At 38.9% G+C, this 284,316-nt stretch overlaps 17 protein-coding genes across 50 annotated transcripts; 8 read left to right on the forward strand and 9 right to left on the reverse strand.

Annotated features, from left to right (window-relative positions):
• Nucleotides 1–1,792: 1,792 nt before the first annotated feature.
• LOC137098432 (MAGUK p55 subfamily member 7-like) lies at nt 1,793–20,662 on the forward strand. The gene is made up of 19 exons (XM_067474656.1): nt 1,793–1,841; nt 1,920–1,924; nt 2,518–2,573; nt 2,721–2,859; nt 3,469–3,546; nt 4,936–5,016; nt 7,285–7,419; nt 9,360–9,441; nt 9,594–9,679; nt 10,487–10,561; nt 11,266–11,462; nt 11,583–11,638; nt 12,290–12,343; nt 14,628–14,801; nt 16,639–16,719; nt 16,828–16,921; nt 17,113–17,221; nt 17,813–17,956; nt 18,877–20,662. The coding sequence occupies exons 1-19, from the start codon at nt 1,793–1,795 to the stop codon at nt 19,105–19,107; spliced, it is 1,926 nt and encodes a 641-aa protein (XP_067330757.1). The 3' UTR covers nt 19,108–20,662.
• A 2,581-nt stretch (nt 20,663–23,243) lies between these two features.
• LOC137098607 (homeobox protein Mohawk-like) lies at nt 23,244–29,752 on the forward strand. 4 transcript variants are annotated; one of them, XM_067475021.1, is made up of 7 exons: nt 23,244–23,888; nt 24,188–24,347; nt 24,442–24,595; nt 24,770–25,105; nt 28,325–28,428; nt 28,769–28,802; nt 29,083–29,302. In XM_067475021.1, the coding sequence occupies exons 1-7, from the start codon at nt 23,716–23,718 to the stop codon at nt 29,157–29,159; spliced, it is 1,038 nt and encodes a 345-aa protein (XP_067331122.1). In that variant the 5' UTR covers nt 23,244–23,715; the 3' UTR covers nt 29,160–29,302. The 4 variants fall into 4 exon arrangements, with proteins under 4 accessions (XP_067331122.1, XP_067331121.1, XP_067331120.1 ...); XM_067475020.1 differs by lacking the exon at nt 28,325–28,428 and having other exon boundaries at nt 23,272–23,888; nt 28,775–28,802; nt 29,083–29,752; XM_067475019.1 differs by lacking the exon at nt 28,325–28,428 and having other exon boundaries at nt 23,285–23,888; nt 29,083–29,752.
• Nucleotides 29,753–31,626: 1,874 nt separating this feature from the next.
• LOC137098608 (ras-related protein Rab-18-B) lies at nt 31,627–36,257 on the reverse strand. The gene is made up of 7 exons (XM_067475023.1): nt 36,042–36,257; nt 35,549–35,604; nt 35,366–35,427; nt 34,674–34,746; nt 34,086–34,204; nt 33,805–33,871; nt 31,627–33,164 (listed from the first exon to the last, which is right to left on the reverse strand). The coding sequence occupies exons 1-7, from the start codon at nt 36,107–36,109 to the stop codon at nt 32,992–32,994; spliced, it is 618 nt and encodes a 205-aa protein (XP_067331124.1). The 5' UTR covers nt 36,110–36,257; the 3' UTR covers nt 31,627–32,991.
• Nucleotides 36,258–39,286: 3,029 nt separating this feature from the next.
• Nucleotides 39,287–42,688, forward strand: LOC137098354 (patched domain-containing protein 3). Its single transcript, XM_067474534.1, has 4 exons — nt 39,287–40,021; nt 40,106–40,227; nt 40,395–40,540; nt 41,056–42,688. The coding sequence occupies exons 1-4, from the start codon at nt 39,302–39,304 to the stop codon at nt 42,567–42,569; spliced, it is 2,502 nt and encodes an 833-aa protein (XP_067330635.1). The 5' UTR covers nt 39,287–39,301; the 3' UTR covers nt 42,570–42,688.
• A 320-nt stretch (nt 42,689–43,008) lies between these two features.
• On the reverse strand, nt 43,009–54,286 carry LOC137098355 (ATP-dependent zinc metalloprotease YME1L1-like). 5 transcript variants are annotated; one of them, XR_010910604.1, is made up of 20 exons: nt 54,097–54,286; nt 53,375–53,512; nt 53,087–53,258; nt 52,639–52,737; nt 51,836–51,945; nt 50,894–51,044; nt 50,734–50,817; nt 50,232–50,405; nt 49,963–50,115; nt 49,681–49,813; nt 49,449–49,511; nt 48,630–48,742; nt 48,222–48,377; nt 46,254–46,405; nt 46,003–46,129; nt 45,808–45,881; nt 45,595–45,681; nt 45,094–45,499; nt 43,705–43,761; nt 43,009–43,613 (listed from the first exon to the last, which is right to left on the reverse strand). XR_010910604.1 is itself a non-coding variant. In XM_067474536.1 (18 exons), the coding sequence occupies exons 1-18, from the start codon at nt 54,127–54,129 to the stop codon at nt 45,356–45,358; spliced, it is 2,142 nt and encodes a 713-aa protein (XP_067330637.1). In that variant the 5' UTR covers nt 54,130–54,286; the 3' UTR covers nt 43,009–45,355. The 5 variants fall into 5 exon arrangements, 2 of the variants coding, with proteins under 2 accessions (XP_067330637.1, XP_067330636.1); XR_010910603.1 differs by having other exon boundaries at nt 43,009–43,761; XR_010910602.1 differs by having other exon boundaries at nt 43,705–45,499.
• Nucleotides 54,287–54,436: 150 nt separating this feature from the next.
• LOC137098210 (acyl-CoA-binding domain-containing protein 5-like) lies at nt 54,437–62,031 on the reverse strand. Of its 6 annotated transcripts, XM_067474199.1 has the most exons (14): nt 61,817–62,030; nt 61,490–61,607; nt 61,062–61,185; nt 60,640–60,712; nt 60,271–60,418; nt 60,080–60,118; nt 59,602–59,811; nt 58,659–58,874; nt 56,374–56,468; nt 56,095–56,260; nt 55,772–55,980; nt 55,575–55,625; nt 55,361–55,476; nt 54,438–55,246 (listed from the first exon to the last, which is right to left on the reverse strand). In XM_067474199.1, the coding sequence occupies exons 2-14, from the start codon at nt 61,569–61,571 to the stop codon at nt 55,234–55,236; spliced, it is 1,542 nt and encodes a 513-aa protein (XP_067330300.1). In that variant the 5' UTR covers nt 61,572–61,607; nt 61,817–62,030; the 3' UTR covers nt 54,438–55,233. The 6 variants fall into 6 exon arrangements, with proteins under 6 accessions (XP_067330303.1, XP_067330300.1, XP_067330301.1 ...); XM_067474202.1 differs by lacking the exon at nt 61,490–61,607 and having other exon boundaries at nt 54,437–55,246; nt 61,817–62,031; XM_067474200.1 differs by having other exon boundaries at nt 55,772–55,968; nt 61,490–62,030.
• Nucleotides 62,032–64,089: 2,058 nt separating this feature from the next.
• LOC137098211 (abl interactor 1-like) lies at nt 64,090–86,931 on the forward strand. Of its 6 annotated transcripts, XM_067474204.1 has the most exons (11): nt 64,091–64,311; nt 69,090–69,257; nt 73,727–73,903; nt 76,094–76,108; nt 76,691–76,794; nt 76,910–77,050; nt 78,214–78,314; nt 78,588–78,803; nt 80,221–80,310; nt 84,144–84,329; nt 84,427–86,931. In XM_067474204.1, exons 1-11 carry the CDS (start codon nt 64,195–64,197, stop codon nt 84,600–84,602), a joined length of 1,491 nt encoding a protein of 496 aa, XP_067330305.1. In that variant the 5' UTR covers nt 64,091–64,194; the 3' UTR covers nt 84,603–86,931. The 6 variants fall into 6 exon arrangements, with proteins under 6 accessions (XP_067330309.1, XP_067330306.1, XP_067330310.1 ...); XM_067474208.1 differs by lacking the exon at nt 76,094–76,108 and having other exon boundaries at nt 64,090–64,311; XM_067474205.1 differs by lacking the exon at nt 80,221–80,310 and having other exon boundaries at nt 64,090–64,311; nt 84,427–86,559.
• Nucleotides 86,932–87,230: 299 nt separating this feature from the next.
• Nucleotides 87,231–97,113, reverse strand: LOC137098213 (amyloid beta A4 precursor protein-binding family B member 1-interacting protein-like). Its single transcript, XM_067474211.1, has 13 exons — nt 97,014–97,113; nt 94,329–94,388; nt 92,331–92,418; nt 91,751–91,959; nt 91,587–91,658; nt 91,340–91,499; nt 91,085–91,206; nt 90,916–90,990; nt 90,639–90,782; nt 88,727–88,837; nt 88,001–88,099; nt 87,778–87,856; nt 87,231–87,417 (listed from the first exon to the last, which is right to left on the reverse strand). Exons 2-13 carry the CDS (start codon nt 94,386–94,388, stop codon nt 87,278–87,280), a joined length of 1,359 nt encoding a protein of 452 aa, XP_067330312.1. The 5' UTR covers nt 97,014–97,113; the 3' UTR covers nt 87,231–87,277.
• Nucleotides 97,114–99,480: 2,367 nt separating this feature from the next.
• On the forward strand, nt 99,481–105,666 carry si:ch211-252f13.5 (uncharacterized). The gene is made up of 6 exons (XM_067475349.1): nt 99,481–100,453; nt 100,567–100,772; nt 101,107–101,277; nt 101,626–101,775; nt 103,060–103,126; nt 103,279–105,666. The coding sequence occupies exons 1-6, from the start codon at nt 99,784–99,786 to the stop codon at nt 104,850–104,852; spliced, it is 2,838 nt and encodes a 945-aa protein (XP_067331450.1). The 5' UTR covers nt 99,481–99,783; the 3' UTR covers nt 104,853–105,666.
• A 3,783-nt stretch (nt 105,667–109,449) lies between these two features.
• Nucleotides 109,450–115,271, reverse strand: anxa13l (annexin A13, like). 3 transcript variants are annotated; one of them, XM_067474942.1, is made up of 11 exons: nt 115,097–115,271; nt 114,313–114,388; nt 113,489–113,583; nt 113,184–113,369; nt 112,467–112,500; nt 112,157–112,236; nt 111,582–111,650; nt 110,344–110,445; nt 110,176–110,251; nt 109,963–110,075; nt 109,450–109,790 (listed from the first exon to the last, which is right to left on the reverse strand). In XM_067474942.1, the coding sequence occupies exons 1-11, from the start codon at nt 115,109–115,111 to the stop codon at nt 109,671–109,673; spliced, it is 966 nt and encodes a 321-aa protein (XP_067331043.1). In that variant the 5' UTR covers nt 115,112–115,271; the 3' UTR covers nt 109,450–109,670. The 3 variants fall into 3 exon arrangements, with proteins under 3 accessions (XP_067331043.1, XP_067331044.1, XP_067331045.1); XM_067474943.1 differs by having other exon boundaries at nt 113,199–113,369; nt 115,097–115,265; XM_067474944.1 differs by lacking the exon at nt 113,184–113,369 and having other exon boundaries at nt 115,097–115,269.
• Nucleotides 115,272–115,985: 714 nt separating this feature from the next.
• gpr158b (G protein-coupled receptor 158b) lies at nt 115,986–176,226 on the reverse strand. Its single transcript, XM_067474928.1, has 13 exons — nt 173,548–176,226; nt 169,068–169,173; nt 152,007–152,109; nt 147,613–147,824; nt 144,049–144,117; nt 136,519–136,628; nt 133,215–133,453; nt 127,767–127,905; nt 124,338–124,443; nt 121,972–122,118; nt 121,536–121,779; nt 120,271–120,827; nt 115,986–119,102 (listed from the first exon to the last, which is right to left on the reverse strand). Exons 1-13 carry the CDS (start codon nt 174,402–174,404, stop codon nt 118,143–118,145), a joined length of 3,849 nt encoding a protein of 1,282 aa, XP_067331029.1. The 5' UTR covers nt 174,405–176,226; the 3' UTR covers nt 115,986–118,142.
• Nucleotides 176,227–179,022: 2,796 nt separating this feature from the next.
• dis3l2 (DIS3 like 3'-5' exoribonuclease 2) lies at nt 179,023–191,813 on the forward strand. 3 transcript variants are annotated; one of them, XM_067474929.1, is made up of 21 exons: nt 179,023–179,118; nt 179,671–180,503; nt 180,633–180,775; nt 181,911–181,964; nt 182,220–182,321; nt 182,478–182,655; nt 182,857–182,921; nt 183,426–183,655; nt 183,733–183,906; nt 184,117–184,196; nt 184,329–184,441; nt 184,892–184,999; nt 185,209–185,442; nt 185,949–186,028; nt 186,186–186,369; nt 186,689–186,775; nt 187,070–187,217; nt 188,116–188,246; nt 189,257–189,361; nt 189,490–189,594; nt 189,732–191,813. In XM_067474929.1, exons 2-21 carry the CDS (start codon nt 179,735–179,737, stop codon nt 189,831–189,833), a joined length of 3,192 nt encoding a protein of 1,063 aa, XP_067331030.1. In that variant the 5' UTR covers nt 179,023–179,118; nt 179,671–179,734; the 3' UTR covers nt 189,834–191,813. The 3 variants fall into 3 exon arrangements, with proteins under 3 accessions (XP_067331030.1, XP_067331032.1, XP_067331031.1); XM_067474931.1 differs by having other exon boundaries at nt 179,049–179,118; nt 179,710–180,503; XM_067474930.1 differs by lacking the exon at nt 179,023–179,118 and adding an exon at nt 179,197–179,215.
• A 1,688-nt stretch (nt 191,814–193,501) lies between these two features.
• LOC137098568 (unconventional myosin-VIIa-like) lies at nt 193,502–213,746 on the forward strand. Of its 2 annotated transcripts, none has more exons than XM_067474925.1 (50): nt 193,502–193,653; nt 193,859–193,895; nt 194,154–194,255; nt 194,387–194,539; nt 195,115–195,183; nt 195,308–195,423; nt 195,515–195,642; nt 195,762–195,904; nt 196,207–196,320; nt 196,753–196,906; nt 197,042–197,118; nt 197,241–197,360; nt 197,741–197,883; nt 197,971–198,181; nt 198,293–198,428; nt 198,514–198,680; nt 199,598–199,738; nt 200,757–200,915; nt 201,108–201,200; nt 201,409–201,503; nt 201,751–201,835; nt 201,950–202,051; nt 202,615–202,719; nt 203,276–203,494; nt 203,591–203,848; nt 203,946–204,101; nt 204,195–204,263; nt 204,373–204,497; nt 205,046–205,172; nt 205,636–205,755; nt 205,951–206,124; nt 206,242–206,469; nt 206,908–207,075; nt 207,257–207,374; nt 208,003–208,129; nt 208,224–208,390; nt 208,525–208,706; nt 208,947–209,056; nt 209,293–209,447; nt 209,670–209,823; nt 209,930–210,085; nt 210,513–210,618; nt 210,801–210,914; nt 211,080–211,167; nt 211,252–211,358; nt 211,470–211,655; nt 211,804–211,920; nt 212,004–212,087; nt 212,210–212,329; nt 212,476–213,746. In XM_067474925.1, the coding sequence occupies exons 2-50, from the start codon at nt 193,884–193,886 to the stop codon at nt 212,596–212,598; spliced, it is 6,483 nt and encodes a 2,160-aa protein (XP_067331026.1). In that variant the 5' UTR covers nt 193,502–193,653; nt 193,859–193,883; the 3' UTR covers nt 212,599–213,746. The 2 variants fall into 2 exon arrangements, with proteins under 2 accessions (XP_067331026.1, XP_067331027.1); XM_067474926.1 differs by having other exon boundaries at nt 203,594–203,848; nt 212,476–213,745.
• Nucleotides 213,747–215,842: 2,096 nt separating this feature from the next.
• On the forward strand, nt 215,843–230,744 carry LOC137098571 (serine/threonine-protein kinase tousled-like 1-B). Of its 5 annotated transcripts, XM_067474936.1 has the most exons (23): nt 216,238–216,275; nt 217,037–217,120; nt 218,285–218,406; nt 219,092–219,160; nt 219,293–219,331; nt 219,457–219,532; nt 220,039–220,082; nt 220,182–220,271; nt 220,396–220,476; nt 220,596–220,688; nt 220,858–220,968; nt 221,446–221,582; nt 221,811–222,002; nt 222,398–222,464; nt 222,807–222,904; nt 223,125–223,206; nt 223,332–223,423; nt 223,517–223,606; nt 225,048–225,217; nt 225,438–225,573; nt 225,852–225,963; nt 226,078–226,185; nt 227,545–230,744. In XM_067474936.1, the coding sequence occupies exons 3-23, from the start codon at nt 218,290–218,292 to the stop codon at nt 227,692–227,694; spliced, it is 2,154 nt and encodes a 717-aa protein (XP_067331037.1). In that variant the 5' UTR covers nt 216,238–216,275; nt 217,037–217,120; nt 218,285–218,289; the 3' UTR covers nt 227,695–230,744. The 5 variants fall into 5 exon arrangements, with proteins under 5 accessions (XP_067331034.1, XP_067331036.1, XP_067331035.1 ...); XM_067474933.1 differs by lacking the exon at nt 217,037–217,120 and having other exon boundaries at nt 215,843–216,275; nt 220,188–220,271; XM_067474932.1 differs by lacking the exon at nt 217,037–217,120 and having other exon boundaries at nt 215,845–216,275.
• Nucleotides 230,367–236,468, reverse strand: LOC137098572 (Golgi reassembly-stacking protein 2-like). 4 transcript variants are annotated; one of them, XM_067474941.1, is made up of 10 exons: nt 236,307–236,468; nt 235,612–235,692; nt 235,301–235,504; nt 235,136–235,222; nt 234,883–235,013; nt 234,285–234,417; nt 233,306–233,429; nt 233,074–233,154; nt 232,134–232,226; nt 230,367–231,594 (listed from the first exon to the last, which is right to left on the reverse strand). In XM_067474941.1, the coding sequence occupies exons 1-10, from the start codon at nt 236,367–236,369 to the stop codon at nt 231,341–231,343; spliced, it is 1,251 nt and encodes a 416-aa protein (XP_067331042.1). In that variant the 5' UTR covers nt 236,370–236,468; the 3' UTR covers nt 230,367–231,340. The 4 variants fall into 4 exon arrangements, with proteins under 4 accessions (XP_067331042.1, XP_067331041.1, XP_067331040.1 ...); XM_067474940.1 differs by having other exon boundaries at nt 230,367–231,597; XM_067474939.1 differs by having other exon boundaries at nt 232,098–232,226.
• A 6,598-nt stretch (nt 236,469–243,066) lies between these two features.
• On the reverse strand, nt 243,067–256,451 carry LOC137098719 (glutamate decarboxylase 1-like). Of its 2 annotated transcripts, XM_067475248.1 has the most exons (17): nt 256,160–256,451; nt 255,227–255,343; nt 253,314–253,370; nt 251,661–251,798; nt 251,128–251,370; nt 250,015–250,105; nt 246,150–246,262; nt 245,873–245,988; nt 245,583–245,662; nt 245,409–245,463; nt 245,206–245,322; nt 244,756–244,820; nt 244,573–244,651; nt 244,253–244,402; nt 243,969–244,076; nt 243,593–243,682; nt 243,067–243,505 (listed from the first exon to the last, which is right to left on the reverse strand). In XM_067475248.1, exons 2-17 carry the CDS (start codon nt 255,300–255,302, stop codon nt 243,332–243,334), a joined length of 1,752 nt encoding a protein of 583 aa, XP_067331349.1. In that variant the 5' UTR covers nt 255,303–255,343; nt 256,160–256,451; the 3' UTR covers nt 243,067–243,331. The 2 variants fall into 2 exon arrangements, with proteins under 2 accessions (XP_067331349.1, XP_067331350.1); XM_067475249.1 differs by lacking the exon at nt 253,314–253,370.
• Nucleotides 256,452–261,595: 5,144 nt separating this feature from the next.
• erich2 (glutamate-rich 2) lies at nt 261,596–264,669 on the reverse strand. Of its 4 annotated transcripts, none has more exons than XM_067475677.1 (12): nt 264,522–264,669; nt 263,923–263,965; nt 263,587–263,635; nt 263,443–263,479; nt 263,313–263,352; nt 263,161–263,209; nt 262,838–262,874; nt 262,676–262,749; nt 262,473–262,576; nt 262,235–262,292; nt 262,066–262,137; nt 261,596–261,980 (listed from the first exon to the last, which is right to left on the reverse strand). In XM_067475677.1, the coding sequence occupies exons 1-12, from the start codon at nt 264,539–264,541 to the stop codon at nt 261,727–261,729; spliced, it is 837 nt and encodes a 278-aa protein (XP_067331778.1). In that variant the 5' UTR covers nt 264,542–264,669; the 3' UTR covers nt 261,596–261,726. The 4 variants fall into 4 exon arrangements, with proteins under 4 accessions (XP_067331778.1, XP_067331776.1, XP_067331777.1 ...); XM_067475675.1 differs by having other exon boundaries at nt 262,473–262,600; XM_067475676.1 differs by having other exon boundaries at nt 262,244–262,292; nt 262,473–262,603.
• Between the last annotated feature and the right edge of the window lie 19,647 nt (nt 264,670–284,316).

Below are 284,316 nucleotides of genomic sequence, written 5' to 3' on the forward strand. Positions count from 1 at the left end.
TTGCCCGACTAGTTAAAGTTGAAATCTCTCCATTCATTAGAATGAGAAAAAAATCAGGAAAAAAGCTCAATATTTAAAAAACTATAAAATATATTAAAATGCTGCACACATGTCCTTAATAAGCTGAATGTTTTGAAGTTTGAAATGTGTTTCTAGCTGAAAGTAGGCTGAAATAAGTGCCAAAAAACTTACAGAACACAGAAATAATAATAATAATAATAATAATAATAATGATGATGATGATGATAAAGATTATGATATCATTGCTCTGATTGCTCCAGCATTCATGTTAGATTAACTTAAATCATGCTCTTTTAACTTCAGAGTGTAATTTCTTGACAGTTTAGGCTAGTGCAATGGATAATAGATGTGTCAGACATCTTGCATCCATCTTTCAAAACTAAAAATCTTAGCATATTTTTATATTTCCAATTAACTTAAATGCATATGTACAATATTTGTATGTGTCTTAAAATCACTTTACATTACACAAATGTCTATGGTTTTATAAATTAAGAACTTCATTAACATGACAAGGAATTAGAATTTTACAAAATCTAATCTAAAAAATTCTTATCTAAAAATAAGAAAAATCAATTGTATATTTTTTATTTTCAGTGTTATGAGATCACCAATATCCACTTATTACGGGGATAATTCAGACTGTTCCTGCCTTTGTGGCGCCCATGAACCTACTGCTAATGTGGTGTGAATTGTCTTACTGTTGCTGTTATTTTGAAGTATCCAGCTTAATTTCCGGTATTAGCCAGGCTGGTTGGGGATAACGTGACGCAGCTGAAAACGCAGCTAGTCGGAGCTTTGCTCCTCCTCCGAGTTCTCATCTCGTTGGCTGGCCGTTTTATGGGACACACCCACGGTTTGTCCTCTAGTCTTTTCTCTGATTTTTTACTCTTTTTTACTCGTTATTCATCAATGGTAGGACCACTGTGCCCCCTATAAACAGTGCAATGAACAGTGCGACATTGCCTTTTGCCTACTAACCTTGTTGTGGTGTGTGTGGAGAAGAGAATCCAGTAGTTTCCCCTTTCAGTAGCTTATGCTACAGTTACAGAAGAGCATTTATTACTACTGCAGCTATATTGTTGCATAAGGTTACAATAAATCATTAGTTTCTCAATTTATCCATAGTTTTTTAAATCCAAATTGATTTATTACATGCAACCAAAACTCAAAATGATTAACAAATGAAAATGATTAAACAACTAGGCTATGAAAAAAGTGTTGCTTAGATAATTTACTGTCAGTCCACGATTTGATTAATCAACAACTTGTTTCAGCTTTACTTGAATATACTATTGTATATTTATATTTTACAAGTGATTCATCTGTTTTACATGCAAACATTAGATTTTGTAATGTAGTGGAATAAAAAGTACATTTACCCCTAAAACATAGTGGCACAAAATACAAAATATCATGAAAGACAATGTAAAATACAAGTACCAAATTCAATGGCTCTAGGCTTCCTATAGTAAAGCTATTTACAATTCACCACAACAGTTAGTGCACTCACCAAATATACTGATTTTATTTCCTCTGTATTTTAAAATTACAATACAGTTCTCTTTCTCTGTGAGCAGTGCAGAGTGAACCGCATGACAGCGGAAAGCCAACTGTTCTAGGCTGACATTCTTTGATTGCTGTATTGACTGCCTGCTGGCTTGATTTAGGTCAGAGCTGACATACACTGAATGGATAAGAGACAAATTCTTTGACAGTCTGGTCAGTCAAACTCCACGCACTCTAGAAGTAGAGCTACTCTTTTGACACTATGTGCTATGGCCGGCCTAAACTGGGCCTGATGAATTGGACAGTCTCTGGTGAGTGCAATTTATGTCAAACCTCTTAAAATATGCCTGAATTAACTGAAACTTGTGTTTTGCACCCCTAACCTGCAGATCAGGTGTGTTAATCCCAACCCCAGTATTATGATATATTGTCAGGTATTGAAACATAAATCAGGTTGAATATTGTCCTCTATCTGTGCTAACTGATTGATTGTTAGGAATTGTGGAGGTTTGCATAACTTGGTTATATGACATCGATGAAATCAGAATAGAGTGTAAAAAATGAGTAAAGAAAAATCTATTTGAACAGGGAGAATCCAGTATTTATCCTCAACTATGAGTTATGTTGTCTTTTGTGTGATGCAGTGTTATTAAAGTACTACTGACCAATCAAGCATGCAAACGTGTAAAAAAAACAAACAAAAAACTTTAATTATTGCTGATTATTCATTGATTTGATCTTTTTTTCACATGGCTGTGTACAACCTATTACTGTCAGATTGAAATTCCTTATACTGGCATTAGGGGGCAGTAATAACGCAGAAGAAGTCTCTTTTATCTTCCATGTCAAAAACATGTAGACAAATTCTTTCCTGTCTGTGATCTTTTCTGTCACATTAGAAACAAAGAAAATTGAACGAAGTATGGATAACCTTTGAGTATGATATATTTTTTAATATTTGTTGAATTTTTGTTTTGTTTTTTTCAGAGTGAAGAGGATACTGAGCCAAACCGTGGTATGTCCATTATAGGTTCGAACGATCTGTGTAACTTGAGCACAATACATTTTTCTTAAAGAAAGATTACAGTAAATCTTTTAAACACTTCCCTGTGGGAGTTTTACATCACATCCTCTATTTAACCTTTGGCATCTCTATTCAAACCACATTCTCTAAAATAATACTGATGCAGGTGGACTGCCCTCCTTCTGCGAGTCTGCAGACTGCTATCATCAGTGATGTCTGGAACAGGGTTTCATACAGACAGAGAGGAGGACTATAGGTTCCTCCACAGCATGTTGATGGAAAAGAAGCTGCACCTGCTCTTTAAGGTGAAGGGAAGTTTACACTATGATCGTGTCTGACGGTTTGCTTCTAGTTCATTAGCAGTGTTAGAAGAAAGTGGTTCAGTTACTTTACTTATGTAATACGGGTTTATACTAGACCACCATATTCTACTGACACAATAATTCCTGAAAGTTGCAGAGTTGTACTGCTGTCTTTTTACATATTAAACTTGATTTTTGTTTAAGGTGCACATTTTAAAATCTGTTACAGTAAATTTAACAGGATAATGTAACGTGTTAAATATTCATCTGTATAGTAATATCAACTAGCAGAAAATTGTACACTAGTACAGTACATAAATAACGGATTAGCTGTTAAAAGTAAATTAAAAGGGTCATAAAAGTACAGTTTCACATAAATTTGTTCACTTAAAATGGTTTGAAATCTGTGTCGGTTGTGTTCTTGTCCTGGTATCACAACACGTTTTTTAATGAAATACATATATCTAATAAGCTTAAATAATTAATCCAGTTGGCTGATTTTCCTCTTTCTTTTTCTTTTGATGAATATAAGTATTAGTTGTAGACGTTTTAACTTCTACTTTACCTTTTTACTGAGAGAGCCTTTATTATGACACTTTTTTGTACTGACAGATCCACGAGAGGCTAAAGCATTTTGAGAGGCGAGGCCCCATCGCTGTCCAAGAGCACGCAGCAAGACTGGCCTCAGATGTAAGTGACTCTCTCCAAACATCTTTTGCAGATACACACCACTGCCGAAGTTAACAATTTGACAGCAGAGGGAATGGTGGAAGATTTTTCATTGTTTAAATTCTCGTCGGTTATATGACGACTTTCATGTCACACACGGGCATGACTTGATTGTACATTTTCCCTATGTGTACTGAATTATGAAACGTTATTTAAAAACTCTGTCATCTCAGATATTATCGCTTGAAACACTTTGTGTTAAAGCAGATATCATTCTGTATCAGTGTAGCAAGAGTTAGGTCACTGAGGACAGTGCCGTGCAAAAGGCTGCTAAAATCATTTTGTGTGTAGTATAAGGTTTCAGGTTGGAGGAATACAATTAATTTCAGATGTAAGATGAAGTGACAGAGTACTCCCACTACAGCTGTGACTCCAAACGGCACAACCAGCCACTATTCCCTTCAGCTTTGGACCATATTTTATACATAAGTGTGCTTCATTCCTTTATTTTTATTTATTCCTCTGTGGTGTCTTTGCTTCATTTTATCATCTCCCACTTTCCTGATTGTTTGTGCCCAGACAAAGTTTAAAACAACGATGTCCTTTTTACACATCTCTACAATACACCTATTATTCCCCTCTCTCTGTATTCTTATTTAACATTTATCTTATTTATCTTACTCCTGTACTCTATGTACTGCAATTTCTGCCATGTTTCCATTCTGCGTATCTACCGTTACCTTCTCCCCCACACTTTTCTTCATCTCCTTCCCATCACTCCATTTGCTTCAGATTTGGTTCGACAGCCACTCTCTGCCTGGCTTAAATCATCAGGACCTACTGGAAGGGCCAAACCGTGGGTCTGTTTCCCCTCAGAGAGGCTTCTGTTTGCTCACAGTGGAAACTAATGACCTTCATGCATTGTGTCTCTGGAGTGTGCCTCGACATCTTGAAGCAGTAGAAGTCATTACAGTAATATGCTTGACAAGACAGGCGACTGCACACAGTCACTCGCCGCCTCTCCACTTGCTGCTGACGGTCAAGGCTGCCTAGTTTTAGTAGTCGCCGCAGCTGTCGTGTGGAGCCTTGAGCATTTAGGAGCTTTTTCCGACGGTGGCTAAAAGACACAAAACCAAAACAGGAACATGGACAAGTCGTTAGCATCCAGCAGGGAAAAGCACCGTCCCAATAGGGTAAACGAGGCCTTAGGTCATAAGAAACAGTGCTGATGTCACTGTCAGTGTAGTTGGAATCAGATGCAAAATGGGTTTCACTGACATTTTTGTCTCTCTGCATGCTTCCCTGTCTGTCTTGGCCAGCACACAACTCAGGCCTTGATATAAATGTATTCCTCTAATTAGCCTATAAAAATACATCCTGTCTTTCCCTCTCTTTTTTCTCTGCTTGCAGTTGGCCAGCGATCTGATATACCAAGGCTGGAGAGAGGAAGTCAAAGAACTGGTTGCCCTTTTAAATAAACCCCTCTTAAAGGTGAAGAGTATTTCCTTCGATGGTGGTGTGTTCCTGTGTTGACCAAAACCCTCCCAAGTCAAGTCTAACAGAATTACAGAATTCCCACACTATTCTTACCAGAAATTGTGCAAAAGCTTGGGACACAAACACTTGTTGGCTTTGTTGCCCAGATTGCACAGATGATTGATATAGTTTACAACTGTGTGCGTGAAGTCACTTAAAAAAAGACAGATCTGTAGTTTCTATATGTGAAAATAAGAGTTTCACTTCTAGAGGTGCCATTATTTGTTCCTTTGGGAGGAGACAGAGTAGCTATTTCACATCCTTTATCTCTACTGCTTATCCTGTTAGAGTTGTAGGGTTACTGGAGCCAACTCAGCAGCCATCAGGTGATGGGCAATGTTCATCCTGGACTGGTTGTAGATATTTTCTGCACGCTATACAAATCTTGCCCTAGATTCATAGGTGGTTTCAATCTTCTCATCTAAAACTAGGCCAAGAAGGCGGTGAATATGGTAAATACGAATATTTACTATGTTAAACTATGATTCTAAGCTGCTTTTTTGTCTTTGTAATATTAGTGCAGAAACATGTACATAAACACGCCTTAAACAGAGCAAGAGTGCAGTAAATGCACTTTGACTGCCTTTTCATTGACATGCCATTTGTGAACCAAAAATCAAGTCCATTCAAATATTTTGTTAATCTAGTGCCCTGATCTGAAAGGTTCATTAACAGTAAAATAAACTCGCTAATGATTAGTGTATTTATACGTTCACTCAGTATTTGTAATTGTAACCTAAGCTCCTAATTTCCATGCAGTCATGCTTCATTTAATCTATACTGAAGATGTTCAGGCATCTGTGCACTGAAGCTTACTCACATCTTAAAAGGCTGACAGCAATTGTCAACTCTTACATGGGTCACAAAAAGTGTCAAATTAATCCAAGTGTAAATTTTATTTAGGCTGATTTCACCTCGTCATTCTGCCCACTGAGAGGTGCTGACATCTATTAACCACGCGAGCACTGAAGCTAATCTACTCCCTAGTTGTGTTTATTAGTGTTCACTCATGTAGAGGCCCAGACTACTCAAATACGTGTTCCCTTATTTCAGATACGCTGACAGTCATATTTCAGAAACTCACACATACATACACACACCGTATGGTTTTCCATTGAGCTACTGAGGTTGTGGCTTTTCTTAATGAGGAGCTGAAGCCAGATGAGAACTAACAAGTTTGTTTAAACAGTCGTAATGACCTGTTTGTTCTTGGCCCCAATGTGGGAGCTCACACATATTTATGAGAGACACCGGGTGTAATATTCTGTAAATGAATGTTTGTTTTTTAAAAGCCTGTCTCTGAGAGCGGCCAGAGACAAATTGCTTAGACAATGGCAGCTTCTGAGCAGAGCAACTGTTGATGGACATGGGGATCAACAAGTAGACTAACTGACAGATGGATGGGCTGATTGTTAAAATGAAGTTGATGAGCAGACGTTTCCCCTCTCCTCATTTTTTTTGATGCAGTCAGTTCTCCTTTCTTTTTTAGGATTGGACGTTGAGCAGGCTCACAGTAAGAGATTGGAAGTTTTAGAAACTATTGTTACTATTGGGTATTGATAGTAACTAATAGAATAATTCACAATTATGCAGTTGAAAAGGAGCATATTCCTAAGCTTTATGACGAGGCAACGTTGCTGATGTGGACGGTTGCTTTTTTTGAGGCCCACTGGCTCGTTGGCATGTTGGCATAGACAAAATTGAAAGTTCACATCCAAAAAGAAAGTATTTGGATTCAGTTGCTGTAGTGAGTGCAGTCAAGTCAGCCAGGTTTGTTATTTTTTTTTTTTCACTTCTTTCACCTTCAATTAGTCAACGGGGAATGGTTGCCTTTTCACTTGAGTACATACCATTTTTTAACCTCACAAAGACCTTTAAAAACCTGTGACAATACGAGCTAGTTTTGGTCTAAACCAGTGTTGGTAAAACTGCATTGACACTGGTTGCTGCATGCTTTCATTTTGACATAAAATGAACAGACTTTTGCAGTGGGACTCTGGAATTTGTTCACTTTGCTGAATCCAACAGCAGCTTGACAGCCAAAACGCCTATTTCCATTTTGTTTGGCATGTACAGCTAGACTTAGACAGGGACATTTTTTCCATACAAAGTGAGATACTTTTAAGGATACTAGTCCCAGTGCCACATCAGCTCACAGTATCGAGAATTCAAAGTGACATGCCTCAGTGTGGAGCAGCCACTGTATTTCTGTTTTCCTCACAGAGTCTCCTGTCTGTCCATGATGCCGTAGCTCAGAGAGACTTTGAGCCAACGCTGCCACCGATACCTGATGGTGTCCTGGAGGAGGAGGAGGATTCAGTCAAAATTGTCAGTCTGGTCAAAACCAAAGAACCCCTGGTCAGTAAAAATGTCTCCATGTTTCAATGTTTAAGGAAAAATATGATTTATCCCCCGTTTTTTTTTTAAATAGTCAACACTTTGGACCATCCACTTATACAGATAGAGCCAGCAGGTGGTTAGTGTAGCTGGGATTTCAGATATAAAGCTATAATGTGAGAATTAGTTCTATAGATGTTGATAAGCAGATTATTTAGGTTAACTGTTTCCCTTTGACTATTCGCCTAAGATAACCACCTGCTGGCTCTGGATGGAAGATTTATTTTACCACACAGCCACAAACATCATGTCAATTTTGTTGTACCAAAAAAGAAAATCTTAACTCTGAAACAACAACTGTGGTTAACTACACAAACGTGTTTCCATGTCGGTCTACCTGCAAGTATGATAATAATGCAGTTATTTAAATGAAGACAAAATCTAGCCGGACAGCTGTGCTTAAAACTATAATTTGTTCAGTCACATGAACTGACAGGCAGTTCAAAGGAATATACATATCCAAGAATTTCGAGGCCGAATTTTCCTCTGGCGAGTGAATTTATGTCATGTTGTCAAAAAGCAAAACAGCTAAGCTCACATGTGCCAAGGTGTCACAGAGCAAAAGCTCTTTGAATAACAGGAAACATAAGAAAAGGTTCCTGCAGAGGCCTGGATCACCTTTGTCTCTGCAGAGGCTGTTGCTCAGTGTCTTCAACCAGGAATTTACGCAGTCAGTTCTTCCACATCTTTCTTTGCCATATATCTGCTGTGACGCACATCATAGCCTAGTTTCAGCATTGTTGAGTGTGTGTGTGTGTGTGTGTGTGTGTGTGTAAGGTGTACAGTGTATGCACTGCAAAAGTATGCCTCTTTAAAGAGTTTTTTGAAACATTTCAAGGGACTGGGATAAATTCTTCCCTGTTTCTGATGTAATTCAGCTTGTTTCAACATCTTTAATCAAAGCTCATTTATTTGATACTACCACAATGATCTGTCTTTTTTCCACCTTGTCCAAGGCATTGTCACTTCTTTCTGAAAGTTTCCTGGATCAAGTGAAACTGGACTGAAAACTAAGATTCAGTCATTACTGCATAATCCACAAAATGTATTATAATTGTAAAAAGTACAGGTTTTTTAAATTTACAATGCGTCTAATTGCATATAGTGATCCACCAGTGCCCGATTTTTCTCTATTTAAGTAGGCCCAGAAGTTCATTACAAATAGCAAAAATGTCCAAAATGCCCTTATATGACAAGTGAAAATTAAAAAAGCCTGGATCCACATGACAAATAACTATTTGTTTTTTAGCCTGGGGCCTTGTTTATCAACCCATATTGAAATCTGTCGACAGGTTAAGGTATCCTGGTACCTAAAACACAAACAAACGGTGCCAAAATCTAAACCCCCATGGACATGATTCTAATGTGTTTCAGGAAAATATGATTTTAGGAGTAAATATGAGAATAATTGACTTAATGGTGAACATTTTTTTGGTGCGTTTAGGCTTGTGTGTATGTGCTAAGGACCAATAATAGAGAACATACTTTTGTATTGATCCCAAAACTAGATTGGCAGGGGACTGACCTCTTTCTGACATGGTCTCTTTGATCGATCCAGCATGTTCCCCTTTTCCAGACAACACCCGAGCGTGAGCTGATTGTAGTCAAATACATGAAATGCTCTTTCCATTGTGATTTGCTCCACATCAATAACATCTGTTGAAAATAATGCTGATTTGGATAACCTTTTCCAGCGCTTTGTGTGTTACATGAAGACAGTCGGCTAAATGGTCCCATCTTGATACAAATAACTTTCGCTGGAATGAGCAGACTGTAAATAAGAAGTTTGTCTGGGCAGTAATAAAACCAACATGTTATTTTCACTCTCTATGGCTTGACCTGTTTGCATCTGCTCGCCTGTTTGTCCATCATCCTTTCATTCGCTAATCACCACCCACAAGGGGGCCACAATTAGGAGGGATAAATCCACAGGGGCTATTGTTGTGGCGAGGATCATGAGAGGAGGTGCAGCTGATAAAAGCGGTAAGCTGATAAGATCTCAGTCGTTACAGTTTCCAATCTACACTTTCCTGTACTTTTATATCAGGTAACATTATGATTGTACATAACAGTTAACATGTTCGGATAAAGAACATGTGGTTCAAATTTCCATATGTATTTCTAATGCTCTGAAGGCCTGATCCATGAAGGAGATGAGCTCAAAGAGGTAAATGGAGTTTCACTGGAGGACAGAAAACCAAAGGAAATCCTTCCTCTTCTGGTTAGTCTCACCTCTGCTGTTCAGTCACATTGTTAGTCTGCGTGTCCTCTCTTTGGATCTCTCCTCTTTGTCTTAACCTTCGAGCTTGTTCCCTGCTGATTGTGGAAATCCTAAAAAGTCTCAGATATGTTTAATTTTGTAAAAGGCTCCATGATTTCCAAAAACAGCTGGCACTGTAGTTTTTCTAAAATGTTACTCAGCCAGAAAACATGTAAAAACCAGATTTTGGAGGAGATAACCTGACAGGGATTAACCCTGGAAACTGGACTACAATGTTTGAAGATTTAGACACATAAAAGCACAAAAACATAATCGAGACTCCCATCGCAAATTGAATAAAATGTAACATATCAATACATGTAAAACCACACAAAAGATCATACATTATTAATACTTACCACAAGTCCGTTCCACAGATTAATGAAAGTGCTGCTGCATTGTATTTGCTGATGATGTGCACATGTGCACTGAGCTGGGGTAGGACAGATTGATTGGTAGGAGGAATTTTTTGAACATCGGGTGAAAACAAACCACCATCGTGCCACCATTCAGCTACTGCAAACAATGTTTTTTACACTTACCATACCTCTTTGTGACCTTTAAACACAATACTTATTATGACAGGATCTCTGTTTTGTCGCTTTCCAAGACAATTATCCTTACTGGCTTTTGGCTGTAGCTAAATATTTATCATAGGCTACTGCACAAACATGATTTTAATTTCCTTGTCTAATGATCTGAAAGTCAAATAAAATAAATGGGTAGTTTCAAAACTACCAAGCTGCTTCATGCTGTCATTTTGCCTAGGCTCAATCTCAGGGTGATATTAAATTCAAGATCATTCCTGCCTGCTACAAGGAAGAAATGTCATCAAACAAGAAGGTACAGTAAATATTATGTACACATCATCTTGTGAAGATTTTCTTTGTTTTTTCTTTGCATGGAGTCTGGCTGTATGGGGGAATCTGTCCACCTGTTTTCAGTGAGAAGAGATAAAGTCAGAAGTATGTTGCAGTAGTTATATTTTGTGGCTTTTGCCACGCTGCTGTGACTACAACAATGTGGGTGTCAACAAGTAAATTCAGAACACACAGGATACGACACTCAGCAACTTCAGTACAATTTACAGCTTTACATACTTCATACAACTGATCCATTATTTCAAACACATCACATGTGTTGGACTGTTTTAGTTCAATTTAACAATAACAATGAATTAGTTGACACCTAATGTGGAAAATTCCCTCTTCCTTTAGAAAGAACTCCAGGACACCACCACCACCACCACCACTACATACACAGTGTGGCTGTTCAAGCTGGAAACAGTTAGAGCAGGGAGCATTTGCAATGGATTAAGTCAAATTATTTTCAATGATTGTGGTCGTTTCTCAAATATGACACCGACATATGTGAATTAACACCAGACAAAGATGTTGTATTCATTGCCAGAGTACAGAAGTAGCTCATAAGGCTGCTGTAGGAAAAAAAAAAGCATGGATAAATAAATCAGTCAATAAAAGGAATGTGTGTTTTTCTTTGTCACTTGTTTTTCTGTTAAAAAAATTCAAATGATTATGTTTCCTCAGCTGTTTGTGAGGGCACTTTTTCACTATGATCCTAATGAGGACCCTGCTGTCCCGTGCAAGAATGCCGCAGTAGCCTTCAACAGGGGCGACATCCTGCAGATTGTCAGCACAGAGGATGATACCTGGTGGCAGGCATGCCACGTCAGAGACGACGCTTCTCAGGCAGGCCTCATCCCCTCACAGCAGCTACATGAAAGGTAGTTTTTTCATGCTTTGACTAACTCGCTTTACCAACAAAACTTTGCCACAAAATACCTGCAAATCATTTTAAGAACCTCTTGTTTTGACTTAGTCTTGTTTTATCTGGCGTCTTATAGGAGAGTTGCACTGCAGCGCCCCAAAGCCCTATTCAAGCCTCGAGTTAAACCACCAGGTGAAGGAATACATTGCCTTTAACACTTTCCAATAAACACATACTGGAAGAGCTTTTTCATTTCAGAGGTGAAAGGCCATGTCTGAAAAGCATGTTCAAGCTCACAGGTGAACTCTGGTGCTATTCTGGTCCACTCACTACTATTGTTTTCTCCACATGCTCCACAGATGAGGATGAAGGTATTGTCTCCTTAAATGTACTTTTGAAAACATACCTGACATCATACATTACACATGTACATTTTAGGTTTCAGTTTGGGTTTTGAAAGGTTTGAGAGTCGGTGTTATCCAAAACTAATATTCCTGTAATGCTCGCCGCTCCATGTTTCCAAAATGGCAAGGATTGTGTGAAATGTTCTTCTGCTGTAACCAACCAGGTTTAAAGTATCTAATAACTGACCTGGCCTCCCACAATGTGCTGTAGGTTTTCACTAGCATTCAGTTTGTAAGACTGTGGTAGTTATTATCATTTCTAAATTGTGGATATCATTTCTAAATAAAACTATTATTAGAATTTCCAAAGCAGAATATTAGGACATTAGGGTTAGAACATATGTTAATACTTTGAGTATAAAATTTCAGAGTAATGCAGATGTCATGCCCTGTGGTTTGTGTTCACTATTTCCTCACTCTTTCCTCACTCTCTTCCTGATTTTTCCAGTCAGGGAGGATGTAGATTACGGAGCTATATCGGGGATCCACATTGGTGAGATGTTTGACTTATTCCAGTTGAATCCCACTGATGCTGGAAAAAGAACCAGTGTGAAAAAACACAATGAAACTCAGGGCAATTGGACATGACAGCTCATAACAACACATAAACATGTACTGTACATAATGAACTTAGCAATGAAAACAGATGGAGAAGAACGAGCGGGGAAAGGAGACTCTAGTTATATTTACAGCACAAACCAGCTCACATGATAATATAGTTTTGTGGTTTGGAGAGTTAAAGGGAAGGACTACAACAGCGACTGTGGTTTTAGCTTTCACATTCATCCCATTTGTCTTGAACTCATGGATGATATGATGTCTGTATTTGTGTGCGTGCATATGAGTAGTGCAGGATGTTAATATGGGGTTGTGCACTTACCGTTGATTGTAAAAAGACTCCTGTGCACAGCTTGGCAATTACACATGTTGCATTATATCACTTCTAAGAGTCATGTGCATTTAATAATGTGAGTTTCATCTTATCTCAGGCCAGGTTCCACCTGAGGACTTGGTTCAGACTCTGTATTTCCTTTTTGTCTCTGGCATATGTAGCCTTATTGATGCTGCAAAACCGAATGACTGCATGGAGTGTAATCCGAGAATGAGTAGTGTGTATAGACAAAGAGTGAAAATAAGAAGCTACTCTGATATGTTGTTCAGTTGTTTGGTTTTTGTGTGTATTTAACAAAACAAGATAAAACAATTTGGACTTGCTGGTTTTTATACAATCAGAGCTATGCCGTAGCAGTTTGACCCGGCCCCTCAGTATTAATGACTTAAGTGACCTGAATGGTAAATGGTAAATAGTCGCTTCTATAGCGCTTTTATCCAAAGCGCTTTTCAATGTAGCTTCCCATTCACCCATTCACACACACACTCACACCGATGGCGGTGGCTGCCATGCAAGGTGCTCACCTGACCCACCGAGAGCAACTTGGGGTTCAGTCTCTTGCCCAAGGACACTTCGACTTGTAGCCGGGAGCAGGGATTGAATCACTGACCCTGTGGTCCATGGTCAACTGCCTTACCAACTGAGCTACAGCCATGGTAGCTCAGAATGGTCTCACTGTGTTTATGGTAGGCTGTGGGTTCACTCCTTTGAACTGCAGATACCAATTTTTTTATCTTTTATATCATTTCTAGTCATACTTCGACAAATGTTCTGTTCTTTGGGCTGAGAGCATTTTCAGTAACAGATGAGCATTTCACTGCCAACATTGCTTCAGATTGACCATTACAAAATGTTTTCCCCTAGACTTTATTTCACTCTAGGAAATAAGATTTCTTTTATGCTGCATAACATTGGTTTCATACAATATGTACTGTTTTACCTTTTCCCATTTGAGTGAAATCATCAGTTTAAAGGCCATGTAAACAAAAGTTTAAAATCTCTACTCGTAGTGCCATGTTTCTTAGAATGAAGCCTGGAGAGGAAATGAACAGATATGCTTACAAAGTGAAATTACAGCTGACGTCAAAGCAAGCCTGGCTCCATCACTTAGCAGCAGTTAACATCATGAAAGTGAGTGAGCCTGCCAAGCCAGGCCAGACCACAGTCGCATGGCAGACGCTGGAAGTCAGACGGTCTACAAGGCACGCGTGACAGACTGAGTTGTTGTTCTCTTGCCTGAGATTTGTGCTGTTCAGGATCGTGCAGTACACCAGTTTTTGGGTGGTTGTGTTGACAGTTTTATATACAGTGTTGTTCGATTCTGCCAGTCATTAGCTCTCGTTTTGTCATTTTCCTTGTTGTTGTCAATATTTGACAGCAGTAGTTATCAAACGTAAAATGGATGGTGAGTCATGGAAGACAAGTAAGTCCGGAATAAATCAATGCCTAGAGAACTCACCAGTATCCAACGTTATGAGGTCATTTTAAATGAATTCATCGTAATAAATAACAGCATCCTGATGGATTAATAGTTGTAGCTTTCCTGTGTGAGACAACGGTTGGTCTTTCTCATGTCTGGTAATGGAGAACCCACAGTGAATTGTCACCAGACTCTGCTCCCATTATCTCTCTTATAGTTTTTGCTGCTCTCTCATCAACTTTCATTAAAAACCTACTTTTTAGCAATAGGAGAGCATTCGGCAGCTAACAAACTATGTACTCTGATACTAAAAGCAGAAATAATCCATAGCTAATATTGGACTTATATTCACCAAGTAGTCAAATAAATGCTAATGGTTATCCCTAATAAACTTACACTTTAACTTAATCTTTAATAAACAAACACTAACAGTCTAAAACTAAGGGCCCTCTCTCTCTTTACCAGCTGGTTTAAGAAGGAGTTTTCGACTTGGCAGAAAAAGCCGTTGGGCCAGAGAAGCGACTCGGTCCAGGAGGTGGAGTGCAGGGGTACAGGGGTCAGTTTGTACTCTTACCTATATCGAGGTGATGCCCTATCACAGAAGCCCTAAGGACAGACAACGTTTGGTTGTCCTGGTTGGTACGTATGAGCTAACCATAAAGCTGTTTAAAAATACAAATACATTTCACATAAGTTACAGTCTTACGTAAATTACTTTATTTTTATATACATCAGCACCAAAACAGTCTCCAATGCAATGAGAAATCTGTGTGATATAATGTAAACATTAGATTTAGATACTGTGACATTGCTAGATACAAAGATTATAACATGGGGTATAACTGGGGTGATATATACTATACACTATTGCAAATTGCAGTCACTTGGGTTCTGTTTTATATTATTCCTTTCCTTTCTTTTTTCTTTTTTTTTTTTGGTTCCATACAAAATAATGTTATCCCGTTCACTAAAATGACAGTATTGTTGAAGCTGTTGTTGATCAAAAGAAAAAGCAAAGCATTGATGAAGATTTATGTTCCAACTCTTGAGTGCAAGAACAATCGTTTCCTATCAGAACCAAGTAAACACTGTCACAAAACCCCAGGTCAGACTCTATTGGGTTCTCTTATGTTACCTAGTGGCCCACCCCAAATTCAGTTCTCTGCCAATCCTGCAGGCCTGCTCTATGTATTTTTGAGCTATATCTCTCCCCAGAGAATTTTACATTGAGCCGCACCGAAGGTCTTTTTAATGTCATAATATGATACAACTGTAGGTCACCTGTGACAGAGCAAAAAAGAAGAAATGAGAAAAGAGGAAAATAAATTAAAAGTGGAAGGTAGAGAGGAAAGAAACACAGTGGATTGAAGAGGTGCAAAACTAGATAGAGAAGAAATAAATGATTGATGAATGGAGAGAAAGGGATGAGTGGATTGTGAATAAGATCCCTCATAATGTTAGCCAAGTGCTCCATCATCAAACTGGAACAGTTAAGACAGCTTGGATTTAGATTTAGACCTCTTTAATTGAGTTGGAGCAAACCCTGACTCTGGATTACGTTTTACTGTCTGCATTGAAGGCTCTTCATTGACCGGAGGTCATCATTGAGAATATATAGCTTATTGGCAATGAGAGTTATAGTCAGATAAACCAAAACCTGGATCTCTAAAACAGGACCAGCTGGATAATATTTGACCAGGTTGGAAATCTTTCCTTTCTTGTTTGTACTGCACACAAACGGTGAATGAAACAATGGGCCGTTATGTCCGAGGAAGGTTGGTGAAAGTGACTGTCAGCCACTTCAAGGCCAACAGATCATGTAACCTTTGAAAAGAAAAGAAAAGAAACTATCAACGGAGCCTGATGATGCTCCTCTCCAGCTATGTGGAGCAGCTGTGAAAAACATTATCAGTGTAAGAGCAGAGAGTCTATAAACTTGATATTTTGTAATGTATTGAGCTCATGCAAGGCAGTGATGGAAAAGGCAGGTATGTCAGGAATCCTACTTTCAGACAAGCGCTCCATTAGTCTGATGCAACCCGGGGCTGGAGAGAGTAGAAGAAAATCCCAGATGCTACTGTATGTGTGCGTGTGTGCGTGTGTGTGTGTGTATGTGTGTATGAATGTGCTTCATCCTGTGCATCCTACACTATAGTGACACTGATACTGTGTGACTTTGCAGATGTCACATTTAAATGTGATGCTATGGATTTTCCAGAGGGTATAGAAACATTGGATAGAGAGACACGAGTGCAAAAAAAAAAAAGAGCGAGGCTGGTTGGATAGTCATTTTCAGACTGAAATCAGAGCTGTGTCTGTCTGACTCGTTCCTTCTCTAATGATAAAGACAGATGTGTCACCAGATCACTGAGTCTATTTGATGCTGGACTTGTCGTGAGGAAAACATTAGTACACTCTGAATATTTGGGAATGAATACTCACATACAGAACACAGTGTTTTGATCTTTATCTTGAGGGCCCAGCGGCGTTGGTGTTAATGAACTGAAGAGGAGGCTCCTGATCTCCAACCCTGACCACTATGGCGTCACAGTACCGCGTAAGACAGACATCTTCCAATTTAATAAGGGTTACCTTTACCTCCTGCGTGCCAAATGTTCTCATCGCACCTTTTCTTAAGCCAACTTCCCACCCTGTTTTCTTGCAGACACCACACGTGAGAAAAGAAGGCAGGAAAATGAAGGAGTGGATTACCATTTTGTATCAGTACACACATTTGAAGGGGGCATTCTCAACCATAGGTACTATATGTAGAAGTATCACTGTTGAGGTTTTCCCTTCTTGTGTTTGAATGAACCCCTATTGTTTTTTGTTCTCTCACTCCTCCTCTGACTTTCTATGACAGTGATGTCTATCATTTCTACTGCTGTCTGATTACCATTTAATGCTGTCTTTCCTGTCTGCTTTTGCCCCCGTTTCTGTCTCTCTGTAGATTTATAGAATATGGGATGTATAAAGGACATTATTATGGAACAAGCCTCGACTCTGTTCACCAAGTGATGGCTGAGGGCAAGGTGTGCCTGCTGGATGTGCATCCTAGTGTGAGTTTTAGGCCATCAAATACAAACTACGTCCAAGAAGATGACTGTTTTTGAGCCAGAGCAATTTATGTGTCTGTTCTGAATCATTCACAGCGGTGCTTCATACTAACACAAAAAATGTTAATTGTGATGATTGCCTTTTCAGAAAGGAGAGTTTTTCATCATATGACCTCTTAATGTTTGAAAAATATGTTTCCAAGGTCCCATGTGTCACCATTATACTGTAGGGTTTAGTTCCTGGCAGTGGTGCCTCTTGTTTGGCTCTGCACTCCATCGCTGGTGGGAAGCCAGTGATGGATCACATGTTACAGAACTAGTTTGTCAGGGTGTTTTTGCAGGGAAGGGATAGCGTGAAGCACCACATGTGTTATGACCTGTCAATTAAAGTCTTTGATAACAAATAGATACTGTTGACTTCATGTGTATCAGAACATGCACAAACTTGCGTTGAGCCAAATACTGATTGAACCAATTGGCCATTCTTTTGAAATGTTGGATGGATTATTCCTCCCTAATGTGTGTGAACTCACTGCATTATAAAGACTGCTGTCACCTAACACTTCCTCCTTTTTTTGTTTTTTGTCAACACAGAAAATAAAGCACGTGTACACATCTGAATTCAGACCCTACGTGGTGTTTGTGAAGCCACCGCAAATCGAGGAGCTACGGCTCACCAGACGCAGAGCTAAATTCATCTGTGACGAAGACGACACAAACCTAGTCAGGATCTTTTCTGTAAGACAAACTATGAACCAAACACACAAAACACATTTTCCACGAGGGAACATGTGTGAAGCCAGGTGTAACATGCAGGCCAGGTCAGCGAGAGGTCAAACATCACCAGACTTTCTTACACGTGCACACACCATGTCTTACACATGGCTCATTCTGTGCTTTGCATTTAAGAGATGTTTAACAGAAACGAGAGTTACAAGGCTACAGGGTGGGTGGCTTTTTGTTCCATCACTAGTGTGACTAGTGACTAAACTTCCTCCTGAAGATGAAGGGTTACAACTTGCGACTATACATGTCTATACTGAAAAGAAGTAGCCAACGAGTGAGGACTTCATATTTTAGGTTGCTCCGTTGGGCTTGTACTCACATGCTTCAGTGTCATGTATATTTGATGGTACATGTGTTTTTTAGACAGGGCAAAAAGATGCTGGGTCACTTTCATAATCCTTCCTATTCACTTTTTGACCCTGACTCAGGTTGTATTTAGTAAACCAACATGGTCAAACAACTGTGCTGCAGTGTGCAACATGAAGTTTGTATAGAGTTAAGCAATGCAGGCTGTACAGAGGTCAGGCATATCCTTTTCTCTTAGCGTATGATGTGTCATGCCATGGTCAGTACAATTCAGTGTTAATGCGGGACCTTCTTCTATCCTGTATGTTATTAATTATTAGAAATATTGGAGGATCTTTCTGTCACCATGTGGCCAGGATTCACATTAGCTGGGTTTTTACTTTAGCAATAAATCAACAGCAGTGGAATAGAAGAAAGATAACACAGTCAATTCTCTTGCTTTTCTTGATGGAAACAGAGACACCACTCAAACCATGTTTTTCCATCTGAATGCTATACCACATTTACCAAAAGCTTTTAAAGACTAAATATAGCACTCTTTCTGGTAATGTGTTCTTGGTTCACAGGAGGAGGATTTTGAGGACATGATTGACTTGGCTGAAACCATGGAGAATCAGTACGGTCACCTGTTTGACAAAGTGATTGTTAACGGCGATATCGCTGTGGTTTTCAGAGAGTTGAAAGCAGACCTTGAGAAGATAGCAGAGGCAGACATCCAGTGGATTCCAGCAGAGTGGAGTTGCTCCTCGCCAACAAAAGCAAGGAGAAGCTGTGGCTATTTAACTGGTTGGATCTAAGGCTCTGAAGGTTCCTCAGGTTAAGTTTTTGCGTCGTCAAAAAAAGCTGTTTTTAATTATGGTTTGGAGAGAATTGAGTGGATTATACCAACTAAATGTTTTTTTTTTTCATAGAGCACAAGGAAAAGAAAATATATGGAGAATTGAATTTAGCATCTTGAACCTTTTACATTTTTCTCATATTTACAATATTTTCCATTTGTAACTAGTCCTGTGATTAGCAGTTTTCCATAGTGTCCCTTAGTGTGTATCTAATTAGCCAAACAGACTCTCTCTCTCTCTTTCTTTCTCTCTCTTTTTCTGTCTGTCTGTTTCTGTCTGTCTCTGAGCCAGTTTTTCTGTTGGCATTTGGCTGAAATAAGCTTGCAGGATGAAAAAGGAAAAAAAAAGGAAACTCTCCAGAGCTTGTGGCTGGGTGTAATCCTTCCCTGCCAAGTAGCAAACATCAGCATGTAATTATTCTGACAGCTGCTGCACTTCAATTAACTGTAATGTACACCAGTGAAATATTATTAGTAGCAGCCAGCGAGACGTTTTGCCAACAATATGCTGTAGAAAATGGCGACAAACAAGATAACAGTTGGTTAAACAGTGTAGATGAAAGAAAATGAAAACTCTGTGTATATTGTGAAGTTGGGGCCAGTTACAATCACTGTAGTAGACACTGCAGTACCTTGGCTGTTAAAAGGTATAAATTTGTGTATTTTTAGGCACACTGAACATCAACTTCATTACCCAACCCTGTGAAATTGTTACACAAAAACATACTGAGACAATTAAATATAATTGTCAGTGATTTATCATTTGTGACAGTCCATTAACAAATACTCATATTTGAGCTCCACAGCTGCCTGTTGTGTGCAAATTCTTCGTTTCTCTTTCACACAAGCTGCTTAAGCTGATTTTTTTCATGGCTGCATTCCTCTACATTTGTGGTATTTCCTTCCTCTTTCTTTCTTTTTTTTTTTTTTGGATGTTGTGCTCAATTGGGTGTGAAGGAGTGTTAATGTGTCTATCATGTTGTGTTTGAGAGAAAGAGGGAGCTGCATGATGTGGGGAGATGGTAATGGCTTTCAAGGGAGTCGGACCTTTGCAGATATATGGAGAGAAAGTTATGAGTACACATTAAAGCTTACTGTAAAAGCAAACTGAGGCTTGACATGTGGGATTAGGCTGCAGGGATACAGAGCACACCATCAAGTCTTATTTATTTTACTTTGCGGGCCTATTGTCAGTGTTGCACATGTAACACAAATGAGAAGTCAGTTTTTGCGACAAACTCATTGGTTCGTCTAAATGTCTCCTGGTCACCAAATCGTACAAACAAGGCTGTCAGGAGACCAGTCACACTTCTGCCAGGCCTAAAGTCCAACCTCAGCCAAAGCGTGGCAGTATAATTTCATCCCACCACTGAGAATCTGCAGGCACCCTCTGAGATCATAACAATGCCATTAAAGACAGTGGCAGGATCCAATGAAAACCTACCGTTTTATGTTCAGTGCAGCTCCCACTTCAAGCATTACACAGAAGTATGATGTCAATTGGTCCCGGATAATTTGGCTCAATCATGTAAATGTCTATTCAAAGTATGTAAAAATAAATATTACTGCTGTCAAACAATATCGGCATCCTTGCATGAGATCTTTATATGTTTAAATAGCCATGCTGAAATGGTGTAGGATAAATGATATGGTACTTCATTACAGAAAATATAAAGTAAACCAGGAAGGGAAAAAGGTTTTCAGTTGATTACACAGCACAGAAATAAAAGGAGTCATCTACTGGATGCTATTTGTTCACACTAAACATTTAAAAGCAGGAATAATTCAGTCATCCCTTACAAAAAATTAGTAAAATAATAAAATGCATACTTTCTTAGGTCAGTCCACTCGGGCATTTTGTTGCATCAGTGGCTAATGTTATCAAACTATAGCCGTGGAACTGACTTTACTGACTTTACTGACTTTACTTTCAATAATTGTTCATCTATTAACCATGACAGGGGGAAACGTCAATGGTTTCAATACGAATGGACCTGTAGCGTGAAACTGACAGTCCAACTTTAGTTGCCTTTGGTAACTGTGCTAACCTGTTCTCCAGCAGTTAACCTCAGAGGATTAGATCAAAACCTGTCAGCAGCCCAAATGAGCATTTAAATCAGTAGAAGAACTCCTTCATTTCCTACAGGATCATGACATGGAAAAGATAGTTTACAATAAAGAGTCAAGTAATAAAGAGCAATAGATATTTTTAAAGAGGATTTTTATGAGTCACTCTGGTGTTAAAGGGGATTTTCTAATAATCAAGTGAAAAGTTTTAAAAAAATTATTAACTATTTTATGAGAATTGTATCTGCTTTGATTTTGATGTTCACTACTGCTTTTCTGACAGTATCTGTGCTTTTACACACTTATTCTAAGACAGCGGTTCAAATAAACAAGGAAATAATTAGAAAATAAAAATGAAACTCTCTCATGATGATTAACAACAATCATGAATGAATGATTAAAAAATAAAAAGCAGTATGACTGACCTTATCAGTCATTAAGTAAGCTCCCTTCTCCCTCTTCCTCCTTCCTTGTAGCAGCAACAGTCTGAGACTACTATGACATTTGTATGTGCCACGCCCATGCAATACTTACATCATATGACAACATATGCCAAAGTATATCCGTAGAGGATTTTATGTATTTTTATTATTTGCAATATTACTTTTATCTTTTCCGTCAGCTACAGTAGACTTTAGGTTGATGACAGCCGAGTATTACAAAACAAATCACAGGCACTTAAACACTTCATAGAGCTGAGGAGAGAGTCCTGTGATGATTCTCTGTAGGTTTGTCAATAGGTAACAGCATGGAGAGTGTGAATCCTTCATTTCAGTCTACTGAATTAACTAAATTAGCATTTTTGCAGTATTCAATTTTGACCAAAGTTACTTCTTCAGCATAAATTAAAGTTTATAATAGTCAATTGAGAACTGACTTCCAGCAAACTCTGCTTGATGTCTGGTCCTTTGGGTAAGCCTGGAGTTTGTGAACCTGCAGACACGCATACACATATACGAGTGCCAAACTATACAAACAAAAAGAGATATATCTCCTAGCACTGTGTTTTTTTTACAGGTCTCCTGGCTTCTGAATGTAGGTGTGTTTCCAGCTAATATCAACAGTTGAGCCAGTGAACATATCACAGAGGGACAAGAGTAAATGGTGTGTGATAGCATGTAGCATTCTCCAACCACTGCGGAGGAATGCGAGCTAGGAATTTACTGCACCTAACGGGGATGCTTCTGGTCCATGTGTTTTTCAGCTTTCAAACCATTAAAACTGAGCCTCCCCACTGATACTGCTGAATTACAGACAGCGATGAGACTTAAAGTCCTTTAATTTGTTTAACAGTTGAACAAGTGCTGCTTGGATTTTAGTCTTAACCTTCAAAAGTTTAAACTCTGGGCAGGATAAAATGCATTTTATCACATATGTTTGCTTAAAGTTTATTAAGTTATGATCTTGTTTGGCAAAATCATTACAGTGAATCCAAACAGTCTTACATAAGAATGTAGATGTCAAGAGGAAAAACATACGTGGATGACAGTTAGGGTTAAGCCCCAGTGCCCATTTGTTGTTACACTAATGACAACCCTGAGCTTCTGTCAGACCTGATTTTCCTAATTGTTCACAGTCCCTGTTCCTCCAAAATCAGAGACAAACACTGACAAATTTGAGCATCATTATTGGATTATCCCTGCTTACCCTGCAGACAGTGCAAAAGATGCACAGTTCTGACAATGAGCTGCACATGATCATGCACGTACAGAGTTAAACATCTGTGAATTATACGTGTACATTGGCTGAGGATTATCTAGACTATGGTCACTTTCATTTTCCAGTGTTTTTGTTGCCTTCATTATGAGCCAATTTGTTCTGAAATCCATTTTTAACTCTGCAGGATTCAATGCCTAACACGGGGCACAGTTCTGTGGTATCCGCGGTTATTAGCAACCGTGTAATTACGCCCATAAATTTCCAGAATCCCTGGTAAAATATGTGTTATTATTTGCTGACCTGATTTTTGTCAAAACCTCAAGATCCACGAGAATCACATGCCTCATGTAGAAAATATGAGCACACGTCCAACTGCTTAACACAACCTACAGTCACACCAGACAGAATCTCACTCGTACATTCAGCGACCACATTTGCTGATATTCTTACATGTGCAGTATTTTTCAGATCGAGGGGTGCTACCACTGCTGCTGCTCAGCAAGCTTCTCTTTCACAGATCTCTGCAGAGAATGATTGGGCGAGGGAGAGCCAATAGGCAACAGAGCAGCAGGTTATTTGAACTCTTCTGACGGAGCTCTACTAAACCAGACAACATCCTCTGACTTTTCAAACATTTTTCTGTCTGTCATCATCTGTCTGCTCAGTCACTGCTCCTGTGTGCAGACAAAGAAGAGCAAGGGACACTTTTAAATGCTTTTTATACATTTACCAAGTGTATCCAGGATGGAAATCTACTACTTCCATTTACATCTGGTAGTGTACTGATGCACCTGTCATCGAGGAAAAGTCGTTGCTTTTAAGACTGAACGAAGTTACTGTGATGAAGTCCGATACTCTGATTCACTTGGGGGATAACAGAGGAGCAGAGGAGAGGAGCAGATTGAACTGTGTAGACTTACCTCACACCAGTTTAACAGAGGGACAGAACACAGACCTGCTGCGACGCCAGCAGACCACTGAAAACAGTTCTCCTATAAAGTACAGAAGATATGGGTATGCCAGCTTTTACAGTTTTTATGGCATGATGTGGTTGCAGTTTGTATTGTAGCTGTAATGCAGTTATAGTTTCCTCAAAATAGCATTTTCACTATTTTAGTGCAAATGCTAGTTTTACTAATTTTACTAATTTTACTAGTTCTCTAGTTTTACTAATATACATACAGCTGATTTGTTCTTTAATGTTCTTTAGTCGTGGAAGATAAATTTATTATTTTTTTTTTTTACATCATAGTCCCAACAAAGGCAGTGTAGTGGACTTTGTCAATCTATTAGGTGATTGTTGACTCCTCCAGGTCTCGTTTGGGTGGGGTCAAAGCTCGCCACAAGAGACAGGTGCTTCAGGACATGGCTCGGCCCCTGAAACACTGGCTGTACAAACACCGTGACAACCCCTACCCCACCAAGACTGAGAAGGTCCTTCTAGCCCTGGGATCACATATGACACTAGTGCAGGTGAGATGAGCAAAAAGCAGTGATGGAGGAATTAAGAATGTTGATATTGGGATTAGTGACTTGAGATGCCCTATAACATGTGACATCTGTACAGGTTTCCAACTGGTTTGCAAATGCCCGGCGGCGGCTGAAGAACACAGTGAGACAGCCAGACCTGAGCTGGGCCCTGAGGATCAAACTTTATAATAAATACATCCAGGGAAACGCTGAACGGCTGAGTGTGTGCAGTGATGACACTAACTCAGATGGTGAGGGCTACACTTCAGTTGTGTTTTTAAGTTTATTACTGTTGCTTGTTTTAGATAATAAAAGGACAAAGAAAAAAAATCCAATTTAAATCTTTGCCCACTAAAACAACAGTTTTTATCATATTTTATACATGAGCTATTGAAATGAGAGTTGTTTCGTTTCCTTTGTTACAGATGAGTGTCCCCTACAAAATCCTATCAGCCAGTCAAACTTTGGCAGGTCATCTTCACATAAAAATGTGCTTGAGAAACAGGGCAGCGTCCTCGCCATGGGCGACTCTGCCAACAGTGACGACAGCACGTTGCCTCCATCCAAATATAAAAGCAGTTTACTCAATCGGTATCTGAACGACACCCTCCGACACATGATGGCGACAAAGGCAGATGGTGTCACTTCGGGCTGCAAGAGGAGGAGCCACTCTGAATCGTTCAGCTCCAACGAATGTGACCGAGATGTTGTCTCTCCAGCATCCTCCTATGAAACCGAGGCCAACTTTGTCTACCACATGGGTGAGAGATAACAGCTTTGTCTCGGTAGTGAAGAATCATCAAAAATTGCACTTAGAATGTGGGTGATCAATATCACAACATGGCAACCCAGCATTATGCAAAATATACTTACCATTAAGTAAAAACGACACAGAAGATGAGGAATAGAAAAGACAGCATTCATTGTCCTTAAAATCAATTAAACATTTTATATTTTCATAAACAACAACACTTGTTAACTGTGGATTTAGGTTGAATGTCGAGTAAAATGAGTTTAATTAGTCCACTTCTCCTTAGTTCATTTTAAACACACCACAGTGCACAGTAAAAGAAGATGAGAACGAACAGAAACTTCCACATGGCTCCTCATAGCTCCCTGACATTAATAAATCTCTGCCAATCCATGCAAAGTCACAAGCTTAATAAGATAAAAATTTTAACTTAAACCAAAACTACTTGGTAGTTTGACACCTGGGTATCGTTTTAGAGCTAAAGGAAGCACAGCACACTGACAACCCTCAAATCCACTAGCGTATAGGAGCCAAAACCTCAACAAATATTACTAATAAAGACTCATGCAGATGCTGAAATCCCTCATTTTAAAATTGGACGGAGCTTGTGCTGGCTGCTGCGCTACACCACAAATATCATTTCCATATAGTAGAATGTGCCATTTGTTCCGCTTCAGCTTCTTGCCATGGTGGAAATGTCCAGTCCAGTCTCAAGGACAATTACAGAATGTCTGAGACTTTATTCTTCCTAGGGTGAGAAGAAGAAGAAACCTCAGCCAAAACATAGAAACGCAGCAGTCAGTCAGTGAAGCACAGAAGACGTCTTGTAGAGCGACTGTCAGAGCTGCCACTCAGCTGTGAGACAACACAGAGCGAGATCACTAATGTCCATTTGGCTTTTCCCATTAGCTTTGTTTCCTTGGTTTATGCGTGCTTTGGCAGTCTGCTTCTCCCCACTGTCACTTTCCTACTCAAAAACAATCTAATTTACATTACATTATAGGAGCTGTGAAAAGATATGTGGAACCAATTTTTCTCTTAAACACAAATCAAAGTTCCATTCTAAACTTAAACAAGGCATGTTTTAAAGTTACTTTACAGTTTGTTTCCTGGCAAATAAAAAATAAAGCCTAGTTCCTGTCTAAAGCAGGTAATGTAATGGATTATTTTATAGTTTTTGATGAGGCTTGACTCACTTTAAGCTGAGATTGACCAACGGAGAGGTAACTGGAGGAATAAGTGAAAGATAATTCATAAGTTAAACAGGAATAGCAGGCCAGGCTAATTGTCTGTGCTAAAACTATATGCAAATATGATTACAAACATTTCAATTTGTGTATAAATTTAACAATAATAATACAAGAATATTTATTTGGCAAATTAATTGTTTGAGAGTAAAAATGAAAAAAACTGGTCTTAGCCAGGGTAGATATTATATTTTTTTATATATTGTATTATTATTATTATTATATATCCTGCTCTGCTGTGCTCTTCACCACCCTTCAGGTATTAGTCTTTATTACATTACAATAAATAAGAACGTTGCAAAACATTCAAGTAGAAGTCACTGAAAATGTTTACTGGAGAGAAGTGCGAGTCTTACTCAAACACATTTAGAAATGAATATGTCTAGAGTTCACAGGAGTGTCTGTTTGCAAACAAAGATGGATGGCAGACTATCAACCCAAGAAGAATGTAATAGATGTTAGTTGGAAATTTTACATTTTGGAAGATAATGGACAATAAGATGAATAGGGTTATCCAGAAAGAGTATTAACTATGGTATTTGACAACTTCTATCAAAGGTCAAAAGTCGACCTTCTTGTTGGCACTCTCTGATCTTTGTTTGCAGCCAGGCGCCTCTCGCCTGGTTTTCCAGGTGGATAAACCAGGCTAGCTGTTTACTTCTTTGTGTTAAGCTAAGCTAATTGTTTGCCGCGTTTACTTCATGTTTGCCACACAGACAAGCGCAATATCCATTTCACAGACTTATTTCTAAAAATCTCAAACTATTCCCGCCAGACACTTTTATTGTATCCCTGCTGATCATATTAAGGGTATTTAAACCCTGTGCAGCTCCTCTGTGGAGGCAAAGTGGAAAGTCAAGCTGCCAAATTCATCAGTGCCATTAACACGTTTATACCCTGCCCAGGAGATGGCTGCAACAGTCAGCAAACCTCCACTAATAACGGATACTTCTACACAGAGTCTTACAGGAACACTTTAAACATTTCGCTCTGAAGTCCCACAGACAGTAAAAGTCCTATGAAGTACTACATGTTATTGGTTTTACAGTGCAGGAATGTACGTGTGTTTACACTGTAAAATGTATTACTCGAATCAAGTTCAGTATTTCCCAAAAAAGGCTGGAGGGTCATAAATGTGACTAGAATCATGTTTTATTGGACACAGAGCAGCAAAAAAAAAAACATTTCTGGACAAACGCCTGGCCGTGTTTTCCACCCATTTTGTTTCAAATAAAAACATGCGTGCTGAGAGAGTCTCTTGTTCTCAGATACATACAGTCTCCACACTGAAGGTGTTACATTATGTTTTCAGTGAATAGCCCAGTGACACACATGTGACTGAAAGTCAATGACTTTAGGCCATGTGGTGATTTAAACTCACATTAATATAAATATCAATAAAGCAGTAAGCAGCTTCATCACCCTTGTAAAATTCCCTTGTAACAGATCTCTGTTGTAAACCTGAGCCTCAGAGGTAAAACGGGCTGTTTCTTGGTAGCAAATACAACAGGAGTACTGCAGGACTTTCTTGGCAAAGCGGGTTATAGCTAAAGACAGAAATGCTTAGGGACATTCAGTAGCAAAAAAGAATAAAGCAGCAAAATGATTTACTATCAACAAGAAGTTGCTTTTGGCTTCAGCATGGCTGAAGAAATCAGAGATGGGGATGTTTCGGGCTGTTAACATTGAAAGACTGTGTTTCACAGTGGGCCTCTAATTTCCCTGGCTATTGCTCTCTGAAGAAAAATAGGTTTTGACCAGCTTATATCTGCTCCAATGAAAAATGGTCAAAGTCCAAAACTGAAAGGGAAAAAATGTTCTTCATACAATACACACTTATGCACAGACCACAAGCAGAAATTATCCAAGCAATATAATATTACTCCAAAGTCTTATTTATTCTGCTCCTGCTTCTGAAATAGTCATGTTCATTTCAGGTCAATGTGAGCTAAAAGCAAGCCTGACCCTTCCGTTTTCCACAGATGAATGCTTTCATAAGACACTCCCCTGCCCTTTCAGTGCCATAGCTAGGGAAAGATGGAGATGTGCAGGGACACTTTGGGGTTTCTCTGGACCAATTTTGCAGGTGCGAGCAGAGCTTTCAAAACCTCAAAACAGAGCATCTGTCCCCGTGACACGATGCAGATATGAGATTGTTTATTTTTCCCCCTCACAAAACCTCAAGAGAAACTGCACATTTATTTTGGCTAAAGTAGCTGAACCCAGACAGACGGCTGCACTTCACTGAGTCAAGCTTTTCTGGCACTGTAAAACACACCCAGGGAGAATAATATATATCACTTACATAAAGTCATGTTGCCTAAACCCTAATCCAGATAGCCCTGTAAATATTCTGTTCTCATTTTCTCTGCTATCATGTAAACTGATTTGTAGGATTTTGGGGTCTTTTTTCTACTCTTTTGCAGATACAGTGGACTATAACTCTACTAAATGTAACAGGTAAGTGTCATTATTCATTGCTAAATGTGCGACAAAAATTTGCTGCTGCACTTTTCAACTTGAAAAGTAACACGACTAATCTCACTTGGCAGTTGTTATGGAACTGAAACTACACCTCTAATTCATCCATATTATTGTGGCTTTATATCAAGAGGAGACATCCAAGCAAATGAACTATTTCTACTTTTCAGTTCTAATTTGGCTCTGCAGTTTTGTTCCTGGTTAATTTAGCAGGAGGTTCAATGATACTAACATTTTCTATTATATTGTACATTCACAGGAACCAGCAGCAGGATCGAGGCCAACAGAGACAAGACGACCAAGGCTGGAGGGAGATTCACGCTGCAGTGGCTCTGACCAACCTGGCCCAAGGGCAGACCTGCACAGGAAACCAGAGCGGTGTAACGGTTCCCAATGTTGCCACAGTAAAGAGCAGCACCCGGGAGCCTTTCTCCTTATCGAGGACCGCTATAATAGACAGGGTGTGTGTCACAGGGCCCCACTCTGCTTTGAGACAGAGCTGCACCACAGGGCCCACTCTCACCAGCCGCATCATCCAGAAGTCTTCTCATATCTCTGAGGTCCAGACTGTCAAAGTGGCGCTGGCAAACAGCGTGTAGGCAATAAACACATGCGTCTAGTCTAAGCACATCATTCCATATAGGAATACCAGATGCTTAAGTGCCTCACAATATATGTACAGCCTGAGATCATTATTTTGTAATGCTGATAAACTTTGACATTTTTAATGGTCTTTATATTTTAAAATGGAAAAACTAACCTAACACGTTTGTTTTTTGTTTTTTTTATCTCCTGCTTTTTCTGAGTTTCTTATGTCCTCTGGTTGCCATCTGTTGCAGTAAGTTATATTAACTTCCACGAGACTGGATTATCATCCAATGCTAAAGTGTGACAGCAGCTATTTGAATAAACCCAATGTGAAATTGTTTGACCAGTCACTGGCCTTCAATCATTGCTTTGAACTGGCTGGACCTGCGTAGTTACGTTTTACTGAATTGCATTTGGTTTTAGTTTTCATGTGCGCAATTGTAAGTCTCTCAGTTTCATTACATCCCTTCAGATTGACTTTAAAGCTTGTTATTGTGGACAGAAGGTTGCCATACTGAGATGAGGAGGAAGACAGGGGCCTAATAATCCACTAAAGGAAAGCAGCGACAGATCAACTTTAGTACATTTTAATTCTGTTTTAGTTAATCAAAGAAACACGATGGACAAAGTTAAAAATAGGAGCCACATTGTTATTTGCTGATAGAAACCTATTGCTCCTATAATCAGTCTTATTATAAAAATTAACTATGAAGTGTAAGGGTTGTTTGAATCCACAGAGAATCATCACCTGAGTGCGTTTACAGAGCGTTACAATACATTTACATACAATACCTTTTGGTATTCTCGCCCGTTTTTTTTACCACATTGGCAGCTTGTGGCCGAACCTGCATGGGACCAAACGCATACACACAACCTCAGCAACAGGCTAGTGAATCATTTAGCAGCCTCAGGAATGATTATAGCCAAACAAATTGTGTACTGGACTGTGGACTCCAGCGTGCTTTTCCTGTGACCAGTAAGTGTCTGCTGTGAAAAGATGTTTTTAATGTGCAGTTCATGAACAAACTTGATATATTCACTTGAAATCTTAAGGATAATTAGTGGCATATAGTCAGTCTTTGGTTTACAAATTGTTTCAGCTGCCTCCAAAAATCATTTAGTGAAGGTTTAAAATAGCTCTAATCAATATTTTCTGTTTTCAATTGAACATGTCATAACTTGTATGTTACAAGGGTCTCTCATATTAATAGTACAATGGAGAATCACTACCTGACTGCTTCTTCCCTAGTTTTAAATACATTTGTTGGGCATTTTTATTTTGTGATTTACCTATATAGCCCAAAACTTACCCTGACCAACAATCCTGATGTGAAAGCATTCAATCCTGAAAAACCTTTTGACTGCACATGATTTGCATGACACTAAATAATAATAATTAGCACAGACAAGAGAGGGAAGTATTTAGATCAGGCGTTAGCCAGTGGAGAACAAAAGTTTAACTGAAAAAAGAGTGAATACCTTTACATGTGACAATTAAGTTGCCAGAAACACCACCTTACATGAATGCTACGTTTGCTCCTCATTTTCTGGGTGTGTCAGTACCAGTTTGCTCTACCATATTACCTGGTTAATATTTAAGTGTTACCTGATGTTTCCTAAAAACTAACATTGCAATTGCAAATGTAATGTAATGAAATAACACCCTCACAAGAACAGCATGGTATCTGCTTTTCTGAGGAACAAAATGCATCTTGAACATCTTTTATGATAGGTGAAGCACACACCTGTTATTTGTTTTGATGTTAAAACCTTAATTTCATTCAAGATTAGAGCCTAGGAACTTTCTGACCTCAATCCAGGGTCAACTGCCAAAAATTTTCCCATACGGGAAATAAAGAGGCCGCATTAGACTGCAGAGAGGTTTGTGGGGAGCGTCCTGTTCCATCTGGGGACATCCTAACACCAAACATAAGCTTGTAATCACATAGGGCCCTCTGGGACTCTTTTAGAAAACATGATTAACAAGATTTTTCCACTTGAGTCCCAGTTTTTGGTCTGTTTTTGTGCAAGGAATGTTTTCGGTCTTGCATGTATGCATGTCTTGCATGACAGGCGAGTCATCAACAAAGTATTATGGAAAGAGCACCTCATCCCTGTTTCCACTGTAAACCTGCTTTTGATTAAGAGGCCGTTTACACAACATGGAGACTTAATGGCAGCTCTCAAATGGCGATAAACAATTGTTAATCTTGAGTGATGGCATCTCAAGGTTGTCATTTATTTCAGCTTGAAACAATACAACCATTACTTGACTGTGACTGCAGCAACTGTCATTCTATATTAAGGCAGATATCAATTTACATATTGTTGTATACGATTCAAATAGAAGCACAGCAGAAGCTATATGAAAAAGTACAGGGATAAAAGTGGGATCAGAACTCAAACAAACAACAACTACAAATCAAATTGAAAGCAAAGCTTGAAAAAAAAAAAAAGCTCTTAGGAATGATCTCATACTGTGTGAGAAATGCCTTAAGTAAGTCAGTGGGACATTATATGGATCACAACACACACAAAATGCAAAATACATGTGAAAATTTAACCTTACAGGACCAAGTTGAACCTAAATACAGGTAGTCAAAAACAATGACCTCAGTTAAAAGAGCACATTTTATTGCAAGAACTCCCAATACTGTAAACCTTCACCTCTGAAAGTTAGGGCCCAGATAAGAACGACAAAAAAGATTGTTAATCTTCTCTTATAATTATAAGGAGGAAAAACCTTGCTTCAATTGAAAGTATCAATGTATTCCTATGCACATGATTCGATGGAAATCCCCATCAAATTAACAATAATTAGGCTAACAGTAAAAATAAACCGGTGTCAGCAACAGGGACCTGCGGTGATATGTCTTCTTTCTTCATTGCAGAATTCACACTGCTCTGGTGGGGGTGGAGGAACAGATGCTTAATAGATGTCAACACAAAACAAGTCTCTTCCTCCACTATGCTCAACCCAAGTGATGTGGTATGCGTTAGATAAAGCTTGCAAGTATATTATGTGTAGACCATTTTGTACTTGAGACAGATGTAGACGTTAAAAGCTCACACAGCAGAAATCAGGGAAAGCTTTTTTCCTGAATCAAAGAGACTTCTATACTTATTAGAATTCATCATTTTGACAATGTATGTAATACAACATACAAATTGGTTCGTGTTATAGGCACTACACCTTTAACTTGATACCCTAATGTAAAACAGAATCACAGTTTCCAAAATGATAAATTCAAACTAGACATGTACCCACATGACATCAGTATACTTGCTTAAGCTAATTTAAAACATTGTACTTCTTTAGACAAGGCTATTTTTGCTTCATCCTTTCATTCGTGTTTTAAACAACTTGTAGTGACATTTGACAGATGATGGTTGAAAAAGAAGTGTGCAAACAGCAAAGTCAATTTGACCAAAGTAACTACTTAAACTTTTTTTTCTTAAAAAAAAAAAAAGAAAGAAAAGTACTGATTCACTTCCACCTCTCCCTCTCTTTCTGCCATTTTCTCTCTGGTATGGGCCCGTAGTCATTTGTTTCAGGGTGGTGCTTTTGTGTTGTCCAACTTCAGGATACAGAACAGTATCCTCCACATGCCCTGCCACTGGCCTGGTCCTGATCACCAAAACGGACCTTCTGACCTTGGCTTTCACTCTCCCAAAGCCCTGGAGTTTGAAGGATCTTCTCCACAAGCTCCTCAAAGGCACATTGGACTCCATCTTTGGTCTTTGCACTGGCCTCTGTACAAATAAAATGTCAGACAAAAGTACAAATCAATTTGTTCTGTTAAATCTAAAACAGAAAAACCCCTCTTCATTTTGAAAACATTTAATTACTAAGATTCTTTCCCCCAAATATCCATGTGTCAACAAATATGACAAAAAGTATGAAAGGACTTCATATAAAACATAAAATAAAAACATCAGGGATAAAAACATCATCACATCATGAAATCGTCTTGCTCAGCCCTTCTTAAAAACCCTTCATTTAGCCTTTCTAAAATGGAAACTGCACAGATATGTAACCTAATTTCCATAAGAGGGGCAGATGGCAATCAGGAACACGTGTAGACACAGATTTGACAAATGAAACCCCCCTAGATTTTTATCATAATGCAGTTCCTCTGGAGTGGCTGCATCTTTTAGTGCAGCACTGGCATAGACTCAAAAGCCCCAATGCAATATAAACAATGCAATAAACCTAAACTAAATGCACGAATTACTTACTGATGTCTTGCTTTGCTCAAACTATGCAAATACAGTCAAAACTTCCAAATAGAGTATAGTAAATTTTAAGTGCTGTGCCTCACATTTTATGGGTCTAGTAGCTTAAATGACTAGGTCTGATCACATCTGATTTCACTTTAACATGGATACGTACCAATAAAAAGCATAGAGTGTTTCCTTGCAAATTTCAAGCCTTCGTTTCTGTCCACTTCATGGTCATCCTGAAAACCAAATGAACAACCTATGTAATTTTTTATATGTGGAATACACATGCTAAAGTTATAAGTATTTTTATATTGTTCAACACGTGGAGTAAAATGCAAAGCAAACCCATGGCTGTTTTACAAAATCCTTCTGAATATTTTTTTAAAAGTGTAATGTGGCAAATACTGCCAGCAATGCAAGATCTTGTAAGTGTAATTTGAAGTGACTGACCTTATCAATTTTGTTTCCAACCAGCATCTTCACAATATCATTACGTGTTGTGTACGTTTCCAGTTCATTCAGCCAGTTTTCAAGCTTCGTAAAAGTTTCACGCTTTGTGACATCGTATACTAAAAGGAGAGAATCTGAATCAATCTGCAGTGTCTTTACATTTACATTTACATTTAGTCATTTAGCAGACGCTTTTATCCAAAGCGACTTACAAGTGAGGTACAAGGCAAGCAAAAATCTAAGTCACAGTTTACAGTTGCATCCTGCTAACATTTGATGGCATTTAACGGTTTATATCTGCTGGCAAATCATTTACATTTTAGTTAAGAAGGTTGTGCCAATTTCCATGACACCAAAATTACAAGCAAACAATAAGCAAGGAGCGACTGAGAATTTCCTGGGATGTCAGATGAATGTACATGTAAAATGAAATGTTATGAAAACACACACACACACACACACACACACACACACACACACACACACACACACACACACACACACACACACAAATACAAATCTGAAGAAATGTTATGATCTAGGTTTTGTGTCAAACATGATGTAACTTTGTAAAGCTGAACTGTTTACCAAGTATGACTCCCTGTGCACCACGGTAGTAGCTGGGTGTCAGGGTGCGAAACCTCTCCTGTCCTGCCGTGTCCTGCAAAAGTAAAGAGAGCAAAAGAATCCATGACACAACATTTTGGATAGCAAGAGGTACACTAGTCAACTCTGTGTTCACAATAAGTCAGCAAGGTCTCAGGACCGTTCCAGTGTGAACTGGATATTCCTGAGTACTTCTTACAGGATTTCTGGGTGTTAGGAAATTTTGCTTGAGAGACTTATCCACAATTCATAAACGTTTCTTCTGTGGACTGGGCCTAACTTTCAGGGACAATGTTGCAGCTTCAACCCACAATGCTTAGAAGTAAACGTTTTTATGGAATATCTAAAAACAATAAGTTGTCTGAGCAAAGTGCTTAGACAAATAATAGACAAAAAAATACTTCTAATGGTGGTTAACATCTCTGTTTATAATATAGGCAAATCGTATATCTCCTTTACTGCACAACCAATGCAAAGATAATTGTGCCATTTTGTCAATTTACTTTACTAGGAAAATGTTGCCTGGACTTAAATGTACATAAGGAATATACAGGCACTATATAACAACCTGATGTGATTTGTGATCCTAGCTGCGCAATGTCACCATCTTGTGGAGAAAGTACTGTACTTCACCATGTTTTTATCTGGAACTATAAAGTGGCTTAAAGACCTACCCAAATGGCGAGCTTTGCTTTGTTTCCATCTATGGAGAGTGTCTTTACTTTGAAGTCCACACCTGATCAGTCAAAAGAGAGAGAGGTGGATAAAAGCGGGGTTTAAATGCATTTTAATTATAAAATAGTTTAGATTGATAGTTGTATATATTTCAAGGTACAAGTGAAATATATGCCTGATACCTATCGTGGCTGACAGGTCTGGATCAAAGGTATCGTCTGTGAACCTCAAGAGGAGACTGGAACAAAGATATGTAAATAAGCAGTGCATAACGCAACATTTATTTTTATTTATTTTTTGTTAGCTGGCTAAAGGTTCTACTAAGCGTTTCCTGTCTGTCATAAAAGATCATGGAATCAGAACCTAAGGGTTTTGCTGTTGATCCTGACTGTGACTTAAGAGCATCATATCTGTAGGTTACATCTAAACAGCAAAAGGCAAGTAAAACATTCCGTAAGAAGATTTAGAAATGCATATGTAACGTTTTATTTCTTCTCAATTGGGATTTGTTAGCAGTAGCGATTTGTATGAAACAGGTAGAAAATGGACGACAACACTGCCAGTTATTTGTAACAGCTGCTGAGCAGTGAGAAATAAACTTCGCCTACACTGTCAACATTCACAACAAGCTAACTAACGCTAGCTTCTATGCGTAGCTATTAGCTAACTACAAACCTGGATTTTCCAACTCCACTTTCGCCAATAATTAACAGTTTCAGAGTAGTCAGAACGTCGTCATCCATATTCCTACAGCGGCTAGTATGACTTCTACTTGGTAAGACAATTGTTTACGAGTTTATGGCAGGTTTTTACAGCACCAGGCGAATAGCAACTCTGGTGACAGCTATTCGCGCAACTTCCGTCCAACGTACGACGACTGACGTCACGAAGGTTCAAGAGGGCCTAGCTGGAGACAATGTGGTGGACTGGTCACCTCAACAAGAAGTGGCAGGAAGTTCTTCCCTTTTCCGGAAGTAGCTAGTAAATTTCGGCAAGAAGTTGTTTTTTTCTTCCCTTTTCTGCACAATGTTACCTAAATACGTTTTTAAGTAAATACAATAGTATTTTTGCCTCCCCTCAGCCCCTTAAAAAAACTATTTATTTTAAATCGTTTTAGAAATTTTAAAATCAAACTTTTTCCCATTGAAAACTTTATTTAAATAGGAGATTACAACAAATTAATCATTAATCAAATGTGCAGGTTTACAGTTTTCCAATTTGTAACATTTAAGACTTCTCACCATTACAGTGTTTAGAAAACTAAACACTTGCTAGTGGGGTTTCATGTTTCCTAATAAAATTGTTATTGCTGGGGTTAATTCACATGTAATAGCAGTATTCACATTTTTCAAGCTGAATCTCAACATTCTGCGAGTTATTCTCCACATTCCCACTGTGCGGCCAAACAGATGGGGTTGAGAAATATGTGCACAACATATTAAGAAATCCTTCATCAAAACTAATGGTCTTAGGCCTGGGTAGATCATCAGCTTTCATCAGATTACCAACCTTTGGCCTTGTAGTGTTTTGAATACTTTTTATGTTTTGATTGTGTTGAAGATACATAACAAATTGACAATTATCTTCTTATCAAGCGTTCCTTACTCCCAGTTGTAGAGGTATTCAAGTATTCGTTTGAGTGAAGAAAAAAAAAAGACCAGTCAGAGGTGGATATAAGTTCTAAAAGTCTTTTAACTTATATTTTGCACACAGGTTTTTACAAGCTTACTCCCTATAGCATGTCCTTTTCAGCCTCCAATCTGTTCGTGCCCTTACGCTCTGCAACACTCCAACAATCACTTTAAAAACGTGTACACAAAAAGTTAATGGACAATGCCAAACAGTCTTATTCTGAAGGTTGCCGATATTAAAAGAATTCTCTTAACATTACTTAATAAAATTCAGCAAAAACAAATGCTCAGTAACATTTTATTGCAAAATCAATATTACACATTTAACACTGAACATGTTTTCAAATTAGTGTTAATATAGTTTTGTAATATCTCTTTCAGTAACCAAAAAGGTCACTGTCACTATTTGATAAGACTGGAGATATTTATTGTGCCTTGTTAAATCAGTTGTAACATTAGACCCATTAAACCCTAAGAAAACTTGAGCAACATGGCTTACAGACAGGTCATAGTTAAAGTAATGCTAAATGCTTATATATAGTGTAAATATTAGTGTAAACTAATACAATAATTACAAGTAATGGAGAGATTAGTCATGATGAAGCACCAAAGCGTCACAGCTATATAATCCAAGAAATGGTTCAGGTGACTAAGCTTTACGTCACATTATGGGCCTGATTCATGCCTTGACACAAAGGTTAATTTTCTTCTTACTGGAATATTGACACACACGTCCTCTGGTGTCATCTAATAATAATTACTGACCAAAACTATGAAATAAAGTTTTGATCATTAGCAATGGTTACTAACTTTTCCTGTTTAAAAAAAACATGGTCAAATTTTAAAAAAACTAACTAAGAGTAAAAATTGCAGTTTAACAATACATTGTTTTTATATTATTTTGTTTAATGCTCCAAATAATTTGTAATTAGGTCAGTTAAACAGCTGATCTGATCATTCACAATTCCAAATTAGTGGAATGCACCCCAAAGTCTGAAAAGCTCACACTTACAGTATAGTACAGTTTATATTTTATAGTTTATAGCAAATAGTACACTGTATTCATTCTTGTAAATGAGAAACCAATGATACTTCTTTCATGTCACTGAATCTTCTTAATATAATATAATACAATATAATTTCAGCAAGTCTTTTAACTCATATTTGGCAATTATTTTTTACGAAGCTGGTCTAAATTCTCTATATATTTTTACTTACTTTACTGATTTGAATTTCACCAGTCATTTAACTACATGAATGTTTGTGCAGACATTGTGCGAATCTTCACCTCCAATATTATTCTAGATATTTTTAAATACAAGGCTAACAATATAGACACAGTCAATTTGAAGTTTTCCCTTATATTCCCTTTGAAACAACCAATAAACAACCAATATTTTATAACTTTAAATATTTGTTATAAAGTTGATAGTGAAATGTCACTTTTTATATTCTCCTTTATATATCTAACTCCTTGTCTTCAGAGCTGTGTGACCAGATGTAAAAAAAAGTGATTGGCAAAGAACTACTGTGTAGGATATGTTGATTAAGATGAGATAAAAATAAAAGTGAATTGATCCTGAAGGAAATTTCCTGTGACATTATCATTAAACGTGTGGGTTGCAGAGGTAATTTACTACAAAACTGTAAAAAGAAGTGTTTTTGTTAGAGAATTGAATTGAATTTTGTGTGACCTCACATAGCTAAAAATGTAATTTGTTTCATATGTCCGTTCCATTTTATTGAATTTTCAGTTACTTACATTTTTGCATAACTATGAATTGTGGATTTGTATTTAAGAATTATTTTCCTAATGCTGGTCAGTTTACCCTTTAGTCAGACTTCAGTGGTATAAAGGGAAGTCTACCTTAGATAATGATGTCAATTACCAGGTAGGAAAGACTTTGAATAGTCTAAATAATTGCCCACATTGTGAAGCACAGCACATCTTTGTTCTGCATCTTTTCATGCTGCGATGGACTTAGAGAGCCCTAAGCACTTATGCTACCCCAGCCATGCAACAGAATCACCAGAGGGGCCAAGAAATAAGAAAGCAGGAACTGTAACAAATAAAATGGAACCAGTGAGCCATACTACACCAGGCTCTTAGAGCTGGTCCTCATACTTCAGCTGGCCCTGTTCATGTCAGAGAGAGCCAACCCTGTCATTATGCAAATCTCAGCACATGAAGGAGCTGAAAGAGTCAGCAGCACAATAAATGCATCTGGTTGTGTAGAGTCACAGAGCATGAAAGCAATTTTGCTACTATAATCTAGATTTTTAGAATCCAAGTGTTTCGTAGTAATGGCCAGGTGCCAAATAAACTACATTGAGAGACCTTTACACGTGTGTTTTGAAAGAATGGGCCATTTTATTGGATACCATCCCTGGTGGTTTCTTATCACTCCCCTTGTTCTCTCAACAAGCCTCGGGACTGGATTTTATTTTCTGAAGGGCAGAACTTCAAACAATATTGAGGAGCAGTTCACACCTGTTGATGGAAAAGCCAAGATGGAGAGAAAATACATAGAAGAAACCTTCCCAGGAAATGACTCCATGTTCTCTAGTTTAAGGCTGAGCACAAGTGGGAATTATGCAACCCTCATAGCTACAAGTGACAGGAATATTCTGAGAGTAGGACCACTTCAGGAAGTCGTAGATTTGGACTTAAAAGTTAGGACCATGGTGGTGCAGCTTGACCACCAGTCGTTTGACTATGTGAATGTTTGTGCAGATGTTATGGGATTCTGCACGTCCAATGTTATTATAGATATTATTAATCATGACGCCAACAATATAGACAGTGTCAATTTGACATTTCCATGGTATCACTCTAATTCTAGGAGTTTTCCCCTATATTTAAGTCTTGGGAGCGTGAAATGGAATAAGGAGAGCTCAGTTATTGAAAGTGCTAAAGCCATACAGCTTCATTACTATTTACGAAAGGACGACAAGGCAAAAACAAATCTCTGGTTGGAAAGTTTCATTCATTTGGTCTCAAATAACTCATCAACATCCATTCAGGTAAGAAGTCCTTTGAAATACCAGTGTTTTGCATGACCTGCTCTTTGTAAGTGATGTTTGTCACATTTATCATAATCTTTGCAGGTGTCATACTCCACGTCCATGTCAATGCAGTGGGAGTTTGAGAAGTCTCCTGTTTCAGTCATCTATTTATTCTCCATTAGCTACACTATTGCCATCACATTTTCAATTATATCATGTTGGAGGTTGGTGAAACATCTACATTTATGGTTCATTTTGATAGATTTTCTTTTTAATCAGATATTTCAAAACTAATGTATTGAAGCCAAATGAAGCTTGTAAGAGTTAAAAGAGAGTCAAATGCTTTGTGCTGAGGAACTGAGGAAATCTTTTAAATCTATCATATCTCCAGGTTGGATAATGTATGGACAAAGGTGTGGGTGGCGTTCTGTGGGGTGCTCACCACAGGTCTGGCAATCTTGAGTAGTTTTGGTGCACTGTTGCTGCTGGGCCAACCTTTTGTCATGACAGTTGCCTCCTGTCCTTTCTTGATATTAGGTAGGTTCGACCGCTCAAGCAAAAATCTTAGTTTTATTTTTTGACATTTAAAAAATAACAGTATAGCATTCATTTAAATGTGGTTAGTAACATGTAAATTAGTCTGTTGTATAAATAATCTGTAGTTAAAGGAGTACTCTTCCACTCTGGAGTTATGCTAATCTACACATTCTGCCTCCTCAAGAAAAATCTTGTGCCTACCTGATCAACAAATAAACTTGTCTTAACCATGAAGCTAATTAAGTATTTCGGTGTGTTATGCCCCATTAGTACTGTAGCTAATACAGTGATGAGATATGCACTTGAGAGCAGTAAGCTCTCTTTCTGTTGTATACCAAATTTGCCATTTGGTGATTTAAAACTATATTCAAATAAGTATGAAACATTGACCAGCAAGACATGAAATGACCTCATTGGCTTTACATTAACCTGGGGCAAGAGTTCGCTCTGTCCATCAGCCAGAAATCATATATGCGAGTTTAAACATTTCTTTGTGCTCGTCTTTTAATCTAAAGGTATTGGACTTGATGATATGTTCATCATGATCTCCTGCTGGCAGAAGACCCGCGTTGTGGACAGTGTCTCCGACCGGCTGGCTGGCACCTATAAGGAGGCTGCGGTCTCCATCACCATAACAACTCTGACGGATGCTCTGGCTCTTTTTCTGGGCTACAGTTCACCCTTTGGCTCAGTCCGGTCCTTCTGCCTATATGCTGCAATATCAGTTTGCTTCTGTTATTTGTACAGCATCACTTTCCTTGGGGCTTGTATGGCTTTGAATGGACAGAGGGAGGCAGAAAACAAGCACTGGTTCACCTGTGCCAAAATACCAGAGGACGTACCTTGCAGGAATTCAAAAGCTTTTAGTATCTGCTGTGTTGGAGGAAGCTATGATCGAATGACTGGAAAGGAGGAAACTGAACCTGTGAGTCACTTTTTCAAGCAGTTCTATGGCCCATTTCTGACCCACAGACTGACTAAAGCATTCATATTTATCATCTACACAGGCTATTTGGCTCTTAGTATCTATAGTTGTTTGAAGTTAAAGGAGGGACTCGATGTCAGGAATCTGGCCTTGGATGATTCCTACATAATCAGTTACTACAACAATCAAAAGCAGCACTTTTCTGAATATAGCTACAGTGTGATGGTTGCAGTGAAGCAGCCCTTCCCATACTGGGACAAGGACGAACAGAAGCACTTGCTCTCATGTATTTCAAAATTTGAGAGTCTGAAATTTGTCAATAGCACGTTTGCTTGGTTTCTTGCCTTTCAACAGTATGCAAAGGAAACTAATCTCAACATAAGTTCTCAAAAGGGGTTCCAAACCCATCTGTCCCATTTCTTAGAGCTCAACCTTATGTTCAGACAAGACATAAACTTTACTTCAGACAATGGTATTCAGGCCTCTCGCTTTTTCATACAGACACTCAACAGAACCCCAGTGGAGGACATAATGATTGGACTCAGAGAAGCTGCAGCAGAATGCCCAGTTAAACTCCTGGTGTACCATCCTGCTTTCATCTACTTTGACCAATATACAGTCATAATGAACAACACCATTCAAACCCTCCTGGTCGCTGTAGTCGTGATGCTATTGGTCTCACTCATCTTAATACCAAATCTTCTCTGTTCTGCATGGGTGGCTTTTGCAGTTTGTTCAGTTATTGTTGGTGTGACAGGATTCATGGCCCAATGGGGTGTAAGCCTGGACTCCATTTCAATGATTAACCTGGTTATGTGTATTGGGTTCTCTGTAGATTTCTCAGCACATATCACTTATTCGTTTGTTTCCAGCACCAAGAGAGATGCCAATGAGAAAGCTATAGATGCTTTGTCCCATTTAGGCTATCCAATAGTGCAAGGAGCATTGTCCACTATTTTGGGAGTGGTGGTGCTTTCCATGTCTGGGAGTTACATCTTTAGGACATTTTTCAAAATTGTTTTTCTTGTGATTTTATTTGGCCTTATCCATGGCTTAGTGTTTATTCCAGTGTTTTTGACGCTGTTTGAAGTTTGCAGGAAGTGATGTTAAAGTTGAGCTGTTCGAATTCTTCAAACTAGATAAAGTTAAAATGATACTGTAGCTATTGTGTACAATATTAAATTTTTCAAAAGATGATTAAAAGTTAAAAATCTAATGTGAAAAGCTGCCTATGTTTCTGTTGCAACTGCTAACATATCAATCAAATAACATCTTTGACGTCATCAATTACGAACGAAAACTTTTTAACTTAATGTTTGAAAATTACAATTGTACCCAAATAAGCAAACATGTGATAAACACCAAGGATATGCACACCAAATTCTTAATGGTTATATTGTACTTTTTGTGTATACCAGTGCCATCGTGTTTAGAGCATAAATCTACATTGGTTTGACATAAGTCTATTTAATTTGTAACAAAGGTTTTAGTCTTCTCATTTAGTACAGACTATTATATTTGTTGTAAACAACCCAACACAATACCATTTTTCAAAGAATTTTTATTTGGGCCTCATGTTATACATTTCAGCAGCATAGGTGTTCATTAACCACTATCATCACAGAGATTTTGCCAACCAACAGCAGACTGCCACCAAGTTCAGTCTACACAAACCAAAATATTACATCTATGTACAAGCTTCTTCTATCCAAATCAGCTACACATGAATAAAAGGCCAAACTTCATAAGAGATATTGTGTCAAACTGAAGCAAACACAAAAAACATCTATAAAATATATGATGGTGGCAATTATAATGCTAAGGTATCAATTACATACATTGTTGTAACTACTCATGGGAAAATTAAGACATTCAATAATTTAACAGACACTTAACTCTGAAAGTTTCTTGCAGGAAACTGTGTTTAAGAAATGTCCCATTTGGAATTAAGGATGTCACTTTACAATCAGATTCATTAAAGAGTTACTTTTTAAACTTAAATGTTTGGAGAAAGTGTCAAGAAAGTGCCATTGAACTTTACACAAGCATCTCATGTACATGATGCTAAATGTGTTTACTGTATAGAAAGGTATGCAGCTCTAGATGCAGTTGAGAAGTTTCTTTTCACTGAATTATGAACTGAAAAACCTAATTTAAAAAAAAAAAAAACTATGGTATTTTTTTATAGCATTTGGATTATAGTTATATGTTTAGTGACAAACTAAAGTTTGATACTTACAGGTCTTGTTTAGCAAGTAAATCTTCACAGATGATTTTTGAAGCTTGAATCCTATCGCTAGAAGTAAAACACTATTGTTAGTCTATAAATAAACTACACCACAGTTGTATGACAAAGAGCACCACCACTAAACTTCTAATTTAATTATTTTCTACAGAAGCTTTTATTCTTTGGGATGAGAGAACGAGAAGTGCAAATATGCTAACTGCTGTCCAGGCTTTAGGACTCATGCCTATGGCACTGTATTGCAGTTGAACTTTATACACTTCCTACTTTAAAGGAAAAATGTATACATACAGTACAATTCCCACAAGGCCACCTTTAAAAACAAAAGCAACAGGGACATACACCAGGGCTACACCAGGAAATAATAGATGTGCATGACATTTCCATCATCCTGGATACAAAGAATCAGATGGAAAGATATGACAGATGTGTGCAGTGGCATTGGCAGCTATAACCCAAAACTATAAACACACTGTGTACTTTTGTTCATTTTTATGCTACACTGTCTAACAGTGACTGCTGCACAAGCAACATTTCTGACACTAAACCTATACATTACTTTTGATTTTAGTAAAAATATAGTCCATGACATATCTTAATGTGGAGAGGAGCTGTCAAAGCCTTCTCGACTCAAACTGGAAGAAATGCAAAAATATTTACTTCTAAAACTTTTTGAGCAAGATATGCAGAAACACTAATTAAAAATGCAATTGTCCTATCTGGCTTTTTGACTGTCAACTTTTACTGCATGATTCTCTGGGCTACATACTATATAGTAATATGGTAGCCTATATTTTATATTACTTATATTACTTACTGCCAGCTGTTGCCCTACAGGCCTGTTGAAAGTTTGAAATCCATGCAATAAGATAATATGTTACAATAACATGCAAAAAACCTAAATCTCTCTCTTGCTTGCTCACAAACGTTGGTCATATGTGAGTCGGACCTAGACAAAAAGGTAGCTTACAGGCAGGTGGGCATTTCTATAAATATAATGCTGCCAGCGCCACTTGGCAAATGAGCCACCCTGACAATAACACAAGCTGAAGTATAATATACACTGTTGTGTGACTGTGAAAAATATGAACACAAACTGAAAAACACAAGCTATGATTCAGTTCAGTTTGACATGATGACACAGTAGCTCTTTTGGTACAAGTTGCTCAACATTTCCCCTTAACAGAATGAGAATATATGTTTCCTCGTCTGAACAACATGTTGGCAAAATAAAACAGACTCCTATCCAGATGCTGTTTTTAAGCTGGAGGTACATATTTACATTCATGTATGTCCACCTGATACCTGATAAAATGACTTGAGAAATATCCTAACGTTACGTATTTCACATTTTAACAATTGACTTTTAACCAGTACACATACCTGTAATTACCTCAGACCCTGGGACAATCGTGTGTTTCACAAAACTAGTTGTTTGGGAATGTCGATGAGAGTCCTTAAAGGTGACAGCATAAAGATGTGACACTGGCCCACACTTGCCAAGAGGCTTTGCAAATTCAGGCCATGACCTTTCTGATTCACTAATCACAAACAGAGTCCATCTCTGTTCTCTTAATGCTTGAGCTCTTAAAATTAACCCCTTCCATCCTTTACTCCCCTGAGATTATTGTGGTCCTGGCTGTTTTTATCTGGATTCCAGAGTCTTGCCCTCCAGGACTAGCTGGATCTCTTTGGCATCCAGTGTCTCATACATAAGCAGAGCATCTGCCAGGTTTTTGTGCTCCTTGGCATGAGACTTCAGCAGCGCTTTGGCACGCTCATAAGACTCCTGAAGATGGGAGGGGAGATAATTAGTAAAACGAGTATTAAAGGAGGTGAAATTGTTTAATTGCTTATATTCAGATTCAACGGGATCATACACACCTTCAGTAAGACCCTGACTTCATGCTCCACAGCAGCCTGTGTTTCTGGGCTCTGCTCTGCCATGTTAGTATAGGTCATCACACCCAGCTGAGAGACAGGGAGAAGAGCAAACACATAAAAAATAAAACAATACATTTCTAATTTAATTTGTAGCAACCACAAAACAGAGTATGATCAATCTTTAATTTTTAAGTCCCCATCACATCTTTCTACCTTATCACACATTCCAAATCTGGTCACCATCATCTTAGCGATCTTAGTAGCACTGTCAAAATCACTTGATGCTCCTGTGGAGGAAAACAATCGCATACATAAAACCAATAATTTTGTACCAATCTTTTACATTGCAACCTCTAATTAACTTAAAAACTGACACCTTTGTGATTTATTGTAAACACAATTTTTTACCAGTTGTGATGTAATCATGGCCAAATATTATCTCCTCTGCTACACGGCCTCCCATGCTGACATCCATCTGAGCCAGAAGCTGGGAGCGAGTCTCACTCCAACGATCATTCTCTGGGAGCATAGACACCTGAAAGAAATAGTTAGGAAGAATAGAGATAAGGAAGACAATTTCAGAAAAATGTAGGCTTAAGTTAAGGAAAGTTTCCACCAAACTTGTCAATGTTAAATAAAGTAGCTCTAGGTTTTCTTACATGTCCCAGACTGGGGCCTCTTGGCATGATAGTAGCTTTGTTGATTGGCATGGCATCTTTAGTGTAGTAAGCTATTATTGCATGTCCTGATTCATGGTACGCTGTGATGGTCTTGTTCTTCTTGTCTATTTCTGCACTCCTCCTCTCAGGGCCTTGAAGAAAGGTGAAGAAGCAAAGATAAATTATTAAATTAACAAATAGAAAGTTTGAAGAGACATAATAAGAATTTATTTGCCGACTGTGGCGGCTCCTCCAGTCACATGTCGAAGTGCCCTTGAGTAACACACTGAACCCCAACTGAGTTGCTCCCGGTGAGCGTTGGCCAGCTGCATAGCAGCTTTCCCATCGATGTGTGTTTGATTGTGAGTGCGAATGGGGGAATGAGAAGCAGTGTAAAGCGGTTTGAGTAACAGTAGGTACAAAAGAGCTCTATAATTGCAGACCATATACCATAATAAAAAAAAGGCCATTATCTATGTTATATATTTGGATAGCTGGTTCCATTTTAGATCTAGTTAATATTATTTTGCAGTAAATCTGTTGTAAAGTTTTTAATTTGTTTTGACTCTTTTGTCTTTGACACTGAATCTGATGATTTACTGTATACAGACACATGACCAGTTTGGGAAACACTTTAGATTACAGCCTGCAACTTACACGGTAAGTACAGCGAATGTACTGTGTACTTATAGCAACAACGGCGTGCCTCCACAGTACCTATGGATACATATTTTGTGGTTACTTGATACCAATAAGCAAACTTTGAGGAATGATGGGATAACACCATGAGAATAAGAAAAATACCTACAGTGTAAGTATTTTGTAGTTATGGGGTACTTATTGAAAATTACATGACAGGTGCAAATACTTATGGTGTAACCCAGTGTAACTACAGATAAAAAGATAAATCTATCATGTCTATTTAATTATTTATCATAAGTTGTTTATAATACTAAATAGTACTAATAATACTGATACTAAATATAATACTAAAGTTCAACTGATTTAAATTAGTTTTAAATGCTCTGAAGGAATAAAAATAAAAGTGTAACTGCTATTTATTTTGTTAAAAATGTATAAATCTAAACCCCTTTTTCTAAAACCCTACCTTCATCTTATTTGTAGTTACACAGTAGTTACATCAATAAATATTCGCACCTATCATGTCATTTTTTAATTAAATACTTAACTACTAAATACTTACACTGTAGGTATTGTTCCTATTCTCATCTTGTTATTCCAGAAAGTTTGTTATTATTATCAAGTAACAACATGTATCCACAGGTACTGTGGAGGGACACCGTTGTTACTAGTAAGTACACGGTAACTGTACTTACCCTGTAAGTCGCGGGGTGTATAACAAACATGGCGGACTGGCCAAAACATTCTAAAGTGGAAAGAGAGGGGGGAAAAGTAAAAGTAAAAGACTATTTATGGAAATATCGCAAAAAAAGCATAACCAAAATGAATCACAATTATAATGTTTTAATATTTACTGTAGTTCGCATTAAAGTAAGACAAGTGCTTGGCCTCAGACTACCTCTGTTATTGAACAGTAGTGCAAAGAGTGCACCTTGATCTAACTGATTAATAATTAGAAAGGTTTATCAAGTGTCCTTTCTTCAGTGGAAATGTATTTTGTTATTGTACTGATTCAAATTAAAAACAGCCTTTTTAAACAAACAAATGTCCTTATTCTCTACCAGATACATAACTACTTTTTGTGGAGATTCAACAAGGGATTTGAAATTATTTGGATTTCATAAGCAGCTTCTGAACTGGATTCAAATTTGATAAAACTGGAACCCATCCCTACAACTGCTACAAATTACAGCATGACTTAACTCTAGCCACATGAATATTTTGCCATATTACATGAAAACAAGGATAGAAAGATCAAAAAATAAGCGTATAATTGTAGAGACATGACAGTAGCCTTTCTTCAGTAAATGACAATGCTGTACTCACCCATGAGGATTTTGTCTTTAGCAAACTCCAGCTCTTTCATTGTTACCATGTCTTTGCCATCAACTGCTGCCTTCAAGGCAGCCTGGTTGACCAGATTTTCCAGGTCCGCACCAGAGAAGCCCACTGTGCCCCGGGCAATAATACTAGCCTCAATAGCTACAGAAAAAGCACAAAACAGCTCAGTTCTTATAGTTATCTGAAACAGTCTGTTCCGAATTCATATTAACTTACGGTTTTAGCAAATTAAACTAAATAGCATCCATGGTTTTAGTGTTCAGTGTATAATGTCACCTTATAAAGAAACCCCAAAGCTGGGACCTGTGCCCTTGCATTCATGAAAAATGAGGAATACATTTCAGAAAAGCATATTTTGACCATTTTGAGGACTGGCTAATGATAATTTCACACCTGCATCCACTTTAATCTTCTTTAGGTACCACTTGAGGATCTCAGTGCGTCCTTTCACATCTGGTTTGGGGACAGTCACCTGCATATCAAAACGTCCTGGGCGGATCAGGGCACTAAAAGCGAACACTGTTTTAGTCACATACTGACTTTGTGTCAGGACACAAATCTGAGGCTAGTACTAGGCAGATGATAGAAAAGCTCCAAAGTTTGTTTAATTTCAGTGAAGCATACAGTTTCAATGCATATTATTGAAATGCATAGTATATAAAGCTTTTATGAAAAGAATAAAATCACTTGACTGATTATATCTGAAGCCACACACACACACAGATGTTACTGGTCCTTGTATAAATTAATGTCACAAATGTTAACAGTGATATTTAAAAATATTGTAATAAGATAATAAGAATATCTAATAAGACTATAATTTATATATGTACACATTCACTTTTAGCTAACACACAGATTCTTCTTTTTACTTTTTTATTATTATTTTTAAACACACATGGGGACTATGTGAAGCTGTTCCAATTAGCAAGTGTTCTATAGCATCAGTTTCATTCCTTAAGGGGTGGCATCATTTTCTTTACAGGCCACCAGATGTCACTTTTTTCTGTTTGCAGCGTCAAAGCTTTGAGACTATTTTTGGCAAAATAGAGTGAAGGCCTCAAAGCATTATGAGGCTTTAACTGCCCATCACTATCAGACGCACAACCCTAAGACTGTGGTTCATTCTTGTTATTCACCAAAATAGCTGTGATTGAAGGTAAATGTGAGTTTGGACACTGCCAAAAGCAAGAGACACAGAGATAAACATACTTATCCAAAGCCTCTGGGAAATTGGTTGCTCCAATGATGATTACGCCTTCATTTGTTTTGAACCTACAAAATAATATCACTCTTAAATAAATAATACACATTATGACAAGGTTATCTAGATAGTTATCAAGATATCCTGTTGCTAAGGATTGGCATGCAAATCCAGTGAGAAAATACTACTTACTACATGTCTAAAATGTAAAGGAATGCAACAGATAATGTAGGAGATTACCCATCCATTTCAGCCAGTAATTGGTTGATAGTCTGTCTGGAGTAAGGGTGCATTGGAGACTCAATTCTTTTTCCACCCACACTATCCAGTTCATCAATGAAGATCACACAAGGAGCATTGGCTTTAGCCTCCCCTATAAAAACAATATATGTACCATAACATTTAATAAAACAATTATATAGCCCTTGAATTAGAAAAGTCAACTGTGCACATCCAAGCTTTATCCAAAAAGGGAAAATGAAAAACGTCAATGTTAGAATTGTTATTATTTTTTTAACTTACTGAAAAGATTCCTTATGCGGCTGGCTCCCACTCCGACAAACATCTCGTCAAACTCTGACCCAGATGCGTAATAAAACGGCACATCCGCTTCTCCTGCCACGGCCCTGGCTAGTAGAGTCTTACCAGTCCCTGGAGGGCCAACCAGCAGAACACCTAAATAAAGTCAAAGAGGTGCAAACAAAGAAAACAAGAGTTTTGGGAGTTATCATACTATAACACACATAGGTGGAGACTTGCCGTATAAAGCAAGCAATCCCAATCATCCCTACCTTTTGGCAGCTTTCCTCCCAAGGCTGTGAACTTCTGTGGGTTTTTCAAGAACTCCACCACTTCCTGCAACTCGTTCTTAGCTTCTTCTACTCCTTTGACATGCTCAAATGTCACGTTTTTCATGTGGACAGGGTCCACCGCTGAGTCCAGCCCTGATGTGGTCCGAAACCGCACTGTCCAAAATTGTTAGATTAAAGTTCGAAATCACACAGCATGGTACGGTAATGCACTAGCTCTCTCTCTCACACACACACACACACACACTCTCACACCTGACTGCCTATATTAGTGGTTTGCTACTACAAGTTCAAGTTTGCTGTCCCTGAAAAGAGCTATGGTTCCAATATAATAACATTAGTTCTTTTTATTTAGGGCTTAATTAATGTTTGCATGCAAAGATTATTTTACCAGGCAAAGAGTCTACGATTATTAACTATTTAATAAATTACATAGAGAGCGAGTTAAAAGGACAAAAAAGAAAGAGAGAAAAGGAGCCTTTACCCGATATGAAGGGTGTCTTTGAGATACCATAGAGCCCAACAAGAAGCAGCACTAGCAGGATGAGACGAGTCCTCCTCAAAGAGTCTGAACAGTTGGAAAAAATTACAGGAAAATTACAAGGGGTAAGGCATTTGATTATTGTTTTTCCTTTGAAACCTACCTTGTGTCCGTTGGGTCAAGGCTTGAGCTTTTAAGAAACCCTCAGCAAAGCCCCTCTTGAAAGCATCCTGTTGTCCATCAGGTATGTCCTTGTTCTTTACCAGGCTGTCTAGACTTTCTACTTCAATCCCCTTGTCACGTGTAAGGAAACCCTGCAGTACAAGGCAGGAATGTTCACCAGTAGTAACAGAATACACCTCAGTTTTACGCTGAATGTTATTACACAACATGGAAAAGATTTGCACATCTCAAAACTCTCCTCATTCACTGGGTTGTGTATGGAAGTTCGTTTTAGCATTAGGAACGGTTTACCTGACATTGGTAAAAAATATGAAAAATAATCCTATTTGTGTCACAATGTTAATTGACCAAAACAATGTTACTGTCAAGTGTAGACATTGTCAATGTCTCGCCACCCCTGGGCTGCTTCTCTGCCTTCTGTATGGAGAAGCTCCACTGCACACAGCTCCACCGACACAGAGAGGAGAGAGAGACTGCACTGTCAGAACTACAATTATATTTTTAGATCCGTTAATGTCATTTGCCAATAAGGTTCATTATAGCATGTGTAAAAATATATATTTTTAAAATTCATCACAATTCAGCCATTTTTTTGCAATGTTTATCACATATTTTCATATGCCAATGATGAAAATACAATAGATCGGTCAACACTAATGTATTCTTTGTTGCTTATAACATATGGAGCTGTGTCAGCACTGTATTTGTATAGTGTCTCCTCTGTTTGCTGCCCTCCAGTGCTCCATGCAATTTAGGTGACTAACAACGATGAATGATCTAATGCAGCTTTATGAAACACATACATTATTCAGTCATTAAATTATTGGATTTTTCTGAGATAGTTTAGACACCACACTCATTCTAGCATGCTTAAAGTTTGTGTCTAAGCATGTTAAGCACATGAATATCTTGAAATAACTACCTTCATAAAAGATGGTGTGAACCCTTCAGATTCCAGGGGGCGGTCAAAGGCTGACTGCAGTCGTCTTGTTTTGCTCCTTAAAGTTTTAAAGCCTCGGCTCTGGACCAACACTTCAAAAATTCAGCATGCATAGGATGTTAAAATTAATCATGATTCCACAGCATAAAATTTCACTAGATTTGCATAAACATGGTTAAACATGCACATTTTTAAATGTGGATTTACAACAAACACATAAAGTAGGAAAATATAGATAGTGAAGAAGAATAATGGTCATCTTCTAATTAATGTTAAAAGGCGATTTCGCCAATTTTCCACTTTCTTTTTATATTTTTAGTTTAGGGTGTAAATGTACATTAATGCTTTTAAATTCATTCTAACTTTACTATATCAAACTATTTCTCTGACATTGCCCAGAGGGTTTGTTAATCATTAGGAGTTCAGATTATGTCATCTGGAAGAGCTCTCGAAAATCAGGTTGACCATGATTACAAACTCCATAGTATAGGTGACGAGATGACATAATCTGAACTGAAGGTTCCTCCAATTGATGTCATCTGGAGGCAATTTCCAGCTAGAAGTAGATAGATGTTTTAATATAGGGAAGTCAAAGGGTTTTTATTTACATGTACTACCCAAACTGTAATGAAAAGAAGCAAATTCAAAATCAGTAAAGGCATCCTTTAAGTATATATGTGAAAATACAAATAGAAATTAATTTAAGTCATTTATTAGTAAGAACTAATTAGAACAGTTATAATCAGCAACAAAGTACTTTGCTACTACTTCTGACGTATAATTACCTGGCCAATGCTGTAGCTCTGTCCAGACAGACTGAAGGGGTGAGGGGTACTGCCTGGAAAAAACTGGTGTTGACAAGGGCATGGAACCCAATGTGAACCCTTGGAACATAGAGAAAGTGTTGTATTTTATACATGCAAATAATACATAGTTAACTGATCACAAAAGATGAGATGCTGTACGAAGACTTCCATAAATCTCCAAAAATAACCTCATGCTAAAAAAAAATCTTAAAAACTGGAAAGAGCTAGTCTGCTGAAATTCTACATGAACAATGATAAAGATAATTGTACCAAAACTGTGGCATCCAATAGCCACTGATGAAATGTCAAAAACACCGGTGAGATTTAAAAAGCAGTAAATAAACCAAAAAAATGTCAATTAAATTTGAAAAACAGTTGTGTGGGAGGCTCATTTGTACCAGAGATACACCATGTACCATACTCTCACCATGCTTATTGTGGAAAAAGGAGTTTGTAGAGAGATGGCAGGTTCTCCAAGCTGTATGGCCGCCCAGTGGAAGAGGTGTCTCCTGTGGGCTCAAGCTTGGCAGCACACTGTTCATCAGCTCATCCAGCTGCTGTAGGTCTGACAATCCATGCTCCCGCATGTTCCACAAGGTCTACGCACACGCACATATTTTTGTTACATAAGTGGAACAGGGCTTAGACGTGTGAATGAAAACTATAATTTATGTGCTGCTGTAACAGCAGATTATCCACTAATAGTAATGAGTACCTCTGTGCAGTGTGGCTCTGAGTCTGAGGCATGATTCTTATGTTTTCTTGTTTTGCAAGTGGTACTGCTGCTGCTGCTTCCCACTGAGATCTTCAGAGAGTTGAGAACGTTGATAAGGTGGCTAAGAGGTACAGTTACCTGTGATCATATGTAACCAACAGCAGGTTAATAAAATGACAAAGACTATTTTACATCTTACGCTTTTTATCAGCCCCCACAAGCATGTTAAAAGCAATTAATTTCTTGGTCGCTGATAACATACATTAGCTAGCTAGCAAGCATTACAAAGTATATGTTATCTGAATTAAGCCTGAACTAGCTAGCTCTAAATAAAAGTAACCAAGTGCAAGTGAGTACCAGTCGTTTATAGAAAAGTTGGTTAAATTGCGGATTTAATTTAATATGCAACGGTGGTCAAAACCCCCACTCATTGACGCACTTGTCAGCTAAGGACACACTTGAACGCTAAAGAGAAAGTTACCTACCAACTAGCTTAAACTTTGCAGGTTGTATTTCAGTTCAGTTATGAGTAAATGGCAAGATAACAAAACTGACTTAACTTCCACTGCCGTAATGTACCTTTATTTCAAATCATCAAACCAAAACGAAAAATCGTAGGTCCCATAAGAAACAAGCTAAGGTTAACTGAGCTAGCAGGCTCCAGTGTACTGGACAACAACAATGCTAATGTTAGCTTGGCCTAACGTTTCTTGAGGTCTTACCTGTGGCTGGACTGTCATTGACAGAGAAAACATTTTTACTTCTCACTGGTATAGGGCAGCCGTTAAACTACGCACTATACCACTGTCCCTGAGTTTTAAATGTCTGTGTTTCTTTCAGTTTCAACTTTCTGTGACAGGTATAGCATGTCCCACTGCTAACTCCAACAGTAGTCTACAAACCGAAAACATACCGGATATGACGACATTGTAACAAAATTTATTGTCCTTGTTAAAGATCTGACCCCCATTTTCTGCCTTTAAATAAGTTCCGTTTCTCTAGCTTTGTTATAAAATTGCTTGTAAATTTCTAGCATCCCACTTTCGCCTTTTTCTCGTTACTGTCAGTATGTTTCTTTTTAGTACAGGATACCTCACACACCCACAGCCTTTTAATTTTTAATTTCAAGACTGAACATCCAAATAAGCGATGAACTGCAACAAATACATGTGTTCCAGCAATGTTTAATTTCATGTTTTACAATTATATATCTGAACCTTGCTTAAAATGAACATTTTCCCTGTACGGCTGACATGAAACAAGAATGATTATATACTCCATGGATTTTCTGTATTCTGGGTCAAATATTTTTCTGCAAAGTTGCAATATTTAATAACATTGCTATAAAATTAATGCACACTTTCCACATAAACAACTATATGATCAAGTTTAAATGTCCATTTGGTCTAAAAAGAAATGCCCCTGAAGTATTTCTATTTTTTAAGGAAACAAATTCAAAAGGCTGCTTAATTATCAGAAAAGGATTTTGTGGGAAAAATACATATGAATGGAAACCTAACAAAACAATTAAAGCTACAATAAATAAAGGGACATCAAATAACTTATATTATAACATACATCTTAATAAATAATAACACCTGCTAACTGTAACACAAAACTAAAATTGCATTAACATGGAAATCTTCTCTTTCTTAATCTCCTACAAAAGTATCTGTAAAGTTAAAACGCTACAGTTTATAGCAGAATGTCTCTTTATACCCCCTTTTGACCATTGATTTATCTAAGGTAGCCTTCTAAGACTACTAGTGCCTCAGTCTGTGTTGGTGACTTTAAAAAAGCCACAAAGCAACAAAAGTGCATGGTTTTCATCCCATTGATCAATGCTGATGTCAGATAACTCAGGGGATTTTCCTGTGAAAAAAAGGTAGAAAAGAGTTTTATTTGTCTTTATGTTGTATCTATAAAGCAAAAAGCAGTTAATTGCTGACAACACACCAGGACATATACTGTGGGTATTTACTTCACCTTCTCTTATGCTGTAGGTAAAGCTGGACAAGCCAATGAGCAATCAGTGGCCAGAGTGCAGTCAACACCACTGTCAGTGGAGATAAATCAAAAGGCCACCAGGATGGTCTCAGGAACTGTAAAACAGAAAACTTGTATTATAGACAGTGTCTGTAGCTAATGAAATTTTAGACTAAAAACATATTTTTTAATGTAATGGTTTATTTATTAGGACCTTCCATGCTATAGGTAAGGACTCCTCCTGCCTTGGTGAAGAGGATTGTGACTGAAAATAGAGAAATTAATCAGAACTCTCAATCATTTAAAGAACAAATTGTCATTAGGACTGTCAACAAAGTTACTACACATATGCTTGAATGAAAAAAGCTGTGTGTGTCTCAGTCACCATGGCCTAACACCACTAGTTTTTACCTGTGACACAGTGAGCACCTCCAATGTGTGAAGCCTGTGCAAAACATTGGCCATGTCATGCTGCAGCCTCAGGAGAGCTGTAGCTATTTGCTCATTGACATTGCCCCTGGTAGCACTGACATAATGTCTGTTCTGTGACACACAGCAGCAGCTAGAATCTGCAGTGACAGCCAACTGCGAGGTGCAGGCAACAACTCCTAATGGAGATCCTGAAACAAGAGTTAGAATCTGATAAGCTAAAGCTATAACAAGCAACACATCTGATCCTTTTAAAAGCTTAAGGGAGGGAATTACATCTACATACATTGTCAGTGTAGTCTCACCTCGCCCTTTTCTTGACAAGGAGCTGTTGAGTGGGCTTGTGCTAATCCCTGTGAGTACTTGATCCTCGCCTCCATTCAGAGTAGTGCTGCTCTCAAACCACAGATCGTTTTGCTTTACAGAGGCAGCTCCTGATCTGGGTTGCTGAACTTTTGATGAACACACATGCTTGTTGGAGAAAAATGAGAGCCAACAACTTAATTGCCCATTAATAGGACAGAACTTTGTAAATTAATAAATAGATTGTAAAGTAATGCTTAACACTTTAACAAGGGCTACACCTCTTCCATGGCTAGATGCTCCATTGAATCACAGAATTCTTCATTATCTGAGTCTGTGGACCGATGGTTCTTCTCAGAAACAGCATCGCTATGATCTGAAAAATGTGAAACACACACAACTGATGCTATACTGCTTCACTACAGAATAAACATTAGGTCCTTGTTTAAATGCAGTGTCTACCAACTTCATGTTTCCATGGGAAGCATAATGGCAGTCTGTAAAATGTGGAATTTTTTTTGCGGTATTCTTAAAGGAATACATATATTCAGCAAATATACTTATTTGCTTTCACATCTGTAGTGTTAGATGAGATGGTCAATACCACAAACATGTCCATTCTAAGTAGGAACCAAGAGACATTTAGCTAAATATAACAAAAGAAGACTGGATGTTATACAGTATATACAACCCCAATTCCACAAAAGTTGGGAAGATGTGAAAACATCAATAAAACAGAATGCAATGATTTGCAAAGCTCGTCAACCCATATTTTATACTCATAAACATAAACAACATATCAGATGTTGAAACTGAGACATTTTATCATTTTATGGAAACTACTAACTCATTTTGAATTTGATGGCAGCAACACATCTCAAAAAAGTTGGAAGAGGCGGAACAAAAGACTGGAAAAGTATTTGCTGCAACTCAAAAACAAATGGAGGAGCATTTGACAACTAATTAAGTTAATTGGCAACAGCTCAGTAACATGACTGGGTATAGAAGGAGGATTTCAGTGAGGCAGAGCCTCTCAAATGTGAAGATGGGCAGAGGTTCACCAATCTGTGACAAACTTCCTCTAAAAATGCTGCTCAACGTTGCTCAATGTTATGTTACTCAACATAACATTGCAGAGACTTTGAAGATCCCACCATCTACAGTATATAATATCATCAAAAGATTATGAGAATCAGGAGGAATCTCTGCACGCAAGGGACAAGGCCGAAGGTCAAAATTGGATGCGCATGATCTTTGGGCCCTCAGGCAGCACTGCATTAAAAACTGGCATGATTCTCTCCTGGACATCACTGCATGGGCTCAGGAACACTTCCATAAATCACTGTCTGTGAACACAATTCGCTGTGCAATCCACAAATGTAAGTTACAGCTGTATTGTGCAAAGTAAAAGTCATATGTGAACGCAATCCAGAAATATTGCCGTGTTCTCTGGGTCAAAGCTCATTTAAAATGGTGTGAGACAAAATGGAAACCTGTACTGTGGTCAGATGAATCAAAATTTGAAATTGTTTTTAGAAACCATGAACGCCCTGTTCTGCTGACTAAAGAGGAGAGGGATGTGATAGAAATTTGTCTCTCTTCCTTAGTCAAGTGTTACTAAATCTTGACAGAACTCAGGGTGATGAACCATCTCAGTTTAATACATGCCGGCATGGAGAAGAACAAGTGGATGTTGGTGTCTCAAACCCCTTCTATTTATACTCAAACCCAAAATAGGAACCACCCTCACAAAACATGACTGAAGAAACCAGGTGCACACAGTTGACAGTCATCATTCTTGTCCCTTTCTAGGTTATCTAACAATGTAAGTTGTGAAGCAATAAAACCCTTTTATTGCACCTTCTTGTAGATCTTGTGACCCCACTACATTGTTTTGGGCCTTGTAACAACAAAGTGTCTACTGTGATCTTAAGCAGTCTTCTAAACTTGACACAACCTGTGACTTCTTGTCCTCTTTGTGACCTCTTCAGTAAGCCCATCTTGGTTGACTGTTTGCTAATTATCTAACCATATGACTAAATTTACGCTATTCCCCCACAGGGACCATCCATTTTGTTATCAGCAGCCAGTTCTAAAGCCTGCATCTCTGATGGTACAGACAGTAGAAGAGGGGATGGTACACAATTACAAACACCACCTTCGTCCAACTTTTTTGAGATGTGAACTGGGGTTGTGAATAGAGTTATATAAATATACGAAGTTTATATGCAGAAGTAAGTGTTACACTTTCAGCTAACTCTTAGTAAGACAAGCAAATTTCAAAAAATCTCAAACAATTTCTTTAAGAATTGACAGTGGTCTGCGGCTTGACTCATCAAGTTTTTTTATTTTATTCTTTTTACTACTTATTTTATGCCACTGATACTGATAATTGCTGTCACAAAAATCTAAAATACACAGAAATAATTGAACTCATCAAATTCACACGGTATACATATATTCAGACAAACAGAATCTGGAAAATTATAATCCTTTCTATTAAATTTAAAATCTTGTCTATATGTATAAGTTGTATAAGCAGTTTTCTAATAACGTGTAATCCTACCACTCAGGTGACCATTGAAGTGCGTATACGGGTTGTACTGAACACTGGGCTCTATAGAACAGGCCAGTTCATCCTCCTCTGCCTCACTGTTGAGGGAGCTGTGTGTCCCATTGGTGAAAGAGGACACACTGGGCTCCACGCTGCTGCTTGTTACCCTGGTGTCAGACTTCCACCTCTTGTCCTCCATCATTAGCAGCCTCGAGTTAGGACCCCAGTCTGAGAAAACACAGATACAAGAAAACAGAAAGAGTGAGAAAGTATGGCTAAGTATCGCAAAGTGCTATTCTTTTGTTACGTATCCTCTTACCAGCCATATCTCACATTGGATTTGTTAATGAAAATTACTTTTTCCTTTACCACTTTAAAACACTGGTCTTAATTTTGTTAGAGGGGTCATCATGCTTTAAACGGCAACTATTCATGACTTGGATCCTTAAAATTCCTCACTTTACACAAAGAAAAAAACAAAGTAGTGTATAAACAGACAAATAATGCACTAAATAATAATGCACTAAAAAACCGACTGTATACACATTACTGCAAATAACTAATCTGTGCCACATAAGAACTAAAATTGTATTTTTAAAACACCCTATAATGGCTAATAAGTGCAAATTTAGCAAATTCTTACAAAGGACTACACTCTTGGGGCCTACTTGTAGCTGTGCACTAATTCTCATTTGGTGCACTAGTGAATAGCTACAGCAGCAGGACCATTTGTATGTTGGATGGGCACTAAATAAACTAGTGATGTGTTTTTGTGAGATGTATGGCACAGAGGAGCATGATATTTCAGGCATTGCTTCTGTGTTTTCCTGAGTTTTAGGAAAAATATCACACCACAATGTCAAAAAACAAGTTTAATTGGCCTACAATTTCACCTCTAAAACACAGCACACTCCACAAAAACAAAATCTGAATTAACTAATACTACTAACGGTACCTTTTTCTCCTTCTTTCTTGTCTTCATCTTCTGTATTATCTTCATCCCCAGTCTCTTCTTCCTCACTTCTCCTCCAATCACTACTTTCCTCTTTTCTCTCAATTTCACTATTTTCTTTGCTTCCTTCTGACTCCTCACTACTAACACTTACGCCATGAACATTGTCTTTTTCATGAAGATTTTGTATATCATCCCACAGATCCCCATAGCCTGAGCAGCGAGGGAAACACTCTCGATTAACTCTTTATCAATGTATATGCAACACAACATAAATCATCACAAACCAAAGACATACAGACAGTAGCTTCTACACTCCACATCTACACTACAGAGTAAGCACAAACACACTGAATAAGCACAATTAACACATACACATTTTGTCAGTCACGCAAAACATCAAAGAAAGCAACTTAAAGTAAGCTTTTAGACTGTTTGACTAATCTACAGTATCATCTCTACAGCTACCACAAAGACTTGCCTTCCATAGTTGGATTCTTAAATGACTTGACCAGTTCATCTGGTGATTAAAAAGACATGTAAGGCAGACTCAGCATTCAGAGAGAAATAATCTGTGTCATTGAGAAATCGAAAGACATCTATCTTACAGCAGTGCTCTCCCTGGATTCTTAGTTTTTTTCAAGTAATACAATCTCTGATCATGCACATTACCTGCATGTTTTTCAAAAGGACTATCGAAAGGTCTCCTGTCCACTTCATGTCCTGCTTCTTCTTCTTCTGCATCTACCTCTGTGTAGAAGTTGCCAAGCTTCTGCACAAGGTCGGACACTTCGTCTGAGATTGGGATGGTCTCCAAAATCTGGCAACAATTTAATTAAATTTGCAAACAATAGTCAAAAAGGAAGTGGTATTTTTATTTCGCATACGATTCTGATGGACAAACTGCATCAGTTTCATTTGGCTAGGATATCAAAAACAATTGTTTTTCTTCATAGCATGTTTCACACGTTTTTCTTCAGATGATTGTTTAAAGTTTATTAGCAGTTTATTATTCTGTGTGCTGCTTCTATTTAGACTCACCAGCTGGATGTCCTCTATGTAATTCTTCATGGCTTCCTCCTTTGTCATATTTCCTAAGGAGCTCCAAGCATCCCTGACAACACAAGTCATATTTCAACACTTGATCAGTGGAAAGAAACTGAACATTGCCGCAACTGAAAATGTGCAGTTAGGGAGGTATTAAATGATGCTGAAAATCAGTATTATAGCAGGATTAGCATTTATGATATCTGCTCTACTGTGCAGTAGGTATTACAGTATAAATAACAGATTTGAACAACTGTATATTGTTATGTGTATTTGCATACAACATGTTCAGTGTACTGTTAGTGTGAAGCATCCAAAAGAGACATCTGTTTGTCTCCTGTGTTGCTAATAGACCTAACTGAGAACTGAATTGTGAAATACAATGCCAATTATGTGTGCACTATAAGACAACTTACCATTTAGCTTTTCCATGAGAGTCCCAGAAGCCAGTTGGTCTAGGGATGCTGCAGGGCCCCAAGGTAGCCTGTTTATAGTAACTATAGAACATCAGCATCATGTCATCAGACGGCTGGAAATGACCTAATAAATGTAAAAAACGGATTACAAAAATCATTACTATTGTCACTATGTTGATTTACATTTAGTTATCTGCATGTTCTTCAATTTAAAAGTGTAATAAAAGATGCATTTGAGCTACATGACTTTAATCAGCTCTTAACCTTACAGCAGCTTTATCAGCCAATTCTGTATGTGGGTCAATCACCTGGGGTGTTTACACACCAGATAACACAAACACACGGACTACCACAGACCTTAACGCTCAGATTCACCCCATTCATTGATTAAGACAGAATAAGTTGGAATACATAGAATAAGTTATCACCCTCTTCTGGTAAACTCCGCATCACTTTAACTGCACCGGCAAATTTCGCCTCCAGGCTGTATTTGTCCTCGTCCTGCGCCATGCTGAGCTCGACAAGGATGCCAAGGAGTCCTCACGTCTTGAACAAGAATTTTGTGTCACTTGAGCGCAGTATGGTCATTAACCTACTGAAGCTAGCCGCCACTTGTATTTAACGAAATATGGGCTGTTTCCTTTAGCGTTATAATCTAACAGCTTTTAGGATAAATGTGTTCTCTGTGTTAAGCGTGTGTCGGTTCAGCGCTAACAAACTATATAGTTTTCTCCTGTTGTTAATTACAAACTCACCATTAAGTTCATATTCGCCAGCGTGATCATTATTTCATTAGCACGGTGTCTGTGCGGGTGATATGCAATGGAAAGCCAATTTCGACTTAAGTCAAGGATGAGCCAAACTGTCTACGTTCGATACCACACAGTGTTTGGGAAATGCAGTTTTTGTTAACCGCAGCCTTCGCAAATGATGCCTAGCGACTTTGCTCTTACGTATACAAATCCCATAAACCCATTTAACAGGGATTTAATCCGCGGTGATATTTGGGAAATGTAGTGCCTTGGGCTTTTGCATTACAAGGCAAAACAGCACCCAAGTGTGCAAGCCTTTTAGTTTCTAATTTTAATAAAAACGTATGACATATGAAAGGGTTTATAGTATGCCACTTGCTAGAAACATAATTTTATGACTTTAATCTTATCTCATAAAGCATCACAATTATTTTTGTGTAAGTAGTTGCCATGTGTTGTTATATTTTATCCGTCTTACTAAAGACTACGAGACTGACATAGTTTTTAATACAGCCTTTTAAGTGACACACAGTATTACTGCTACTTATTACTACCATTATTGGTTTACTCTACATGAATACAGTACATCTATAGGGTTTAGGCATTTTGAAAATGGAATCAAATGTTTTAAGAGGATATCGTGGCATATCTCATTCCATAATGTTTTAGGCGAGGGTGTTCATTTACATTACATTTACATTTAGTCATTTAGCAGACGTTTTTATCCAAAGCGACTTACAAGTGAGGTACAAGGCAAGTAAGAATCTAAGTCAAAGTCCTATCAGAAAAGTGTTCACATTTCACGAGATGCAAGTGCGAGAAAGAGCAGAAAAGTATTTTTTTTGTTATTATTATTATTTAATAGATTTCAGTGCATAGGAAGATGCGGAAGAGTTCTGTTTTCAGCAGCTTTTTGAATATGGGGAGTGAGTCTGCTGAGCGTGCAGAATTTGGCAGCTCGTTCCACCATTGTGGGATCATTGCGGTGAATAGGTTTGCTTGGTGTCTTCTGTGCGGTGCTGGGACTACCAGACGTCGTGCGTTGGCAGACCGCAGCAGGCGGGAAGAGTTGTAGACTTGAATGAGGGAGTTGAGGTAAGCGGTAGCTGTTGAGTTAACCACCCTGTAAGTAAAAGCCATAGCTTTGAACCTGATGCAAGCAGCTACAGGAAGCCAGTGCAGAGATCTAAAGAGTGATGTGACATGGGTCCTTTTTGGCTGATTAAAAATGAGGCGAGCTGCTGCATTTTATATCATCTGCAAGTGTTTGATTGTGGATACCAGTAACCCCACTAACAAAGCATTGCAGTTATCAAGACGAAATATGACCAACGCCTGTACAATGATTGTATATTCTGTGAGGTAGGAGCTGATCTTTCTGATGTTGTAGAGGGCAAATCTGCAATCCCTAGAGACTGAGGAGATGTGATCCTTAAAGCTCAGTTGGTCGTCCATGATGACCCCAAGATTTCTGGCCGACTTGGGAACAATCACTGTAGCTCCAATGTTGATGCTGATGTTGTGTTGCATTGAAGGTCTGGCTGGGAAAACAAGGACTTCGTTCTTGGAGAGGTTGAGCTGACGATGTCTCTCTCTCTCTCTCATCCAGGCAGAGATGTCTGAGAGACAGAAAGAAATGTGTGATGAGACAGTGGAGTCGTCTGGTGGAAAGGACAGGAAGAGCTGTGTTTCATCAGCATAGCAGTGATAGGAAAGACCATGTGAGTGAATGACAGAACCCAGGGATGCAGTAAAGACGGAAAAAGAAGAGGACCAAGAACTGAACTCTGCGGCACACTGGTAGAGAGTCTATGAGAGTGAGAAACATGCCCCCGCCAGGATACCTTGAAGGTTTGTCTGGATAGGTAAGAACAAAGCCAGGCTACAGCTGATCCAGAGAGGCCTGTTCATTTCTGCTTAGTAATTGCTTTGACCATTGAGGTTCCCAACGTAATTAAAGTAATATTAGTAAATGGGATGTTAGTTATTGAGTGGTAAAAATAAAAATATTTTATGCTTGCATTTGTGCCTTTCTAGAATAGCACTTTTTTTGTTCTTTCGCCTTATATTAAATACATAATTAAATACATCTCACATTATTAACATAAATATAATGAATAATAACAACAATAATAATAATAATTACACTTAAGAACCATCAAGGTGACTTGTCATTGGTCCGTTACTGTCTAACTCGGCCTCTCAACCAATCGGCGCTCACCATTTGTGGCGTAGCTGCGATTTGTCACAAGCTGCTGAATCGCAGGCCAGCGGCCCTGCTATGCCAGGCGGGGGAGCCCCTTTCTCAGCAACACGGCACAGCATCACCGCCTCGCCTCACTGAAAAAGACGGAGAGGAGAGAAATGCAAAGGGATGTAAGATGGCAGAGCTACAAATGCTATTAGAGGAGGAAATCCCTGCCGGTAAAAGAGCGCTTGTGGAAAGCTACCAGAATCTGTCCCGGGTTGCGGAATACTGTGAAAACAATTATGTTCAGGTAAGAAGCGAGTAACGGGCTTTAGATTGGGCACATTTGTCGGTAATTTCCGTCGTGTCTGTGGTGCTTTAGTAGAAGTGAGTGAAACCACAGGGACAGGAAATGCTGGTCGTAACGGAAGGATCCTCAAACCGCTATCTACATGGAGTGGCCTTTCTTTCGGCACAATGGTTCAGCTGCGGCTCAGTGCTGTGTGTCAAACATGGCTGCATTTTTTTTTTTGTTTGGTATCTCGGCTGGTCAGCCCGGTTTACCGGAGCTGAGTTCACATTAACAGTCTGTACTCGATGAGCTGAAAGCTGCTGGGGTTTTAGAGGGTGTGTCGTTGTTATGATCCAGTGGTTTGACACTCACTGCATTACCGGTTAAATGACGTTAAACGTTAACGTTATATGAAGTATTACCTCAACAAATTCTGATAGTTAATCATCCATTTTACACATCAAGGCTATATAGGCTATCTCTCTCTCTCTCTCTCTCTCTCTCTCTCTCTCTCTCTCTCTCTCTCTATATATATATATATATATATATATATATATATTCTATCTTATGGCTTAACGGTTAGTCACTATAAACTCACAATGCCAGGGCATCACATTGATTTCCATCTGATTGTCTTTCCTATTAACCGCTAAGATTGGGCTTCATGCCTCTCTCATATGCTGGATTGCTATATCATTATGTAGGCCAAGTCATGTTAGACATCAGGTGTGCAGTCAAGCTGCTCATGATATAGGTATCATCTAGCTGAAAACATGGCTCTATGGATCATTTGCTTGTAATCAAATTCACAGTGCAAATCAGTGATAGATGTGTCATGTTTTTTGCATAGTAAGACTGAATATTAAATAAATGCCAAAAAAAGTCTGGTACAGTAATCTAAATCACTTAGGCCTGAGGTACGCTTGTGAGCTCTTGTGCTTCAGTGGCAAGCTTTTTATTACATTGTTATTGAATGTTTTATAAAAATGTAAGCTTATGTCATAATGTGTATTAAAATGAATACATAAAAGTGTATAAAATATAAATACATGGGTTTCTATCCTGAAAAGTTTTAAAAAGCATCATCACCATGTGGGGGACGGTGTGTGCTGACATTATAGACCATCATTGTGCTGAATGGTGTGGTGTGAACAGCAGTGTGCTGACAGATGAGGCACAAACCAGAACCCCCACTGTGTTCCAGCATAGTAATTTTTGACTGTGGTGTTGAGAAAACCCACATGTTTGCAGTAATAACACATCAGATCACTTCAGCCCGGTTGTCATCAGAAGTGCAATGTTAGGTTACACTGCTTGAATGTCTTTACTGGATACTGTCAGTTTCGCAAAGTTGTTGTAGTGTGCTCATCCCAGAAACATTGTGGGGAAGCTATCATAGAATTCTAACATTTTGCACAAAGTGTATTACTATTACAGGTTTTACTTTGGGTCTCACATCTGCATTTCACACCTTGTGGCTAAATTAGTTGACATGGAGAGGTTGAGAGGAAGTGTTATACTCGTAATGGTAAACCCATCTACTATTTACAGCAGTGGGTTAGGGGGTAACGTTCTATCTAGAGAGCAAGTGGCTTAAATGTTGATTTATATATGTTCACTTGAGACTGTACTTTAGATGTTTGTGTGGACATTAAATTATGTTAGGGCTACTAGATTGATAATGTTGCTCTTCTATGCCACTTTTGGGCAGAAATCAATGTGTTTTCACTCATAAATCTGCAGATAAACTTAGCAAGAATACATATTATGTTTGTTGCACCCCAAATCCAAGTTTTTAAATATTTATAGTAATTGAAAAGGCCCACAGTGGGCAATTTGATTGTAATGCATTAAAGTTCATATCAAACCACAACTATGGGAAGTGAAAAACCACATTTTTGAGATGTTGACTAGATGTGATTTTGATGTGCGATTGACGTGACCGTTACAACAAACCAAATCTGTGGCATGCATCGAAATTCTATTGCGTCTGGGTGAGACACGATTGGAAATGAGTTCTGTTTTAATAGTTTTTAATTTAGTCATTGTTTCACAAAACATTGTCATACTTTTGCCACATACTACCTGAATCTGCAACACATTATGAAATGAATAATGCACATATTGGGTGGCTTATGTTAAGGATGTGGCCTAGACAGCAGCGACTAATTTGTGTGTTGTTGCTTGAGACGGTGAGTGATGCATACTTTTATGACCTGTAATTAAAACCACTTTAGATTTATTTTGAGTCCGCCTATTTCTTAATCCTTGTATAAAAATTAGATACATGAGGATTTTTATCCTACATACTTTTAAAGCTATTGTAATTAGAATATTTTTTATAGCAGCCTAGTCAACATTGAAGATGAAAACATTTATGTGTCTCTTTCTCAGTAATGACTTTTTGAGTGACATTAAGACATTAGCTAGAATCCTGCTTGCATGCAGTACAAACACACTTGACAAACAACACAATATAAAGCATAAGGAAGCATTGCATGCATTATAGCTTTGACTTGTGTTCAGTAGCACTGGGAAATAATAATGTGAAATATTCTTCATAAAGATCCGAACTTAGCTTTTTGCTCCATGTTGTCAAAGCAAACTTCAGTCTACTTTGTTGCACAATGTTGTCACAGGCCTCAGGCAATACCTTGTTGTCCTAAGGTGAGATAGAATTACATAAACCTGTGGTAATAAGAGTTTATAAATGCTGGTTATCTATTCACATTATCATCAATTGAAATAGCAACACTATACAAAACACCAGAGTGCCAATGTATGGTCTGATATGTTAATCATCTTCTGTGAAGCTGAAGAAAAGAAATTAAGTCAGTTGAATTTTTACATGGGATATTTAAAATTAGTAATTTGAAAAACTGACAAACTGTCATCTACAAAATGATGCTGGCTGTCGTGAAACCTTTATGTACTAAAATAGCACCTCTCTGAATTAAAGCTGTTTTTGGAATCAACAGTTAAATCATGCTGGGACTGTGCAGGGAGTGCTATTGATGTGTACAGTAAGTGGAGCTTAGCATTTACAAAAAAAAAGCCAAACAAAAAAATAGGTGTAGACTAAAAATACTTTGATTTATAGTACATGGTTTGCATATCTAAACCAAAACGTGCAAACTGATGTGTTTGGCTAACATTCATTGACCAATCTGTATCAGTTACTTTTCAAAGTCTGTTCATATTCCTATTGTTAGGAAAATGTAGGAATAATAAAGTGTTAGGTGGAAGCTCGTGATTCTACTTAATTTCCTTGAGCTCTCACATACAGTACCCCTCTGGTTTATGGCTGTTTTATTCTTCACTCATATGGTCCATAATATTCCATTATCAGACCTGGTGTTCTATATGATATTACACCCTGAAATTGCTTTATTTGACTGCATTGTTAAGGTTGAGTATGGTGTTTAACAAAAAAGTAATCCCTAGTGAAGAGCGTACAAAAAGCTTTTTGTCAGCTTAATAAGAAACATGATATCTCAAAGCAGGAGAGAGTGAATAAGAGAGGGAGACCTCCACAATGAACAGTGAGTAGTGGGAAGATGTAGGCTATCATTGCCAGGGGTTTTCTGTGCAGGATATTTTCATACTTTTAATTTGTTTAATTCTGTTGGACATTTAACCTTTATTTAAATCCTGGCTGCCCTCATGTATAAATATGGGAAACCATACAAACGCAGTGTTGGCATTTTTTCAGATTTTGGTCTGAATGAGTCATAAAAATAATAAAATGTGTTTCTGCAATGAGTTTCTGCAGTGTGAACACGGGGATATACATAAATCAGGGTTCTCCTAGTTTATGTATGAGGAATCATTCCAGCTTCTGGGCAGTGCAGAGTAAGCATGCAATGTTTGCCCTGCTGCCTATGTGTTTTACAAACTGTGATAACAAGTCTGCATTACACAAGAAAACTTGGAGGTCCCATCTGCTACAGATATTGTTGCTGCAGTTAGTTTCCAAGTTAGCAGGCAGGAAGGTAGAGCTGTTGTAAGGTGTGGTCATGTCATAGGGTGCTCTTTCACCTGCACACATACCAGGACTGGAGGTATGTTCTAAGGAATAAATAAGGTTTCTTTATTTCACTTAAAAAACATCACTACAACCGCAACAGAATATGTATGAAGACAGTTCATAAACTGAGCCTTTTAACCTTTTGACAAAAACCTTTTTCAACACTTAATTAAAAGAAAAAGGAAATGAGTGCAGTCATTTATACTGAAAATAGTCAGTGCTGCTCCCTGCAATGGGCTGTTGGAGTCTTTCTCTGTGGGGTAATGTTATCCCTGTTTTGTTTCCAAACTAAAAATATGTCAGTTCTACAGCTATTTAAAGGTGTCCAGAAACAGATGGTTTGCCGGTGGAGATTTAGGATCCCAGAAAATGTTTTGGCATTCCTGCTCACTGGCCCAACTCCCACCATGCACCTGTCCCACGTTGCTCATTGAAGATATTCGGAAGGTATTGTTATCTAATTCCAGGCTGCTTTGAATTCCACAAAGTCGTCCCCTCTGAGAAACTCTTGTTCCTGTCCTTTCTCACCAGAGCACTGAGGTTTTAAAACAGCTGAGAATGAATGGTCCTGCCAAATACTGTTCCCTGCAATAAACTGCCCTCTCATTCTCTGCTCACTCAACTAGTAGGAGAGTAACTACAGTGCTGCCTTTCTTCTTCACTTACCTACCCCTACTTCCCTCTGCCACTTGTCCATTTTTTCCACCCACACATCTTTGCAGTGATTATACTGACTTTTGATGTCTCTTCATCTTTTTCCTTCCACTAGGCTCAAGACAAGAAGAAGGCTTTGGAGGAGACCAAGGCCTATACCACCCAGTCTCTGGCCAGCGTGGCCTACCAGATTAATGCCTTAGCTAACAATGTGCTGCAGCTGCTGGATATCCAGGCCTCCCAACTACGACGCATGGAGTCCTCCATCAACCACATCTCGCAGGTACACACCACATGCACATACAATACTGTATGCATTTGTAACTTGCAATAAAGTAAATGCGTAATGGCCATTTTGTTACAAGTCACTTCAGTCTGACTGGACCTTTTTTGTTCATGACATCCATGCCTGTTTGAATTATAGAACGTGCAGTTCACATGATTGGTAAATGCAGGTTTACTAACTGTTTTGTATGGTTTACATCCTACTGAAGAATAATATGGCATTGTGATTGATTGCCCTCTATTTAGTGTGATAACACTATATTATAAAGACAGAAATTCCACGGACATGGATCGTGCTGGAACCGCCTACCCCATTTTAGTTCCTCTTGCTATATCAGCAGTCTTCCGTTCTATCTTTCCATCCCTCTTTCTGTGCTTCATGTGGCCGGCCACCCTGTCTGTCATCCAGTGAATGTCCACGTGCTTCATTAAGCCTGTCAGGGATGAAGAGAAATCCTGACACCAGCACTCTCGCCTGGTTGGCATTTTCAGCTGCCGCGTTACTCCAGAGGCAGCACGATCAAGCAGAGTTAGGGTGCAGTCTAACAACAAAAGCCTCTATTGATCTTTAAGAGTTGAGCTTTGATGCTTTAGGGACACCTCAGCTGCATAGGATTAAAACCACACTACAGTGATCAATTAACAGCAAATGTATACAGAATATGTTGGCTCAGTATGGAAAACCTAACTATAGGTGGGACAGTGAGTATTTTCTATAGATGCCTATCCAACTAGTGTGAGGTGGGGGATAGAATATTCTCAGTGATCTCTCTGGTAATTTAGCTCACTGTTCCACAATTCATTTTAAAACTTTGATTTCAAATTCTCTCTTTAGGCATGTCTGATATTCACAGATATATTGCAAATAGGAACTACTTAGAGGAAATAGACAAAATGTCAGAATTAAACAGGATAGAAATGTGGCTTAAATGAGCATAAGAGAATACTTGTAGCTGATATTACAATATTTACAAGATGGTTAAACAGAGAATAGGATGGTAAAGCACTATTATTCGTTTTTTATGGAAAGCCCTAAGAAAATGTAAGACAGTGGTAACACACCATCACAGTTCTTAATTTCATACTGGTTTATCAAACTGTGACAAAGAAAGGCACCTCAATGTTACTTTGATTCACAGATAGAGCAAACCTGGTTTTTGTTTGGATCTAGAACACGGAGAATTTGCTTTTATATGCATCTCATATCGGTATCTCCCTGTAGCTTGGATTTACTCCCCCGGCAGTAATGTGTCCAAGAAATTAAATTATATCTAGTCCAGGTGTGCCAAAAATGTTTCTGGATTAGGAGGTCCTAATTGTCAAATTAGAAAGAGAAGATAAGCAAAATATTGCTTCCAAATCCAACTCCACCATCTGTGGGATTTAAATTCTTCTGACAGGAGAGGCGGTCACTGACTCACCTTTCTATAGAAATGGCACTGCTTCAGTGTACTTCAGTGTGATGTTTTAATGCAGTGCTGCCTGAGGGTCCAAAGATGACATGCATCCAGTTGTGACCTTTAGTCTCGTCCCTTGCACAAAGCTAGGCGTGTCACCTCAGTTTCATCCTGATTCTCTGAATCTTTTGATGATATTAAATACTGTAGATGGTGGGATCTTCAAAGCCTTCAAAACTTTTTTCTGAAATTGTTTCAAAATTGTTTCAAAATGTTTTGGCGCAGTTTTTCACAGATTGGTGAACCTCTGCCCATCTTTACGTTAGAGAGGCTCTGCCTGTCTGAAATGCCCCTTTTATCCTAGTCATGTTACTGATCTGTTGTCAGATAACCTACTTGGATGTCAAATGCTCCTCCATTAGTTTTTTTAATTTGCAGTAATTACTTTTCCGTTTAGGGAGGCAGTGGCGCAGTTGGTAGAGTGGCCCCCTACTAGCCATAGGGTCGGAGGTTTGCGCCCATCCAAAACTGTAATTCATTGACTTAGTGGGCTATAATTGGCCTCATTTCAATCTTTTCAGATGGTCAAAGTGTAGAATGTACTTACACAGGGACACATTTGCAAAAATGTCAAATCTTTGAAGTCACATATGTTGACATGCCTTGGAATCTCAGTAGAGATAATGGCAAACATATCTTCATCTTGTTCTGCTGTACAGGAGTGAATAATTATTTGCTAAAGATTTATCAGGCTCAAACTACTGTATACCAGATCCAACACTGAACCTTAAGCTGCAGAAGATGAGCAGAAGGCCAGATGTTTATTATAGAGATTACAAAAATGTGAGGATTTTGGTTAAAGGACCCAAGTGAGGAGACAGCGAGAAGAGATATCAATGAAGGGATTTTATTACAATTGTGTAGTAATGAGAATAACAGAAATTCGTTCATAAAATGGAGTATAAAGAGAGCCACAGGTTAAACATACAGTGAATAAGGAGGCTAAAGAAAACAGTAAAGGCCTGGAGAAACTAGACAGTAGAAATGGACCTAGGTGCAGGAGTGAGGGGGATCTAGGGAAACTGAACGTAACCATACTACATGATCTAATGCTGGGGAAACTAATCACAACACTGTCAGGAATGACAGAGAAAAGGAAGTGTCACAAGACTGATCTTGAATAGTTAATGATATTAATATACAGAATGTGCACATACAAAAGCTGGTGAAGAAATGAACTAACAATAACCCTAATGTGGTGTACATACAGTGTCACATTAAGCAAGGAGGGGAAACTATCAGAATGATCTTTGGACAGGAAGTGGGGAAGAGTTGGTACAAAATAAGAGTCAGAAAACAGGAAGTGAAGCTATTGAAAGTCCATGACAAAAAGAAATGAATACAAAAGAGCACAGGAAGGGCAGCCTACAGCCTGCCATCACAATTAGGAAACAGTTATCTTTCATAAAATCTTAGTTTTTTTAGCAGTGTCTTTTCAGAAGAAATAAAGCTGAGCTATCAGCTTTATTTCTTCTGCAAAGACCAGTCAGCATCTACAGATGTGTATCATAATTGTTATGCAGCTATATCAAATGTTTCCTGTTGTCAAGATTAATTTGTTCTTGTTAAAACTGACTAGACATCGAATGGGCCGTCACTTTATTTGTTGTTTGTTGTTCTCTGTGTTTAAGGCCTAAATTTGAAAACTGTAAGAATATATTGAATACAGATGATTTTCCATCTCTTTCGTATCTAGCTCTCTCTCTCTCTGCCTCTCTGTCTTTCTGGGTTGAGTTTTTCTCATTTTCTCTAATCTGAACTGCAACTCTACTCACCCATCAGTGGCAGGAAATAGGCGGGGCTCTTTTCTTACTTCCCAGATTAAGCTAGGCGTGTCACTTCAGTTTCCTCTACTAAAAACAGAGTCTAGCTGTTCTTGTATGTGTGTATGTATGTGTGTGTGCGTATCACACACACACGCATGCATACACACACACACACACACACACACACACAGTGCAGCACACACAGATGTCAGTTTTTCGCAGCTGGAGGAAGCAGCAGTTGCCGGTCAGCTTAGCAACAACTGTCAGAGCTGTCTGGTCAACTGGATGAAATCAGCAACGTGATAGTGATGATTGATGACTGACCTTGCATGGGTCTTGCACACACAGTCAAGCACACATTTACTTACAGAAAAATCATGCACTCTCAAACACACACATACACACACATGTTTTTTGTATATCTCTTGTACACACATTACCTAAGACCAGCTTTAGTGACAGACTTATAGTACGTGTTTTAGCTTCAGATCAGATCTCTCCTCCCAAGTGCGACCTTGAACTCAGATAAGTCACCTTTTTCCCTTATTCCTCCTCATATTGTCTCCAGCTTTATGTCCCCACCTGCATCACTCACTCGTTCCAATTTCATTCATCATTCATTAACTGAAGGACAGTTCAACCAGCAACCTGCTGTGAGTGATGGTTACTGTAATCGCATAAAAAAAAAATATTTAAAGGAACATGACATTCAAATTATAATTGGGACACACTATAGACAAGCTCTTAGTATATTAAGTTAAATAAAAAGAAGCGGTTTAACATGAAATGATAAAACGATGTCTGAAGGATCCCATAGGTCTTCTAATTTCAAGCTTGGCCAGTATCATTTGTGCTTCATTTAAATGAATAAAAAAACTAAAAAAAACTTTTGCTATGCTTTTGGAATGCTGCTTTTGTCAAAAGTAAACCCTTCTGGCATTTGTTTCATAATAAACTCCTTCTGAAGAAGGGAGGTGATTATTCTCCCTGAGGCTTTTAATGTAAAAATAATGGAGAAAAGACTGGGTTTCCATTACAAGCAAATTTTTGTAACAAGCAACAAGGCTTTTTAGTCAAATACGAACAAATCATTTTGTGTTTCAAAACATGTTTCAATCATGTTTTAATACTAGCCTCTCTAAGATGAAGTAAATCCATTTTGAGTTTTTACAATATGGTCAACAAACCCCGAATTGTATATTGCACAGACTTCTCATGCCCCACTTCTTTTCTCTCTCCCCCAGACAGTGGACATCCATAAAGAAAAGGTGGCACGTCGGGAGATCGGCATACTTACTACAAACAAGAACACCTCCCGCACCCACAAGATCATTGCCCCCGGCAACATGGAGCGGCCGGTGCGCTACATTCGAAAGCCCATCGACTACACACTGCTGGATGATGTGGGACATGGTGTCAAAGTAAGATTTATTTTTTGTCAAAATAAAAACCCTAGAATACACTACACGGCATTCATAACGAACAGACAGGAGCAGCTTTGTTAATGTTAACCAGACTGTCGCAGCAGTTGATTTATCAACTGATTAATTTCCAGTTTTGATCTTTACAAGAGAGGGTAAAATTCTTAGTGGAGTTCACACCTGAATCTTTCTGGCTGATTAATACATCGATTATTTAAGTGATTAATTGTAGAAACACCAAGAAATGGACTAAAGATTTTCCAAAAAAGATTGAGTTGCTGACTATGGCTGAAATGCTTTGACTGGCTCAGACTTTTGTTCATGTCGAGTAACTGCTTGTTAAGCTGGAACTTATTAGGAGTGTGGGTGTTGTGTATAGAGTCCAGAGTGTTAGGAAGAAAAATGCATCTCAGTCAAACTCCCTGTTCATTTGTAGCAAAATATTCTTTCAACTCTCTTCCGGCTCATTCTCATTCATTTTTTTTATTCTGTCCCTGTGATCCATCCGCTCTTTCCTCTTCTCCCTCCTCTTCTTTTTCTTTTTTATATACCATTGTTTGTGTTTGTGCTTGTTCATGAGCACAGTTGTGTGCACTAATTGCTAGTGTGATAAATTTCCACAGCGTCTTGCCACAGCGTCTCCATCCTCATATTGGCTGTCCGCTGATTTTTAAACATCCGCCAATTCAAATTCAAATGCCAGTGTTTCCTCTTCTGAGAGCCTCACACTGAGACACATTTGGCATGGCCTGCTATGCAAATGAAGCAACATTCATGAATGGTGCAAAAGATCTCTGCACAAATCAATGCAGATTATTGTAGATGCAAGAAACATTTGTTTTGTTTTGTTTTGAGATATGCCTGCTTAGGGAAAACGTGACTCACTTACAAATACATGACTCAGGTGTCTGTAAAATAGCTCACTTTGGGAGTCTCCTTTTCTAGATCACCTTTAATTTAATCAAATGTAGTTATGTTAATAACTACACTTTTAGGTCACCATTTTTTGATAGAAGAAGGAAGTTAGATATTGAGGAGTCCTTCACGATTAGTTCCTCTGGGATTTCTCTGGGCTTTGAATGGGGTGTGTACAGCAGCTTGTCTGTCCATAGATGTGCATTTGTCTGGTTCAGTGCAGACAGAAATGCATCATATCATATTCCATATTTTACCCCCAGAACGATCTCTCACACACAAGCTTGTAAATAATTTAGTAGGAATGATATAATTTCCTACTCATTGCTGCACCAAACACTAAAGAGAAATACCAGTGATCCATGAGATTAGCATGTGAATGAATTCACATACAGTAGCCATTTGTCATACATGTTTATGTTCACATTGTGTTCATGCTCTGTGGTAAATAAAAACTAGGGGAAGCCACTCGTGGATAAATGTGAAGTCAGACTTGAACAATCTTTATTGGCATGACTGGCAGTTACCAGGGTGACATGGTTTCACCCACTGTAACAATGTGAACACCTCACTGCTGTTATTTATGATCTCACTGTGATTTCTGACCCTGTGTAGCTCAGCCATTGCTCATTATTTCTAGTGATTACAGTCTGTGACATATGTCTAGATACTGACAGAATAAAAACAAGAGAATACTCCCAGATATAGTACAGTATGCACTAACTAAGGTGAGAAACACAATGGTGATGAGTTTTTCGACTCTTGTTGTACTGTTGTTTTGTTTTTTGAACAGATGGAATATATTTCTATCTCTTCATTGTTTAAAATGTAATTTATGTGGTTTTAATTTGCTTTCAGTTAGGCCAGACAAATAGGAGTAGAAAAAACTAGTCCTGCTGCTTAACTGAGATTCAAGTTATTGTAACGGATAATGTGCCAAACATCGTAGTAGTATTTTTTGCTATTCTCTGACACTGTGTTCAGTAAAGCAATACTGAAAATCATGAGCAGAAGCTCAGTAAGAAATGTCATCTGTCCTTTTGCAGTATTACAGACTATACAGATGCAGCTTTATTAACTTGACTTAACTTGACTTATAGTGTCTGTCACATCTTTGTCACTTTGCTTGTATTCCTTTATTCTCTTAAAAAAGTAAACAGAAAATAGTCCATGCAGATAGCTTAGATTGTCACTATACAAATATTAAAATTTGTAACCAATAACCAATGAGCATATGTTGTTTTGTGTCTTCTCTTTCTGCCTGCTTGACCTCAGTGGCTTAAAGCCAAGGTAAGAGATAGTTGTCTTTCTCCACTTTTTTAATATGTTGATCATATTCAAAGCAGTAGTATCAAGGTATTTATGCACCCTTAGAAACTGTAAGCATTTGTAAACATACAAGAATTTAATATATTGATGACAGGGACATAAATTAATACAAGGTTCTAAATTTGACTATCGTGAGAGTTTCATGGATATACCATATGTACTCTTTGTTTCAGTACATGTAGAAAAACGATAGCATGACATATGAAACATTAAGGTTTAGAAAATTAGCATCAGTATCACATTTACAACATTTGCTCTTAACACATTTGTTCAACCACAAAAAGTAGCCATCAGTATGTATCATCCCGTTTACATAAAAAATTTCTCAATATAAAGTTGCCAGTTACCGACTTATTAGAAATATAAGTTTTCTTCTTCCCCTTATATTTCTCATAATCTCCTCTTCGTACTTTATGCTCCATTAAAACTACGAGGTTAAGTGACTCCTTGGGTTTAATATTCACTTGCAGATGAAACACTGCTCTTGGCTGTGCAGCAAAAAAACAAAAAAAAGACAGTTTTATTTTGTCTTTACTCCTCTAGCAACATGGGAACAATGCAGCAGGGCGAGGTGGTACACTTTCCAGGACCAACCCCCCAACACAGAAACCCCCAAGCCCTCCAATGGCTGGTCGTGGCACCCTGGGGTAAGAACTTAACAGTAATAGTATTAGTAGTTTTCTTTCATTACAGACTCTTTGTAGTCCTGCTTGACAGTTCATGAAGATGTTGAAAGAGAATGTGAATTCTATTTGTGGCCAGCCGTAACACTCCCTACAAAACACTGGAGCCAGTGAAGCCACCGGTTGTACCTAATGACTACATGACGAGCCCGGCCCGACTGGGCAGCCAACATAGCCCTGCACGCACAGCTTCGCTCAACCAGAGGCCCAGGACACACAGGTAGCATACACCCTCTCTTCCTATTTCTGACAATGACATATAATCTATGTTTGGAGTAGCTCACAGTAGCTCACATACAGTAGCTACTGTATGTGAATGTGTTGTACACGCTGATTCAGTGTCATGACTTACTGAAAAGATCAGCACTGTGTACCCAGCATATAATTAAATCCTTAACTTTTCAGTTATAGCTGTAATAAATTGATAACTAGCTATTCTTGACATATTTCCTTAAGTGTTTACAGGGTAAATACCTAATATTTAGGGTAACTGGGTAAGGTTAAAGGAATCTGTCCCTAAAATCAGGGGCATCAATTTGCTATTTACAAATAGCAAGGTGCTAAGGTTATTGCTTTTTAGTTTATTTGCTAAATGGCTGCGTTTATATGGCACTTTAATACAGTCCTTAATTTTGTCACACATACAGCCACGAACAGATGGAAGCTGGCTAAGATCCAAGGTGACCTGACAACTCGGAGCTATATCGGGTTCAGTTTTTTTGCACCAGGACAAAGACAGCACTACTGCTCACCCTATATAAAAAAATGTGTTCATATTAAAGGCAAATGTAATTCCACTAGCCCTGTACTAACATTTCCTTTCAGGTACAAGTATCTAGCAGGAAAATGTAGTTACCTTCTTTCTTTTTGTTGATAATTTTCTTTAACAATAATACACCATTTCTCTTTTACGTCCTAAAAAAAGTGTAAATGTTGTCCTTTAACACTACAGTATCAAACGTTCAGTGTCTGTTTACTATAGCCAGCAGTGGCTTTAGCTTTGTTTTTTCAGTGCTTGTTGTTGTTGTTATAATAACTACTCCTAAGTTTCAAATGTAATGCAAAAAGAATTTACTTATTGTGTTCAGATTATAAAGTGAGCGCCTTTAGGCAGAATTTAATTACACAGATTCTAAAACAAAATTGTCTCTCATATTGCTTTAATTACATTCTGCAAATTTAAGTGTGTGCTCCCAAAATTGGGTTCAGCTTTCCTGTGTGGATGTGCCAGACAGTGCACACAAATTCACACAGCTGTGAATCTGTTGCCAAAGTGACAAGAATATTGTTATCACAGAATGACATAAGCAAGAGTAATGATAGGATGTCAAATGCTGTTATTGAAGTTTCTCACACATCCTCCCTCTGTTCCTCTGTCTGCAGTGGCAGCAGTGGGGGCAGTGGCGGCAGGGAGAACAGTGGGAGCAGTGGAGTTGGTGTCCCTCTAGCAGTTCCCACCCCATCTCCTCCTAGCATGGGCCAAGGTGAGTCTCAGTAGCCCTTTGCTTGTCACAGATGCCTTCAGTGTGTACTAACTGCCACTAACAGATATTTGTTGGAGGAAGAAAATCACAACCGTGGGTCTGAAAGGTGAGAAATAGTAGTGTTAAAATGTTCCTTTTTATCTTTATGGGTCTGTAATTTTGAGCAAAGTTAACTGACTTTAAATACTCTTATTAAAATAGCAGCAGCTTATTATTTTTACAGTGTAGAAATAATCAGAAAATAAACGTGTCCCTCTTCCCCGTCCCCTGCAGTGGCGACATCTTCAGCATCAGTGCCCCAGGGTCCTGGCTTGGGTCCCATCCCCATGTCCCAGTTCGGCACAATCTCCCGCCAGATCTCCCGTCACAACTCCTCTACCACCTCCTCGGCCTCAATGGTGTCAGCTACTGGCACCTATCGCCGTGCACCTTCCGTCTCCTCCCAGCAGCCCCACATCAATGGGGGCCCAGCCTACCCACAGAACTCAGGTAGCTATGAGTTAATATATGTATCAGTCAGTAATGGGAATGCCGTTAATTTATTGTTGGAGAAAAGTAGGAGAATCAACTACTAAATAAATATGTGCAAGTTTGACTTTGTGGCAGATGAGTGAAAATGAAAATGAAAATAAATGACAAAAATACATTTACCCAACGCAGGCCTGCTGAAAAATTCCCATCTCAGCACTGTTGTACAGGGTGTTTCATTAGCATTTGTAATTGAGTTATGACATTATCACTTTAGTCAGCTGGAGGAAGCTTGTTGTTCAGGAGAGACAGACAGGAGGCATTTCATAGCAGAAAACATACAAACAGCTGCTAGACCGGGAAACCCAGGACATATGCATATTTTCTGTCAGAAGAGTAAAATTTATTTTGGCAGACATCACTCGAAGCTATTCTCTTGTAATGGCTTCTTTCTCAGAGGACAAGCATCTGCTTTGGCACCAAAACACAGAAGTAGGAGTAGGCTGTCTGTCTTGTCAGGGACGAAAGAGACAATGATGCAGAGTTGCATCAACCAGGGACTTAAACTGGGACATCGTATCATCTCTGTCATTGAAATTTAAATAAAGTAAAGGATATGTTTAGATTTGAAGCACCTGCTATAGATGTTTTACAGCACAAAAAAGATTCCAGTACACGAGGGAGCTCAGCGATCTCTCAGGGTGTAGCTTGTAGCATGAATGTGGCTCTGCAGTGAGATCAGGTTGGAATAATAATACACTAATGCCCAGTGAGATTACAGACGCCCTAACATTTTATGTGATTTGTGATTCAGACTTGGCCCACATGTGTGTGACATAATGTCTTTGAGTGAGGACAGCTGTGTTGCTCTAGACATTTATTTCTTTTTTAAGACAGTGTTGCCACAAAGGTAATTTAAAAGGACGTCATATCTGCCCTCATCACTCTAATGGGCATTTGATTAGAATCTGAATTGGATCAGATAGATATGCTGCAGTTTGGTAAATGCTTATTTGAGAACAGACAGCTTTGCTACTGAACTGTCACCTTGCCACGATGTTGCTGTAGCGTCTGTGTATTGCTTTGTTAGACTTTCTGTGGAAGCATAAAACTAAAACTGCCTACAGCTTTTGCTTCTGACTTCAAAACGGATGCTGATGAGGTAGAATCTCAGAGTGAGACGAGACGAATGCCTCTTTAGCCCAGCTTGAAAAATGCAGCACAAAAATCACTGATTGGACATGAGTAACCGAGTTGTTCAGCAGTGCTTCCTGCACTGTTTTGCTTGCTCACAGGCTCTTCTCTGTTCTGCTTTTGGACCTTTCTCCTTTATGATTTTGTTCTTTTCTTACTCTGTCTTTCTGTCTGTCCATCACTTCTATTGTGCTCTGTTTCTCTGCTGCTCCCTTTGCTGCCCCTGTGGGTGTTGCTGCCCTAGTGTCTGTGGCTCCTCCACCTCCTCCTCCCATGGTCCAGCTGACCCCACAGATCCCTCTGACCGGCTTTGTAGCCAGAATGCAGGAGAGCAGTAAGTACTCAACATACAGCAGACATTAGCCTGTTTCAGACATGAACTCTAGAGAATGTTTCCCTTTCAGACATGTAGCCAATGTCGCAGATAGTCCGTGCGAAATGCATTCTCACTTGTGAAGAAATACTCTTTGTAATTGGGCACTTTGAGCTGACGCAAAAACAAAGCTGCAGTAGTGACAGTGTTTTGCTTTGTAATCTGGTCGTATATCACAGCATCTCCTACTTTTCCTTGTATTTGTTTGATGATTTCCAGGTCTGCCCTTACAGATCTGAAGTTCACAAATTTCGTTGTCCTTCCAGTTTGAAATTATTGTTGTGTTTGTATCTGTATTTGCCCGGTTTTGCTGCACTCGCAGGACATAAACGTCATCAACACACCCACTCACTCATGGTGAATCCTCCAAAGTATTACCTCCTTTATTCACAAATGAGCTTTGGTGGAGATAATCCGGACTTTGCACTAGGGAGCTGGCTGGGTAAACTCCCGGAAACGTCAGGGCTAAGAGACTAGGGTGTTTGCACTCACACATACACCCACCCCAGAGAAAGTCTAGAAAAAGGCTGAATTCCAGTGCATGTCTGAAAGGGGCTAAACATGTTTGAAGATTCTGAAGCATAAGTGCAATTAAACATGTAAATATGCTATGTATATTTACATTTGCAAAGCCATGCATGCATATACTGTCTGTGAATTTCCAAACATCACGCTATGTGGACTCACGGGATAAGCCGAAAGGACAAAAAAACAAAAAAACAATTGCTATGTGGACATTAACCTATTATGATCTTACAAAGATCACACTTTATACTTCCAAGGCTCACATCCTCCTAGTCAGATACTGTACATGTTCAGACACACAGACAGTAGGTGTGGGGGAAAAAAAAGCCTAATTTTACTTACATCCGAATTTAAAAAAAATGTTTACAGTTACAACAGCAACAATATTAGTGACAAATAACCATCATTAATTTCAACTTGTTCTCTATGGCAATAATTTAGGGTGTAAATGTACATTCATGCTTTTAAACCTTCCTCTGACTTCCCTATATTAAAATATTTCTTTAATTCTAGCTGAAAAACTCCTCCCGATGACATCACCTAGAGGAGTTTTTCATCATTAGTTGTTGTCATATGAGGGATGACTGGAAAACCATGTTGACTATGATTACAAATTCCATAGTGTGAGCAACAAGATAACAATCTGAACTGAATTTTCCTCCAAGTGATGTCATCTGGAGGCATTTTTCAGCTAAAGGTAGAGAGATATTTTGATATAGGGAAGTCAATTTGAAGTTTGATGGCATTTATGTACATGTACTACCCAGACTAGAATCATTAGAACCAAGTTCAAAATCAGTGAAGGTGTTCTTTAAATTACAACTTTTAATGTAGCTTCACACAGATTAAAGGTCACAATGTCCACATTTTTTACTCACCTCTATAGGTAAATGTTAGTATATGGATGTACATTTCAGCTCATGCTGCCATGCATTTACTCTGCTGTGTGGCTTGCTACACTCAGCACACCTATGTGGTATTGAGGGGAACACACACCCTTCGGATGTCTGTTGCCATGGTGATGGATTCCTGAAAACGTGCATTCTGTGATCTCTGTCCACTGAGGAAAGAAAATGTGGCCTGATGCAGTGTCCTGATTCAGCACCCACCTGTCTGTAGCCATAGAGTGTGTCGTAACTGTGTTTCTGTCTGCAACTAATGTTGTCCTGAATTGAAGTAAAACACTACATATGAGTTGTTCTGTCAGATAAACAGTATTTGCTAAAACAAGTGTGTCTTGCTAGAAATGCATGAACAGGTTTAGTGTCTTTATATGAAGAAATGCAAAACTTTGTTATGAAAGTGTTTATTTTGGCTATTCTAAAAGTCTACCTCAGTAACACCCCTCTGGCACACAGGAAGTATTTTATATTGCCAGCAGCAGAAACAGGGATTAGTATGTAAATAGAGGAACAGGGTTGTTAGTGTTAGAAGCAACAACCACTCTGACTGAACAGACAAAGACATTTACATTACATTTACATTTACATTTAGTCATTTAGCAGACGCTTATATCCAAAGCGACTTACAAGTGAGGTACAAGGCAAGCGAGAATCTAAGTCAAAGACAAGAGTGGCATAGTCAAGAGGAGATCACAACAGTAAAAAACAAAACAAAAATATTGAAAACTAGTTGTGCCACAATAATAGTAGATGCAAAGTAAACAAATGGGTACCAAAAGTCACACACACACACACACACACACACACAGACACACACACACACACACACACACACACACATACAAACACACAATGTTTTTAATAGAAACTTATTTTCAACCTAATTTACTACCTTTATGGGTATTTGTTGTTGCCATTGTCAACTACTGTGCATACTCGGACAGTGACTAAAAGTAAATATATGCAATTTATGCTGTATCCTAAAAGATCCAATGGATGATACTAAGACAACTATTACAATGAAGCATGTTTAAATATTAATGCTTAAACTGACCTAAAATCAGTTGTTAGACCAGTTTAAATACAGATACAATGTGTGTAAACTAAAAAAATTAAAGGAAAATTAAATCCTCTAGTGCAAATATCACAAGTCCTTTCATTTAAGCTTATAAATCAGGGGTGAGCTTTGCAGTTTACTTTAATAGCTGGACTTAAGGATACAAAGCTGTGAGGAGAGTACATCCAAAATAAAACTCACATCATGCAAAAACATTGCTGTTGAAATGGTGGATGAATCAATTTAAGCATTAAAATAACACTGACTATCTTAACACTGATTCACACATTTAACCACATGTCATTTGGCCTGAAATGTTATTTTCTGCTGACCCATCAACTGTCAATCACACATCCAAACAGACGTGAGGTGTAAATACACCCATTTCAGTTATTTCTAAGTAGGTCTAACTGACTTTTGGAAATAGGCTGTTTAATTTGTAAGTGTGTGCTTTAAATAAACAGTGCTAATGAGTTAGGGGGAATACAAATCATACTACCTTTGAAATGTATTATGAGGAGGCCATGAGATCATACCAAGTATTAAAAATTTCCTAAAATCCTTTTGTCGTACAACAATTGAAAAAAAAAAAATCTATCTTTGGTAAAGTAGAAAAGGCCTTCCAGGTTATCACAATTTTTTGTGGCATAAACTGAAGAAAACAAGCAGTAGCTGCGACCAGCGAGGTCATGTCTTTTATTGAGAATTTGGGGATTTAGCAACTTTGAGGAAGATACTAAAATTGAAAAAAATAAATGCGTGGTAGAGATTTTAGTTGGCATATATTTAAAAGTATACATTTATCATATTCCGAACTAGAATTATATTCCTGGCTTTACTGGAATGGCATGTAGACCTTCATGTCTGGTTAAAAACATTTCCAGAAAATAGAACTAAACCGCAATTGATGGGATAAACTAAAACACAGACCCTAAGCTGCCCTCTAGTGCACAGTTTACAAATCTTTGCCTTTTAGTGAAGTGATTCCTATTAGTTTAGATGATAATGAAAGTGGACTGTAGTTAAAGTATAGAATAAAGAGGAATTCCCTTTAGATGTTACACAGTAATATTGGTTGTTGCCAAAACTGGTAAAATAATAAGATATTGTTACAGTTTGTAGTGTCATGCTGTATCATGGCGTATTCAGCTCAGAAACCTACAATTAAAAATTGGTTTTGGAAAATTGCTGTTGAATAAAAACAAACCCCTACTCCACTGACTGAAAATCACTCTCTACTTCAGGAGACAGATTTTGAAAATCACTGCAGTCTTTGTCATCTCTTTTCTTTTTCTTTTTTCCTCCTCCAGTTACAGACAGCCCTGCCCCTCCTCCCCCACCTCCACCAGAGGACATAGGTGTGTTTGAGGAGACCTCTCCCCCTCCTCCTCCCCCACCTGTGGACTATGAGGAAGAAGAGGCTGCAGTGGTTCACTATAGTGACCCCTACGCTGATGGAGACCCTCACTGGGCCCCCAAGGCTTATTTAGAAAAAGGTTAGTACCATTAGAAATCAAGTGACTTGGGAACACTTGTTGTTCTCTTAATTTTCATACATTCATTTGTACTGTTTTTTTGTTTTTTTGCCATTAGTTGTAGCCATCTATGACTACACCAAGGACAAGGAGGATGAGCTGTCCTTCATGGAAGGAGCCATCATCTACATAATTAAGAAGAATGATGATGGTTGGTTCGAAGGCGTCTGCAATGGCGTCACTGGACTTTTTCCAGGAAACTATGTGGAGTCAATCATGCACTATGCTGACTAATAAAGTAAAAAAACAAGAACCAACCACCACAACTGTACTGCAGTCTTGAACATATAAAATCAGTGCGGCCATAGCAGTCTATAAAGCTCTCTTTTTGAATGAAGTGCCATGGTGAAGTCTTTACAAAATGGTTTTCTTTTGGGGGGATTGTGCTTGCACAGTTTTGTTCTGCTCCAAAAAACAAAAACGAAAAAAAAAGTTGCACAATAAAGGAGAGCACTGAAACTTTAGGTGGCCCAGGTCTGTTAGTTTACACTGTGGAAAAAAGGAAAGAAAAGGAAGACAACTCTACTTCTACCCTGTCACATCTGTGGCAATCAGTAGAACTTTTCATGAGTAACAACATACAATTAAAATAGTTTCAAATAACACAAAGTTTAGATAAGTGTTAATTTGTGTATGTGCAGCCAACATTTCCAGTACAGTATTTCCTGTATGTGGTAGATCTCTGACAGTCAAGTAGTTCAGACACTCCTACTCCTTCATTTGCACTGTAGACCAACAGACCAACTCTTCCCTCCTTTCAACAACATCCATCTTCATTATTTAAAAAAAAAAAACTTGAAAAGGACAAACAAACATCAACAAGTGCATTAGGACACGAGTGAATGTTCCATGCCGTTGTCCAAATCACAAGATGTTTAAGAGGGAACAAGCAACCTGGAGTTGTGTATTTACTATGCGCTATGTCAAGGGGGGGTGGTGTTAAAAAGGGTGAAGTGAGTGTATAGAATGCATTTAAAAAAAACATTTCTTCTTTCTGGTGAAGTTTCTTTCTGTTCTCTAACTTGTATATAAACTGTAATGTGAGAAGCTGCCAGTACAGTACATTTGTCAGTTAGTGTTTTTCACCTGTGAGTTTCCATCAGTGTCAATGGAGGTGGTGCCAAGATTGGAAGGATTTAGTTCATTATTTTTTATGTGTTTATTTTTACTTGAATATTAATTTTATTCATCACTCACACAGTGCCGTTTTCACTTCATCTAAGCAAAGTGGTCCTGTATAAACATTTATTTTTCTACATTAAGCCTGAGCAGCAGGATATCATTGATCACTGTAATTGGTGATGCTGTCCAGCCACTGTAGCAGAGCCCGAGATGTTTCATGCTTCCATATGTGAAGCAGACGAAGGACTAACTTGTATGTTTTGATGTCTTTTTCAATTGTGTTGGAATAGCTGCACTGATTAGTTATCAACAATTGTGACCACTTTATGATTTTCTGTCGTGGCTTTGATTGAAACAGAAGAGTTCCATTCCTGATGTTTCAGCTAAACTTTACACATCGTCTGTTCTTTCAGTGGTTGCTGGTGTGGTGCTTTGAATTGGTGCTCAATAACCATAATCACCAACACAAACAACCTCAAAACAAGACTGCTCTACATATAAATGTAACTAAGGACTTAGTTCTCCTTATTTTGTTCCAGAATGCAAACATTGATCATTTTGATTGTAATCTTCAATCACTTCTGCATTTTAGTGAATGTAGGCAACTCAGCAGTAATGTACTAAAGCTAGAATCAGTTTGTTACTCTTGTTTTTAGTCTAGAGCCTGTGCTACATATGAATGACAACTTCTAACTGCAGTGAAGGAATGAATTGCAATGCTGAGGTTTAAAAGCAGTACTTTAAGAAAAAAGCGACTTTTGCTAAATAAGATGCCTGCTGTTTTAAAGTGATTGTTGGTGCAAGTGACTCACCGTCAAATGTCATGGAATCTAATGCTTATCTCATAATATGTGTCGCATTAACACATGGACTTTGGAAATACTGAGTATTTAACATGAGCTTTTATTTTGAAAAGGTGTACACAGACTAGAAAAGACAATGAATCAGTCAAATCAACAGTGTTCATTGAGCCACTGCGCATGAAAGCATCTAAATGTTTTAACTTAATGATTTGCCCCTACATCCCGTTCTTGATTGTATTTTTTCCATCATGAGGTGATTTTTTTGTGATCAAAGAACCTTTTCTACCTATGTATTTCTAGCTTTGCATTAACCTTGTCTTCATGTCTAAGACTGTTGAGGAGGATTATCTAGCAGTTTGTTTGTGAAGCATTTATTTATACTTTTTTCATAGAAAAATCATGAGAAAGCCACTGACGTGCAGAACTTTTTAATGTTTACCACTTAATGTCTTGCATTTCAGGGCATCACAGGTCAAGGCGCCTTTCTTTGATGTGTGTTTTCTTATCAACCATGGGGGGGGGGGATGATCCGTAACTTAAATGTTCATATGGAACAGAATCCAATATTTGTCATCTACTCTCAGTTTGTACATAGGATGTGTTCATTAAAATTTATGTACAGTCTCTTTGTAATAAACAGTCCACTGAAACTGAAAAGAACTGTGTGTTTTGTGTTACAGCATAAATCTTTTTGAACAGGTTAAAAATCTGCAACTTCATAGTGCCCGGAGTTTATTATTATAACAAAAATATATTAATGAACAGAGTTGCAATAATTACTTTGTTAAAAATGTTTCAAATAAATATATGTCTGAAAATAAATAAAAGCTTTCAAAGATGCTCTTTTACTTTGCAGGCATGTGACCTGTCATATGCATGCCTTAATCCTGTGTGTGGCACTGAGTATGCATGTGGACGTGTGTAGAGGTTCAGCTGGCTGTATCCAGGCTAAAGTTAACCCTGAGAGACACACAGAGATGTGTCTTAAACATGTGCATGTTTAGGAGGAGGAGGCGGAATAAATTCAGGTGGAGGCTCATGTGGATAGTCTGCAACATCTTCGAATTTGGCTGGAGATGAAGATCGTGGCAGACTGAGCTCGGTGGTGTGGCTGTTGGAATGGTCTACAAAGACAAAAGAAAATTCAGAGATTCTGATTATAGTCTGAATATTTACTCATTTAAGTTTGGCAAATTCATTTTCTAAAATCTAAACAATTTGAACTAATGATACACACGACAGACAGTGTGTCTTCTCAGTAATCAAGATGTTAATGTTTTAATGACTCCACAGAGGTTAATAATGTCTTCAAGAACATAAAGCAAGTCCAGCAAGTAGCATCTATAGGACAGTGACTGTGGACCCACAGATATCTGAATATTGGCTTCTCTGTATAACCTTTCTACATACTACACGCTTCTGAGATTTTGAAGCTTTAAGAACATTCTTAAGGCCGTGTTTTGTAATGTTTTTTTTATACTTGCCTTTCTGTGCAGCATATATGAGACTAGTAGACACTCTCTTCACTGCAGCCTGGTAATTTTTATACAAGACATTCCCATACTGAACACACACACACACACACAAACACACACACACACGCCACATCTTTTTAAGTCTTTGCCAGTATATTCATACAGTTCCCAACAATTCTGATTTGAAGCTCACATTAAAGTACGTCGTGTTATTAAATATGTTGAGTCTGACCTTGGCTATTCTGATGGAGTTGACCCACAGTGACAAAATGTGTTCATTATCACAGCACAGGATCTTGGTGTATTGAGAGTCTTTCTGGATGCAGGGATGCTGGGGGGAAAGTACAGTAAGAGTACACACATAATTACTCTTCCATAACATTGAGGGACCTTTAGTCACTGGCACAGTTTCACCACTGCATCTTAAACTTGACATAATGTCTCCTCCTTTGAGTGCATTTTGTTTTTCCCTGCTTCCAATGTGTCCCCGACAGGGTATCTGTGTATTTGTAGTATACACACCAGAAGCCAGCAGAGGGCACACCACAACAAGCTGTTTTCACACTGAACATTGAAGTACAAATAACACCAAAGGCTCATTCTTTATTAAATGTATAATAAATGGACAAAAACTGAAATCCCAAATGTGATTATACTCATTGAAGAAGAAAAGTTGGCACAGAAAAAGCACTTGTTTGACATACCAATGGGGAGTAAAGGACACACATTCCACCCAGGGCAAAATGAGGAACACCAGAGGGTTGTTGATTCTTGACAACTGGGTTTTAGCTGTTGCAGTTTAGGAGTGCAGGAGTGCAAAGCTCAAAATATATAAATGCAAGTGGTTGACACGTTTGGTTAACATTCTTCTAGTTACTCCCTCAAGTAAACTACAAACAAATGTGCTTTATATCCTGTACCTCATTAAATCTTCAGCGATTACAACTGATGGTCTTACCTTCACCATGAAGCAGAAGTTGGTGGGAGCTCTGTATTTCTGTTTGTAATTGTTGGTGGTGTAGATGTTAACTTTTTCAAAACGGACGAAGCAGGCCAGATCACTGGTGGACTGGAAGAGAGAAACATTTTGTGTTTGGAAATGTGGAACTTGTTGTGTTTATGCACATGGTAAAGTTTCAGGTTAAACTGCAGATGCTGTGAGCACAACAAAATGTTTCTTGGAATTACAAAAAAAACTACAAAAATCTTATTTTGGCATCATACCCAGTAAATGTGAGTGTAGATAGAAGGTAGGCTTCAACCTTTCTGATTGGTGACTCTAAAATAGCCTTAGGTGTGAATGAGAGTGCAAGTGGCTGTCTGTCTGTGTATGCTTCTCTGTGTTGGCCCTGAGATGGACTGGAGACGTGTCCAGGGTGTAGCCACACATAATGGATGGATGGATAGATTAGAGCAGTCCGCATGCAGGTTATTCAAACTGTGGTAGATTTTTAGCATGTTGTGTTTACAAGTATAATCTTTTTTTATGATTGGTAATAATAAAGACATGTCTTTGAAAACAAGTTGATGCAAGGATATTTGCCTTTATTTTATTTTTAAAGAAAGTCTGCATTAAACTCCATTTTGTTTTTGTCTCTGAATCATTTCGACATTTCTTCCATTTTTCTGTTATGCAGAAGCTCTGCATGTTTACACATTAAACCACAATGATGAAGGCATTTTTTACTAGAGACTACAAAGGTTCGTAGAAGTGAAAATGAGACACAGAAGATGACTATTAGTCCTTGTCCTTTGTTGCTCTTTCAGCTTTTCCCCTGAGCTAATCTTCCACTTTTTCCCCATGACTCTATTCTCACTTCTCACAGCATGACTGTACGTTGTTGTTTCTTTCTGAGTTTGGCCATTTCTTTCCCTTTCGCCTAATGAAGTATCCTCTCCAGATTCCCGCAGCTTTTTTATGTTAGTGATTTGCACATCTGTCTGACACTGTTTCCCTCTCATTAATTTCTCCCTCTTGGATTTCTTTGGAGCATGTCTGCACGGGCTGTATTTTCCTGCTCTGTCTTAGTGACAGAACGTCATGTTTCTCCTTAACAGCGGTAAGGCCTCAATTCACACTGTCCATCTTCATTTCCCGGACTCTTTCTCCCGCCTTTTCTTCCTCTGCTTCGCTTCAGTGCTTGGATGTAAACCATTCTAGACTAGAAAATAGAGTCCTCTCTTTGTTTAAGGATTTTGCCATATTCAACTACAGTTCTTAATATAGAAATGTTGACAACATTCGTCAACATCATAAATATTTAGATATGCACTTAAGCATTTTTAAAGTTTGACCTTTTGTGAATTTAGTAGTAATATATAAAATCTAACATGTTAATCTCCTATTTGGCTTGGTTTTTATCTTTGGACAGAGTTCGCTGATATTATATGCAGGATTCATGCTAAGCAAACCCACTGCTTTACATGTCAGTGGTGGTGACCTTATTAAACTCATGAGATGAAAATACAGAACAAGTTTTATTTGACACTAAAACACATAACAAAACTAAACTAAACTGTCACTACCACTCTGCACCCAAAATACTTCAGTTTTGGTTAGAAGTCAAATAAAGATGCTGAGTAAGAATAAGTAAGATGCACATAATGGGTTATTTTTGTAACCTCGTGTGAGTTAATGTTTGGTGCAAGAAACATAACCATCAGTGTCATGACAACTTGACAGCACATGACATGCTTACCCGTCTCTTTTAAAAGACAATGTGTGTGGGAGGTGGTGCATGCTGGTTTGTAAGTGTGATCTCTCACCTATCTGTTGTCTCTAGGACAACAACATAGATGACAACAGTGCACCGTAAATGAAATTAAAAATAAAACACAATAATGTGTAGTTCTAATTTTATTTGTCACACCTTTGTCTTTCCTTTGGGTACGTAGTAGATGCCCGAAGCCCTGAGCATGAAGTAGCGAGGTTTCCAAACCTTTTTCCCATCTTCCTTTAGGTGCAATACTCCTTCAAGATCAGGAACAATCAGAGCAGAACCGCCAAAATTCTCCTGCAAGGACAAAGATGAAAAAAAAAATCATACTATCACAGAATAACATTTTTATAGTTGTAACTATTGTTTTTCTGTTTGAGATTGAGTTTGAGATTGACACACAGAAACAAAATCCCAGTGGATAACCCACCTTAAGCAAAAGTTGCTTAGCGTCCTCCTTAATCCCATTCAAACATTCCTTCTTCTTCTTCCACAGGTAAAACAACTGTGGTGTGTGAAAAGCATGGGTCAGTTTAGAGACTGGATGTAACTTTTACTGTGAAGAACATATGCTGTAACTGTAGCCTGCTCCTGCTCACCTGTGGCTCTGTGAACATCACATACTTCTGAGGCTTTAGCACAAAGTAGATTTTGTTTTCACTGTGGCGAGGCCAGGCAGACAGTGGATCTACTAAACATTCATGGTCCTCAAAGCCTCTTTCTGGAAAATCAGAGAGCAGATAAACGTTATAAATGTCCTCAGATGTTTACATCAATCTTCTGTTTTGCCTTGTGTCTCCTATCTCTGGGTTCAGGTGATTGTCTGCGTGCATGTGTGTCTTTCAGCATCTCACCGATTTCCAGCTCAGGATTGGCCTCACACAGGCACCAGTCGATGCTGCAGTCACAGTGTGTCTTCTCAAACAGGTTGTCCAGAACCTCTCTGACTGTCTGTCTCTCGTCCACCATCAGAGTCTTGGAGCTGCCATCACTCAACAGCACCTTAATAATCAACTATGACAGAGTTCAGTTAGTCATGCATTTAAAGTACAGAATTAGACCCATGAGTAAGATAATGTGTAAGATACCTGCTGCAGTCACCTTTTTAACTTTGGCTTCTTTCAGCTTCTCCAGAGCCATTTTTATTTTGTCTGCCTTTGTCTGACGTTCACTCTGAAAGCAACATATTTTATTTATTATTTTTATGATGTTCAAGAATTTATGTTTATCTTTAAGATTACTGGCTGGTTTTTGTTTTTTGTTACCATTTTCACAGCCCCAGATGATTCATTGTGTGGGGGTGGAGGAAGGGCAGCGACTGCCTCAGATCCCAGAGACATGGAAGGTGATGCACTGTGGTTGTCTGCAGCACTGCTCTCCTGCAGATAAGTGGTGAACTCTTGTAAAGCTGATCTGGTCCCCAGGTCAGCCACCAGAGCATCCAGGTCATTGTCCTCCAGTTCATTAAGGCACTCTGTGAGGACATAATTTATAGAGCCACACGTAATTACCAGTAGACCATTTTACTGTTAGTGGCAGAGTCTGCCATTTGTTTGTGGAACCCAAAATGTCAACCTAAATGTGAAAAAAACAGGAAGTACTTTTTACTCTCGACATCATTTAAACAAGTTACCAACCAACAACCAGATCTAAACTCTAATACATTATAACTGTATCTCTTTCAGTTACTCACCATCACATTATAAACAGGGAAACGGCTAATCTGGCTTGGTCCTAACAAATCCTAATGGCGCTTTATGGCGTGCCCTGTCCCTCTGGCATTAGAACAAACAGCCACTCCCCATCTTCCAACACAAAAGTCATGCCTTGAAAATGAATGCTCACCATTCGGGTCTGTGAAGCCAATGGAGAAGGTGCTCTCTCTGTTTGAGCGAGGGTCCAGTTCTGGTGGGTCCACTGCAGGTCCTAGACTCTGTGTGGGGGGATGGGGGGTGGGAGGAGGTAATGCGACAGGAATTTAATCACAGACTCACTGTTTTGTCCACACCCATAAGATAATTGTATAATGCACCAATTAAAGGTTTTATATAATGTTCAAATCAGAAGTCATATTTTTGGCAGAGGCTACAGTTTAATAGCTCACATAACAAAGAGCAGCTCCAAAATCCAAAGGAGCCACATGTGTCCTTGAACTGCTCTGAACTGTTGTATCACATTGTCAGTGACATTGTTTCCCAGTAATAGAAAACACATTTCCCTCAGCATACGTATGTACGGACAATTAATCATGTCGTTAATCAAGAAAATGAATTGGCAAATTTAAAATGTTGTAGTCCAACAAGTTGAGCTTCTCAAACAAAGAGAATGCTCCAGCTCTAACAGTCAGAACCTCTCCAGCTAAAATGGGCCCCCATTAAAGGACTAAAAGGCCATGAAGGAAAAGAGCATTTATTACAACTGAAATACTTTAATCATGATCAGAAGTCTCCACAGGCTCAGTCATAAACCAGCTGGGCAACGTGCCAACCTGCACACAAAATGATGTTTGCCAGCGTGCACTCTAACCCTGATGAGTGTGTTTGACATGATGTCATGCTGGAGCTGCTGCTAAAATGACACCTCCAAGCTCCTTAAATCAGGGATAAAAAAAAAACACCTCTGTCTGTCTCTTTCTGGCTCCGAGGCAGTAAAAGAGACTAAGGGAATGGACCTCATCAGTGCAGTAAGTGGAATTACTTCAAACCCTTTTGTTTTTAGACTCAGAGGATCAGTGCTTTAATCAAAATGCTTTTCTTGCAGACTCTGGTAACAGCCTGTGGAGTGGTGTTCATCTCTGCAAATGCTTTCCAAGAGGACGGCTGCCAAAGTGACATACAGAGCCTTTTTCTGGCACGTCTGATGCAGTGTTAACAATGGATCGCAGTCTTAGAGCTGCACTCATTTAACTGACATAGAGAGATTTGAAATGGACAGTAATGACTGTGCCACAGGCTGAGGTTTTCAACAGTTAGGAGTGATGTTTTTCTTGGCTAACTGCTGCTTTATGATGAGCAGCTTAAGTGTGCTTTTGTCTTCAGCGATCGTCCACTGCACAATCCAGATGTGATGACTATACATTTCTTAATGTTGCCCCACATTTTTCTGTCTGTTGCTCAGCTTCAAATCAAAGACTGTCATGTGCAATCAGGGACTGTTCAGATTAGCGAGGTAAACATGAAGTGATTCGCCTGATTGTCTTCTCGTACAGCACTCAGTGCCTAGTTCAAAAGCACTGACAGGCACGTTCAGTGGAGGGTGTCTCAGCTCATCTGGTCATGCTTTGAGAAGGAATGCAGACAAAGATGGTTGATATAAGGTTGTTGTATGTTTCTTAGAGTTCTAGATTGAATTTACTGATGCATTATGATACATGTTTCCCAGTGCATTTTTTTGCCACGTTAGCAGACAACACCGGGCACCGGATGGATGATGAATTTCGGTAAAGACCGTCATGGTCTCCAGACAATTAATCCCAATGACTTTGATGGTTTTTCACTTGGCACCACCAAAAGCTCATCCACCCATTTTGGTGGTGAGTAAAATATTTTAATATCATATATTTTTGTATTTTCTGTCCACTAAGAATCAGTTGGTGTAACTATGTGTTACTTTTACTTTTTATAATGGTAACCCCAGATCAGGTTAAATTTCTCTGTTTATCAAATGCTACAATGCTAACGAGCAAACTATGAGACTAAATCTGCTAAATAATATACCAGCTAAAAATATATCTGCATGTTAGCATTGTCACTGTGAGGGTCATACTGTATGTTGTTAACACTGAGCTCCCAGCCCCATCAGTGTGGGTGTAGACTATTAGACTTGAAAGAAATAGAACCTCACCTGAGAGAGATGATCTATCTCTCCGAGAAGGTGACTGAACATGGCGTCTATATCGTCCATCTGACAAAAGAAAACAGAAAACATTTTTATTTAAATTGCTGCACTGGGAATTAAGACAATGTGTATAGACAAAGAAGCAGCATTGGAAATTAAAAACCTTTTCAGTTCTGCTTAAATTGAGTTTCTACTAGCTATTTCTTGAATAGTGTGTCATGCAGCAAGTGGAAAAGCGGGTACATGAACAGCTCTGAAAGGCCAGGATAACATTTATATTTTGTGTTATGAACAGATGATACGTAAACATGCACATACACAGTATGAAAATGTCTGTCATAGCTGTCAAAAAGAAAAAAACATAAACAATATGCAAAGATTGAGCTCAGTCACTACAGAAAACACAACGTGATCTTGTTTCAAATACATTTCAAGTTGAAGCGCTGAAATGCACCGTCATTACTGGGGATATACAAAGTGACAGTACAGAGTGTGTGGTGGGTTAAAATGGCTTCCATCTTTCTCTGGATGTGAAGTCACACAAGTTGCTTTTCATCACAGTCCAGCAAACCTCATCATCCATAAACTCTGGATTAAAGTGGTGGAGACTGTAGCATATCGAAGATAATTCAGGATTTTCTCTTGAGCCAAAATCTGTTCTACCATGCAGAAATAATTTGACTTAAGCTGCAACTATAAAAGTGACTTTTCACATGAGATGATGGAAAGCAATGTGAAATTTTCCCCACAATATACTCTTAATAAAACAGGTTTCAAAAAACTCTAAGATGGCAATGGCTGGTAATGTACGTACTGCATGTAAACTGAGGCAGCAACAGGTTTATGGTTAGATTTGCATTCATTTGCATGATATTAAAGCTTATTTGTGCTTTTCTTGTTAATTTATCACTTCCTTCTGGTTAGTCTTTTGGTAAATCCTCTTTTGTAGGATGCACAGGGAAGTAGTGTATGCATGTAATGACGTGCTCGATTACTAGCATTTAAAATGTTAAACCCCCAATGAACAATCAAGTGTCATCATAAAGATTTAGATTTTTGGTATGCCAAAAAATAACATATTGCATCCTTAAAACCACAAAACTGATAGTGTGGTCATTGTTGCTCAGTGAAAGTCATATTTGATGTTCATAATGTAAATTTGTTTGCAAACTTGCTTTCACTATACCAGCAGACACTGAGCAACATGAATATTGGTAAAGAGTTAACAAGTCCGACACTCACTTTATATTCATCTGTCGCGCACCTATTTTTTTCTATAGTATTTGTTGTGACAACCTTGCCTTTGTGCTCTTTTTCAGCTGCATGGACTGCATTGTGGTATATTTTGCTAGAAATATTACCTATGACACAGTGAATGAACATCTCAGAAATGAAAACCAGGGCGAGTCTATGTATCTAAAGAGTATTGCAGACATCTGCTTGGCTGTGTTTGAAATACTTTACACATTAAAGCTGCAGCTGGAAGTTTGCAAAGTGCATTCTGTCCAATGCATAGTAACATATACGGTACAGTATGTAGTGTTCGCGATCTTCATAAATTCAGAACCTCTGTCCGGCTCTTTACTGATCTCTGTATCACCTGTTCTTCATCAACAGATATACACAACATTAACACAACTAGGTGGCTGTAATGTAGCTTTACAACCCCAAATGCAGCAAGCTGCAGTGCCCTGTGTGTTTTGACACCTGTTAATCATATCCAGCCATTCTACTTTTTCCACATTGAGCCCTGTCCACCACAACATTATAACCAAAAGGTAAATTTTATGTTGTGGCTGAACAGTGTATGCACACACATATTAGCTGGTTCAGACACACTGTCCTGCCTGATGTTTTTTGTTCTCATTTCATGTTTACTAGTAAACAAGCCATCCATTGAGCTGCAATAAGGTAGAATGGGAGTGGTGGAGACAGTGGTAGTCGGTAGTATTGCTTCCATATGAAAGTGAAATTTTCAGATCAAGAAAGTGAACTTTACCTTTGTGATTTTTCATGGTTTCTGCCTCACACATGTGAAAGTCAATCCTAACTTCTGTTTCTGGAATATCATTCCCGTAGTAACAACACATTACACGGCTGTAACTTTTTCCAGAATTAATAACTACTTGTCCGTGACACTGTATTTGCAGTCCCGGACATATGTGCAAAAAAACATGCGTTGTGAATGTGTGTATATGTGTATATGCTGCATGCTCTCATCAGGCATGGCCATCTATTGTTGCTGTCTCCCACTGTGGTCTAACACATCAACAGAATGAGGAACCGCCAGAAGACAGACGGGCAGGCAAACAGGCGAACGAGCCAAACTCTGAGCACAAAAAGTGATTTATTGAGACTTATGTGCATGAAAGGAATCAAAAAGCATTGCTGGCTCATAGTAACCCAACATGTTTTCTCTTTTCTTGTGGTCAATAGCTTCTTACTGTTTTCTAATTACTTGCACAACCATCCATTGGCTGCTGGGAGAGGACATGTGTTTGTCCTAAATAAAGCTGATCTGACCGTTCAAGTATTTAACTCTTAAAGGGACAGTCGCACTGACAGCAGTGTTAAATTTAACAGGACATTTAACATTTGTGTTTCATTCGTTTGCCATGCATCATACACAGCTTTGTCTCCTAAATTAGAAAAAACATTTTCTATAAGTCAAAAAATGTTCAGTGTTCTTACCTTGTCTGTCTCTTTCACACATGGGAGCAATATTAAATGTGTGTACTTGTCTTAACCACTGGTGCATGTGACTTTACACTGCCTCTGCAGACAGTAATATAACATCCTGTGAAATCAGGAAGTAGATTTAACAGTTTTTCTGGTAAGACAAAATGAGGTTGATTCTTTTAATTATACTTTTTAATTATCCACCACAGCTACTGACCACGATTTTCTTGTCTCTTCACTTCACTTCCCACAGCTCAATATGTAATCATGCTAGAGCTACACAGGTGTTCTCATTTATTTTATGCAATTAGACCTTTCCTCAGTGTGTGTGTATGTATGTGTGTGCATCTGTAGGAAATTGACATCTGTCTTCCTCTGCTGTTGATCCAGTACGTTTCTACTTCTGAGCTCTTCACATGTTTTCCAATGTGTCAAAGAATTGATTTTAACACAGATGACTTCTGTTGGTCTAAAAATGAAGCACTGAATTGTTTAGGATCAAATAGATGTTTGATCTGCAATTAATATGGAACTGTGAAGACACAGGTCTGCTTACTGTCCAAACTAAATATTTATGAGCAGATTTCAGCTTTTATGCAGTTAAATCGAGGTCTGCGTTTTAAAACTGACAATTTTATTTGTTTGTTTGTTTTAAAGAAAGAGCTGGAGAAGGACTGAAAGACATATGGTTGGTTGTATAACATTTACACGTGTCTCTTTATACTGGTTTGTTTTTTTATTATCTAGCCCCATATACAGCATTTTGTATTGCTGTGTTGTTAAAATGTGCTGTACAATTAAATGAGCCTTGCCTTAACAAGGTCTAATCAATCAGTGTAACAAGAAACACGTGTGAGTTTCAAGGGTCTTTAAATAATTGAGTGACCGATGTAGGGATGATGTAGAGTAGAGGAAGTCACTCAGTGTATTGAAAAGGAAAAATATACAGTATCAAACCATATGTACATGTTCCAGTGAAGAATATAAATGTGCATAGCTCCTTCATGACATACACAGGATCAAGAGTAGGTCTAGAGTCTGTTTAAGGGCGAGCAGACTGCGGCACATGAAGGATAGTTGGCATATTTGGAATAAAGTCAGTGTAAATACATAATAACATGTTTGCTTGGTGCAAAAAAATGACAAATATGTCACTTTAATGCCAAATATTCCAAATACAGATACAGTTTGTTTTTTAGCAGATGGTTTTACTAAAATGAAGCATACAAAAAGGACGTTTTGGGATTCAGTGTCTTACCCAAGGACACTTCAATATGTGGTCAGGAGGAACTGGGAGACTACCAACTTAATGCTTTCTGGTGTAATATCAACTACAGTTATAATTTCTAGATCCAAAGAGGTAAATATTTACCAGTTATGAGAATTATCTGCTGTGGACAACTGCTGCAAATTTCTTCTTACCTCCCCCCCTTCAGCTTTTTTTAGAGCTGGTGTTTTGAAACGTCATACCAAAAACCACATGGGTGTGGGGCTTTTTCTGCCATGACATGTACCCACTCAATAAGAACAAGCTGCAGTAAAGAAGAACATTTTTACCATAAATGTATTGAGCTGCCTGTGTTGTGTTCAGTTTCACATATCGAATTATGGAAAAAAAAAACACTAATGTGGTAGCAGACAGTGATGATAATAGCAACACTCGATAGTACAGATACTGTAAAAAAGTCTTATGGTGTGAAAGTGCTGCAAACAGTGTGGACAGACACCAACAACTTCAGAAGGGTCTCCTGATGTCTGTGCTGATGTCAAACTCAGAATCATGTGTGGGCTCTGCAGTAATTTTTAAAGTAGCCCAGATGTCAACTGCTGTGTTTGTGCATGTGTGTGTACACTGCTGTTTTACACTTTCAAGTTTCTTTGATTATCTAAGAAAATAAAACATTCTCAACTCAAATACATTCATCTGTTAATGTGAATGATTTCCAACCAAATAGTACTGAGAGGTAGAGAATTTACACACTGACTTGTGTACATTCCTTGTGTGTATTTGTTCTTGTGCTTGTTGTGAAAATGAGAGGAGAGTTTTTAATGTGGGTTAAAGCTTTAATCAAATCCACATGGGTCAGAGAGAGGAAATGAGTGGCCATAACTTCTAATAAAGTTTACATTTTACGGGAGAAGCAGGCCTGGCACTTTACGATATTACAGAGTTGTGTTTCAAAAGTCCCACCACTCCAGCCTAATCCAGTGTTACAGAAGGGATCAAAGGCTCCATGACATGTAAAGCAGAGATTTTCATTCTGCGTGTGCTTATAAAAAATCCACAGGGCTGAACCTGTCATCAAAATGCTAAAAGGTAAGAAAAATAAGTTGATTGTGCATAATGAACTGCTTCTGGCTGAACCTGTGAGAGTGTGAGAATAAAAATACCAGTCGAATAGTCCAAATATCTATCACATGTACAGCTTCAATAGGAATGGGGTGACTCTGTTGAGCGGTATGTCCGGGAAAGCTACGGGTTAATTTAAGACTAGGAGCAAAACCTGTTGCCAATTATGAGCAGCGAGCACCACATGTGGGCTAGACGTAGCTATCTTCAGAGAGGGCAAAGGGATTCCCGCAGTGTTCACGATGGAGACAAGCTGAATGTCTGTGCGTCTGTGTTACTTTCTCAGCATCAACTGGCATTTACGTTACGGATAATTTTTCATTAAAGGCTTTAAGAGATGATTACACAAGACCTACGGGACTGAAGCATTGGTGCGCAAAAAGGGGGGGCACCATTCACACGTGGACTGTTTCTACTTTTCAGCATTGCAACATGGCACCATTTTCTACCATATTTTTCTTCTGTGTCACATCTTTGTTTGGCAGAGTAGAGAGTGTATCTGAGCTCTGTCGGGGGGCGCCTTGCTTCTCTGGCCAGGACTGGAGCAGACATTGCGTCGGAGCGCACTGCCAGGGGCGCACGGAGGCAGCAACGTCCAGACGGCAGTTTCCTCACTCTGCTCAACCCAGACAAGGACAAGTCTACCCGAAGTACCAAAAGGATAGTCATCAGTTCACTCATCAGCAAGCTCAGAGTGCGCCGTTAGCCCCGTACACCATTATACAGCCTCAGAAGGGAGGCTTTGGACAACAAGCTGGTACGGATGGCACCAGGAGGACGAACCCCAGAACCATCACGGCGGAGGTGTTCCATCCTGGCTGCGCCGGTGGGACCTGTCCCACCACTGTCTCTCACCGTTCTACACCTGATGACAGTGCAACACGAGAGTGCAAAGGCATTGGATGTAAACTGCCACTTCGGATGAACCAAAAGCCCAAGGCTTGCGTCGGAGATGGTTGCAATACGCACGTTGGAGACGACAGAAGAGGCAGCTCCTCTCCTGTACATGTGACGGACCGTGCAGCGCAGTTTTTGGACGAGCTTCCAGACTTTGGGTCGGAACGTGGAACATGGATACAATTGACATGTGACATAAAACCAGGTCAGTTTGGTCACCTAATGAAACATGGATTAAAATGTTGTAATCAAAACAACAGCCAGTGAGGAAATAAATCACACACATTTCTGTTTAATAGTTTGCTTTCTTTGCTGCAGGCACGAATGAGCTTCCCTCAGAAGATGCCCTTGTGCTTCAGCTGCAGCTGTCTAAGAGCCACGAGAAGCTGGTAGAGGCCCTCAGGGGCCAGCAGGATGAGGTCAGGGGGCTGCAGAGGCTCTTGAGTGAGCAGCAGGGGACGCTGGTCAACCAGCAGAGAGAAATACTGGACCAACAGAGGAGGATGTATGAACAGATGGAGCAAGTAAGGCTGCTGTGATTAATGATCAGGCAGATGTTAATAGTTGGTGTTTGCTGTTATTAGGCAGTGATTAGAGAAACGTTAACATTTTATTTAGATGAGGTGGATGGAAAACACCTCATGTTCGGAAGTTTAATTTGACCATTGGCCTCCCTGTGGCGTGTTTATGCCATATGGTGATAAGAGGAGAAGCATGTTCCGTATCTCATTTCAGTTGGAATAGACTATACTGTGTGTAGTACACTCACATTTTGTGGTTTAATTTGTAAATTGATAGATTGAGATGAATCACTATAAAAAGTGTCTCCTTAACTATATTTTATTTTTCTACCTGCAGGTGAAAGCACAGTACAAATTATTGATGGATGGCATCAAACAAACATCTTTGCAGAACCTCCAGGGGGAGCTGGACAGTCATATGGAAACATTGAGTGGGCAGTTTAGAGCCCACCAAGCACAGCAGGCTCTCTCTTTGCACAAGGTGGACGTGGAGGCCAGTGTGGTGGAGGTGAGCTACAAATGAAGGATCAACACTAGGAGGATCAAGCAGGGTTAGGTTAGGTTTAAAGACTTTTTTCAGTCTTTAAATATAAAACTAATCTGTAAGTAAAGTTAAAGGGAGTAAATGTCAATTGCAGCTAAATTATTATAGCAGAGCAGTGAAACCCCATAATAATGTCCTGCATTGTTTTGTTTTTTTATAAAAGAAATGTGATGTATTCTAACTCATCTTCATCAAGCATATTTCAGATTGATTGCACGTGTGAACAAGATATGTGTAATATATGGTGGGCAATTATTTACTCTAAATACCATAGACATGGTTCTGACCATCTTTGATTATTATTTTCATTAGGTGGGACGTTCCCTGTCCTGTGGCAGCTGTGGTCCAGACGAGTACTGCAGTTTTAGCAGCGGCCATCCTCGATGTGAAAAGTGCACCATCTGTCCTGCTGGCTTCTTCCTGGTTGCTCAGTGTTCAGTTCATGCAGACAGAATCTGCCAGGTACTGTAAGCTTAAATAAAAACAACTTACATTATCATATTACTTTGTCTTCCCCGAATCACCACAGAAAAAAACAAGCAGAATTCAGGACAGATAAACTGGAGTTACTGCCTTGTGGTGCTATCCCTTCCTGAGCCAGTCAAGTTGCTGTTAACAGGATGAAACATTCACCTCAAAGGTTCCCATTTATGTCTTTTTAACATTCAATAATTGTTCATTTTGTGGTAAAAATGATCTATTAATAAATTCTTTCAGAGTGAAAACATAATTTTAAAAAGTAAAGTGTACATGTACAACATAAAATAAGTGATTCCAAAAGTATTCGACCCCTTCAAGTTAGTGTTAAGCAAATGCACATTAGACAGTAATAAAAGCAATGAACCCCTCATTCTTTACACTGTTTTTGTCTTTTTTGCCTCTCTCACTAGTCAATCAGTGTTTTTAGAAAGGCCTGATCTAGATTTACACCTTTGCCATATTTCTTTTACCATTATTTATTAGATGTTTTAACTGTTTTCCAAGGGATAATCATTTGACATTTTCTTGTATTGCGTCCTCGGAGATTTTCAACCTTCCAGATCCAAGTTTACAATCCTTTAAACACATTTACTGCTCTCAGGTGACCATTTAAACAGTTGTGTGATAAACCAATTGGCTGCACCAGCAATGATTTGGGTAAGTTACTTAAATAGATTATTTTCTATTATCTATTTTAGAATGAATTAAGTTCAGGGTCGCCACAGTGGATCATTTGTCCGCATGTTGGTTTGGCACAGCTTTTTACACTGGATGCCCTTCCTCACGCAACCCTTCCCAAGGACCCCCATGGGACTGACACTGCACGGCTGGGGGTGGGGAGGGGCTGTTGGGCTGTTGCCTAGGGACACCATGACATGAGTGGGGCTTGAACCTCCGACCCTGTGGTCTGCAGGCGGCTACTGAGCCACTGAGTCAATGTTGCAAAAACCAAAAAGTAAAAAAGTTCATGAAATAACACATTTGTCAGTTAGTTGGGGGAAGTGAAAACAAGTTGTGAACCCTGACATCTTATCACTTTTAAAGTTGAAATACCAGCGTCATCACACATCAAACTGATGCAAAGAAAGATTAGCATTTATTTGTAGATGTGTTTCTCATCAAGTGACAAAAGTATAGATTAAGCATTCACTCCCACTTAGCTCTGTTGTGACTCTACAGCTGCTAAATGCCTTCATACTGTTCATCAGTCCTTTCCACATTATGCTTTTAAATAGATTCACAGTGTAAATTTGTTTTTCATTACAGGACAGAGATGAATGCCTTGAAATAGCTGATCTGTGTGGAGATCAACAGAAGTGTCTGAACACACCAGGTAATTACTTCGGTATTTTGTCAGAATTGCCTGCATTTTGTTGAGTAGCTGAATATTTATTGATAGTTAGAATCTCATTAGAGGGGCAGCAGTGGTTTAAACCATGTTTTAACCAACATCCAGGTCTTTTTTCTTTACTTTGGTTTTGACAGGTGGTTTCAGGTGCCAGGGCATGACAGAGCGGGACGCCAGCTCAGGAACGTGTGGCCACAGTTACTTCTACAACTCGGACATGGATGAGTGTCAGGCCTGCAATGAGTGTGACGGAGAACCTGTAGCTTCCCCCTGTACCTTCACCACAGACACCATCTGCTCTGGTCCTGCTGCTGGCGACAGCACCCTCTCTCTGTCCTGGGCCGGTGATGTGAGTCTTCCAGGGGCTAAAGGCCATGTTCTTGCTCTTGCCATTCCCAGTGTGCAGCTTCTCATCCAAGGAAGAGGTGATGCAGGCCTGGTGTCTGCTGAGGATGGGCATCTGTTGCTCAGACAGCACGGTCTGATCTGGCTGGATGAGAATCTCTCACTGAGCCATGGTTGTCGTAGCTTTATCCAGGTTTGTCTGCGGTTGAACAACTCTGACGGATCGGAAGGTCACGACCTCAGCGGCATAAGAGTGGAGCAGCAGGAAGGAAGGTCACTTCAAAGTGTCAGCATCAGTGGGGTAGCAGAGGTTGCTCCTGGTTACATAATTTCCCTGTTCCTTCGAAGTACCAGCCACCACTGTAACCAAAGCAATCAAGGGCTGCAACTATACGACACATCAGCAGCTCCGCTCAGCCTCCTCTGGCTTTCCCATGACACTGGGGCCGTCGCCATGACAGCACAGGCAATGGTGTCTGCACACTACCACACAAACTATCGCCCGGTGTTCCGCACTACTTCCACTTCTGACCCTTATGTAGTGGGGCTGACTCATGACAGTCGCGGGATCCGTTTTGCAGAAAGTGGTACTGTGCGTTTTGTATTTCAGCAGGCTTTGTACTCCATGGGCCAGGCCTGTGTGAGTGAAGGCTTCCAGCTGCTGGCGTACCTCAACCTTAATGGAACGGGCACGGAGCTGTGCCGTACCTTCAAATCAGGGGTCCACTACCGAGACACATCCATATCTCTGGCTGGAGTGGCTAAAGTGGGTCCGGGGGACACACTGAGTTTTGAGATCCTCTCTCCTGCTCAGTGTAATGTTCGCTTCTTTGGTGACGAGACAGGCATTAGTGCCCTCAGTTTGGTCTGGGTTCCTGCTGCTATTTCATCCTCACTATCCGCCATTGTGGCTCACTCTGGCCTTCCTTCAGGGGCTGTTCGAAACAAGCCTCTGTTCTTTCGCCAGACTAGCACTCAGGTGTCCCAGATGGGACTGCTGGAGAAGGGATCGTCCGATCAGAGACGGGATTTTGTTTTCAGGGAAAGTGGCACAGCTAGCGTGTCTCTGGATCTTAAACTCATTCACTCCTGCAACTTGGTCAAAGTGACTCTGCTAAGGCGAAGTGATATAGAGGGGTCAGGGGGAGGCAGGGTGGCAGAAGGAGCTCGACCGCTGCCTCTGGCCCAGCAGGTAGGTGGCCAGATGCCAGAGGGCAGCCAGTGGGCCAGTGTGAGCCTGCGGGCATCCTTCATGGTTCACAATGGCACAGTGGTGTTCTTCACATTGGACTGTGTACGAGGACGCGTAAACCAGATCAGTCACCAGACAGGAAGCGGAGTGTCAATCCTCTGGGTGGCAGCATAATAGAAGAAAGTAAAAATGTGTTCTTATTATGGCAGAAAATGTCAAGCCACATATAGACTGGACTTTATTGGCTCATTTTTTAAATAATCATTTGACAAAAAGGTATCTTTTCTTGCTGAGTGTTTGAAGAGAAGATCCAATGTCAAATGTCGATCACCTAGGAAGCTACAGGCTGCAGCCTGGTCGCTCAGCATAAGGACTGGAAACAGGGAGAAACATTTAGCCTACAACTTTACTTACTTTAAGCTGCTTGAGTTTGTAGGGAGTAACATACAGAGCATTTTTATTAGTTTTGTGTTGAACAAAACATATGGACTTTTATTTAAAAAGAAGTAGCATAACTCGCCAATCTTTCTATTTATATAATGCACGAATCTCTTGATTCTCTCATGCAGTTTTTTTTTTCTTTTTTTGTTTTCAGAAATGCCATGTGTTATATCTGTCTGTCTTTTATTTATGTAATTCGGTTAGTCTGTTGACGCCAAAGGACGCCAGCATTTTCTGCTGTCACCACAAGTGGTTTGTTGGGACTGGTTTTATTCAGGAGTGTGTTTTTTTTTAAGTGCATGTGTTTTATTTTAGCCACCATTTTCTAACGACAATATCTACTGCATGCCTCATTTATTGATCACTTGCTGCACATCATGTATTTCATATATTTCATTGTTATAATTAAACTGTCCTGAAGAGACAAGCATTCTACTTTATATATGAACACCTAGACATAGTTACTGTTTATACAAACTAATATGTAATAAAGTGTATATTTGATGTTTTATAACAAATCTAATAAAAATGAATTTGTTTTCAAGAGATTTGTTTTTATCATTGTAAGGAATCAAACAATATAGAAGTTTGCTGATTAAAGTCAAGACCGAATTGTATTTGCAATTTGTTTTTCCTACATGCTGTTTGATGCACGGGGGTTTTATGTCTGCAGCTTGCTCTGGTATGACCAGTTTCCTATGGTTACTAATGTCAGCAAACCTTTTGAGAGGTATTGCTGTGAGGTAAGTTGAGTTACTTGAATAACTTTACATTTAGTTGAGCCCCCACATCTCTCTGTTATGCTGCACTTCATAACAATCTTGTGAAATTAAAAGAGTGCTCCAAAATCTAGCCTTCAATGAGAAACAACTGAAATTCTCTGACTGGCTTGAGCAAAAACAACCCTTGTAAACAATATCTGTGCTGCGCCTGCACTGCAGACTGGCAGAAGGATTAGAGAGCAAATTTCCACATAAAAATTTTGTAGACTATTTCAACAACACAACAACAAAATCCTCATACAGTGGAGATAATATTGCATGTGGTAATCCTATCATGAGCTCTTCCCTACAGGCATCAGTCAGAGATGTGGAAACTGCACTGAACATGTTTGCTCCTAGCAAATGTTGTCAGGTGTTTCCTATTATACATCAAAGGACAGAAGTTCTTTATCATAAATTTAAACAGTTAAATTATATTTGTGTGGTAGTTAACCTCCTAATGGCCTTTCTACGCACTTCCATCGGCAACCTCCTCATTCTCAGAGTTCTACACTGCATTGGCACAAGATCAAAAAACATATTTCAACCCTGAGCATATGTTTTCTGAAAACCAGTAGATCAGTTGATACTATTATTTCAGTCCCTTGAAGTCATGACCTCCAGGTTTGTGTGTTATACATTAATAAAATAAAAAACTTGTCTTTTAGGGGATTCAATCCATTAATATGCAGGTTTATGTCTTAAAGGCTCTCACATGTCTCACATAAGTTGTCTCATGGAGATTTGGAAAGACCACCACAACCTTCTCCCACAATCTTCTAATTCCCTCTGCTTCAAGGTTGCTTGACCAGACAGTTCCTTCAAACATATGCAGCAAAGTTTGTACAGTAAGTCTAAACCTTGTGCACAGTCTCTGTTAGGAACTTAGGACCAAAGATGATAACCAGACCTGAGCTGAGGAAGCATATCTTGATACAAATCAAAACCACTATCAGGCTAATGGGTGGCTGGCTATGGTGGTTTAAGGATGATAAATGTTTGAGAAAAGAGGTAGGGGCCCAACAGTACAGAGACACTGGACTAGTTGACGGATTAGTTCGCTGACTAACAGAGCACAGATGGAGGAAAACACGAGCATTTAAGTGTGTCAAGTGAGTATGGGTGTGTCTTGGCCACTACACGTTTATACATGTATGTGTGTTGGGAAAAAACATACATATAGACACTTTATTAATCCCCGAAAGGAAATGTTTGCATCAGAGTAGCTGTTACACATAATAATAAAGTATATATACAAAGTACTAAGATATAAGATAACAGAGATATGTTCCTGTATTGTCCATTGAAATGCCTTAGTTCAAGCTGTTTACCGTTTTTACTCCTGTGCATATGCAGAAACAGTGGCTGTATGTTACAGTTATTGTAGTTATGTTGTGATGAAATGCTGAAGTTCTGTCTCCTGACACCACACAGAGTCATTGTACAGACTAATGGCTGTTGGCAGAAATGACCTCCTGTACTGTTTGTACAGTACAGGAGGTCACAGAGGATTAGAAGAAGCCTCTTCCTGAAGCTGCTCCGCTGATTGAACATCAGCTTGAGGAGAGGATGTGAGCTGTTCTCCATGATGTTTAACAGTTTGCACAGCAAACCCCTCTCCACTACCAACTCCAGAGTTTCCACAGTGGTCCCCAGGACAGAGCCAGCTTTCTTAATCAGTTAATTCAGTTTGTTAGTGTAACTGGCTCTGATGCTGCTGCCCCAGCAGATAGCAGCAAAAAATACAAAAAAAAAAAAAAAAACTGGCCACAACAGACTGGTAAAACTAAACGAACACATTATTATATAATTGGATTTTGTAATTTACATTGGCATTATGTTGATTTAAGTGACGGTGTGAAATTCATTAAAGAGGGAAGAGGATCAGAATAAATGTTAAAAGAAAAAAAAACATTGTACTTTATCTTAATTTCTCTCTAAGTCACCACTTTATCACTTTAACATAATTTTACATTCATCATTTAAGTCCTTAAAAACAGTTCCTTGTTTTGCTTTGAAAAGAATTCTAAAAATGTTGTACTAGCCTGGATGCCTCCCAAAAACTACAATACATTGACAAAAATGTCTCACTTTGTACACTGCATGAAGCCTCCATTGTTATCTCATATCAATGGGCACATGACGTCCACACAGGCCTCTCACACAGACACACTGTCCAAGGTATTATGAGGTGGATGGTGAACTGGGCTACATGTGTTGCACAGACTGTGAATATAGAGGTAGTAAAAATGTACAGAAAGCAGGTGTCCTCCCAAGTTCGGCCTTTATGTTGAAGCAACCATGGAGCAGAACAACAAGGTGGTAGAAAGATGAAAAAAACACAGAGGGGAATGTGGAAGAAAAAGTAAATAAAAGCTGTAGAAAAGTCACTGACAGCAGAACGACATGACAACCAATATATTAAACCCTGTCCTAAACCTACAAACAATAATGGTTCAAAATATGTTCATGTGTATTTAAGCTCGTTATTTTATAGGTTTTATATCTAAAAACATGACTTAAATGATTTGATCAAATATCATATTTAATACAAAGCCATATGCAATAACATACAGTATATTCCTAGTGGTCTAATACTGCCCTCTCCAGGAAATAAAGAGAACGTACATGAACTTTTTGTTCATATACGTATGTTAAAATGTATTATCACTACATGCACACAGATTTTATGCCAATAATCAAAGTAAATAAGGACTTCTTTCATTTAATTGAATTTATTGAATTGAAAGTATTACAACATATAATATAGTATCATTATATCACTGTAATCGTGCTGTTAAATAAAATAAGTTTAGATACTTTTCCAGTGTATTGATTGTGATAATTCCTATGTTATGGAAAAACACTTATGTCTTATTCAACATTATGATCAATGTAAAGGTCTTATAATACACTGAACTACATTGATTTATGAGTTTATGAATTGAATGACCAGACGACAAATTGTCTAAAAATGTGTACAAACAATGTGAGAACAAGGCAGCTTGTGAGCTGTGATTAAAAATAAAACTACAAACAGTTAAAATCCCACATAGCTTTTAGTCATTCACACCTTGACGTTAGGGTAATAATATTATCCTGTAGAATTAATTTTCTGGTGTGCTCAGATCAAACATGATGTTTCGGCACTTAAGTGTTGCAGCAAAAATGAAATTGCATCACTCTAAAAGGCATGAAAGGCATCTTTGGAGCAAGAATTGGTGAAACTGACAATTATGATGCATGACAGAGATGAATTAAAGTGACAAACACATAATTAATGCTGAGCTGCAGCAGCCTCCTCGTGTTTGTAGCTTTGGGATCATTTTGTAATAGTGGACTAGCTGAAATACAAAAACTCTAAAGTTGCTGATTGTGAGTAAAGTATTTCTATTTCCATAAATATGTTAGCATCATGCTCAGCTGCACAGAATAAGTTCCAATATGCTGCCATTAAACTGTGGATAACAAATATTCAATGCACCTTGTTGTATACTGGACTATAAGAGAAGTTCCAGTGAGTGTAATGTTCTTCACAAAACTGTATATTTAAAGACTATAAATGCACGTTTTACATACAGGTCACACACTTTTAATATTGAGTTGGTTTTTGGTCCACGCTGCGAAGAGAACTGACATAATGTGAGAGAGAAGATGAAGGACATAAGTAGAAAGAAGACCATAAAGTGCATGAGTGAAACTGTCAAAATAGTAAATGGAAGAGGAGTAAGGAGGAAGGCTAAGTGGGTACAGTGGTTAAATAAGGCTTGTGGGAGAAAAGTGAAAGGTTTTAGTGCAAGATCTCAATAAGGAGGCGTTTGAAGTCTCCACCGCACTCAGAATCCAGGGCGTCTTTCAGTGTAACATCGTACTTCTCGAGGTACATGTCCTTCACCGTATCCAGGTCAATCTGTGGATTAGCAACATCATACTCCTGTTACCACAACATTCTGTCAACACTATTCCATGTTATTTTGGCTTCTGAATTGAAGGCTTACACTACTCAAATATACTTTTAGGACACATTTTAATACCCAAATTTGTTTTTTGCCATCTGGCTATGCAGTCACACACACACTTGCCTCGGAACGGCCCACAATGATACGAATGAGCGTGTCCTCTTCAGTGCCCAGTCCCTTCATGGCACCGTTAAGACGTCGGGCAAAGTAAAGCTGCGGGTTCTTAGCACACCGTACTATACATCACAGACACACAGAGGCAGAATTGTTGTAAAAGGAACTCTTAACTGATCTGACTATGTCCGTTGATTTGTGAGTCCCCCCACTGTAACCTACCCAGAGTAACGTAACAGTCCTTGAGAGTCCCTGTGGCCTCAGCGTCAATGGTGTCCAAAATGTCTGTTCCTGACAGCTGCAAAACATTATGTAAACGCATCAGCTAATATCAACAATGATGAAAAGCCATCTTGGAAAAACGTATCTTTTTGTAATAGTACTTCTTACAGACTCATAAACTTTAAAGGTGGCCTGGAGCTGCATGTAGTTCCTGTGTGTCAGAATGTAGGTGAAAGTTGATTCATCAGTGCCAAACCTGCCTTCTCCTGCCTGATGGTTCCACAAAGAGGAAAAAAAACATCATAAGTTAGTAACACCTAAATTTGTGAGTATTTGTCTTGATGGATGCATCTCTGTCTAACTGCATCTCTGTCTAAATATCTCAGCACATTGACTAATCATAACAATTACAGAATGACACATAATAACTGTAACAACGATAAAAAACAACTGTTTCACTAAAGGAAATTCTTGAAACCTCATAGGAACCTACAGCCAAGCTAGCAGCAAATGTAATATTTACCCTGTCTACTGTCTTTGTTTTGTGTGTTAGTATCCTAACATAATTAACACTAAACACTAATATATATATAATATATTATAATATATTATATATATATATAATATAATATAAATAATTAACAATAAACTGCAGTTGAGATGACCCAAACATCATTTGCTGTAGCTTGTAAGTAGATAAGAAAGTATGGGTCCAACCAAACTTTGATATGTTGATGCGACTTCATTAAAATTTAAGGAATCTCAAGAAGTATTGAAATGTATCCTGTGGGGAACATCATTGTACAAAGTGCCACAGAAATACATATTTTAACACATAGCATGCCACTAGATGAGCCCCCAGCGCTTTGACAAACTCACTGGGATTCATTTATAAATGTCTGTACTTGCCCTGGCAATCAGAGTAGTTTAGATATTTATTTCATTCTGGACTGAAGTGGAGAGTTAAATAACAAACACATCTACACTTCCACGGGTAGAGCAACAGCACTGTCAGGGGTAAAAAATATTGGTGAATCGTGTGTTTGCTGAACTGAAAGAAGTCATTACTGAGAAGCACATTTTGTAAGATGTTTGCACACATTTAATTAGCAAAATATTACTATAAAGCGCTAGGAATGAACCTTTACACCATAGCTGGGAATTTCTACATGACTCCTGCAATCATGTACTGCAATATTATAAGTCACAGAACAGCAATACAACAAATGCGGCTTTGATTTAATACAAGCTGCACTCGTGGGATTTACCAGTCATTATGGGCTCACGTCTCTATTCAGGATCACATTACCTTGTAAAAATCTGTGTTATTTAAAAGACAAACTATGATAAAGGACTTTAATTTGAGGGAATTATGCAGTTCTGATTCCATCAGTGTGCAAACATACCTCAAACAAAGACGTGGCATCCTGTTCGGCTAAACCCTCATCCACCTCGTAGCCTTCGTCTCTACCCGCCTGGAGAGAAAGAGGGACACCGGAGAGAAACACAAGAGAGATAAAGGAGAAGGGGGGTTTAAAAGGATGAATAAGGGAGGTGATTCATGTAGAGAGAGAGAGGGAAAAGATTAAGTCAGTGAAGGAAAGGTCAAAGATAGATCTTTAAAATAATATCAAGCATTTACTGGGATTATGATCATCTGCTCCACATTAATAGGAAATATTTGGAGGCCATTGAAGTTGCAGCTTTGGGGAACGTCAGTCACACTGTGTGTGAAAAAAATGAGGGGAAGCAGACCAGAGTGGGAGCACTTACAGAGCTGCAGACGGCACAGGGGCCAGAGCACACCAAACCATGATGTAATATGTGAGCGGTGTCCTCAAAGGTGAATCATCATTAAAAAATGAGTAGCTGTTCTGTTTTACCACACTCAAGACTGCCACTTAAAATATATGTGATTCAAAGCAGTTTCAAAATTATGTTGTTTTTTTTTTCAATAAACCAAAAAGGAAGGAGAGTTTACCTGCAGCAGGGACATCAGCAAGTTCCTCACATCTCCACTGGTGTCATCCTCGATGTCGGCCTCCAGGTCACACTCGTGCACTGTAGGGTCGAACCAAAAGTGACGACCGATATGAGACTCTTAAAGTGATTTTTAATGACTTGTAATGACTGAAATTTGACCCCGAGAGTGAACTCAGATAGTAAAATGAGTCACTACACAAGACACTGAGATGCATATTCTGTAAAACCACGTGCAGTTAACTGACAGTATGAGAGGAACTTCAAACTGGTATCTGTTAATACACGAGTCAGCACTGAAGAAAACTCACCTTGGGCATATGCCTCCTTGTAGCTCATGATGTCCTGTTGGTAAAAGGAAGCTGAGTTTAATTTAACTGGAATTAATGCTGCGTTAAGCAACGTTTGTATATTTGCTATGGATCTAATTATAGCTTGCAGTAAGAAAACCAGCATAAATCATCACCTTTACAGTCCACCCTAGGATTACACAGAGTTATTACTTGCTCCTAACTCATTATCTTGATTTTATGTCCTTAAACTTTAAAGTTTTGGTTCTGTCCCACTGACTTTTAGCATTGTGTTAAGCAGCCGGCAGATGGTTTAAGCAGAAAATGGTCTGCTCTTTGCAGAGTTAGTGACCAGCTAACAAAAAAGCTGGATTAGCAGAAGAAGTAAATGCTCCTTTTTTTTCAGGGGATGAAAATGTTTATACTCTGCCAGCAGAGAAACACGATCAAACTGAGGAAATGCAGGTTTCATAAAGAATTAGGAAAAGTGACAAGAAGTCATAAACAAGACTTGTTACATCGCCTGAAAACAAATACATTTAATTTGGTTATCTGGCAGTGAGGAGACATACTATAAATAAAAAATAATGTGGCTGATTTCATAAAAGCCATGAGCACCTACACAGATGTTTATAATTGCAAGAGGTAATTACTGTAGACCTGTAGTCAGGTAAAGGGGGGCTGCACTAATCAGGTAACAAATGTGACAGAAAGCAATGGGTTTCAAAGCAACAGTACCACATATGCACAGACCTCATTGGAGGCCGTGCACAGGATCTCCACCAGCACGGCTTCATCAGTGCCCGCCCCCTTCATAGCCTTCCTCAGCTCCTTGGCGAAAAAAACGTGACGAGCGTCCAACATGGCGACGATGGCTTTCTCAAAACTACCTGTCAGTTCCTTCTTCAGGACCTCCTCCAACTCCTGAACCAGCACAGAAGTGACATGATGCATAATTGTGTGTGTGTGCGTGTGTGTGTGTGTGTGTGTGTGTGTGTGTGTGAGTGTGTTTGTGTTTGTAAGAAATACAGGCAGATACTTACATCATCATACTTTTCAAAGTAGGCCTGTTTTATTTCCAAACGCTGAGCAGCAGAACGATTGGCCAGGATTTCAATAATGGCTTCTTCATCTGTGCCTGAAGATCATGCAAAAGGATACACATAACGTGTTAAATTCAGAAGGACTCAAATGAAACTAAATGGGCTCTGCACAAAGCCCCTCAGGTATTAGTCCTTATAAAATTACAATACAAAACATACAGTTTTAATCAAACAGAAATTTTTAAAGTTCTCTGATAGTCTAGAAGGTTGGGCCTCACTAAAAACTTTTAGATACTTCTAAAATATAAATACTTCCACACTGATGCCAGCACTGCTCTGTGACTCTGACTTCATAAGACTCTTCAACAGCGCCTTCTAGAGCATGTTTCTGCCAAAGAAATACTCCAAATAAGTTACATACTTCATTGATCCTTTAAATCCACTGGTTAACTCAGTCTGTAAACTGTCATTTCCATTTAGCTTTGTGGTGTATTGCTGTTTAATTCATCACCCGTCCTGAATGGAAATACACTTATGTGTCCCATCTTGAGGGACTTGAGGCACTTGACAGTTATAACTTTGAAATGAAAATCATCATTTAAATAATAGAAACAATAACTATTGGAGGCGCTTTAGCTAATTCTGTATGTGGATAAACCCAGAATGGTGGACAGGGAGTTTTAGCTTACTGAAGACAAATAAACATGCATTCCATGAATTGTAAGATAATGGGGATACTCAGAGAGGATAACAGGAGAGATGGTTAAAGAAAAATGGTGTAATTCACAATTACTGATAAAAGAATGAGCAAAAAAATCACTTACCTAAACCTTTACATGCTTTTCTGATTGCTTTAATATCAGCTGTCACATCAAAGTCCTCGTATGGGACTATAGTGGGCTACAGAATCAAAAAATAAATCAATAAATGACAAGATTAGTCCAAATACATATGGCTCCTTTATGAAATTTAAGCAAGTATTAATAAACCTAAAGCCTATACCGTGTATAAAATTTTGTCCATAACATATACTGTGTGTTTAACTTTATCAGCCGGCAAAAATCCCAAATAATGCTGTATAAGCGTAATATTAAATTGTGGCCTATATACAATTCACAGTGTACTCTCCGTTCAATCTAATGAAAGAATGAAAGGGTTTGATCTGTTATACTCAGGCCAGTTCGTCCCGCAGGAAAAGGGTGCAGCCTGTGTGCCTGCTGAGTCATGGGGCGGCAGCAGCAGCAGCAGCAGCCTCCTCTCCTCGCCCACCCGCCGTTTAACACAATGCGGCCTTATTGATCAACCTTTGTGAAACATTGCTCTTTGCTGCTGCTGCTGCTGCCTCTTGCGCCTGGCAGAACACAGTCTCCTTGAACTGCGCAGTTTATAATGCAGGCAGTTTTTGAATCGTTTCCAAAAAAAGTTTTCCCTTCGTAATAAATAACCTGTGTATGACCGTCGACAATGTCTCTGGTACTCAGAGTTGACTTGTAGGGATTTATTGACTGCAACACTGCTTTCGTCCCTCTAAATTGATCTCCACCATGCAGTTATACTAATTTAATGGTATTTTAGCTGCAGAGGTTGTAGAAAAGCGAGATTTCTTACCTGTACGTTGCCCATGTTGTTAAATTCCGTGATGCGTGTGTGCTCTGATGTTGTGATGTGCAGCGCTGCTCCGTAGGTCGAATCAACTGCTCCTCTTGCAGGGACTCAGCCTGTCCGCTGCTGCAGGGATGACGTCACCGCCGCGTGTTCATTCAGCAGGATGGAGCTGGTTGCTGGTGCAGGTGTTAAAAATACTACAGGAAGCTAATCACCAACAAGTTGTTAATTTTAATACTGGGATCATGACATTAACTTTTTGTTGCTCTTTTTTTTTCAACTCACCCCAGCCGGTCAAGGCAGATGGCCGCCCACCCTCAGCCTGGTTCTGCTGGAGGTTTCTTCCTTTAGGGGGAGTTTTTCCTCTCCACTGTTGCCTAAGGCCTGCTAACGGGGGAATTGTTGGGTTTTCTCTATACATCTCTATACTAGTCTTGACTTTATTCTGTAAAGTGCCTTGAGATGATTTGGTTGTGAATTGGCGCTATATAAATAAAGTTGAATTGAAATCATTTATAGTTAATCGTGGAAAAAATTGGGAGTTTAATAAAGTTCCTACTCAAATACCTCAATTTCATACTAATTAATTCTACTCAAGGATATTTCATGTGCAAACATCGCACTTTGCTCCATTTTTTACAGTTAGCTACTTTAAAATTCTAATTTTACATACAAAGGCTCAACTTATGAAATATGATGTTTTACAGTAGTTTAAACCCCTTGTGTGGTAGCTCACAGGGAGCAAGGTTTCCTTGTTAATCAGGGAAGTGAGACAAAACACAAAACTAACTGTCTGGAGCTGAGCCAGTCTGACTGACTTAATGAAAAAATAAAATAAAAAATGATGATTGCAGTTGAGGTTTGATTCATTTTATTTCCCAAATGTGTCCATGTGTGTATGGAGAAATGTGTCTTTTATAGTAAGAATCTTTTAAGACAACACTGTTTTATAACCATTATTTTTATCCTCCACATGGGGGCAGTGTTGTACAGATGCTTGAACATTAAACACCTGCTGCATTAGAGACCTTACTTAAATCAGTTGAACTGGAAGTGTAGTAGAACCTCACAAGCAGGTGTTTAGCTGTGTGGAACATCACTGGAAGTCCATCAACATATAGCAATGATTATAAAAAATCTCAATTTACAGTCCTGATCTAAAGGGAGAGCCAAATCGATGACAGTGGGGTTTTATAGAAATATTTAATTCGGAGTTGAGAACAGGGTATTTACTGTATGTACATGCAACACAATATGAATGTACAATATAAATACTTCCAAGTGAATGCTACAACAGTTTGTACCTTTTTGGAGCAACACTATACAGTATAACAAGCATAAAACACATTCAGTGGGCAAGTTACAACATTTCTTTTCAGCCTAAACAGCCTAAAACAGTTGGAAAGAAAAAAGCTTGTGTTAATGTTAGAGTGGTGCTTCATGTATATTTATCAAGCCTTTCACTTTACGGATGGTGATTCCTGAATCCTTAAAGAGCTTAAGCCTTATACAGGAAGCTCAAAGGCTTGGTAAAATACGTGATAACATCTGGTTTTTATATGCCATTGTCTTTAAGCATTTCTAACATTTGTTTTAGCTCTTCTGGTGAGCTTTAGTTTATCATGGCCCCACGTATTTTCACTGTCATGCACGCGCAACCACAATGAAGCGGAACTGACTACAGCGTGTGACGGCATCACATAAGGTGTCGTCGGCGGGTGGCTGATAGCAGGACAGAGAGGCTGACTGTTATTGGTGGACATGATGTGAAATTACTCATTTTCTGTCAGTGAGAAAGTAAGTGGGCATTAACAAAAAACAACAAGCTTTGGTCGTGCATAGATGTGGTTTTAGCGATCGAATAAGTGCAAAGATGTGAAGGAAGGTGCATTCAAGCAGATGTAAAATGAGCAACTAAGTGATATAAAAATGCATTATTCACATCATCCATTCTAGTCAGGCTTGGGTTTGGTCCTTAATGACCTCATCTTATTTTTTTAAACACGTGGAGATTATACACCTTGTAATGAGAGAGGTTTTTATTTTTAAGATGGGATGTGGGTAAGACCACAGATAGAACAGTAAATGAATATCAACAGCAGGGAGAGGCTCACAGATATATTAGTACTGCTAAACTGTAACTGCAAGCCATCTGAAGTATGTGTGTACATTATTGATAGAAATGCACATCACTTCAAAAATATATCATGTGGTACAGAAGGAGACGAATACCAAAGGCAACAACATCAAAAATTCCACTGTCATATTTGACCAATAAACATTCATTGGATGCTTGATACAGTAGTTTGCCACGTGCAACAGCCTTTTAGAAAAATACATACTGCATATGGAGATTTTTTACTAAAGCACACAATTCTCCACTTTGATCTGTACTACAATCCTTTGTTAGTCCCACATTTCTCTAATCAAATAGATCATCTTTGTGCCATGAATTATGGATTTAGCCTAAAGTTAAGCCTTCACAGCTGTGTGTGGGGCTTTGGTCCTGCTTCTCAGTAGTAACATCTTATTTTTCCTCAGGTCTTTTTTCCCTGTCTGATTGTTTTCATCAACAGCATCCGATGCAGCGAGTCTCCACTGGCTTACTGCATAGCGCCGAATATCATCAGCATACAGAACCAGGAGCCACATATGTCTGTACTCAATGAGCTCATTAGTGTTTTTGAGAAATGATTGTCTGACCTGCTGGTACAGTAAATGTGTTTCATTTACAAATCACCTTGATGTACTGTGATAAAACATACAGACAGTGTAACTTTGACAAATGTGCAAGCAAAAGTGCAGACTAAACAAATGACTGTAAATTCAGCACGAATGAGTAGTTTGCTTTTAGCAAATTGTCATGTTTAGATTGCATCTATGGTCAGAGTTAATTTACCTTTCCTTACAAGGTATTTATTCACCTTTGTCACACAGAGAATAATGTTCTTATCAAATGCAGTGTTGTACCTTCATCCGTTTTTTTGCTTTATCCTCTGTGCTGTTCGTCTGTGAATAAAAATAAAACATACAAATGTCACAGAAGTCATCATGCCCTCTTACCACACTCTTCCTCCGGAAAGTCCCAGGGGCAAACATCAGCCATTTTTGCCCCTCTGAGGACTGCAGGTTTGTGACTAGTATTCAAAGAGCCCTCTTTCTTCTTCTCCGGTGAGGGTTTAGTTTTGTGAGTAAAGCTCTGGGTCTCCTGGGAGAAAACCTCTGCTCTCCTGATCTCCATCATCTCTGGATCTCTGGCGGAGCTCCTTCGCCGCTCAGAAACTGGCCCGCTGCACTCTGATGACTGGCTAACCCGTCTTTTCTCAGATGGCTGCTTGCTGGAAGAGTTTCGCCTCTCTTTGCTTTTCTCTCTCCCTTTCTCTGCCTTGTGGTTGGACGAGCATGAGCCTTTCCGTTTCTTCTTTTGCAAGGTTGGACTGTTGCAGGTCCTCTCCTGCTTGGGTGAGGGGGGGCTAGTGTAATCCCATGAGCAGATCTCCACCATCAGGGAAGGAGGTTGCAAAAGGCTTCCTGTAGACTTGGAGTGGTCTGAATGGAGGCCCTTGGGTTTGCCATCAGTGGGAGTAACGCTTTTCTTACGCCTTATTCTGTCTGGGGAGATTGAATCTGAGTCTCCTCGCAGCATGGGCTGCTCTTCGAACTCCCAGGGGCACAGATCTGGCTTGAGAGGCAGAGGTGACTTGGGTGAATGGGATTTCCGCATGTCCCTGACTTCCTCTTTTTCTCCTCCTTTATCTTTGGAGCGACGTCTGTTAGATGGGGACTGACCCGCTCTCTGCTTCTGCTGGGAACGTCCCCCTTTGGTAAGTCCAGAGCTGCTGCTGCCTCTCTGACCAGCAGTGGTTTCTCCGGGAGCGATGGAAACATGTTTCTGGATCTTTCCTTCTGAGGGGGTCTGAGGTTCCTCCAGCTCCCAAGGACAAACCTCAGACAAGTCATAAAGGTTCCTACCTGTCTCAGAGCAAATGGACGGCTGGCTGCCGCTCACCTGTACAATAAAGGCATAAAATTACATTTTCGTGTTAGAGTTCACTTGCTCACTTGTTCTGACATCCCTCATCAGCAGATGTAGTCACTCAATCATGGTACATTAACTACCCACTAAACAATCACTGCATATGCCAATATGTCAAATGACTGAATTTTATAGTAACCCATTAATAATTATTTTCATTACTTTCTTTATTAAATAATGTTTAACTAATAAACTGCTCATTATAAACAAATGACAAAAACTGTCATAAATATTTGAATAGAAGATGTTCTTAACTTTTTTCTCTGTCCAACATTAAATCTTGGTTCACCACCTTGCGCACATGTCAGAGTCATTATGGTGTTGTCATGGCATGAATACATAAGCTGATATCAGCTGTTCATATACGGGGGTATTGTAACCCCTTCCTGTGTTCAGAATGTAACGGCAGAAGATGTTAAGTGCTGTCTCACTGTAACTCAAAACTTTTATAGTCAGTGATTTGTATATTAACAATAAGTCAAATCACCACATATGTAATTTGTGAGAGGGGTTCCTCACAGTCTCAAGGGCACAAATATGTACCACCTGCATTTGCTGTAGTGTTTTAACTTCTCTTATCTCATTGATTGGGTCTTATGGCCGGCAACAATATGGTTTTCGTTCAGTCTTGTCAGTGTTTTTTCCAGCAGCAGCAGGCAACTGGTGTAAAAAAATACAGCTCTAATAAACTAACTGGCTTCCTAACACCAGAATGTAGGCAGACAAGGTCAGTCACTAGCTTGTGAACACAGTGGAGAATCTGACAGCTAAAGAGCTACAGTAGACGTTGTTTTAGGATCAACACAGAATTACTTGGGTGGCCCGAATTTCAAAATAATTGCTACTGTAGATCTGCTGGAAAATGGCAGTGCCATGTCAACTTGACATCTGATATGTCAGTATTATGAAAGCATGTTTCCACTGCCCCGAAGGCCAAAGTAACCCCTTTGTACATTGTGCACCTCCTGTTCTTCATACTCCTCCTCCTCATTAAAATAACATATAATAATGCTGGAAGAACACAGGTTGGTATATTTTTCGTGATTAATAGCATTGAATATTTTTTTGACCAACTAAGTTATTATAAAATTAAAGCTAAACAACGTAATTCGGATTTATAATGTGAACAGGTAGAAATCACCTGTTGCTTCATGATGCCCATCTTCAAAGGTGTCTTGGAGTACTCCACCGACTGGCTGATGATCATTTTTGGATAATGCTCAGGTGTCTCATCTAACTCTGACAGAATCCTTCCCTCCTGTCCCTTCAGTCCCTTCTTACTGGCGTCCTCCACACTTTGGGTTTTGTTTGTAAGACCTGGCATTTTCTCCTTAGCGCTGGCGATAACGCTCAGTGACTTTTGCATGATGGAGGTGCGCAGCTGGACAGGTTTCTTCTCGTGTGTTAAGTTGTGAACACTGGCTGATTTCCAGAACAATGGAACAGACTCGGTGGACTCAGCTGCTTCCAGCCTTGGTGGAGTCGCAGCTGGTTCTAGCTGTTTCTTGGCGTGTCTCCGGCCAATGAGGGAACCCAGTAGAGATCCGTCCCCACTGCCACCAACTGAGGTCATTTTGTCTCCCCCAGCTGAGCCAGTCTGGCTTCTGGTGTCTTCATCCTGGTCACAAACTTGGTCATAACTGAGTGACTTGTTCAAGCCCATAACTTTTTTTTTCAAGGAGTCATCCCGAGGTTTCCCTGAGATAAAATTAAAGCAATATTAGGATAGATTAACTCATACAACTGCGGCTAACTATCGTCTCATTTGAAATAAAATATTATTAGGTTTATTCTATGTTGGCCATACAATTTGCAGTTCAACTTATATTTTGCTCTGTACGCCATTTTAGTTCTAAATATTTGAACTTTTGGATATAAAACCATGAATATTCCCAGAGAAAAAGGCCCACTTACTGAGTGAGGCTGACATTTTGAAGTCAAACTTAAAAACCCTGCCATAAATCCCCCTTAAAAATGTCTTGACAACTGTTGGATGGGCCAATGTGACTTTTATTCAGACAGATTGATAATTTCGGTTTAGGACCCACTTATGACAGAAAGATATTGTATCTCAATGTATAGGGTTAATACGTCTTTCTCACTGTATGTATTTTGTCATAGTAAAAAAATAAATAATAAAATTGATCATATGCGAAACCCATTTAATTCTCCAAGGTTAAAATACAGCAATGTTAATATAAAGTTTGTCACATTTGAATGTGGAACTTATGTTTGTAGAAATTTAATGACATTTCTTACAACTCCAGACAGTTTAAAAAGCGCGCAGGCTCTAACTCATCTAACAGCTCAGTCATGTACATTATTTCAAAGGTGAAACTCAGCGATAAATTTTCCTGCTGCTGATATCACCCTGCACGTACTAATCAAGCAGAACCAGGGTCTTACCGTGATGACTCGGTTCAAACGGGTTTCTTCTCAAAGTGCTGCGGTTGCTGCCATGTTCACTGCCATCCTCACGACTGCACTGCCGATGTATGTGCATGGTCTCTGGGATCTCTGTTATCCGTTTCATCAGGGAGCGACCCAGGCCTTTCTTGGAGTTGCGTTTTTTGTGAAGGTGAGGGTTGTTGGCAAGCATCTTTTTATGTTTGTAGACTTCCAGCTGGGTGTATAGCTTCTTCAGCTCATCCTGTTATGTTATGTAAGTTATTAGAAATGTTTTTTCTTTTAAGGAATTAGAAACTAGTGCAACCTGTCAACAATTTGCTGTGTGACACTTATTAATGCTGTCTTAAGAGAATAGCAAAAGACCACACATACTTGGAATAACCCTGCATAATACAGTACTCTATGTTACTGTGAATGTTACATGCTACTCCACCCGTATATCCTCAGGATCCAAGCTGTGCTCGCTCCAGGCTGAAGTGAGGCTGTTGTTGGGATAAGAGCCAGATCTTCCCATGTCCAGCTCCTCCTCATAGGCCTCCGTGGCAATATCATCCCTGGCCTGAGTCCCTTTTAACAGGAACTGAGACAGATGGAGAGCATGGTTAAAGAATGGCCTCACTGAACCTGCAGGATGCCTAACAGAGAGACATAAAATTGGAAATGTAGTTTCTAAAGTAATTTGATGTCAGGCCTCTGGGATTCTTCTAGATTAATTACGTTTATTTTAGTGACAGAAGAAATATGTTGGCTAAACAAGTCATTTAACTGTACAGATGTACACTGATATATGATAAATAATACGGTCTATTTAATATATTGATAGTAGCATTCCACTAAAATAGATTTTTAAGTTCAAGCTTTAGTTCAAGTTATGCTTTCTTTTTTCTTTTTTTTGACCTCGATATGTCGGAACACACAAGGTCAAACATAATGACACAGTGTCAATGCTTCATTTATTTCTGAGCAACATTGCTAAAGAAAACTTCAACTACTAAACCTCCTGAGTTGAGATACAACATCATTATATACAGTAAGTTACTCTGAATGATTTAAATCTTTCTTGCAGCTGTTTTTTTTTTTTTATTCAATCTATGCAAATCTTATGGATTATGTGAGATAAGGTTACATTATTACAATAATAAAATAAATAAAGACAAAATAACGATCTGTAAAAAGTGGCTTTGACTTACTTGACCACAAAAATTTAGCTTTGTTGTTGATAGAGTAAGAACATAGAGACCAAATATTTAGCCGAGATTCAGGAACAGACCCCGCGTGAGATCTACATTCTCCCATTGTGCTTAATTATCCAAGTGAACTCGACTGACTTGCACTTTTGAGGTGCCTAATTAAGAAGAATGAAAGAATGAAGAGCACTGATGGTGTACTGCATTCCTCACACAGCAGGAGAATTAAATGTTTTCCATCAGACTTGAGAGACTGAACATAAAGACACCCACGGGAGCGCTTAGCTAAATTACAGTTACTACTAACTCAGTTTGAATGAGTTTTAAGGTAATGTTAGCAAATGTGCCCGTGCACATTTGTTTGTATGAGTGCATTCTACATATCTAATATCAAATGAACTTTGGATGATTAATGAACTTTTTACAAGCTACAGTGCAGAAGTAGCAATTATACACATCTCAGTGTACTGAATATGACCTTCATTACAAATGCTAGATTTTTCAATAAATATTAATGATATTCTAGGGAAAAGAAAACACAATTGCTCTGTCTCATCAATGCTGCACCTCAATGCAGACTGCTTCTCTTCTACAAATCTTTTCAGTCAGGTAGTACAGATACAGTATCTGAATCTATGGAATGAAATCTTTATGTCTATGACAAATCATTAAAAAAGTAGTTTCATTTGGGTAACCTAAATTTTTTTTGTATGAGGTGGGAACTACTGTACTACCGCTAGAGGCTATATTAGACATTATGCAGGAGTAATAAGATTTTTGGAGCTTACAAAAGCTAAGCTGAGTCAGACATTGAGGGCTTCTGTTCACATGATAAACCGTATTTTCTTCAGACAAACAGTTCTACAGAAACTGTGGTTAAAGAGCAGTTTAAGTTCAGTTGGAAGAGCATTTGTCCACAGGGTCAGTAGTTCAATTCCTGTACCTCCAGGCTACATGTTGCAGGGGCCTGAACCACACAAAACATTGTTAAGTTAAATATTACTCTATTATGTTACCTAGTCTGTTAGCATATGTTTGCTAAAGTTGCTAACATTAAGTCATCTGCATTATACAGTCCAGAGATTTGGTTCTGTTTCTGATGCACATTGACATTTACAATTTGCTAAATTAATCGCATTTAATGACATTACATTTCAGTTGCATGAAAGAAGTGTGGCTGGTGTTATCGGCAAGCCAGAATTAAGTCCACAGTAGTGGAGCAAAGGCAACACCTTGAATTCCTTGGTATCAAATACTCAAATACTCACACAACAATGGAAAAATACAAATTTGTGAAAACAATAAAGTCAAAGTATTATTAGTTAAATCAATTGTGACTATCAACAGGAAAGGTACTAATTATGTTTTCACCTGTGGCTGATAAATATATGAAATATATGAAATGATTACGAGTCCAGATGTTACAGCGTAGGCAGTACTCCCTTACAAAAAAGCAGCATGCTTTGTCCAACACTGGATGACAGTTCTCTCTTTAAACCTCAGAAAGTTTTTTTGCCTGGGAATACCCACGTTAAGTATAACTGACTCAAAATTTTACGGCAAGTAAACTAATAACTGATGTGGTTCATGAGATACATGTACAAAGTGTTACCTTTGGAATGAGCAGCAGCCCGAGAGTCACAGTCACAGTCAAATGTGTGTGAGCAAAGAACAACATGAGCATCCAGTCAGGGTGCAGCCCCTGCACCAGAGAAAACCTGCAGAAAAACAACAGGAGACTTTATTTTCACTCACCAGCACTTTATCAAAGAGTATTTGAAAGCTGTTTGAACTGGCACTTTGTGTGTCTGTGAAATATTCTCAGACACACGCACAAACACCAACATTAAAAGCAGCCGTTACTGAATCTCTGGTCGAGGAGAACAAAAAGAAATATACCGCAACCCTGAGGCAATCTCCGTTTCATAAAAACCTAACTGTAAACAGTAGCATGGGAGCAAAACTGTGTGAAAATTATAACACTTTATTGAATCAGTTTGCTCTTTTGGAGAATCCATCTTTAGAGTTTAAGAAAGATATGTTCACCTAAACCTGATTTAGAGGGTTGTGAAGTTATTTTAGTTGAGGGGAAGGTACACTTTTTATACCTTGTACCTATTTTTATACTTTTTATACCCCCTCAAAGTCACTGATCAATGTTGTAATGAACACCTACTGTATAAATACAGGGCATGTTTGTTGTTATTTATACTCTGTTTAGTTTGCATATATTGGTGCATCAAGTGAAGCCTATGAGTGTGTCATGAAGTTTTTAGGTATGTGATCTCTCACCTAAACCTTTGAATGTATGATTCTCTCTCTGCTTCTCTAGTCATTATCACTTATTTTGCTCTGGGAAACTCAGAGTTTTGGGTCGCTATTGATTATAACCATTACAAGCCAAACACAGTCTAATCCCACAGTCAGTGATTCAAGTGCAGCCAGAGACCCTTCTCACACAGAGGATGTCTTAAATTGGTCACGGTAAAGGAATAAATAGAGGTTTTGCTGAGCCCTTCAGTCACTAAGGCGACACACATCTCCCCCTCATACATTTACTTGCACTGCTACAGTACCAGGACGTTTGCAGTTAAAATATTGTAGTATTGTAATTTGATATAGTTACACTTGATTGTACATCTTCAGAAGAGCATCATAGACGATCATGTAAACCCAAATGCAGATATACAGATTCTACATTCTAGACTGGTGTGATTTTGTATATCCTTGCTGCCCTTCACTGGCAGCCTAATGACTTTAAAATTGATTTTTGCTAAAGTGCTTATAAAACTTAGCAGCGTATATTTTTCCATCGGCCTGATCAGCGCTTGCGAATCTATAGGGCAGGATAAAGTCACATTTTAAAAACTTTTTAGAGAACTTTACAGAACAGAAAAGAGATAATGTTGTCTATCACCAAATAATCACATCAAATAATCAAATAATTTTGCACAAAATGAGCTGCGTCCCATTTCTGTCATAACTGCCTCAGTCCAGACAAATCTATGTTGAAGCTCACAGCAGTGACTTGGTAGCCTGTGGTTTCCTTTATGCCCTTCATGTCATCATTACTGTTATTGTAGTATTACTGTATATTCACAAGCAACTGAACAGGTGATTGCTCCAATTATTGTCAGAGCTCAAAAAAACTAAAATGGATTCTAACAAGGCTGCGACAACAACATTTCACAGCCAATCAAAACCAGACACCACGACAAAACTAGACAATTATGTGGGACGTACCATGCTGATTACTGCGTGTGGAAAGACACCGTACTTTGTAGCAGCATGAAATACTTGTGAAATACTTAGAGTAAGGCTGGGCAATACTGTGCATAAACAAAGTAAATAAAAACATTATAAAAAAGTTCCTCACACTACTTTAAGTAGATTTAATGATGATATAATCCGATTTTTGAAGATGCTGCCAAACCTTTCTGAACTGAAACGTCAAGGTTTGTTTAACATCTGTTGCCAGTCATCTCCAAATGACTGATGATGTCAGACCCAATGACAAAAAAAGGCAGGGAGTGTAATAAATTAAAAGGCTTTAATTATAACTACTTAAAACTAAGTAGATGTATAAGGCCAAAAAAAGTCAATATATGGCAAAGCAAACATTAGCCAAATCAATAACTAAACAGGAACATGACAAGCGGAAAAGTGTGAGAAAACAAACACAAGCAACCAAAGGGAAACTAGGAAGGCTGGACATGAGCACAGCCACAATTTCAAACAGGAGAGGATCTGGCCACAAACTAAGAGAGAGAGAGAGAGAGAGAGAGAGAGAGAGAGAGCCTAATTGTAACAGGAAGCCGAGAGGAGAAGCAGAGCAATCAACAGAGTGTAAGCAGGTGTGAGTGTAGACTGAGGGCAGAAATTGTGTGAAATCATGACCTGAGGACAGAAAGGGCAAGAAAACATGGACCGTAACAGGACGTTTCTTTTTGCTAAATGACCTCTTCCTAAAAGGTAATTTGTCCTTTGTCATTACATTGACACATGATTTATATTAGACATCCAAAACCATAGAACGTGTGTTTTTTATCACCCCTACACCAACCATTACACACACTTATACATACTGTACATCACATCACAAATCCACAAGTCCAGCCATATCTCTTGACCACAGCTGCAGACTGATGAAAGTATAGTAGCCACTGGACGTTTTAAGTTTCTGAATAGATTGAAAGGATTTGATCTTTTCCTTTTCATGCCACTGGCCACAGTAGACTACTGCCTAAATTAAAGAATATTCAATTATGAACAGTTTTATTGGAGAAAGTGTGATAAATTTAATTTTTTGCCCAAGGCTCCTCGTGGGTGCTCTATCAAAACATCTGACCAGTTTTATTTCCACTGCAATGGACTGATAAAATAGTATGTGGTTAAGGACTCTTGTTAAAGTTTAGGCTCAACTCCTTCCAATGCTGCTGTTTTTTTTTTTCAAACATAAGCATATTAAAAACCAGCATGTCTGGAAATAAGTATAGTTGTAACTCAAAGTACACTGAGTTGAGCAGATTTTACAGGCGCCGATTCATATATTCACAGCTTAATTTACAACAACCTCCTACAAGCTCCTACATCCTAGATGTGATAAACAAAGCAGAGTTTTCTTTTTCAAAACAATCCAACTGCAACTTTATTCAAGGGTGTTGTGCAACATGTATTATAGGATAAATTGATGTTCTATTCATTGCAGTCAGATTGCAAGTTGACTTTCATGCAGCATATGCATAAATGCAAATAAAAGGCCGCCTGAAAATCCAAAAAAACAAATGATTAAACAATCTTGAGGCCTGCTTTCCAAACTTTGGAGTAAGATTAGGCAAAGCAGGCACACAACAGCAGAGCAGCAACAGTTCCCCTGCTTCCTGTCTGTCTACACTGGAGACAGACAGGGAGCAGTGGAGCTGCTGCTGCTACGTCTTCTATTCTGTATTTTCACAGGACAACATTTTTGCCATTCCCTTCGGACCAAACATCACTTTCTTGTACTCACTGTTCATGCATTCCAGCTCTTTTTCTCACCTACCTGATGATGTGGAAAATGGCAGATATGAGCAGCTCATTGTAGATAGCCACAGCCATGTAACGTGGCTCGTGGAAAGCTGAGGGTATGGTGCGGACAGCGTAGCACAGGTAGACTCCCCACAGCAGGAACAGGAACTCCGCTTAAAAAACAAATGGGACAGTTAACAAGAAGGTCACAGAGATGATTAGAGTATTTTTAGATTTCCATTTGTTATTGTCCGTAACTTCTTTAACTTCTTTTTCATTATTAGAAATAATGAGACATAAAAAACAGTGCACTTTAACACACATACAGTCCTGGGTCAGTCTTTCTCTGTCTTTCCAGTCTTTACGCTAAATTAGTAAATTAATTAATCCCTTCCTGACATAAAAGTTGTATCAACGTTCTTATCTGCTCAAAGAAAAAATTCTCCAAAAATGTATCTTAAAAAGTAAAATTCAGAATTGATTTAGTGTCTAAAGACTGTGTAAGGCAAAATCACCCATTTGTTTAAACATTAACAAATTAGCATTAACATTATGTCAGGAAATAAAAACGCAAAAGTAAGTGAACTACATAAAGTAGTACTGCATTGTTAGGTTAGACCATTAAACACATTTTTACTATTTCATTAGACACTTTTTTTCGGTTTGGCTCAAAGGAGGATCAAGGTCATACTCGAGCCACAACCTAAACTTCTAAAAAACTGATTTTATAACAAAATTTAGAGTTGTTTATCGAGTACTTTGTTTCGTAGTATCCTTCAAGAACACCATTTCCCATAAGCCCTAAGCCTTTGCATCATGACTAGACAGAAGAGGTGAGCCCAAGGATGGGTTGTTGGTTCACGGTAAGTTCAGACATGTCTGAAATAACAGCAGTTTTTGGCAACGGCAATTCCTCTAGAACATTGGACTAACAACTTCACAAGAAAGTGTGTGTGGGTTTTATGGATGTGGATGAAACATGTTATGATTAATAAATGACCTAATTTGATGTACTTGGCAATTATTGTAAGTGAATGAAACTTGTCTTGATGATTGATGACACATTTTCCTCTGGTGTAACAACCGCTGGATTGGCACTGGCCCTCAAAATCTGACTGGACACCCCAGGTGCCACCCCCTGCCAGATGGTAGGTACCTGCTGTAAAACTTTAAATCAGCGTTATTAAAAATAGAGAACGTTTCATTATGTGGTTTCAAAAGTTATAATTTGTTTATGAATGTCTGGAGTTAAAAATGGTAGACAAGATCATGTATTATTGCAAAAATCATTTTAAAATAATTATTAAAAACCTTTTAAATGATTAGTGAAATGTGCCACCCTATTTTGAGCTTGTGCCCAAGTCTGGCCATCCCTATAAAAAAATTTGTGGCTCCGCCCCTGTGTAACAAACTCATAACTTTATACATTTCAGCTTTACACTCACTTGCATTTCAAATAAAAGCAGCAACGTTGCGACACATTAGAGTGGGAATCCAACAAAAGATCCTTAACCCCTGTGCTGATGGGTTTTTAATTTAGCAGTTTCTAATTTAGCAAGAGTTCACAGTGTTTGCAGTGATTTCTCCCAGTGAGATCTCTGATAGGTGACATAACCCTGTCAATGTCTATCACCAAGGACACACAGCCTGCCTGCAATTTGCAAGGGAAGATGTATGTAAAATGTTGGCTCTCTTTATTGTTTTCAACAATATTCAGTATACACAGTAGAGTATATGTGCATGTAAGGCTCATTACCATCTAAATTGTCAGTGAAATGAAATTCTGTAGAACGCCAGATGCAAAAATCAATAGCAATTATTTTGTATGTGATGAAGAGGATTCCTTAGGGTTTTTGTGTTTTGGAGAGATGATATTATGTCACAGAGCCTTCTAATATATTGCACATTTACAGTATTGTTCTCTGATGTGGAACAAAAAGAGCAATTTTTGCTGCTAGAAAAAACATGTTTGTAAATACAACATATTTACAACATATTTTTTTAGGTTATGATGTGTTGTGTGTGAAATTTCAAATTAACATTACAAAGTCAGAGGTTTTTCCTTAGATGCAATAGAAGTTTTCTGTTTGTTTTGCAGACAACACATAGCATAAAGAACTGTGCCAAGGACTGTGTTGGCTTATGAGTCCATGCAGTCTTTACAGTAATTACAATCCATTCATATTCATGAAAAGACCTAGTCTATAAATCATCACTAATTATGGTACTTAGCCTCTGAACTAAGATGGATGGAAAGCTGGTTGCAAGAGGGAAAGGATAACAATTCAAGCTAATACAGATTAATTGCAGATTCAAATTAATTGCTTATTGTTGACATTATCAATACTGTTTTATCAGCTCTATTGTGCTTTGTATTTCTAAACAAAATCAGATGATTTATTCAGTTTTAAACAAACATGTTCCCTTGTTGGCATTGTGACAAAGTAAGAGAAAACACAGACAATTAGATTAATTATCATGAGCATGATATACACTGCAGCTTGTGCATTGTTAAAATCCTCCAGAGCAGGTTCACAGCGTGTGTTAATGTGGCCTCAGAGACCCAGCACACTCTCACTTGTTGGCAGAGCGAACAGCAGGGGCCCCTTCATTTCCTATCTTCTATCTTGGTACGCACACACAAATTAATATCATTGTGGACATACACACACACACACACACACACACACACACACACACACACACACACACACACACACGCTCCACGTGTTTCAATTCATTGAAAGTGCTGAGTTTGTGAAAGGCTGTCACCAATCTCTACACCCACACTTCCTATGAAGATGCTTTTCCTCTGTCCTGTCTCCAGAGTGTCCTTAGTTGTCCTCCCTTCACTAGCGGTCTTCCTCTCAAGTTTACCCTACCCTCAGTTGTTGGAAAACACTTTGCATCACTGCCCACATCCCTAAACGCTCCATACTTCACAGGCTCCTCTGTTTTTTTTTCTCCCTGCCACTTCCTTCTCTCTCTCTCTCTGTCTGCCAGTCAGCTTTCAGAGGCTGGCCAAGCATCTCTCAGGGATCCATCTTTACCCTCTTTCCAAACAGGATTAGTCTCCCCTACTGTCAGACTGCCTTCAGTGAGGTGCCCATCACTGCCTCCTGCTTCAAGAATCTGTCATTAGGAAGCGACTGTAACCCCCACACAAGAACATATGGTTCTGAAGTGATACTTAAATGGCAGTACCTGCAACTTCTCAACAATCTACCCAGTCTTAATGCATGTTAGCATTAGCAATAGTTTGGCATCAGTTTAAACTCTGGTGATTTTAGGGATTGTTTATAAATCCTTATCAAAGTAGAAGGGGTTGAAAAACTGTATCTTTCTTTTTGCTAAATGTTTTGCTAATAAAATCAGTTTTGTGTTAACCAGCGATAACATTAGTGAGTTTTATTATATCAAGGTGTGCACACCTGTCACTGGTTCATTAGAAAGAATTCACAAGAAAAGCTAGTTCTTACAACCTGCTTCACTGATGTTTTATGCTATGTGTGGCTTTGGCCACAAAAAAATGGTCAGAGCAGAAGTTAGAAGGATTGGATGAAATACATATTAAAGTATGGAATGTCAAGGTGCAATAGCAACAGTATATGAATTATAACACCTGCTTAATATAATGAACAAAAGTATTTAAAACATTACACATGTGCTGTATGACACTAATCTATTGAAACCATTTTGTTTTTCACATAACTGTCATGTTTGGCTTTGCCTGCTTTCCTCCACAGAAGCCCTTCGGTGTGCTGCTGTACACTGGTCCACAGCAACCACTACGTAACAATGCAGGCAAAAGTGTGGCTTGTGCAAGTATAAATCTGTGACTCATGTTCAAGTCTTTACAGATTTGATAATACACCTTTAAAAGTCTTATGATTTGCTTTAATATGAGTCCTGACGTTCCATACTACAGTGCACCATTTTAGTCAGTGATACAAAGTGTGTTTCCTAATTAATGTCATTTATTTCTGAAAATTATGGAGTCTTGTTTTGTAAAGGGCTGTTTAAATAAGTAAGACTTTTCAAAAGACACCTTGTACCTTTTTGGGGTATTGTGCTTTGATGCTTGTGGCAGCCCTGGTTTCTCAGAAGGGTTTTCAATCCTGTTTATTAGAGCATCCCATTGTTAGTATAACACACAGTGCCATTCGTGGAACTGTTTGTGTGGGAAAAGTTAAATCGAGCAATGAAAAACATCATCAAAATTCACAGCTGCATCCATTTAACCTCGAGTTCAGGACAGCAGTTTTTCAAAGTGCATCTTCAACTGTAGGGCAATGAATAAACAGGCCTATTACAGCACAATAATGTCCTTTGGCAAACAATCCGCATGTTTTGTGGCATTTTATGGCCTGCATAAAGGGGCTGCTCTATTTATCTCCTACATAAAGCGTATCAAAGCAGACTAGTTCACATTTATACAAGATCAAGATTCCCTTGTCAGCAACTTTTTCTTCCTATCTGATGCTGGGTGCATTGTGCCTTAAGACACAGATTAACACATTTAAACTGTCCCCACTATTTATGTCCAAACTGTTTGCTGTCAGAAAGATCAGCTCCCAGAATGCATAGGAGCAGGCTGCACTGCCCACAACTGATTTGTGGGTGATACATTTGGAAAAGGTACAGTTCTATGAGGCTGGAGATCTTTTTACCACATTGTGTCCATCGGTTTCTGAAACTTTTATAGATGGCGTGCAAAGGTTGCCAAGCACACAAAGTACATAACCATTGAAGTAATGTTCATGTCATTTGGTAGAAACAGACTAAAAGGATGGTGGCACTAACATTTTACTTTTAAAAGAATTCTGACCTCTTTGTATGTCCAAACAAAGTGGTCCAATTTTGCTCTTTCCATGTTCCTCTGCTTCTTCTGTGAAATTCTGCTATGAATGGAAATAGTTTCTTCTTTGTTTGTTTTTGTGGCAGGTCTGCTCATCTGTCCTCTGTGAATTCCCAGTGCGAAGACAATTACATTTTCTGGTGTTTTAGTGTAGATGGAGGTAATTGCAGAAACCATCTCCAATACCTGGTGTGGACTCAAGTCATTTTGGTATGAAAACAGAAATTGCAGTCGGCTTAATGTGGTCTGTAGTCTAAAACTCTCAGGCAGAGAGCAGTAAAACACTGGCATCGCTAAATGGTCTTATAAGTTTAAATTTATTTAATCTGTTTATCACAGATTAGATGAGAGCATAAAGGTGATGGTTCAAATATTTTAAATTGTGCTTTATTTGCACTCAATCTTTGTTTACTTGTTGTCGCCTTGTGGTCAAAAACTCCACAGTGTACATCAAAGTTACTCCTTAATTACTTATTAACTCCCTCAAAGAAAACAAAAATTGTAGCATTCCAACTGATCTTTGTATATTTCCTTATTTATTTGCTTATTGTATTTACTACCCAAGCAGTGCCCATTACAGTTAATAGGTAGGTACCAAAGCATTTCCATTAAACTCCCACTCACCAACAGCCATCATGTAGTCCCATCGGTCCAGCAGGCACATGCTGAACTGCAGCCCCTCTGGGGTGAGGCCTGCGGTGATAAGGGCCTGATTCATCTCGGGGTCCTGGCACACGGCAGAGGTCCAGGCTACCAAGAACCACAGCAACACCAACAGAATAACCCCCAGCAATCTCATGACGCGCCAGCTTGTCATGTAGGGCGTCCTCTGGGCCGTACGGGACAAGAATACTTTTAACACCCTGGGAGAGGGAAAGAGAGGAGGAAGAGAGCCTGTTGAGAGCTGCTCTCCCGTCACTGACAAGTCACCCCAGTTGTTGGTCTTATTAACATGTCTACTTGAATAAAAAGGGGCAGAGAGAAAAAGGAACTGTAAATTCAATGCATACATGTTTGTTAGGTTTTTGAGTGCAATTGATAGGACAGTATCTATAGTGCTGCAGAATGAAATAAAGAGATGGCAGAAGAAATAAGAAATGAGATACTGTACAAAAGCAAAGGTAAAGATTTAAGGGACTTGAGGAAATCTAAACTACATAGAATTTTTTTAATTTGTCAGTTTTTTAATGTGTAGAGTGAGTCTTTCCATAACACAGAATGCATGCAGTTTATTCATAAGTTGCACAGTAGTTACTGTTATTGTTGCATGCACACAAGACAATACTGTCTCTGCCTCTGCAAAGGGAATATATATATCAAGGCACACAGAAAAACAGTCATGTCTCCAGAGTGTGACATCTCATTTCTAATATATTCAGATTGACCCGGCTGTAAGAGCTTGCCCCGGGGCACACTTCACACTCAATGTGCTATAGGGGAAAAAAAATCCAATTGGTAATTTTGCCAAGGGAACACTCTGGCCGCCCTTTGACCCCCGTCTCCAATCTCAGCAACACTTGCTCAGAGCTGAAGAGCAGGAATTATGTGTATGTGTATGTGTTTGTGTGTGTGCACGCATGCATGCTTGCGTGAGAATAGATACCTCTGCAGGCAAACGCAGATAGACTAGACCTGATGTGAAATAAAATGTGCTTACTGGCAAGACTGCAAACCTATATGTGTGTATACAAGTATTCAGTTTGAGAGGGTGCTGAATTATTGAGACTGATAAAGGCTAACTCATAGGGCAAGTTAATATAAGGAGAGGAGATAGAAAAGGAGAGGAGAAGAAAGAAGACCAAAGAGGTGGAAAGGAGAGGTGAGGATAAAAGATGGGAAGAGAGGAGGGGGCAGAGGAGGAGATGAGGTAGGGAGGGGAGCACAGAGTGGAATGGAATAGAAGGAAATGACACAAAGAGTGGAGGTGCAGAAAAGGAGATGATAATAAAATGAGGATAAAAGATAAATAGAGAATGAGAGGAGACAATGACAGCATACACTTACCAGCCATTTTATTAGGTACACCTAATACTGGGTTGGTTTTCTTTTACAATTGCCTTAATTCTTCATGGCATAGATTTAACAAAGGGCTGCAAATATTCCTTTGAGACTTTGGTTTACATGACAGAATCACAGAGTTTCTGCAGATTTGTCACTGCACATCCATGATGCAAATCTTCCAATCTGCCACATCATAAAGGTGCTTCTATTGGATTAAGAGCCGGTGATTGTGGTCATTTGAGTACAGTGAACTTACTGTCATGTTCAAGAAACCAGTTTGAGATTGTTTTAGCTATGTGACATGGTGTGTTATTGTGCTGGAATTAGCCATCAGAATATGGGTACAATGTTGTCATAAATGGATGGACATGGTCAGCAACAATTCTCATGTAGGCTGTGACAGTTAACTCGTGCTCAGTTGGTACTAAGGGACGAAGAAAATATCCCCCCACATCATTACACCACCAGCAGTAGTCTGAAACATTGATACAAGGCAGGATGGATCCATGCTTTCATGTGTTTCACGCAAAGTTTGACCATCCACATAATGCAGCAGAAATTGAAACTCACCAAATAAGGTTTTTCCAAACTTCTATCGTCCAATTTTGGTGAATTATAGCCTCAGCTCCTGCTCTTAACTGACAGGAGGGGTAGCTGGTGTGATCTTCTGCTGCTGTAGCCCGTCTGCCATTTAGTATTTAGAGATACTCTTCTGCATACCTCAGTTTTAACAAGTAGATACTTGAGTTACTGTTGCCTTCCTATCAGCTCCAATCAGTCTGGCTATTCTACTCTGACGTCTTCGCATCAACAAGGGATTTTCACCCAGAGAACTTACTGGATACTTCTCTTTTTCAGACCCTCCTCTGTAAACAATTAAGAAGCAGTTTACCAGGTTTACTTTACCTAATAAAGTGGCAAAACAGTGGCAACATAGAAGAGTAGAGGGTATAAGAATAATTTTAATGTTTTCTATTCACAAGTGGTAGAAAGTATACACTGCTCAGCCATAACATTACAGTATGACCACTGACAGGTGCCTGTGTGTCGCTCTTGGGGAAGGGATGGCACCAGGATGCACTATGGGAGGAAGACAAGCTGAAGACATTGTGATGCATGTGGATGTTACTTTGACCCGTACAATACCACCTAACTAAACATTGTAGCTGACCAAGTTCACCCCTACATGGAACTAATATTTCCTGATGCAGAGGACATTTTCTTAGCAGGACAATGCTCCTGCCACACTGCAAAAATGGCTCAAGAATGATTTGAGGAACACAACAATGACTTCTTCAGGCCTCAATCCATCCGAGCATCTTTTGGATGTACTGAAATAAACAGTCTGATCCATAGAGGTCCCTCCTTGCAGCTTAAAGTACGTCAAGCATCTGCTACTGATGACTGGGTGCCAGATACCCCACCATACCTTTAAATATCTAGTGGACTTTTGGCAGCAAAGGGGCTGATCTGCTCAAAATTAGGTGGGTGGTCATAATGTTATGTCTGATTAGTGTATGTTCATTTTTATAATCATCTATTTAGCTATTTCTATTCAACTTTCTGGTACTGTGATTTAAATACATTTCCCTGGTAAATATTATACTTTTTGATTTAGTTGTTAGAATAATCTTCATCATTAAATGCTGCAACATTTAAGAAATTCATCAGTAATTAATAGTGATGCAGAAACGGTACCTTTACTTTTGTTGTTTGTTTCTTGTAGTTTTATTTAAGTCACATTCGGATTGCAGGTATTTTATTCGTAACAGGGTATTTCAACACTGTGACAATGATACTTTTACTTACAGAGTACTTCTTTTACCACTGCACTTCAGTGGGTTTTTTTTTCATGAAACAATGGAATAATTTAGAGGTTCTTATTTCTTCCAGAGCTTTTACAGGTTAGAAATTCAGGTTACACTACCTGTATAGTTTGAGGACAATGGTGCCGTACATGATGGCGAAACCCAGGAGGCGAACCCACCGCAGGAGGATACATCGAAACACACTGGGATGGAAGTACAGGATCATCACCTGTAGAGTGTTAAAGTTCACACTGTCAAACACACACACACACAATCATCATATTTTATTTTCCTACTACAGCAGCAGCAAATCCACTTCTGTCATACTCCACTTACATTCACATGGAAAAATGAGAAGTGAGAAACAGAGCGTGAAAGAAATTTGGCTGCACAGATAAATATCTCACACCACCACAGCTCCCACTGACATCATTTAACTATATGTTGTTTACAAGTCAACTGCTGGAAAACAGAAGATAATAGAGGATCACTTTCCACATCTCAGAGGTGATATTTTCCTTTTTCTATGAGTGAGTCTGTATGATTGAGTGTGCTGATTTGTACGCTGATTTGTATTTGTTCTGCTTGGAAGTTTTCTTGTGAATGTGTGCACACATGCTGAAGATTTTTTCAGTTTGTCTCTTTGCCTGATTTGCAGTAGAACACAGAATGTGCTGATGGAGGCCTACGATTTTCTTCCTTAGGTGAAGTACATTACTGCTAAAGATGAGGCTGCCACAGAGGTTGCAAAAATCAGAGATTTAATTTGCCCTTCTCTTACAGCTGCTTTTAATTTCACTTGTGTGTATCTCAGGCAGGGGCCACATGACAAATCTCCAGTGACTTGAGTGAACCTGATGATCCAGTGCGGTGACTCTATGGCCATTCACACTGAAGCAAAGCAAAGCTAATTTAAAACACCCAGTGGATACACACCCTCAATACTGTTAAAACTGTACTCTTTCCTGAGTCTTGGTTTGAAAATAAAATACATTTACATAAAATATACACAGGTTATTGAGTTTAAATGCTGGTGATTAGTGTCAAGTCTCAAACCACAGGACTGCTGCACATGGAAATTATCTGATTAATAATGTGCAGTATAATCTAAGCAATTAACTGCTCACATTCAGAACCTAAACCTGCATTATTGGATTGCTTTGGCCATTGAAGCTGGACCCAGCTGTTAGCACCATACTGATATATTGTCAAACATTTAAGTTGATAAGGGAAAAGGTGGCTTGTTTATACACTGAGCATGATTAGCAAACTGTGGGTGTGTGAGTCCCATATTCGGTCATTTCAGCTGTGACTTGCTCTCAGCAAACTCCTGAGGGGATTGTTTTTGGACATGATGATGCTGATTTCTCCACTGTGTTTACCAGCTAGTTGCTGGTAACTTCTTCTGTGTGTCTGTGTCCATTGTTTGGGGTTTTTGCTGCCTGTACCAATAGGTCCTCAAAGTAAAGTTGCAACCAAAACAATAGGTTAAAATGTTGCGTCAGAAAATGTTTTTTTCACATTAATATAGAAACTATTACACAACACACTGATCTAAATAAATTAAAAGGTCAAACGTAACTGTGAGCTTCCTGTGTATTTTGCATTTGTATATATTTGAAAATAGCTTTGCTTTTTCCCACCCTTTTCTACTACGTGTGATAGACTACTGACATCCAGGTTGTACACCACTTTACCACATAAGCTTAAACTAATAAATACTGTATATTTTAGATTTACTGTAGTATAAGTACCCTGAGGAGAACAGCCAGTAATTTCTCCCTACTCTTATCTTGCCTTGGCATTCAAGTAACAGCAGCTATTCAGCATAATAAGCTTATTGTTACAATATGCAGCTTAAAATTCAATTCATTTCAATCTAGTTCTATTTACCTTTATTAAGTGCCAGTTCCCACCAAAACCATCTGGAGGTGTCATGATCACTTACTTCACTTCCCCCAGGCTTTTATTTTGCAGTCACTTCCTGTTTGGTCTCTTCATGTTCACAGCTCTTCACTCATCACCGGTAATCAGTTTCACCGGTTCTCACTCTCGTTTATTTACCTCCTCAGTTCCCTTACCAAGCTGCGAGATGCTATAAATCCCACAGGTCATAGCTGAATAACTCACCTGTTTATTCTCCCTCACAGACTGAAGAACAGCGCAATCTAGTGAGTTGTACGGCTACTACATCTCCATCCTGCTTTTGCCAACTATCTTCTCATAAAAAAACCTCTTAAACTGAGCACTAGTGTCTGGCGCTTTATTGGGTCCAACCTTAAAACCTCCCCCTTGCATGAGGCACTTTACATAAACACTACAAGATGAGAAATTAAACAAAATAAGTTTCAAAAGCAGTCCACTCTGCTTTCAACCTCCCCTCTCCCTCTGCTATGGTCAGATAATCAATTTCAGGTATTAGTCATGTAGGTATAAGTGAAAATCTCTTATCAGTTAGAAGGGAATTCGTCACTCTGAAACACAATATATCTGCATAGCTGCCAGAGCTGGTCAATAGATTTGGGTTACACAAGGCTTTGACAGCAAATATACATATGAAGATCCAAAAAAAAACAAAAAACTATTTCTGCATCTTTAAGTAGACACAGCACCTGTGACTTATCCTCAGAAAAGAAGGATCTGTGACAAACTCAACTAAGCAAGCAGCAAACCCCGAGGCTGTAACTGTCAGACTTTAAGATGTGCATACAGAAATGAGAAAATAATGCATAATTAGGAATGTGAGTATGGTAAAAGTCTACACTCCCATCTTTCCACCAACACAAATGTTGGGTGAAGTGCATAATATAAAGACAGAATGATGAAATGAACAAAATATAAACTCTTACATCTCATACGGCTGTTCAGAAAGTTATACTGTAAGAAATATCTCAAGATGACACACAGTGAAAGTGTTTTGAAGAGCAGTGTCTTAGGAAGATGAGCAGAGAAGTAATCTACAATTTGTTTCTTGCTTTTTACGGCAATAATATTTTTGCCAGATTTGCTGTACAATCTACTACAGAATAAAACTGGCAAGCTATTTCATGCAACATCCCTATTTTCAGCCTTCAGTCTGTCCACCCTCATGTCTGCTCTATTTGGTATACAGACATTTCTCTCACCTCCTGATTGAGTATGTGACCCACAGAGTCAAAACATGGAGCAAAGCAGAACCAACAGTTTCCTTCTGTCCACAATCCTCATCAAAACCTCACATTGCCAAAGTCTGTTAATGGTATGCTCAAGTTTAAAGTCCATTTTATATCCAAGAACTGAAATTTTAGCCGATCTTTTCAACTGTTCACTCCTGCCTGTGACTGACTGTCGCAGCTTTGGATCTGATAAATCACTTAATACATGGAAGGCAAACAGGAATAGAATGAGTTTCATAGCCAAACATTTGTAAAAAAAATATTTGTTACTGACTGTTTGCTTTAAGTATGGAACTAGAACCAAGAACCAATCCGCTTAGAAAAAGATGTGAACAAAGTAGAAACAGCTAGCTTTACATTTAGAATTTAAACAACCAAGACATTTATTTCACTATGGGGCCCCATTGTTATTTGACATCATACATTATAGTCATCTATTTGCAAAAGTCACAAAACAATTAACTACATAGCTGTAAAGATAAAAACTGAAAAAAATGAAATTTAAAATCAACCATTAGACAGCTTCCTAGCTGTGAAGCAAACCTGTAGATGTTGCACACTGTCTTTGAGAAGTGAAATCATGCTGAGTTAAGCTCAATCAAAGCTGTCCCCAAATTTTTTCATCACTTTTTAGCAATTGCCCAAATATTGTTTCGTCTGTAAAATCCTGGCATGTCTAGTAAATTATTACAACCAGCTTTTAGTTTTGCTTCATACATGCAAAAACGTTTGCTGTGTGGCCACACTGCAAAGGTGACACTTTGCAGTCACGACAAATTGCTAAAGTTAATAATAGGTTAAATAAGGCAGCAGATGGTTGGTCTCTGTGTGTATGTGCATTTTACCACGGAGATGGGAGTTTGAAATAATTCAAAACAAATCAAAAACACCACAGTTTATTTGGCTATAGACCTGTAAATATGTAGTGTTGTATTACTGTCTATAAATACTTCACAGCGCTCGTGGAAATAAACTTCATTTAAATTGAAGCTTAACATAATAAATCATTAAAATGATAAAAGGAAAATATTCCTGTTTCTCCCTGGTGGTGTATGGCAATTTTGCTTCAGTTTGAGATATCTAGTTCGGAAATTTCCCTACAACACCATTAAAGTGAAATGAATTTTGTTTGTTGTTATACAGCATTATATTCGTTTGTCATCATTGACAGTCTCCTCAGATTCTCCAGTTTCCCCCCACAGTCCAAAGACATGCAGTTTGGTTACCTAGTGACTCCAGTAAAAATTGCCTGTTGGTGTCATAGTGAGTGTGAATGATTGTCTGTCTCTATATGTGGCCCTGTGGTAGACTGGCAATCTGTGCAGAGTGTATCCTGCCTCGCACGCAATGACTGCTGGGAGACGTTCCAGCACAACTGCAACCCTTGACAGGATAAGAGGTTAAAGATAATAGATGGATGTTGACACTCCACAAATTATATAAATCTACTGATTTTATTGTATGCACTGTGTTATGAAGAAAACATGTTGCCACCACTTTAGTGTGTGGATAACCACCTTACCCACACCCAACCCACAAGATGGTAACATGATATTCACACTGCAAATATTATTCGTGTGTAACCTACCACTCTCCTTTCATCCACCAGGTGCCCTCTGCCTTTCCTTCCATTCCCAGTCCTCTGACTCCCACCTCACTTGTTTCTCCTTCCCTAATCAACTCACAGCATATATAGCAGCCTGCTCAACTTGCTCCCTGCCAGACTGTCAAGATCTTCATGTTCTCTATGGGCTCGTATCTTGCCAACCTGCCTGTCATGTGTTTTGCCAATTGTTTGTTCCTGTTACCTGCATCCTGTTTTTGTTCTTGCCAGACTGTAAGTTGTTTTCATCGGTTCACTAGGCCCCTGTCGCAGTTTCAGCCTGCCTGTTTGTTTGTGTCTGTGTCCTTTTCCCTTTGCCTTGTACAACAACCAAAATAGGCACAGAGATTACACTAGTAGTGTCTCAGTGTTCTCTATGTTTCCTAAAATGTTGAATAGAGATTGAATCAGGTGATTTCTATTGTTAGCACTAAATTAGAGCAGACATTCACAAAAAAATACAAGAGAATGGTGACGAAAGGAGAGAAAAGGACACATTTCATATGAACAGCCCTCAAGTATGCAACTATTCACCAGGTAATTAATTTTTCTTGCAGACTCCCCCTGTTTCAGCCTTCTTTTTTCTTTCTGCCTTTCACATCTCGCTCTCACTCTGGGGTTTGGATCCTGCCTGGCACCAACATTTTTTGCATCCTGAGCAAATATCCACCTCTCTTGTTCGACATAAATGAAATTATTTCTGCAAATAAGAGCTATATACGCAGGCTATACAGTTAAAAAAAACTTTTTACACACCCACATAGATAAATGCAGCAAATCCATGCACATCCACACATTCAAAGGGAAATGCAAAGCTATAAATCTTCTTAAACGCATTCATAATCCGTCCTCTATCCTGCTGTTACACACATACCAACATACACAGAGACAGACAAACACGGTCTCCCTCTTTCTGCAGTGGTACCCATGTGGACTACAAAATCATAGGGGACTGCATGATAAAAACTGACTTTTTTATCACCCAGAAGAAAAGGTGGCCCTCCTGGTTTGCATCCAACCTTCCATGCCTCCTCCATCAATTAATCAGCAGATGTATTTTTAAAACAAGTTGTGCTAGAACTTGATGGCGTGTTTAAAAATGCATTGAGCACCAGAGCAGCACAACTGTGCCAAGCTTAGCTAAGGAGGCTTGTGGCGGCAGGAAAAAAGAAACAGCAGCAGCAACAATCGTTAAGACTGCAGGAGGGGAGACAGACACAAAGGTGAGACGGAGAGAGAACATGCATGGGGGTAATGAAAGGAAAACACGTGGGAGGGGGAGAGAGGAGCAGGGAAGGTGCTAAGAAATGCAAAAAAGGAAAAAGCCGCGCAAGAGAGGGAAAAAGGTCCTTGAGTGTATGTGAGTGTATGTAAGAAAGTGGCAGGATATTTTGGGGGATGTATTTTTGGTACTTGAGTTATCCTTGGGGTGAATAGGAGAAAGGCAGACTGGCTGGCTAGATGGATGGGAGAAAAATCAAATCCATTTTGAGTGTCACAGCAGAAATATATTCAAGGTGTGGTCACATAAGGATAAGGCTACAATGCCTGCAGCTCTTTATCCGCTTCAGCAAAACTACCAGGCTTTCCATTCTAATGCAAATATCTCCCTTTTGATAACACTCCAGTAACTTTTGAATAAGAACAGCCAAGCGCTCTGAATCTCTTTCTTCTCAACTGATTTATTTTTTTATTTTTTTATGGCTAACATCCAGCCATCAGACTTTGTGGTGTGAGTGTTTGCAGTCTGTGCAAGTATTTGAAGGGAGCGAATTCCCCGGTTACATCAGATCCGCCCGTTACATGGCACACAGGTTTCTTCCTTCTGTTTTCCTGCTAAAGATGGGCTTTTGACGCAGCACTCCAGGTGCACTGTGGGATGTGTGCACAAGTGTAAATACACACCAATACAATGCACACTGGCACCCACCCACATGGACCCGCTAACACCTAGAGACAACACAAATGCTGGCAAAGCCACACACAAACAGGCACACTCTTACTGTACATGAACACCAACTGTGATGTCCATCTCTGTTTTATTGTCCAGATAATGATGAGAAGTGGAGTACTATAACAGAGCGTAAATAGAACTGAAAAAGTAGTAAGTAGGATTCATTATCCTGTTTGCACAGGAATGGATTCCATTATAAACACAGGGAAGAGTAATGTGTTTTTGAACAAAAATATTGGCTTCACTCTCCTTGTAAAAGTTTGATTTTCTCGCATTTCACTAAACCCTATTTTCTAATACTTCTTATAGTCTGCGTTTTTTTCTACAAAGCCATTGTCAGTAGGGGAGTCTGCCATTCCCACGCTGGATTCCCACCGCCTTCCCATGCTCAGGGGATTAACAGTAAGCTCAAGCCTTAAGAGAACCTCATTGTCAACCCACACGTATACAAGTAGCACAGAGCAGGGATGAGTTTAGCTGCTCTGGGGCCATTGTCGATGCACTGAACATTTAAGCAGTGCAAGCAGAGCACACAACATAAGGTGGCAAGAACAAGACAGTGTAAAGTGACAGAGTCAGTGCTTAGTGATTACAAATTCATCAGCACATCAGTTCCTATAAGCCACAATGAGCTGCTAGGATGAAGAGTTTGAGATGAGGCTACTCATCACCTTAGCAAATTGTACCTTTTACTCATGCAAAACTTGTTCAGGCCTTGATTGATTCAGAACTTGATTGACAAAGGCTGGATTCTGGCTTCCGTTTTAAAGCAAAGTACTGTAAATTTGTTTGGATGTCAACAGACACAGCAGTTGTTCTTTTTTTCCCTGACACTCACAATTTGGATGGCCTGTGGTATTAAACCGCACTTCTCACTACCAACACTCAGGGATTATAGCTTGTTTGGGTGTCATGTAAGATAAGAAGAGAAACTTACTGGGAAGTACAGGAGTAAAGCCCCGAACAAGATGGCTTCCAGCAGAATGAGACCAGATGTGCGAATACTCTGTTAATGAGGAAAGAGAAGCAGCAGACAAACCATCAGGCAATTACTGATAGACACAGTGTGATTTGTTTATGTGGTGTAATATACCTCAACATATACAGAGGGCTATGTGACATCGCTATTTAAAGTTAGTATTGTGAGAAGAAGCTTAACATTTTCTCTATTGCAGACAAAAGCAAATAATATATCACTACCTCTTTCAGGGAAAACAAACACAATAAGCAGTTGAATATATATTTTTTTTATGTTTTGCCTTCCCCTGCAAGAAGAATATGAATGATGACAGCCCATTTCTGCGTTGGATTTAATTACCCACTTTACCTCTTGGAAGATTTTTTTGTGTCTCTTATGTAAATTCAAAGGGCTCTAGGGACAATTTTTGTGAACCGAATAAATGTGGGAGATTCTGAGGCAACAACAGAAATGTCTATAAATAGCACACCAGAAAAGATTCAACTCTGCTTTGCCTGCAGACTGGTTGTAATTATCCTACACCACAAGGATCTCATATTTATTTCACTTTCACAGAGTGTGCAATATCCAACACATTTTCTGTAAATCTGTGAGGGTTCAGAGTGGGCTTATGGAAAATGTGTTTGATAAGCCTATAGATAATAAATAAATATAATGGATATTAAAATCAACTGCAATGTCTTTTGTTTGGCTCAAATAAATAAAGATGTTCTCTGTAAAACATGTCGCCTGAAATAGAAGTATATATGAAGTACAATGATGAGCAAAAGATGTTAAACAGACACGAGTTACACACTGAAATCAATGCAATGTAAAACTCATACTCACCCTTTAAAATTACAAAATCTTTATGAAATAAGCCTCTTTATCAGTGGGGCAACTACCTAGGTGTACCTTCTTTTTCTCTCGTCAAATCCTGCAATAAAATACTTTAACGATATAAGTTGAATTTAGATTTTTCTTTATTATCTGGGCCTTTAACAATTACCAAGCATTGTGATTTTCAAAACCCCCTTGGGACCTGGTGTTTTGACTTCTATTTCAAAATGTTGCAGGTATTTTGCATAGGCGCTGAGATTTAAATAAAAGTCAACATTTACTTCTGGAATAAGCTGAAACTGACAGTGTGTCAATGTGTCCTTAAAAAAGACACTGAAGCCCAAGTTGCTCCTGGTGGACCAGGCCAGCACCTTAACTTCACCATTTGTGTGCATATATTTGTGTGTGTTTCTCATTTGTAAGTGACTTTCGATAAAAGCATTTGCTAAAAGGAAAAGTCACAAAACAGACATGTTGCTTTTGATTTTCCGTGTTATATTTAGTAATATTTTGTATGTAGAATAGCATGGGCAAAGACACTGGGATCTATATTACCTAATATTTTGCAGCACATTCTGCAGTCAAGCACTTTAAAAGCTCGTAATAAGACTTGTATGCTTTTTAGTTATTTCTTCTTATCAGTTTTGGAGATTTTCAATGCATAATTTGGATTATTACCCTGCTGTGACTCAGACAGATTTGTCTGACACAGCTTCTCTCCAGGACACCTTGGTAAGCTTTTGAATTCATTGTGCCCTGCACAGATTCAGGATGTGGTACTAGAGTTGCCAAAGGAACCCCTTAATTTTGCTCAGGGGGGGATGGTGGACTTTCCTTTGAAAGCTTCACTTTTTCTTAATGCAGAGAATAGTGACTTGCCAAAAATCTCTAATCTGTCCACAGGACATTTTTCCCGAAGCACTGTGGATTGTCAACACCACTGTAGCAAACTCCAGTCAGGTTTTTATGCTACTCTTTCAAAAGCCGGCTCTTCCCAAGGTTTCCTGAATGGAGTCCACTTTCATTCACAAAGCAACATGTAATTTGACTGGACTGTTTTTCACTATACAAACCTCCCTTATGTTTAATGTGGGATCCATTTTCCTCCTCTGGCCACATCCAGGGAGGTTGGCCATGGCCTCATGGTCTTTAAACTTGTTAAAAATATAAGTATGTGACAGATCATCAAGCTGCTGGAAATACAAATTGTAGCTTTTACCTTGACCAACCCAGGCTATTTTAGAAGATTTTCCTGGAATATACAGCTCTTTTCTGTACTGTTTTTGTATTTAGTTTATATTATACATTGCAGGGAAAGATTACTTGGCCATACAGAACATCTGGGAAACATACTCTTATTGAAACAGATTCCTGGTCATACAGTAGCTGTCACCGAGTCCTGGTAAGATTCAGAGTTGGGGTGAGAGTGATTCACCTTATTGCCATCGCTGCTGTTGCAGAGGGTCTCTGGAACATCTTCTAAGCAGCTTCCCCAGAGTTCTAGAGATAGTCACTATTCCTGGTGCCATGACCAGATGCCTGAGGCAGTTGCTGATACAGTAACCACAGCCATCAGTTCCAGCAAACATCATCACACTGCTACAAATTTGACACCTTTGTGAACCCTGGAGAGAGGCCCCATCTAAAGCCTCGGTCAAGATCCAATCCATTCACCACATAGACTGGCAGCTGAAAGCAGTTCTAGTCAGACATCTGAAATTTACTTCCTCCTTTCAGAAAACACCAAGCAGGCGATCATTTGGGAAGTAACATTGTCCTGGGAAGACTGTATTGATGAAACCAATGAGCATAAGCGCACTAGGTACAAAGAGTTGATGGAGTAGTGTAGAAGGAAAGGCTGGTGGGCTCAATGCAATCTCATAGTCATTATTTATCGGGGACTCACAGCATGCTGTCTCCACTGGGCTCAGAATCACAGGTGTGATAAAGAAGAAATCCAATAGGTGGCTGAAGTGGGTAAAGACCTCAGATCCATGGTTGGTTGCTTCTGGAGTGAAATCCAGGGACTGATTAACCCAAGTTCACCTGTTTCTAAAGTCTCTGAGGACTTAAGGGACATCAATGTTGATGCAGACCAATGCACACTGTATACTTGGTGTATCTTGCATAAATAAGGCAAACAAAATATGTACAGGTATCCATGCTTAAAAAGATCTAATTTAACACTTTTCTAGAAAAGTGCTGATCGTTGTTTCAGTGCTAACATGTCTGTAATGCACCTTCTCAACATGGGAACTTGTGAAAGACAGGTTTTTTAAAACCCGTTTAACTGATTATTAAATATGTTTGAATGTCTGACTTACTATGGTTTAAGCCCAATAAATGATGGACCTTCCAAAGCTAATAATGCTACTCAATACTGGCTTTTTATGACAATGCGATGTAATATACTAATTGGTTTGAAAAATGACTTTTACATTTGCAGATACAGCCCATAAGTGCTTCTTCTGGCCAACTGTGTATATGTGAATAGTCAGAGTTGAGGAAAGGTAGACTTCCATTCTGAATACTTTCTTTTAACAAAAATTATCTCAAGGTCAAGGTCAAAATTAGCCCTGCCCTGCTAGACTTGACTAATGATCTTCTGATTAGTAAGGCGAAAAATTGGTGAAATTCCCCATTGTATAAAAAGTAGCCATTGTGCCTTCAGCACCCCTTCACACAGAGGCATTTCTTCCTTACCTTGTTCCTCCTGAAGTGGTAGAGCACCACCATGCTAGCCAGATCCAGCACCATACACAGACCCTGAAAGGAGGCCACAGCGAGTCGCAGAGCACCATCCTCCTGCACCACACAGGGTGTGTCATCTCGGCAGAATGGACAGCCCTCCCGGCAAGGCAGGCACTTGCTTGATACTTCAGAGTTCTCCTCTCTGTGAGAGCCCAGCTCCTTGCCTGAGGATGTGAGGACACTTCAGTTATATTTCATTCTCAGACGATGCATATATTCGTTCATGTTCTTCAATAGTTATGATGTAAGAAGGTCATTTGAAATCTTCAGATAAAATCTTATGTCAGTACACAAGTCTGATTAACTGTTTTTAAAGATTGTCACTGTAATTAATTTTTATTTAGCTGTCACACTATCATCTTATGAAAGGCTCTGTTACTGTAGTTCCATCTATTGTGTGTATGCCCACTTAAACGTAGAGTCCGAGCATGTAGCTGATGCGTGCTTAATAAAGCTCTTCATCTGTGTTCTTCATTTCAACCATTTACTGAAACTTTCAGTTGTGAAACTGTAAAATAAAAGGGCACGGTACATAAGCACGCTGAAAAAATAATGTGCTCTCTAGGCTCCAAGGATTTAGGAAAAAACAAGTAACGACTAAATCAACTTGACGGGCCCCAGCCGCTTGTTGACATTTTCAGCAAATCAGAGACCAGAGCTTGTCGTAAACATTATTGACACCCATTAGATTCTTAGCATCTATCATGACAATAAAGAGATTATTCTTAGAAAGTCGAACACAGCACAGCAAATTAAAGATCACAAGAAATTATACATTCTACTGTATTTAACTGGCTTCAACATGCCCAGTTAATCAATTTGAAGGAGTAGAACTCATCAGTCCAATAAATCACAAAGCCTAAGGGTGATAATTACAAGACTACATCCTTTAATTAAGCAGATGAAGGAATAATGAAGAAGAGGGGGATAAAACTTTGTGACACTGCTCCTTTTATCAGTCGACTCTGCATAATTGTTGTTAAACCAACATCTGGCACAGTTGGATGCAGTTTATCAAATCTCTACCTTGATTAATTTGGTTTCGTGTTTGCATTTAGCATGACTGGCACCTTTGAAATCAGGATTTAATCAATTACATGTAAAGAAACGCACGATGGCAAAAATGCAATTTCATCATTCTATGACATCTTTACTGTGGCAGGGTTTTGAATCAATGTGTAGTCTTAAAGCCCCATTTCCACAACACAGACGCCACACAGCTGCTCTAGAAAATGATGCTTGATAAGCATGTAATTCCTCTTTCAGTCTCGGAGCTCATACAGTATGCAAACATTGTGCAGAGCATTGCAAGAGGAGGCAGGACATGTTGGGAGAATGATAAGTTAGGTATGAATTTACTGGGAAATATATAGACAATTTATGAGGCGGTCATGCAGTCACTGATGTATAGTGGTTTAGATTTTCTGACAAAATGACTTATGATCTGCTCTTTCCCTGTCTATTTCTTGTAAATCCCAGTGATTTAAGATAAGCAGTACTGTGGAGAGTTCACTCATTGTTTATTCTGTTTATCTGCTCTGGTATTAATGCATTCACTCACATCCACACTGTGAGTTTAGGTGGTGCCAGAATGTTGTTAGCTGCTTGTGTGGCAAAACTCTTCTTTGATTTGACTTTACTGAATCAGTTTCACTTATGTGGAACAAGGCCAGATGCTCATAGTAATTCCACATGTTCTTTTTTTTTTTTTTTTGTGTGTGTGTGGGGGGGGGGCTGTTTTTACATGCTGAAACACTTAATAAGGTGTTTAACTACAAATCAAACATAGTGGGTAACACTTTGTTTTTCCACCTACTGTATTTTGGTTGTAACATTTAAAAAAAATGTTTTTAGGTTTAGTAACATTATCAACCAGCAGAGTATTTTATTAATTGGGATTTATAGTAGTGTAAACTTCATCCATCCATTATCTGTAACTGCTTATCCTGTGTAGGGTTGCTAAATGGCTTTGACCTTTGAGCCCTCAGACAATTTTGAAGTGGAAAGCACTGCATGGGCTTAGGAACACACCATAACTATGGTTAGTCCTGCACCACAAATGTAAGTTCAAACTCTAAAAAGCAAAGAAGCAACCATGCTGTATATAAACAGAATATCCATGGCTGCCTTCTCGGGGCCCAAGATCAATTTAAATTAGACTGAGGTAAATTGAAAAACTCTCTTGTGGTGTGACGAGTCAAAATTTGAAATTCTTTATGGAAATCATGGATATCTTGTCCTCCATTCTAACAAGCCGAGGGACCACCTGACTCGTTATCAGTGGTTTTTGCTGCCTGTTGTCTAAACTAACTGAAAATGTTCGATGCATTATGAGGTGAAGAATATAACAAAGGAGGACCCGAACTCTTGAGAAGCAGAAATCCTACATCAAGCAAGAATGGGAAAAAAAAATTGTTCTTTCATAATTAAAGCCTTTGGTCTCCTCAGTTCCCACGTGTTAACAGTGTTTTTTACAAGAAGAGGAACACAGTGGTGAACATACCCCTGTCCAAACATTTTAGAGAAACATTGCTGGCATCAAAATTAAAATGAGTTAAACATTTTTTCAACAATAAATCAAAGTGTACAGATTTCATATTTGACAGGTCATATATGTTCTGTTTACAAACAAATATAGGTTTCAACTGTTTTGCAAATCTTTATAATGTCTTCTTATTTACACTTTGCACAGTGTCAACATGAAAATAGAGTTTGTACAACCAATTTAAAAAATACAAATTTACATAAAACATTTTGTTGTTGAACCAGGATACAAACCAATCAGATCAGCAGTAGAGCCTGGCACATCCCATCATGCCCTGCAGCCTTGCATTTGGTGGAGATCACCACCTGCACCTGGTTCTGTGTGTTGTTTCATCAAATGGTTAGATGATGACAAAATTATGTTGATTTCACTATCAATAAGCCAGACTTTCACATTAAAATCAAATGTCATGTTTCACGAGGTTCTACTGCACATTTCAAAATAATTCATTTGTTATTGCAGGCTATGTTGTTCTCTCTCTATCCTTGCTCCTCTTTGATATCTGTCCTTTTGGCCCGTTGCTAGGGAACGATTCTAAATCTGTTTTCCAGTCTGGTCTGGTTTAGGGGAAAGCACGAAGAATAACAGACAGGTTCCAGGAGGGGGAATCAGGGTCATCAGCTTTTGTGACCCAGTCTGAGTCACAGTGATTTTTAATGATGGGGGCTTGGAAGTCGAGTCTCTTCACAGATTGAGTGGTTTGACTACATTTTCCATCACGCTGCTTCATAATAAAGCTCCAGCTTAGCATATCATCCCCCCTTAGGGTGCTGTATTGTTGGAGTCAGGGATAAAAACCATTGCAGTTGCCTGATTATCTCACTCATCAAGGCCAAGCTTTCTGCCTGAGGACACTGCAGCGCTTTCAGTCAAAGTGTCAGAATGCAGGCATTTAAATCCAAAGCACAAGCAGGGAGGTAAAACTGAGGATATACTACAACTGCAAAATGTAAATGGAGAGCGTAAGTGGAGGAAAAGCCCAAAGCTAGGTAGCCTCTAAGGTTACCCTACACTAGGATATTAGACCATTATTCAGTCGGACAATAATTAATTGAAAAAGTGTGAGTGATAGTCAGATAGTCACTAAACCCCTAACCCAATCAAAAAGTGTCCAGTCATACAGTAGTTTCGAAAAAACATTATTCAACATAAAAGGAATTTTAAAAAATCACGTTGTTGCTGAAAGTAGCAGAGCTCAATTAAGACAAAGAAAATGGCAAAAAGTCTTGAACATTGTTCTAAACATTCATGACCATGAACAGTTGAAACTTGATCAAAAAGAGAAGTGATGAAGAAAGCAAACATTAAAACAAAACCAATTTTAATTAGTGGACTTGTGTATGAAAGACCCACTGTTTCAAAAGTTACCAAGAATTGAAAGCTTGACAGGCGTATCCATGGGGCTGATTTTTATTAAATGGTCAATTTGTGTGCGACTAAAATTATACCCAAGATGTGTTCTCAGTCTACAAAGCTGACTTACAATTCAACAGGTTTGTGATTCAGATGCCACCTGTGGCTCCCACTGCAGCTCAAAATAGAAACACAGCAGACATTTGCACAATGAGAGTAGTTTAGATCCTTTCACTGAAGCTTGAGGTTTTATAACCTCAACTGCCTCAGGGTACCCATTCAAAGACGTAACAAGACTTTCAAATTAAATGTTTGCCTGCCAACTTTAAAATGTAGTTTTTTTTCTTTTTATATATTTATAAAACTCAAATCCTGTGTTTGAAGATTCAAAGTTTTGATGTGACAGCTGCAATATATATTTTTAATCACAGAGGGATTTGTTACTCACTTTTAAATCCATTGAGCGCCACTCGGCTCGGATGGTAGAATCCTCTCCTGCACTGGCACTTGTACTTGTCCAACACAAATCCATGGCCGACAATGGGCGTGCACTGGGAGGGAAAAGGCAAAGAAGAGAGGTGAAAGACAGGTGGAAATGAGTTTAAAAATAAAACTGTTCACCTATTTTGATTTTACTCAACAATAAGCAATTGTGAAACAACAGGATGGATGGTGACTCAGCCAGCATAGCTCTGTTTGTGCTTGCTATCACAAAGCAAGTAGGAGTAAAATGATAATACAGCAGAGTGAAAAATCCGAGGAACAACTTATTCTGACAAAAATATAATGAGATATGTGTTGTTTATTAATGTGACTTGTTGCTGTGAAAGGATTTTGTGACCTAGACCGGCCTAGAACAGCCTGGCAGCAATTGATATTCCTGTTTAAAGTGTTTGAGGGAGGTTTGCCCTTTTAACCAATCAGAAAAGGCCAAAGTCAGGACTGGGAGCTCATAGTTGTCAGTCAATATGTGAATGCAATTCTGGTCTACTGTAGAAACAGTGCAAGCACACACACAATTTATCCCTGTGGCTAATTGTGGTATTGCAAACTGTTTACAGGTCAATTGTCAGTCTGTGTATTGTAAAAACTTTACTCCACTGTGTTTTAAGATTGTCAAGAGACCTGATAACAATTACAACATGCAAAGTCTATGCGTCAAGTGGAAACCAAACCAGAAGCTAGAAAAGTTTCTTGGTTTGAAGGGCGCTGTCTTTGTGTTTGTTATCCAGCTCTCCCTAATACATTAATCCTCCTCTCACATGGAGGATTCAAGATCATATGAGATGTTGGAAGACTTTGCTATGGCCAGCAAGCTCCCAAGTCCTGCATTAGCTGAGACAATACACACAGCGAATAGCTGTGTGGAGCAGGAGCAGGCAGAAGCAGGGGTGGGAGGAAAGCAAACATTATCTTTCATGTTAGTGTAAGCTTGATTTGTAGAGCTTGAATTGTAAGTTTTATAGCTCCAGCTTTTAAAATGGTAAGATTTTGTTTATAATTGAATAACTAGAGAAATAAAATTAATTAATTTAAATGAATTTGAATAAAACGTGCATCAGGGTTCGTAATAAAGACATCCCAAAAATATTATTCTTAAATAAAAATAAACTATAATGGATGTTAAGTAAGTAAGTGATTTTCCTGATTGTTCCTTTCACACATTCATTTACACTGTTAGCATACCTGGTACAGCTAACCAACAAATAATTGTTGATATGCAGAAGACAGGATACACATAGGATACAGTGTTTTACTCTTTGAATATTATCCAGGGCCCCAGCAGAAAGACATAGAGAGAAAAAGATATTAGAAAGTGATTTAAGTTATGATTCCTCTGTGATTTCACTGCCTGATGGTGATTATCTCTTTCTCAAGCCCAGTGCACTGTTTGGTCTCAGTTCATGAACTGCATTCACTTTCAGTCATGTTTTCAAGTCTCTTACATCATTTACATGCTCCTCTGTAGCAGGAAGCAGCAGACGCCCTAGTTACAAACATGCCCGGTGTCAGGGGAAATCACAGGGTTTAGCCAAGTAACAGGGAAACTAATTAATATCTAAATTAAGAATTAAGGGTTGTTTGCAGAATTTAACCGGGCCTGCATAATACCAGCTTGCATTGAAAACTGTGGGAGCTACAGTATGTGAGCTTGCACACCATCTGGAGCCAAAACATGCTCAATCACACATCCATGCACAAGTGTGGTTTTGTTCATGTAAGAGCATCTTTAAACTGAATTACAGCTGAAATGCATTTAACATTAACTTTTATAAATATTGTGTTAAATAGCTCCTCTGGGATGGTGGTTCTGGAGAGCAGCATGGCTCTATTCAATTTTAATGAATCAGTGCCCATTTCTGTTAAAGTCTTTGGCTTTGCTGATCTTGAATATTTGTGCTTAAGGAAGAGCTTCACATTTTGGCATTTATGAATATTTGGCTTAGTGTTGGCAGTTAGAAGAGGAAAAAAGGACACAACTCCCATGTTTGTGTATGAAGCTGGAGGTGTTTAACTTAGTGTAAAGAGTGGAAACAAGGGGAAACAGCTAGTCTGGCTCCCCCAAAAGCTGAAAAACTTCCCCCAACAACACCCGTCAAGCTGAGTGCTATATCTCATTTAGTTAACAACTCTTGTTGTTTTTACATTTCTGTTCGTGTAGAGATTTATTATGCATAGTCTAGCACTAATGGGTTAGTAGTACTAGTTGACAATTAGCTTTGCATAAGCAATAGGTTAAACTACAGTAGGAAAAAAAACACATTAAGTGTTTATAGTTGAACTAAACAGTAAAAGAAAAGCAAAAGGCGGAAGGCTATTGGTAAAAGCTATAATATACTAAATTACTGCACTTCATGTATATTACTCTTTATATATTAGAATAAAAAAGAATACTGCAAACTGTTCTAATCAAGTAGAAACAGTGCAGTGTACAGTGTAGGAATGTCAGAACTGAAGTGAAGGAAGAACAATCACTGACAGAATAAACAGATACAGTAAATCTTGGCTTTAATGTTGCACTAGTGAAGGCGAGCTGGCCTGGGAGTTATGATACACTGTTTTTAGAAGAAAAGAATGTAGCTTCTCACTGTGGAGATCTCACCTCTTGTTCTTTGCATTTTACTCATGAGGTATTGATCGACTGATGTTTTAGGTACTAATCTGAAATATGAGCTGCGTTACATGGGAATCTTCAAAGCTGTTTTGAATTGAGTCAAACACAGAAAACACAAAACAGAACTTTTTTGCATCAATAGTTGAAAATCCTTCCAACTCTTATTTCCCATTCTTTCATTTGTAAGAAATCCCAGCATAATGGCTTTTACTTGGATAAATATCAGAAGCAACCTTCATAAGAAAGATTAAATGTCCTCGAAATGCGCTACATTCACATACGACTATGGTGAAGCCAGTGTTAATAAGAAATTGATTCTGAATACCATTATTACCCACAAAGCAACAGTACATATAAGAGGGACCTTTTATCCAAGTCTAGGTAATATTTATTATTTATATTTATTTTTTATTGTAGAAGAACCTACTAGCACAATAATGTAGATTACAGTAGCATATGGAACCCTTCAAGACTAATAACTTTCTTTCTTTTAATTTCTTTCTGATGTTTAGTGCTGATGAGACATTTGGATGTTGTGGTAGACCTGTGGGTTATTGCTTACAAGGTTTATCCTCATCTCTGCTCTTTGGAGCTTGTTGGTCATGTCAATGGGTTTTTCAAACCTCTAACAAAGTTTCTGTCATCAGCTGTTGTTGCTGACTTGGACTATATGTATACACCTTTTTTTTTTTTTTTTAGGACATTACAAGTTGCTGTATTGGCTTTGCCTAATGTTTGCGTGATGCCTCTCATTGATTTTCCCTCTTTTCTTAAATTCAGAATGCCTTGCTTTTCCCCAGTAGACCAATCTGTTCATTTTCATTTATAATTATAATATAATAAACAATACAGAGTAGTCATGAATGAAGTGCTAACGTTTGCTAACCAAAAGCAATTTGCAAGGAGGTGGTTGGGTTGTATAACGGGTGTACAATGCACTGTCATACCCCAGACCCAAGTTCAAATTAAAAATCCTGTGTGATTAATTTTCACAAAAAACATAGTTTGGATAAGGGTAGAGAAAGTTCATAGTTTTGTTTAAAGTTTGGGAAACACTTGTATGTGAAATGACTGTCCCTATTAGGCCTGACCTGAGTCATTTCATAAATAGTAATTAGTTTGCATATTTTGCACTTTTATCCCAAGTGCTTTACAGTGATGCCTTACATTATGACACACTGACGGCAGCATCTGCCATGCAAGATGCTCTTCTAATCCACCCGGACCAACTTAGAGTTCAGAATCTTTCCCAAGGACACTTCACTATGTAGTTAGGAGGAAGCAGGGGTCAAACCCCTGACCCGGTGGCCCATGGAGAACTGCTACACATACTGAACTGCATCCATCCCTAACCTTAACCAAGTCCAACTGTAAAAAAAAAAAAACTGCACAAAATGCAGAGTACAGTTACTCATGGTGGAAAAGTCAAGGTATCATCACATCATTAGGACTCATATTGTCCCGAGAGGGCCCAGTAATAAGTCTGCAAATTCGACAAATTAAGAAACTACCAAAACAACCAACAAAAAAAATAATTATTTTTTTTGCATCAATAGTTGAAAATCCTTCCAATTCTTATGTCAGTAAACTGTAATCCAAAAACATACAACACCAGCATGTTTTCACTCCAAAGGAAGTGGATTCTCCTTAACATAAGATATACCCAGGGAATCTGAGGTGGGCAAGGATGAAATATGATGCTTATTTTAGATCTTTATTTGTGTCTGTGCATTGGAATTGTAGATTTATTGAATGTGTCTCTTTTATTACAGTGAAAACTGTTGTCTTTTTTTTCTGAAGTGTTTTTCAGAGCACAGTGCAAAATAAATAAGTGAACAAATTTGGTTTTAATATTCACATATTATATGTATTTTTTTTTTACATTCTCTGTGTCCATTAATCTATTTGAACTGGTTAAAGACTCTGTGAACATAACACAAACAACAAAGTTCATGTAACTCCCTTATGTGAACACTACTCCATATGTCATCCATCACAAGGGCTGCTTTTTCCAGCACTTTTTAAGAGGAGTTCAACAGTGGGAAGGCCAGTCTCGTTTTTCCTCAGTAAAAGGGCTATGAAACGGTCGTTTGACATACCTTAGGTTGATGGATCACCTTCATCAGGCCACAGGCTGAAAGTGAGAAAGTATTTTATAATTGCACCTTACCTTTGATTCAGTGGGGACTTTTAATTGCACTCTTTTATTGCACTGCACTGGCAGCGTTCAAGGTTGCATTGTCAGTCAAAGAAAGTGCAAAAGATTCCTCTTTAAGCAGTGCTACCTGGTAAAAGGATATTGTTTTACATAGCCAATATCTGGCCCATGCAGTTTCTCAGGCTTTATAGAGGTTATTACTAGCATTCTCTAACTAAAATGCCACTTTAAAAAAGATAGCCCAGAATACTTTAGCAAAACCCTTCAAACAGATATAGTCTGTTTGATATAATGTATGCATCAATGCAGTGCTTATTTATTGTTTTGCTCCCATCTATTTTTCCTAAACAAATAACAGAAGAAAAACAATTCTGAAGATCAATTGGAAATGCCATTTCTTTTGACTTTTTTTTTTGCCTAATATTGTGTTCATGTTGACCAATTTCTGTTTCAGAGAGAGTGCTTTTGTATTTTTCAGGTTACTCTAACCAGTAGAATGAAGAGTGACATATCCATCCCACCACTGTCCTTTTCAGTCAACACAAAAGATGCAGGAATTACAGCTGAGAACAGGTAATATTTTTTTACAATGCTGTGCCAGTCTTATCCATAGCTGTCTCCATTTTAAGGTACTTTCTCTTTCACGATTTTCTATTAATGTTTCTCACAAATGTACTAGCACTGTACAAAGATCCCATCAAACTGTCATCGGTTAAACAGTCATCAAAAGCAATAATTTAATTCCTGAGCAAAGCAGGAGAACAATAAAATGAACTAACTATATGATGCTGATCTTCATTTGCTGAAAAAACAACAGATGATAAGTTGAGAAAAGTTTTGGTAGTGGTCCTTTTGTAACATGTCTTCACAAGCGGTTACATGAAGGGATTATATTAAATATTATAAAGAAAACAGATGTTTCAATTGTGATGTTATATTAGCCTACTTGATTCCACAAAATTTTCAAGAAATGTGAAGCTCAATAGAATATTTCTATTTGAATACCTCATATTTAGATTCAGTGTTATCCTGCCATGTTATAATATCCAGGTTACGTTTATCTGTTTATCGTTTTTCTTCTGCTGTTCTTCCAGCAATGAGTTGTTGTATTTTGGTTTTTTACTTGCTACAATTTGCCGAGGATTCATGATGGCACAAGCAGCATGTGCCATTTTGTGTGCCGAATTTAAATGGAATGGAAATCGCTTGCACCCAGCACAATCCAGCACAGTGTTAGTCAGGCTGGAGAGAACACCCATAAAGTTAACAGCTAACAAGCCATCTAACCCAAAATGTATATGAAATTTGTAATCCAAATTACATTTGTAATTGACAAAATAGTGAGTGGCTGCATTTAAACTGCCAAAGCTACAACATTTTTAAGGGCCTTCTGCATTTGTTCACCTGTTTTAGTTGTTTGTCAGGTTTGTTCATTCTGTTCCTCCACTAACTTCGCTCCCTGTCTTTCTCTTCATTACAAAAACACAGTACTCTGTTACACCTCCTACACCTCCTGTTTCCAGTTCCATTTTAGTCTACACAGCACTGGACTCTTGTCATAGTTCATTGCAATTTTCTTCTAATTAACCTCTTCTTCAATTTAACTGTTTTTCTAGTTTGTTTGGCTGATTCTGTGTCTGTCCTAACTGCTTGCTGATTACTAACAATGTTTTATCAGATTATATTCTAAATTAATTTGCTATTCCATATATTCGTCTTTTTTCTCAGAACCTGCTGCCTACATTACCCATGATGCACTTGGCCCAGCGACCGTGACATCATCTTGTGTTTTTCCAGCTCCCACTGGAAAAAGGTTTTACACAGCTTACCATGAGCAGTTGTACCAAATTCCCAGTCTAAATTATACAAATATTGACAAATCAATGGAAAAACAGCCTTTTATAACTCAGCTAGGGCCTGTAAATCTAACAAGTACAGAATAAAAGCTTATACACAACTGTCAGCAAAATACTACATTAGGATATCAATTGCTTTTGTCATGCAAATGTAAACAATTTCTCTACAGACTGAAGCGCCCTAAACACAAAAATAAATTATCTAACTTTAACATCAAGGCCCCTTATGTTTCAGTTTTCCCACTGTGCAATTTGATTAAAAAAAAGGTGTGAACACGATACCAAGATCGGAGTTGGCAAGAGAGAAAAAGAGGCAGACAGTAAAAGAGTGAGAGAGAGAGAGCGAGAGAGAGAGAGAGAAAGAGAGAGAGAGCACCCTCTGTCCCTAAGAGATCTATAAATACACTGAAAGCATTAAACCCTAAAAGCATTACAATTACTCTGTCCTCTGGGTGGGGGAGCTGTCTGCTGCTCTTTCACAAGACCACCAGCCACTGAAACACTGAATGTTTAAAGAGAAAACACCCTGGACTTAAGTTTGTCTGCAATTTCTTCATCAATTTTTGTGGCTAAAACCAAGATGTAGCTGGTTATTGACTGGTAGATATGGTCTCCGAGGGGGCCACATATTAGGAAGTTAACTGAGGGAACTGAGATTAGGGGACTGTAAATTCAGAAAGTCTCAGCTGTGATTTAGATTCACATTAGTTAAACCTTAAATATTCCCACTGATTGGCTATGCAGCCTTAGGAGGGAATTTCAAGTCTCATTTGGCAGTTTAAGTCTTATGAGATGAACCCTCAGTTTTCCCACACAGACATCTGGGTGGCTGGTCCCCAGCTCCCTGTGTGGACTCGACTGGGAGGCCTTACTCAATTAAGATCCAACTGCTGCTGCCGACTTGACAGGCTCTTACATTTTTCTGTGGCAGCCGCTGAGCTGCAGGCAACAGATTAGAAAGTGAATGGTATTTCTCTGTGGATGATGAATCCTCCCTGACGACTGTCCCTCTCTGCTGTCACCCCTTATCCCTGCTTCGCCGTCTCATCTTCCTCTCCCTTCTATGTGCATCATTGTCCTTCTGTTCTTCTTCCACACATCATGCTATGCATCAACAGCCTAACTAAAGATAAAGAAGTGCGCTTGACACAGACTTGCCAGAAAATACTGTTACCTAACATCCTATTAAAATATTTTTCTATATATTGTGTTTTTTCAATAATGACATATGGTTACATTTAAGTGATTTTAAATTTACACTGAAAGTTCTTAGTGGAGTACTTTAGGTAAGTGTTTAAGCATGTACTTTTATATTTCAACTTGAGTTAAGACTTTAAACAGTATTTCTAGTTGTAATAGAGCACTTTTTAGGCAAACACTTGCACTTGAGTATTGAACTTGTGTACTTCTACCACGTCTGACATCAGTGATCCTTTTTTTTTTTTTTTAAAAAAAGCAAAAACTATTATTTGTAAAATAAAGGAAGATGATAGTGATGGCTGAAGCATGTGTTTCCAGTGGACACAGATCACATCCTAAAACCTGTACTTAAATGGACAATGAGCAAAAGAAACACTGGAACAGCAAAACAAATGACCTGGGAAGGGGGAGCTCAATGTGTAGCCAGAAATAGGGAATTTTGTAGAGAGCTTTTTGTGTCCTTGTTGTGACTTTCTTTAATCCTTTTCACCCCCTCTGGGAGGAAAAGGATTAAGTCCAAAAACACTGGATCCTACTCTTCTCATAAAGCGAATTGATACCTGCCTTTCATTTCACACCGCTATCACTTTAAAGTAGTATACCTCTATATAACCCCGTTGATGACTTTGAAAAATTTTCATCAACATAGAGGACAATTATAGCAAGAAAACCCCACAGATTGGGCAAGAAGGTTACATTTCATTACTAAGAAACAGCTAATGGTCATATAAGACAATATCTATGACAAGAAAGAGGCATTTATTGATATATTTCGCTTTCCATACAATAAAGGGAACAAAATGTCAATAGGTTCGAATCCTGGTCTCCTGTGGAAAAATCCTGGGTCTTGTTATAACATTTTTAACTTTAACGTGTTAAAATTATTATTATCTAATAATCATTATTTAAAAAATAATAAAAAATAATTAGGAAAAAAATATATTTTGTTGAAAATGCCCTTATTTCAATGTGAGATGATAAAATTGGTCTGTACAAACCCTATAGCAAGTAGATCCGAAAGTTAGCCTGCTGGTTTCTCAGGACAAACTGTAATGACTTATACAAACTGTAATGAATATAGAATTTTACCATTAAAACATAATGACAACTGAATTTATTGCTGTTATTGTTAAACTTCAGTAAGTTTGAAATCTGGAAAGTTTGAGTTATTCTCAGGGACCATGGTGCAGTACAGTGCTGCACACCAGAGAAGTCTGTCTACTGAAAGTTTTATTAAAGAATGAAAAGATTTCCTTTTTTATTATTGTCAGGTGTTTATTTTCAGTGCATCAGTATTGAGCAGGGCTTACTATTTTATTTTAGGTTTTATTTGATAAACACTTAAGTGGTAAGGAAAGATTATGTGTTAGAAAATGTGCTGCATGTGTGAGGCCATTTTGAATGAAACCACTCATGTAGGATCATTCCAGTTAACAAGGCTGAGCTGTGGTGCAGTACAGTACATATCAGTTCATGCTGTGATATATACAGTATGTTACCTAGAGCCAATCTCAGACAAAGTGTTGTTGAATACAGTTGTATAAAGTAACTGCGCAGTGTAATTTTAGCTCATTCTTCATAAATCTTCGAAATCTACCAGATTATTTGGATGTGCAGCCTTCTTCAAATCTATTTATGGGTTTTTAATGATATTTAACGCTGGAGACTGGGAAACGTGGTAAAAAAATCACCTTTATGTTTTTAATCCATTCCTGAGTTGACTTTGGTTTGGCACATTTACATATGCTAAAACACCAATGGTTCCACATTTGAGCTAAGAACCTGACCGAGTTTAGTGTGAAGTTCGTCAATAACCATTATGCTGTTTACAGAGATTAATAGCCTACACATCTGTACATGAGATTCTGCAATACAGCAAAGCAGGTAGGTACACTAACATATACAACTAACATAAGACTAACATAGATATATAGATAGATAGATAGATAGATAGATAGATAGATAGATAGATAGATATAAATATAGATATATAGATACACTATATTGCCAAAAGTATTCGCTCACTCATCCAAATAAATTAATTCAGGTGCACAAAGCAAGGTCCATAAAGACATGGATGAGTGAGTATGGTGTGGAACAACTTGACTGGCCTGCACAGAGTCCTGACCTCAACCTGATAGAACACCTTTGGGATGAATTAGAGCGAAGACTGCAAGCACTGTGTGTTATGTATTTCATAAACACACTCCTAAACCTCGTGGAAAGCCTTCTCAGAAGAGTTGAAGCTGTTATGGCTGCAAAGGGTGGGCCGACGTCATATTAAACCCTATGGATTAAGAATGGGATGTCACTAAAGTTCATATGGGTCTAAAGGCAAATGAGCGAATACTTTTGGCACTATATAGTGTATATATCCCTGTCATGAGACAGATATTCTCTTATACAGTATAATGCCCTAAATATTTAACTTTGTTACATACTTTAAGGATAGTACTCGACAGAACAAAGTCAGGAAATTATAGTGTCCTATCATCCCTACCCCTGAAATCATGATGCTACTCTTCATTGCATTAACATCAATGTCTGAGCCATATTGAGAGCAAACCCTTAGCAACTGTTGAAGATCAGCACTAAATGGACAAAAACAATCACCAAAATGTCTGCAAATGATCAATGATGATAGAGTCACGAACCCTACATCCTGCCCCACAGCCAATCAAAAAATTGAACAAATCGTTCATATAAAAAGAAAGGGACATAAAAAACTGAAGGGAGACAACCCCAAGTTACTCCATTTCACATACATGGAGTGGTGGGCATACCAAAAAGCCAAAATTCTAAAAAATAATTTTGGAACCCCTCTATTATATAACCTATAAAATAACTTTTTATGATTCACACAGTCAAAACATAAAAAAATTGTAGAATTATGCCTATTATACAATTCTAATATCTCCTTCTGGGCAAAAATACACATCTCTGTGTCAAGTTTGCATTTAAAATCAATAACTGTGGCTGCCAGTGACTCTAAATAAAAGTTTTGCAAAAGCAAAGTTGAATGCACTGTACCACCAACCAATTTGTTTGCGCAGATCTCAGCACCAGTAGTCAGGTAATTTAGGACGCATAAATGTGTTCCTCTGTAAAACTAAGAGGTGCGGTATATCTTTGGATCTGTGTAGCTCGTCCCAGTGCTCCTGTACATCCAGGTCCATGTGCAATGCTACTGCTGAAAAAAAGAACATTTTGTGATTGCTAATTAACAGCGTGAAATCTAAAGATTTCTCTAAGTGCACTGAGTCCTGCAAAAAAATTATTCCGTTATGAGTGGATCTATGTTTTTCTTGTAAACACATCTTGGAATACCCATACCAATGCTTACTTTGATGATGAAGAAAAAAATCTTAAACTTGCACACATGCATTGCCAACTGGTTTATAGATGCACTCTTTAAGTCTGAACACTTCAGCCTGGCTTTAGCTGTAGAGCTTCAAACTCCCCTGAGGAAAGATGGAGAGCCTCTGGCAGAACAAAACAGAAAGAGGAGAGCAAAACAAGGAAAGACAGAGCAGAAAAGGTTATTTTCTGTCTCCTCTGCTCCTTAAGTCAACTTTTTCTACCTGCTAGAGATAAAAAATGTTCTTCTGAATGTCTACTTCCCTGACAGAATGACATACTTTAGAAGAAACCCCAAACCAAAGATATTCCTAAGACCTAAATATCCTTTACTGCTAACGTATCTCTTATTCCGCTGTGTATCTATGCTGACCTCTAAACCCTAAATCCTTTTCTTTCATGCAATGGTGCCAGAAACTGTAAAAAAGACACAGTAAATAGGACAAAATATTCATATTTATGTTCCTTTTCTGATCACATAAAGCCTGGAACTGTAGAGCCAGGCTTTATGAGATTGGGTGAATAGTAAATTAGATGTATATCCTCACCAATATATGCTAAGGAGGATGTTGCTGCAACATTAAAAGCAGCAGAAGAAGGTGAAAAAAATGTCCTAATTTTGATTCCTTATGAAGATTTAATGTGTTAGGCTGGCAGAGAATGACATGTTGACAGATGGAGGGATAATTTCTGTCTTGTCTCTCCTCAGAGGAGTTAATTGGTTTCAAGAAAATTGAGTCACGGATAAGGAGTGAGGGTGTTAGAAAAGGTACAACAAGAGAGTGCATGAGCAATGAGGAGGGGGCGATGGCCACAGAAGAGGATGACAGACATTCGGGAGCGTGTGAAGAGCCATGGAAAGAAACCATTTAGAAAACAGCAGGAAAGGGAAAAGTGTAGCTGATAGAGAAGAGAAAGTGAGAGGAGGGACAGAAGGGGTTACCCTCCCGGAAGTCCTAACAGTTTCCATTTGTCAACAGAGCTCTGACTTTGAAGCCCTTAATCTCCAGTGGCACGTTTTACAGGTCCAGGCAGAGAAAACACACACACACACAGAAAAACACACGTATATTCAAACATACCATACATAGTGATATCTCCTTAGAATAGAGAGGAATACACACCAAGAACCACAAAAACCTACTCAGATGCATCTGGTCACAAATCACCCACACTCATCATTCTCAAGTCCTCGTCTAATTATATAAGCAGTGGCTCCTTATGTAAGATGCTTCCCCTACGACTGACGATCCATAATGCATGAAGTGTTGTATTTGGTTCATGGTGACACATTGTACCTTCCTCCACAGCCTTGCTGTATCTGGGCAGACCAGAAGAAAAGACCAAGAAGAAGAAGAAGAAGCAGAATGATGGTCAACCATATAAAGCTAATTTAAACCCTATTTGATGGCTAAAGGGCTCCATTGGTGTTTGTGCACATTCCTAATGGAAACCAGCTAATTTGGTTTAATGCCTTTTTACTCATTGAGCCCAAGTTTTTAACATTTGAATGTGTAGTCTTAAACTCCTCAGGTACTATCCCATCTCCATAAGAACGGTCTATTCTGTTTTTCAGAACAGTGTGGAAAAAAATTGCTGTGTTAATAGAAAAATTGTTCAGCAACAAACTGACTGAACCCTTACATCACAGTAACAACGAGAAGGAAATAATAATGTAATACTCTTCAAACTCTGTCACATTACTTGGGACTAGCTCATATCCTTCTCTCTGAGACAGACCCTCTGAGTTTGTTTGCACTTGATTGAAAAACCAGTGAGCTTTATGTTAACTTTATGCAGCCTATTTCTAAAAAATCTCTCTCTCTCTCTCTATATATATATATATATTTAGGAAGATTTAGAAATGAACACTAATTTATTACATCTTACAATAAACTTTCTTACCTTTTAAGTAAAGTTTTTACTTCAAGTGCCATTGCAGGTGTGTAGTGTGCTGAGATGCTTATTTCTCGAAGCTTTTTCCAGCACTATTTTCATACTTTGATTTGAACAAGAAAATTGAGGTAAAGTCCCAAAAGAACAACACCATAGTATGTGTACTGGTTTGGCTGAACAGTGGCAATAAGCAATTGATTACATTAGGAGGGAACAAGCTGGAAAAAGAAATAAAAGGAGTACTGAGAGAGAGAAACAAAACACAAAAATACATAACATGGAACATTTCATATCCAATATTTCAGGTCTAGATTTTATACACAAATACACCAAGAGGTTGTTTAAATTATATATCAAACATATTCAAACTAATTTATTCCATGAAACTGCTTGTACTTCTGCTAGTTTAGTAGAAAGTAATATACGCTGTGGTGCTTGTTGTTAATATTTGCTGAAGATTCTCTTACCTTTGTAAGGCTGTGTCAATTCTCTATCACCCATATAAGTGTGATATGACTCTCACCTTCTATTTATGTAACAGCAATTTAACAGACAGTCTGGAGATATTACAGAATCTCAGACACCATCAGCAAACTGTCGGCTTTGGTGTCTTTCCACACCCTTCTAGGTCAGAGATGATGGAAGCATTTTTGCTTGTTTTTGGCATTAAATGTGGTTTAAGTACATCATTTGCCTGTCAGTCCACCGATTTGGTTCATCCAACACTATTGGATGCATTTCTCTGGTACAGACCTTCAGGTTTCTTCCAGTAACCTTGTCTGCAGTTTGTGTTTGGTGCCAATTAGCAAAATGAATTTAATGTTGTGCCTGTGCAAAATAAGCATGTTAGTGTTATACAGGATGCTATAGTAATACTGTGAGCATGGCTGCTATCTTGTTGTTGTATTGTGTTTCTTCTAATGCAAATATTATTATTTTTTATTAATATTATTTTTTGGTCTTTTCGGTTTATCCCGTGAGTTCAGGGTCTCCACAGCAGATCATTGCCCGGATGTTGATTTGGCACAGTTTTTACTGGATTCCCTTCCTGACGCAACCCTCCCCAATTTCTACTGGGCTTGGACTGGCACTGCACAGCTGAGAATGGGAATGGGCTGTTAGGGGTTCAGTTGCCAGAGACACTTCTACATATAGCTGCCGGGGATCAAACCACTGACCCTGTGGACTGTGAACGACTGCCTTACCAAGCAAAGCTACAGCCGCCCCCTCTAATGCAAATATTATAAAGAACCCAATACAAATATGTTGAAGCTCCTTTGGAAATGCCCCGTGAGAGACTGAATCTAAACAGAGTTGACATTAGTAATATGTCTAAAATGATACTCCAAGAAATAACTCTATTATTGATTTCATTACTACATTAAATTATTATCTACCGTAAGCACAAGATGGATGACAATAGTACAAATCCACAAAGTTTCACAATCAATATTCATCCCCTCTAACAAATCCTCTTTGTAATGAATGTAGATAAAATTCTCATGCTCTGCTGTTTTATACCATCTTAATAGTATTTTAATTCTAGTTTGAAATGGCAAGAGACACATAACACTCTTGATTTAAGATGGCACTGAATCATTGACTAGTGCTTGGCCAAATATAATGCAGGAAGGAAAATCATCAGAGAAGGAGATTATTGAGTCGTAAGTTCTGTAATGATCCTCTGAGAATGTCCCCACATAATGTTGAAGTCTGATTTTAAATACATTGCATAAGGAAGTGTTTGCAAAAAAAGTAGAAGAGTACAAAAGTATTTCAGAGAATAAGTGATGAGAGGTAGACAGGTTGGAATGGCCATGGTAACTAAAAGGCTGCCACTGCCCACCACGGAGATAATAGAAAGATACCACACACACCATCTGCACTTGCAGCCAATACAGATATGAACAGAACTGCAGCAGGATCAGCAGCACCATTCAGATTTCTCTCAACAGCAGAATTGCTTATAACGACACACACAACAGATGAAGATGAATGTGGAAACCTCTCACGCCTCCTCCTGTACTGTAGTTTCCTGACCAAAATGACGGACCGAGAGGGGCGAGGCGCACAGACAAAGAGCATGGTCAATTATTCACATCTTGCTGCAATCCATTACACTGCATTTATTATACATCATATGGCCAGCGACATGCCATGCAAGCCTGAGCAGCTACTCTCCCCTGCCGGAGTCAGAGATGCTTCCTGCAATATATCACATAAAACTAATACATTGGCACTGACAGAAGTGAGGTGGTGAACACACAGGCGAGCCCACACACTGACAGACACACACAGACACACACACACACACACACACACACACAGAAGCTCTAACAGACATAAATATAGAACTCTCCTTTCTTTCTGTCTCTTCATCATCTTGGAAAGTGACAAAACATGATGTAAAGCTTCTGTCAGCTCCCTCACTGCAGACACAAAGGTAAAAACACTACCATGGAGAAGACGCACACACACATCAATACATATCACACAATCACCAGCGCACATCATCACAGACATGGGTCCTGCAACACACTAACTAAAGTACACATACATTGTCCACTGTCTAGTCCACTGTCTAGAGTTTTATCCTGTTAGATATTTTGCTCTGTGATGATAACAAGGGTTAGCGTTTTGACTCAATGAAAATGTCATTGTGTCAGTCCATCATTTTGGTCCTGGTGAAAATAGTTGAGCAATACCTGGATGGTTTACAGATAGTCCACAGTAGATGAAGTATACTGATGGATTACTGATCTCTGACTTTTCCTTTAACACTTATTTTAGGTAAATGTCTTAACAACTATTGTTAGATTGCTGTAGAATTTCATGATGCCCATGGTTGAAGTTATTATGCCCCTGAAGTTGACTTTAATGAAATATGACAACTATTGAATGGAATACTGTGCCATTTGGAACAGACTTTCATGATCGTTTGTATTAATTTCATTCTCCTGATCTTCTGTCTATAGTGGCACCATCCGACCACAATATCAATTTGTATAACATTTTGATTTATGACCAAATACATTCACACTAATCACATCTTGATTGCCATTGTGTTTAGTGTGAATTAATGAAGATTAGCATGCTAACATGCAGTTACCTTCAAAAGCAGTATACCAATTAAACCTCAGCATGTCAACATTGTCAGTGTGAGTGTGTTAGTATATTTTTGTAAGCAATTAGTGTGACAATAGACTTCAGTCTATGGATTTTCAGCCTCATACCCTGTGGCTGAGTGAACAGCTTTATTCTCTCAGTGCTGGTCGATTAGCTGATGCTCTCAACCCACAAGAAAGACTTTACAGGTACATTACAGCAGGAAAACAAGGGTCTGTAATCAACCCCCCCAACTCCTGGAGTGTCTCTATTGAAAAGCACCACCTGTACAATTGGTACGACTGTTATGTTAATAGATTGCTATGTTCCAGACACTTAAATGTCATCTTTTTAAGACACCCTTTCGTAGTTGCATCTGCTGAAATGAATACATTTAAAAAGACTCATCTTTGTCTAGTCTTTGTTATTTTACTGATTGGGAAAGTCTGAAACACATCTAGGCTAATTAGTTTTTCATCTTTTTAAGTCATGCTCAACAGTGACTGGCTGTGACCACAAAGGTTAGTACACATGGAGTAAACGTTCCACATCGCATTGATGCAAAGCTGTTGGAATTCACTACACATGCATCAAGGAAATGATGTGCAGCAAAACAGTTTTCCAAATATTTTAACACATCTTTATTATTGTGCATTATTCTTATAGCTGTGTTTCAGGAATCCTTTCGCCTTGATCACATGATTGAGTGGATGGTTAAGGATGTGTTGAAAAGACTGAGTATGACAACTGTGCACCACATAACAAAATGACAGCTAATGTAGAATCAGAGTAATTTAGGGTGAAGCTTTAGAGCAAACTCACTTCCATACTGGTGAGATTACAGCGGTGAGTCCCAGCAAACCAGCCACTGTTGGAACACTGGTCAATGTCCACATCCTGCAGGTTCACATCCACACGTACAACACCCCTGCCAGAGGGAAAGAAAGGAGACAAAGAGGAAGGAAAATAGGACCAAAAAAGGAGAAGTAATAATAACATAAGTGGACAGTGAGAAACAAAATAATGGAATGATGAGAATAAATAAAATCCGAGCAAAAAAATTTAAGTAGAAATGATAGTTATAAATGATGATGGGAAAGAAAGAGAAACACAGTGCATAACAATATAAGAGAAGCACAAAGGAATGTGTGAGACAAACCACAATTGAGAGACAGTGAGGTTGTACACATGAGGCAAGAGAGAGATGGAAAAAGAGGGTAAAGGGTGATAAAATTGCACAGGGTTAAGCAAATTAGTGTAAGGGAGATGAGGAAGGAGAAGGAAGTGGAGTCAGAAAGAAAATCAAAAAGAACAGTAAGAGCAATGCTCAGGGGAAGTGAGGTCAGAAGTGGAGAAATCAGAGAAAGGCAGAGTGGCAATGAAGAGGAGTGCGAAAAGAAAGTAAGAGTGATGGAGGTGATTAATGAAGAAAGAGAAGAAGAGCGGGAGATAAAGGTAAAAGATAAAATTAAACACTTGTTTTGTTACTTTTTGCCAGACATAGCAGCACACAGAGACATGCACCTCATATAAGGATTGTATGTTTTTTGTCCACAATAGGATGAGCTGCCAGATGAAAGTACCTCAAGCTTTCTCCTTATTAAAACTTACTAAATCAAACATTTCCTCACATAAAAAAGAACAAAAGGTTTGTTTGAACCCCTATTCTAGTCAAGAACTACAGCAATTCAACAAATATTGACCAAGTAAGGGCTGTTTTTGTTATCAGCATATTAACATGCTTGTCTGTCTCCTTCACAGCCTCAGCTACTGATCTGCCTGAGGACAAGTTAAATCAGTTCATTAAAACATTTTAACTTCCTAAAATAGTTAAAGGCAGTTGTGCATTAATGTGGGACTGGTTTTAAATATTCAGTGCAGTAGTAAAGTAGTAATTTACAGCAGTGGGACTGTGTGTGTGAGATTGACACAAAATGAACTATAGAACCCTTGTTCGTAGTATTGAAAGAACAGTGTGACCCATTGATGTGATTTTAATAGTTTTGGAACAACAATGGAGCACTGTGGCACAGAGAAATAAGCTTTATTGGGTTTTGGCTAGACATGAACGTTTGGATAACTTTCTTACCTGTGTGTTTTTGTTGTAGTTCACCAGAGGAAAGACGGTATACCTGCAGTTTCTTGAAATGTTTGCTTCTGAAACTTCTAGTAAATGGTTTTCTTTTTTGTGTGTATGCGTGTTACAGCATATTAATTAATTTATACATGCAGTGTGTTCACTAAGTACTATGGGCAACATTGCAGAGGTTTCTTCTTCTAAGGTTAAAATAAAAATCCTAAATCCTAAAAAGACCTAAACATTACTGCAAGAAGTTGGTGCCGTTTTAGGTTTAATGTATAAAGACTCTGTAAAGGTCAAATACAGTTCATGGATGGGACTGTAATAAAGGATCAGAGAAAAACAGACAAGGACTTCCACTTAAGCCGTTGCCATGTACTGCATCCTACACTGAGCCAAGCCCAGCATATACGTGTCTCTCTTACAAAAACACATAAAGCATGATAAAGATCCACATGCACCCTCTTCCCCCTCCTCAGCCCTGTGTGTTTTTTTTGGACGAAGCTGACATTTGTTACCTTCATCTACCTGCTGGGAAGTGAGGCAACCAACCGTGGAGAAAGGCTTTGGGTGTCACAAAGCAAATTTAGAGCGAGAACACGCACTACTTTTGGGCTATTTAGACTGGTGTAGCTGTTGGTGATATTCTCTCAGATCATGTTTAGGGATGATTGATGCATTTTTACCAGCACATCCTTCTCTCTAACACTAGCTTCCTCACTGACAGAGCTGTGTTGTGATGTTGTTGTAACTCCAACATCAGACTTAGCTGAGACTGTGATGGTGATGTCATCTGTTTCTTTGCAACCATTCTCAACAACACTGTTGTGGCTCTAATTTACAGAAGAGATAATGGAACTTATAGCCCCTTTAGCTGCTGTAGCTTCAAATCTGTTTGAGCCTTGCAGACAGAAATAATCACATCACATTTCACAGCAGGCTCCCTGCCCCTGTAACTCTGTTTCTAATCTACAACTGTCATTTACAATTTGATTAGATTTACATAACCCAAAGATCTGTCTTTATTCTCGTCTAGCTTAGAAGGACAGCGAGGAAAAAGACAAAAGATGAGAAAGACCTTGTTCTGAGAAATAAAGAGGGAGACACAGTGGACCTGATTCCATCATAAACACTAGCTTATGCTTCTCGTTCCAGAGCCAAACAACCTTCTATTTTTAGAAATGTCATCACAGAACTGAAGTGGAAGAACCCACACTAAAGTTGCAGGCCACTACTCAACATTCAAAAAGTAGAGTGAGGAGAGAAACCGCATTCATCTGGCTGTATAGCGGTGCCAAGCTCTGTATTCAGCTACAGGGTACATCTTTCTGGTCTTACAGTGAATAACCACTTTATTATTTTCCCTCCTGACTTGACTTCTCCCCTGGCTCCCTCTGCTGACTGTGCCAAACACTATTTCACACATGACAGTTCATTGCTGGAATTGAACTTTTTGCCAAAACATTTCCAACTGCAGGTCTAATTACTAGCTTTTTGAACAGCTTTGCACAATCTTCACCTAGAGAGGGAGCTTGTTCAGTTGTCTTGGAGATTGATTTTCAAACATGCAAGCTCGGTTACATTTTTAGCATTTTCTAATGTGCAGTTTTGTAAAAGAAAGCTCCAGAAATAAATAGTAAGTGAGAAGTTTTAACTTGAGCATACAAGCATTTTCTTTCTCCTCCCTTATGAAAATTCACAAACAGGATTTGATGCATGTAAAAAAAGTATCCTTTTCACAACTCATCGAATTCAAAAATGTCATTACCCTTTTAAACAATATTGAGTGAGCTTTAAAAGTCAGATGCTTAATTATGAATTCCCTGAAATCCCTGAACTCATTTAATGACACTTAATGACACTCAGATGCTTTTGACAGCTGACACTAGAAAAGCTTCCATTTTTCTCAACATGTTAAACATCCTCATCACTCTGACTCTGATCAAACACATTCTGTGGTAACTATGGATTCTGTACATCAATAACAACAGCCATGATTATTCCCTAAAAGTCCAGAGCAGCTTCTGGCTACGTCACAAGTTCCATAATGACTGTCCCTGGAGAAGGTAGTGATGCAGCACTTTACTCAGGGACATGTCAACAGGGCAGATGCTGCCAACTGGAGGCTTAAATCACTTGCAAGACACTGCTTATAAACCACTGAACAAGATTATGTCAGTTCTTCCAAATTAAATGCCACCCAAAATCGGTTTGTCCAATTCTTTATAATTATGGTACAGTTTTCTAAAGTTTTTACTAGAAGTGTATGAATAAATAAATGTATTTTTGGTACTGTACATTTATAGATTTAAAAAATGTTGGCTGAACCTTCTCTGTTTATTTGGGATTTCCTGAAGATTTGCTAAAGCAGCTATCTGATAGTATTGAACTACACATTTTGTGTGATACTTTTGTTCTCAGACTGATGTCAACACTAAGTGCACCTGAAATTCAGAGTGGCTTCACATTGCAGTTGTTGACCTCTCATTGTTTATTCATGATTTAATTGATCTTATAGACACTCTTTAACTGGAGCTTTGAAATATGAGATCCTTGGATAGTTTAATGCACCTAACTGCTGTCTACACACACACACACACACACACACACACACACACACACACACACACACACACACACACACACACACACACACACACACACACAGAGAGATGCCAGCTTGTATAGATCACCAACACTGTGTGTGGCTGCAGCAGTAGAGATGCACAGATGTGCTTTGACAGGGGTGCATATTAAATAGGGAAGGTTTACCTGCTTCTATGAAGCTTTACTTTCACCATCTGTTTCTTGAATGGAGACATATATACATATTTACATCAAGTCTCTTAAGTCATTAAGTCAATCAACTGTGGGGTTCCACACAACATTGAAACTGATTGTTAGATAATACCCAAATATCCTGAATGTTTGTATCCAAAACAGTGTTGAACACTGTAAAACACACAAACTTATACATTTTTCTTGAATTTGAGGAAACAATGTGTGATTGCAACATTTCTCAAACACGGTAACACAGTCTGGAGTCTATTGCCTCTTTGTCTTACTCAACTCTCATTAAGGACTTTACACTGACTTCCATTCACTTCACACATTCACTTGACCTAAGTGATCATTCTTGGTGGGGACCAAGAGCAAGACGAGTCCTCACAATGTGAGTGGATATACAAGATTTGCTACACACACACACACACTTCATCTCACCTGAACTCTGGTGCTGAGTTACTCTTGAGTCCATAGAAGCCAGCAGACAAGGTGAGCAGCCAATAGGGCACAAACGCCCCGTGCTCACACTCCAGATATGGTGCCGACCACTTGATCTGTTTCTTGTCCAGAAGGTAGCTTCCACTTTTAGGGCCCGATGCCTCCGGGACCTTTCTGTCCATGTGTGGTCTCCTCCCGTCCCTGAACTCATTATACCAGTCGGACTCCGGGCTCCTGCTCTTCAGGTGACGGTGTGCGGAGCTGGACAGGTCTTGCAACAGCACCTCCTTCTCGATTCTCGTCGCCTGGAGGAAAACGTGGGGCCCCGGCAACTGCGCCTTCGTGTGGAACGTCACCACAGCCCTGTGGATTTTGGGGTCCCCCTCGAGGATACTCTGAACCAGCGCGTGGTACCAGTGGATGTCCTTGCGGAGGGTTTCCTCCCGGGACCTGTTGGTCTGCAGGATCATATTTAGGAAGTTTGTTGCGTGCGTTACAGTGTCCAGGATGCTGTGCAAAGAATAGTGGGAGGCGACATGCAGGCCGCCTCTCAGGCTGCTCAGCTCGTACCTCCGCGAACAGTTGACCTGCCTCAGAGCCGAGGAGTCCCCGGTGTGCAAGAACGCGGTCACCACCCTCGGCAGGTCCTCTTCAATTTTGTGCGCCACCACCGTGCGCTCGGTGGATGGCACTGAGTAATAGGTCGGGTGGTGGGGCGGCTCCCTGTTAATGTTTGGCGTGCTGAAGACGGGTGGGCTCTTGTCGTCTCTGTCATTATCCGACCACTCGACATAACCGTAGTTTGAGCCCCAAACGAGTCCTGTTTGCAGAAGCAGCGGGACAACCAGGAGAGCCATCGTTCCTTTTTTACAGGCACAGAGAAGCAAGCATTACTAAAGCCACTCTGCTGCTTCACAGGATTGGAGAAAATTAAAAAAAACACACATCAGAGATTGTCACGAATTTCATACTCATGATCGGGCTGAAAACGACAAAGGATTTCGATTATTGCATGTTTTGTCCACGCACACTTTCGCTCCGGTTTTACAACATGACAGTCCGACCACAACAACTATCCATCAGTCATTCTGTGTCCTAACTCAGAAAGAACAGTTACTCCGCATTAGTCCACGTTATTACCGACTGCTCAGTGTCTCTTTTTACTCATCCTCGAAGAAACCCATGTGAGAGGAGTAACGAGGAACCGAGCAAATTGTTCCTGAAGTTCCGTCCCTCCCAACATACCCTTATAGGCCAATCAAAGCGTCGCCCTCCAGAGTGTGTGGTTGTTTCTCACTGCCTATCTGCCGGAGGTGGGTGGAGCGTGGGAACGACGGGAGCTGTCCGGTGCTGAAAGTAGCGCCCGTAGGAAGAAAAAGCGAGGGTGGGGATGGTGGTGGTGGTGGTTGTGAAGACATTTCAGTGATGATGTTGGAGGGGCTTCTTGGCAAGAATCGAAAAATAGAACAGGCTTGAATAGAATTGTGTAAATGCTGCAGAGAATAACAGAGACAAACATAGCCAATCTGTTGTTTGTTATGTTATACACAGCTCCAGTGTGTGCACACAGGAAAAAGATTCCTATGAATGCTAGACATCTCCCTGCAAAGACATTAAAGGGCTATTCCAGACATTTTAAAATGCAGTTTCATAATGTTGAACCTAATGAGGATAGATTGTCTACATCAAAGAATCAAGGGGCCAAATATCTAATGTTTTATTTTAACTATATGTCAGTTTCGCGGGATGCATTTAGACAGAGTTTGTTTAAAGGCTCCCCCAGATACACAGAAAAAACTGTGTTCACAAGCTGAGCAGAGTTGTAACCACAATTCTCCCTGTACTATGCTGCTAAAACAGCCTCCACTATTCTGCTTTCAGGCTTTCCGCAAGTTATAGTTATGGAACCTGGTGGCAGGCATTTTCCCTTATTCAACCATCAAGTCCTTTTAAGCCAAAATGGAAAAAAAAAACATCTCTTCATGTCTAGGACTGTGTGCATAAAGGCTTTGTTATGAATAGACAGTAAAGGGTCTTACCCAAACTGATGCCATAAAGTTTAAAGCACACCTAGGCCTAAACTAGCACTCTTTGCTGTAGCAAAAGGTACAGATCTGCTCCAAAACATAAAACAACTCCAGACCAGAAGTATACAAAAGTATAAGCACAAGGGAAATCCAAATGCTTTTGGGAAAACAATGAGGGTGGTGGCGATAAGGGACATTCAGCTACTGTATGTGGATCTTCTATTAGACTGAATGTAGTGGAACAAAATGAATGAATGTACATTTTTATACACCATGTAGGTTAAAGATTATACAGCCTGGGTCGCACTCAGTATTTAATTCATTTGATGGGTGATGGATGGGGTTGAACTTAGGCTTCTGTGGGGACCAGTGAAACTTTTTCACAGCATTTCTTATGGATCTCACTTTGTGCACATTGTCATGTTGAAACAGGAAGTCTCTTCCATGAATTGTTACCACAAAGTTGGCAGCACAGTGTTGTCTAAACTAATGCTGTGTGATAAGGTAGATAGAAGATTAAGAGGCAAAACCGCTTACTAAAAAAACCACCCCCAGATCAAAGTTTTATAAATGTATGTGGGTAAGAGTGTCTGCATACTTTTGGCCAAAGTTATATTCCTACAAACAGAATGTGAATAACAGAACCCATAGAGATGTTATGAGTCTGAATCTATCATGTGCTGCTCTTAGTCATTCTTTCATTCTTCAGGAGTCCATCTGTTGTTGATCACACAAAGACATAAAACTATTGTTTGCCATTGTGTTGGTGGAGTACATGTGTCCATCTCAGTCAGCTCTGACATTCAGATCAGGCTGATCTGGAGTCATCCCCAGACTGTAAATGGGCGTTGCAGTGTGCAGCTCACCCCGGGGTGATTTGCAGGCCGTTGCCATGGCAGTGGAAGGTGATGACCGCAGAGATCTCCCCATGCTGCCTGCTGCAGCCAGTGATGAGGAAGGTCTGGACCTGCAGCCTCTACAACACCTATTGTATACACATGTCACATATAGTTAGAGTACACTCACCATTCTTGTCATATTTGGAGAGGTTAGGCAAAACATAAACATTGTCGGGCAGATGGATAGCTGGTGATAAGGCAAATTATACAGACAAGACTGGATTTTCATTCAATTTGATAAAAATGACTCAGCAGCCTCCAGACCCTATCAAAAAATAATGTGTGTGTTGCGGAAATGGTGGATTAGGTGGTGGAAATGAGAAAGTACTGAGTGGACTGGGAGGATGAGAGGAAAAGAGAGAAGAGACTGTACAAAGTGACTGCTCCTGCCCCCTCTATTTCATCTCTTACAAACTGCATTGCCTCCCCTGGCCTTATGAATATTTGATAGGCATTTGCTGCTTCATCTGCATGCTCTACAACTTGGGTCCATACAAGCACAACTGTGGTGGAGAGGCTGCTGTACCAGCCGTTCTTTCACCCATGCTCTCTGTTCTCCCAGAGGTTTCTTTAGATTTCCCCGAAAGAGAGCAAGAGAAGAAAAAAAAAGGTTTGTGAGCAAAGAGTATTTACACTAACCCTTTTTGTCTTTTTTTGGAAATGCAGGAGTCCATATCCATTCAACCAAATGCATTTGAACTAAAAGAATTAAAGCTAAAAAGTGCAGTCAGTAGGCAGGTGGCATGACAATTTGCAAATTACATCTGTATATGTGTATGCCCTATACTTTGGTGAAAAATCATTAGGTTTGTTGACAGAAGCTAATTTTCAGAAGCTTAAAAAATTCCCCAAACTATTTCCAATCCCTAAACTTGATGCATAGCGCACTCGTGACATAATTTACAGTGGGTATTTTTAACCTTGTTTCGTTGATGCAATTGACTGCCATAACACCATCTTTAACAACATGTTGAATTATGATACATTTAAAGTGCTGATGGGAATTGTTACTTGTATCTCCTGTCTGGACACCTAGAAATTAAGATAAATGATGGGGGCCATCAAAGTAGTAGTCCTTTTCCCACAATATAACAAACGCTTTGTTGGATGCCAGTGTTTGCTGTTGCCTGATGAAGATGAAAATATCTGCTAAAAGCTTTAACTGCATTAAATTCCCATGGAACAGTCTGACAAAGGAAGTGTGGCGCATCACTTGATTATTATTATTGTTTGACTATATTATTGATCTATTTCATCTGAAATATCAGAACAATGTTTTAATTTAATAGAATGAGCTTGTTGTGGCATTGTATCCTACCAAATATTGGCCAAAATGTGGCCCTTCTGTGGTGATAAGTCTTCTCCTCTGTATTAAATTGGTATGATCTTCCTTGCTCATACTTTTATACTTCAATATTACCATAACTCTGATACCACAGTTGTCATGCCAATTATAGCCAGCTGTAAATAGTCTGTCAACCAGAAAAAGAACAATAAATCCAATCTTATAGCTTAACAGCTGTTGAACTCTAACATATTTAATTAGTCAAATTACAGCATTATCACATGATCTCTGTTTCACAAACAATACTGCTAATGTGGATTATGAATTGAGATGTGATGTTTTCATTCAGTCTTCATAAACTCATACTGTTATGACCTTAACATTGTTAGTTAAAGGAACATGTATATGTATATTCAGAAAAGTATTCATAACATGTCTGGTACACTGCAGGAATGAACGGACAGGTGTCAAAGTGATCCCATAACAACTATGCTAATCTTGTAAAAGTACACACACACACACACACACACACACACACACACACACGTCTATGTCTGACTGCATATTTGATTTACCTCACTAGCATGTTTGTACAGCTGTCACAAACTGAATTATTAGTCGTTGCTGCCACCTACAGGTCGCTCTAATGTGCTCCATACACTTAAAGTGAACACTAGGATGTGACACGATGATTTTTACAAGGAAAACTAGAAAAACTTCAAAGCCTGTTAGCCTTAAAAACCTCAAAGGCCATTAGTTGATGTAATTAATGATGACATCGAAAAAGTATACAAATCTTACAAATTATAAAAGATTAAAAAGCCGTATACAAGCAATAACGTTCTTTATAAGCTGTACGTTTTAAAGTTTGAACGGTGTTGCTTCCTGATAGTATGCCTAAGTAGGTGCTAACTTACGGAAGACGGAAAAAGCTAAACATGTCCCCAGCATTTATAGTAGATAATAATAATAATAAGAGGAAGAGGAAGAGTAGCAGTCCTGCTTAGTAATATACTTTAATGCCTTTTCTTGTTATTAATAGGAGCATTCACAGCACTGATAATCTAATTTATAATTATTATTAATATTATTATTATTTTTATGTACTGTGAATGTGACAGAATAAATGGCTAAAATGCAATGTTATAACTATTTATGTATAAACTACCGTGGTTGTCTATAAATCTTTTTTAACTTTCCCCACTCGGATGATTCTGTGAATCCGACAAATTTTGATATTTCCGACAGCTCCCAAACGTGCCATGATTTTTGCTATTCTTGACGACCGAAGAAGTGAATGCATCATTTAGCATTGTGTGTTGAACAACAGCAGCTAACGCTAGTTAAGTTACAGAACGTGGTAAGACGATGTTCGTTTGTTTTTTAGGTTTGACACCTGGTCCATTCATTTTCTAGTCCTTGAAAGTGGTCGGGATCGCGGTCTGTCCGAAATAAAAGTAATTAGTAAACAACGTATGGTGTTACAAGTAACTAGCTAGCCAACCGATGCTAGTTAGCCACTGCTAATGCCCGATAACTTTAGTTGACTTATCGTTAACGTTAGCTGCCTGCGTAAATATGTTGTATAGGACTTTTAACTTATTGAAACTGTAGCTAAAATAACGACTGTTATAACGTTTAATTTTTCGGGCAACATGCCAAATGTAAATCCATACGATGTATTTTTAGCCAATATACACGTTTAGCCAATTCTTAGACAGCACTATGAGGTAATGCTGTTATGACCTGTTATATTAACTTGGTTGGCATTTACGAAGTGCTTTCATTTTCTCAAAATGAACTAAGGCTACAGATAACGGTGTCCTTTCTGTTATGTTTCGAATGCACAGAATTGCACAGCTTCTTGATTAAAAGTACTTTGACTCAAAGCCATTTTTTGACTCATGCTTAGGTGGCAGTACTCACAGCGTACGACTTTTGGCTGTTACAGAGGGAGAATTATTAAAGATTGCCAGATGGATTCTCCTCGGCAATCTAAGAATGCTAACTTGAATGGAGAGCCAAAGTGCGCCCCTAATCAGTCAAACATCCCTCCTCAGAAAGATGCCTATGCCAGGCTTCTCAGCCAGCACCACAGCAGCAAGTTCAGTTTGTATCTGGAGCAATATGCAAAGGACTTGTCATTTCAAAGGGAAGGAAATGGGCCTAACACACTTCTCAAAGGCCAGAGTGACAGGCTGAACATACCACCGGGAAAAAGGGAGCAAGTAGCTAACGATTTCTCTGATTCAAGTGACTTCTCTCCCTCCTCCATGAAAAGTAGAGAGGACACTTCACTGTCTTTGTACATGGAAAAACTAAGCACTCGAAATGCTCAGCAGGACAGTGAAAGAAAGCAGGGCATGTCTGACAGGCCGCGAAGGGGACAGAGAAGGGACACAACCACCAGCCATGATGGAGATATTGAGTCTGGTGAAGAACTTAGCTCCTTAAGACCTAATGACTCAAAGAAACACCAGAAACAGCAGAAGAAAAACAAGGATTCAAACAGAGATGTTTCCTCAAAAGAAACAAACCAGTTTGTTGGACATCCCCAATCCCCAAAGAAAGCCAGTACGAGTGGACAGCAACAAGAGAAGGGAAGGAAGGCAAAGAAAAAGAATCTACCAAAGCACCTAGAAGAGGAGGAAAGCAAAGAAGGGACATTAACATCTGGGGTTAGCACATCGGTGTTAAGGCCCAAGTCGCCACATGGTAAAGGTAAAAAACTTCAGCAACCCCAAGGTAAATTCTAGGTTAAGTTTTTGAGATTTATTTTTCTAAGGTGTATGCAGAACTATTTGCTATAAAATTTTAGGTTTACACATTTGATTAATTTTGATGGATTAACTTGTCACATTAAATAATTTTCAGCTTCAACAGCTTATTCTCCTGCTGCCAAAAACAAGCAACAAGGCTCGACAAACAAAGGTGGAGGATCAAAGAAACAAGTGTTTGAATCCTACATGACATTGGAGGAGGTTTCCCATGGTCTTAAAAGAGGAGAACTCATTCAGGTACACACTGTTCCAGAGTCATAGTAAAATAATTAAGTGCAGTACTTATGCCATCCCAATTCAAAAGAAGTTGAGGCAATGTGTTAAATGTAAAGAAAAACAGCGCACGGATTTGCAAATCTCACACGATATTTTATTTACAATAGAACATATACAACATCAGATGTTGAAACTGAGACATTTTACCATTTATTGGTAAATATTATCTCATTTTGAATCTGATGGCAGCAACACATCTCAAAACAGGGTGATTTTTACCTTGTGTAGCATCCCCTCTTCTTTTAACAACTGTCTGTAAATGTCTGGGAAGTGAGGAGACCAGTTGCTGTAGTTTTAGGAGAGGAATGTTGTCCCATTCTTGTCTGATGCAGGATACTAGCTGCTTAACAGCTCTTTTTTTATTATTTATTTATTTATTTTTTTAAATTGGTGAAAGGTCTGGACTACTGGCAGGCCAGTTTACCACCTGGACTCTTGTCCTGCTAAGCCATGCTGTTATGGTGAATGCAGGATGCAGTTTAGCATTGTCTTGCTGAAATATGCAAGGCCTTCCCTGAAAGAGATGTTTTTTGGATGGGAGCATATATTGCTCTATGTACTTTTCAGCATTGATGGTGCCTTTCCAGATGTGTAAACTGCCCACTCCAGAGGCACTAATGGACCCCCACATCATAGGAGATGCAGGCTTTTGAACTGTCCGCTGATAGCTGGAAGCTGGATGGTCCCTCTCCTCCTTAGTCCGCAGGACACTGTATAGAATCCAGTAGAGAATCATGCCTGTTTTTAATGCAGTGCCACCTGAGGGCCCAAAGATCACGCACATCCGGTTTTGAGGCTCTGCCTCTCTGAAATGTACTCTTTATACCCAGGCATGTTACTGACCTGTTCCTAATTAACCTAATTATCTGTCAAATGTTCCTCCATTTGTTTTCATACTTGCAGCGATTACTTTTCTGTTCCCTTTGTTCGGCCTTTTTTGAGATGTGCATATTACGAAACACATTTTTAAATAAATTAGCATAAAATTTGGTTTATATACTATAGTTTTATAGACTGTATTTTTGGTCAATAAGCCTTAATATCACTTTTGTTCAAGGTCAATTCTTTTATGCAACTGCACTAATTTTCACTGCAGGGACAATTAAGGATCAACCCTAAGAAGTACCTTGAAGCTTTCATCCCATCTCCTGTAAGTAGAAATATCTGTTGTTTTTTTGTTATTGTTTTTTTTTCCAGTCTAGAATCAATTTGATTGTTGTTTTCCTGCCTCAAAACCTGTCTGATTAGTTTTGTGTTTAAGACATTTTAGCTGTCCCAAAGCATGCCTGCAAGTAAACTTGATCATGTGACTATATTATGTTACCCTGGACCCTACCATTCGTCTTGAAAAGTTCAAATTAAAAGTTTGACAAACATGAAATGTATGATGTTTGTATATTTACAGGATGACACACGGGATATATTTCTTGATGGGATTATCGCTCGCAACAGAGCACTGAATGGAGACATTGTGGTAGTCAAAGTCCTTCCTCGGGACCAGTGGAAGGTAAACTACACTTGTCTGTGTACAACGTACTTTTCATTTTATGTCTTAAACTTGTCTAAAACTTCGTCTCCAGCTTTTGTGTTATTAATATAGCAGGTTCTTTTTTAAACTGTTATCTATAATAGAAAAAAATGATGAGTGTTTGTATCTGTCTAGACTGTGAGGTCAGATACTGACTGTGAGAACACCAGTGAATCAGAGACCCAGAGAGAACCCATACACGGCCGACACATGGCCCCGAAAAATAAAGAGTGCAGCCTTAGGCCTGATGTCATTGTTGCAGACCAGTGTTGCGACCAATATGAACTTCAGAACACTGCTCTCCCTCAAACAGGTACCACGAAGAAGTAGTGAATTTAGTAGCCATTACAAATCATCATTATTATACTTGAATTCTAATAATTAATCTGCTATTTGGTAATGTTTAATGAACTATGTGTTTGAATGTTCATTTACTGTTCTGTAATACATTATACATGTCTGATAATAACATGGCTAATAAGTCTTAATATTTTCTTTGATCTGATGGAAATAGGGAGACGTCTGGAAGACCCTTCAACCCCACGTTCGAATGGGGAAATAATTCAGAAAACTGCTAAAGTGAGAATTGTACCTACCGTGTCTCCTTTACTTTCCTTTTTAAACTAATTGAGATTGAACCACAACACTTACACACAATTCCCCTGCTTAGCATTATGTAACAGCAGAGCAGTGACAGAACACTTTCAGCATGTGCTGCAATTTAGACATCCATCTGAACTCCATTAATTGCCGGATGTGTCACCTAACAAATTTCCTTGTGCAAAACCAAAACAATGACAATAACGTGACAATTAAATGTCCAAATGGAGATGGTCTAATTTCTTACCCTGAATAAATTTAATTAATGCCACCTCTGCTAGCAAGATTTACCTGGTATTCCTTTTCCAATGAAGGCTTTTAGTGAGAAGAACTATTGTAATTTTTTTTTTGATTTTTAATAGAACAGAGACTTTGGAGGTAAAACCCAAAAATGTTACTGAGATGATAATGAGTTTTGACTCTACAGTGCTGATAACAAGAATTCTTAACTGATCGTTCTCATTCTCTTTTTCTGCCTGCTAGGTTGTGTACATTGTTGAGAAAAAACACTCAAGAGCTGTGACAGGTTTACTGAAATTCCTACCAGACAAGCCTTTCGCAATGTTCTCCCCCATGGATCATCGAGTGCCACGCATTAACATTCCCCTGGGTGACTGTCCTGAAGGCTTCAGTTCCCGCCCGGGCGACTTCGCCACCACATTGTTCATCTGTCGTATCACCAACTGGTCGGCTGACAGCAACTTTGCGGAAGGGTGTGTATCCATACACTGTTAACAGCACTACTCATGTTTTACAACAGTCTTGATTGTCTTTAAATGTTTTGTTTTAGTCGACTTGCCAAGACATTGGGTCAAGCTGGAGAAATCGAGCCAGAGACAGAAGGCATTCTGACAGAGTACGACGTTGATTATTCCGAGTTCTCAGATGAGGTGTTAGACTGCTTACCCAAGAACCTACCCTGGACAATCCCACCCGAGGAGATGAGGAAGAGGAGAGACCTAAGGTAGAACTGGATAACCCATACGTGCTTACTAGTCCCTTCCTCTGTCTTCTTTCCCAAATATGTTCTAAGAGAGAGCTTGCTATATCAGCCCTGTCTTACAGTGTTTGAGCAATACTTTTGCTGTATTTACAGATAATCGGACTAATGATAATGAAAAGCTATGTTATCCAATAGTTTATGAGACACAAAGCACTGTTTTTTTACATCCAGGAAAGAGTGTATCTTCACAATTGACCCTGCAACAGCTAGAGATCTGGATGATGCCCTGTCCTGTAAACAACTCCCAGATGGTACATTTAAACTTAACAGTTAAAGCTGATGAGTTCTAATCACAGATGGCTATAATGAAGGTTTGTGTGTTTTTCCATGGTTGGTTTGTGCTTTTGGTAAACAACCCACTTTATGGTATATTTTTAAAACAGGGAACTTTGAGGTGGGAGTTCACATTGCTGATGTGACTTATTTTATTGAGGAGGGCAACGCCCTGGATACCATTGCCAGCCAAAGAGCCACTAGTGTGTATCTAGTTCAAAAGGTTAGTATTCCCTAACACTGAAATCTGTTGCGTTGGTTTTTTTTTTTTGTCTGTTTGTTTTTTTACCGAGACTTTATCCTGCAAGCCACTCAATACAAAGTCCAGATTATGTGCATGTGCCTGTGAGTGGAGCATGTCGTTTTGTCCTGAATTGTCTGGAAGATTAATAAAGGAAGTGAATGGGTGTGTTGACAAAGGTTCTGTCGGTGGACTGCCACTTCGTCATTTTTTAGGGGGGGTGACGCCCGGCTCCAATGTGCTGTAAACAACAAACGGTTTCCTGCATCATGTTGTGCCTCCTGTATGGGGCTGATTTCTCCAGACATTGCCCATTATGTTTTATGTGAAACAGGCACAACTCAGCACTGCATAGCCGATAATGTATTTGGTACAGCTTAAAAAGATACCTTTTCTTTTCTTTAGTACTCATTGTGTTTCTTTGAACTGCAGGTGATCCCCATGTTACCTAGACTGCTGTGTGAGGAGCTGTGCAGTTTAAACCCTCTCACTGACAGACTCGCTTTCTCCGTCATTTGGAAAATCACACCTGAGGGGAAGGTAAGATCATTTAAAATTCATGGACCTGTTGGAGTTGCTCTCAAGCAACCATAAAATGTGATGTTCATTATAAATAAAGAATTAAAGGTCCAATGGGTAAATGATTAAGTTGACAGTGACTCTTGATTCTCTTGGTGCCATAACAATGGCTATTTTCTTTTTTTTTCTGAATCATCAATTTGGTTTCCCTTTACCTGTATGGACCGCAGATACTGAGTGAATGGTTTGGCCACTCAGTGATCCGCTCCTGTGTGAAGTTGAATTATGACCATGCTCAGAGCATGATTGAGGCTCCTGAGAAGATGTTCTCTACTGAGGAACTCCCACCTGTGGACCCTGCACACCCCATTGATGAGATTCATCAGGCTGTACTCAACCTGCATTCTATTGCTAAAAGCCTGCGAGCCCAGCGCTTCTCAAGCGGAGCCCTCAGATTAGATCAGGTTAGCCCTACCATCCTTGTATTTGATGTTCTATACTTTCTGCCCTATGTCTTCAGTGAAACATATGCTGGGACATGACAGAAATGTCAGAGAGGACCATGCTCAAACTCTTGACCTAAGTTATTTTATGTTTCAACATGTGTAAAAATTAGATTCATATATGTAGAAATTTCAACAGCACAGTGGAACCAGAAATGTTGTCAGTTGTATAGACTTACATGGAATTGCTCAACTAACAACAATTGACTACAGTAGATGTTATTGTCATTTTTGTTCAAGTTTTATTATATAGTCTATAATATAGGATATGAGAGGCTTTTCCTTTCCTCACTGTTTTTATTTCAATGTATTGGTATAATTATCAAAGGGCATTTAATCAGCTACAAGAGAGGAGCATCCGAGCTGGTCAACATGAATTAATTAAGAAGTGTAAAGAAAAAACGGATTATTCAGTTTTGTTGGCTTTGTCTTATTTAGTTCTCTACATGTGCGTTGTTTTGTTTCAGTTGAAACTGTCTTTTACTCTGGACAAAGAGACCATGATGCCCCAAGGCTGCTATGTTTACCAGTACAGAGACAGTAACAAGTAAGAGACAAACTGTCCTCTGACACATTCCTGTGTCTGTATCACTTTGATTTTGTCTCCCAAAAATGGAAATGAAAACTTCTTGATTTATCTGGAATTCATAAATATTTTTTCTTGTTTCTTATTTCTATTTATTGGCCATGTAACTCTTATTTAGGTTGGTGGAGGAGTTCATGTTACTGGCTAACATTGCCACAGCCAGTCAAATCTACCAAAGATTCCCCGAGCTGGCCCTTCTCCGGCGCCACCCCCCACCAAAAGCTAAGATGGTGGATGAGTTGCAGGAGCTGTGTGACCAGTTGGGCATCAACATTGACCTTTCCTCTGCAGGAGCGTTGCATGTCAGTAAGCATAACACACATAGCCCAATGTGCCCTCTCAGCAACAATTACAAAATACAAGCTTTATTCTGTTTTATTAGTTTTCATTGGAAAAATCTATTTTATATGACCAATAATCTACACTTATTTATAAAATGAAATAATTCTAACATGAGTGCACAAGGAAATATTGGAAAAGAGTCTTAAGATAACCAGGAAATAAGATTTTAGTGGGCCATTCTCTGGCTATTCTCAGATTTGTATTGCTTTGTATGTTATTATTGTGTGTTAACCAGTAATAAACTAAAAAAATTAACTAATATCTTTCTTTCTCTTGCAGAAGAGTCTTAATACTGCTCTTGGTGATGATGAATACTCAATTGCTAGAAAAGAAGTCCTCACCCACATGTGCTCCAGACCCATGCAGGTAAGAGCTCAATTACTACTTTTAAAAGCACTTTCCATCTTTATAACATATATATTTCATTTTTTATTTCTTTTTGACCTTGTGTCAGATTATAAAACTTGAGTGAGATACAATTTTACATCGAAAGAGCATAATAAGTGGATAAACTGCCACTGCTATGAAAGAATAACATCAAGAATAGTTTTCAACTTGATATGTTTAACATGAACACTTTTATAAAATGTTTAATTTCCAGGTTGTGTTTTGTGAGCATTTTACATTCTATTTTTAACATTTATTGTGGGTATTTTCCAGATGGCACTTTATTTTTGTACAGGTGCACTGAAGGAGGAGCAGTTGTTTAAGCACTACGCGCTCAACGTTCCTCTTTACACACACTTTACATCACCCATAAGACGTTATGCTGACATCATTGTGCACCGGCTGCTGTCTTCTTCACTGAGTGTGTACATTTTTTTTTACTGAAAGCCTTTATTAGACACGAAAAATTTAAAAAAGTTGGGAAGATGTGTAAAACGTAAATAAAAACACAATGCAACGATTCGGTTATCTCATCATCCTGTTTTATTCACAATAGAACATAAACAACTTACCAGATGTGAAACAGATATTTTATCATTTTATGGAAAATATTAGCAAATTTAAAGGCCATCTGGGAAGTTAGACCAGTTGCTGGAGTTCTGGCTGAGCCCAAAGATCACATCCACCCTGTTTTGACCTTCGGCCTTGTCCCTTGCGCACAGAGATTCCTTGTGATTCTCTGAATCTTTTGATGATCTTCTACACTGTAGATGGTGGGATCATCAAAGTCTTCACCATCTTTACATTTGAGAGGCTCTGCCTCTCTGAAATGTTCCTTCTATACCCAGTCACGTTACTGACTGGTTGCCTGTTAACCTAATTAGTTGTCAAATGCTACTCCATTTGTTTTTGATTAGTGGCAATTACTTTTCCAGCCTATTTAGTTCCTTCTGTTCCAACTTTTTGAGATGTGTTGCTGCCATTAAATTCAAAATGAGTGAATTAAAATTTCCGACGAAATGGTAAAATATCTCAGTTTTAACATCTCATATGTTGTTTATGTTCTATTGTGAATAAGATATGTTTGAGATTTGCAAATCATTGCATTCTGTTTTTATTTACATTTTCACATCTTCCTAACTTTTTAGAACTGAGGTTGTAAAAGAGAAATTGAAAGTAACGAAACTGCTTCAGAACAGATGTCGACTTAATTTATTTTCTTGTTCTGCTGCCTTTGCCATAATTATTATAATAATCATCATAATAATCTTTGGCTCATACTCATTTTCAATATTTTTGTAAAAAATCGTTGCTTTCAGAATGTGGACCCCATTTAGGGCTGTCAACAGAAGAAGTAGAAAAACAGGCATCACATTGCAATGACAAGAAGTTGGTGTCCAAGAGAGTCCAGGAGCTCAGCTCTGACCTCTACTTTGGAGTGTTTGTAAAGGTGGGTAAACACATCACAACATGCTTTCAGCAAATGGGACCATTAAAAAGAACATATTTATCCCTGCTCATGTAAAGACAATGTTTAAACAAAACCTTAACATCAATTTTAGACAAAAGCGCAATTATTCTGTTTAAAGAAACTTGTGGCATAATTATGGATGTAGGCAAGAAATTAACTAATATCTGAGCCGCTAGTAAAGGCAGTTAGTACAAGTGAGAGGAACTGAATGCAAAAATTACTGTTATTAACTTTAGTCAATGTTCACTGCTGAAGACAGCATGACTGCACACACCTAGATGCATTGTATTTTTTTGTTTTGAGTAAAATTATCCCATGCATTGTAAGGCGACCCAGTTATGAAGATTGTAGCTGTACAGGCAACTCAGAAAGACAATTAAGTCGAGTGACATTTGCAGTATAACCAAGTTCAAAACCAACAACCCACTTTGTGCCAGAATTTCAGTTTGCACATGATAATCAAGGCTTTTTAAAAAGTACAGCTGTTTGAGTGGTGTACATCGAAATAAAAATGACCTAGAATACTCTACATCAAATACTTGACTGACCACAAGTATTCCATTTGTGGTTAAAGTAATGTGGATAAACCATTATAGTGATGATTCAGCGGATTATGGACTTGAAGCTTGTCTGGTAAATGTTCCATAACTTATTTTAGTGTTCTAAACAGTTGGAACTACGCTCACTCTTCTGACCAGTCAGAGGAGAGCAGCAATTACAGCTTGTATTTCTTTCTTTCTTTTTTTTTTTTTGTATTTTCTTATTTATTGTAATTTCATAACCAGCCATGGTTAAAGACTGTGCAAAGATGAGTTGTACCAGCAGGGAGGAGGAAGGCTGAGTAAATTCTTAAGGTAGAACTAGCTACAGTTGCACAATACAGCTTTAGGTAAGGTTAAAAAGTTAATATCAGTTAAAATCTGTTCGTTAACATCTGATCAAACCCATATTGTTAATATATAGAAATATTTTTGGTCTGTTCTCCACAGGAGTGTGGTCCACTGGACTCTGAGGCCATGGTGATGGGAGTGCTTGATCAGTCTTTTGATGTGTTGGTACTCAGATACGGGGTGCAGAAACGTATCTACTGCAAGGTCAGCTGTGATACACTCGAATATGAGAGAGATTAAGATGTGTGGTGTGACTGCACTAATCAAAACCAGAGCTGCAGTGGTTGGTCACATCTACTAAACCATTTTAAACAATTTGTTTCCACCTTCAGTCTGTTGTGGGCCTGGACTCATTCAAACATCATAAAGTGGGGAAGAAATCAGAGCTGACTCTAATCTGGACACCAGAGGATCTAGAGAAAGCCCCAATAGAGCAGGTGAGAACCACAGAAACCACTAAAAAAGTTTGCAGTGAAGCATGGTCTGTGAATGTTTAAAAAAGAAAATTGCTTTAAGATACAGAGCAAGCAGTTTGACATTGTTAAATGTTCAGCATTTGTTGTTTCTTCTACAGGTTATTTCAGTCTTCACCTTAGTGGAAGTGGAGCTCAAAGCTGACAGTACCGCCACAAAATACAGTGCAGTACTCAAGAGGCCTGACGACAACGGAACATAAAACTAATCTGCCCTAGGGCACTAAAGTAACACTCATATGGAAGTTGGTCATTGATAGATTTGACATGTAGTTTAGAAGCAGTGTTACTATGGTATGGGAGGGAGTAACTGGTCAGATTGGAGATGGATTTTAGTTACAATTACTTTGAACTTGAAACAGCATTCCGGTGGGTTTATGTGTTTTAGACTGTTTACTGCAAATCATCCTCACACACGACACTTGACCATTGCTCATTTTTCAAAATATATTCTAGTATTTAATTTTTTTGTTCACTGTGGAAGTAGAACCTTCTGGCTTTCCTTTTGATTTCTATTAACTAATATAATATGCAGGAGTCGGGATTTATGGAATTGCTACATGTACCGTTTATATACAAACAAGTATCTGGCAGTTTATTAGGTACACCAAATCAACAGAATGGAGTTTGTGCTGCATTATTACAAGAGGTTATTTACCATAGCTTCATGGCACTGTTCATAAGTACGGTCAACAAGGATTAGTTATATTATATTATATTATATAAGAAATATTGGAAAGTAATAGCAGCACAACAAGCTCAGGACAGTTCTTTTAGACTGTTATCTTAAGCTAGATATACCTTATAAACTGACAACTGAGTGTAGCTTTAAAACTTTGAACCTAACTGACATAATGACCATCTTCAAAGCAGGAAAACAGCTCAGAATCATAGTATGCATAACAGAATCTGCAGTTTCTATGTAATTCAGTGTGGATTTCAAACTGAATTTGGAAAGAACCAGCACAGAAATGAGCTTCATTTTTCTGATGATCTATTGATGTCGGTTTTGATCTGATATAATTGTTTTACATAGTAAAATGTGTAAAAAATACTTTTTAGTTTAATAATAATAATTTCTAATTTTCTGAATGAAGATTCAGGAGAGATCCATATTTGTGTTTACAAAGAAGAAAATAATATCACTAGTGAATAGCACTTACTGGCTACTCATCTTTGGTTGACTGTGGTGGTTGTAATGGACATGTTGAAGCTACATAGATACAACAGTAAATGTTTAACCTGTAATAGGAAGGTGACAAGTGTGACTGCACCAGATGAAAGAATATAGTAACATTTGCATGAAAACAATACAGTAACAGTTATCTGCAGCATTTTATATTGCCAGTGTGTCCAATGATTTCATAGGAATAAAAGTCCATGGATTCTTTGGTATGTCAGTCATGCGAGTGGCCCCTTCAGATCTTTGTTTTTTTTAATACATTGGAAAAACTTGAATGGAAATTGCTGCTAAAGTTGTTAGTGGCTTTAGGAAATTACTGAATTTTATGTTAGCTTTTGTTTTTAGTGCTTCCAGATGGTGGGTGCGTGCACGTTCACACCTTATGGACCTTATTAATTATAACTGTGAAGTTATGCCTTAATTTAATTAAGTGAACATAGAACTAAATGTCACTGTAGCTGCACATTTAAAATGGATCCAGGCCTCACCTTTGCTAAGGCCTCCTTAGTATCTGCTCATTGTAATTCTGATTAAAATGTGCCATGTATTTTCAGATTCTTTTTTGCAAAAGAAACAAATTTTTGTTTGACAGATCATTTTAACCTTATCAGCTAATGGTTTTAATTTATTTTGTTTTACACAATGTATTTTTAATGCTTCAGTGTATTTTGTGCACGGGTATATTCTAACATGTGATCTTCCTTCTGATCAAAGCTCATTATTGTTCTGCTACATCACTGGATAGAGCAATAGCTAGTTGTCTTTAGCTCTAGTTAAATAAACGTATACAATAAACTCCACAGGGAAAAAAAGGAGTGCTTTGTTGCTAAATCAAATTCATCAAAGTGTTTGATTATCGTGACTTTCATGATGATGGTAAAATTGCTAAGGATAAGGGGAAAAAAATCAAACTTAATTCAACTTCAACACAAAATAGTAAGTGATCCCTGCTGATTCTGTTACACTTTTGACTCTTTATTAAAAACACTGTGGCGCAGTCCTCCATTGTTTAGTTTATATAGCGAATAAACACTGATAGTCTCTGTGCTTTATTACAAGAACAGAGTGTCTGTAATTAATCCACCATAAACCCAGTGGAACGGCATAAAGATAGGTGAGGTAGAGAGTTATGTCACTGTGCAACAGTAGATGACCCCACCCTTATAAACTACAGATACCATATATTCCACACCCTCTGCCTGTGAAATACTGTAAGATGACCTTTGTTGAGCTTTGTGTTTTAACAGATTTTCTTTCTACACTTACAAAGTTGAAGGCTGTTATCATAATTTTTACATAAACAGTGGGTCACGTGACTGTTTATGGACGAGTCTTTAGGTGCAGTGATGATAAACCCACAGAATGTCATCACTCAAATGGTTTTCCTTCAGCTCCTTGCATTAAAGCACTTTTTTAACTCATTGGTTGTACAGTCCACACTGATGCTGTGGTGTAACCTTACTACTCCTATAGCGCCACATTCAATGAAGTTGGATAAGCAAACAGAGCTCAAAGGACTCTGTAATATTGTTCTTACATTAAGCATGTGGTCATTTATTTTTAAAGTTATTGTTGCCCCAAATATAATTGGTAATAATTATTTTAGTATATACCCTCGGGTTTCGCTAAGATACATCCTAAGATAATATGTCGGTGCCTTGCATGAGGCCAAAGGGTTTTGAAGATGGATGTTTTGTTTTTCTTTCCTCCTTGACTGGCTGGTCTTATTTCAGACATAGCCAAGTCTAAACAGCAGCTTCACTGTTGTGAGCATTTAGAACGTTTGGTTAAACAGCAGTCAGTGGATTTGATTCCATACGGTAGCATCTACTGTAATTACTAATGTCAAGAATGAAGTCATACATCAATGTGTTAAATTAAGACAGAAGGTTAATCTTTGTATCCATAGTCATAAACGGTCACGATTGTTGCCTTCACGACATTTAGTCGCCACAGACTAGCCTCCCTGTGACCACATTACCTGGTAGCATGTGCAACGGCAGTGATGAAGTGGTGTTTATGAGAGTTTTTAATCTCCCATTTTGACTTCCTTGCTGGGAATTCCTTATCAGAGCTAAGCACATGGATCCCAGTGAACAAGCAGCGGTGACTCCCTTCTCAGCCAAGTATACTGTTGCCTTTAAACCTTCAACCTTAGACCCACACAACCTGGTGGCTTTCATTTTATAGTGGCACAGATAACTCACACTTACCTGTGAGAGAAAGAGTTCCTTTAAGGTTTTAAGTACAACTTTCAACTTAACATACCAGATAACTAGTTGGCAGTGGGATGTGCAGTTTATTCATGTGGATTACTTAATTACTGACTGTGGAAAAATCTTACTGATCCACCAAAAAGGAATCCTTGTATACTGTAGATAACTGTGTTGTGAGAGAAATCTGTTCTTTCGCCCTTAAAACAAAGGTTTAGTTTCTTTTTTTAATTTACATTTTCATTTTAGTGACAATAACCATAAATAACCAATACCTGTTTTAAACACCAATGTCTTTTTATTTATATCATATTGATATATGAAATTGCTATTATATCAAAGTGTTTCCCTAAAAGATTAAAGTTGGATCAACATAGCCAAGAAGACTACTTGATAACAAGACAGATCTTCCCCTTTGTGTAAGTGCTCAATTACTCTACCTCACGCTCTCAGGTTCAAAGTCAAAGTGCCATAAAATCAGCTCAGCAGTCGTATGAGAGCTGTTCTTTTTGCTCCTATCTCACACTGAGACGAATTCAAGAAGACTGCAAGACAAATTGCAGGTCCGCAGGAGGCTGGGATAGTGTGGAATTCATGAAGAACACTGATAAAAGGATTCTTTTTTAGGTAGACATCTAATTGTTTGTCAATGTTACATTAAATGCTGTGTTAATTTTAACCAGTGGAGCTGAGCAAAACAGTGGGCCACACAACCAATAGAAAACCTCACTAGCACTGTCAACAGCTAATATTGTGCCTGAACATTACTTTTGCCATTTTTGTTAATTATGTTTTGGAATTTGTAACTCATCATATGGATTTCTTCATTCAGGGAGTAGGAAAACCACAAACTGGTGATGCTGAGAAAGGTAAGGCTTAAAAAAAAGTTCCTCAGTACTGACTGTAGAATAATGAAAATTGATTTTATTGATCAGAATATCATTTTCCAGAAAAGTCTCATTCATAATTTTGTGGCTTTTTGCGCAACAATTCCCTGCAGTAATTTGTTTAAGGGAACACTGGGCATTGATAAAAGCAGCACCATTGTAAAAGATGTATTCTGAAGGACAATAGAAAACAACTGTTTGGGGATTCGTCAATATATTTATTGAGTCCTGTGTTTTCAGGGGGAGTGGGTGTGGGTGGACTCGGCCATTGGGGTACCCATTGGAGCCAGGGTCAAAGTAACACCATCTGGCCAGCGGTTGATAGTGGACGATGAGGGGAAGGTAAACTGGCTACGTGCAGAGCAGAACCAAGCTGATGAATTGTTATTCACATCATACGGCATAAAAAAACCCTTTTCAGCCTAAGATACATCCAGAAACACTAGTTTTATTTCTTGATTTGTTCTCATCAGGAGCACAACCTCTCTCAGGAGCTGGAAGCCTCAATCAGGATAATGCACCCCACATCGGTAGAGGGTGTCGATGACATGATTAAACTAGGGGACATGACCGAGGCTGGAGTGCTCCGAAACCTGCTGCTCCGACACAAACAGGGAATCATCTATGTAAGTCAGATCTAACATGCAATCTATTGGTTTACTGTGGTCCTCTCGAAAAACTTTTTTTGTTTGTTTTTTAGGCTTAGCCACTGCCAAGAGGTGAATATATATATATATATATATATATAATTTTAAAAAGGGATTTTGTTTCTATTAAAACCTGTGAAATTATCTTACCACCATTTGCTAACAGTTTTTTTTAAGGTTTGATTCACCTTAAATGACAGGTTGCTTTGCTTTTATTTGAATTTCCAAAATAACTGAGCCTGTGTTTTCTGCCTTTGCTTCAACACAGTGGAGGACAATATCATTTATTCTGTCAAAAATGTTTAAAACTGACATCTGAGAGGTTTACAACAGCAATGGAGACAACGTACATCTGCGATTATTCACAAACATTTATTATGAATGTTTGTGTGCTGATTTTATTTTAATGTTTTAAACTATATCAAGATCAGTAATGAACTTTCACACCTTACCAATTTGTTGCTGTTGAACCTTTACAAACAATACAGTTAAAACTCTTTAACACGAATCTGAATGAATGGAGAGTGTCTTAACCCAACGTTTTATTTTTATAGACCTACACAGGCTCAGTGCTTGTGGCCGTGAATCCATACCAGGATTTTCCATTATATTCAGCTGAACAGGTGAGACTGTGTAACTGACAACATGTATCAGCAATGACGTAAATGTATAGCAGTTGTATAGTAGTATCCCTTCGCCCATTAGGTTACAGTGATGTGTTTCATGTGTGCGTCCTTCATCCTTCAGGTGAAGTTGTACCAAGGCCGAAAGCTTGGGGAACGACCACCACACATCTTTGCCATCGCTGAAAGCTGCTACTTTAACATGATGCGACATCTCAGAAACCAGTGCTGTATCATCAGGTGGGGATTAATAACTAACTAAAAAAGTCATGATTACCGGGTAATTGCTGCCCACTCAGTCACTCACTCATGTCTTCCGTCTTCCTCTCAGTGGAGAGTCTGGAGCGGGGAAGACGGAGAGCACTAAACTGATCCTGCAGTACTTGGCAGCAGTTAGCGGTGAGCTCTCTCAACAGCTGACTGAGCAGCAGATCCTGGAATCAAACCCAATCTTAGAAGGTACATGAATAGCACAGAGCAGTGTACTTACTTATTTAAACATAAACAAATATGCTTATGCTCAATAGTATGCAGTACACTAAATTGAAAGTAAATCATCCCTGCTGTGTGTCATTCAGCTTTTGGGAATGCTAAAACAGTCCGCAATGACAACTCCAGTCGCTTTGGGAAATATTTGGAGATCTTCTTCAACAAGCACGGTGTGATCGAAGGTGCTCGTGTGGAGCAGTATCTTCTTGAGAAGTCTCGTGTTTGCCATCAGGTGAGGCAGCTTGGTTCAGTTTCTCTTATCTCACTAAAGGGCAGGTCTATACTGCCAAACCTGTAAAAAAAAAAAAGTGTTATCTGTTGCAGGGCTGTTTAAATAAACTTGGTTGCTCTGGCTTGCTCACAAAATAGATCATTCAGATTGACCTCTATCAGTGACTGACTTGGTAGTTGAAATAATATTTGTCCATTTATATATCTACGTTCATTTAATCCCACTTCACAAAGAGGCTACAGCGTTCAAACACCTTGTTTATGTTTTGTATCAGTGATGGTTTATTTTTGTCCATGTGTTAGGCGCAGGAGGAGAGAAACTACCACATATTTTACTGCATGCTGACAGGAATTACACGAGAGGAGAAAATGGCTCTGAACCTTGGACATGCAAAGGAATACAGATTCCTCACAAAGGTATGAGGTTCTGACATGCTGTTCCTGGTAAGCCCCTATGGCCTAGTTACTTGGTGCAAAATCAATCACTTTTTTTATTTGGTACAAAATCTTTTGTATATATTTATGGTCTAAATGAGAATGTGACTGAGGGAACTGTAAGAATTTACATCTGTACCTGTGCAAAAGGCCAAACATAAAGAGCCTTCAGCTGAAGCAGTATGTTACTCGATAAATTTAGCGACACAACGGTGGCCACATACAACCTCTAGAAGGTAAACAAGTTGCTATTATTGTTTCTTAGTGAAATGTATTTAATCTGTGGCTGCGGTGCCAGGAAACCTCATGTTTTAATGTTTATTCTTAAATTTGTCAACACAAATGTACTATAAACATGTTGGATATTGTCTTCCCACTGTAAATAATTATAATCTTCCCTCTTATGTGCTCCAGGGTGACTGTATCATGTGTGAAGGCAGAGATGATGCCAAAGACTACATCCATATACGTTCTGCATTGAAAATACTTAACTTCTCAGAAAATCAGTGTCAGGATATTTTCAAGCTGCTGGCAGCCATATTACACCTGGGAAATGTCTATTTCCAGGGTAGGTTTCCAGACTTTAACGATCTGCATGGATTCCACACACATCTTTTAGATGATGTTACTATAATCTGTAATCTCTATATATAATCTAAATATGTAATGAGATAAAATGCATGTAAAATTGTGTTCTCATCAGCCAACACACAAAACAACTTGGAAACCAGTGATGTGAGCAAGTGTGAGCATTTTAGCATCGCAGCATCACTACTGCAGGTGTGCATTTTCTTTCTCTCTGTATATTTTTACATTACAAGATAAAACACAGTAAAGACGATCTGTCATTGTTGCTCAGCATTTAATGACGTTCATCAAGCCCTTGTGTTTCCCCTCTGCAGGTCCAGAAGTCTTCCCTGGCAACGACTTTGACTCACCGTTCCTTTATGACCAACAGAGAGAGGGTGACCAAACCCCTCAGCTGTGACCAGGCCACTGACTGTAGAGACGCCTTTGTCAAGGTAATGAAACTGAGGTGGTGACGGTAAATCTCTATTTTGTGTATTTCCTTATTGACTCCTGACTTGGAATAAAGAAGATTTATCTTGTAAATGTAAGTATACAAGGAAGTGTCCTAATTGAACAGCAGAGGGGGATTTTTCTGTTTACCTTTTGAGTGTAGAGCAAATAATTGAGTACTTGTACTCTTTTTAGCAACGCTCATGCAGTTACCAAACATTAAAAGAGAAATTACAGCCAGATTTTCCTGAGGCTGTAAATCAGTTGTTGAGTCAGTCCATTCAAAAATCCACTTAAGTCTTTTATATTGTGCTGTTCTGTTTGACTGATTCTAGCTTATATGTGCTTATTAAAGGACTCTAATCTGTGTCCTCTCACTTAGGCTATCTACAATAAGCTGTTCATATGGATTGTTAAGAAAATCAACAGTGTCATCTATAAGAAACTGACCAACAGCCCCAAATCCAACTGCCTGTCCATCGGCCTGCTTGACATCTTTGGCTTTGAAAACTTCAAGACTAACAGGTGTTTAAACACAACATGCTTACACACAACCTTCAATCTACCGAAACGCTAAACCTACTGAACATATATCATTCTGTTGTTTTACAGTTTTGAGCAGCTGTGCATCAACTTTGCCAATGAGAAATTGCAACAGTTCTTTGTGGGCCACATCTTCAAGCTGGAGCAGAAGGAATACCTGAAAGAGGACATTGTGTGGAATAACATCAACTTTAGTGATAACCAGAACATCCTGGATCTTCTGGTTGGAAAACCCTGCAACCTGCTGGCTCTGATCGACGAGGAGAGCCACTTTCCAAAGGTGGACTGATACTATGATGCTTCCACTTGATCCTTTTTTGGAACATTTTCTTGTGAAGTAAAGTATTTTCATTTGCTTTGAATTCACATTATTGTTTTTAATGGATCATAGGGCTCAGATTTGACCATGCTGAACAAGATGAACCAAGAACACAAGAAAAACACCACCTACATCGCCTCAAAAAGTGAACATGACACACACTTTGGGATTAATCATTTTGCAGGCGCAGTTTTCTACGACTCAAGAGGTATGCAAAGCTTTTAATAAGTCCATCTAAAGGCTAAATGTTCTGCTGTGAGATGTTATTTAATTTTCTTTTCTTTTTCATTAAGGCTTTCTGGAAAAGAACAGGGATGCCGTCAGTTTTGATGTAATCAAGATGGTTGAAACGTCCACCAATAATCTACTTCGTCAGATATTTGAGTCGGAGCTTTCAACCAACACAGCAAAGATTACAAACAACAAGAAAATCATCATGACACCCAGGAACTCTCTGAGGGTATGAAAGTGTAGCCTCATCAGCATGTGATTTCGTTTCTTTTTGTCAAGGCAAACCTTGTTTAAATGATAATGAGAGTATGGTGCCACTTTACACCTTGGTAGTAGTGGGGTAATATTTAGGAAATAAAAAGGTAAAATATGGGGTAATAGTATTGTAAAAGCTGTATTTTCATAATACCAAGGTAATGGGGGTAATATCTCTGCAATAATGATGTAACAACATTATGTTGCTGATAAAAAAAATAAAGTAATATAATAATTACTAAAGTAATAACCAGGTAATAGCTTGGTATAAGCAATCAATAAATGTGGCTAATAGGAGGCTAAAAAGACATGGGTAATAATGTGAAAATAGATACTAAGATTTGCAGTAATTACCAGAGACTTGTAGATTGCGAATTGGTGTGTCGGCGTTGTGTCAGCGTGACTGCTGCTGTTGTGTGATTGTGATCTGCCAGGGGACTGCAAATGAAAATGAACTCAAAGCAAATTCTGGTGCTGTGCATCAGATAGAAACATTTAATATTACGTTTAATATTGTTAATATGGTCCCTTTTAAAGACATTTATGAAGAAACAAATACTGCTATTACACTGAATAATACTATGATATTATCTACATGTTATCTATATGTTACCTTGTTGTTTTTAAAATATTACTTTACCCCACTATTACTCTGCTATTAAGAGTGAGTAGAGTTGTAAAGTAAAATGCTACTGAGAATGTCACTTGATGCAGCACAGCTTCATCTGGAGTAACTGTATTTCCCTCTAAAGTACAGCTCAACAAAATTTGTTTGTATAGACATTTCTGTTTCTTTGGAATGTGATTAAATTAAAATTGGCACATTGAATCTGGTGACAGATTTGTCTCTGTATCACTGACTTGGCAATCGTGTCTCTATCGCCCATTCAGGCCCACGCTGACAACCATAAACAAGTGCCGACGCTGAGTGGTCAGTTCCGTCAGTCTCTGGACTCACTCATGAAGGCTCTGTCTGTCTGCCAGCCGTTCTTCATCCGCTGCTTCAAACCCAACAATGGCAAGCAGTCTGAGGTGAAAGATGCAAGAAAGTCTACCACAGATATACTACTAATCTAATCTACTACTATACATGGCCACAGTAACACACAAGATTTGCTTTGTGTAGCATTTTAAAACTAAATCACTGGGCAATAACTGTGTGATAAACAAATTAAGGATTAGGAGATTAAGGAATGAGATGAAGGTCAACTTCATTTCTTGCAAGTGCTGTAGTAGTGCATGCAAAAGACATTTCCTCTCCACCCTGTTATTTCCTGCACTAATGAAGATTCTGCTGTGAGTTTACCTCCCTCACCCACTTAAGTATCTTTTGCTTTTGTGTTAAACAAGGATGAGAATGTAAGTTTGCAGATCTGCTCCTTACCCTGTCTACAGTCTGCCTTCAATCTGGATAAATAAACATCTCTTTTTGTTTTGTGCTATAAAAAGAATTTAGCAAATTTCCTGGACAATATAATCTGCTAACTCACAGTGTAAAGTACAGTGTTGAAGTAGAGATTATTGTTGTTATTCATATATACGCAATGTCAGTCTGTGAGCCCACTATTTTGGTCTTCTTACTTAGGAGGTCCCCACAAAGCTTTCTATGGCACCTATAATTTTCACATCTGCTGACTTTATAGTACAGCCACTGAGAGGTTGACATTTATGGTTTTAAATGAAATGTCATCTACTGGATGGATTGCCTTACAATTGGTACACCCATTAATGTCCATATGGGCTGAATTGTAATAAAATTGGTTCTTTAACTTTTCCATCTGGCACCATCATCAGGGAATTATTGCTGAATTGTTTCAGAATTTGTCCACTTCTTTGGTTTATGACCAAATATTATCAAAAACTAATGGCATTAGCTATAATAAAAATTGTTAACAAGCTAAACTGAGAAAACATGGTAAATATTTTACCCGAGGAACTGTCAGCATTTAAAGATGGAATTTGTCTGTCGTTGTCAAAGATGAAGACAGAATTGCCAACCACATCCTCTCACACACATTACTTACAACCACTTTAATCTTCTCTCCTCTAGGTGTTTGACAGAGAGCTATGTATACGTCAGTTAAGATACTCTGGCATGATGGACACCATCCGCATCCGCAAACTGGGATACCCAATTCGTCACACCTTCAATGAATTCCTGAGGCGCTACAGGGTTCTCCTGAAGACAACCATCTGTGACCCTAAAACTGTTAGTCAGGATGTGGAGTTAATATTATTGACTGAAAATTACCTAAAATCATTGTCATATTTGTGAACGCTGAAATGTTACTGCTGCAGTAAATGTCACTATGACAACCAGATGGGTGAATAACTGAAATAATTTTTTTCAGGCTGTCATTAGCTTTTCTTCAGCACTCAGATAAATACTTTGTCTTTCCAGGAGACAGCTGCTGCCTGTTGTGAAGCCATCTGCAAGACAGTGATTAAGGGAGAGGTTGAGTGGAAAATAGGCAGAAGCAAGATCTTCTTGAAGGTGCAAACAACAATAATATAAATCAAACCATGTTGTAGCACAGCTTTTTTTTTTGTTAAGGCAGATGATGTAAAGACACAGCAGAAGATCACTACAGATAACAATAACACAATTTACCAGCACTGGTGAAAAACCATATGCTTTAATTAACTTTGGTTTAGTTGCTTTTTAAGACATAGTAACATCCTTTTTTTCCATTATATTTCAGGATGCCCATGACGCTGTCCTGGAACAAAAGAGGGAACGAGAACTCAGCAGGGTAGCTGTGGTGATCCAGAGGGTAATGCTGGGATACAGAGACAGGTGCAGTTTCTAAGAAGGGTAATAAGGAAATGAGATAGTTACCATGAACAGAAAACGAAATGAGGTCATGGGTACAATACAATTATCTGTGTTTACATATATGTAACCTGCAATAACCTGTAAGGTATGCATTTCATAATAGTGTAGCTACAGCTAGTGTTATTTTATTTGCATGTGTGACTACATTAAAAAAGTATGGGTTTCTATTAACTGATTCCTTAAAAGCTTTGCTTTACATGTTTTCTAGGAAGTCTTTTGTGAGGAAGCGAATGGCAGCAGTGGTGTTGCAGAAGCACTGGAGAGGTTACATGGTGGCAAAATTCCAAAGAAAGGTCCGATGGTCATAACCTGCTATAGAATTCAGAGTCTGAGTCTGACATAACTTATAAGAGACATATCTCAATTCCACTGACCTTGCCCTTTCTTTCCCCTCTTGCTCCAATTAGCTCAAACATGGCTATGCACGACTGGTATCAAAAATCCGCAGTCGAAACCTCCAGTTACATTACCAAAAACAGCGAGAAGCAGCACTCGCCATACAATCCCAGGTGTGTACTGTAGACAGTGTAATTTTACATATGATTAACTTATAATGTATCTTCATTTATTATGTCCAAGGTAAAACGAGTATATGTTTTGTAATGAGTGGTAACATACGTTTAATATATTTCATTTTCATTACATTGGGAACATGGAGAAAATAAATAAATGGAAGATAAGCAAAATAAAGCAAACAAAGCAAATTGAACACAAATAAATGTTTAAAATGACAAAAGTAAAGAAATACTTGCACTGTATACATGTATAGTGTATATTACATTGTTTTACTCTTTGGGAACCATTTTTAATAATATGTAACCATTTAGTCTTTGTATACTTTGATAATCTGGTGCAGTTTCAAAATATCAAATACTCTAAATGGACTTTAGATAAATATTGTTATATTTTAGATTTTTTTAAATACAGTTGATATATTGTTCGCGTGTATCAAATGCGTTTTGGATTTATTTATTTTTATATTGAATCAATTGTGTCTTTAAAGGTAAATGTATCTTAAATTAAACATCTATTTTGCTTATTATGGAGAAGTAACAATGCTGGTAAACTGCAGGTACGAGGTTACCGTGCAAGGAAGGAGTGGAAGAAAAAGAGAGAAGCAACAGTGGTGTTGCAGGCTTACACCCGAGGATTCCTGGCTCGAAAGGCTAGAAACGACGTAAGTGCCGAAAGTAGTCAAAAATAAGTGCAGGGTGTTTGTTGTTTTCTAAATGTGTGCTGATCTGCCACAACATTTACACCACCAATTGGATTTAAAATAAGAATATGAATATGTTTATTCAATATTTTTTATACAAAAAACACTTTATGTCACTATGGTTTAACTACCTGTCAACACATAAAGTGGTTAAAATCAGCTCCATCTTTACCAACAGTGTTCTTTGACTCTTATTTTTATTAATTATTGTACATTAATTGCCATAATTAACATAATCAGTGTGTGTAAAATACATTGTTTTTTTTATGGAGTACTTTTGTACTCTAAGTAAAATGAAGATCATCTGCTTACTACTTTTACTTTTGTAAAAGATTTGAAGCGCACACTGTGTATAAAATTTTGCTGTGTATGGAATTGTGTTGCTCTGGACTGCTTATAGTGGCCATGCTGCCCATTGTCTGCTGTGACCTTATTAAAACCGTCAGTATTACTGTTGTGGCTGATTGGTTTAAACACTTTTGGAAACACTCTTTCCACTCTCCTCCCAATATTATAGAGAGCTGTCACTTCACGGCTGGAGAAAGAAAAAGTGGAGCAAATAGCCTTGGAGCTTCGACAACGATTAGAAGAAGAAGTTATCACACAATCCCAGCAAATTGAAGAGGAGCCTGATTCTGTCAGTGACCAGGATTCAGAGGAAAGCTCATATGATCTCCAGCAGGCATCTGCTACAGAAGTGGTAGAACAAAAAACATCAGAATCAGACAAGTTTGAGGTTAGCTAAACATTCTGTTGTGTAATCTGCCAAATTTTAACTCAATTTTATCTATAATAATTAACGTTGGATATAACTACTATTCTGACTGTCAAGAAGATGAGGACCATGCCTGTGCAGTTGGAGGAAAGTTCTCTTGAAAGTTCAGACTCTGACTCAGAAAACATCGCTCCAGCTTTGGTGACATCATCCCCTACCTCCTCACTGGAAGAGGACGATGACCAGTTTGATGATGGCGAATTTTCATTCTCCAGGTTCACCAACCTTCACTTCCAGGGCAAAGCTACTCACACACACATTACTGAGAGACTTACTGAGCCTCTTCTTCCCCATGATGATGAGGGTGATCAACGGGTAAGAGGACAGAGAGAAAAGCAATGCAGGTTTTTTCCCCCCTGTCAACTCCAAACTTTTCTGTGTCTTACTCAGTTTTTTCCTGTCACTCCAACAGGCATGTCTGACTGTGTGGTGGATTATTCTGCGGTTCATGGGCGACAAACCAGAACCAAGATCTCAGGATACCATATCTGAAGTGTCTAGCACCATCCAGCGTCAGCTTCCCAATAGACAGGGCAGGAGGCTGAGCAACCTTGTGGGACTGGATCAGGTAAACAATTACAAATAGCTTCATTAGCACTGCTATATCCCGAAAAATGCAGAGAAGAACTCAATGTTTAATTTTATTATTTTTTTGAAACAGAAAATACTGAGAAGGAACAAGAAAAAGTTAGGGGGTGGAACCAGAAGAGCTTCTGCTATTGCTGAGGAGGTAAACAATAACGTCACTGCAAAATTCATCATCCAGTCTTTATTTCTGTGTTGATGCATACTATTGTGTAGCACAAGATAGTTATTCTTGTTGTTTTCATCTTAATCAGCCAGAGAACCTAACAGAAGACGAGCAAATTTTGGTTGGAGAGGGTCCGATGCTGGACCGGCCACTTTCTGCCCTAGAAAAGCTCCACATTATCATTGGATACGCTCTCTCCAGACAAGACATACGGTGAAAATTGAATTGCCCTTTACATAATGATAAAGAAAAAACAAACATAGATACACACAAACTGTAAACCAGAGCTACGTCCCATGAAAACTGTAAAGTATGACTTCTTAATATAGGTAAAAGCACTGACTTTAATTATTACATCAAAAATGCACTTTATTCTTCTAACACAACTAAATGTAGTCTTCAAAAATATTGCATGTTGTGTAAAGTTTTTAATAGTTTGGTTGACTTAAATTTGCTATTTTATTTACCAACAGTTGTTTAAATAAATTTGTGTCAGCTGATTTTTTTGAATGGTGTAAAACTGCTAATACTGTAGTTTTCTTTCTTTATTGATTCAATGAGTTGACTGAAGTCAGAAAAACTAATATTGATAAGTTCTTTGAAAAGTAGAAATTTTAAGTTGAATTTGCTTGATGATATGAAAATAATGGGTCGTAATAATTTTATGCCATAAAATTCCTAAGTATGATTTACAGTGCACTGTACCTGTCTTGTATTGTTAATTGTTGCTCTTTTGCTTTCGTGTTTTTCTACCTGTACAGGGATGAGATTTACTGTCAGATTTGTAAGCAGCTGGTGAACAACAAGAACAGAAACAGTCGTATGCTGGGCTGGACTCTTCTCTCCATTTGTCTTGGGATCTTCCCTCCCACAGATGTCTTGATGAAGGTCTGTCTGCAACAAGTCTGTCAATAATGCGAGTTTCTAAATAACATGTTTTTCTTTTACTTGGCTTCTAATGAATGACTTCAGATGCTTGTGCTTATATCAGTATTATTAAACAAGGGGTGACAAACTGTTGAACATTACCCTCATTGTGAAGAGCCACCAAGTGGATTAATTTGATCAAAATATTATATAAAATCATAACCATTAGCTTAATGTCATATATTATGGACAAGATTCAGAGTGTAAAAGTGTAAAACAGTATAATATACAGTTTACATGTGTACAGTGTAAGTATTTTTTTTTGTCATTTCTTAAATTCTTTTGTTTGTTTGAATTGATTTTCTCGTTATTTTACATCTTCTGTTCCTTCATGGAAATTTTATTCTATTTATTTTTTCCTTTTCCTCAGCTTTTGCCCACCTTTTAATATGTTTACTATGTTCTGTTCTACTTGGCTCCACAGTATTTAGAGAGTTTTGTCCGCAGAGGCCCAAATGGTTATGGAGCCTATTGTACTGAGCGCCTGCGTCGTACATTAGCAAACGGTTCAAGAAAGGAGTTGCCCTGTTTGATAGAGCTTCAGGTAAAACCCTGAAACCCATTTCTTTTGCAGTTTGACATTTATATAAGATAAATCTGTCAACAGTATTTTCTTGGCCAAATGTATTGTTTGATCAAGAAAAAACAAAAGTTTTTTCTTGATCAAAAAGAGTAGAATCAACAAGCATGGACTTCCAAATTCCCAGTGTAATCTGGTCCTCCTTCTCCCTGCTGACAGGCTGCCAAGGCCCAGAAGCCCATAGATGCATATGTGACTCTGATGGATGGCCGTAAAATTAATGTAGAACTGGAATCAGCCTCCACCTCTGCAGAAGTGTGTCAAACTGTGGCTGACAAGATTGGTGTCAAAGACATGTACGGATTCTCCCTATACATCAGCTTTGAGGATAAGGTCAGCTATACTCAGAGAATTCAAAATTAATCACTGTTTTTATGAATCCTGCATTTTAGTACATAGGATCCTAAACAACCACATTTACTGAACACATTTACTGGATTTCTTCTCCAGTTGTGGTCACTGGGCAGCTGTGAGAAGCACGTGTTGGATGCTGTGTCACACTGCGAGCAAGAAATGAGGAGGCAGGGCTGTGAGGAGAAGGACACCCTTTGGAGACTGTCCATGCGCAAGGAATGTTTCACACCCTGGCATAACTGCTCAGAGGACCTGATCAGCACTGATCTTATCTACAGGCAGGTCATCAAGGGACTCAAGTCGGGAGAGTACACCTGTGAGAACGTAAGAGTCTGGGGTGAAACAGTTTATTCATTAAACTCTCAATATATTCTTTCTTATGTCAGTCCTAAAAAGGTTTTTTAAAAAAAGATCTGGTTTCATGGTAGACAGGTACTTCCTGTTAGAAATGTTATTTACGTGCAGCTAAATCAGTAAAAGTGGCATTCCTTAATTTGTCCTAATGTTTTATCAAGATGAAGAAACATTTCATGAAAAGACATACAAGAAGTGCCCTGGGTGTTACGGTGCAAATACTGGAGCAAATAGCAACCTAAAATAATTTAAGTGTTCCCATGTTTGGACAAAGTGGATAAGGATACTTGTCTTTTTATGAGATGTTTCTTCACTTTAATAATGAATATGTTAAACCAAAACAGGCAACAAAGTAACTTAAATGATATGTGTGTACTGCATTCAGCTAACATATACTTTATCTCTCAGGAGGGTGAATATGCCGAGTTGGCAGCAAAGCACTATTACATCCAGTTTGGCTCTGCACACAGCAAAGAGAATGTTCAGAAGGTGGTTAATGAGTGCATCGCCACCACACTCATTGAGAATAAATCTATGACAAAATGGATCCAACTCATCAGCTCAGTACACTCACAGGTAAAGTGCCCTACAGCTGAAAAGAAAAAATAGGTACTGTGTGTAAAAAATGAGGATGGGAAGGCAAAAAAAAAAATCAGAATAATCAGTTATTTTTAAAACTGTGTTGTATATTGTGTACATTTTATTATATGAATAAATTATCTAAATGTTGGATTATTCTTACATGATGATTGCGCAGCCTCCTTACGTCAACGGGATGCAGAGCTCAGAAGCTGTGAAAGGGGAACTGGTGGACAGTGCCCGAGAGAAATGGCCGATTGACTTCTCCAAGTTTTATGAAGTAACAATGGTGTCAGGTCAGTCAGTGTCTTTTATAAACAGTAACACTTTTGTTTACAGATCCTGTAGTTTATAAATAATTTCCTGGAAACCTTTCTCAAAGTGTTCTAAAAGGTAACTGGTATTATGTGCAAGCAAAACATTTAAGAAAAAGCTAAATTACATAGTTAAGTAAAAGCTAATTTTCAAACACTCAATATATTCAGACCACAAAAATGTATAATTTTGAGCTGCCATACACGAAAGAGCAACTTCATTGATGTTTACGCTTCTCATTGGTTGAACTGCATACTTACATGTAGTAGCTACACTGAAAGTAACTTTTAGTAAGTTTTGTGTTTTTATACTCAAAAAATAAAACATAGGTCATGCAATTTCTTTGCAGTTATACTTACAAACATAATTCTGCCAATTTACACAAACAGGACCTCTGAAATAAAGAGATTCTGTCTGACACATTTTCTATTATGATCAATTATATATCTATATCTAGAGAGACAGATTTTATTTATGTATTTTTTGGTCCTTTCATCTTATCCCGTGAGTTCAGGGCTGCCACAGCCACAGATTGGCCTGCCATTTTGAAATGGCAGGCCAATCACAACTCTGCTCTTAAAAAGTTTGCTTTCCCATATTTGTTTACAGGGCCTCCTTTGCTCAAAAGCAAATTTGTTGTGGCTGTAAACTGGAGGGGCATTTTGTTCATGGATGGAAGAGACAAGACACTCCTTGATCTTCCTTACATAGAAGTAAAGGATTTTAAAAAAATGAGGTACAGATATCTTTTATTTAATTATTACAGAATGCTCCAATGCAAAACCTTTGAACAAGTATCATGGAAGTAAAACTGTAATATTTCTGTACAGTGACAGTTATTTCAGTGCCCAGTCTGTGAGTTTGACCACAGTCAGAGGAGAGTATGTCCTGAAGTCTGAAGAAGCAGCAGAAATGGCTGAACTCATAAAGGAAAATCTGGAAGGGCTGAGACGGCGCTCTAAGTATGCACTGGCTCTGCAGGGTGCCAGTAAACCAGGTACGAGTTTACACACGAGTTTACGTGAGTTTATCTTCATACAAAATAAGATGTTTCACACCAAGCAAACATGCATCTAGTGCATGTATGTCTTGCACGAAAACACTCAGGCCTGTTGCTTTGTGCTTATATAGATGACCCCATGTCCCTGGACTGTAAACCAGGCGACCTGCTGCTGATGGAGAAAGATGACGAATATTCATCTGCCGAGGACTGGATCACAGCAACTAACCAGCAGACCAGCCAGTCTGGTGCAGTTTCTAAGAATACGGTTCAGTTTCTGCCAACTCTCACTATGCCCACTGAAGAAATACTGGTAAAGTCACATTTCCTTCTCAAATAAAACATTACTTATTTGTTATATTTGATTTGCCTAAGAAGGTAACATTTATTACAAAAGAAGTAAGAGACATCAATATAATCACACACTATACTATATATGAACATTATAAACTCACTGAATTAATTGTATTCACAATTTCAAGTCTATGCAGCAGCAGATCCATGAATATAGTAAATATGTGGCATAGCTAATGAAGCACCTTTGGCCCTTTAGGATCTGCTCAGTCCAGTCCGGGGTAAAGTTTCAGTTTTGCAAAGTGCCCAACCGAAAGACGAAACAGTGGCTCCCGTCTCTATTAAAGAGTTTGCACTTGAGAACTTCAGGTAACATTGTTCTGTAAATGAGCCACTTGATAATTTGACATTTTTTGAAACTTGAGTATCTGTCAATAGGTTTTAAGGTTTAGGTTTACATTTACTTTTACATTTAATTATTTATAAGGTAATATTCACATTTTTATGTAATGATATGAATGTTGGCTTGTTTTACAGTATATATAGTAAATAAAACAAGTATAGAATTTCACTCGTGCTCACACTTTTTTTCCTCCCTGTGGCAGGAGTGCAGGTAAAGATGTAGGTCGACATGGGGTGTCTAGAGGGGGCAGCAGAGAGAAGCTGTGGGTGTGTTCCAGAGAACCTCTCAAACAGCCACTGTTAAAAAGTCTGGGCCGCAACTCTGACTTCACCTACATGTCCTGCAATGCCTTCACTGATATCCTGTAAATGAGGGATGTGTTTCACATTTACTAATTTTGTGTTTTCTTTGGATGTAATTTCTCAGATATCTGAGAATAAAGTTAATTTTATTAACCAACACCTACCTACTACATTACGATACAGGGCTTTTAGTAAGGTTTACTGCATATGAGGGGTTCCAGTGTGATACTGTCTAGTTTTAATACAGTTTGTGTTAGTCCTTGACGTAAGCTGCTACCTATTCTGAAGTACATGGGCGACTACCCCATCAAGCAAGTTCGCAGCCCTGTTGAACTGACTGACCAGATCTTTGGTTCAGCCACCCAGCATGAAGCTCTAAGGGATGAGATCTACTGTCAAATCATGAGACAAATGACCAACAACAACAGCAGGTGCTCTGTCCGTTCGTACTTCTGTATACTGAAAAATAATCTATAACAAACATATTCAAATACATCTTTGCTTGCTTTCCTGTATGGTTGTCTCCCTCCCTCCCAGGTTGAGCATGGAGCGTGGGTGGCAGCTGATGTGGCTGTGCACAGGCTTGTTCATGCCTAGTCAGAGCTTGCTGAAATACACTCAGCGCTTCCTGGAGTCACGGCCCAGAGACCCATTGGCTGGCGAGTGTTTGCATAGGCTCCAGAGGATGAGCAGGTCAGGCTGGACAGAAATAATGAGTGCCACATTACATTAGCAGTGTCCTGTGTGCAAGGTGTTGTTTGCTGGTCATTAAGTCAAGTGTGCAAGTCATTTATACCATATTGTAGATGTGACATATTTGTACAGTGAAAAAATAATTGAAATATGTTTATATGTCACACCTGCATCCTCATTTAGTTAAATAAGGAAAAATCCTGAGTTGGGCTTACATTATTGGTGCATGAAAAGGTTAAATGACACTGTATTTATAGCAATGAAATATCTTATTATGAAAAATATTACTTTATATTTATGTGGTCTGAATTCCTGATTGTTAAATAGCTAATTTCAAGTTTTTTGGTTTAAAATCTTTAATGATGTATGTGTATTTTTAGCACGTGTATGTAAAGTATAATTTAATGCGAGTACTTTGTATCTACAGTAAGGAGCCCAGGAAACTTCCTCCCCATCTGGTTGAAGTGGAGGCCATCCAACAGAACAGCAACCAGATCTTCCATAAAGTCCACTTCCCAAATGATGAAAACGATGTAAGACACGAAACTGGGAGAAGCTGTCCAGTATCTCCACACTTTAGTTTACCTCTCTGTCATTTCATTATGACATTGATATTGATATATTTTTTTGTTATTAATATATTTTTTGGTATTATGATGCAGTATATATATTTTATATCTTGCTGATCTTCTTTACTTATTATTCTGTTGTGCAGATATTTGAGGTGAAGTCGACAACCACAATCAAAGACCTGTGCTTCAGCATTGCCTCTCAGCTCAGACTGAACTCAGCTGATGGTTATGGCCTGTACCTAAAAACGCCGAACAAGGTGATATTCTTGCAGATGTTTGTTGTTTTCAGGGTCCATGGCTTTAGTTTCATATGAATGTGAAAAAAGATAAAACTATGATGAAATAAATTGAATTCTATCTGGCTCATGTGGGAGATTTTGTGATCGCTTTCCGTTAATAAATGTTCTGTTTTTAATTCTCAGGTCACGAGCATGGATGATCAGAAATATTTCTTTGACAGTTTAAGACAGACTTCAGACTTGCCTAAGAAAGCAAAAAAAGTTAAAGAAAGTAATGCAGCACACTAACATCTTTTGTTTTGTTTTTTTTTGTCAATGCATGTGGATATTTTATAATTAAGTTCTTCTTTCCCAGGCAATCAAGCCAACATTCCCTACCTGGTGATCTTTAAAAGAAAGCTCTGGTTCAATGTGAGCCCAGGGAAAGATGAGATTGCAGACCTTAAATTCCATTTCCCACAGGTATGATGTCCAATTTTAACCAAACACATTCTTCATTTTACTGATGGCATTGACTCTTTTTCATTATGCAGAATTATCAGGATGCATTTTTTTTGTTCTGCTTCCATGTAGGAAATGCCTAAGTACCTGCGAGGATACCACAATTGTACCAAAGAGGACATGATCTCCCTAGGTGGACTGCTGTTCAGAGTGAAAGTAGATTCTGACAGGTCACAGTTTGTCATGATTCCCAGAATGCTGAAGGAGCTAGTTCCCGCTGACCAGTTAAAAAGCATGTCTCCTGAAGAATGGAAAAAGGTAAAGGAAGAAATGTACAAATTGGTGGTATCATATATATATAAAAGATGAAGAAATATTTCTCAACTAAAATTAGTAGAAAATAATCTTTCAAAAGATTGTTCCTAGTTTAAGTGATGTCAATTAAGTAGTTTCCTTAATTTTGCAGCACATCGTCAACTCCTACAACAAGCAGAGCGGCATTACAGTGCAGGAGGCCAAACTTGCCTTTCTGAAAACCATTTCAAGTTGGCCGACCTTTGGCTGTTCCTTCTTTGAAGTTAAAGTGAGTTACAGTTTAGTGAAATTAAAGCAAAGTTGGCAATGTGACAAAAATGTTTTGTCATTCTATCTGAATTTCATTTGCAGCAAACATGTGAAACCAGCTACCCAAATAAAGTTATGATTGCAATCAGCAAGCAAGGTGTCATCTTCATAGACCCAACAACAAAGGTACAAGCGACAATTAGCCTTATTCTATATATATTAATATGCATTCTCTTCCCTATCAGTGGTATTACAGTAAATGCTGTTCTGATGGGCTTTGTCTTTTGGTAATGACCCATTATATTTAGGAGCAGCTTGTTATGCACCCGTTTAGTCGCATCATTGAGTACTACAGCAAAGGCAACATCTTCCAGATGACCATTGGCACCCTGGTGAGGGGAAACAACTTCGTCTGTGAAACCTCACAGGTTTGTGGCTGGATTCTTGGCGCAATTGTTATCATGTCAAAAATATTTCTTGCTGAAGAAACCTGTTCACAATTCAGTCTGTCATCTGTCATACCATTCGAGGTTAGTGATTTTGAAATGAGTCATCCATTTCCTCATCTTTTTAGGCTTACACAATGGAGGATCTTCTTAGATCATATGTCACCATGTATGAAGACCACATACACAATATTCAACCCAGGAATCACAGGTTTTCTATAGACATCAGGGGAAACAGGAGTATAGACTAAACAGCTTTGATTTTTATGCACGTTGGATCAATAATTATTTTGCATGCTTTGAATGATGGTACTGTCCTTGATGCAGATGGCTCTACTAAAAAAGATAACTATGTTTCAACTTTAGCATGATATTTTCATTTTTTGACAGTCTTAATTATACTCCTCTTAACTTGTGTCACTGTGAGAATTGCGGGGCTCAAACATCCATTGAGAGGTGTGTAAATTCTAGTGGTATTAAACTGGAATGTATCAAACTTTGAGTCGTTTATTATTAGGAGACACTATGTATTAGTATTTCTATAACTATTTCCGGCTTTAGACCTTTTAGAGTAGATTAAGCCCTTGTGTTTGTATTCTGTAATTTTTACAGATATTCTTGTCAATTGTTCTAATACAGATTTTGAGTAACTCTTAAAATAATATGTGTTAAGTTCAAGAAAAAAATACAGAATCTCCTGTCAGAGGTGGTAAGTTACTAAATACATATACTAGTGCAGTAAGTATTGTACTTATGTACGATTGTTTTTTTTTTTTATGCTTGTATATCCATTTTAGGCTACCTTTACTCCACTACAGCTTAGAAAAAAAATATTGTCCTTTTACTCCACTACATTTATTTAACAGTTTTAGTTATTAGTTACTTATACAGATAACTAATCTGAGTACAGCATCTAATTAACCAATGAATTATGATGTATTATTGTGGATTAACCACCTGCCAGTGCAGAACGTAGTTAAAATTAGCTTGGACATTACCAGCTGTGCTGTGTTTGTTCCACACCGAGCTGCTTGATAACTTTGGCCCTTATCTTACAAATTACATTTCTGCCATAATATTCACCTGTGCAAAATAAGTCTAGATTATACTTTGAAATTTATGTTAACAAAAGTGCCACATTTATTACTATTTATAAAACATTGTTTTCTTGGTGTTGTACTTTAGGCACATTTAAAGCATGTACTTTTGTACTTCAATTTTGGGTAAAGAATTAGAATCAGTACATCTATTTGTATTAAATATTTTTAAGCAATTAAATGCACTTTTGCTTGAGTATTGCGTTTGTGTACTTTTACCACCTCTGCTTTGTATCATCTAATATTTCCCTAAAATGACAAATACATTTACATTGCAGTGTCGGGACTGTTTATATTCAGACAAACACAGGTAAAACGAAAACATGAAAACAATAAAGTTTGTCAATAAGAACAGGTACCTAATTGATTGAAAGTGTATCTGTATTTCATACACAGTTTAGATGTTTCTGTGCTAGTTTCTTTTTTTTACTACTGATGATAATGAGCACATACAGTGTTTTTAAGACAATAACAGACAGTTCAAGGCCAACTGGCTTAGTTTGTTCACACAGGTTATATGAAAGGACATGTAGGGTAATGGAATAAAGTGTACACTATGACTCAGTTTTGCTTTCAATGGCAATTTTTCTGCAGTTTCAGCAATATATGTTGTAGCAAAGAAATTCTTAATGTTTCCTTTGGTTTGTCATTTCATCTAAATGTTAAAAAATGGCAGCAGCTAAATAAGCATTCAGTCCTTTTCACAGCAGCTGTTTGACATGTTATAGCAGGAAACACTCAAGTGTAATTAATGACAATTATGGCTGCGCTGCTTATTGAGACACCTAGACGGAATGAAAAAGTAATTAATGTGATTAGTTACACTTGTGCATGTTTCAATGTGACAGGTCAAACTGTCAAATATCTGCTGTGAGGAAGGCTGATTAACGCTGAGCTGACAGGATATACTGTATGCAACACACTAAAGTCACAAGATATTGTTTTCTCTGGTACACTAAACGTTTTACAATCTTGGGAACAGAACCTTCTTTTTTTCCATGAAACCCAGGGCTGCTTAAAAATGACGTGCAAAAGAAAGTTGAATACATTTCAACAAAAAAACAAGGTCTCTGCTTTTCTTGGAGTACTTACTGAAAGTTGATTTAATATGTATTTAAAACTGTTTTCACACTTAGCTGACAGACATAGCTTGTGCAACTGCACATCTGCTTCTTTATAGTATAGGAAGCTTTCAGAATCTCAGTCAGCACCCACAGTTTTTCGTCATTTTATGCTCCCGAAATGTCCCGACTGCTGCACGAATATCAGTCAACAGTCACCTTGCTCCTCCTAACACAAATCCAATTTCATACCTGAAATGTGAGTGTGTGTGTGGTGTAGTATGTAGTAGACTGCTTATACAACTCTCCTCATAGCCTGTCAAGACTATTGCTCTGTTACCATGGAAACGGTGTGACCAAAAAAAATAATAAAAAGAATCAGGTTACCATGGGCAGGTGCATATGAGGTGCAGTATGATTGCTTGTGCCTCATTTTGTTTCCTGATGCAATCTGACTGCCACGGGGGCTGGGGTTTGTCAGACAAAAGACCCTTTTTAAACTGTGCTTTCTATAACTTTTAATGTTTATCTAAAACAAATCAATTATATTAAAATTACTATTTTAAATATTGGACGTTAAACATCTTTTGCATTTTGGGACACCGGTTTGGCAAGTTGTATTGCATTCAAAAGACAAAAAAAAAATAGAGAAATAGAAAAAGATGTAGGCCAACAATTGAAAGTGCATGTGCGTGAGTGTGTGTGTGCGCGCGCGTTTGTGTATGCTGCCCTACAAGACGGGAAAGGCATTTTGATGCACTGCACCAAATTTGGAACAAAAGACCTTATAGCCCAGACCACATCACTATCCTCCCACCTGCACCCCCCTCCTCCCTGCAAGTTGTATTTCAAGACTGAAAAACAGCATATCAAGACCACAGCCCTGCCTAACACATACAGTCTCTCTCTCACTCACACGCATTCACATACTCAAGCTCCCTGTCACACACACTGTACTTTACTTGTATACTGTACATGCAAGTACTGTAAACACACATTTGTGTGTGTGTGTGTATATATATATATATATATATTTATGTAGATATAGATACTATTTTTATGTATATCACAACATAAGTTGATTATTGCATACAGTACATACAGGTTTGTATCTTTGTGTATTTTGTGTCTTCCTTCGTTCTCCTCGAGCTGACAGGAACTTTCGGCCATTTTTTAGGGGTGTTTGTTGTTTTCACCCAAACAAGAGGCTGTTCCCAGGTCGACGCTGGTCGATGCCTCCCACTGAACCCGAGGCTGGTTTGGAGGAGGGTAAAATGATCCCAGATCAGTGTCTGTTTCGGTGTCATGCCATCCCCCATCGCGCTGCTAGGTGCGCGCCAGCCTCGCGATAGCCTCGCCTACTAGAATCAAAGCTCCTCTCGCGAACTATATGTTGACAGGCGCGCGGTGCGGTCATCATGCAAAGGTTACACTGGATCCGTTTCCGCGAATCTCTAAAGAAGCCGCTCCTCCGCAGGACCCGCACGGGAGACAAGATGAGAGACGTTTAGCAACACTAAAACGGACTAAGTCACGTTCACTGGCCTGTGTGGCTACAGCAGGTGTCAAACGATGGACGCAAGTTTGGGATTTCCGCAAACGGCAGTGTGTACGCTGGCTCCTCTCCGCGGCAAAGTGGCTTCATGAGTGTCCAAAGTAACAGTGGAAGTGGTGGTGGAAGTTTGGAGGCGACGCCATCTTGGTCGCAGCTCTCCTCGTCCCCAACGATTTCTCAACAACATATAACGGCGACCGCAAAGAGCAAGGAAGGTATATCAGCTCGCCAAGTGCTCGAGAGACTCTTATTCTCCTTAACGTGTGTGCTTTACAAGGAAGGTGGATTATTTTAGCCGTGTCGAGCTAGCGTTTGTTGAAGTAAAAATGGATGTCAAGTTCACAGATGCCGTGAATTGGAAGGCAAACGTCAGCTGTCAGCTCAGTTGATGGCCAGTTTAAGTAGCAGCAGGCTATGTTTGCATACAGGCAGCGCTAGCTTGTTGTTCTGTTAGTGTGACTGCCAGCTAACGTGGTTACTTGTTACTTAGCTGTTGATGCGATACCTGTGTGTTTTGTAGCAGTTTGTAACCTTCGCCTCCCATCAACAGCATCTAGTTGGCTATAAAACAACGTAGCTATGCACGCATCCATTAATGCATTGAAATGCACGTTCGTGCTATTATGAACTTGCGATTAGGCCCACTTTTTTTTTTCTTTCTTTTGGCCAGTGTGACTGCATCTTGTTTTTCCACATTGTGTCGAAAAATTGTTGGTCGGGTTTTACGCGACATTCCTCGATATACAGTGGCAAAACACTAATCACAAGTGGGTCAATTGGTTATAATTGTACCGAGGATATCTTTTCACTTAACGCTAACGTTAATGCACCAAAATACAAATAATGCCTTAACAAATATAATTACTGCTTTTTCATTTTAACCAAAACTAAAGCACCTTCTCCCCTGTCCTTAGATAACCTCAAACAGGCCTTGTACTGTGCTCTCTGTTTCATAATGTCCATTATGCCCTCTTAGGGCTTGCCCCTGTACCAGAAGCTATGTAAAGATTACAGCCAGGAAATGTCCATTGAGGAAACAAACACTTGCAGCAGCACTAAGGTTAGTCAGCATGGAGCAGAGGATCTGTGTGCGACTCTCCCTGGAAACTGGTTGTTATAGAACAAGGCCCAGCCAGGCAGCATATGTTTAACCTACTGTCTGAGCCACAGTAGTTGTTGTTTTTATTTTTTTGCATGTTTGCTACAGTTGTAAATGTAGACCTACATACCAAGAAATCTTAAATGTACAGTTGAGTTCAAAGCTTGGCGCATTTAGCTAGTAAAACATTTCCTTTTAAGAGGCGTGACAAAATTGTCAAGGAATATTATAAAATGTTAGAGTAAAATAATGAAAGTGGCATCAATTTGCATCTCCCTTCGAAATGTTCACCAGTGATCTTTGGGTACCCTCTAAGCAGCATTTGCTTCCTTTCAAATGTAAGTTTAGCCCTTTCTACAGGGCAACATTGTTGTGAGTCTACCAGGTTTCCTCGTTGTGTTAGGGCTATTGTTAACCCTCACCCTAACTCCCTTAACACTAACACTTGGCCTACATAATTAAAAGCTTTTATTATTTCAACAGTGTAAGGAACATTATTGTATATGTATAGCATATAAAATATATTTACAGCTACCAAAAGGACCAGATCTGATTTCATTGATGTTGCAGCACTTAAAGATTTTTACCTGGAAATAAAACTGCCAATGTCCTTATCTCAGCAGTTATTGCATTCTATCAGCGAGGATTCTGAGGTGTTGAGCGCCCTTACAGTCAGAGACTAGTTTAGAAAATGAGCAACAAAGCCATAGTTGAAGTCTGACTAATGAAAAAGTAGAACAGTTTGGTTGAAGATAAACCACTTGTCTGCCTTGCCCTCAACCCTTCTGCCTCCTGGCACTAATCAGTGGTAAAATTGACTTTCTGCTTCAGTTAGTGCAGTGTCACTCATCTGAAGCATGAAGAAGTGCACACTTAAAAGACCTACCAACCTACAGTTAAATCCATTTTTCTATTTATATCCTCTAATCACTCTAATTTTCTCTAATACTCCCCCCCGATACTGTCCTCTGTTCCTTCTCTTAGTGCTAATTTTTGTTCTTCTCTGGTAGTTTTGTCACAGTAATGTGTTTAGCTCTGACTTCATGTTGCATCTCAATTCTGTTTTTTACTAATGATGGAAATGTAAAGATTTAATTTTGCTATGCTGGATCCCCTTTATGCCAGGCCCCATGGAGGAGCTGCACAGCCTGGACCCCAGGAGACAGGAGTTGCTGGAGGCCAGGTTCACTGGAGCTGTCAGTGGCAACACGGGAGGCAGCACTGGGAGCACCAGTGGAGGTGCTAAGGTAGCAGCCACACACAAAAACTGCAACTACATTTTGAGACCACACATAAAAAGAGTTGACAAAGAGCCACATGAGTTAAAAGTGCCTTTTGTGTCTTCATAGTTTCTGACTGATGAAGGATTAAAAAGCTAAAACAGATTTGTTTTAGTCACAGTCTTTTGCCCACAAGCAAAGCAGAAATTATGAAACTACTCCAAAAATGGTGCAACAATTTATGATGTCAGCAGCAAGAAATTAGTGTCAATTTCTTGTATTAATACTAACAACAACCCGTTCTTGCTTGTAGCAGAAAGAATGTTTTACACAAGTTAAAGCAGTATTGAAGCTTGTGTTAATAAATGTCTAATCTTACCACGATAGTTCGTAGACAAGTAGAAAGTAGTACGTCACAACCTAGGACTTTTTGAGCACAGGAATGGAGCAACAAACTCAGAAAATCAGGTATGCATTCCTGTTTTCCTTAAAAGGAGGCAGCCTTCCTGGAAATGTTCATGTGGTGGAAAAGGGCCAAGCGACACACCTAAATAATTAAGTTCCACGTTCCTCTCAGTCCTGTAGGCTTTGTTTTACAGTTTCATATTTACACTTTGTGACATCACTGAGCTGTGATGGCACTACACATCTGTGCTGATTATATTCATTCATACATGTTCACTTATTTGTTTGAATTTGTTACTGTGTAAAGGGTCTGGCCAATGAGTCCTCTAACCACAGCTATGGCAGTCTGGGCTCCTCTAGCGACAAGGAGTCTGAGGTAAAATACACAATATTACACCTTTTATTACATATATATTCAAACAGTAAGACCTAGTTAGACAGATCCGTGTTTTTCGCTGCCCACTCGTCTTTCCCACTACTTCCACCTCTCCCTCTCTCCTCTTTCTAGAACTCTGATTTAAAAAGAGGGAGCTCCCCAGCCTACTCAGTATGTATTCTTTCTTCCTACTGCTTTTTCCTGCTGAACACCAACACTGGATCCTGCTTTGTTAGGTAAAACACATGGGGATTTATGCTGCTTTTCTTCCTCTTTTATTCCATATTGATTTACAGACCCCAGAAAAGAAGCACTCTGAATCATCCAGGGGGAGGAAAAGGAAAGCTGATACCTATTCAGAGAGTAGTCAAGGTAAGATTGTCGGCTACACAAAATCAGTGTAAAGTAGGCATCTATAGTCCTCAAATCAGGTCAGGACACTGTTGGAAGTTGTTGTTTCACGCAGGTAACACACAGTGGGAAATTGACTGAGTCAGAAGCATTGACACATATGGGGAAACTCTGCTTGATTTTGCTGAGGAATGGAGTCTGGTCAGAGTGTGCAGGAGGCACGACGTGGAAGAAAATGTATACTGCAGTAAACTGTTTTCTGTTTACAGTGCACTGAAGCTGTGCCAATAGTCAGATAGAAACTTTGTCAGCTCGCCCACTCATTAGCTTATGTCGTCAGGACAATTAAATGGTCTATTCAGACATGGGGTCACTTGAATATTACCGATAGTAGGGGGTCACAAGGTCCGGGTGATGTCTGGGCCGTCTTAATCAGACTGTGAAATGCAGCTCCTTCCTGTAATGTCTAGAGAAGTTCAGGGTTGCAGTGTATTTGTTATTCAGAGTTTGGTGACTTTTCTGTCCAGGGAAGACCTCCACACGTGGACCCAAGATCAGTGACTACTTTGATGTGAGTATTGCTGTAATTGTAATATCTCTCATGCAACACTCTTATTATTACTGTTTTGAATTAGGTTCTACAGTTCGCCTATTTGTTTTCTCTGCAAAGTTCCAGGGTGGAAATGGTTCCAGTCCAGTCAGAGGCCTCCCATCAGCTCGCCGCTCTCCACAGAACTCACACTCCGCCCCATGCTCAATTGTGAGTATTTGACAGCAGAATGCCTTAAACAAAAATGTATGATTGATTATTTACACATTAGGTGGATGTGAGCCTCTGGACTGTTATAATGTAACTACGATATTCAAAAATACTTTATCTTCAGATCCGGCAGAACAGCTCCTCTCCTACTAGTTTGTGTTTTGGGGAACACAATCCCAAAGCCTCTTCCAGCAAGTGTGTCCAGGTAATACGACACAGAAAATGCTCATTTGACAGACAGACACTACCCCCATTGTTCCCATAGTATAAATTGTACATCTACCACAAATATGTGAGTGGTAACTCTCTGCCTGGTTGCCTTAGACGGAGCTAACGGGTCTAAAACTAGCTGCTCTGGAGAGCAACAAGAGTCTGGACCTAGAAAAGAAAGAGGGCCGAATAGATGACCTGCTTAGGGTGAGTTTAACTTCATATATTCCTGTTATCTTTTTTAATGATTTCGAGCACATTGAAGCATAGTTATCTTATATACAGAATGTTGTGTGGTTTGTTTTTGTTTGTTTTTCATATTGAACTGCATCTAAAACAGCAGAATTTAAGCCTCTCTGCTCTCTTTTTTTGACAGGCAAACTGTGACCTGCGGAGACAGATTGATGAGCAGCAAAAACTTCTAGAGAAATACAAAGAGAGGCTCAACAAGTGCATTACCATGAGCAAAAAACTACTTATTGAAAAAGTATGTTTTGTATGATGCATGTTTTACATTATTGATTGATAAAATAACAAAAAAAGAGCTTACCTAAACTTTAAATAGAAGTCGTGCAATATAGGCATCCTTTCCCAACAATAAGACCTATATTACTTGGTGTTTTAGCTTAGGATGGAAAATATCTCTTTTTTTGGTTTGTACATTTATTTATTTTTTGTTTTCTTAAATTACTTTATTGTGGTTGTTGGTCCACAAAAGAGCAAAGTGGAGGTGGTGGGATTCAGTGTAAACACACATTTATCCTGCACAGGAATATAACCTAGAGGTCTACAATCCGGTGTACCTTATTTGTACTGCCCACGGAATAATGTAATGTAGAGGTTAGGACTTGTCACAGGAACATTAGGCAAGTTCTAAAAGAACTACCCTCTTTTCTCTAAGCTATTAATTATAAAGCATTGTCAGCACTGCTTTCTTATCTCTTGTGTGCGGTTGTGTACACAGAGCACCCAGGAGAAGCAGTCATGTCGTGAGAAGAGCATGCAAGACCGTCTCCGTCTTGGTCACTTCACCACCGTCAGACACGGCGCATCCTACACTGAGCAGTGGACTGATGGATATGCATTCCAGAACCTAATCAAGTGAGAAACTGTAACATTTGAATCATTAAAATAAACTTTTTATTTTGTAAAGATTTTGCATTGCAACATGTTATAGTCAGTGTTTAAGGGCCTGAATAAACAGGTTAATTTTAAGAGCATGCTTTACATCACAACTAGGCAAAGAATACATGAAAGGCTGTTGATTGTCTGCTCCATTGGTCTCACGTGAGCCATTTCATCTCTTTCTCTGTCCAACTCTGTAAACAGGCAGCAGGAGGGTATCAACCAGCAGAGGGAAGACATAGAACGACAGAGGAAACTGCTGGCTAAAAGGAAGCCTCCAAACCCTGCATCACCCGCCCTTTCAGTGGCCTCAACCTCTGAACCCAAGCAGCGAAAAACCAAGGTGGTCAATGGCAATGATTCTGATCCCTTCCTCAAACCCTCCTTGCCTCAGCTGTGAGTACACAAAGACATTTTACGTCTTATGATTTCTTACATACTTTTTTTCTGCAGTTTAGTGAGAATTGCTGTGTACATTTATTATAACTACTTTTTATATAAAAAGCACACAGCCATAAAGATGATGCCTATCAGAGGTGTAGAGATTTTCATTAGTTTCAGTCCAACTACTCTACAGTACAGAACCAGGTTAGAGACTTCCTTTGAAGAGTGACTGCATTACATTTTTTTTAATATGTCTCAATGTTTCTTTTTTTAATTGTAAGTTTAGAAAAATGGTTATGCGGTGAAATAGTATTGAATTATTGAGCCTACTGTAGTTCATCATCAGTGTTTTCAATGATTGCTTATATCATTATTGTGACATGAGGTTTTGACTTGTATTTCATCAGACTGACCCTCGCTGAGTACCACGAGCAGGAAGAGATCTTCAAGCTTCGCCTTGGGCATCTGAAGAAGGTCAGTATTAATCACTGTTAATCATCCAGTTAGTCAGTTAGTAAACCCACAAGATCATCGACAACATCCATGACTTAAATGTTGGATTTCCAGTAAATGTACTGTTGACAGTGTGCATGATTACATTTTCCAGTGCACCTGTCTACAGGTGCATATTACATAATACTGATGTAGTTGTGAAATGTCCAAAAAGCAGATCAAATGGCTAAAAGGAGCCAGAGATGCTCCCTGTTAAATGGCCACTGCAGTCTTCATTTGTTGATAGTATTTAATTGCGTATAGGAGATTAAATTACATGCATCTTTTAACAGAGAAATTATTAAAGTGCATGTGTGTGTGTAGGAGGAAGCAGAGATCCAGGCAGAGCTGGAGCGGTTGGAGAGGGTGAGGAACCTCCACATCAGAGAGCTAAAAAGGATAAACAATGAGGACAGCTCAGCGTAAGTTCACTTGGTGTACAGTAACACATAGCCTGGGACTAAGAAAGCATCAAAGAAACTGTTAATCTTGTTAATTTTATAAATTCATTGTTTATTATTTAGAGATGCACAACTGTCATTTTTTTCAATGCAAATTAGTTATCAAATTTGTCAGATTAGTCCCTGTGCATGGTGGCACATTTGCTATTTTCTTTATTAAAAATTCTGTTTCTCCTCGTAGGTTCAAAGACCACCCTACTCTGAATGAGAGGTACCTGCTGCTGCACTTGCTTGGCAGGGGTGGCTTCAGTGAAGTCTACAAGGTAATTTCTCTATGGTAGCACAACGTTTTTTTTTCTCCTCTCTCTCTGAAAAGTGCATATGTTTTGATGACCTTGATGTGTATGTTTTTAATCCATTTTATTATGTGTGTTTGTGTGTGACACAGGCTTTTGACCTGTTTGAGCAGCGCTACGCAGCTGTTAAAATTCATCAACTCAACAAGAACTGGAGAGAAGAGAAAAAGGAAAACTACCACAAGTAGGTTTTCTTCTCACACACAACCTTAAATACACAAAGACGGTATGTTTTTACAATAAGGCACTTTACGTTGACTTGATTTTTTTCTTCTAGACATGCATGCAGGGAGTACCGGATACACAAGCAGTTGGACCATCCCAGAATAGTGAAACTGTATGACTATTTCTCCTTGGATACAGACACGTGAGTCACCTCTGACCTCTGCAAACCCTGCTGAGATGGCATTTCCTGAGTTTGTTTATTACTTAGCACTGGGCTAATGTCAGCAACATTTACAATGCTGTGAATGCCGTACCCAATGAATATTCATACAATGCAAGAGTTGTTTGTAACAGAAGAATGCATGATTCAGCACCAACATGCCCTGACAATGGAAGTTAGTATTCATGGGTTAACTTTAAGCTTCAAGTGAGATGAAATCACCAATAAACCAGAGACAAAGAAACTTGTAGGCAGTATCCCATACCCACTATGTCAATGGAATACAGTGATGCAGACAAAAGATTAAACAATTTTTACATTTTGTAAGATAGTTAACTTCATAGTGTAACTATTGTAACATGTTAAAGCTTCCCTTGGAGAACTGAGCTGCTGAAAATACCAATCTTGAAACATAAGTCCTGACCCCAAACTCTAACCTTCTTATGGATGAGGGTGAAGTGAGTTTCTCCTTTTTAGCGTCAAGTATTTCCAGCCCTTAAATAATTCTGACAATGAGAAGCTGATATTTCCACTGATATATTAGTAAACTAATGACAGTTTTGTATAAGCATAAGCCATAAGCTGGGGACACACCTAAAGACTAGCAAAAACCGTCAAAGACTGGGCAGTTCACACAGATTTCTAGTCTGGGGCAAATAAAATGTAAACTGAGGGCAGCAAACTTACCTGGTCTGGAACAACTAAACGTTCTGGATTTAGGAAAAGCCACAAATCCAGTCGCATCGTAAGTCCTGTGCCAAGACAAGTATGACGGCAACTGGAAACGTGCGTAGTAAACCGTGCGTAAAACAAAAGCCATAAAAATGCATCAAATCATGGATGTAAAGGCTAGGACAAATTAAGGTAAAATAACTTCAGAAAACACTACGTTCAGTCAAAGCTGTAGCTACTGTGTCTTTAAATAGCACACACTTAATGATTGTCTCTACTGCCTGTTAGTGCCAACTGAGCCATTCTAGCACTTACCAGGACCAACTAGGTTCGACAAGTCATCAGTCGTATGATTCAGTACTACCTGACGCCTTCAATGACTTTGAACCTGCTTCTTTTGGTTCTAGTTTGTGTAGTACGTGTACATTCATGTCATTAAACTCACCTTTGACTTCACTAGATTAAAGTATATCTCCACTTCAAGCTGAAAAATGCCTCCAGATGACATCACTTGGAAGGAACCTTGGGTCCAGTTTTTTTGTTAGAAGCAGAGAAATATTTAAATATAGGGAAGTCAGAGTGAAGTTTAAAAGCATTTCTGTACATTTACAACCTAAAGTAAAGTCATAGAAAGCAAGTTGAAAATGTATCAAGTCGCAATACAGCAACTGCATTACATTCAGCTTTTGAATTTCATTAATATTTTTCTTCCTGGGTGTAAGGCATATGTCTCCCTCTTTTGCTCTTCCAGGTTCTGTACAGTTCTGGAGTTCTGTGAAGGAAATGATTTGGACTTCTACCTGAAACAAAACAAGCTGATGTCAGAGAAGGAGGCCCGCTCCATTGTCATGCAAATTGTCAGCGCACTGCGCTACCTCAATGAAATAAAACCTCCCATTATCCACTATGACCTCAAACCTGGTGAGTGGACCTATAAATAGATTTTTGGGTGAATTCGTAGTGGAAATAAATGTGGGATTCAAAATCTTACGAACAATTATACTTTAATAATAATAATAACTTCTTAAAAGAGGATTGTCAGTTGAGCTACCTAAAACTGATGCTGCTATAGTGGGCCCAGTCCTGTCCAATATTTGAAACTGTTCAGTAGTGACTGTGACTGTATGTGTTTTTTACACAGGTAACATCTTATTGGTAGATGGTACTGCATGTGGAGAAATCAAAATCACAGACTTTGGCCTGTCCAAAATTATGGACGATGATAACTATGGCGTAGATGGGATGGATCTCACATCGCAGGGAGCAGGCACCTATTGGTAAGACATTATGTTTTAGTGTTTGACCAATATCCTGTTCACACTGACACTCTAACACAGGCTAAACATGTGATTGGAGTCTGAGTCAACACACTTTGTCTGTGCTGTGCACTTTGTCAACTATCTTGTTACATTCACTATTGTGATAAATGTTCAGTCAGTGACATTTTAATTCATATCACTTATGTGAAATAATCATGGGAATGTCAAGAGCCAGATCTGCAAAGCAAAACATTATGAACTCGTATGACATAATATGACATGGGTGTGTTTTTCAGGTACCTCCCTCCAGAGTGTTTTGTGGTGGGAAAAGAGCCACCAAAAATCTCCAACAAGGTGGACGTCTGGTCTGTAGGAGTAATATTCTTCCAGTGTCTTTATGGGCGCAAGGTGCAATGCTAAACACCACATATTACACTTTAGTTTGCATATAAACAGTCTGTAGGCTGCTTATTGTTTGTGATGATTTGATTTTTTTTTTTTTAATCCTCTTCCCTTCTCTAGCCGTTTGGTCACAACCAGTCTCAACAAGATATTCTCCAAGAAAACACCATCCTCAAAGCAACAGAAGTCCAGTTCCCTGCTAAACCACAGGCCAGCACAGAGGCCAAGGTAACACATTTACACATGCTAAACCGATACTTTAAAAATGGTGCTGGTGCCTGAAACAATGATAAAGCCAAAAAACCGAGGTAAGGTTAAAGACTTTAGGTCGTAATCATACAGAACCTGTAAGCAGTCTGGGATTGAAGCGTAAGCACACTGTTTTGCCTTCACACCTTGCGTTTCTCTACAGGCATTGTATTTTTTGAAGGTTCATGAACAAGTGGAGTTGAAAAAAGTTCAACAATGTTCAAATTAAAAAATAGTGTATGCAGCCAATAATTATACTAGCATCTACCAGAGGCGGAAAGTTATTTTATATTTTTGTTCCACTACAATTCTGAACCTCTTAACCCCACTAACTTCATCTGACAACTTTAAGGTGAAGGTTTTGACACAGCAGTTAATGCCACAAGAGTTTAATGACATTAAATTATACACAAACTGTAAAATAAATAATGTTAGAGCTGTCCCCAAATTTACAAATGCAACATTTGCACTAAGGCCAGGGACATCCACTACTGACTGATGTGCTTGGCAGCAAGCTACACAAGCTGTGCAACACAGTGCAGCTCCACATATGCACAGTAATACTAATTAATGTTAGTGCATGACGTACAGTGCTGCTTCTGTTGCCCTTTACATCCATTTCTGATCACCAGAGGGCAAATACTTTAATCAACAGCCCCGATATGGCACCGAAAAAAAAAATTTGTGTTGAGCTAGTCCTGTGGGTACAGATTGTATAGGCACACTGGGTTTTGTAACCCATCCCTAAAAACGATTGTGATACACTATCATGTCATGTTATATTTTACTTTTCAGATTCTTGGAACCTTCATTTTAATCACATTAACACTCGTTGCAAAGTGAAAAATTACTGTGTAATGTAGTAGTTAGCTAGAGTTCGAGCGTGCGTTAAGGATTAAAATCTTCGGACTGTATCTTGATGAATGATTTAATTAATCTAAAAACTCTGATAGCTAAAAGAAACTCATGGCCTTGTCTGTTTTGAACCCAGTTAATTAAGATTTATCTTGATATTCCGGACATTTAACTGATGCAGAAACTGTAAATCCTGTAAATTTGACTGAAAGAGTTGAGACGTGTGTGGTGTTGTAGTCTTACCTGATTTTTAAAATGCATTTAGACATTTACATGGTATTTTATAAGTATTAATGTTTGTTAATCGTTATACAATTTAACAATCCAGTTACTTTTTGACATGTTTGGGCGTCTGAATTAGCTACAAAAAGAAACCAAGCAGACAAAGAACACAGAATTTCTCCTTTTATTTGAACTCTCAGTGAATCAAGAGTTAACACACACAGGTTACCAGTTCAGTTTGTAATAATTTGTCTTCTGCAGGCATTTATCCGGCGCTGTCTGGCCTACCGCAAGGAGGACAGGTTCGACGTTCACCAGCTGTGCTCGGACACCTACCTCCTCCCTCACATGAGACGTTCAAACTCCTCTGGCTCTCTGCAGCCCTCTGCCTCATCTCTCCCCAGCTACTGACTGGCTCTATTACATGACTGACAGAACCCTAAGGCCAGTCTCAAGGCAGGATTGTCTGAGTTGAAAGATAATGGATGTGAATCCTTTTTTGGTTTTTTTCTCCACCTGAGCTGTTATCAAAATTGATACATTAGCAACAGAACAGAGGTAAACAGAAAACGTTAAGAAAAAGGGTAGAGCAGGGGGAGGGTGCTGCTGTTGCATAAGTTGGACATGGGCTGTATCCATGAACTCAGCTGTGTGAGAAATGGAGAAGAAGAAAATGAAAGACTGAAAAATGTACGGAACAAGATTGAACTGGAGATTGAGAAAGAAGCAGCGAAATTGGTCAACAGCAAGAAAAGAAAACAATGAAGCTCCTGGATTTGTTTATGGACTTTATTAATCCATTGGGAGCCATTTAACAGCTGTATGAGCTCCTAGATGACCTTTCCAAACCTGGCTCTCATAGCTCGTCATACATGTCCACATCCACCGACACTGGCTGAGAACTGTGTCACAACACAAAGCTGCAGCTAACTACAGTTTTGCTGCTTATGAGGGTGGTGGCCAGCAGAGAAGGCTTGTGTACATTAGATGTCAGATATGGGCAAACTGCTGAGTTCTGCAGTCCATTTAAATAGGGCACAACATCGTGGTTACTAGTCAGTGAAGTTCCCCTTTTTATAGTCCCTCTGTACACTACAGAGGTTACCATTGATGTGACCTGATCCAAAAAGTTCCAGATTAAAATTCTGGGGTTATTTTGCACTTCCAGTCCAGATCAAGGTCATCTGGTCTCTCCACATTTGGCATGAAGTTCTACAGTGTGGACAAGTGGTTGGACTTAACCCGTAGTCAGATGCTCCCTGACATTTTTGTTGTGTTGCAAAGCAATTTGGGTCCTTCAGAAAATGGATCATTGAGTTTGTCTTAATCTATTGTTGCTCTTCAGATTCCTAGTTATTCAAAAGGCAGAGTGTTGCAGTACCATGTTGTCATAGTCCTCCTCAACCTGCAGCAGGCGAGCTGGACCCACTTCAGGACTGGTTTATCTGTTACTGTACTGCAAAGACTTGGGGGCACAGATTTTAGTGTACATTTCATGTGCAGGAGACATTACTCAACTAGCAAATATATAATAATGAGGCTTATCCCTGCTCCCCAGTGTCTTCACTCCGTTCGTTTGTTTACTCCTGAAAGCTGTTCTCAGTTTGCTGCTATAAATGTTGCTTTTAGTTTGTGATGTGTGAATGGTTTTTGCCTCACAAATGTGCATACTTGAACTGTATTAAGAGGAACACCCTCCAAAGCTTGTTTTTCTGAAGCGGAAACCCACTATGTTGTGTGAGGGGAATGTGACATGTTCTTCTTCCACCACCATCAAATGTCCATGTGGGTTTTTGTTTACTTTCATGTAAGAGTCCAACAGACATTATAAGGAGCTAAGTCCCAGTATACTACACAGGAAGGAACGGTAACACCTGTTCATGCCAGTAGAAATGGGTGCCTGCTCCTGGTTGGCCTGTGTTGCAGCATGATTTACTGCAGCTAGAAATCAAATGTTGTTGTCCTGTAAATAAAGCACTTACCTGTATGTTGTGGTGACATTTTCAGACTGTCTTCAGGCAAACTGGAGTCTGGCCGAAGCAAGCCTGCGGCAACAAACGGAGATGCTATTTGTGAAGTCAGATAAAAGACGAGTGGGGGCAGTTAACTGCAAGCTGTGGGTGTCTCATCTTCCCCCTATGCTTTCGCCTGCTATAAAAATAAGTCTAATAGATTTTCTATATGCAAGCTGTCAAGTGAACAAAAAAACACCCCAAACTGTCAGTAACATGACAGTTGGATTGAACTGCAGGAAGTACCCGATTATAGCTCGCTGCTTTTAAATGAAGGCAAGTAATGAAACTCGTTGAAACAGGCAAAGTATGTGCAGTTTGATAAATTGAAGTTTTGTCCACCTGAGTGTAGTAAGGCATAAAAAAAAAAAAAAACCCAAGTCTTACTTTTTTCCTCTTGCATCAAGTGGCTATACCACGGTTAATGAAACCTGTGTGAAGACTAAATGTTGTGCAGTCGCTTATCTGAATGTCAGATGACATTAGCAGAGGCTGTCATTCATATGCCTAACATGCCTTCATTCCTGCAGTGTGACCTATATTTCCTGTGAGTTGTGTAAGTGTTGGACACAAGATGGAGAACAGAGGAAGGTGAAATCTATCCGATTTAAATTCTTCATAAGTGGCCTAATAGAGTTTCACAGCATTTCACTATATTACAGCTTGATTTGCTAGAATGTGATTATATTTAAGACTTAGAGCATCATTTACTTTATGTGGCAGGTAAGGGATCTATTAACATCTCATATACTAGGTAAGAATAAAAGGTACGACATATAGAACCAAATTACAGTTTTAATAATTAGGGCAACTGAATTCCTAATTACACTAAGTTATTTTTCCTTTGAAATGTGTAACTATCATGTTTACTAAGATTCCGGCATTGTAAATTTACTAAATAAGTACAATACAAGGTCAAAATCTGACTAAAATCTCAAATTTAAACAATTTCAATTTCATTCCCTTAAGCCTTAACTGCTTTTAAGTACATATTTTTACCCGTTCAATATTTGTAAACGGACTGGTACCAAACACTGTAAGTTGTACATAAAGACACAAAAGCACATAGTGTAAAATTAATTTGGCTTTATTGCTTACGCTGTGCATACAGCAGATGTTTTCAGTTCCCTTACAGACACTTTGTGGCTGTACTGCATCACTGCAACTCTTCACCAAATCACTGTGGCCCTGCCAAGAGGGGACCTGCTGTGCATTCAATGACCCTACACCCATGTTTCACCCAACAGCAAGCACACACTAACTCATGTAACTAAACCTGTCCCCTCTGACGTGGCCTATAGGCTCTTACAGTCACTGTGTGGTAGAGATGGGATGTACTTAAAAGTTCTGGCTCTACATGAAAACATACAAAAGGACAGACTGATAATTTTAAAACACAAAGGTGGTGCAAAATAATGCATAGGTGGGGACACTAATATAGCAATTTTGCAGTTATTCAAATTTAAGTATTATTCAGGGGTCTATTAACTATTGATAAAAGGTTATATATAGGAATTGGATAGTAAGACCCAAAATCTATGATTATTTTTATTAACTGCACTGCAGCCTGTCTGAATGGCTAAACTTCTAGTTAGTGATCATTAGTTGTCATTGCGGAACCGTTAAATTATCTGATTCACTGTGTGAAATAGAATCGCCAAATCATAAAAGGGGAAGATCTTAAGAATATTTTCCTTGTAATTGCAGAAGTGCAACATGGAGTACAAACCAAAGAGCAGACCTCACCCCCCCTCATAGATTATCTTATGCAAACTCCATGACAATCTGGGGATAAAGACATGTTGGTACCACTGCTCTGCATTCATCCTACATTCTTCATATCCATTCGCCCTTCATCGTTTTAAACACACGCTTCGTAACCATAAGCCTGCTGACCTCTGCGTCCTAACCAGTTCAGCTGTCTGTCCCCCCTTGGCTAAATAAATAGAAAAACTCAGAGGAAAAAAAAATACAGACAGGAGAAGGAGTGAAACCAGGTATGGGTTTTGGTTTCATGAAGAATGGGATCTTTTTTTTCCCCGAAATTATGACGATGGTAGTGTTTTTTCCGTGGGGGCTGGTGAATCCGTGGCATTCGTGAAGACTGATTCTGTGGGTGCAGGGTCAGTAGCAGGAGTTGATGTGACTGTGACTGGAGGGGTGGTGGTGGAGATGGGCAGAAGGGGAGTCACTCCCTGAGGGAGGATAGGAGGCAACTGGGATGGCAGCACCGTTGGTAGAGTGGACAACGGGGACAGACCTTGCAAGTTGAAGGGTGGGAGTTGGGCCAAAGGTGGAACTGCTGGAGACAAAATAGTTATTAATCATGATGCTGTGCCATTATTTTCAATCAACTAACAAGCCTCTTGACGGCAAATTAAAGTCATATTCAAGTTTCTTTAATGCACATGAGATACTGGTTTCTGTGAGAGTCTTGTGTAGCTGGGAATGTACAGAGCATACAGCAGTGGTTTCCATTTCAAAGTCTTTTTATAACAACCCCCTTACAGGTTGCACGTTGCCTTGTCGGGATCAGTTCGCGCAGATACTGTCTTCCCCTTCCTGTGTTTAAGTACTTTAATTGGAAAAATAAAAACACCTAACAAAATCCTGCTATACAAGAAACTATTAGAGGAAATTCTAATTAATACATGCTGCATTTTGTCTAGCAGAAATAGTTTTTAAAAGCTTTCCTGTTAATTTGTGACCATTCAGATTATACCTGTAATCTCTTATAAGGTCCCATCTGTCACTTTAAGAACTACTAATATATACGTATAGTAAAGGACTACGTGCATCTACCTGAAGTTCCTATTGATGGAGGTAAGGGGTTGGCACCTGCTAGTGACACAGCGCTGAGGTGTGGGAGTGGCAGGTTCAGGTTGGGAAGGTTAGGGATTGGCGGTAATCCACCTGGGAGGGACATCAGACCTAAAACCATGTACACAAACATGAAGCAAAATGAAGACTGTAAATGTTAGAAAAGTTCATGTTTTGCTTTTCATGTGAGCCAGAAAAACGCAACAGAAGAAGTGAGAATTCATAGAATGCCGGCAGCTGACAGTTTGTGGCTTCAAAAATATGACAGTACAAAGAGGAGTAGTAGCTGATGGGAACATACTGACTTCTAAAAGAAGGCATATTGAATGTCTGAAAGTTTAACTTTTAAACTGTTACACTCACTACATTTCCTTAAGAAACAAAACGTGTTCTGTGTGAATGAACTAGACCTGATTTTGGCTAATGCAGCTTACAGGCTTATTTTCTGCCAGGGTGTTAATGCGCTGTGAGAAATTTGTAGAGAAACAGCTTTTCAACACCCCTGTATCCACTGAGCTTTTCAAAATGTTGGGTGTTGAAACCCAATCTGGTGTGATCTAAAGATCCATCCGTCATTTGTCATCGCCTATCCTACGTGGGTCATGGAAGGGCTGGAGCCTATCCCAGCTGTCAACGGGCGAGAGGCTGGGTACATCCTGGATAGATCGCCACTCTATCGCAGGGCCACAGAGAGACACACACAGACAGATTCCTTCACACTGAAAATTCACACCTAGGGGCAATTTTAGAGTCACCAATTAGCCTAACATGCATGTTTTTGGACTGTGGGAGGAAACCGGAGTACCCGGCGGAAACCCATGCAAGCACTGGAAGATGCAAACTCCACACAGAAATAACCTGTCTAGCTGTGAGGCAGCAGCGCTAACCACCGTGCTGCCCATGAACCTAAACACGGGAAGGGAAAACAAAGTTGTTTTTTAAATGTATACACACACACCTGTGGTGGCAGGATTCAATGGAGAGAGAGAGCTGATGGACGGGTTGGTGGAGGAGGGGAGCAGAGGGACTGTAGGCAAACCTTAAGGACAGAGGCACATTTATCATATTAGAGAGGAATATATGAAGCAAATAAATTTTGATAAAACAGTTTTTAAAAATTAGAAATATTCCTGTCATAATGAGGTTAAAATTGTAGTAAATAATTTTAAAAGACAAAAGAGATGAAATACCGGTCTGCAGCTCACTGGGCATGGTGGGGGGGGCTGTGCTGATTGACAAGCCAGACAGTGAATTTTCTAGGCCTGTGGGAACAGCAGATGCAGAGGGAGGAGGAGTCACTGCTGAAAGTTGGACCTGTAGCAGTTGAGGTAGAGAACACATGGAGGGAGGCAGAAAAAAAAAGATGCTGCTCTTAAACAGATAAGGTCACATTCATCCAACACGCAATTAATTCTAATGAGCAACACTGCTGACTAAGGTTCTGGCTGCTAAAGCATAACAGAACAGTTTTTAGGGATACTCAAGACCCTTACACACTGCACATCAAAGGAAGTGGCTGAGCCGTGGTATTTCTCGACACCTCCAATACTAACCCTGTGTAAATAATTGAAGCCTATGTCACAAGAATCGTGACGTTCTGATGACATTTTTTATTTATCATTTGTTTTGAGAGGGCATTTATTGGCGTTGTTTTGCCGGAGGCTCTCTCTCCCCTACACTGGAGCAGAAACAGTATTTACATCATGATTCAGACTCAAGCTGAGCTGTCACGAATTGTGTACAACATAATGATTATGGTGAGATTTGAATTAGTTTAATTACTTTGTGTCAATTATCAGGCATAATGCTACACTGGAGGAGAAACAGGGAGACTCACAAAGGACCAATGTGCAAGTGGTTGCATGAAGGCTGCAGAAGAGGGTGGTCAATTTTCTGGTGATATGTGGTGATTATGCTCTGTAGTCTTACTACCTCTAAACAGTTACCTCTGCCAACTTCCTAGCTGCACATTGTAGTGATCCCAGAGAGTCTCCATGTTTTACCTCCTGCTTCTCAACACACACATTGCTTCAGTAAACAGTCAGTGAGCGATAATATTATTATTATTATTATTAATATTGTTATTATTCCTCCAATCTGAACTGATGAATGGAGTAAAGTCATGTAGTAAACATCATCCTAGAAGATGGGTATAATGTTTATACTGACCTCAGTGAATCCATCCTTCAGTGGACTGAAAGGCTCACTGGGAGAATTTCCAGGGAAGCTAATCTTCTTCCCCTCCTCAAAAGGTCGGGTGGGAATCCTATGGAGGTACCCATAGCCAATTCCACACCCCAGGCTAGAAAAGAGGGTAAATCCAACCAGTCAACCTCAGATTTTTCTCAAGTTCCAGGCAATTGATCGTGTGCCGTTTAACTATGGTTTGAGAAAAATTGGGCTTTGTAGCAAAATTCAGAATGGGGACAGTTTTTGTGTACAGAGGCATAAAAATAGCACATCCCCAAAGCTCTGCAGACATAAGTGAAATGGCCACAGAAATGAGTGACACGTGGATGAAATAGACAAAGTCAACTTTCACAAATTAACTCTTAAATCAACATATTATTTCATCTTTTGAACTTGAAAAACAAACTCCTCCCAACAAGAAATTAGCAATTGTGTTTAAAAGCTTGAAGAACCCTGCTTTACTTAAATTTGGCTAAAGTGATTAAGCAACTGGAAATTACCCCACATTTGTTTACAGTTTTACAAACTTCATGTTCTACTACTCAGTCAGAACAAAAGACAAAATGTGTATCATTACCTCCCCTCTCCTCCCCAGGCACTATTAGGTGTTATGACCACCTCTCTGCAATTGTCGGTGTCTGTGTTGTACACATAGAGCTTCAGGCCTTTCCCTTCGTGGCTCTCTATCAGAGAGAACAAGTCCTCCGACTACAGATAAAGCAACAATGGAGAAGCAGAGGGGTCAAACAAAAGGAGGAGACACACAATCACTCTCAGGTGCAGAATGTGAAGCAGTGACAGAAGCAAGGACACAAGTGCTGATAAGACACCTCATTCATAACCGTGTCGGCTCCGATGATGTAGTCAGTGTGAGGTCGCAACCCAGCAAGGGCTGCTGGGGAGTTAGGCTCCACTTCCTGTTTAGGATAGAGAGTTTAAGAAACTGTTTATCATATGAAACAATATTATAAATATTAGATTATAAGGATACCTACCAGTACATGCCAAACATTCTCATTGGCTCCTTCAAAGCTGCAGAACCTAATAGAGACACCAAGCAAACCCTGTCCTCCCCACAGGTTGCTGGGTGTGACAGTGGCTTCCCGGAGCTCCAGTGTCTTAGAGGAGTAAACCAGCATTTTAACAGGTTTTTCCACACTGGCTTTTAGCAAGTCCTTCAAAGTATCATTGTCCTTGTCCTGTGGAAAACAGGGCAAACAAAAGGAATGAGAGAGCATCCAAGAAGTATGCTGTCCCTCATACGTCGTACTCTATCCTACTAGATATCACTGGTGGCTTTCCTTACCAGTCTGGTGTTATTGATGGAGACAATAAAGTCAAAGAAAGGCTCCAGTCCTGCACGGTGTCCAGGCGAGTTCTCCTGAACCTGCACAAAATTGAGAGACAATGTTAATGTTTCTACCCACTGATGGACTATAACTGACTTTCACACTTTGCATTTCAGTGATTTCCTAGTTAACAAAGAATCAAAGATTCTCTGAATATGCAACGTGACCTTGTCTCTTGACTTGCCCAGGATGAGACCAAGACCCCAGAGGTCTGCAACTGTTGTCAACTGCAAATACGGCTACTATCGCTTGACGTAACTAAAAATGGATACATAGAAGCGTGTTCGCTTGTCACAACGTGTCTCTGATTTTCGAGATAAAGTGTGAGAAATGTGTGCTTTAACAAAACCAGCCTGGCAACTATCAGTGCAGTTAACGTTAGCCCAAGTTTTGTGTCTTTAGCTAGCTAACCGGCTAAAGGCAAGCACAGTCAACTCGTTTCCCACCACGTATAAACAGACAATTTCTCAAGAAAGAAGAAGAAGTCTAAAGCATACAGCGTTTTCCCGGTATGGTGTTAGTATTGTGGAGCCGGAGGCCCCAGCAGTCATCCCCGGCCCCCTCGTCAACACACACATCAGGGGAACCTCCGCCTATGGCCGGATGCTAAGCTAACGCCTAACAGCAGACTGAAGAAGACAGAAAAACTGACCCGGAGGACGTGGTAACCCTCGGAACCTCCACCCGGTATCTCCACACTCTGCGAGCCGCCCATTTCTTCGCTCTTTAAGGCTCTTTGGGTGCTTTATGGCAGCTTATTATCACCCAGGTACCCGAATACTTTCGCGCACCGGGTAACGTTACACGTCGCCAAATGACTAGTAGAGTCATGCGCATGCGCTGTTACGTGGCAGGAAATAGGCCTCTCAACGTGTAATTCGATTTCCATTTTTCAGACGCTTTCTTGTGATTCAAGGAGACCCTTTTCATCAAAGTATGGATGGAACGTAGTATATTGACACCAATATTTCAAAACCTTGTACTTAGAAATTAATTTAGTTTTAAGTTTTTTTATGATCTATTAGTTTGGACAGAATTTCCTGCACCATTCTACCTGCCTAACGTAAAAATCAGCAACATTGTGTATGTAGGACAAAGAAATATTCAACTGCAAATTCATTCTCAAATGTTCATATCTAAATAAACTCTGTTCCATCTTCAGTATGTCTATCAATATACAATATGGAGGTAAGGTGGTAAACAAATAGATTAAATAGAATTAATGATTTTGAAATACAATAAATATAAACCCTGAAGCATGGACTTCTATAGTTTTAATAAGCACATTTAACATTTAACAACAATAAGCACACTTAACAAGTTTTAGCAGAGCAAGTTTAATGGACCTCACTGCTATAAAGGAAGACTCATATTTTGGGATAAAATTCATATACTGTTTCTTTAATAGAGGGTTCAGATTCACAAAAATCACATTTGTTACACACAGATATGGCTAAATCTGTCAGTAACCCAGATAATTTTCTCTCAAATATGTTGAAACTGACAAAGGACCTTGGCAATTACTGCCCTCTGTTTCATCTATATTAGATTCACGTGTTCATTTAGATTTTGATGTAATACTTTATTTTTGTCTGTATTTCCTCAGACAAATTTCTTCTTTATTCTATGGCACACTATGATACCAAACAGAAGAGAGGGGACGTTTCTCCATTTAAATAAGCTGAATGAGAATCTTCTTCTTTTCCTTTCGGTTGTTCCCTTTCAGGGGTCGCCACAGCGAATCATGTGCCTCCATCTAACCCTGTCCTCTGCATCCTCTTCACTCACACCAACTAACTTCATGTCCTCCCTCACTACATCCATAAATCTCCTCTTTGGTCTTCCTCTAGACCTCCTGCCTGGCAGCTAAAACCTCAGCATCCTTCTACCGATATATTCACAATGTCTTCTCTGAACATGTCCAAACCACCTCAATTTGGCCTTTCTGACTTTATCTCCGAAACATCTCACATGAGCTGTCCCTCTGATGTACTCATTCCTGATCCTGTCCATCCTCGTCACTCCCAAAGAGAACCTCAACATCTTAAGCTCTGCTACCTCCAGCTCTGCCTCCTGTCTTTTCTTCAGTGCCACTGTCTCTAAGCCGAACAACATCGCTGGTCTCACCACTGTCTTGAACACCTTTCCTTTCATTCTCGCTGATACTCTTTTATCACACAACACACCTGACACTTTGGGTCCCTCTCATTGACACACATGTATTCTGTCTTGCTGCAGCTAAGCTTCATTCCTCTGTTTTCCAGAGCAGACCTCCACTTCTCTAGATTTTCCTCCACCTGCTCTCTGCTCTCTCTACAAATCACAATGTCATCTGCAAACATCATAGTCCATGGAGATACCTGTCTAACCTCATCTGTCAGCCTGTCCATCACCAGAGCAAACAAGAAGGGGCTCAGAGCCGATCCTTGATGCAGACCCACCTCCACCTTGAACTCCTCTGTCACACCTACAGCACACCTCACCACGGTCTTACACCTCTCATACATGTCCTGCACCACTCTAACATACTTCTCTGCCTCTCCAGACTTCCTCATACAATACCGCAGTTCTCGGCACCCTGTCATACGCCTTCTCTAAATCTACGAAGACACAATGCAACGCCCTATGACCTTCTCTGTACTTCTCCATCAGCATCCTCAAAGCAAATACTGCATCTGTTGTACTCTTTCTAGGCATGAAACCATCTTGCTGCTCAAAAATGTTCACCTCTGCCGAGCTTCCACTACTCTTTCCCACAACTTCATTCTGTGACTCATCAGGTTTATTCCTCTGTAGTTGCCACAGCTCTGCACATCTCCCTTGTTCTTAAAAATGGGCACCAGTACACTTCTCCTCCAGTCCTCTGGCATCTTTTCACTGTCTAAGATCTTGTTAAACAAACTAGTCAGAAACTCTACTGCCACCTCTCCTAGACACTTCCATACCTCCACAGGTATGTCATCAGGACCAACTGCCTTTCCACTCTTCATCCTCTTCAACGTCCTCCTCACTTTACTCCTACTAATCTTTACTACTTCCTGCTCCACACCAGTCACCTCTTCTACTCTTCGTTCCCTTTCATTTTCCTCATTCATCTACTCTTCAAAGTTCTCCTTCCATCTTCCCATCACACTCCTGGCACCTGTCAATACATTTCCATCCTTATCTTTAATCACCCTAACCTGCTGCACATCCTTCCCATCTCTATCTCTTTGTCTGGCCAACCTGTACAAATCCACCTCTCCCTCTTCAGTGTCCAACCTAGCATACAAGTCCTCATATGCTCTTTGTTTGGCCTTTGCCACCTCTACCTTCACCTTACGCTGTATCTCCCTGTACTCCTGTCTACTCTCTTCAGTCCTCTCAGTGTCCCACTTCATTTTAGCTAACCTCTTTCCTTGTATACACTCCTGAACTTCCTCGTTCCACCACCAAGTCTCCTTGTCCACTTTCCTCTTTCCAGATGACACACTGAGTACCCTCCTACCTGTCTCCCTGATCAAATTAGCTGTAGTGGTCCAGTCATCTGGAAGCACCTCCAAACCACCCAGAGTCAGTCTCAGCTCCTCCCTGAAAACTACACAACATTCTTCTTTTTTCAACTTCCACCACTTTGTCCTCTGCTCTGCCTTAGTCCCCTTCATCTTCCTCACCACCAGCATCATTTTACACATCACCATCCCTTGTTTTCTGGCTACACTCTCCGCTACCAATGCTTTACAGTCACTGATCTCTTTCAGATTACAACGTCAGCTGAATGAGAATAGTCTGCTTGAAATACAATCCAGCTATGTATCACAACAGGTGTCATTAGGTGAGAAGCGGGCTACACCCTAAGACATGTCACCTATAACAGACATGTCACAGACCCTTAACCAGTCCTCATGTGGCAGCTTTAAGGTGTGTTTTTTTTCTTTGTATTGGATCATTCTGGGTGTGCAGGCAGAAAGTCAACACCAGAGGGTGATAATACATCACATCCCCACTGCTGAGGTCATGGCACTGTAAGACATTAAGCTTGAAAACTCTCATCATCACCCCTCTTGATGGATGATTGATATCTGTATACAAAGCCATTTCCCCAAAACGTGGGAGGCAGTGTAATTGTAAATAAATACAAAATGCAATAATTTGCAAATCTCATCAACTCATATTTTATTCACAATAGAAGATAAACATCATATCAGATGTTGAAAGTGAGAAATTTTACCATGTCTTTGAAAATATTGGCTTATTTTAAATTTGATGGGCACAACACATCTCAAAAAGTTGGAAGATGGTGATGTTTACCATTGTGTAGCATCCCCTCATCTTTTAACAACAGTCTGTTAATGTCTGGGAAGTGAGGAGACCAGTTGCTCAAGCTTTAGGAGAGGAATGTCTGGTGCAGGATTCTAGTTGCTCAACAGTCCTGGGCTTTTGTTGCTGCATTTTGTGTATTATGATGCGACAAATGTTTTCTATTGGTGAAAGGTCGGGACTGCTGGCAGGCCAGTTTAGCACCCGAAATCTTCTTCTGTAAAGCCATGCTGTTGTGATGGATGCGGCATGTGGTTTACCATGTGGATGGGAGCATATATTTCTCTAAAACCTTTTCAGCATTGATGGTGCCTTTCCAGATATGTAAGCTGCCCACGCTATAGGGACTAATGCACCACCATGCCATCAGAGATGCAGGCTTTTGAACTGTCCACTGATAACAAGCTGGATGGTCCCTCTCCTCTTTAGTCCATAGGACACAGCATTTACGGTTTCCAAAAATAATTTCAAATCTCAAATTATCTGACCACAGAACACATTAAATTTTGCCTCACACCATTTTAAATGAGCTTTGACGCAGAGAACACAGCAACGTTTCTGGATCGTGTTCACATATGGCTTCTTCTTTCCATGATACAGCTTTAACTAACATTTGTGGATTATACAGTGAACTGTGTCCACAGACAGTGATTTCTGGAAGTGTTCCTGAGCCCATGCAGTGATGTCCAGTGAATCCTGCCCGTTTTTAATGCAGTGCCGCCTGAGAACCCGAAGGTCAAGCGTATCCAGTTTTGACCTTCGGCCTTGTCCCTTGCCCACAGAGATTGCTCTTGATTCTCTGAATCTTATGATGATATTATATGCTGTAGATGGTTGGATTGTCAAAGTCTTCACAATCTTACGTTAAGGAACATTTTTTTGAAATTGTTTTACAATTTTTAGACGCAGTTTGTCACAGATTGGTGAACCTCTGCCCATCTTTATATTTGACAGGCTCTGCCTCTTTGAAATGTTCCTTTTATACCCAGTCATGTTACTGACCTGTTGCCAATTAAACTAATTAGTTGTCTAATGCTCCTCTATTTATTTTGATTAGTGGCAGTTACTTTTTGGGGCCTTTTGTTGTCCCTCTTTCATCTTTTTTGAAATGTGTTGCTGCCATCAAATTCAAAATGATTATTTTCCATGAAATGATAAAATGTTTCAGTTTCAACATCTGATATGTTGCTTATGTTCTATTGTGAATGAAATATGGGTTGATGAGATTTGCAAACCATTGCATTCTGTTTTTATTTTGTAAATACATGCCAGGAGAGAGGAGGCATTGGGAAATATAAAGGAAACAAAGACAGAAAGCTTGTTGCAAATGTGAGAAGAGTAAAAGAGTAGGGTGAAAGAGAGTAAACAGATGGAGGAGAGGAGAGAGGAGAAAGAGAAAGCAAAGGAAACCATAAAGAAAAGAAAAAGCTGAGTACAGCAAAGGGTTTCACAGTGGAGAACAGCCAATCCGACACACAGCTGGGAGCCAAACAAAGCCTTCTGGAGGATGATTAGGCAGCAAGGCAATAATGTATATTGTGTGTGGGTGTGTCTAGCCACTGACACAGGCAGTTCAGAGACAGAAGAACACACTGAAGAATAGACAAAAATATAACGTCTTCAGTGTGAGTGCAGTTTGTTGTGCAGCATAGAAAGATAATTTTGACACACCCAGTTTTCCCTTCCATAGACTTTATTAAAGATATTATTAAGATGGTATGATTCTGTTAAAGTGCCTGCTGAAAACGTCCTGGGAAACATTCCCTTACAGCCTGAATTGGTCACATACAGGAATCAATGGCCACATATAGTACAGTACATAGATTACCTTAAATATGATTTATGCAATTGTGCTATTCACATATGGTCCCTAGATACCATAAATACATTAACATAACTCTTATATAATACTGCCAAAGTACACATCCATTTACAATGGAAGAAAGAAAGGTGAACATTGTGCAAACACACAAACAGGAGCTCTTTGTAAAATATATCCCATTGAGCTCCTATAACATTGAGAATACAGGTTATATGCATAACAATTAATCTACTATATTACATTAGGATTTAGACAGGCAGCACAATTCGTTCTTCACAGTCTTGAGAGTAAAGTACATTCTCACATCCTTGTGCTTCTCTCTAAAATAATAAATTAATTTCTAATCTCATCAGATGGCAAATCAGTCATCTCAAAACATTCATTCAAAAAGACACACAATCACAGAAAGAAACACACAGTAGAAATTGCATCGCAGTCATTGGTAATAATAGGTAACATTTTACACATCTATAATCTTTAAGAAGTTAAATATGAAGGACAATGGATTGCTCTGATCCCCATTCTCTTTCTTTGGCTGACAAAATCACTATAAATAAACTTATCTGTTCTGTGATTACATTTACAACTGTATTACTATGTAATACACATAAAGATACGATACATATTACAATAAAATACCTGAATCTGCAAACAGTGGGAATGCAATAAACATTTGTTCTTCTATAATCAAATATCAATCTTTCAACATTGTCATAAACACATTATGTTATCACATGATTGCATGAAACACACAACGAGCCAGCGTCTTACAATTTAAAAGTTGTCACAGACTTGGGGTAGCTGTAGACATTTTAAGTCATCTCTTAAACCTCTAAAAGGGACAATGTTGCAGACTGTGAATAATTGCCGGAAGTCATCTAAAACCTTCCAGTGTACACACACTTGGTACGTACAGAGTGCACATCAGCTTATTTTTAACACAGTGCTAGCCTAAATTATAAGACAGGACACAGCCTGTGCATCACATGCCCAACTGCACACACTGCTTCAGTCCCTGGACACCAGTTTAGGACAAATAGGTTGGTGCACTGACAATAAACTTATGTACAGCTGAAAGCACCAATGATTCAAGTGTGTGTAGCAAATGTATGATACAGCAGAATAACTTATGATACTTTTATTTTGATCTGCTTTTCTCCTGCTCAGATTTTGACCTCACAAACACACAAACACACACACACACACAGATACAACAAATCAAACAGCACACATACATTAGAGCATGTTTGTTGTATCTGCACTTTCAGATACTATTTTTATATTTTGTTTGTGTAGTGAACTATGTGGGGCAGAGTTATTGAGAATCTCGACTCGTTTCTCTCTCTTCTTATTTCTCTTCAGTTGGAGAAACAATCAGAATGCTTCAGGCAAACATAGATCAGTTAGAAAGACCCTAAATCATGTCCAATCATTCCTCTGTCTGTAGCACTGTGAAGGTTTCACATCATTGGCATTTGCATTGAAAATATAACAGATAAAACACTCTAGGTCAGTTCGGCCTTTGGTCACTGCAGCAGTGATGGCTGAGTCTGGGTCTACAGGTCATGACCCAGCCTCTCAATCTCATCAACGAGGAAGTCGATGTCAGACTGGGTGACGGCAGGGTTGGAGATGACCATGCGGAAGAAGTTGACTTTATTACCCTGAGGCTGGTAGCCCACCATGGTGGTCCCGGACTCCATCATCATAGCTTTGATCTTTGGTGCCACCTAATGGAGTCAGAAAAACAAGTCAGTGCCTTGCACTTCTGAAAGGGACCTGTCATGATAAACTGAGAAGACTGAAAGACATCATACCCTGTGGAGTTTTTCTCGCCGCTCCTCACTGTCTGGCATGCCTCTCATGCTAGGTGGAATGTACCAGAAACAAACGTTGGTGTGCTGGGGCTACGGACCGAAACAAAGAAAGTTAATACACACAAAGCTTGGGACATTTACACTTATTACACACTTATTTCCTTACCAAAAAGTAAGCAAATAAGATATATATAAATATATTGTGAGTTATAATACAAATTTTCTGGCAATTTCAGCTTGCAAAACCATTAGTTAATTGTTTTAGTTTTTTCTGTCATGCCAGTATAGCTCTGTAAAATGAAAAAAGGAAAATATACCAAATTTTGCTTCATGATTGAATATAGCATTTACAACCCGGAGAATTAGGGAAACTCACCACTCCATCAAACACCATCTCATATCCCTCCCTGTTCTTGATCTTGTTGTACAGGTACTGAGACAGGTCCAGACACTTGTCAATGTGCTGCTCAAATCCTACGGTGCCCTGCAGGGCAGAAAAGCTGGTTAGGCATTAATTACAGCATAATAAATTGAGTTTAAAGCTACAGCATCTGGTATAACATAAAGACATTTGACTTTAAGACATTTTTATATGTTGGTTAAAGATCAATTTACAACTTAGCTGGCATATATATGCGTATCTGTCTACCTTCACCTTACCTTGGCCTTCCACATGAGCCAGAATTTAAATATATCGACATGTCGGCCACACTGGATGGCTTTGTCCCCTGTGTCGTATGTGACATCATATTGTTTGTCTGGTTGGAACAGGTAGCCAGCACACATGGAATTACAGCCTGCTAAGATGCCCTACAGAAAACATACACGGTTATTACTGTTAACCTGTTTATTTTTTTACAATTACTCATAGAATTTTAAAGCTAAACCTTAATCAACTGCGACTGATAAAATATATAAATGTAGATTTATTTTGTGTTTGTGTGTGTGTGTGTGTGTGTTCTGGTGGGTGTTTACTATACCTTCTCTCTGACCAGGATTGCAGAGCACTGTAGAGGCACACCCATCATCTTATGTGGGTTCCACGTGACAGAGTTGGCCCTGCAAAGTTACATTTATTTATTTTATATCTTACTTTTAGAATTTCTCTGAGAAGTTTCTTGAAATATCAGTATAGACTTATCCACCTACTCTGATGAGCTCACCTCTCGATTCCATTAAGCTTATGGCGATGCTTCCTAGACATCAGCAGTCCACCACCCCATGCTCCCTGAGAAAATGAAACAGCACTGTTAAATAAAGGCACTTTTTTTTTGTCCTTTCAGCTTGTCCTGTGAATTCAGGGTCGCCATAGCGGATCATTGTCAGCATGTTGATTTGGCACAGTTTTTACGCTTCCTGATGCAACGCTCCCCAATTTCTACCGGGCTTGGACCGGCACTGCACAACTGGGAATGGGATTGGGCTGTTGGGGGTTCATTGTCTTGCCCAGAAACACTTTGACATATGGCTGGGACTTGGGATTGAACCACTGACCCTGTGGTCTGTGGATGACTGCCTTTACCAACTGAGCTACAGCTCCCATTAAATAAATCCACAAATCCATGAAAATACTATCCCCTCTCTAATTATCAAAACAACATTACACTACTTACATCAACATGGAGCCACAAGTTGTACTTCTCACAGATGTCAGCAATCTCACTGATAGGGTCAAATGCTCCATACACAGTGGAACCAGCTGTGGCATTCACGAACAATGGCACATAACCCTGCAGTATCAACACATATAGCTTAGAGAGCTTGGTAATGGAGACTAACAAACAAACACATGAAAGAAAAGAAAATGGAAACTGACCTTCTGTTTAGCATCAATGATCTTAGCCTCCAGATCTGCAGGAATTACTCTTCCCCTGAAAGATTGTAAAGCATCATCTTAACAAATAGCATTCATACATGTGTTAAAAGCATTAACTTTCAGCAAGTTACTGCCCTGTTCAGTTCTGCACTCTGTGGGATGGGACTCCCTTACCTCTCATCTGTGCTCAGCAGAATCACGTTCTCAGTACCAAAGCCCAGAGCAGCTCCAGCCTTCTTTATGGAGTAGTGGCTCTGTAGGGACAAAGACTGGGTATGAAATTCATACTTCACAGAAATGACAGCTAAATTAATTTACTAGGTCAACTTTTTCATGATGTCCTTGATCCAAAAACATTTATTGGTAACTTCAGACTGCCTCAGTCTATAATCAATGAAGCAAAGACCCTACTTCTTTAGAGTAACTATTTTGGAGTACACGTGAGTCTGTACATGGTCACATACATGTTCAGATGTGAAAAGGACAAGTCGGGGAGCAGCAGACATGCCCTTGGTCTTGACCTCGGGGAAATACTTGTAACGCGCAATCATCACACTGTACATATTTGAGATAGCGCCCCCTATTGAGTTCAGAGATTGAGAGAGAGACATCAGCACCAACAACAGCAGAATTAACACAACTGTGAAAAACTAAACACTTAATGTTGAAAATAATTACATAACACTTTTTGTTGCTTAAATAACAAAGAATCACTTTGCACATGCATGCTGGTATACAAACCTGGTGAAAAGAGGCCATCTCCCTCTCCACTGGGCCAACCAATCATCTCTCTCATTTTCTTCAGAGTGAGCTGCTCCATCAGCACAAACACTGGAGCAATCTCATAGGTGAACCTGTCAATCATATCACAAAATGTATACATTTATGAATAACACTGCAACAGCTGAGTCATCATGAACAACTGCTCCAAAGATTCTTGTGCACACAGACACACACACACGTTTATACTGTAGATTTTGCATTAGCTCTTCTATAATTCCATCCACAAAGCACAATCTGAAGCTTGTGCTGACCGGCTAATTAAAAAGTATCTGATTGGAGACAGGCAGCAAACATTCATATTCAAATGCCTTTTTAAAATCACCCAGTAGTTTAATTAAAGCAGACAAAGCTCTGATGGCTATCTGTCAATTCTGTCAATCTCAGCAGTGAGTCTGAATGGGGCTGTTTTGAAGCCTGAGAGGACATGAGTGTGTGTGTGTGTCTGTGTGTGTGAGTTTGAGTTTAATGTGTTATGTGTGTAAGAAATAAAAACAGGAAAAGAGTGTTTTTAAGAGATTAGCAGCTTCCACTGAACCCAAAAATACAAAAAAAAAAAAAAAAAGAGGAGGAGAACATGGATATTTAGTTTGAATCGTTCAGTAAAAGAAAAAAGATTGAAAGACAAAAAGAAGTTTTAATAACAAGAGATTTGAGTGAGAAACTGGCTATAAAAAATGACAGGGTTGTGTCCAACTCTGTCAGCTAACAAAACATAATATAACAAATAACCCTGTGGATAACAAGAGAACAAAACTTCTGAAGAAGCCAAAGTAGGTTAAATGGATCAGAGAGAGCTGGCTCCTAAAGCGAGGCCTGGGCTCTTTGTAAGCTCTCACCACCTCCCACACAGACCCTTAAAACTGATCTCTGTTAACCCTGCTTCTAATGAGGCCAGTTATACAACAATCCTCCACTTCCATCAATTTAGCTTTAACACCAGCGCCACCACAATCTAAAATTAGAAGACATTTCTCCACTCTTCTATAATTCCTCTTTGTTTTCTTCACAAGTAGGTATTCTAACAAGAAGTGAAGCAGTTTAAATAAAAGGGACCGATACAGGCGGTGATGGGAACAGGGTGTAGGAGAAACAGTGCATTGAGTAAAACTCTGACAGGTGGGGGTGAAGTGGAAGCTGAGCTAGGAAATGTACAGAAAACAAAAATTACAACAAAGCAAAAAAGTAACACAACATAAAAAAGAAAAGAGAAGGAAAGCTGTAAACCCCATATTGTAGGCATGGAAAAGAATTGGCCATTTTTCTTGTGTAATTATTCCTGGTGAAGACTAATCCATGGGACTGATTTAATGGGAACACGAATTTTGGGTCAACACGTTAGCCCAGACTGTAACTGCTGGGCTTTGACCATAAAGTGATAACAGAGGATAAAATCAAAAAGCAGACAAAACATCTGAATCGGAAGCTTCTAACTGGCCTAATTTCTAATTTCAAATTGATTGACCAACCCAGGTGCCCCCACCCCCCAGCAGAGTCACAAGGTAGTAAGTAGAACGTTGTAGAACATTTATTACAAGCGAAACAGAATTTGAGGCTGAAATAAAATCGCTATCGTTACAAAAAACATTCATTATATGCAAAATCCCTGCATTTTCCTCTAAAAGATGAATTTTTACAGCACCATAACTGTTTACAATATTTTTATGATTATTTGAGTCAAACGTGTAAGTTATATATAAAACAATGTAGAATATTTGGCATTTATTACACTAAACAAAACACTTTATAAATACATTACAATACAATTGATTCTATCTGAAAAATAATTTTGGAGTTTAAAACCTTTAAATCATCTTCCAAATGTGTCACCCTATTTTGAGCATGTCACCAAGTCTCGCTACCTCCATAAAAAAATTACATATCCACTACTACTAATTTCAGAAATACAGTGATATACTGTGATTATGGTTCTTACATCCTATATCCTAGATGTCTCACTTTTAAAATCCATCCAAACCACAACAGAAAAGGGACAAAACCAGTGCACCTTTTTGAAATTCTCCTTCTCTTTGTGAGTCATTTCATGCTGTAATAACAATAATGGTGATCATTATCACAATCAGAGCCAATCATTGGTCTTTTCAGGGAGAAAATTACCCCTCAGTCACCTGCCTGTCTCCTGGGACAGCCCCTAAATGCTCTTATTATCATCATCAAGGGCACACATTGTGTATGAGTCAGTGTGTGAATGTGTGTGTGTGTGCCTGTGTGTGTGTGCCTGTGTGTGTGTCTATGTGACTAAACCTCTGAACCCTAAGCACATGCTCATCTCAGCCCCTCGAAGGACCACTGAGTCAGTCTGGATCCACACGGACAATAGAGCCAGAATAAGCATTCGGCAGGGAGGTGCAGCAGCTAGTTTCCACAGTGTTATAGGGTTTTCTCTGCAGCGGAGGACATTGTGTGTCAATATGGGGCCCAGCTGGCCCTACTGCTAAGACCGGCTCACAATGAGCCTGCAGTCAATGGACTGGAAACCCTTGCTGCTGAATCTGGGACAGCCAGAGCTGGTGAGCGTGACATTATAAAAGTGTGCAAGTGTGTGATTTCAATGGCCCTGTCTGTTGTGGGATTCTTCCAACCAGGTACTAGGATGGGAACATTTCTTGTCTAAATGGATGTAGTTTTTTAGGCTAATGTTTTGAGAAATGAGATAAATGAAGTGTCTTTGTCAGCTTTTGTTTTATTATTCTTATGTTAATCTTTTCTTAGCAGCCTGGCAGTGGAAAAAAATGAGAAAAGAGTTAAATGAGAAAACAGTATCGTAACATATGAAATGTTCGATTTTTGGGCTCCAGTGTTTTGTCTTCTGTCCCACCACAGCACAGGTCTAGCTGTATTTGCAGGTACATGTTAAATTGCACTTTGAATTTAAGTTTATAAATCAGCATCACACAAACCTGCAGATTTGTTGCACTTACCAATTGAAATGAATTATTCTGCTTTTGAATATGTTTTCGTTGATCTTGTATCACTTTTCATGCCATTTACACATTCAAATGATTATTACATCGTTTTCTCTTTCTGGGAGATTGTTTAATGACGAAAACAATTGTATGTTGCAGTCTTGTAAATGTGATGTAAATGTGCTGTAAATTATATTCTTCAGTTAGCCCTTAAAGGCATTCTTAACATTCCAAACATGGCTGTAGATAAGCATTAAAATATATTCACAAAACACAGGACTATTCATTCTACTTAGTATTAAGACATGAACTATAATGAGTAAATAAACAATGACAATAAAGCTGGTAATGTATGACCACTTAAAATTAAATGTTTGTCTGTCATTGTGATGCTGTGTACATGCGTCATTATTCGTTATTCTGATATTGCACCGTAGTGTTAGTATGATGCTTCTCATTCTATTGTTGTAATCAAACCATACACTTACAGCTAATTTACAGCGTCTGTGAGTCTGTGTTGAGGGTGTGTGTGTTGACATGGTTCATGCCCTCTATCAGACTGGGCCACCATGTAGCTGTGACCTGAGATCAATATGCAATCTAACCACCCCTGGGGCTTGGCTGCGTCGGATATACTGTACACAACACAATGGCAGCCTTCCCTCTATCAATACAAAGTCTCTGCAGGACACGTCAAACACTTATATAACTGTGGTGGAGTGAACCGAGGGGAGCACCATAAGCACTTCCACCAGGCCTGTATATTATGATGACGGGGGGCTATTTCCAGTGGCCTAAAAACAACAAATCTCAGTTGACCTGTCATGACATATATAGAGGTGTTTCCCCTGTGTAGATATGTGCTCCATGAAAAAGCACAACAATACTGTGTGACTTACATGTTAGTGTTAGCAGTAGAGGTGAGCCACTCTCCAGCCAAACCTATGATGTCCAAACCAGAGGACAACTGGTTGAAGAAGCGTGGGTGACCTAAACATGACAAACAGGGGGAATCATGATTTTTATGTGGAGAAAGCAAAAAAGGACAAACATGTTTGCCTTGCCCTGAACGTGATCAAGTCTTATAAACATAACATGATTATCATGAAAAAAAAATCATGTGTTCCTGGTCAGTTTATGTTTCCCAGATCAACCATAAAACATAAAGAATCTGATGAAGCACTGTTCAGTGTAGCACAATTATATTGCTAAAAAGGCTATAAGACATCCATTATTTAGAATGCAAATATCCAATCTGAAGACTAAATATAGAGACTGGCTGCTGCTTAACAGCCAGAGGAAGGAAAACTCAGCCAAATGTTTCAGCACCACGGACAGCTCCTCTGGCTCAAAATCCAGACACACAAATGTAAAGAAAAGCCCCCAGAACCCACCGCAGCTCAGAGTGAAAATGGGGTTTGGTTGTAGGCAAACTATACCCTGTGTGATCTATAAAACCCAAGGGACAGTTTGAGTGTTGTCGTTTTTAACAGCTTGAAACAGCCCGCGTTAGGATCCCCTCAGGCGACACTTGCTTTAATAAGTCGAGTGGAAAGAAAAGGAGGATGTCAACTGAATTACCAGGGGGGCAATAAATAAGGCAATCATCGTGATAGGCTGTACACTATATGGAAAACAGCCTTTTAATGGTCTGCGTTGAATTCTCCTCTAAATACTAAAGTTGTTGGCGTTTATATATATATATATATATATATATATATATATATATATATATATATATATATATATATATATATATATATAGGGTATTACAACATTTTTCTATGCTTTGAATTTATGTCAGCATCTGTCTGCAAATTAAAAACTGCCTATTTTGAACCCAGGGATTAAAGGGATTATGGCCTTTTTTGCCACACTTTCCAGAGTCATTTTGCTAATAAAAATAAAACGCAACCATATGATAATTAAATCACATATTCAGGCCGTCCTTGTTGACTTGACACCGCCATTTCTTCCAGCCACATCTCTGTGGGTGAACGTGTCCCGCCTACCTGTTCGGACGCCATATTTGAGTGTGTCCCTGCAGTCCACCAGGATCTGCTCCAGGGACTCGGGCTGGTCGGACAGCTCCAGGTTGAAGCCTTCCATGCCCTCCAGGAGCTGGTGAGGATGATGGAAGTCCAGCACCTTGGTGGAGCGGTCGAAAGTCTTCTTGATGTAGTTAGTGAGGATGTCGACCACTTCCAACAAAAACTGCATCGTAGGATCCTCTCCATTTTTGGCTGGCAGCAGGTCTACAGTGTTGGGGAGAGGTGGGGAAACTTTAGCCTGGGTGTAAAATACTGGGCCTATAAAAATGTCAAACATATATTAATCATTGGCCATAAAACAAGTAGCTTTTTAATTTATTATATTTTCTACAGCAGAAAATGTTACTGTTTAAATTTTATAGCAACAAAATTTTAAATAATCCAACCAAATCTGAAATTCAATTTGAAGTAACGAGCCTATGTTTGCCTCCAATAAATCGGCCATGTTTAAGGGAAATGATGCACTGCTCAGTTTAGACAGCTGTAAGCCTCACCTCTGGCGAACAGGTTGGAGAAGTCGGTCTCAGTGCGGCGGAAGCGCGCGTCCCTGTCGCTGTTGTCGCATGCGAGGAAACTCTTGTGGCCCGCGAGCCTCCCCTTCTCCTCCAGGCTGTTGTTCTTCTGCAGGAACCCTAGGGTGTTACACGGCGGAGGGCAGGAGTTATCACCGAACATCTCCATTCCACACAAAAGAAGACCAAATGGTGGCACCAAAAAATTGACAAATAAAATGAAATAAAAACATAAAACAATAGAAAAAAATGAATTAAAAAATATATAATAATATGTAGTTTAATTGCCTAGTCTACGGGCTAGGGCAGTTTATTGCATAATTAGCTTATTATCCTGCATCAGAATTGTTTTTCTGGCGGAGGCCAAACTTATATAGGCCACACACACACATACACACACAAACACACACACAAACACACGAGGGACCTCCCACACACGTACAGGAGGTTAGGCCCCACCCTGTGACATCACAAGCATAGGAGTCAGCGAGAACCCCCATTAATACACCCATGTTCTGTGTTCACAGACTGATCAGCACAGCCCGCGGTGATGACCACACAGCCAATAATTACACCCCCCATAAAAGGGTTAATGAGGTCTGAAAGGCGCCCGGAAACAATCCGCCTCTGCAGAACCTACGCTGTACGTTATAAACTGCACCATTCGTCAGTTTTCTGCATTGAGGCCCTGTATTTCTGTGGAGTAATGTGTGGGCCTAATTGTGCGCAAAACACGTGGAAGTCACACGTTGTTATCTGTAAGCTATAAATTAGGTAGTCTCATATTTTTCAGCGGAAACGCTATCTTTTTCAATAAATCCTAAATGACACATTGAAATTCAATATTTCAGACCATGTAATTGCCAAAAACTTCATGTAGAAATATCTTCTGTCCATGTTCACTCCAGTCAATCAAAATATCGTTAACACCTATCCACCTCTTTCTATCCTTTCTCAATCGATTTCTGCCACAACAAACTTTTTCGTAAGTGCTTGTAATTGTGTGTATTAGCGCATTATATCCAAATCGCATTCATTCCCTAATCCGCATGTAAAAATAAACCTTTTGTCCTAAAATGTATATTCTGCAGGTACTTAAAGAAATAATTTCTCTCAGGTCATTGAAAAATAAGCACGCCTGTCTGAAAAAGTCGCACTCCAGTTGCAATATGGTGTCATTCTGGAAGTATCTGGCATTTATAACCCATGTTTGCAGGCTGGTCTTGGAGATTTTTCTTCCACTGTTGAAATGGAAAAGACATCAAAGGCGGAGGGGCTGTGACAGGGGCTATCCGGGGCTCTCATCATCAGACCTACAGGCTAATATCCACTGACCTTAAGAGGATGGAAACACACAGTGACAGTCGAGATGCCTCTTCTCTAAAGAGCCTTTATCATGGCCTATTTTCTAAGGCCTCAAAATAGGTTGAAAACACACTGACCCATTGATTCCACTTTTATAGGAAAATAGCCCAAACGCCATAAGAATACATGACAGTACATATGCCAAACAAAAATGGTGCTTTCCAAACAGCATTTTTACAAGATATCTGAAAAAGTAAACGAAAAAATTGTGCACGGGTGCATGAGTTACATGAAGCGGCTTTTATGTGCCGAAAAAAAAAAAACACTTACCACAAATCTTCATCCCCAGTTTCCGTGTGCATCCGTGCATCCACGCATATTCGTAAGCTAAAACAGAATGGACTGTTTGAGTTTGTCGTGTGGAGGCCAGTGATGATGGATAGTGGAGCACAGTGATCACAGTGGAAGCGTGAAGCTGACGGCTCTTGGCCAGGTGTGTGAAACTGAACAGTCAGTCTTTTTTTTCATTTACGGCTTTTTACAGTCTTAACAGCGTGATAGAGGTTGTTTGAAAATGCATTATTCACCACAACACCCACTGATTATAAATAGATAAGTCTATCATTTCAGATTTAAGTTCAATCAATAGGGACTGAGACTGGCAAATGCACGCCGGCACACACATCCAGCCAAGGGGCGGACTGAAATTAACATCCGTGAAATGAGCTCACTGAAGAAGGCAGAAATTAATTGAGTGAAACACAGAGTGTGACTTGAGCGAGCTGGTAATGTCTGTGACAGGAAGTCTACAGAAGGTTTGGTGCAGAAACCTATAAGGTAGTGCGCCTCATGCACACATCATGCAGACACACACACACTCCCTGCTGCACCCGAACGCCAGCGTGGACATGCGTGAGCAGAGATGGAGCCGAAGCCAGAGGGAATCAAAATCAGAGCGCACGACAATACAGGTGGCGAATATACCTGATGGAAAACTTTCAAACAAAAAACTAATATTTAAATTTACAGAAGCAATTTCATTCTAAGACAAGCTGAAGACTAGCTCGAGGTACTGAGGCCAAGATACACGCAAACACACACACACACAGACAGACAGACACTAGAAGCCGCCAGGCGTGAGATGGAGCGTGACAGAGGGATAATGGCAACATCCAGCAGCAGTATACGAGCAAGTCGAACAAAACAAACATCTTCTTTTTAATGGTCTTCTGCTCTGTACAAATTCACATTTCAAATTACTCAGATTTTTCTTTGGAAATGTGCACGATGTGTCTTGACATCCGAGGGCCCACAAATAAAGCAACGAAAATCATTTTATTCGATGAAGGAAGAAAACATCATATTAAACTGTACTCTGGCCCTCGGGAACTGGAGCCCATTTCCTTTAACATTTGGGTGAAGACAAAAACCTGTAATTATTTCACTGCGTTGCACTGCTCAACTGCACAATAATGGAGTCGATTTTGTATACGACCAGGGCTTCAAATGATTAATTAACCCTTAGATTAATGTATACCTAAAATGGCTCAGCCGCTTTTTAAAAAATCAGCAGCAAAATCTTTACCAGAGTCTAATTCGCAAACCAACATTCTTGAGAAGATAAACGAAATGGAAAAAGGAGCTAAAATGATCTACGTCAGAAATAAAGTGCGTACTAAATAAAACATAGAGTTGTTTTTGATAAATGTATCCAAATGAGGAAAACTACCTATTAAAACTGTGGATCAGAATATTCAGTTAAAACACAACATTTAAATCAGGAATACTTTGCGATTAATTTTATTCTAAAGATATTATGAACCAAATGATCTTGGATCATTTAATGTCATTGGTTTAATGGTGCATTGTCTTCGCCAGGTCCACCGCTCGGTGCGCACGGCTGATCCGCCAGACAGCTACAGGCAGCTGTGATGGCTCTGTTTTTAACGGGAATGATTAACGACAGAGCCCACACAGCAAATGGCCCGGGCGAGACTCGCTTTTACCAGACAGAGAAAAAGGAGGGGGTCCAAGAGAGAGAGGGAGAGAGAGAGAGCACAGACAGAGGGGTGTGGGAGAAACATTCATGTTGGCCACACAGCGCACGGTAGAAGTGTCTATGAGCAAGGCAGCGAGTCCCTGTCAGATCCTGTGGGCTTTTCTAAAAACACAACCAGAGCGCGCAGGAGAGCAGCAGCTCTAACAAGGGCGTTATTAACAGGGGCAGGACTGGAAGGACCTACTTGTTGACGGAGGTCTTAAATTGGCAGAGTTGGGGTCCTGGTCCCCGCCGGTGGCTCTCGGTTCAGACGTGGCCATCAGTCCTCTGTTATCTGATCTTCAGCTGGGAAATAATGTAACTGCGAACAACACGATCCACAGTTAGGAACACAACTGGTCAGCTGAATCAAATCAGACCTCAAGCATATTTTTAATAAATGCAAATCTACTTCTTAATCCGTAGACAAAGGTATGATGAGAAAATTATGTTTTCCACTTTGAATCAAGACGCGACAATTTGGGGAGAACTGGGCAAGACGCACATCACATTTTGGAGACAGCTTTCAGTGATTAGCTCGACTTGTCTGACATTAATATAAAGAACACGACACCAAAGTGCGATAATGCGCCAGTTAAAGTTGTCAGACAGCAGGACGGAAACGAATCATTTCAATTCTCAGTTAATGTAAGTTTGTGGCTCGTTGGAGCCAAAGTAAAAATATATTGTTTCGGACAGGACTGGGCTGTGATAATCCACTGTACCAACAGCAGCTCATAATTCTACAACATGAAAACAAAAAGATGTGTACTATTACAGCGAACAGCTAAACAAAATCCAACATTAAACCAGACCCATCAGTAAATAAATATTGATAATATGGAACTGTAATATCCACATAAATGACCTATGAAATTCACACACGGACTCAGTTGCGCTTTGAACACACACATATGCCAAAACATAATCGCTCAATGTCAGACTGAACAACTAATGAATACGTTCTGCTTTCAAACGACACCGCGAATGATACGATTTGTTTTTTCTTAATGTGTTTTCACCCATATAACTTCGACGTTATGAACTAAGACAAACGATCACCTGTCTATGAAGTAATTTGCATTCTTACAAGGGCGAAGCTGAGATAAAAAAAAAAAAAAGAGAGAAGGCATCTTACCGGCTCACGGGCGCACAGGTTGTCGAGTCAAGAGAAACAGTTACTATATGTTACAATTGCCACCCAAAGGAAGAAACAATCCTGTAGAAACGATGGCGGAATACCAACAAAGCGCAAAATCCCATCCAGTAATGCGTAAGTGACCCTTTCTCTCTCAAGACTAATTTTTATTCGTTATATATATCTGAGGCTCCGGCTGCCCATTGGTCTCCTCACGCAGGCATGAGTCACAGCCTTGCCTCCCTCTGACGAGTAATGAAGCTTCCTTGAGTGCTACTGACACTCACAATCCACTTTTAGAAGCCTAAAAAGCAAAAGGAAAAACACCAGTGACGTATAAAACCCTACCCCCACCCACCCCGTGTGTGCGTGTCTCCAGGTGTGGGTGGATGTCACAGGATGGAGAATGGAGACTTCAATGTGAAATGAGTTCTGAGTGTGTTCCTCATAAATTGACCTTGGGCTTGGGCTGGGTTGTGGGTGTGATTAAGAACAGATATAGATTCAGAATATAATGCAAGTCTTTATGGATTTATTGAGTATCAACAAACCTGTGGAAGCAGTGGAAGGGGCTTTTATATATCTACCAGGGTATTTCTTACACAGGAACCAAGTGATGGAGAGAGTACCTGCATCACCCACGATCCATCCGCAAAGGTACTGACTGTAATATTCACCTTCTTCAGATGACAACATCATAATTTTTGACCTGCACCCTTTTCATAACCTTGACATGGACAATAGCACAGAGACATAGAAATGAATCCAGTCTGGGGGCCATTGACTTGGTGTCCTTGCTGTCACTGTGTCCTGGTCCACTGAATGCTCAGAGACCAGCTATTATGTTCATTGAGCCACTGCAAAATTACACAGTCGTTATCAGATGATGCTCATACCTTCTATTTTCACAAGTCGTGCGTAGAGACAACTCATAAAGATAAGTCATGTGCAGCTGTAGCTCATTTGGTAGTGCAGTTGTCTACGAACCACAGGGTCAGTGGTTCAGTGGTTCGACTTCTGGCTACATGTCGAATTGGCCCTGGGCAAGACTCTGAAACCCAAATTGAATGGGTGAACTCTGTAAAGTGCCTTGGAGGAGAGCACTATGGAGGAGACCATTGAAGCCATATGATAATAACTTCAAATATCTTACCTGCTGTTAAAATTTCACTAGAACTGATTAGTAGTGTGTGTATCTGTGTGTATAGGAGAGTGTGTAGCCTTTAAACTGCACATGGAGCAGAATCACAATTTGAGGCCCTTACATGCTTCCCCAAATTAATTATAGGCTATGTTCTGGTCATTCACACTATTATCTTATCAAAAACTGTATTAAAAACTTTGTACAAACTACAAAATGTAATAAACTGTCCAGATGCACCAACAGATCCTGTTTTGTTGGCTGTGCAGGGTCTCTGTGGTCAGTTTAGCACCTTTTGAAACACGCTCCTCTGTAACTCAGTAAGTCACATTAGTCAGGTTCCAAATTATGCTGCAGAATTCAGACAACATTTTAGAACTCTAAAAAGGAACGCTTGAGAAAGAGAAAGTGTGAACTTTAAGAATTGCTTTACACACATAAAAAATATATATTTTAACCTGCTATCCAGGTTTACATTTTCAGACATAAAAACTAAGCTGCATTTTGCACAGGCTGTTGTTCCTCTTGCCAGTGGCTGGCAACCTGTGGAGTGAGACCTTCTAAGGTGTCTCAGATACAGAATATTTTAAATACATTCTGTCGCGTGGTTTACTCTGCTGTTGCTGGGCAGACTACACCCATGCCCATAACAATTAGAGACTCATAGACATAGTTATCTAGCAAGAGGAGTTGTGTGTGCAGGTACCAGGATATGGTTACCGTTATCTGTTAGGGAGTAACATAGGGTCCAGTTGAGCAAATTCCAGTCAGAGTCCTACTATATCTGCACATATAACTCAATTGTACAGGCCTGTTAACATTTTAGAAATCATCTTTATACAAGAGGAAAAATCACAAAATTAAGAATGTAATAAAGAAAACAAATTCATAGTTTTTGATTAACTATTAATCCCCTTGTTGTTAACACAACAAGACTAAAATGTTCCTGTAACAAAGAGATATTCTTTAAAACCTCAACCTTATTACCCTTTTCTGTTCAAAATAAGGCATCACCAGCAGAATTGGAAAATAATTGCATGCTGTTTTTGTGAGGTCAGAGCACCTCTGAAAATTTAAAGCTTAAGCTTAATATTGGAAAAAGACATTGTGTTTACATTGTGGTTCCGTCATCAGTGATTTTGTGACAGAGGGATTGTGTAACCATATTTGGCAGGATGAAATACTGTTGTCATCAAAGAAACAAGTTATTTTTACCAAATACTGACTGCATTTTCTTTTACATTTTCATTTACTCTGTGCATCAACCCCAGTTTCCTCAGTGCTGGATCTGTTTTTCATTGTTGATCTCTCGTTGTTGACACCTAGCACGCCCCCACATCTGGTTCTGGCTGATTCAGTTTTCAGGTGGTTCTTCTATTTGCCTATCTAGGGCAGAGGGTGCTAGCACATCACCCTGGGCTGTGTGTGTGTGTGTGTGTGTGTGTGTTACTTAACTGTCTTTTGCCCACTAATCTACCAGCTACACTTGTGTGATACTTTATGTGTGAACCTGATGATGTCAAGAAATCTCTTTGTTTCCAGAGAGCGCCAAAGTCAAAAACCACTTTGAAGGCGTGACCTGAATTGATGTAAATGGTGACAGATTTTCCAGCCACCAGCTTAACGGCCTTAGTGAGTACAATGGGTTCAGCTGCCCATGTTCTGCAATAAGAACACATTCACAGGAATGACAGCATTTATTTATTGTTACAGGCTTTGTAATGTGCTGAATTGCTTCAACTCTTTTTGTTGAGAGTATTTTTCCCGTAGCAGAGACAACGCGTCCCAGGAAATGATACTTCAGGTTTACAATATTGCAACCTCGAGAAACTGGCCTTGTGGGCCTCAGCTGCTAAGTGCTTAAGCAGTTTGATTGTGTCAGTTTCAAATTGACCATGAATTTGGCAGCAAATGAGAAGATCATCCACATACTGCAAACATGCTGTGGCTGGGAAAAGCACTAATGAGTCAAGACTTCTGCTTAAAATGTTTTCATAGATGGTGAGACTTTCACAAAAACCTTAATATAAGTGGGTAAAGGTGTAACCTTTCCCATTAAAGTTAAATGCAAACTAGAACTGGCTGTCTTTGTGTACATGACCACTCAAAAATGCATTGGCTAAATCAACTACAGAGAAAACTGTAGCATTCTGTGAAATTTGAGGCCTTGTGTATGGGTTAGGTACATAGGGAGCTCTTGGTAAGACAACTGCATTAAACTATTCTAAATAGTGTGCAAATATACATTCTGATGGCTGATCTTCATCTTTTTTGTTGTTTTTCACTGGAATAATTGCGGTGCTCACTGGTGAATCTTCACAGGGAACCATCACTCCAGCTGCAAGCAATGATTTAAAAACTGATCTAATACCATCAGTGACCTCCTCTTTTAGGATACACTGCTGTTAACATGGTCTATGGTCAGATTTGGCTTAGGGTTAGTAATGACAGCCAGACCACAGTTTTAATAAGACCAACATCATACGTATGTTTTACCCAGAACTGTTCTGGGATTTCTTGTACAGCAGGGAGAGAGGCTGCCCCTTCTTTAGCTGGTGTGTGTTCAGGTACTGATTCATCTGTGTGCATGGTATGTGAGACGAGGGCATATTCAGTCTTGTAACAGTCTATTAGGCTGGAATAGTAAGCACCTAGTGTGTGTGTAGGCATCCAATCTAGCACTATAGTGTACATTTGCGTGCTGTGAAACCTTATTCCTTCCACTCATGTCCTTTTTTGATACAAAGAGAGAAGTGAGGTACAGAATTAGGCACTGTAAACATTTAATCTTGTTGAGATGTGTCCAACACATGGTGTGAGCTGTGGGTCTTTGCTTTTTTGTCTAAACCATTTTTGCTCATACTCTGTGTCAGGTCCCTCAAAGACATGGGATGTGCAGTGTAAATATTGTAATTTCATTAACTGTATGTGAGTGGGTGAGATGCGAGCGTGCGCATCAGCCAGAATGCTTTGTGTAACAGTTTCGTTTGTCAGCTTCCATCAATATGCGTAAAGGAGAATTTCATAGCATAATTGACACATTGATACATTTAAGTCTGCTGTTTCATCCACTTTTACTCCTTTACGTGTGGAGATTAATGACAGACCAAAATGACACATTAAACCTCTCCCCCACAATTTTGCATTTCAAGTGATAAATAAGAAGAAAGCATATTTTTAACCTTGCAAGAACAACAGTAGAGATGGCAACAATAGTCAGTCAATTCAACACCGTGGTTCCAATGGGAATGCTGTTAAATTCCTCAAACATAGGTAATGTGCTCAGATGATGAATCTTTAAATGACTTTGTTTCCTGACTTTTCATCTTGCATCATCAACAGTTCTTATTTAACCTGTGAAGTATCTTAGCACCTACTTGATGGACTGGGTTAAGTTTTAATGCAGTCACGACTCAGTCATTGAATCCTGATGATGTTGGTAATCCAGGTTTTGAGGTTGAGATTTTTACTTTTCATTTATTTTTTGCTTGAGATTGTTGACATCATGACATTTGAACATGACTAGTGCCACAATGAAGTCAATGTTTCAATTTGTTCATTATTATGGTTTATGAACAAAAAACCCACAAAACTCAGATATTCTCATCACCCTCAGCTCTGTGTTAAATGCTAATATGTTCAACATTATTCTTGTTAATATTTTTACTAAAAGCATGCTACATCCATTTATAAATACAGTCTCACAATGTGGGCTCTTGTACCGGCCTTTTTTGTACAATAATTGATACTTTCACCGCTTTATCGACTGACCTCATGAAATAGCCTTAAAAGAAATGAGAAGGGAAAACTGCTCTTTGTTTTAACTGTTCACAGCTCAGGTCTACACAAAGGCAATATCTTGGGATTAGTGGTTATTCTTTGTTTCATTTTTTGGGGTCATATGTCAAAACACTGGGGACCACTGCTTTAAGCTTTGCATACATATCATACAATATCAGCAGTATTTTTGACACTCACTGAAGTGTGCTTCAGTGAGTAATACCTGGCAGTGTAATACCTGGCAGCAAAGTCAATAAGAAAATGTAGTCTTAATGTTACAAAATTGTCATTACGTATACTGTATGAGTTATTTTTCTCATGTCAGTAGTTTAGTTTCTGATAACTGTGTTTTGTTATTCCTGTTCCATGAAAACAAATTGTGAAAAATTCTTTTAAAAAATTCAATTATTTTTGATTTTTTTTCTTGTGCTTTTTTATTTAAGCAGAAGCCAATGCCTAATGTTATTTTTCTAAATATATACATTTATGTTTGCAATAACAGAAACAATAAAATAGGCTTTGTCAAAACTACATTTAATTAGTAATAATAGAGTGTGCAAACTATTGAGGACTAAAATAAAATATTAAGATTCTAAATTATTATAACTCATTGTGACATTCCCCTGCTGAATTTTTTACGAGACGTTTAGGGAGAAACTTGGGAAGGAGGACACGGCTTGTGTCTGTTTACTTTCTTTTCTTCTTCTTCATCATTCTCTAATGATGATGAAGGCTCCTCTTCTTCTTCATCATTCTCTGATGAAGAAGAGGAGCCGCTAGAGCTCGTAGAAGTGTCCTCATCACTGCCACTATCCTCTGAGTCTTCATCATCATCATCATCATCAATGTCGTCGTCGTGGTCTTCTTCATCTTCGTCTGTGCTCTCTATTGTGTCTTCAGCTACGGGAAAAAGTAAATACATACATTTATGGTTTGTTTCGGAAAATGCAGCCTAAGTGTTTGGGTGAAGAGCGGGGACTCTCACCCTCCAACAGCTTTTTCCGGATAAGTGGAAGAAACTCTGAGGCCTCTGCATTATCAGGTTCGTAGATAAGAACTACAACAAGGAAAGAAGAGGAACCATTGGCAGACTTTGCTTGTGGCTGGTTTATTGACTGACAAACATAGAACTGATGGATACAGCATAAACATACTCATCTGACATAGTTTGATGGCCATCTGAAAGTCTCTGTCCATCATGGCTCTAAGGAACTGAATTCATAACACCCTCACTTGAATATATATTTTTTGTAATTCAGATATATTAAAGTTTACTAAAGGTAAAATTGAAACCAAGCACAGAAAATATTTAGGCACCCAAATCACAAGTGCAGTTTAGGCCCTTCGCTTAACAGCATAAAGAATGGAATCATAGATGATCTGTCGCTTCACCTCCATTATCAGCTCCACAGGAGCTTTAAGGTCTTCATCTTCAGTATTCTCTTCCCTTGTCAGTTTGTCATCCTTGTTTGCCTCATTTCTGGGAAGTGGTTTAACTAGTGGGAAAGCAAGTGTTTTTCCTGCTGGAAAACATTTTGATTATCATTGTTGTAGTCAAATTAGTTTCTTATGCAACATAGCTTACAACAACTTACCTGTTACTGCTGGGAGCTGTGTTTTTATTTGCAGCTCTTCACCAGGCACTGCAGCCGAATCTGCTTGTTTAACCCTTAAACAACATTTTAAATTGTTGATGTTTCATTGGTCCAATCATTTAATTTATAACTTACTTTATAATCTAAACTTTGATTGCAGACCTTGGTGTTATGCTCCCCGATTCCTTTGGAGAACATACTACAGGAAAACAACAGACACACATGACATTAAATGTAGCTGGGCAACCAATGCATGGATTTCAAGCTGAAACTATCTAGTGATGCTATGTTATAAACAAACATTCAGAGATTTAGAAATACACTAATTCAGTTCCAGGATACGTCTAAGCGAAACTAAAGGCTGTTTGATTGAATGGTAAAAATTACTTATATCCATACTTTTCAATACAGTATAGTGTTGTAAAGAACTGCTGCAATTTATTCATCATTAGCTGACTGAGATTATTTTTTCCACCAGCACATACCTTCTGTATTCAGCACATCCTCTCTTAAAGACCCAGTCTTTGATGTTTCCTGCCATCAAATGACAAATAAAGACATCCATTAAAAGTACAGTGGTGAAGAAAAATGTGTTCTTGTCATTTCATACCATTCCAGCGTACATCAGAATACTCACTTGTACAGAACAAGGAAGTGAATGACCAGGAAGACTTACGCTGGAGAAAAAACATAGGGTACTAGATGACAATGGTGTGGTATGAATATAGTTTATTTTTGTTATGATGGGACATTTCATATTTTCTTACCGCAGTTTATCAGTGATTGTCTTTTTTGTCACAGTGTCTAGAACACAATCAGAGTATATGCTTACCATGAAAGAATATTGACTTGCAGAAGTATGAGGCGGGAAGATGCGTTCACACTGATTTGGAAGCTAAATAACTTCTTACCATTGGGTTTATGGGTCTCAGTATGAGCAGAGGTGGCCTCTACTGTTGGCTACATTAAAAAGGAGAGGTAAAAGACATTTAAGACAATGAATACAGTCTTTCACACTGGCCACACTAGTTTGCATACTGATTTGCCCTTACTGATACCACAAACCACAGTTGTGCCTGGCTTGGGACTGTTCTTAATGGTTAAGCGTCTTTTACAAGGAAACTTTGGCATATGGCCATGGGGAGTTGTGCCACAAATCGCTAACCCTGGGGTTGATGGGCAACTACTCAACGCACCGCTACTCTGAATTGTGTGATATAATAGCACAAAAAATCCACAGTCCTTACCTGTTTCTTTGAACCAATGGGTGATTTCAATGAGCACTCTAACCTGCACAACAACAAGAAAGCATTTAATGCTTAAAGTAAAATAAAAACTCAATGTTTGTAATGGAAATAATATTCTTTATAGGTTGGTTGTCATTTTTGTTTATGTAACTTAAAAAGTAGCTAATTTTAAAAAATGGCTGTTCAAACAGCACATCATGGCCATGAAGAACAAGTAACATTACATCACATTATTGAATTCTAAATCATGCTTTACATTTTTACTCAAATAAAAGTAACTTTTCTTTTATTATTTAGAAGTACATATCACATAATTGTCTTTAAAGTTTTTAAGGCTTATTGGATTTGAAGTTTGCCTAACCATTATATACGGAAGCAACATTTTGTTTCAGCTATTTCAGCAAAAACAAACTTTTTGCCTTTTTTGCTTGGGAAATCCTTTCAGCGCCGAATAGTTTTCTATCCACGCAGATAAATTAGCAGTTAACTAACGCTGCATTTACTTTAGCCCAATTAGCTTAGGCTAACGCTTTATCAGCCTTCATTAAGTGCAATTCTTGATCTGTAACATTAACGGTAACATGCTGCACGTTGCTCACCTTTTCGTGAAGGAAAACATAGCGTTCAGCAACTTCTGGATCTTATATTCTGTTGGTTTCTTCACATCTAAAATATGCAACTGGGACGTAAACTACTGTTGTCATAACAACGGGGACACGCTGAGTCAGTGATGCCTTCAAGTACCGCGGGACATTTAGCCGTTATAATCAAACAAAGTATTCATTTGTTAGTTAAAGTTCGGGTTTGTTTTTTTCTTCCCTTTTTCTTTATTTAAAAAGAGTTTACAACAGACGAAGGCAGTGGCATATTTCATTCATAAACAACTGTTTATTGTAAACCTCATTTTATCATCTTATTGACGGATGTTGAAACTTTTTGCTTTGGTTTCGGTGCAGCTCTTTGGTTTTCTTCTTTTGGAGCAGAGAGTGGCTGCTATTTTCTTGAACACACCCCTTTTAACTAATTGCCCAATTGCACAACCTTAAGAGCGTGCATATCATGAATGCTGGGTCTTGTTTGTTTTCTGAGAATTTACTGCACCTACTGGTAACTTGTTTGCCACGTAGCAATAAAAAATATACTAAAAACCTGGATTATTCTGGTTAGTCACATTGTACTGCTATTCTTTTGAACAATCCTGCATATCAACAACTACGTCATTACAAGTAGGAAATTTCAAAATATCTACAAGTTTAATTTCACTAGTTAAAACTATATTTAATATGCTTAAAACTCCTTAAAAAGTGTAAGTTGCCATTTTAACATTTGATAGCTAGGCTGTATATATTTTGCAGATTTCTGTAATTCAGATCCTCCTGGTCAAAACGATAATAAAAAGTTAGATATCCACAGCATCATTCTTCCTGGGAAAAATTATGTCACATCTGGAATGAACATTCAGGATATCTACAATAGAATTCTCATTCCTATTTTTAGTGGAGTGACTATTGAAATATCACATATGATGCAAAATACACTTTATGATCTTTTATTTTTTAAAATTTGTATGAGTCTGTGGTGTCTGTAGATATACACCAAGACATAAAAGTGCATTTCCTCCCTTTTTCATTTTTTCCTGTTTTCTGAAACCACCCCCGGAACAGTCCAGTGAGAAACCCTTCTTTTAAAGACACAATTATATAAGTAATTTGCATAGTCCCAATTCCTTCTGCTTGTTCTCCGAAGCAGAAGCAATGTCCAAATTTGTGATCAGGAGGAATAGACAGAATTTCCCAGAGACACTGTGTGAAACATTTAAGACCAGTTTAATTAGAGCATTACATTGGATGGTGGTAAAATAGCATGTTTCTCTAACATTATAATGCAGTGTGACACAGTAAGCTTGCAGCTCAGCTGTGTCTTTGGCCTACACAGGACAATGTTTGTAAAGTCACATTACTGCATTTATTGTTATTATTAGTGACATTGTACTGCAGATCTAAAATGTTAACAGGAAAACTATTAGCAGCTTTGTCTCCTTTCACCCTGTTGTCTCCTAACACCACCAGACTTTTTCACAGTGTCATATTGTGTTTTGCTTTCTATTTCTTGGAATACTGTGCAGGTAAATTCTTCATTACTTCTGATTTATGAATATGGTCCATGGTCTTTGCTTTTATTTACACTTTTGAATTTTTTTTTTATTTTCACTGTCCTTCAAGCAATGCCAACCCATCACAAACACCTAGAGACATTTGTTTTCAAGGCCATGAAGGGAATGCTGAGCCAAACCAGAAAGGACTGAGCTGTCATTCTGTAAGTGTTACATTTTTTAATTTTTGAATTAAGAATACCTTTGTAATGCACATGTGGTGTTTACTATTCCTCTCTCATGTTATGAAATGTGTGCTGAATGTAATAAATATAAATATACTTGAGAAAATGCATAGATTTGATTAGTAAAAAGTCAACATTACACAATTAATAAATAACTAAATCAATTCAATTCAACTTTATTTATGTAGAGCCAATTTACAACAAAGTCATCTCAAGGCACTTTACAGAATAAAGTCAAGACAATAAAGATGTATAGGGAAAACCCAACAAATCCTATTGAGCCCTAGGCAACAGTGGAGAGTAAAAACTCCCTTTAACGGAAGAAACCTCCAGCAGAACCTAGATCACGGTGGGCAGCCATCTGACTTGACCAATTGGTGTGAGTGGAAAGTGGGGGAAAAGAAAAGAAAAGAAAAGAGAAACAAAAAGCAACGACAAAACATTGGGCAGGTTGGTAGGACCAGTGGCCGGGGACACCTGCACAAAGGGACAGAGAGAGGGAGACAGAGAAAGAGACAGACAACTACAAGAGAAAGAACACACAAAGTTAATGTCATATAGTGGTGAGAGGAGAGGGTGAGAGGAGAGGACAGAGGGGCAAGAGGAAAGTAGCTCAGTGCATTGGGGGGGTCGGTCCCCCAGCAGTCTAAGCTAGTCTAAGCAGCATGGCTATGACTAAAAATAAGTTCTATCAAAGAGGAAGTTTTTAAGCCTAGACTTAAAAGTAGAGAGGGTGTCGGCTTCCCGAATCTAAACTGGGAGCTGGTTCCACAGGAGAGGAGCTTGATAGCTAAAGGCTCTGCCTTCCATTCTACCTAGGGAAATTCTGGGAACCACAAGTAGGCCTGCATTCTGAGATCGAAGTGGTCTACTGGGATGATATGGTGCTGTGAGGTCTTTTATATATGATAGAGCTTGACCGATTAGTGCTTTATATGTAAGAAGCAAATTAAATTCTATTCTAGATTTCATCGGAAGCCAATGGAGAGAAGCTAATGAAGGTGAAATAAGATCTCTGTTGCTAATTCCAGACACTCTTGCTGCAGCATTTCGGATTAATTGCAGGCTTTTTAGGGAGCAACTGAGGCATCCTGAAAGTAGGGAATTACAGTTGTCCCACCTAGAAGAAACAGATGCGTGGACTAGCTTTTCGCCATGACTTTGAGAAAGGATGCTCCTAATTTTGACAATGATCCGTATGTGGAAGAAGGCTGTTCTTGTTTTATATGTGAGGTAAAGGACAAATCCTGGTCCAAAATAACTCATAACTCCAAGGTTCCTTGCATTAGTACTGGATGCCATAGTTAAAATACTATGTCTTCAATTTTATCTGAGTTTAGAAGTAGGACATTTTGGAACATCCAGGCCTTTATGTGTTGTAGGCATGCTTGAAGCTTGATTAATTCATTTTTTTTCATCTGGTTTCATACATAGATATAGCCTGATATCAGCATAGCAATGGAAATAATAACTAACATAACTAACCTTTGTGTGCGTGGAAGATTCCTCATCAACATGACCAAATTGGAATCGATCTGATAGACAAGATTAAAACCAACCTCGTGCAGTTCTTTTAATCCCAATTTCATGTTCCAGTCTCTGTAATAAAATCAAATCATAGATTAGTAAAGCACAAAAAAAAATCTAAAATGCAAAACAATTATCAGTGTGTCTGTGTCAAATATTTTACAGAGCATGTAAATAATGGACCCAATCGTAGAGGAGGTCTTTGTGGACCTGACAGCAGAGGACCTGTGTGCACAGCATAAGAAGCCAGACAAGCATCGCCAGCTTGGTGTCACGGTTTAGCCACGGGGCAGTCTGAACCTACACTGCTGCCTTGGTCATCAGGAAACTTGCTGGGAATAACAAAGTGTTCTCCCAAGAAGCTGCAGCATCAGCTCACAAGACTCTGACATCTATGATAGACATAACAGATAACATGAATTGTGAACATTATGTAAACAAAAAACCACAGCTGAATAAAAAAACGCGACTCTTGTTTGACACATAGCGTCTGCAATAAAGTCCATAGAAAAATCCCATTGTACGGGTACAAGATTTAAATGTACAGCTGGCTGCAAAAGTGTGCATTCTTTTTATTTTGAAATGGAAAAAAGAAAAAAGAAAAAATATATAATGCACATTTACCTTGTGCCAATGTTCCTTCATTAGAAATGAGTTAAAGGTAATTATTATGAAGTGATGAAGAGGGATGCATACATTTCCGTCCAACTGTATATACAAAAAACAAATACTTTACTACAAATGGGATTAAACATTTTAAGTCCACAACTTTCCAAATCCAAATTAATTAAAGTTTATTTTGATATTGTTATATATTGTTTAATTTTTATTTCCTATAAAGTCAATTATTTTTTGTTTGTATTGTGGGAGGAAACTGAAGCACTCACACAGACATGGGGAGCAGGAAGACTATACAGAAACAAGCTGCTTGAAGACATCACCTTGTGTGAGGCCACAGCATTGAGCCACCCTGTTGCCCTGAAGCACTATGAGCCAATGAAAACATGGTCCTCGCCTGCAGGACATCTAAGGACCATATTTTTATTGGCTCAGTGCTGTTGTCACTTTCCACTGCTGGATGCTTTTTAAAGAGAGCTTTAGATGTCAAATACCATCATCCACAAATGGCTCATCGATATATTGTGGGACTTGTGAAGATGATATGTCATCTGCACAGGACGTCTTGATCTGATAAAGATTCATTGGTTCCTCTACAACCTTGCCAACTTTGCCAGTGTGATGTGCAGGCTGATTTGTCTTATCAAGCTGCTTTTGAGTCTTTGCTAGGTCTTTCTTCAGCTGATGCACCTTCTGAGTCCTTTCATTTAACAATTGGAGATAATGACCTTCGTTACGGTCCAATAAATCAAGTGTGTTCACAAGCCGCTTTTGTGTCTGTTTCAGCTGAGTACTTTCCTTGCGCTGGGTCTTCTCACAGAAACTTAACTTTCTTTGCAGAAAGTTGACCTGCATCTGAAAGGCAATCCTATCGTTTCCATCCATGAGCAAAGTATCTTCACTGTCTAAGTAGCGTCTTTTGAGAGTCATGAATCTGCTTGTGAAAACCCGAGGCTCAAAAAAGACAGACACGCACGCGTGCAGGTCCTCCTTGAAGCGCAGGTGGTAGGTCTCCAGTGCTCTGACCTTAGCCTTCAGCTCCTTGAGATCTGGCTTTGCAGCCTTCACTTTGCCCTTGAGAACTCTGATAGTATCATACAGCTCCATGGTTGTCCTCTGGCTTCTATTTAACTCATCTGTTTTTTTAGTCAGTTCGGACTGTAGCTCAGCTTTTTCATCCTGCAGACACTGGTTTGTGTCTGTCAGCTCATTTATTTTCACAGATGCCATAGCGTTAGTGTCTGTTTCTCTAAACCACCTATCTTGAATATCTTTCTTTTCTTTCTTTAAAAAAACAATCTCTTTATTTCTGCTGTCTAATACTGTGTTTTTTTCTGCAAGAGTGCCTTCTAATTGGGATACAGTTGTAACCAGACTTGCTTGACTCTTTATGATGTCTTTTTGTTTTTTTATCTCATTTTTTAGCATAATTTCTTTCATTTTCTCCTTCTCTCTTAAAACCTTCTGTTGTTCTCTCTCTTCTTCAAAGTTCTTTTCTTTTGATATTAACTCATTCTGCAGCTTCTCTACAACCCACTTGTGGCTCACCTCTATCTGACTGAGCTGGTTCTTCATTTCGTCCAGCTCACATGCATGTTTTTGGGCCTGCTTAAGCAATTCATTAGCTGCTTTCTGTTCCTGCTGTGCCAGCCTATCAAAAAAGTCTGCTTGCATGCGGGCTATCTCATCATCTTTCTTTTGTAACTCTTCTGCCAATAATTGTTTAAAATTTGTATCCATGTGACTTATCTTCTGTTTGTATTGTGTGATAATTTGTCGTTGCTTCTTTTCTTTCTTGTCAGTTAGGTCCTTCAAAAGCAGAGTAAGTTTTTCTATTTCCTTCTGGCATAGTTGCAAGCTTGCTTGTAAATCTGTTTCCCTTTTCTTGGAGGCCTCTGCATCCTCCTGAAGGGCCACAATTTTATCCTCTAGAGACTTGATTTCACTGGTTTTACAAATAAGTTGCTTTTCCCAGAATTTCATGTCTCTGTCATATTTCTCCTTGAGTTTGTTAAATTTCCACGGGAGAACATTTGTGGAAATTTCTGCACTGTGACTTACTTGCTCCATAGTTCTGGTTTATACAACTGAAGTACTGACACTGTTCAAATACACTTCTAAATTTAGCTAATTGGTGATTTGTACAACAGCTCACAAGTACATAACTTCAAAAAGTTCAAAGCAGTTTAATGACGTCACACAGTTCCTTTGATTCCAAAGACTTGCGAATGATGTCACGGCACTCGCCCCATTTTTTAGGTGGTGGGGGGAGGGGGGCATAATTTCAAAGACACAGCTCAAAACAATATAATGACATCACAGTTTCTTTGATTCCAAACACCTGGATGTGATGTCACGGCACATGCACCATTTTCAGGCGGGGACAAGCGGTTAAAATAGCTAAAACCTATATTTACACAGCCAAACCGAAAATACTTGGAAAAGTGGTCTACTTTTAGACATAAAGCTACTCAATTCATTGTAAAATGTGCCTTCAAATGTCTCACATTCCTTCTGCCATGACAAAGTCTATGGGAGTAGAATTGTAGCTTAATTATTTGTATATGTAAAGGAATTTGTGCATGCATACTCAGACTTGTGTGTCTGCTGAGATTTGTATTTCAATTTGTTTGTGTGTCTGTGCACAAACCCGTAATTGTAAATATTTTTGTGTATGTCGAATAATGTGCAAATGTATCTACTCAAAAAACTAAATGTAAATGTCTAATTATTGTGACTTGTCCAGTCACACATATGAATAGTTTGCCTGTGTGGTTTATCGTATTTAACATGAAGGGAGATTAATGCTCTGGCTTGAGGCTCTTTTACTGAATTCACATCCACACTGGTTTATATACACAGCTGCCAGGGAGTTTGTTATGGCCCGAGAGTGGGAAGGCCATCACTTCCACAGTCATCGGACCTCAGTCCAACAGGTGTCTGCAGGCAGATGTAAAGTTATCTATATCTAAAGTATCTTCTGATCTATATGGCTCAGGCAGTCCATGAAGGTCACTTACCTTTTTTGTATGTGGGTTTTGTCTACTAAGCCTCATGTTGATTGGTGGCAAAGAGAATGCCCTGACATATTCAATCAAATATGCAGAACTTTAAACAAACATAATGTGCTAAATTGTGATAGAAAGATAATATTTAATTTCTGATTTTGTCACTTGGTTGTCACCTCCTTAGTTTGTCTTGTGCTTCTGGCATGTTTCTCTTTATTACTAATCCAAAGTCACAATCCACACATTTAAAATTAAAGAGCTACTCAAAAATGCATTTAGATGAATAGATTTGAATAGATTAGATTTTGGTCATTTAAGCTTCAATGAAGCACTGACATAAGTAGGTTCACTTTCATATGTACACTAGGTTTTAGAGTGTATCAGCCCATTCCCATCCCCAGCTGTGCAACGCCGGTTCCAAGCCCAGTAGAAATTGGGGAGGGTTGCACCAGGAAGGGCATCCAGTGTAAAAACTGTGCCAAATCAACATACGGACAATGATCCGCTGTGGCGAGTCTGAACTCACGGGATAAGCCGAAAGGACAAAAAAACAAATAAATCCATTTGTCCCTTGTCAGTCCACCTTTTTCATTTGTGTAGTGAATTGGGATTGAAGCAAGTAGCAGCCTCTCTATATCACTTATTGCAATACATTTAAAGGTCATTGAGTTGTATTGATATCTGTACCTATTATGCATGGTACAAGGAACTTACAAAGCACAGCCACCGATTTTGTGCAAATACTAAAAATGGCTCTAGCAGCCTTTACTTTTTTCAAAGTATGTTTTTTAAAGAGAGGGGTATGATATGCAACAAAAGTCCACCCAGCAGGATTTGAACCAGGTACATTGCAATTATGTGGTACTTGCCTCAAATGCCCCATAGAATTTTTTTAATTAGTTTTTTAATTAGTTATTTAAAGAATTTAAAATTTTTCTTTGATGTATGAATTAACAGTAGAATTATTTATGAGATTTGCACCTATTATTACTAACGAGACAATGATGATGACCACCTGTGGCAGACAGAGGAGGTGGGACTTACCTAAGCAGGAAGCATTTAAGAAATAAGAGCAATAAAATGGGCCCTGTTTATGTATATTCCTTTGAACTCATGAGTTGACCAGGTGCTGTAAAATCCAGAATCTTGCAGGCCACAACACAAGCTATATACAGCAGTGACAAACCAGAAGTCATATTTTGGCCTCTCCAGTGCTTTGCTTTGGTCTTCTGAAACTCTGCAGTATCATTTTATATTTGTTTAAGGTTCTGCACATTTGATCGACTACGTCAGGGCATTCTCTTTGCTACCATCTACATGAGGCCTAATAGAGAAAACACACACAAAGATGAAAGTGACTACATCCAAAGCGTTGATCCCTGATGCCTCTCCAGCACTCTGCTCCGTCCTTCTGAAACTTTGGAATGAGATAATATATTTTAAATAGATGGTGATTGTGAGTTCAGTGTGTAGTAAATTTACCTCAGATGCTCGTACATGTTTCCGGCGTGGGACAGTTGAACAAGGTCAGGAACTCAGTCATAGTGCAGGGAAATAGATGTGTTAAACACAAAGGCAATATTCCCTGAATAATAAGGCCAGGCTAATAGGTAAAACTGGTCCACACCCACAGCTCTGAGGTTGATTGTACCTGTCTAAATTGAAGGTTTGGATTCACATATGAACAGTTTAGGGACTGTACTTGTGATACTTCTATTTCTGTGGAAATACCAATGTGGTACAAACCACACAATAATGAAGTGTCCCTCCTTTTATTATGTAAACTTGTTTTATGTCAAATAAGCACGAACTGTAAGGCACATTGGGAGAAGAACCGTATCTCTGTAAACTACTATTCTACTCCCATAATCCCACGTAAAAACTGTGTAAAATCAACATGCGGGCTAATGATCCGCTGTGGCGACCCTGGACTTATGGGATAAGCCAAGGCAAAAAAAGTCAATCTAAGATGTGTCTCCACCTCCTTAGTCTCAACAGCTCTTTACCAATATGGGAAACCGGTATAAACAGAGGGGGTGAGCGGTAATCTATCAAAATTCAAACACATCGTAACAGTAGAAATCTTTTATATAAATTGAATATGTTACAAAGACGTAGCTGAGTTTTGATGGGTATTACTATTGAAAGTATTATCATTAACAAATATGTTACAAATTGAAAACATATAAATCCTAGAAGGCACTGTGACTTTTATTAATCGTCTGTTTGCCCCCACACTACATTTTATGTAGCCAGAATCTTCAACCTTACTCCTCAGACTGTAGGTCAGTCAATCAGTTGTGATGAGGAATGAATGTTTGCACTGAGCTTCTGGTTCGTTTGTGCATTGACAATTTCTATAAAGTTTGACGATGGTTGTATGCTTAGTGTTGACAAAAAGATAAGTTTTCTTTTTCAGATGCTACACTCCAATGTTAACAAGAGGGGGAATATGAATAACATGGAGCCACAGCTGCCTGGAAGATGCAGACATGATTGTGTCAGTTGTACAGAGAAATTATGTGATGTAACATTATCCGTAGTCCGTAGGCCAGTCACCCACAGCACTACACACCATGTAAAATAAGACAACAACAATATGAAAACAGTTAGCATTACCCACATCAATCTGTGAAACAAAGGTACACAGCATTGTTTACTTACCAGATACAACAAGTGGGGTTAAAACTTAGATCCACTGATTGAACAAATATGCTTATGGCTGCTATTGTGTTTTGCTAAGAGTTCTCAGTAACCATGGAAACAACAAGAATGCTTTGTAAGCCATGGTGCAGGTGATCTGGACATCCAGATTCATGTGTCATAGTTGAAACTTCATAAAGACTGTGAAGGGGACGTGGAGGCCATAGCTCATTTACATTTAAAGATGCACATAAACCCAAAACTCTGCCAGCTTCCTAAAATACAGAGAGTTTCACACATGCCAGGAAGCATGATCTGACTGGTATTTCAGCTTGAAAATGAACACACACACATTACTTAATCAGCAAACTTATGAGAAAGGACAAAAAAAATCAACAACTGTGTTGGCACTGTATTCAATCCACCTCGCCACATGAAACACTTCCTTGTGTGCCACCATGGCAGATTGCTGTGTTCTCACAGAGACTGTGTTTTCTGTCAGACTTTAGGCCAACTTTGGTTTAAAAATGAGGAGCCATTGCCTCATTAATGATCTCTCTTTTCATTGATTCTTTCAATCAGCTGCACGTTCCTGTCTGCAGCCTTTTGTTACGCAAATGCTCAGTTGGAGAAAGTCGATTAGAAACCTAGTTACAAGTACACGTGGCACAGAAATCAGCGTTCTCTGACAGTAACATACCTGGAGAAACCAGGTTTCCCTAATCCTATACCCTGGTTTCGGAAACAAGCTTTCTTATTTGCATGAAACTTAAGACATGAGCTTTCCTGAGAAAGCCGACTATAACCTCTTTACATTAGTGTGTGTCTGTGGTTTATAGGTCAGTATCTCCTCAGCTCTTGGCTGTTTTGTTTCACAGTTGTCTTAATAGTTCAAGAAGATATAAACAGACTGACATGCTGAACACTCATCCTTTCCACAGAACCCAAATTAGCACAATTGACAGGCAGCAGAGTGAAGTCTCTCAGACTCAGGCGCCCCTTCTCCCACCGCCCAGATGCCTATTATGCACAAAATGCCACTGAACCATATCCATGGTATTATGTACATGTGCTTGTGTGTATGCTGTATTTCTGTGAGTTTAAATGTGAGGAAATCAATCTTATCTAGTGAAAATCCATACACAGTGAAGGCATACAAGGACACCCGTGAAATTACATTTAAAAAACAGTACATAACAATGAATGTTTATTCTGAAAGAATGTAAACTACTGTAGCACGCCTCTTGTCTGATAGTCTGTTTCCTCAGTCTGTCTATGTGTGAATGGTTGTTGCCATGTAACCAAATTACTGATGAAAATGACATTAGAGTGGCTATGCCTCTTGTCTGTCGATCCTTCAGTTTTTAGTAATGGGGGTAATTTAGTTTTTCTTTCTGTAGTGTGTTCGACCACAAATCTGTGTTTTGGACAGAACTGAGCAGAGTAACCCAGGGACCTTCTAACTGCCTTATAGGCAGATGGTCTTTGGTTTAAATCTGAACCTCAAAACTGGGTCTGGGTCTGGTTTTCTCTGGGTACTCTGATTTCCTCCCACAGCCCAAAGACATGCATGTTAGTTATGTGAAAGACTGGTGCCCTGTGCAGGGTGTACCCTGGACACTGGGTAAGCACACAACTCATGACAATAAGACAAAACAAAAGCTCATAAAAAAGCACCCCACATCTTTGGCAGATAATTATGTGATATTTGCTATTTGTTATAAATAGAGCAAGAAATAAGGACTTCAGGCCTCTTTAAAAAGTTTTCTGATCCTGTCCTGTAACTATTGATTTTCCATCAATTTAGAAAAAAAGAGTCTCTTGATGTCTGATGTCAAATGCTAAACACCAAGGAAGAATGTGCATTAGAAAAGCTGATCTAAATCTTTTTTTTAATGTTGCCCTCCTTCACTCTGCAGAACAACTGTGAGATGGAGGAACACTGGCAGCCCATCAGGCACACCTGCCATAGAAGGTTGATGGGAAAATATATTCCATACAGACGACATGATAACAGAGTCATTTCACACTTCACTGACTCTCCACACAAGTGTGTGTATGTGTGTGTGTGTGTGTGTGTGTGTGTTGGAGGGGGTTTAGAGAGAGAGAGAGAGAGAGAAAGAGAGAGAGAGGGAGAGAGAGAGAGAGAGAGAGAGAGAGAGAGAGAGAGAGAGAGAGAGAGAGAGAGAGAGAAAACCAGCATACACATATTAGGGTGCTGGTGGGCTGTATATACAGTATGTGCCTCACAAATTTCAATATGATGAGCCCTCAGGCTGTCTTGACAGCAAATGAGAAACAGACGGAGAAAAGGGACTGGAAGACACATCACACTCCTTCAGGACATTGCAATGCATAATGTGAAGCATGAATTTCTGTGATGAAATGCCACTGAACATATTGTCCTCGAAGTAATCTCATTAACAAGGAGCAGCATTAACAAAATAAAGCAGGATCATGTATGTGTGTGTGTGTGTTTGTGTACATGTATTTGGTTTTGTACGTAAATGTGGCACACCGATGTTACTGTGTCCTCAGGCACGCATGCTTATGAAGCATCTGCCCAGCTTTATCAGTGTGGTGTGGTGTATGACAATACATCCTTACGCCTCACAGCCTTTCACAGGCTGAAGGCCAATAATAAATGCAAATTACAATCAGACGAGCAGATCGGTGCTGGAGAGGATAATTGCTCCATTATGGTCATATGTGTGGATGGATGTGTGTGTCTTGTATAACAGAGAGAGAGAGAGAGAGAGAGAGAGAGAGAGAGAGAGAGTAGAACGGGGTTGCCAGATGCCAGGAGCTGACGTCAAAAACAGACTGCATAACAGTAGGACAAGTGAGGTGTTACAAATATTGATTTATTTGTTGGACAAAAGTCTACTTTTCCATTATGAGGGCAGAGTAAGGTTAATTGAAGTGTGTGTGACATAACTGCAAATCGCAAATCAAAATGTCTCCCAAATTTCTCTAAATGCCACTGTCAGTTTGAAATACAAGCTGCGTGTAGTGAATGCACACGCAGAGCAGTAATGCACCATCATTTGCCATTTAATTTATTAAGATTGCAATTGGCTTCATAAAAAAAATCCTTGTCCTTTTCTACAGCAAACATTGTTTTTTTATTCAACCTTTATACAGTGAAGAGGGATAGTGAGACAGCATATGATGAATTACATGCATATAAGAGCTCTGGGAAATCATAACTCTGTACTGTACATTAATTTCCAGTGCACATGGTTTTGGGTGTAAAAATAAAAAGAAACTACCTCTTCCTTCTGCATGTCACAGAAGGGTTTGTTCTTATTCTGTATAAACAATTTTGAACTACTTGACAGAGAAACCACTTCTGAAACCAATTATTAATTTACTTGTGATTCTTCTCACACCTTCTAGTCAGATTCACATTATCAGTTCATTTCCGTCATTACCTGTCCAGGAAATCATCTTCGCCTCTCTACCTTCTTTGCTTCCTTTATTTTAATTGTCATAAGCATTGTGTGACCACACACACACACAAATACACACTAAGGTGACATCAGTTTACTGTATTTGGTCCATTAAATCGCTCCCTTGTTTGTGTCCTCGTAACATGAGCCAAAGGGTTTTTACTGCTAATATTTATATTACTACACATGCTTTGATTTTAACATGAAATCTATCTGATGGCTCCAGCCTCTGGGCACTTCAGTGTGTGTGTGTGTGTGTGTGTGTGTGTGTGTGTGTGTGTGTGTGTGTGTGTGTGTGTGTGTGTGTGTGTGTCATCATCGTAATCATCATTGTCTTTAGCTTTGTAAGCATCCTTTCAGTTACGCTTTCCATTTCCCTGTCACACAGCTCTCTGATGGTGCTTGGCCATCTGTCTCACTTTCAGCCCATTCATCATTTCTTTACTCATCAACTCAGTATTTCTTCATTTTCTTTCCTCACTCCATCTCTGTCTATTCTTAACTCATCACCCATTTCAGAGGGGTTTTCTTTCCACCTCTCCCTTCCGTTCCATCCATCTGCCTCTCACACTTTTGCCTATCCGTTCTTTTCTTTGCTTCATTTTCTGCTTTCTGCAGGCCATCCAGCCATAGATTAAACAATTTCCATGAATAAGCCTGTAATGTAGTCACTGAGCTCTCAGTGTGGGCTCATTTTATCAAAGATTTACCCTGTGAGGGTGCCACCACAACAAAACTAATGTCCTTAAGTTCTGAGATCAGAAAACAAAGCTGTTCAATCTCTAGGACAATTGTTGAAAACACAGAAGAGTTTGATGTTCAGACCAAAATGCTTTGTACTCCCAAGTTAAGTCTAGCAACGTTTACAAAAGTCAATTTAAAAAGTCATACTTTGAACAAATACGTAAACACACATTCAACCTGTCTAAAGTGCAACTGAGCTTTAGAAATAGCCAAATTTGACCGTGAATAGCCGGCGTGGCACAGCATGCTAAATTATTGCCATAAAAGTAATAGAGATGGTTGCACACTAAGTTTCAGTACTGATGTATCCTACGTGTCAAACACAACCGGTCTGTTCTAAAATCAGAAAGACCACAATTCCCAAAAATATTGGTCACATCAATAAATTATTTTAATATGATATTTTTTGTAGCATGTTATCATGAAGAGTATCTAGATTTAGAACCCTTTTCAACTGCACAAAAGCTTTGTCTCCATCCCATATTTTTCCTCTAAGCACCCCTCTCCTCCCCAATCCTCTCGCTGACTCTTTGCTTAACCAAATTAAAAGCTTAAAAGAAACTCGTGGTCATGTGGTTCTGTCAGAATTAGAACGAGACTGGTAATGTCACATTAAATGCTTCTCCAACAGTATGACATATGGTACTGACAGACCTGGAATGAAACCACTGCAAATGGATGGGTGAATGGTTTGTTTTATTGTTCTGTATTATCATATCTTGCTACTTAAACACAGAAACCCAACATAAACATACTGTATTTCCACCATACAGTTAAATCCATCCATCAGGGAAAAAACCAACCAGTCAACCACTATGCTGCCCAGTGAAACGTTATAAGGATGAATGTATTAGCAAACAGCAGCTTTATCTTACATTTGGAGTCTCCACTATCTACAACAGCTATGTGCTACTGTAATCAGTTGGTCAGCTGATGCTGGAAAGATAGAATTATGATGATGTTGATGAGAAAAGTGAAACCAAAACAATAAGTCAAAGATCAATGGCCACTCCCTTCAGGGGTCGCCACAGTGGAATGTGTTCAGCACGTTGAATTAGCATGTGTTTTTACATCAGATGCCCTTCCTGCCGCAACCATTCCATTTTATCCAGACTCGAGACCTGCACCAAGGTGGTTGGGCAGGGCCACTTCCTCTATCCCTCTCTCTGTCTGTGACACAGTTGACTGATGGGGTAGTTGGAGTGATGGCTAGATCGGCCATTTGAAACAGCGTGAAGGAGACAGAGGCCGGAGCAGCGGCTGCATCTCCTTGTGCATCATGTGGTGGTGAAGGGAAGATTATGAAGATTTATTCCCCAGGCACTCCAGCGGCAGTGGCATGATTATGAAACCATAACACAAGGTGCCATAAAGAAAATTGTGTCAGCTAAATGAAGAGCAGTGCGCCGCAACGTGCTTGCCATTATGTGATCAATCACAGCCGTCAAAGCACGTAGTCCTCGATCAAGAATGCTGTTCCTGTCAGCCTTCAGTTGTTTTTTCTTTTCTTTGACTTTCTTTTCTTTTTGTGTAATTTCTGGTCATTTGTATGTGTGCAACTGTGTCTCTGGGGCAGTTTGCTTCTTATACCAGGCGGCCACAAGTCTCCCACCTACAATACCTCATGTGAGCGTTGATAAGAGGTGAGGAATTACCAAACACGTTGGCCACATGCTGGCTGAGATCACACACGGAGCCCCACTCGGATTTTTCACAGTGTGAAAGAAAGGGATGTATACATCATTCTGACAGAGCCAGAATGGAGAGAGACATCTGTTATCTCCTGTGCGCCACCGAGCCAGCAGGCAAAAGGAAACAGGTGATTTTGAACAGAGAAGGGTTTTATTTAGCTCAAAAATATGAAAACAAGTCACAAAACGCCCCTCCCCCCCCAAATGAAATGACTCCTTTTTTAATAATTTGTTCGATTAAATGTTTTCAATGTACTAAAATACTAAATGTAAATGGAAGAAAGCAAATTGTGCAGTGGAACTGGGTAACAGACATTTAACTGGATTGTGTGGCAGCAGAGGCAGCCATCACATCTCCACGCACACGTGCACTGTCAGAGATTTATAGTACAAGGCTTTAATGGTGCCCTCACACACACACCTTTCTCTCTGTCTGTATACCTCTCACACTGACAGACATAAATACACATTCATCAATCAGTTCACGTTTTTGATTTTCCTCCTCTCCTGTTTTTCCTCTGTCATCTGTATAATAACACTGTCATCTCACAACCACAGTTCTCACTTTCTCTTTTCTTTCCCTTTTCTTCCGTCTTTTCCTCTCCCCCAGGACAGCTCACAATTTCTCTTCCTCCACTGAATTAATTGATAGTACAGTGAAAATAAAGATGTCAAAGTCTGGTTGACTTCAGCAGTGGAAACAAGCATGTATCATCCTCCGGGTGAGGAGAAGGAAAATATACTCACACTGTAATACTGATATGTTTTAATAGATAGCTAGATGTTCCCAATAAACAGCATGCTGACAGCCATACGTGGCTCACTAATAGCCAATGGTTAAACCTTAAACAGAGACCACTGACTGATCTCCAGTATATCCCCTATAAAAAAAGGCCCATTTTTGTTTACTTATTTGTGCACTATATCAGGTTTGTAGGGATACCACAAATATCTCTTGTGTTGTTATATTTCCACATAGGACATTTCTGGTCTCCAGGTAAACGAACAGATTTCACATATCATCATCCTGAGATGACTTTGTTGTGAATTGGCACTATATAAATAAAGTTGAAAGTTTAATATGAACAAATTTATTTAAAGCTATTTTAAAGTCCCACCAATTTGATCAGCTAACAGAAGGAATGACACTTGGTAGGGTAGTTTAATTATCCTGCTTGGATGCATTTGGGGCTTTTGGTTTAAAGAGACAGAAAATAAAGTAGTAATTGCCTTCCTGATTGATCTGATTGATTCGAAATATTATCTGATGTACTTTGTGAAAGTATTTTAAATACTAGAAGTCTTCCCATGCTAGATTCCACACTTTTATACTGTTGGTGATGTACATAGAGCTACACTGATAAAATGTAATGAGTTTTGACACATCCACAGAGAATCATCACCCTGCAACTGCTGTTGCCCTCAACTCTAAGGAGCTTTTTAGCATGTTCACGTTCTTTGTTGTGGTTGTATGAAATTAGATTCTGGTTGACTCTTCTCATTAGTGTCATCCCTGCACCATCAGACAGGTGTGTGTATTTAAAAACCACTGTACACTGGCCAAAACCAACGAGCAGTTAGAGGTCTGCTAGGGAAGAATCTCTGCACAGTGGATAATTTAGCAGATAAGGGTTATGATTAAGTTCATAAGGTAAGATAGAACTCCAAATGAGTGCTGCACAGTATCTCCTGGAGGGGTAAAGAGCAAGGGGTTGTTAACATGTTTAATGTAATAACTTTATATGATCTTTGTTGTCTGAGTCATTTACAGTATCATTGTGTTTTCATTAATGTGTTATATATTTACATTTAGTCATTTAGCAGATGCTTTGATCCAAATTGGTTTGCAAGTGAGGTAGAAGGCAGCAAAAATATAATAAAGGAGAAAACATTGAAGTAAAGTGCTATAGAAAGAAGTGTTCCTGTTTATGCAAGTGCAACAAAAGTATATATATATTTTAAGATTTAAGTGCATACTGACCTAATTAGCTGTCAAATGCTCCTAGTTTTTGATTTCCAGCCTCTTATTGCCCCTGTTTCAGCTTTTGTGAGATGTGTTGCTGCCATCAAATTATAAAATGAGCTAATATTTTCCATGAAATTGTAAAATATCTCTTATGGCATGTTGTTTATGTTCTATTGTGAATACAATATAGGTTAATGAGATTTTCAAATCATTGCATTCTGCTTTTATTTATGTTTTGCACATCATCATAACTTTTTTAAAATTGTGGTTGTAGATTATATACCATAAATGTAAGTAACTACAATAACCTAAAAATTGGATAAAACTGTTCTTCTTAACCTGTTTGTGTGCATTGGTAGATGTTTCCTGCTGTATTAGGATGGTGCCCATAGCTCAGAGCTGCACACTGCTCAAATGGCTGGAAGAGAACAAGTGTTTGAGTAGTAGTAAGAATGAGTAGGAGGGTGTTTAAAATCACTGTGAACATGTCCACATGAGGAGTGTATCATCTGAACCCCACCTCTCACTATCTTCCTCTGTACCTGTACAGCAGTTATTGGATAATCATGTGGTCTCTCTCTGTTAGTCTCTGTCCTTATTCATTCCTCCACATCATAAAACATCAGTATAGAAATTGTGCTCGGGGAGGATGGCATCTTAACACATTTGAAGTTTTTAGATCCTAATAACTGATTGTGTTTGTCTTTGTGTAGTGTGTGAGATTCTTTGACCAAGTTCTGTTTTATCTGTTATTGACTGGCTACAAAACAAATTTGAATTACAGTATAATTGATTCATTCGCTTTCCTTTTTCATTTTCACCTGAACATCGGTGTTTGTATGCAGGAGAGGTTTGCACTCTCCTACAATCAAACACACGCATGTTACACTCACATACACACACCCTTGCGCCCTTCAGTACAACCCTATAATTTGCCAGATGCGGCAAATCGCTGGTTACTATGGCAACTACAATGGGGAGAGTTTTTCTCAATTTTGGCAATAGGGCTGCACACAGACACCCACCAGGATACACAGAGACTTGTCATGTGACCATGCGTAAGGCGCTGAATGGAGGAGTGGATCAAAAATCAGCTCTGCATCTGCAGCCAATGGATGTTAACTTTACATGCTGGTGACAGAAGTGATTGGTGATGGGAAATAATCCTTTGACAAAGTGAATGATGTTGATTTTCATGTGCACATGAAATAAAATGATTTTGCTGTATGGAAACGCACAAACAACTGTGGTTTCCAGTCAGAAATGCAAATGAGGGATGCAGATTCTCTGAAGGAGCAGAATAAGGGAGCTGAACTGACACTAACACACATAGACAGGCTCAGTGCATCATTGTATACTAATGAAGCAAACATTCACACACAGACACACTTACACACACACACATTAATGCTCCAATGCAGTCAGTGGATGTGCATGTGGTGCATGTGCAGTGGATGTATAATAACACTGACCAAGATTTAACTGTTTATAATGAATTTGCTGAAATGCCACTCATAGAAGTTTTACGTTGTAATTACTGTTGTGCCGTTTAAAGGACACAACCTTTGAAATGTTAAATGCTTCTTCTAAAATAAACCCCAAGTCATCAGCTCCACCAAAAACGAGTTAGTGCTGAGCCAATAAAAGGCAGGGGATTATCCTCACACTCGCAGATACATACGCTGCTGCATCTGGTTGAGGCTGATAAGAATTTTCCACCCCTTAGGGAATCAAGCTAAAAGAAAACATGATGGGGGTAGATGTGGAGCGAGGGGTCAGCACTTGGGGGAGGTGGTAGGGAAACAGTGGGTGACTGCAACTGTTCAAAGTTGAAGAGTGAATGGCAGACCCCCCTCATTGGCTACAGTAACACAGTAAGCCTGAGTCAAACATGTTCTTTTAAACCCGTGTGTGTGTATGTGTGTGATCTCCGCTGCTTTAGGCCCATCTATGTTTTACAGGCTTGTTTAGGAAACTGGCAACTAATCAATAAACAGCATTTAGACACACATACTGCTGCATCCTACAGCTTATTGAAGACCTGTGTTGGTGCGGCCATCAACAGTGGCCTACGTTGAGAAAAACATTTTTTCAAGAGTAGCGAGTTTTATTCTGAAAGGCTCAGATGAGGATAAAATCTGGAAAAATGAAAACAACTTTATGTTTAAATGTAAACCAAATTAACATTGCCCATAGATTTTAATTTTATTGTAGGTGGGCATTTACCATTTTAGGCAATTCACTACATAAAGAATTTAATAATTAAGATGTTTTTATTATCTATTGAAACTAAACAAAATATTTCGAAATATCCAGGGTTGTCCTCAATTTGCTTTACAGAAACGCATGTTACGGCCTCAAAACTTGCTACCCATACATGTCTGTGATCGAGCTGTGCCCGGGGTGTC

The sequence above is a fragment of the Channa argus genome, chromosome 14 (assembly GCF_033026475.1).
Source record: "Channa argus isolate prfri chromosome 14, Channa argus male v1.0, whole genome shotgun sequence".
Taxonomy (NCBI): Eukaryota; Metazoa; Chordata; class Actinopteri; order Anabantiformes; family Channidae; genus Channa; species Channa argus.

What these genes read in the sequence shown, in the direction of transcription:
- LOC137098572 (XM_067474938.1), bottom strand. Translation starts at nt 236,369, where the DNA reads ATGGGCGGCTCGCAGAGTGTGGAGATACCGGGTGGAGGTTCCGAGGGT. An exon ending in CCGACACGGTTATGAATGAG is followed by an intron (nt 235,014 to 235,135) that starts GTGTCTTATCAG and finishes CTTTATCTGTAG; the next exon opens with TCGGAGGACTTGTTCTCTCT. An exon ending in TGAAGGATGGATTCACTGAG is followed by an intron (nt 233,430 to 234,284) that starts GTCAGTATAAAC and finishes CAACTGCTACAG; the next exon opens with GTCCAACTTTCAGCAGTGAC.
- LOC137098211 (XM_067474204.1), top strand. Translation starts at nt 64,195, where the DNA reads ATGGCAGAGCTACAAATGCTATTAGAGGAGGAAATCCCTGCCGGTAAA. An exon ending in GTGAAAACAATTATGTTCAG is followed by an intron (nt 64,312 to 69,089) that starts GTAAGAAGCGAG and finishes TCCTTCCACTAG; the next exon opens with GCTCAAGACAAGAAGAAGGC. An exon ending in CAGAGGCCCAGGACACACAG is followed by an intron (nt 77,051 to 78,213) that starts GTAGCATACACC and finishes CTCTGTCTGCAG; the next exon opens with TGGCAGCAGTGGGGGCAGTG.
- LOC137098607 (XM_067475019.1), top strand. Translation starts at nt 23,716, where the DNA reads ATGAAGTCCGATACTCTGATTCACTTGGGGGATAACAGAGGAGCAGAG. An exon ending in ATAAAGTACAGAAGATATGG is followed by an intron (nt 23,889 to 24,187) that starts GTATGCCAGCTT and finishes TGACTCCTCCAG; the next exon opens with GTCTCGTTTGGGTGGGGTCA. An exon ending in TGATGACACTAACTCAGATG is followed by an intron (nt 24,596 to 24,769) that starts GTGAGGGCTACA and finishes CCTTTGTTACAG; the next exon opens with ATGAGTGTCCCCTACAAAAT.
- LOC137098432 (XM_067474656.1), top strand. Translation starts at nt 1,793, where the DNA reads ATGTGCTATGGCCGGCCTAAACTGGGCCTGATGAATTGGACAGTCTCT. An exon ending in AGGAAATCCTTCCTCTTCTG is followed by an intron (nt 9,680 to 10,486) that starts GTTAGTCTCACC and finishes CATTTTGCCTAG; the next exon opens with GCTCAATCTCAGGGTGATAT. An exon ending in TCACAGCAGCTACATGAAAG is followed by an intron (nt 11,463 to 11,582) that starts GTAGTTTTTTCA and finishes GGCGTCTTATAG; the next exon opens with GAGAGTTGCACTGCAGCGCC.
- anxa13l (XM_067474942.1), bottom strand. An exon ending in AAAAGCATGTAAAGGTTTAG is followed by an intron (nt 113,584 to 114,312) that starts GTAAGTGATTTT and finishes CATGATCTTCAG; the next exon opens with GCACAGATGAAGAAGCCATT. An exon ending in GGACTGTTACGTTACTCTGG is followed by an intron (nt 110,076 to 110,175) that starts GTAGGTTACAGT and finishes TGTGATGTATAG; the next exon opens with TACGGTGTGCTAAGAACCCG.
- LOC137098213 (XM_067474211.1), bottom strand. Translation starts at nt 94,388, where the DNA reads ATGGACGATATAGACGCCATGTTCAGTCACCTTCTCGGAGAGATAGAT. An exon ending in TGGCTTCACAGACCCGAATG is followed by an intron (nt 91,960 to 92,330) that starts GTGAGCATTCAT and finishes ATGTCCTCACAG; the next exon opens with AGTGCCTTAATGAACTGGAG. An exon ending in TGATGTTCACAGAGCCACAG is followed by an intron (nt 90,991 to 91,084) that starts GTGAGCAGGAGC and finishes CACACACCACAG; the next exon opens with TTGTTTTACCTGTGGAAGAA.
- LOC137098210 (XM_067474199.1), bottom strand. Translation starts at nt 61,571, where the DNA reads ATGGCGCAGGACGAGGACAAATACAGCCTGGAGGCGAAATTTGCCGGT. An exon ending in CTTCAATGGTCACCTGAGTG is followed by an intron (nt 56,469 to 58,658) that starts GTAGGATTACAC and finishes CACATTTTTCAG; the next exon opens with ATCATAGCGATGCTGTTTCT. An exon ending in AGCATCTAGCCATGGAAGAG is followed by an intron (nt 56,261 to 56,373) that starts GTGTAGCCCTTG and finishes TTCTCCAACAAG; the next exon opens with CATGTGTGTTCATCAAAAGT.
- LOC137098719 (XM_067475248.1), bottom strand. Translation starts at nt 255,302, where the DNA reads ATGGCCACGTCTGAACCGAGAGCCACCGGCGGGGACCAGGACCCCAAC. An exon ending in ACTGGGGATGAAGATTTGTG is followed by an intron (nt 251,799 to 253,313) that starts GTAAGTGTTTTT and finishes GTAACACCCTAG; the next exon opens with GGTTCCTGCAGAAGAACAAC. An exon ending in CTGCTGAGCACAGATGAGAG is followed by an intron (nt 245,464 to 245,582) that starts GTAAGGGAGTCC and finishes ACAATCTTTCAG; the next exon opens with GGGAAGAGTAATTCCTGCAG.
- LOC137098355 (XM_067474535.1), bottom strand. Translation starts at nt 54,129, where the DNA reads ATGTTTTCTCTGTCAATGACAGTCCAGCCACAG. An exon ending in GGGAGGAAAGCTGCCAAAAG is followed by an intron (nt 50,116 to 50,231) that starts GTAGGGATGATT and finishes GACTTTATTTAG; the next exon opens with GTGTTCTGCTGGTTGGCCCT. An exon ending in CCATGATTACATCACAACTG is followed by an intron (nt 45,882 to 46,002) that starts GTAAAAAATTGT and finishes TTTCCTCCACAG; the next exon opens with GAGCATCAAGTGATTTTGAC.
- erich2 (XM_067475674.1), bottom strand. Translation starts at nt 264,541, where the DNA reads ATGTTTTCCTTCACGAAAAG. An exon ending in TGAGACCCATAAACCCAATG is followed by an intron (nt 263,480 to 263,586) that starts GTAAGAAGTTAT and finishes ATTGTGTTCTAG; the next exon opens with ACACTGTGACAAAAAAGACA. An exon ending in ACAATCACTGATAAACTGCG is followed by an intron (nt 263,353 to 263,442) that starts GTAAGAAAATAT and finishes TTTTTTCTCCAG; the next exon opens with CGTAAGTCTTCCTGGTCATT.
- LOC137098571 (XM_067474932.1), top strand. Translation starts at nt 216,149, where the DNA reads ATGAGTGTCCAAAGTAACAGTGGAAGTGGTGGTGGAAGTTTGGAGGCG. An exon ending in CTAGCGACAAGGAGTCTGAG is followed by an intron (nt 219,161 to 219,292) that starts GTAAAATACACA and finishes TCCTCTTTCTAG; the next exon opens with AACTCTGATTTAAAAAGAGG. An exon ending in CAGGGAGCAGGCACCTATTG is followed by an intron (nt 225,574 to 225,851) that starts GTAAGACATTAT and finishes TGTGTTTTTCAG; the next exon opens with GTACCTCCCTCCAGAGTGTT.
- dis3l2 (XM_067474929.1), top strand. Translation starts at nt 179,735, where the DNA reads ATGGATTCTCCTCGGCAATCTAAGAATGCTAACTTGAATGGAGAGCCA. An exon ending in GTGTGTATCTAGTTCAAAAG is followed by an intron (nt 184,442 to 184,891) that starts GTTAGTATTCCC and finishes TTTGAACTGCAG; the next exon opens with GTGATCCCCATGTTACCTAG. An exon ending in TGTGCTCCAGACCCATGCAG is followed by an intron (nt 186,776 to 187,069) that starts GTAAGAGCTCAA and finishes GGTATTTTCCAG; the next exon opens with ATGGCACTTTATTTTTGTAC.
- si:ch211-252f13.5 (XM_067475349.1), top strand. Translation starts at nt 99,784, where the DNA reads ATGGCACCATTTTCTACCATATTTTTCTTCTGTGTCACATCTTTGTTT. An exon ending in GACATGTGACATAAAACCAG is followed by an intron (nt 100,454 to 100,566) that starts GTCAGTTTGGTC and finishes TCTTTGCTGCAG; the next exon opens with GCACGAATGAGCTTCCCTCA. An exon ending in TGGAGGCCAGTGTGGTGGAG is followed by an intron (nt 101,278 to 101,625) that starts GTGAGCTACAAA and finishes TATTTTCATTAG; the next exon opens with GTGGGACGTTCCCTGTCCTG.
- LOC137098568 (XM_067474925.1), top strand. An exon ending in AACCAGTGCTGTATCATCAG is followed by an intron (nt 195,424 to 195,514) that starts GTGGGGATTAAT and finishes TCTTCCTCTCAG; the next exon opens with TGGAGAGTCTGGAGCGGGGA. An exon ending in CACCCAGGAACTCTCTGAGG is followed by an intron (nt 198,681 to 199,597) that starts GTATGAAAGTGT and finishes TCGCCCATTCAG; the next exon opens with GCCCACGCTGACAACCATAA.
- LOC137098608 (XM_067475023.1), bottom strand. Translation starts at nt 36,109, where the DNA reads ATGGATGACGACGTTCTGACTACTCTGAAACTGTTAATTATTGGCGAA. An exon ending in AGTGGAGTTGGAAAATCCAG is followed by an intron (nt 35,605 to 36,041) that starts GTTTGTAGTTAG and finishes TCTTTGTTCCAG; the next exon opens with TCTCCTCTTGAGGTTCACAG. An exon ending in TGCACAGGGAGTCATACTTG is followed by an intron (nt 34,205 to 34,673) that starts GTAAACAGTTCA and finishes CTCTCCTTTTAG; the next exon opens with TATACGATGTCACAAAGCGT.
- LOC137098354 (XM_067474534.1), top strand. Translation starts at nt 39,302, where the DNA reads ATGGCCAGGTGCCAAATAAACTACATTGAGAGACCTTTACACGTGTGT. An exon ending in ACTCATCAACATCCATTCAG is followed by an intron (nt 40,022 to 40,105) that starts GTAAGAAGTCCT and finishes TAATCTTTGCAG; the next exon opens with GTGTCATACTCCACGTCCAT. An exon ending in TCAATTATATCATGTTGGAG is followed by an intron (nt 40,228 to 40,394) that starts GTTGGTGAAACA and finishes TCATATCTCCAG; the next exon opens with GTTGGATAATGTATGGACAA.
- gpr158b (XM_067474928.1), bottom strand. Translation starts at nt 174,404, where the DNA reads ATGGCTCTCCTGGTTGTCCCGCTGCTTCTGCAAACAGGACTCGTTTGG. An exon ending in CTTTACTCCTGTACTTCCCA is followed by an intron (nt 136,629 to 144,048) that starts GTAAGTTTCTCT and finishes AACACTCTACAG; the next exon opens with GTGATGATCCTGTACTTCCA. An exon ending in GCCATTTTCCACATCATCAG is followed by an intron (nt 124,444 to 127,766) that starts GTAGGTGAGAAA and finishes GTTTTTCTGCAG; the next exon opens with GTTTTCTCTGGTGCAGGGGC.